At 50.9% G+C, this 233,751-nt stretch overlaps 9 protein-coding genes and 1 pseudogene across 25 annotated transcripts; 5 read left to right on the top strand and 5 right to left on the bottom strand.

Moving 5' to 3' along the window:
• Positions 1 to 9,798: 9,798 nt before the first annotated feature.
• Positions 9,799 to 52,316, bottom strand: TULP3 (TUB like protein 3). Its single transcript, XM_082666802.1, has 11 exons — positions 52,229 to 52,316; positions 34,124 to 34,175; positions 24,772 to 24,931; positions 23,881 to 24,057; positions 18,481 to 18,614; positions 17,908 to 18,105; positions 15,244 to 15,356; positions 14,842 to 14,956; positions 12,859 to 12,957; positions 12,321 to 12,492; positions 9,799 to 11,759 (listed from the first exon to the last, which is right to left on the bottom strand). Exons 1-11 carry the CDS (start codon positions 52,267 to 52,269, stop codon positions 11,626 to 11,628), a joined length of 1,395 nt encoding a protein of 464 aa, XP_082522928.1. The 5' UTR covers positions 52,270 to 52,316; the 3' UTR covers positions 9,799 to 11,625.
• LOC309830206 (rRNA N(6)-adenosine-methyltransferase METTL5-like) lies at positions 42,778 to 43,406 on the top strand (annotated as a pseudogene). Its single transcript has one exon. The product of its transcript is annotated as an rRNA N(6)-adenosine-methyltransferase METTL5-like (transcript).
• A 1,609-nt stretch (positions 52,317 to 53,925) lies between the features above and the next one.
• RHNO1 (RAD9-HUS1-RAD1 interacting nuclear orphan 1) lies at positions 53,926 to 55,711 on the bottom strand (the record flags this gene model as incomplete). The annotated part of the gene is made up of 2 exons (XM_082666306.1): positions 53,926 to 54,480; positions 55,544 to 55,711. The coding sequence occupies 2 exons, from the start codon at positions 55,709 to 55,711 to the stop codon at positions 53,926 to 53,928; spliced, it is 723 nt and encodes a 240-aa protein (XP_082522432.1).
• A 7,428-nt stretch (positions 55,712 to 63,139) lies between these two features.
• Positions 63,140 to 74,050, top strand: FOXM1 (forkhead box M1; the record flags this gene model as incomplete). Of its 10 annotated transcripts, none has more annotated exons than XM_082666082.1 (8): positions 63,140 to 63,638; positions 64,219 to 64,370; positions 66,056 to 66,247; positions 67,254 to 67,382; positions 67,987 to 68,031; positions 68,578 to 68,647; positions 68,795 to 68,970; positions 73,040 to 74,050. In XM_082666082.1, the coding sequence occupies 8 exons, from the start codon at positions 63,140 to 63,142 to the stop codon at positions 74,048 to 74,050; spliced, it is 2,274 nt and encodes a 757-aa protein (XP_082522208.1). The 10 variants fall into 10 exon arrangements, with proteins under 10 accessions (XP_082522208.1, XP_082522207.1, XP_082522206.1 ...); XM_082666081.1 differs by having other exon boundaries at positions 63,140 to 63,641; XM_082666080.1 differs by having other exon boundaries at positions 63,140 to 63,641; positions 66,047 to 66,247.
• A 1,591-nt stretch (positions 74,051 to 75,641) lies between these two features.
• Positions 75,642 to 77,638, top strand: TEX52 (testis expressed 52; the record flags this gene model as incomplete). The annotated part of the gene is given in 5 exon segments (XM_082665837.1): positions 75,642 to 75,678; positions 75,681 to 75,712; positions 77,086 to 77,257; positions 77,260 to 77,403; positions 77,406 to 77,638. Coding segments are annotated over 5 exon segments (618 nt in total).
• A 14,493-nt stretch (positions 77,639 to 92,131) lies between these two features.
• Positions 92,132 to 99,437, top strand: NRIP2 (nuclear receptor interacting protein 2; the record flags this gene model as incomplete). Its single annotated transcript, XM_082665082.1, has 6 exons — positions 92,132 to 92,320; positions 95,584 to 95,736; positions 96,927 to 97,009; positions 98,182 to 98,303; positions 98,524 to 98,576; positions 98,895 to 99,437. The coding sequence occupies 6 exons, from the start codon at positions 92,132 to 92,134 to the stop codon at positions 98,985 to 98,987; spliced, it is 693 nt and encodes a 230-aa protein (XP_082521208.1). The 3' UTR covers positions 98,988 to 99,437.
• On the bottom strand, positions 97,719 to 111,204 carry ITFG2 (integrin alpha FG-GAP repeat containing 2). Of its 4 annotated transcripts, none has more exons than XM_082665081.1 (12): positions 111,035 to 111,204; positions 107,107 to 107,202; positions 106,504 to 106,545; positions 106,238 to 106,409; positions 105,344 to 105,483; positions 104,754 to 104,902; positions 104,292 to 104,389; positions 104,125 to 104,178; positions 103,933 to 104,024; positions 102,717 to 102,834; positions 101,767 to 101,940; positions 97,719 to 97,961 (listed from the first exon to the last, which is right to left on the bottom strand). In XM_082665081.1, exons 1-12 carry the CDS (start codon positions 111,128 to 111,130, stop codon positions 97,906 to 97,908), a joined length of 1,287 nt encoding a protein of 428 aa, XP_082521207.1. In that variant the 5' UTR covers positions 111,131 to 111,204; the 3' UTR covers positions 97,719 to 97,905. The 4 variants fall into 4 exon arrangements, with proteins under 4 accessions (XP_082521207.1, XP_082521205.1, XP_082521204.1 ...); XM_082665079.1 differs by lacking the exon at positions 97,719 to 97,961 and adding an exon at positions 100,394 to 101,655; XM_082665078.1 differs by lacking the exon at positions 97,719 to 97,961 and adding an exon at positions 100,394 to 101,655 and having other exon boundaries at positions 101,771 to 101,940.
• A 6,833-nt stretch (positions 111,205 to 118,037) lies between these two features.
• FKBP4 (FKBP prolyl isomerase 4) lies at positions 118,038 to 126,564 on the bottom strand. Its single transcript, XM_082666910.1, has 10 exons — positions 126,244 to 126,564; positions 124,277 to 124,421; positions 123,113 to 123,255; positions 121,805 to 121,925; positions 121,424 to 121,580; positions 120,733 to 120,823; positions 120,547 to 120,630; positions 120,165 to 120,350; positions 119,302 to 119,541; positions 118,038 to 118,229 (listed from the first exon to the last, which is right to left on the bottom strand). Exons 1-10 carry the CDS (start codon positions 126,346 to 126,348, stop codon positions 118,125 to 118,127), a joined length of 1,377 nt encoding a protein of 458 aa, XP_082523036.1. The 5' UTR covers positions 126,349 to 126,564; the 3' UTR covers positions 118,038 to 118,124.
• A 43,712-nt stretch (positions 126,565 to 170,276) lies between these two features.
• DDX11 (DEAD/H-box helicase 11) lies at positions 170,277 to 202,036 on the top strand. 2 transcript variants are annotated; one of them, XM_082665836.1, is made up of 27 exons: positions 170,277 to 170,388; positions 174,331 to 174,478; positions 177,863 to 178,111; positions 178,550 to 178,636; positions 178,940 to 179,088; positions 185,555 to 185,600; positions 186,357 to 186,464; positions 186,634 to 186,721; positions 187,086 to 187,297; positions 188,754 to 188,906; positions 189,691 to 189,737; positions 190,052 to 190,131; positions 190,981 to 191,025; positions 191,126 to 191,193; positions 193,900 to 193,938; positions 194,110 to 194,221; positions 194,356 to 194,487; positions 194,974 to 195,086; positions 198,355 to 198,427; positions 198,748 to 198,851; positions 199,488 to 199,637; positions 199,892 to 199,960; positions 200,079 to 200,179; positions 200,527 to 200,611; positions 200,888 to 200,966; positions 201,143 to 201,297; positions 201,395 to 202,036. In XM_082665836.1, exons 2-27 carry the CDS (start codon positions 174,335 to 174,337, stop codon positions 201,422 to 201,424), a joined length of 2,718 nt encoding a protein of 905 aa, XP_082521962.1. In that variant the 5' UTR covers positions 170,277 to 170,388; positions 174,331 to 174,334; the 3' UTR covers positions 201,425 to 202,036. The 2 variants fall into 2 exon arrangements, with proteins under 2 accessions (XP_082521962.1, XP_082521961.1); XM_082665835.1 differs by lacking the exon at positions 170,277 to 170,388 and having other exon boundaries at positions 193,900 to 194,221.
• A 50-nt stretch (positions 202,037 to 202,086) lies between these two features.
• On the bottom strand, positions 202,087 to 217,497 carry WASHC1 (WASH complex subunit 1). Of its 3 annotated transcripts, none has more exons than XM_082666703.1 (11): positions 215,611 to 215,703; positions 214,368 to 214,521; positions 205,981 to 206,092; positions 205,648 to 205,794; positions 205,361 to 205,497; positions 204,978 to 205,113; positions 204,622 to 204,823; positions 204,375 to 204,527; positions 203,596 to 203,748; positions 202,859 to 202,927; positions 202,087 to 202,722 (listed from the first exon to the last, which is right to left on the bottom strand). In XM_082666703.1, exons 1-11 carry the CDS (start codon positions 215,648 to 215,650, stop codon positions 202,583 to 202,585), a joined length of 1,443 nt encoding a protein of 480 aa, XP_082522829.1. In that variant the 5' UTR covers positions 215,651 to 215,703; the 3' UTR covers positions 202,087 to 202,582. The 3 variants fall into 3 exon arrangements, with proteins under 3 accessions (XP_082522829.1, XP_082522831.1, XP_082522830.1); XM_082666705.1 differs by having other exon boundaries at positions 202,088 to 202,722; positions 204,375 to 204,530; positions 215,611 to 215,686; XM_082666704.1 differs by lacking the exon at positions 215,611 to 215,703 and adding an exon at positions 217,343 to 217,497 and having other exon boundaries at positions 202,089 to 202,722; positions 204,375 to 204,530.
• Between the last annotated feature and the right edge of the window lie 16,254 nt (positions 217,498 to 233,751).

Genomic DNA, 233,751 nt, shown 5'->3' with positions numbered 1-233,751 from the left:
GGGTAGGAAGGCGGGTCGCGGGACGGAGCCGACCCCGCGCCGCCCCGAGCCCAGGTCGTCGCGCCGGCGCGCGGTACTCGGTGCGCGGTGCCCGGTGCACGGTAGTCGGTGCGCGGGGTCCGGCGCGCGGTGGCCGGTGCGCGGAGCCGGGCGGAGCGGGGCTCGCGGAGGGAGGAGTTTTCCCAGAAGGGGACTGACGGGAAAGCACGGGCGATCCCTATTCCTGGCGGGGTGAGTCAACGGGAGAGGAAGGGAGCCGGGGGAACCGAGCGCGCGCAGGAGGGCGGAAGGGAGGGAAGTCGGAGGGGGGGCAAGGCGGGCCCGGAGCGCAGGTCCAAGGCCGGAAGAAGAGAGCGCCAGGGGAGCGGCAGAGGGGCGCGGCGCCGGGGCCACTCACCTGGGGGACGCGGCCGCACGGCGGAGCCGGGAGCTGCGGGCCCTCCCCGCCCCCGGCCTGGGGTTTGAAAGGAGGAAGCCTGGAATGTGAGGAATGAGGGCTGGAATGAGATGCGCGCGGCCGAGGGCGGGAGCTGGAGGGAGTGGCGGCCCGGCCCCGAGCCCTCGGGGAGGAGACTGGGACGCGGGGAGGGGCCGCGGGCGCGGGGCGGGCGGCGCCGGCGGGGGGCGGCCGCGGGGACTAGGCTGCGACCTCGGCGTCCTGCTCCAGCTTCGGCCGCCGCCCCGCACACGTGCTTCCCCTTTGATCTCGGCCCAGACTCTCTTCCTCCTCCCCTGGCCCGGCTTCCCGCCGGTCCTGGCCAGCCCCCCGCTCTCGGCCGAGGCCGGAACCCTTCCCCCTGACCCGCGGGCCGGCCTCTGGCCTCGCGCCCGGCCGCCAGCACGCCTCTCCCTCCGCGCCGGCCCCAAAAGGACGGTCGAGGGCGGACGTCCGGCGCGCGGGCAGCTGCTCCCTTCCCCGCGGTGCCCACCGGGGACCCCGCTCCCGGGCCCAGGACGCAGGAGCTCCGCGCACACATGCGTGCCCTCCCCGCACGTTCCTTTCAGCCGTTCCCTTCCGCCCCGCGCGGACCTGCGACGCTGTCACCGCGGAGAGCGGCGCACGTGGGGAGAGGATGCCCGAAGTGACGGGCGTGTGGCGCGGCAGGAGACGCGTCTAATACTTATCCCACATCTGTTATGCGCCCACCAGACACTGTGAAAATAGTGAAGGAGAAGACCTCAGCACCTGCCCTTCCAGAGCTTTCTATTTAGCTGGGAAAACTCGGTCTGTGGAGGAGCATCGCCAGAAAGTGGGGAGTCCGGGTCTTAAACACGCCAGGTGGGTTTAGTCTCGTGATGGATTACAACAGCGGTGCCAGTTGTGGAGATCACTGTATCGCATTTGGGCTGTATCACTGGGCTTCTGTTTGGAAGTCTTCAGAACACACTGGCTTAATGCAGGGTGTAATCACATACCCCTGTCAATCCACCTTGTTGGGAAGTTGAAACCAAAGGACTTCTGCCCTTTTCCAAAAATCAGATCCAACCTCAGCCTTATCACTTAACCCTGTATTGTCCTGGGGTCCAGATCTTATCTCCCTTACCAAACAAACTTCCTTGGAGACACAGTAAATGTCCAATTTATCTTATCTTTCACCCAGCTCCAGCTTGGTGCCTGGAATAGATAAATGCGTAATAAATGTTAAGTTAAAACCAAAAAAGAAAAAGAAAAAAAACAGAAACCTACTACCATAGAGGATCTTGAAGTGCTATAAGTGCTGAAGTTGTTTCCAAGAGGGGTGTTCCAAAGGTGTTTTGAGTGATCACAGCATCACTGGACAAAGTATCCAATCTCTTAAGGTGAAGACTGAAGGAAGCAGGTCTCATTTGGATATAAATTCTGGTCTGCTTGTTAAATGATGGGTCTCGTCAGGGCTTGGTCACACCTCCTCCACATGTAAAGTCTGCAGCGCAGGACAGTGTGCAGGCACCGAATGACACACAAACGGTAAGCACTGGCTACTTAGCGTAACAACCATTTGTTGTGTCCGTGAGCTTTGAGCACCATAGGGGAACCCCAGGAAATGCACAGTGAAATCCAGGTTGCAGAGGCGACGTACTCTAGCTCTTGAAGGATAAATGAGAGTTCGCTGAATTGAGTCTGGAAGACTCACTAAGGCTGGTAGCCTGTACACTAGGGGAGTTTAGGAAAAGTCTAGTAAGCTGGTGTGGCTGGAGAACAGGAGGCGGGGAGGATGGATTACAGCAGCAGTGCCAGTTGTGAAGATCACTGTATCCCGTGCTGAAGAGGGGGCATCCAAAGGGCCCTTGGGACACAAGTGTGACAAAATCGGCACCTCCATCAGAAAGACCCCCCTCGACTGGACTGCAGGTGTTAGGGCTGGATTGGAGAGTCAGGGTAGTGGTCCTGAGGCTGAGGATGAGGGAAGGGGTCCAGGAAATAGTCCAGAAGCAAAGTCAACAGAAATGGTGACTAAGTTGGCTGTGAGGTGAGAGAGGAGACAAAAATCACAGAACTTTGACAGCTGAACGACTGGTGGTACCATTAGCAAAGATAAGAACTCAAAGAAAGGCAGGACTATGTTGGATTGGAGGGTCAGTCCAGCTGGGCTCAGAGGGGTGGGAGGAAGGTAGGACGGAGTCCCTTGGAGACAGGAAAGCAGCACACGCTGCTGAGAGGGTATCTGGAGATCAGACCGGCTTATTCCCCCAGACCCTAACTATCCAAGACCATAAAGGGTCAGAACCTCAGCCTCCCACAGGCTTCTAGAGAGCTCTGTGCCTTTAGCTATCTCCCGTTCCCAAGCTGTGGAGGTCACTCTGGATAAAGGAAACTTCTTAGAAGTCCCGAAGGTGAAAGACAGACAGTGATCTTACACACCTGCCTGCCCTTTCAGGGATATTTACATTTCTCAAGAGACAGGACTCATTTGTTGACCTTCAGGAATGAATCTCTTGGTGGAAATATTTCATGTCTGGATAGAGCTAGAGAGATGCACATGGCTCCCCTCAAATTACACCATAAAATCCACACCTCACCTCACCTCACTTCCTCGTGATCCCAGCAACTTTACCCGGAACGACAAATGGATCCTGGTCGAGCTTCATGAAAGTTGTGCAGAAAGAAGACGGCACGGGTGTGGTCAGAGCTGGGTTTGATGTGTGGAAGCTATTTGTGTTGTTTATTCTCCAAAATCAAAAATCATATTAATTACTTTTATCATGTGTCGTTTGGTATTATTTCCATTCCTTTAATAAATTTTTTTCAACCCACATCATCATAAATTATCCATATGATACCCTATTAAACAAATTCAGCCACATCCACGTGATAGAATTCTTTAGAGTGATTAATAAGATTTTAAAAAATAAACCAGACAAGTGTGCATGATATAATAAGTGGAAAAGCAGATTTTAAAAACAGTGTAGGGCTTCCCTGGTGGCGCAGTGGTTGAGAGTCCGCCTGCTGATGCAGGGGACGTGGGTTCGTGCCCGGGTGTGGGAAGATCCCACATGCCGCGGAGCGGCTGGGCCTGTGAGCCATGGCCGCGAAGCCTGCATGTCCAGAGCCTGTGCTCCGCAGCGGTAGAGGCCACGACAGTGAGGGGCCTACGTACTGCAAAAAAAAAAAAAAAAAAAAAACAGTGTAGGGCTTCCCTGGTGGCGCAGTGGTTGAGAGTCTGCCTGCCGATGCAGGGGACACGGGTTTGTGCCCCGGTCCGGGAAGATCCCACATGCCGCAGAGCGGCTGGGCCCGTGAGCCATGGCCGCTGAGCCTGCGCGTCCGGAGCCCGTGCTCCGCAACGGGAGAGGCCACAGCAGTGAGAGGCCCGTGTACCGCAAACATAAATAAATAAATATAAATAAATAAAAATAAAAAATGTATACAGGATGATCCTGTTTTATTTATTTATTTAGGCCACACCGTGCGGCATGTGGGATCTTAGTTCCCCCACCGGGGACCGAACCCATGCCCCCTGCAGTGGAAGCACGGAGTTCTAACCACAGAACGGCTAGGGAAGTCCCAATCCTGTTTTTGTTTTTTTTTTTTAATTTTTATTTTATATTAGAGTATAGCTGATTTACAATGCTGTGTCCTGCTTTTGAAAAATAAATGGAAAAGAATCTTACAGTGAGTATCTCTGACAGGTTGAAGATTAAGGGGTCTTCTTTCTCATTTTTTAAAAATTAATTAAATTTATTTATTTTTGGCTGCGTTGGGTCTTCGTTGCTGTGCACAGGCTTTCTCTAGTTGCTGCGAGAGGGGGCTACTATTTGTTGCGGTGCGCGGGCTTCTCATTGCGGTGGCTTCTCTTGTTGCAGAGCATGGGCTCTAGGCGTCCGGGCTTCAGTAGTTGTGGCACGCGGGCTCAGTAGTTGTGGCTCACGGGCTCTAGAGCGCAGGCTCAGTAGCTGTGGCACACGGGCTTAGTTGCTCCGCGGCATGTGGGATCTTCCCGGACCAGGGCTCGAAACCGTGTCCCCTGTGTTGGCAGGCGGATTCTTAACCACTGCGCCACCAGGGAAGCTCCTCTTTCTCATTTTTTTGTTCTCTATTTTCTATAACAAACTTGTACTTCTTTTATAATTGGTTGGGGGGGTAAGGGGTGGGATGTGACTGGAACTATATATCTAACCCTGCCCTACTTTTTCCACATCTTAAAACAAAAACCAACACCCACAACTGGATTTAATAGCCTAATAAGAAGTTAACAAGGGCAGAATCCAGGAAGGATTATTTCCTAGGCTTTAGGTAAAAGGAAATATATTGCTCTTGAAATATCCCCAAAGCATGCCCCCTCTTCCTGGGCTTCAGAAGTAGGATGCAGCTGACTCGGTGCTGGGGTATGGTCACTGTAACTCCAGGTCCTGTTCTTTTCAACCCACGCACGCTGTACTTCTTTCCTTCTTTCCTTCTTTCTTTCTTTTTCCGGCTGTGCCACACAGCTTGCTGACCAGGGATTGAACCCACGTCCTGGGCAGTGAAAGTGCAGTCCTAAGAACTGGACCGCCACTGAATTCCCTCTATTTGCTTTTTTTTCCTTAAGAAGACTCTTCACTCCATACCATCTGAACTGCATCTTGTGTTTTGAACGACAACACAGACCAACCTTTATCAAAGCTGGAGTCTTTCATTTCATCTATAGAATAAAAGCAGTCTGTGATTTGAAAAGCATCATATTAATTGTTGTCTCTTCATCCAAGAGAAATGTGGACAAGAATAGACTCCAGGTCTACCCTCTAGGGGGCAGTGTGTGCTGGGGCTGACCTGTCCTCCTCACCCCACCCCCCAATGCCTTATGTTGAAGCCCTAATCCCCAGTACTTCAGAATGTGACTGGATCTGCAGATGTATTAAAGAGGTGATTAAGTTAAATTGAGGCCTTTAGGATGGGCCCTAATCCAATCTGCCTAGATTAGGGTCCACCCTAATCCTCCTTATAAGAGAGATTAGGACACAGACTTGTCACAGAGGACACAGGGAGAGGATGGCCATCTGTAGGCCACGGAGAGAGGCCTCAGGAGAAACCAAACCTGCCTACACCTTGATCTTGGACTTCTAGCCTCCAGAACTGTGAGAAATAAATTTCTGTTCAAGCCACCCAGTCTGTGGTACTTTGTTATGGCAGCCTGAGCAAACTAATTCAGTGTATTTCCAGACTGACACAAAACTCTTGGTTTCTGGAGCCCAGAGGGTGAAGGCTTCTCCGTACAGTTCTCAGAATTTCTCTGAGCGTCCCAGGGGGTCTTTAGGGTCTGGATATCCAGGAGCTTCCTGGAAAAAATCAAAAGGGGGGAAAGGCTTCCTCCAGTCTAATCGTTAAAAGTTTCATTTTCAGTGACTCTGGTACAAAATTTTGAAAATGAAAGTTAACAAAAGTCACATATTATGTCCTTACTGGGGAATTAAACTAACCCAGGTTCAAACAACAGCTCGGCCGATACTAATTACGACCTTGGGGACCCTTAGAGTCTGGGCCTCAGTCTCCTATCACTCATGTTTCCATCTCACGTTGACTGAACATGTGTGATGTCCTTGGCACTGCGCCAGGTAGGTAGGCACTAGGGATGAACAGAAACGTCACAGCCCTGCCCCCAAGCTACTGACATTCTGATGGGGAAGTGGGACAAGCACAACTTCCCCAGGGAATGACACCTGGTGAGAAGAGGGTTACATTTTTGGAACCCAAAGTTGAGATTTCTGTGGACCCACATTCTCCGACAGAACATTCTGGAATGATGAAGTGTTCTTTATCCGTGCTGTCCAGTATGGTAGGCATGAGCCACATATGGCTTCTGAGACCTTGAAATGCAGCTAGTTGACTGAATTTTAATTAATAGTTCCATGTGACTAGTGGCGATGGTGTTGGAGAGCACAGCTGTCGACCATCCAAAAGGAGATGCTTGGCAGGCAGGTAGATAACACCTGCGAAGGGGCAAACTGAGGACTGTGGAGACACCAATCATAAAGGTGTGGGCATTCCCTGGCGGTCCAGTGGTTAAGACTCGTGCTTCCACTGCAGGGGTGGGGGCTTCATCCCTGGTCGGGAAACCAAGATCCCACGTGCCACATGGCACAGCCAAAGGAACAAAAAAAAAGCAAGCTACTGAACCAAGTATATAGTATGCTACCTTTTGTGCACAGAGAGTGGGAAATTAGAAATACATTTTTGCATAGAGAAATACTGGAAAGATACATTGGAAACGAAAAGTGGTCAACTCTAAGAGTACAGGGCAAGGGAAACAAGAAGGGGACAGATACGGGAGGAGGCTTTAATTGTATAATCTTAAAAAGTGTTTTAAATAATATGAAATTATTACTATTTAAAATCTGTATCTCTCTCTCTCTCTGATACAGAATCACAGGAGATTGACCAAAGGTAAAATCAGGACGTATTTTTAGGGACATCCTTCTATCTTACCCTGATGGAGTCTGTCCTGAGCATGCATCAGTACCCTAAAAATTGCATTTAAACCCACTCTTAAAATCTTGATCTAACTGCCAGCCTCCCTCTGCCTGTCACCCTCCTTTCGTCTCAGACCGTCCTTCCTTCCTGACCTTCCTGCCCCCAGACTATGGCAGAGAGAGAACTACTGATTATTCTTGGAGGCCTTGAAAATCACAAGGGACGGAATCTGGGTAGATAGTGCTTAACCAGATGTTAAAACCCTGAGGCTTGAGAAGCACTATATTATACCAAAATGTGTAATAAAAGGTTGGAACAGACCAGGAAAAGTCCCACTGCCACCCTGGCCCACCAGCTCTACCGTCTACGTGGCACACTCTTATTGCACCTGGCCTCCCGGGCCTCAGCCTTGCCCTGCAGAGGAGCTTGGGCCTGATGGACCAAAGGACCTGGCAGAGCCAGAGAAAACCATGGAGGCCCCTTTCATATTTGGAATATTTCAGAAACTTCCATTAACATCAGGGCTACTTTTCTTGTTGTTTTGCTTTGTTTGTTTGTTTTGCCTAGGCTGTCCCTTCAAGTAGGAGAGGAGAGATGGGTACAAAGTAAGGAAGGTGAGGTAGGCTCAGGCCTGAGACCAGAACGCAGGGTATGTTTAGTTACCCAGTAAAGCCATGCTGTTCTTCTTTCCTCTAACCAGAGTCCCTGGAAAACCACCTTAAATTGCTTTATGAGCATTTATAAACCATTTTGCATAACTGCGTGGCTAAAAAAGTCAACCAAAATGCATTATCCCATCTTAAAACATTAATAAAAATAATATTGATATTTGCCCCTCTCCTACACCAAATGCCTAGGCATTTGGGGCCAGAGCCCACGCGTTCTGCCTGGAATTCCTCCACTTTCTACACTCCACAAATACTACTGTTCCCAGACCTTCAAGAGAGTCATGACAACAGGGGCCACTGTGAAGTCGCCTCATCTGGGTTGCAGAACCTGCGCTCATCGTGTTAATGCACTTGTAATGTGCCCCCTGGGTCAGTAGGTGGTGCCAGGGAGCTGCCCGCGGTTTTGGGAGAGCTTGCCTGAAAACCGCACTGACCGCGGCATCCCCATGCCCGCACCCCGGTTTTTGGAGAGGGAAGAGTTGTAGGACCTGTGAAGGGTACACACTGACTACAATAGCTAGGAGACCGAAGCGGCGAGAGGGGCAAAACTAGCCCACATGCACCTGGCCAAGAAATGTGTGAGGGGCGGGGCAGAATCTAACCAGTCCTGGGCGAGCCCCCGGCGGGGATCTACGTGGGGAAGTTTAGGAGGACCACGCTGGAGGCGTGGCACACGTGGCGCGAGCACACAGGCAGGAGCCACTCTGCGGAGGGGGCAGCTCGCAACGCCCCCAAGTTTTCTCTGTGGAGCAAGATGCAGCCTGCGGTTGGGAGGGGCGGCTTCCTCAGCGCGGCCACGCCCTCCCCCGGGGCGCGCTCCCGCCATTCCAGTCTCCCCTCTCTAGGCCCTTGGCTCCAGCCTCCAGGGGCTCCTCCCCAGGCCTCTCCAGCTACGAACAGCACGTAGCTGTCCAGGAGAGAAGCAGAGACCTCGATTCAAAACACACTCGGGGGGCTTCTCTGGTGGTGCAGTGGTTGGGAGTCCGCCTGCCGATGAAGGGGACACGGGTTCGTGCCCCGGTTCGGGAAGATCCCACGTGCCGCGGAGCAGCTGGGCCCGTGAGCCATGGCCGCTGAGCCTGCGCTTCCGGAGCCTGTGCTCCGCAACGGGAGAGGCCACAACAGTGAGAGGCCAGCGTACCGCAAAAAACAAACAAACAAACAAAAACAACACACTCGGGAATTCCGGGTGGCTGCCAGCACTCTTATCACTCAGGAACAGGAGATCAGGTAACTCAAAACCTCTCCATCTACAGAGGGCGCACGTTGGCAAATCACTGGCAGGAAAAGGGCCAGAACCCAGGGACTCTGAGTTGAACCGTCACTTTATTTCTGCACCCGTGCTGCTGTCTAAAGGAAGGGATATTGGGAATTCCCTGGCGGTCCAGTGATTAGGGCCCCGCACTCCCAATGCAGGGGGCATGGGTTCGATCCCTGACTGGGGAACTAACACCCCACAAGCCAAAAAAGAGAAAGAAACAGAAAGGAAGGGAACTGATTCTCATTCATTCCTTTTTCTCACCTACTAACCTTCTAATCAAAAAGAGCTTTTTGCAGTCCTGTTGCTTAGACGTTGAAACACCACTTGCTGGTGTCTTTCGTATCAACGACCATTGATATTCCTGGCCACTGAAAAGTGTATAAAACTGTGTTGCAAATAACCTGTCTGGCCATAAAGAATCACGTGGAAGAGAAGCCAAGCCACAGAAATGAGACCGACTCCGGCTCTCGTCCTGCCCTTTGGGCTCTTCCCGCTTCCTTCCACGCCACTCGTCCATCCCCATGACACCCAGAGCAGGAAGGCCTCAGCAAGACTTGTGAACACACTTTTCTCGACTTGTCCGTATAGGGAAGCTTTAAATGTGAACACTTAGAGGTAAGACGTGGGGTCTCTGTCACTATCAGGTATTTAATTTGCTCTGCGGCTGAATCAGGAAGCAACACCAATGCAGCTGACCCAGGAGGCTGACCGGTGCAGGAGGCTGCCCTCTGGCACCCCTGCTCAGCCTCAGCTCCGGCACCTGCCCAGGACACTCTCAGCGTCGCACACACGTGAGTCTACAGTCTCCAGGACGCAGATCCCTGAGTCTGCAGACCCTGCTTACCTGGATGAAAACTTCGGTGACACCCACTTGGCTTCAAAGAACTGACTGGTTCGCTGCTGCCAAGCGATGGAATTATTGTGACAGAACAGGACGGTAGGAGGCATGCGAGGGACAGGAGTCTGAAAGAAGAATGGCAACACTCATGTTTTTATATAAATCCCTTTTATTTCTGTAGCGTACAAAAGGTATAAATATGATTCATGTGAAACCGGTCACCTGCACGATCAAGCAAGAAGGATGTGAAGCCGGGGTGTGTGTCTGCACCAGAGCGGGCAGGAGGAAGCAGGGCCAGATCCAGTCCCCCCCGGCCCCCCTTCCCCAGACACTGCATATTCTCCAACAGGAGACGAGTGAACAGCCTTCCATTTTCAGTGTCAGGCCGGTGGTCCCGCGCGCCTGGCGGGCACCTGATGAGTGAGGCACTTGAGGGGAAGCAGCCGTGTCAGGGCAGAGCGGGTGGGACTTACCCGTGGGGTGAGCCGCGGGTCTGCTCATCCCCCGGGTCTCTCTCCTTCCCGCTGCTATTTGATGTGGAGCAGGGATAGGAAGCAGGGACAGAAAGGAAGTCCACAGAAGGGACGGGACGAAGCGCAAGGCGCCGATGCCTGGCCCCAGGCTGGCAGACAGCTTGGCTGGCCACGAGGCCTGGGAGGTGACCGACGCCAATGCAGAGCTCGCGGTGTTCCTGGATCCTCAGGACTCGGATGCACGCGGAGGCCGGGAGCTAGCAGCAGAGCCGTGTGATTTGTGGGGAGAGGCTAACAATCGGAACGACTTAGCAAAACTCTTACAGTCTGTGAGGAAAAGTGACAGGACGTGATCCGCCAAGGATGAACCAGGCCTCAGGGGCTGATGACACTTAAGCCAAGAAGAGAGGCCCGAGCTCTGCCAGCCAGGCCCGGTCCTCACCGCTCCGGGCAGCGACAATGGCAAGTTGCACACACACTGTTCTCTCCCCTCCCACGCGGGCTGCAGGTGAGTCTGCACTAACGGCTCCACAGTAACCCAGCGGGGACGCACTCCTGGGCTGAAGGTGGTGAAGGCCTCTGTCAAATCCCTCAGTCGTAAGCAGACTAGGCCACCTCTAGAGGTTATGCTTGCAGCCCACCCTGCGATTAAGACAAGTACGTAAATGGCTCGCATCACTGATCACAAACTGGGCCAGAGCCACTCTGAGCCTGCAGCCAGCCAGCCGGCCCTCAGGGAAGGGGGACCGTGACACGGTGCCTCCCGAGCTGAGGGACGGTGGCTGGCTCTGGGGAACGGGCACCACACTCCCCCACAAAGACGGCAGAGAGGAGCGTTTCTCCCAGGGCCCCCCCCACCATGGGTGAGGAATGATCACCAACGGTAAATGACACTCTGGAAACCACCGTGGCCAAAGCAAAGACAAGGCTACGTCACAGCGCATGAGGCCGGGTGCCGCTTCAGATCCGACCTACAGGCCTGCACTTCCTGGAGGCACCGTCCCCACTCAGGTGCTCTCATGACACGGCCGTTCTGGAAGATGGCCAAGCCCACAGGGGGCAGAGATACCCTACAGCCGGGACCGGCCTGCCGCCCACTTACAGAAAAACTCTGCACACCTGGAGACTAAAGGTAATTCAGGGAACGTCCCTCTCTGAAAAGTTCTGCAAAAAAAGCGACCCAAGTACTGAAGTGTGAGAAGCTGCCTCTGGCTGCAAGTCTCCAAGCACAGGATTCTGACCGCTGGGCGGCGCCTTCACAGTCACCGTGAGCTCTGGACAGGCTCTCACCCGAGTCAAGCTGTGACCCCGACCAGGGCCGTGAGACCCCGAGAAGGGTGTGTGTGTACAGATATGTGTACACACATGTATGTGCATCCGTGCACGGGTACATACATACTCTCAGGGACCATTCCAAAAGGGGGGCCTGTCACTCTCCGTGTCCTGGGCAAGCGCAAGAGCGGCGGCTACGTGCTCCAGAAGCTCTGCAGAGAGAAGGCCCAGCGCCTGCTCGGCCGTCATTCACAGGCCAGCTTGCTGTCGAAGCTGGAGAGCCCGATGGCAAAGGCCTGGAGCGCGCACAGCGGGTAGCTGTAGTCCAGGGTGAACACGTCGTCGGCCACACGTCCAAACTGCATGACTATGTAGTCAGCTAGAGGCAGAGAGAGATCGGGACGTCAGGAAGTAAGGAAGACATCCTCCAAATAGGTCTCTTTAAAATGGGAAACCCTTAGAAAGATGGAAAAAGGCCTGACCGAGAGTGCCTACCGAGCACGACCAAGGCTCTACTGCGACTCCACTCGGCTCCCTGCACGGACCAGCAGGAAAGGGCAAGTTGGGGGGCAGCGCAACCTCGGGGGGGGGCCGGAAGGGCAAGGAGGGGCAGCACAAGCTCGGGGGAGCCGGAAGGGCAAGGGGGGGCAGCGCAAACTCAGGTGGGGGGCCGGAAGGGCATGAACCTTTCCTGAGGAAGGGCCTCTGCCTCTGCCCCCCCGAGCAGCACCCCCAGGACTCCTCCGGTTGCCACAAGAGACCTCACACGCTCCTGCCCTCAACTCAGCGGCTCAGACGGCTGACTGCAAGACTGCAGCTCTGTCTTTCCGAGGAGGTCATTTCTTCCTTAAATCATGCTCTCCTGAGTATAACTTCCTACCAATGAAGGGCAATGCTCATTTCCGAATCCTGTCAGAACACCTCTCTTCCTGGGGCTTACGGTCATTTTCGTGGACTATCTGGAAGTTCTTCACAGAGGCCTGAGTGACCCGGCCGTGGAAGTTCAGGACGTAGGACTGGGTGTCATCGTTCCAGACGGGGGACTTGTTGTGCAGCTCGATCAAGTTCTCCATGGCTTTGTCCTGCCACTTTGAAAGCAGGCTCTCGCGGTCCTGTAGGAGAGGGGTGTGTGCTGAGGACCATCGCAAAGCGCTCACCCTCAAGGCTGCTGAGGCGGGAAGCAGAGCAGGGGCCTATTTCCTCCGTTTCAGCAAGTAAAACAGAAACAGAGCCCAAACTAAGCCGGCTTTGTTGGATTCTTATAGAATAACTAGCGTTTCTCTTTGCAGACCCAGTGGTTGCAAATCAACCACGTCAGCAACAGCACCTACCCCGAGGTCTGGAGGGCTGGCTCTCCTGAGGAAGAGTGGCCACTCCAGGCTGGGCTCGGGAGGAATCAACACTGTTTTCTATTCATCTTGCCTGTGTCGCAGTCTTGTTGTTAGAGTCCTCTGTTGATGAAATATGCTCTTACTTACATTTCGTGGCTGAAATGGGATTCGTTCATGATTCATATTCATCCCTGGGATGATCACAGACATTTTCCTCGGGCCTTTAAATCCGAGTACATTTGTTTCCTGGAAGAGAGGGAAATAAACAGGAACTTGAAACAGAAATGAAGATGAGGCCTCATTCTTTTTTTCTTAATACCATGCATTGCCTTTCTATCGATCTACCTATCTATCTATTTATGGCTGCGTCTATCTATCTGTCTATCTATCTATCTATTTATTTATGGCTGCACTGGGTCTTCGTTGCTGTGCGTGGCTAGTGGGGGCTAGTGGGGGCTACTCTTTGTCGTGGTGTGTGGGCTTCTCATGGCGGTGGCTTCTCTTGTCGTGGAGCACAGGCTGTAGGCACACGGGCTTCAGTAGTTGTGGCACAAGGGCTCAGCAGTTGTGGCTCGCAGGCTCTACAGTGCAGGCTCAGTAGTTGCAGCGCATGGGCTCAGTAGTTGTGGCTCGCAGGCTCTAGAGCACAGGCTCAGTAGTTGTGGCGCATGGGCTTAGTTGCTCCGTGGCATGTGGGATCTTCGCGGACCAGGGATCGAACCTGTGTCCCCTGCATTGGCAGGCGGATTCTTAACCACTACGCCATCAGGGAAGCACACAAGATCTCATTCTTAACGCAACGCCCTCCTGGGCATGTAAAACGGGGACAATATGGAGAGCGCTCAACACTATTCTATTACTTCACTGTAGTTAAACAAAGAGAGACGGAGAATCAAGCCCAGGAAAATAAGACTGTTTCCTCTTTTTAAACCTAATTTGAACATTTGAATTTAAAACACTCTCTAGGCTTGAAACCCTACTCTTACTCTTTAGCTTTAAGTGAAATTTCAGAAAATTATAAGCAAACTGTCCAATTTTGTCATCTTCAATAAATATATATTTCCCAGTGAGGACACGGCACTATATGATATAGAGTGAGAATTACAGTTTAAATTAAATAGGACCTGTATCTGGAGATAAAAAAAATCAAATGCCCGTCAAACCAGGCAGATTATATATGAATAAAATAACTACATTAAATACATGGATATATGTGTATTCATACACATACACACAAAGTCACGCATAGGTAAAATATTTAATTGATTCTGAAGCTAAGAGAAAACATCTATACATTATAAAGCGTTAAGTCAAATGATTCTCAGTCACTTAGATAAAATCTCATGGGAATCAAGTGATGAGATTAATTCCAACCGATGGAAAGCTGAGACTTTGGGATCAAAGGAACAACTGAGTCGGGTTAATTCCTTCTTGCTTCTTTGACTCCACAACTTCACATGCCCACTACGCGCCAGGTCCGTGTTCACGTGGACAGCAGTGAATGGGACTTTACAAACTGGTAGAGAAGGATGGTGCTGACGAAGCAGTCTGGGGCACTAGAGGAAGCGCGGGGAACCGAGGGGAGCATCAGGCACATCTAGTGTCGGGAGAGACCCCTCTGCTGACGCTGGTGGACAGGCAGAGGCAAGGAGGGGCAGGGCAGGCTCTCAGGTGGGGCGCAGGGACGAGAGGAGCCGCTAGAATGACGGGAACGCACAGGAAGCGTGCCCCCGGGGAGCCGGAAGGGAAAGGTGCAGTGTCCAGGCTTGATTCTGGACTCAAGGGGCAGCCTGAGAGGATCTGGAGCAGGACAAGAGCAGCACGAGCTGGAGCTGCACCGCTCAGCAGCGGCTGTACAGGATGAACCAGGTCGAGAGGGCAGAAAGCAGAGACCGGCTTCCAATTTACGGTAACCGCTAGCCAACGGGTGAGGGGTAACAAAGGCCTGCGTTAACATGGCGGCATTGGGAAAAGAGAAGAGGAGATGAGTGAGGGCCGGCTGAAACAGTAAATACAGCTAAACCTGGCAATTCGTAAATAGCTCGAGTATACAGAAACAAGCTTGGGAGGGGGACTGCAAGCCCAGGGCTGGGACGCCAGGAGGCTGAGGAAACGGGAGGCGGCACTCACGTAGCAGACGGCGGCCAGCTCCTGCCGCACACAGGCCTTTTCTACCAGACCCTGGGCCTTGGCCGGGCTGACACCATGGTCATAAACTGTAAACTTGGTCCCCATGAGGTTGGACCTAGAATCAAGAGAAAAAGCCACCACAATGATCTGTATTTTTCTCCCTTACAAACACAAGCTAGGAGAGGTATGGGACAGCCTCTTGGCCCACTCTCCAAAGGTCAAGGGGTCATCATCGCTTTCTCAAAGATCTAGCCTTAAAACAAGGAAGGGCCTTAGACTTTCTATTAACTTTATTTTTTTAGATGACATCGACCGGCTCATTGTAAAACCGATATGGACTGTTCTGAAACTACAGGAGTCAAACCACCAGAGGAGCAGGACAGGATGCAAGGCTGCTCTCACCTGAGTTTGCCAACATAACTTTCCCCCTCACGAGACAGATCTGTTGGGTCAGTGGAGATGAGGTAGTTGGATGTTTTGCTCTTTTTCCGCTTTCTACCTGCAAGAAGAAATATCTAGAAAAGGAAAAAAATTTTCAGTAAAAAATGCACTCAAGAGAACTGCCATGTTTGTCCTACCTATTTAGTGAGCAAATATTTAGCAACTGCCTATCGTGTACCAAGCAGTCCATCTCTGGGTCTTGTTTTTTAAAAAAACAGGTTTAATTCACTTTGACTTTTCTTGCAGAAAAACGATGTGGTGGCCACAGCTGGAGCCTGGGTCTCCCGCACGCAGACTTGGTGTGGGTCATTACAGGATGCTCAGTGAACCCGTGACAGGGACAGTCAGTGAACATGGTCTCCCTCCAGAGCTCGGGGGTGAGGCAGCCTAGGTCTTGGAGACAGCACAGAGGTGGCCTTGGCAAAGCTGCCCAGGGCAGCGGTGCAACCCCTGGCCAAGGTGCAGCATCGTCCACGCCGGCCAGCACCAGCTTCTCGGGCACAGCGGCTGGGATGACGCCAGTATCCAAGGGCAGGATGAGAGGCACCGGCCCAGAGCCACAGTGGCTGGTCAGCCTGCAGGGATGGTCTGGGGCTGACCGATCCTGTTCCCCCAGTAGCCTCACCACATGAGGACTACGGAGAACTTGGCCAGAACGATGGCCTCACGATGGCAGTGGTGATCTCCTTGAAGCACTGAACACCCAGACCAGCATCTGTCCACTGCAATCCCCAATAGCAACAAATGCCTTGACCCTGGGCCGCAGGGCAGAAGGGGTTATGCTCGCATCATTGTCAAAACCTCATCCTTGAAGGAGGGATGCTTCCAGGGAAGAGTCAGTCGTCTCGGATTCCCGGATGGATGAGCAGAAGAGAAGGGTCTCCTCCAGAGCCCTGACCAGGCGGCCCAGATGGGTGAGGGGTAGCCAATCCTTGCCCCCGGCCCTGACCCCGCGAGCTCTGTGGCCTCGGGCCCCTGAGGGGCCTCCATGCCCTATCGTAGCACCAATGTACCTGCCATCTGGGGTACTCTGGGAGAAGACCAATCTCTGGGTCCTCATCACTTTTTCTAATCCTCATAATGCTTCTCAGAATTCACTATCAAGGTTTCCCTCCTGCACAATTTTTCTAAATTCACTAGCTTGATTCTCCATATCATTATTTACAACTTTATCCCTAAAGCCTCCAGTGACTTTTTTAAAAAGCTTCATCCAATTTCATGAGTAAGAGTCTTTCCACCTTTGGAAGAGGCAGGACCCTGGACCCTGTGCTTCCCATCCTCCCTTCAACGGCTTTCCTGATGCTTCTTGCTGCATTTTGTATGTTGTTGTTCTAAACTCCTGTGACTTCCGTGATATGAGTACTATCGTATTTATGCATCCTTCCCAGACACTCCTAGACTTGGACAATAATAAGGAAGCAGGAGAGGGCGGTAACTAAGGGGAGGGGGCACTTTGGAATCCAACAGATACAGGTTTCAATCTGGCTCTGCCACTTCTTAGTGTGTTCTGGGGCATTCCCTAAGCTGGGATAAGAAATCCTATCTTACAGCGTTGTCATAAGGGTTGTAGGTAATAATATACATAAAGCATTTAGCACACACCTGGTAATTGTAAACACTCAGTAGATAGTGGTTATAACAACATTAATATCTACTATCATCATCTCATTTCTAGGCTCTTTTTTTTTTTTTTTTTTTTTTGCGGTACGCGGGCCTCTCACTGCTGTGGCCTCTCCCGTTGCGGAGCACAGGCTCCGGACACACAGGCTCAGCGGCCATGGCTCACGGGCCTAGCCGCTCCACGGCATGTGGGATCTTCCCAGACCGGGGCACGAACCCGTGTCCCCTCCATCGGCAGGCGGACTCTCAACCACTGCTCCACCAGGGAAGCCCACATTTCTAGGCTCTTAAAATCATTCACTTAGACCTGGTATTATAAAATACATTGTTCATTAGCAAGTATTAACTGCCTCAAATTTATGTATAAAGTAAATTAGAATTTCTAGGATGAAAAACAAGACATTCCACTTGCATGTTTTCTGTTTTTCCAATTCCTCCTATTCCCTAAACCCTTCTTTCTTCCACACTGTCATAATCAAAATCAAAATCAAAGAGCACATGGGAAACTCCCCCACCCCAAAAAAGGGATGGAGGTAAAAATAATTACATTCAAATAGTCTCTTCCATCTTCTTACCTTCTGGATAAAACTTTCTCTTTGCGGGGTGGGTAGGTTTTGACTATTAGACTATGACCTCTTTGAAGACAGTGAGAACACAGCACTTGGGAACTAGTAAGTACAACCTAGTTCCTGTCGAATACCGGTGCTCCTCCATCCCCACCCCCCATCGTAAGACCATCAACGACCCAGCCCACAGAACTCTTCCCTCCATCTCAAGATCCGTCTTAAGAACCACTTCTCAGGACTTCCCTGGTGGTCCAGTGGTTGCGAATCCACCTTCCAATGCAGGGGACGCAGGTTCGATCCCTGGTCGGGGAACTAAGATCCCACATGCCTCGGGGCAACTAAGCCCAGTGCCTCAACTACTGAGCCCACACACCCTGGAGCCCACGTGCCACAACTAAGACCTGACACAGCCCAAAAAAAAAAGACCCACTTCTCATACCTTCCGATTTTCATCCTTTTCCAAGTGCATATAGTAGGTAGGGAAAAGCCCCCGATCCATTCCTTTTTTATCCCGAGTTATCCGACACTTCACTGTGACACCTCGAGGGGCAGGACTGTATGCGAAGCCCTCTAAATTCTCGATTTCTCCCAGCTGATTATCAGTGTGCTGGGCTGCAGTTCCGGAAGCTCCTGTATCCTGAAAGAACAGCCACATGTGAGCAGTAGGCGGCTGGGTCAGGAAACCTCATATTCTCTTTGAGAAACACTTAAAGGACAAAATAGCTTACTGATTCACCCATATGTCTCAGTCTTCTGACGAGGTAGGGAAGAACTCTGAGAAGTTAAATAGGTATACGAGTACTGGGAGTAATGAAGCAGCAAAGTATGAAAATGGGATACGGCTTCACAGAAGCTGGTTCAAGACACAAGAAATTAGGGAGTCGTGTACTTTAAGTGTGACTTCCAGCTTAACTCTTTGAAGCAGCCTTCATCCAGTAATGGCATTTAAATTCCGGAGATGTTTAGGAAGCAGTGAAATTAGCTCAGAGCAGGAAGTTTCAGAGCTACATACTGTGGCTGGCTTCTGGCTGGATGCAGAACTGGGTCTCTCTGCCTCTGAAGAGGATGAATGAGATCTTAGTTTTTTCCCTTCTCCTTCCTCCCCATCAGTCTCCTCCTCATCAAAGTTCAAACTCCCTGAGATCCCTGGCAGAAAGGGAGAAACTGTCAAAAAGGGCCAGAGACCTTTGAACCAAATATAATTTTAACTTCCTTGCTTAAAAATTCCAAGCTGTTCTGACTTAAAACATGGCTATTTAATCCAAATTTTGACAATTCTTCCTTCATATTCTCACCTAGATCCATCCCTTGTTTTCCCTTCCTGCTGTTCCCTTCCCTAATTTATCCTCTTCTGCAAATCATATATCTGATAAACAATTAATATCCAGAATATATAACTCAACAGCAACAAAAACAAACCCAATTCAAAAATGGGGCAAGAGGGCTTCCCTGGTGGCACAGTGGTTAAGAATCCGCCTGCCAATGCAGGGGACACGGGTTCGAGCCCTAGTCCGGGAAGATCCCACATGCCGCGGAGCAACTAAGCCTGAGTGCCACAACTACTGAGCCTGCGCTCTAGAGCCCGCAAACCGCAACTACTGAGCCTGCGTGCCATAACTACTGAAGCCCGCGCTCCGCAACAAGAGAAGCCACCACAGTGAGAAGCCTGCACACCACAGCGAAGAGTGGGCCCCGCTCGCCACAACTAGAGAAAGCCTGTGCACAGCAACAAAGACCCAACGCAGCCAAAAATAAATAAAAATAAATAATTTTTTTTAAAAAATGGGTAAAGGACTTGAACAGACATTTCTCCAAAGAAGATACATAAATGGCCAATAAGCACATGAAAAGATGCTCAACATCACTAGTCATTAGGGAAATGCAAATCAAAATCACAGTGAGAAACCAACTGACAATCACTGGGATGATTATTATAAAAAACAAAATCCAAAAAACAGAAAGTAAGTGTTGGTGAGGATGTGGAGAAACTGCTGGTGGCAAATGCAAAATTATGCAGCCACTGTAGAAAACAACATAGTGGTTCCTAAAAATATATATACAGAATTACCATATAATCCAGGAATTCCATTTCTGGGTGTACACCCAAAAGAACTGAAAGCAGAGGCTCAGACAGATACTTGAACAACCAATGTTCACAGCAGCATTATTCACAGTTTTCAAAAGGTGGAAACAACCCAAATACCCACCAACTGATGAATAAACAAACTGTTGTATATACATAAATAGAATGTTATTCAGCCTTAAAAAGGAATGCAATTCTGACACAGGCTACAACATGAATGAATCTTAAAGACATTATGCTAAGTGAAATAAGCTAGACACAGAAAGGACAAATACCTTATGATTCTACTTCTATGAGGCCTAGAATAGTCAAATTCATGGAGACAGAAAGTATAACAGAGGTTGCCAGGAGCTGGGGGTGGGGCGGGGGACGGGGAGTTGGTGTTTGATGGGGACAGAGTCTCAGTCTGGGAAGATGAGAAGGTTCTGGAGATGACGGTGGTGATGGCTGCACAACAACGTGAATGTACCTAATGCCACTGAGCTGTGCACTTACGAACGGTTAAAATGGTAAACGCTACACACACTTTCCCGCAATAGATGTCTCTATCAGTTACTTCTTTGTTTTCCTACATCTTTTTCATGGTTAGTCTTGTGAACTAATTTGAGTTGGGAATGTTGTTGTTGTTGTTGTTGTTTTGCGGTATGCGGGCCTCTCACTGTTGTGGCCTCTCCCGTTGCGGAGCACAGGCTCCGGACGCACAGGCTCAGCGGCCATGGCTCACGGGCCCAGCCACTCCGCGGCACGTGGGATCTTCCCGGACCGGGGCACGAACCCGTGTCCCCTGCGTCGGCAGGCGGACTCTCAACCACTGCGCCACCAGGGAAGCCCCCGAGTTGGGAATGTTTGAAGTACTACCACCTTGGACCTTTTAAAGAAAACTTCAAACTATCTGATTAAAAACTATTTTTCATTTTATCCTCACATGTATATGAGTTTGAGGAGGAGGGACTGGCAAGTCTTATTTTTTGTTTTGTCTCTTGCTTGTTTATGGGACACAAAGTGTGCTGTGTGTTATAAAAGAAGCACGACACTCAGATTTACACGTGCGAGGATGATGCTCCAGGAGAAGCACTTCTGCCCAGGAGAAAGGGGCAGAGCTATGGGCGAGGCCCACCTCGCTGTTCTCTGAGGTCTACAAGGTAAAGCCACCCCTCATACAATAGCTGGAAGAGCCCCCAAGTCACACATGAAGGAGACTGAACAACAAGCAGTGCTGCCCACATTCATCCACCTCAGAGGAGGGACAATGATGGTCTGTTTTACATAGTTCACAAAATAAATGGTATCAAGTTTTTCCCAAGGACACCCAAGGATAAGACTAAGGCTAGTTAAAAAATTAATCTCAAGTGAAAACATATGTCCATACAAAAACTTATGCGTAACTATTTATAGCAGCATTATTCATAATAGCCAGAGTGGGAACAACCCAAATGCCCATCAACTGATAAAGGGAGGAACAAAACGTGGCTTATCCATACAAGGGACTGTGATCCAACGACAGAAAAGAACGAAGCACTGACACAGGCTACAACGTGGATGAACTCTGAAAACATGACGCAAGTGAAAGCCAGGCATAAAGGGCCACACAGTGTACGACTGATTCTGTTTATACGAAACACCAGAATAGGCAAATCTGCAGACAGAAAGTAGACTGGCGGCTGCCCAGGGATGGGGAGTTGGAGGGAAATGGGAAGTGACTGCTAACAGGTATGAAGTTTCTCTGGCGTCAGACAACATTCTAAAATTGATTGTGCTGATGGCTGCAGACCTCTGTGAATATACTAACGAACCAATCAATTGTTCACTTTACATGGGTGAATTGTACGGTGTGTGAATTATATCTCAATAAAGCTATTATTTTAAAAATTCTTTGGTTTGTGAAGGATATTTCTTTCTTTCTTTTTTCTTTCCTAAAACGTTAACTTTTGGGGACGGGTAGCAAAACGCATAAAACTCTAGGGATCTCACTCTCATATGGATACTCAGTCCTACGTTTTCTTCTTTTTTTTTTTAAATTGAAGTATAGGTGATTTACAATGTTAGTACTATGCTTTCAAATGCCATATTTGTACCAAGAACTCAGTTCATGTGAATACATGTTTTGAGATGGAGATCAAGGATTTCTCCCAAACTTGTAAGACAAGCAAACTGGATCCCCACTTGAGGAACGTTATCTTCCAAACTGACACTTCTTAAGTCTTAGTCAAGAGAGCACTTCATGGCTTCTATGGTCCAGATGCAACTTGTTCAGACTCAAAAAAGCATTAACCCATCTGGTCCTGAAAGGCCAATTCTGAGAAAGAACACAGCGGTCATTTAACAGGGCAGAGTACAAGGGACAGCTTGGTATTTACAGTAAGGGATCAAGAGCTAGACTAAGACTCAGAAAATCTAGGTCTGCCGCTATTCAGCTCGATGACCTGGGGTAAGTAATCTAGCTTTTGGTTAAACTGAGAGTTCTCCTTGCTCTGGCTCCTCCACATCTTTCACTGTCTCTTGTTATAATAACGATAGGAAAGTAACAGAATTACCACGGCCACATTCATGTTACAGACAGGGAAACTGAGGCAGAGAAAAGTTGTGCTGCTTTCCCCTTTACCAGCCAGAGGTGGCAGAGCTGAGACTCCAAACCACGCTGGCTGGCCCCAGAGCTGAGCTCTAAAGCACGCCACACCCTGCCCCAGTTTCCGCAAATACATCATGCTCTATACACCTGATGCCTCTGCTAACGTCATTTCTTCTGCCCAAGTTTGCCACCTAACCAACTAGCGGTGTGATCTAGAACGAATTACTTAGCCTTTCTGAGAGCCAATTTTCTTACATGTGAAAAGGAGAGGCTGACACGTGTAACCCCTCACAGTACTGTCACAAATACTGAGATAAGGTATGTCAAGTGCCTGACAAGCAAAAGACATTCACAGTGTCAGTCTCCAGCCACTCCTGGGCTGACAGCTGTGCACAGGAGCACACGCACCCCTCACGCCTCAGCTTAGTCGCCACCTCCTTCCATGTGGTTCTTGTCCCTCTCACTGCCCCGCAGTGGAGTTGTATTTCTCCTGCTTTCTACTCTATACACCAAAATACAGCTCGAGATCAGGCCATCAGCCAAACTATCTCATTAGCCTTCCTGCTTCCAGACTTGCCCACTCCAATTCATTCTTCATAGTGCAGATTAATTTTTCTACAGCCCAAATCTGCTATCATTCCACCTTAAAATCCCACATAGGTTCCTGTTACTCTTCACAGGAAGTCCACACCCTAGCTCGGCCTGTAACACCCAATGTAATCGGAGCCCGCCCACCCCTCCAGCCCACGTCTCTCCAGGCCCCTTCCCACCTGTCACCTCGCGCTCCGCACTCCAGCCCTTCTGAGCTGCCAGCTCGTCTTCCCGCATCACACTCTGGCTTAGATGTCACCTCTGGATCAACTCTGGTTGGGCACCCCTCTCCACACTCCCTTGGCTATTTAGGTCCATGAAGCCTCAATTTAGGTGCACGAAGCCTCAATCAGAATAATTGCTCCATGAGGGCAGGAACCTCGTTCACAATTGTATCCTAAGTGCCTAGAACAAGGCCTGATATATAGCGTATCCTCAATCGTGTTTTCTAAATGAATGAATATACGAATCCATTTGAATGTGCATCTATCCTGCCAGTCTGTGGTAGAACCTCCTGACTCACATATCCCAGTACCCAGCAATGCCTATGACAAAGCAGGTTCCCAGCAAACATCCAGGCATTACTGGCCGTCAGTCTTCTCATCTGAAAAGGGGATGCTTAATTCCTTCTCGCTATAAAATTAGTTTTCTAGGAAGGAGAAGACTACAGAGGACCTCTGAAACGTACAGGAATATTTATGAGAATAACTCCAACTGGCAGAAAGCAGGCTCTCATGGAAAAAGTATTATTAGTTTAAGGATATTCTGATCCAATCTGTGTTTCCACTAAGCTGGCTATTTATCTCTCCCTTATCACTAGAGGAATATAAACCGTGAAACAGAGGCAGGGTAGGGTGCTGAGGGGCAACTCAAAGGAACAGGGTGGGGATGACAAAAATAAAATGTCAAAAGGAAGGAAATAGCCGTAATAGTAGCTAATGCTGCTGACATTACACACACACACACACACACACACACACACACATATATTTATATATGTATTTTGGCTGCATCGTGCAGCTTGTGGGATCTTAGCTCCCCGACCAGGGATCAAACCTGGGCCCTTGGCAGTGAAAGCGCAGAGTCCTAACCACTGGACCGCCAGAGAATTCCCTGTTTTATATTTTATGTAACTAACTCACTGCCTGAAAACTGTCAGCAATGCTCACCATGTTTCTGGAGAATCTCCTGGAGATCTGGCTTGGAAGCAGGGTCCCAGGTGCCATCTCCATCAGCACCTCCTTCAGCATCCTCCTCCGCGGCAGGAGATCCTACTGAGAGGACGTGAGGTCTGGTCTCCACGTCCTGAGCATCTGGCTTCAGGAAGGCAGCGGGACCATCAATGCCTAGGGGCCCAACAGAAAGAAGAAAGAAGAAAGCGTTGTCCACTATTTGGCCGGATGGTTTTGGTGTATGTGATCTAAGAAGCGCCAAACCGTTTCACTCCTTCTTTAACATCCACGAGGACATCTGTTAACAGCGGAATCCATTCTACGATCTGGTGGTCATTTTATCAACACGCCCTGACTGCCACTAAAGTAAATGTACCTGATGCTGTGCTTTAGAAACTTAAGAATGAGACTGAAAGCCAAGTAGGTCCTCCGAAGTCCATCCAGATCTCGTCCAAACCAGGAGCCGAGGGGGCTAGTTTTAGAGTTGTTTAACCTGGTTCCTCCTTTACCCCGTCGCTGACTCAGATGTCCCTCTGAGTCCGGCTACTGGAAGAATGCATGCTCTCTACCTGCTCCTGGCTTCATGGTTAACTCTGCCAGGAGGCAACAGTCGAGCCTGGAAGCTCCTCAAGTGGGCAGTTCCGGACACTTTCATTTTGCATCTAAAACAACAGTTCCAGGACGGCTGTGAACTTTAAGGTATCCTCCACTGATCAGACCACTGCTTTTATTCCAACTCAAAGGCCCTGAATGGGATTATAAAGATAAACGAAGGTACCTGGTAACGATGCTAATATTGTCCCTTTGGTCCACCTGAGAGTCCTCCTGCCTCCCCCAGGTTTGTGAAAACCACGCAGCAGCAGGCAGAGATGCTGCCTGAGTACACACCGTGCAGGATGACGCCGCTGCGCGGGGCCTGAGGCTCCACCAGCGGAGCGCGCTCCTCGCTTCCCCTCGGCTTTGACCGACGTGGCCGGGCTTCTGGGTTCGGCTGCACCATGAGTGGCTCCAGGCGCTTCTTTCTCTGCTTCTTCTCCAGCAGCGCTCTCTGGGGAAAATTGTGATAGTACAGCCAGGAGGGTGATGATGAGATCTAGCTACTTCAACACATACAGTCTTTCATGGATCCTTACAAAACCTCTTGTAAATTAAATTTTCCCACTTAAGAAATGGGAAAATTGAGACACAGAGAGAGGTAAGGATTCATTCACTTCATTTAATAAATATTTACTAAACACCTATAAAAGATCTAAAATTATACAAATGTATTTCTAGCAAAGCTGAGACCATGATCTAAGTATATTAAAAAGATATAGTAATTAACATATTATGATCAAAGCACAATCAAGTTTAAAATATATGAACACATATGAATAGGAGAAAAGATGAAGGAATGGTGATTTCTCTGGGTGGTAGAATATGGATGATTATTTTTCCTTTTCCTAGTTTTCTAAATTTTCTTACTTTTGTAACTGGAAGAAAAAGATAAAACTTGTTATCAAAAACAAAAAAAACTTGTTATCCACCGGGTGTGGAGAAAAGGGGACCCTCCTGCACCGTTGATGGGAATGTAAATTGGTGCAGCCACTATGGAGAACAGTATGGAGGTTCCTTAAAAAATTAAAAATAGAACTACCATATGATCCTGCAATCCCACTCCTGGGCATATATTTGGAGAAAAACGTGGCTCGAAAGAATACATGCACCTCAGTGTTCATTGCAGCGCTGTTTACAATAGCTAAGACATGGAAGCAACCTAAATGTCCATCGACAGATGAATGGGTAAAGAAGATGTGGTACATATATACAGTGGAATATTACTCAGCCATAAAAAAGAATGAAATAATGCCATTTACAGCAACATGGATGGACCTAGAGATTATCATACTAAGTGAAGTCAGAGCAAGACAAGCATCATATGATATAGCTTGTATGTGGAATCTAAAAAACAATGATACAAATGAACTTATTTACAAAACAGAAATAGACTCACAGAGAATGAACTTGTGGTTACCAAAGGGGAAGGACTGGGGTTGGGGGGAAGGATAGAATGGGAGTTTGGGATTGACATATACACACTACTCATATTTAAAATAGATAACCAACAAGGACCTACTGTATAGCACAGGGAACTCTGCTCAATATTCTGTTATAACCTAAATGGGAAAAGAATTTGAAAAAGAATAGACACATGTATATGTATAACTTAATCATTTTGCTGTACACCTTAAACTAACACAACATTATTAATTGACTATACTCCAATATAAAATTAAAAATTAAAAAAAACTTATTATCCTCTAAACCCCAAACTATTTTCATGTTTTTGTTTTTGTTTTTTTTGCGGTACGCGGGCCTCTCACTGCTGTGGCCTCTCCCGTTGCGGAGCACAGGCTCCGGATGCGCAGGCTCAGCGGTGGCCATGGCTCACGGGCCCAGCCGCTCCGCGGCATGTGGGATCTTCCTGGACCGAGGCACGAACCCATGTCCCCTGCATCGGCAGGCAGACTCTCAACCACTGCGCCACCAGGGAAGCCCTATTTTCATGTTTTAATCAGCTAAAAAGCAGTAAGTTTTGCTTTCTTGCTCATTTTTACAAAATTAATAATCCAAAAAATTAGCGCCAAGGATAAGATGGGAAAAAAATGGCAGTTGGAAAATTCCAATTAAAAAACAATCAACTCTATGGATAAAAGCAAGAAAGAAGAGTAGGGTAGCAGGAAGTCAGGAAAAAAGCATGAGAGACTATCAGAAAAAAAATCCAATGAGATGAAAAGGAAGGTACCAGCATATATATTATTTTTAAGCCTTGGCAAATAAGAGCTTATAATACATAGAAATTAACTATGGATCTGGGACGTCTCAGAACAGGAGAGTGTCAAGCCCCAAGCTAAAAAATTAAGCCATGATTTAAAAGCAAAGATATATAACCTACTTTACTGCTTCTCAGGCAAAAAGCCAACTGTTTACTTTTTTCATTGATACTGCTTTTAAAAAGTGCCACTAGGAAGAAGAGTTAATCTAAGGGGTGAGACTATTAGTAGGAAAGGAACCATTTTTTTCCAAAACTGGCCTGATGAAAGCTTGCAGATAAATTCAGAAGACAGAAGAAATATACCTATTCTTTTTTACCCAACCTTGTGCATAAGGAAAAAGACTAGGGATGCTAAAATAATATGCCAAAGGGACTATACTGTCAAGAATGAAAAGAGAGCTTAGAGCAAGTTGGGAAAGAATAATTCGGGTTTTTGAGGTTATTTTGAGATCCATAAATTAATACGCACAGGTGGACCTTAATGTCCCAGGAACACTAAACACAGGAGGTTATAACGAGGTTCTCCCCCTGGAACTTGCTGATAAGATTCTTCTAGCAACTAAGAAGTCTGTATAATGGATAAGAAGTAAACTAACTGCCTCAAAGAGATGGTAAACATGAAGTATAAAGACATGAGAAACTGTCGCATATTATCCATGTGGCCACAGCTATTTAGTCTCAAATAGTCTCATAACTGTGAAACAACTGGGACTTCCCTGGCGGTCCAGTGGTTAACACTCCGCTCTCCCACTGCAGGGGCACAGGTTTGATCCCTGGTCCAGAAACTAAGATCCTGTATGCCGCGTGGTACGGCCAAAAAAGTGAAATAAAGTAACTGTGAAACAACTGATGAGACAAGAACACGAGCTACAGCGCATCCACTTTATTAAGATATGTAAAGAAAAAACTGTTGTACAGAAAAGGAGCATTCTGCTTGTGGTAGAAAAAAGCGGCCAAAGAGCAAGAATCTGACAGAATATGTCCATCGTGTCCGAGAAAGAGAGATACCGACTCTGGCAGACAAGCGCACCCTATCTACTGGGAAAGCTCCCTCTCTCTGAGGACAGGAAACTATCCAAGGCTTCTTCATGGTCTTGTTGAGCGAGCCCTCAGGACTATCTCCTTCTCTTTCCTCTGACTCCTTGCTTACCAATCAGCCTTCTCACTTTCAGTCTAACTTCTTGTTCTTCCCAAGAACAGAGCATCATAAACAGTAGCAATGAATACACACTGCACGAGTACAGAGTCCTCACTGTAAATGAGTAAACTGGCATCTGGCTTCATGACTGAGTGCTGTAAGTTTGACTGGTGTGCATCTGTTCCAGAGGACTATGCTGCCTGTGGTCTAGAAAAGGGGAACCAAAGAGCTAGATGTTACATCTGGGCTCACTGACAAAACCAGGTTCTGAGACCTGCAAAGGGTAGACTAGATCTGTGGCCACAGTGATCCTATTACGGTGTCTGGTGAAGCCCTTCTCTATCCAAGTCAACGCTAGTCACACCCATTCAGATCAACAACTTAAGAAAAAACAACTCTAGATTCAAACTGTGAACCTCAGGGACACAGCTGCTATATTACTGCACTGCACACACCCTCCTATTGTCCAAGTTTGTAAATAAGAAAAAACCCCACAAAAGGGCCAACTGCCATCTTGGTCAAAGCTGCCACCTCACTTAGCATTCTAATCAGCCTCACATAACTCGGACGGAGGAGGAGAGATGTGGTTGAGTTTCAATGTAATGGTGTCAACTTATTTATGCTTTACCCTCCCTGAAAAGCTAAGAGTGCTTTAGATGAGGCTATGTAAACAAAGGACTCCCTACCTTTGTAAGGGGAAGGTCAGGGCAGTCAGAAAAAGAGCCAAAGGTGACTGTTTGATGCCTAAATACAATGAAAAATGTTGACTTCAGGACTTTTAAGTATCACATAAACTAAACCTTTAAATTTCCCAGCTCCCTGGAAACTGAGCAATAACTCAAAGAATCCATCTTCTCCAGAATCTGGTGGTAGGTCCTACTATCATTCCCTGAAGCAAAATATTGAATGGTAATACCAAAATAAATGAGGAAATAAAGGAGATTATCTTCGGGGGGGGGGTTCCATCGAAGGACTCTCTATCCAATAAAATAATAAATCCCATGCAAGCCTCAAATTAATGATAGCTTGAGACTCCACTGATTCTCAATTTTCTAAGGACTCCCAGAGATAATGGGTTGGTTACTTTATGACATTCTTGGAATGGACTGCGTAACCGCAGGTACAACCACCAAGATCACAATGGTTGCCAGAGGTCTATCCGTTTGGCTAAAAATAATCAACCTTCCTGGCACACAAACAGAGATCGTGGGAGGATGAAACTAAAAGTTTAAAATTGGACTTTTTTTTTTTCCTGTTGCGGAGCACAGGCCCCGGACGCGCAGGCTCAGCGGCCATGGCTCACGGGCCCAGCCGCTCCGCGGCATGTGGGATCCTCCTGGACCGGGGCACGAACCTGCGTCCCCCGCATCGGCAGGCAGACTCCCAACCAGTGCGCCACCAGGGAAGCCCAAAATTTGACTTTTTTTTTGGCCACACCAAACGGCTCTGGGTATCCTAGTTCCCTGACCAGGGGTGGAACCCGGGCCCCTGCAGTGGAAGCGCCGAGTCCTAACCCCCGGACCGCCAGGAGTCCCTGAATCAGACTTCTTCAAGGACCGATTTGACGCACCGATGGCTGCCCCCCTTCGAAGGGTACTATCCATAGATGGGGACCCAGCCCAAAGGGACTGTGCTACACTCTGATGCCCTGACTGCCCGATGGCATAAACATTCTCCACCTAATGTGCATTCCTGTCTGAGCAACATCCCTGAAACAGTCTGAAACTCTTTACACTCCGGAGGTAGCTAAGGTGTCACACAGCCCGAAAGTATGAGTATCTAGTGACAGTAGTAAAAATAAAAGAAAATATACTCAGTGGGAATAAATAGTGGTGGGACAACTGGATATCCACGTGCAAAAGAGTGATTTTGGACCCTGCCTCATACCATATAAAAAGATTAACTCAAAACAGATCATGGCAAGTGTAAAACTCTTAGAAAACAACACAGGAGCAAGTCTTTGTAACCTCGTTTAGGCAATGGTTTCTTAGATGACACTCCAAGTGCAAGTGACAAAAGAAAAAATAGATAAAACTTTTGGGCTGAAGATGATACCATCAAAAAAGTAAAAAGACAACCCTCAGAATTGGAGAAAATGTTTACAAATAATATTTCTGATAAAGAACTTGGATCTACACTATATAAAGAACTCTTACAACTCAAAACCAAAAAGAAAGTAACCCAGTTTAAAAACGGGCAAAGGATCTGGATGGACATTTCTCCAAAGAGAACATACAGATGGCCACTAAAAATGCTCAACATCACTAGTCATTAGGGAAACGCAAATCAAGGCTATAATGAGACTCTACCTCAGACTCACTGAAATGGCTCTAATCAAAGACAGACAATAATAAGTACTGGCAGGAAAGTGGGGAAACTGGAAGCCTTATACACTGCTGGTGGGAGTGTAAAATGGTCAGTGACTGTGGAAAACAGTCTGGCGGTCCCTTGAAATGTGCAACACAGAGTTACCATATGACCTGCAAAGCCACTCCTGTTACCCAAGGCATATTACGTATATCTTGGTATACCTATACTTGGGTAGATCACCCAAGAGAAATGAAAACACTTCCACACAAAAACTTGTACACAGATGCTCAGAGACGCATAATTTGTAATGTGGAAACATCCCAAATGTCCATCAACTGATGAATGGAGAAACATGGTCTGTCCACAAAACAGAATGTATTCAATAGTAAAAAGGAATGAATTCCTGATACATGCTACAACATGGGTGAGCCCTTTGCTAAGCCAAAGAAGCCAGGCACAAAAGACTGTATATTGTATGGTTCCACTTACACAAGATTTAAAAATCATTTGTACACTGTAACTGAGCATTAATAATATGTGAATTACATTTCAATAAATCTGTTCAAAAATCTGTATAGGACAAAAACAGCCATGTGTAAATTATCTGAAAGTCTAGGGTTTTTAAACATTCAATTCTAAGATGAACTATCAGAAAAACAGCATAGATATGAAGGAAGTGAATTTAATCAAATCAATAACACTGTAGTGGATGATAAAAGAATACACTGAGAGAAGGGAAGTGGTCTCTGTGGAAATAAGGTAAGTAGAACTGAAGAACAGGATTCACCCTGAGTCTCTAGTACGAATGATCCAAGGCAGGGAGTGTCCTGGCCAGATATCATGTATCTCATTCTGGGCAGGTACATCCCTTTAGTAGAGGTGAATTAATTACACCATCACACAATGATATTTACAATAAAGCTCATTTTACAAACTCCACTTGCTCTGATTTCGAACTCACCAGACTCTTCTAATGGGAAACCGATGACCTGATGATTCTGGTATATGGTTCACTAGCAATTAATAAATTAATCCCGACTTAGATTCACTGCTTATGATACTGGTTAGTATGAACCAATCCTCAAGAGACTGATTAACTCTGGTTGCTCTCAGCAAACTACTTCTCAAGCTCAGACCAGTAACTCTCAACCACAGGGACATTCCCACAGCAGAATTCCCACACCGCAGGCGGGGTGGGGAGAGGGAGGGTCCCCAGCCCCTCCCAACTCCACTGACACTCACTGTCACGGATGGGAATGCTCCGTACCCCTCAGAGGTGGGGGTGTGGGGGGTGGGGACTGGCATGCCCTGGACTGTGAGCCTCCCACCAAGAGGCTGCCAGCCTGGAGGCCACAGTGAGAGCTACCGAGCCCTCCTCAAGGCACCGCCATCCACCCCAGCCCTAACTCCCACACTCTAAGATCCTCCCCAACAACCTGTTATTTTACCCAGTCTGACCTCGCTCCACACACGAAATAACTGGGGTTCACAGAGTTTGAGGACCTTCCTTAAAATCACACCGCTAATTAAAGGCACAGCTAGAACGGGAACCAAAGTCTGCTTCCGGGCCCAGCGCTGTATTCAGTATGTGGCGCTGCCTTTCCTGCTATAGGCTGTCTGACGGTGAAGTCCCTGACCCCCTGCTCTTTTGTTCACGGCAGCATTTCAGGGCTCTCATAGGATTCTCATACACTATTTAGCAACAAAATGTATACATCAGGTCCAAAGAGATCGCTTTGAATCTTTAAAAATTCCCATAAAATTTTACGTCTTTATATTCACTGACTATCTCTGGTAAAGAACTAGCCAAGTAGAGGGAGAAAGACTTTTCACCAAATACCTTTTTTGTATTATTTGAATTCTTCTTATTTTATTATTTTTTTTATTTTTTTGGCCATGCGGCAGGCGGGATCCTAGTTCCCCGACCAGGGGTAGAACCTGTGCCCCCTGCAGTGGAAGCACTGAGTCCTAACCACTGGATTGCCAGGAAAGTCCTTCATATGCTTTTATTAACTATGTAAAACCATAACTTAAAAATGTTTGTACTACAGAAAGGCTCACAAAATCCCCAAATCCCAAAACACCACACACATACCACACCACATGCAGCATTCTCACTGAAAAGAATAAAAATTACAAAATAGCTGGGCCGTCTTTTTAAAAATCCAGAAAATTTACCTATACACAAAACTCAAAAACTACACAAAATTTAAATCTTACGTCTTATTTCATTACTTGGTAGATGACCATAGATTTCATTTCACGTTAGTAAGGGATGTACCCCTGAGCCTTATAAAAATAAATCAAAGATCTAAACAAAAATCTAAAATCTGTGGTGTGTCTCCCTAAATACAGTCTGCCATGCAATGGAATGTAAAAGATAAAGGGCTCATCGAAATTATTCTGCTCTTGGGCAGGGGCGCCCCCCGCCCCCCGGCTGATAAATCTCTATCTAATCAGGATCTCCCTCACAATCCCAGATTCATTTCCTTCCTGTGTTTATCTGTTTTCTCAGTACTAGGAAGAATTGTTTGTTTCACAGGCTCGGCAGCAGTTTTACGCAATCAGGTGCACAACCCGAGCTGGCTCCTCTGCTTAGAGGCCACACGCCCTGCGCAGGGAGATGCAGGCAGCCTCCTGCAAGTGCTGAGACGTTTGTGGCCGCTTCCTACCCTGCTGTGCAACGCCAGATTTGCTTAAAATGTGCCCCGGTCTCCTTAAAGGATGCCAGCAGTGGTTGTGAGGGAGCCTGCCCGTCCGTGAAGCTGCTACTGCCGGGCTCCCTGGGCCAGGACACCTGGAGGTGGGCAGGGCGAACAGCGCGCACCACCACCGAGCCTCGTCCAGAGGCGGTGAGGCTGAGGCCATGATCCAGGCCCGGGAGGCCGAGCCCAGCCAGGGAGGAGGGCAGTGGGCAGAGCAGGGTGAGTGGTGCTGACCACCAAGGCGACTGCCGTCACCTTGAAGCGGAGGGTCCCTGAAGACCACTGGGCCACGCTCCGTTCCAGGCGCACATGAGAAGGCCTCCCAGGTGGTGGCCTGAGAGGCGGTGGACTTGGTGACAGGCCCCACAGAGGCACCATGGACACCAAGGGCTTGGGAGGGGCCCTGGAGGCCAGATGGTCCCAGGCGCGTCCCCGTGGAGACCTCATAACTAGTTTGTAGTGATTCCACCTTTAAAGTAATTTACTACACTCCAAGTCCTGTTACGAGGTCCAACAGCAACATAAAAAAGCAAGACAAAACTTTGGAGGTATTTTTAGTCACCCACCACTCTAGACACCGACTGTTAAGGATCCTGCATCACAGCCTGGACCTACGGAATTTCCTGAATTAGAAAACATTCATATGGAAGTAATATATGTTGGGTGTAGGTTTTAAACTGACTAATCATTATGATCACATCATGTAACAGTACAAAACTGTTTATTTATTCCTTCCTTCATTCAAACATTTAATGAAGGATTACTATGGGCCCAGCCCTAGGCCAGGAACTTCTGATACAATGGTCATCATTAACAGACTCAGTTCCTGTTCTCATGGAGCTTAGTCTAATGGAGGAAATGAACATAAGTCAAATCAGTGCAAAAAAAAGATAATAATAATGCGTAAGTGAAAAGTGGGACCAGTGCTGTGAAGAAAAGTATTCTGTAGACAACAGAGGCTTTTAAGCAGCACAGTACCATTTTCAGATTTGCACTTTAAGATAAGGAAAAGGTCTTGTAGCTACATGAAATTACAGTGCAGAGAGGTGTTTAAGGCAGCAGGATCAAATTAACTACACAGAAATACAACACTAACGTTTTCCTAATTCTTATGACAGCTGCCAAGGGAGCTTCAGTGATTGTAAATCCAAGGCCAGTTTTAATGCTGATGTCCTCAAGGCATGTGGGTCTGGCCAGAGCCCGAAGTCCAGACCATCAGCTTCATGGTCAGTATAGCTGTCCTCGCCTTTCAAGAGAGGAGACTCTGCTCACCTGATTATCCAGTTTCAGCTGCCGAAGCTTCATGGTCTCATCCTCAAAGGCACTGTTAAAAAAAACATGAAAAAAAAGCATGTAAAGAGAAAATCCTTATAAAACCATGTCAATCTCATCTTTTCCATGTATCTAGTCCTTTGGGCTATTTGGAACCAATTAATTCTACCTTAGGGAAAGCACAGGTTTCTAGATGCTGCCCACACTGACTGCAGGTGGACATGCCATCCTTAATGCCACACATAGTCCACAGAGGACCTGAGGAGACTGAAATACCCAAAGGATAAGAAAAAGGCAGAGCACAGACCCCCATGCATGTGGGGATTTTTTTTTTTCTCTTTAAAACCATATACTGGGGACTTGCCACAACTACTGAGCCTGAGCTCTAGAGCCCGCGAGCCACAACTACTGAGGCCCGCATGCCTAGAACCCATGCTCCACAACAAGAGAAGCCACCACAATGAGAAACCCGTGCACTGCAAGGAAGAGTAGCCCCCGCTCGCCGCAACTAGAGAAAGCCCGTGTGCAGCAATGAAGACCCAATGTGACCAAAAAATAAATAAATGAATAATCTATAAACAACAAATGCTGGAGAGGGTGTGGAGAAAAGGGAACCCTCTTGCACTGTTGGTGGGAATGTAAATTGATACAGCCACTATGGAGAACAGTATGGAGGTTCCTTAAAAAACTAAAAATAGAATTACCATATGACCCAGCAATCCCACTACTGGGTATATACCCAGAGAAAACCATAATTCAAAAAGACACACGCACCCCAATGTTCACTGCAGCACTATTTACAATAGCCAGGACATGGAAGCAAACTAAATGCCCATCGACAGACGAATAAAGAAGTTGTGGTACATATATACAGTGGAATATTAGCCATAAAAAGGAATAAAATTGAGTCATTTGTTGAGACGTGGATGGATCTAGAGACTGTCATACAGAGTGAAGTCAGAAAGAGAAAAGCAAATATCGTATATTAACGCATGTATGTGGAACCTAGAAAAATAGTACAGATGAACCGGTTTGCAGGGCAGAAGTTGAGACACAGATGTAGAGAACAACGTATGGACAGCAAGGGGGGAAAGCGGTGGGGGGTGGGGATGGTGGTGTGCTGAATCGGGTGATTGGGATTGACATGTATACACTGATGTGTATAAAACTGATGACTAATAAGAACCTGCTGCATAAATAAATAAATTAAATTATTTAAAAAAGATATAAGCAACAAGGATATATTGTATAGCACAGGGAATTATAGTCATTATCTTGTAATAACTAATATAATATTGTAAATCAACTATATTTCAATAAAAAAGGAATATTAAAAGTTAAAAACATTTGCTAATTTGATAGGTAAATTGGCCTCTTGATTTAATTTATGGTTTTGATGACTTTAAACAATTTCTAAATAATTTTTCATGTTTATTAATTACTTAATAAAGTGTAGTTAAATAGGGACTACATTACAGTCTTGCATTTTCAGAAATAATGCTGAAGGGAATTCAGCACTATCTAGCCTCAATCTTTCATTTCATAGATAAGGACTAGTAGTTAGTCCAGGGAGGTTATATGGTTTGACCAAAGGTAAGACAGAATTATCACTGATTAAAAAAAAAAAAATACTTAGCACTGTGTCTGCAATATAATGAGTTTTCAGTATATGTTTTTTTTTTATTTATTTATTTATTTATTTATTTATTTTTGGCTGCGTTGGGTCTTTGTTGCTGTGCACGGGCTTTCTCTAGCTACGGCGAGCACGGGCTACTCTTCATTGTAGTGCGCAGGCTTCTCATTGCAGTGGCTTCTCTTGTTGCAGAGCACTGGCTCTAGGCACGCGGGCTTCAGTAGTTGTGGCACACGGGCTTAGTTGCTCCGTGGCATGTGGGATCTTCCCAGACCAGGGATCGAACCCATGTCCCCTGCATTGGCAGGTGGATTCTTATCCACTGCGCCACCAGGGAAGTCCCAGTGCTAAGTATTTTTAATGTATTATTTTATTTATTCCTCAAAACAGTCCTATGAATTAGGTACTATTATCTTTCACACTTTGAAGATAAAGAAACAGACCTGGAGAGCCATGCAGAAGCAGACACTAATCCTGGTCCCTTTGCAAAGTCTAAATTACACCTAAAAATCAAATATATTCTACTTCTTTTTTGAAGCTAGCTCTAGGAGACAGAAAGTTAGATAGTCTATAGCATCTTACTAAGGCCACTGACTTCCTTTAGATCTAGCAAGTCATTTAACTTCCTCTTCAATAAAAGAATTAATAAAACACTATGCCAGGGAATTCCCTGGTGGTCCAGTGGTTAGGACTCCACACTTCCACTGATGGGGGGGCGGGGGGGGGCCGTGTTCGATCCCTGGTTGGGGAACTAAGATCCCGCAAGCTGCGTGGCCCAGCCAAAAACAAAACAAAACAATACAAAACTCTATGCCAGTCATCACAGTAGACTGCAAGTACGGATGAACAGACAAGATTTAATACCGTCAGGAGACAGATTTGCTTGACTGACGGAAGTCCACAAAAATGGAATCAAATGACTGTCTTCAACTGATAAACCAAACCCTTCTGAATGTCTTTAAGCTCTCTCTAAAGTCTTTTCTATTTCTGACAATTTCCTAATTTAAGATTTTGTGACTCTTCATTCTTAGAAACAGTAAAGTATAAAACAAGGCAGAAGTGGTTCTCAATTATTTGTACTATAAATTTTTTACTAGGAGTTGATTGCCAGAAAAAAACTATAAATACAAAATCTTATTTAATAAGACAAATTCCATGGCTACAAAGGGAAGAATGGCTTTCCAGCATTTGTGGTAAACACCCCAAAGCACTTTCGTTTAACGGTTAACCACCACATTCCTACATTTTAGAGGTTTTATGCATTTTAATAATGCATTGCAACCTGGAATTTGTATACGACGTCCAAGGCTCTTCCTGACTACTAACGTGTAAGCAGATTTAATAACCCCTTAGATATAGATGTGGAGGTGCATTCTGGTTCTCTGACAGTCCCCTCTATTAATTCCTTTATAACCTTTACGTTTTAGAATAACAACAACATGGGCTTCCCTGGTGGCGCAGTGGTTAAGAATCCACCAGCCAATGCAGGGGACACGGGTTCAAGCCCTGGTCCAGGAAGATCCCACACGTCACAGAGCAACTAAGCCCATGTGCCACAACTACTGAGGCTGTGCTCTAGAGCCCATGAGCCACAACTACTGAGCCCGCGTTTCACAACTACTGAAGCCTGCGTGCCTACAGCCCATGCTCCTCAACAAGAGAAGCCACTGCAATGAGAAGCCCACGCACCGCAATGAAGAGTAGCCCCCACTTGCCATAACTAGAGAAAAGCTCACGTGCAGCAACAAAGACCCAACGCAGCCAAAAGTAAAATAAATAATAAATTTTTTAAAAAAAGAATAGCAACAACAACATTGAGTGTTAAATAAATCTTCTCGTTTTTCTCCCTAATTTAAAAGAGTGACAAACGACAAAAATATCAGATATGTTATGTTTCGCCTCGACTTTGTGGGCCCCTATCTAGATATGCTCCGGATTTACTTACTGTTTTTAATCCTCATTCACGTATTTTTAAACCAAGCTTTATGTATACAGTGATAGATTATTAGTATCCAGTGAACATTAGTATACACTTGAAAAAGTCCTACATAAAATAACTAAGACAAAAAGTAAACTCACTGTAATGGATTAGTATTTTCAACAGCTACTGCTATGAATCTGCTTTTCCTCCAACTCACTTGGTCCTCTTCACTAAACCAGAACTGTGAGACCCTCTAGCATGGAAAAAAAAATCAATTCTATCCCCCCTTAAAATGCTAAAACCTCTTCAATAACTCTAAAATCTGAAACACAACTGAAGTCCTCAAACATTTCTCTTAAGACCTCTAACAGTGAAGAAAACAGGTGTGTCTTTAATGCCTTATCCTGACACCACTAATTCCTTTCATCAAGCCTGGGCAAGATGAACAGTTTACATAAACAGGGTGGTACAATCAAAGCATCTGACCGGAACAGAAGAGGCACTAAAAAGATGCTATATAACTGTTGCACTTAGGTACCTCCTCTAGATCAAAAGTTACACTTTCTCTGTGCTCTAGTTTTAAATTATAACTTAGCAGAAATAATAAAGATATTTTATGTACTTATAATAAATCTGAACTAGCATTTCTAGTCAGACTGGAATATGATCTTACTAAACTTGCATTTTTTCCTCTAATAGTGTCTTTCCTTCATTTGAAACGAAGTTGTTGAATAGCAAGCCTAAACAAGCCTGGTTAGTAAATCCACACAAAACAAAAAGCAGTCCTATAGAGTAAAAGAAATGAAATTACTGTTTTTCCTCCCATTTTTCTCATGGAAAATTTCCTGTTTAATTGGTACAGGAAAAACCTTAAACATGTATCTTTGAGGAACACAGATCTATCACACAAGTGTGGCCCATGGGAATGCCCACAGAACACCATTCTCTTGGACTGCTCTCCAGTTGCTGATTAGCCACAATCTAAACTGAAGATACCCACAAGGCTCTGCTGCAGAATACACACAGAGAAGTTTCCGAGAACGTGCTCGACCTGCCCAACTTTGTTTATGGGCACCAAGCTCAAAATGGATCAAAGACCAAAACGTAAGAGCTACAACTATAAAACTTAGAAGAAAACATAAGAGTAAGTCTTCATGGGACTTCCCTGGTGGTGCAGTGGTTAAGGATCCACCTGCCAATGCAGGGGACACGGGTTCAAGCCCTGGCCCGGGAAGATCCCACATGCCGCGGAGCAACTAAGCCCGTGCGCCACAACTACTGAGCCCACGTGCCACAACTACTGAAGCCCGCGCGCCTAGAGCCCGTGCACCGCAACAAGAGAAGCCCGCGCACCGCAACGAAGAGTAGCCCCTGCTCACCACAACTAGAGAAAGCCCGCGCACAGCAACGAAGACCTAATGCAGCCAAAAATTAATAATTAATTTTTTTAAAAGGCAATGAATCTACGTGAAGGGCACAGGTTATCAACTGTACTTTTCTTGCAACTTTCCAGAGTATTTAAATTTTTTCAAAATAAGAAATTAGAGGAAAAAAAGAAAACAGACATTTTGCTAGACGTCTATTTCACAGTCATGTACTGAGTACACTTAAAATCCACACGTCCTTTATTCTAGCACCTGAATTACATATGCAGTATTTCTAAGGAAGGCGGATGATATGAAACAATAAAGAAACGTGCCCAAGATCAAATATGTGAGAAACTCAGAGCCCGCCTTAAAACATCACTCATTCGATTGCCGGTCCACAGCTGTACCTAACAGACCATGCTGCCAAACAATCTGAAGCATTTAGTAATGTATCAGTGACCTGCTGGGTTCCACGATTATCCTACACTTTTAACATTCCCGTCAAGTTCTCTCAGCCTGCAAAAAATAAATAAATTTTTCTAGCTGCCAATAACAACATTCATTGCTGCTCTACAGTCAAGGAGTACTTCTTGCTGTATCCTACACTGTGCCAGATAATAGGGATGCTGTAACCAGCACCTAGCTGCAATCTGGCCCCTGATGCGGGGAGCTGAACAGGCTTCTTCTGTGGTTCTGCAGGAAGTCAACACTAATCCTGCCAGGAGTGCAGCAGGAAAAGACTTGCCAGATGAAGGCTGTGCGCAGCCCATGGCTTTCCTAACAGCAGCTTGAGTGAACACTTCTTTCGCTGACTATAATATTGCTTCACAACATGACAAATGATACTTTTCAGTCTCAGAAACTAGTTACAAGAACTTCCCTGGTGGTCCAGTAGCTAAGACTCTGCGCTCCCAATGCAGGGAGCCTGGGTTCGATCCCTGGTCAGGGAACTAGATCCCACATGCCGCAACTAAAGATCCCACGTGCTGCAACTTAGACCCGGTGCAGCCAAATAAATAAATATCAAAACACTTCTAATACTCAAAAGAAAAGCAAAATTACCAAAGAAACTTACAAACCTCAGCACTTTCTAACGTCACCAACATTACTAAGGGCGTGTGGTGCCTAGAATGTGGAGGATGTAAAATAAATGTCTGATGGATGAACTTTATAAATTATTTACTTATTATTTATTTTTGGCTGCGTTGGGTCTTCGTTGCTGCGCGCGGGCTTTCTCAAGCTGCGGCGAGCGGGGGCTACTCTGCATTGCAGTGCGTGGGCTTCTCATTGCGGTGGCTTCTCCTGTTGTGGAGCACAGGCTCTAGGTGCACAGGCTTCAGTAGCTGTGGCACACGGGCTCAGCAGTTGTGGCTCACGGGCTCTAGAGCGCAGGCTCAGTAGTTGTGGCACACGGGCTTAGTTGCTCCATGGCATGTGAGATCTTCCTGGACCAGGGCTCAAACCCGTGTTCCCAGCACTGGCAGGCAGATTCTTAACCACTGCATCACCAGAGAAGTCCCGTGATGAATGAATTTTAAAGGTACATGAAAAACATTCCTCTTACTTATGACTTAATGAAATACTCTAACTAATCATCCCTTGATTTGACTTTGAAGTAGGTAAAAGATATTATCATCCCCATTTTATAGCTGTATGACTATGGAAAATAATTAATAAAATTTTAAAGAATAACCCGTTACCTTGCCTAATTATGAGAAATAATTTCAACAGTGGTTACTGTAAGCCTAAAATGATTTTTTTAAAGGAAAAAACTGTTACTGTTTTTTAGTTTTAAGCCTCAAATGAACCTTTCACAGATTTAATAAAATAGAACCTACACTACTGGCTGAACACGTACCGTAGTCTACTATCAGAAAGGTAAATCTCTTAGAGGCACAATCAATCCAGTTGCTGGGATGATAGAGCCTTCTGCTCTGTTCTTTTGTTTTCTCATTTATTTTCCTCTGTCAGTTATGTGTTTCATTGGGACAAAGTTTCAAACTATACTGTAGTATTGGTTATATCATATAACAGACCTTTAGTCTGTTTGCTGGCCAGAAATAGTCAGTCTGAGATCATTATTCTATATGACAAAAGCTGGCAGCAATGATTTTTAAACACATCCTCAAATTTGAACTCACTGCACTGTTCATTTCTTTATCAAAATGCATTTGAGAGCCAAATGATTAATAATTGTAGCACCTCCAAGGTGGCATATCGTCCCATTACACATTCAACTATATTTTTCTAACCAGATCTCTTGCACTTGTCAATCAAAATTTATTTTATTATATACTTCTGATAAAGTTTTTGTGGCAACTCCCTATTACAATTGCCAGAAAATCTTGGACTCAACAAACAATAAGCTTTGTTTCATCTACAAAGAATGATGCTCTGTTTGCTACATAATCTTGGCTACCATTGTTCCTACTTTGATACATCAATTTGCTGTTAGCTGTTGAATACTGCTTTGACCCTTGAAGGATGTGAGGGTTAGGGGTGTCGGACCTCCTCAAGTCAAAAATCAGTCCCAAATCTGACTACAACCTTACAGCCGGCCCTCTGTATCTGAGGTTCCCCATCCTAGGATTCAACTGACCAACCAACCACAGATCGTGTAGTATTGCAGTACATATTTATTGAAAAAAAGTCTGCAAGTAAGTGGACCCACTCAGTTCAAACCCATGTTGTTCAAGGGTCAACTGTATATTCTTGCTTTACCTGATCAGCTTAAATTGACTCTGATCCAAACTGCAAACAGCCCCTCCGTTTTACACTCATCTTTATCACCTGTAAATACTTACTAGGCGCCTACCGTGCACTAATTTTGTACATACAAGGGACTGAGCAACAAGAATGGACAATTGCTCCACTTCAAAATGGGCATTCATCATCTGTTAAAGAAAAACTTTATAACCTTTTTGGAGGGAAATTTAGCAGCCTTAACCAAAATTTAAACTCTGCATCTCCAAACATACTAAATTTACAAAATACTCGGCCAAACATACCAAGATACATGTAACAACAAAGATACATATAACAAGCATTACTGTCTGTTTTCAAAAGGAAAAAACTGAACATAATATTCATGTCTGTCAACAGGTGAGCAATTAATAAGATACATTTATGAAAAATGATACTTTGTGGTCATTAAAAAGAATAAGGTGAATCTAAAGTACTGAGTTGTAAAGCAATCTATGACACCTGCCTGACACCCTGCTCAGGCAGGGCTTCCCTGGTGGCGCAGTGGTTGGGAGTCCACCTGCCGATGCCGGGGACGCGGGTTCGTGCCCCGGTCCGGGAAGATGCCACATGCCGCGGAGCGGCTGGGCCCGTGAGCCATGGCCGCTGAGCCTGCGTGTCCGGAGCCTGTGCTTCGCAGCGGGAGAGGCCACAACAGTGAGAGGCCCGCGTACCGCCAAAAAAAAAAAAAAGGCTCAGGCAGAGACGCGGCGTGAGGAGCCCTCAGCGACTCCAGTCCAATCTCGGCCCGGGGTACCCTGGAGGAGGGTCGAAGGCTGGCCGAGGACTCTGCCCACCGCTGGCGCGGGGAGGAGAGCGAGAACCGCCTGAGCCGGGTGTACTTTTCGCGCCCTGCGTTCCCAGGCTGGCCCTCAGCCCGCAGCGCTGAAAAAAGGGGCAGGGGATCAGAGTTGGAGGGGAGATCCAGGTGAAGCAGGTTCCTCTGCAGATCCAGCGCTGTTAAACCCTGCCAACGCACACTTTTTAAAACATGCAGAAATTAAGGCTTAGGGAACTAGACAGTCACCTGCAACAAGTGGATGGATTCGAAAAGTCCAAGCTCCTTCTAGAACAGCATCCAACCAGGCCGCACACTGCAGCATGTATGCTCTATACAATTCATAACACACATGATGACACTGAAAATAAAGTGGTTGCAGATCTAGGATGTGGCTGTGGAGTGCTTAGCATCGGAACTGCAATGCTGGGAGCAGGGTTGTGTGTTGGATTTGACATAGCTGAAGATGCACTGGAAATATTTAACAGGAATGTAGAAGAGCCTGAGTTAACAAATGTTGACATGGTTCAGTGTGATGTGTGCTCATTATCTAACAGAATGTCCAAGTCATTCGATACAGTAATTATGAATCCTCCCTTTGGGACCAAAAATAATAAAGGGACAGATATGGCCTTTCTGAAGACTGCTTTGGAAATGGCAAGAACAGCAGTATATTCTTTACACAAATCCTCACTAGAGAACATATTCAAAAGAAAGCTGCAGAACAGAAAATCAAGATAGATATTATTGCGGAGCTAAGATATGACCTGCTGGCATCATACAAGTTTCATAAAAGAAAATCGCTGGACATTGAAGTGGACCTAATTTGGTTTTCTTTTTAAAAGCCTCCAAAGAGAGAAGCAGCTTAAAATCTAATTAAAATGAATAAAAAATGTTTACTAAAAAAAAAAGGCTCAACAGTTTTTCAACAAACGGTCCTAGGGCAACTGGATATCCACATGTAGAAGGATGAATCTGGACCTCTACCTCACAGCATACATAAAAATTAACTCAAAATGGATCAAAGACCTAAATATAAGAGCTACAACTTTGAAACCCTTAGAACACAGGAGTAAATCTTTGTAGGCTTGGGCTAGGCACTGACTTCTTAGACATGACACCAAAAGCAAAAGGAATAAAGCGAAAAATTAACTAATTGGACTACGTGTACATCAAAATAAAAAATATCCACATGTGAAATGACACTATCAGCAATTGAAAATACTATCTATAGATGAGAGAATATTTGCAAAACGTTTATCTGATAGGCACTTGCATCCAGAATATATATACAACTCTTACAATTAAGTAATAAAAAGACAAATAACCCAATTAAAACTGGCGAAGTAAATGAATAAACATTTCTCTAAAGATATAGGAGTGACCAATAAACACATGAAAAAAATGCTTCATAGGGACTTCCCTGGGGTGCAGTGGTTAAGAATCCGCCTGACAATGCAGGGGACACGGGTTCGAGCCCTGGTCCGGGAAGATCCCACAAGCCACGGAGCCCGTGCGCAACAACTACTGAGCCTGCGCTCTAGAGCCTGCGAGCCACTACTGAGCCCGCCTGCCACAACTACTGCGGCCCGCACACCTAGAGCCCAAGCCCTGCAGCAGGAGAAGCCGCCGCAATGAGAAGCCCGCGCACAGCAAGGAAGAGTAGCCTCCACTCGCCGCAACGAGAAAGCCTGCGCAGCCACGAAGACCCAACGCAACAAAAATAAATAAATAAATAATTTTAAAAACCCTTCATATTATTCATCGTTAGGGAAACAAATCAAAACCACAATGAGATGCTATTTCACATCCACTAGGACAACAATAATGAAAAAGACAGATGATAACAAGCATTGGTGAGGATGCAGAGAAACTTGGTGGTGGTCCCATAAACTGCCGCAGCCATTCTGGAAAGCAGTCTGATAGTTCCTCAAGCTGTACAACAGTCACCACATGACCCGACAGCCCTACTTGGATGTATACGCAAGAGAAGTGAGAATACATGTTCTCACAAAGACCTGGACACGAGTGGTCATATAGCAGTATTACTCGGTATAGCCAAAAAGTGGAAACAACTCAAATGCCCATCAATTAACTGAATGGATAAACAAAACGTGGCATAGCCATACAAGAGAATATTATTCAGCAATAAAAAGGAATGAAGTACTGATATATGCAGCACATGATAGCATGAATGAACCGCAGAAACATTTTGCTAAGTCACAGTCACAGAATCCAGTCACAAAATACCACGTATCGTACAATTCCACTTAGATGAGATGTCCAGAGGAGGCAAATCGTAGAGGCAGAAAGTACATTAGTGGCTGTCTTGGGCTAGGAGTAGGGGAGGGGACAAGGGAATGGCTGTAAATGGGCAGGTTTCTTTGGTGGGGGGGTGTGTATGATGGGAACGTTCTAAGATTAGATTTTGGTAATAGTTGCAAAACTCTGCAAACACGCTAAGAACTACTGAATTGCATACTTAAAATGGGTGTATTTTTCAGTATGTAAATTATACCTCAATATAGCTATTAAAAATAAGGTACAGTAATATATACTGTATTTTCAGTATATAAAGATTATATTTTTCCAAGTGGGGGAAAAAAAAAAAGATGTGTGTGATGTCCACAGGCACAGAACTCCAGGATATACACAAACTGTCAACAAGTCGCCTCAAAGGTAGGGTATCAAAAAACCCTTCTTTTCCAAACCAGACATTTTTGAGAGTAAAAGAGTATGAGTAATTATACATTTATAATTATAATTAGTAATTACAACAGCAGCTGTAATCAGAGACAAGAGTAGTGAAACAGGAAAGCTTTCCATACCCCACGTTTTACTTTTGTGATTTCACAGAACCAGTCATTACTTCCCTCCAACTTATGGACATATAAATAGCCTTTAAAGTCTAATTTTATATCTAATAATCAATTATTGGCACACTGATGTTTATGTCGCTTTGTTCAGGCAATATTTCCATCAAAGTGCCTCTAACAGCCGAAGAGAGTGATTTCATAGGGAAAGGAGGGGAAGTATAGCCCAAAGAAACCATCTACAATACTCTTATCTTTAGAACCTCAAGTTTTACCCTGAAAATTAATTTAACTTTGCATTCTACATTACATTATTACTGGCTCTATTTTAACAAAAACCCCACTTCTGTCTTATAATAATATTCATAATATGAATAAATATGACGGTCCAGGAAGAAACATCCTTATCTTGTGACTCAGCACAGGGGTCTGCAAACTACAGCCTCTGGGCCAAATTCGGCCCACTGCTTATGTCCGTATTGCCCGTAAGCTAAGAATGTTTTTTTCATTTTTAAAAGGTTAAAAAAAAATCAGAATAATAATATTTTATGACATGCACAAGTTATATCAAATTCAATTTTACTGTCTATAGCTAAAGCCTTTCTGAAACAGCCACACCCTTTCATTTACTGCACATTCCTTTATGTATTCCCTACAGCTGCTTTTACCCTAGAACAGCAAAGCTGAGTAGCTGGGACAGAGACCGTATGGCCCACAAAGGACAAAATATTTATCATTTGGTTCCTTACAGGATAGGTTTGCTGACCCCTGGCGCAGACCAAACGAAAGGGTCAAATTCCCCATTTAGGGAAGCACGGGTCTGTGGTTAGAGTGGTTTCTAACACAACTTAACCTCATCTACAAAATGAGGATAACTGAGCACTAAATCAGAAAGTTACTGTGAAGATTAAATGAGATTTAGCCCATATAAGCACTCAATAAACGCAACGACTGCTATCAATAAGATTTTTGCTCTACAACTTTTTTTTTTTTTTTTTTTTTTTTTTAGCCACACCACATGGCATGCAGGATCTTAGTTCCCTGACCAAGGATCCAACCCGTGTCCCCTGCTGTGAAAGCGCAGAGTCTTAACCACTGCACCGCCAGGGAAGTCCCTACATTACAACTTTTTTAAGCCTGCAAACAAATGTATTACCTTAATCTTGTCTTCACTGACAGGACTTTAAATAATTTCACCATGATATTACCACCTCTTTAAAACTTCTTCATAGCCTTTCTAATGCTGGAAACCTAAACATTTCTAGATTTCTCCTTGTATTAAATAAATCTTCAAAATTTTGAATTTTTATTGATATTGAAACATTAATACGTTGTCACATTGCCAGGTGCAGTACAGTTCCATTTAGTAAAGAACTACTGCGTGCCAGAAACTACATTAAAAACTCTACATACCGTCTCATCTAATTCTCACAATAAACCTACAATCCCATTTCACAGGTATCAAACTCAGAGCGGAAGCTATCTGCTCAAGGTCAGACAGCAGATGAGTGGAAGAGCTAGAATTCAACCACAAGTCCCAGTGCCACCCGCCTCAGCCTGCAGACCTGCACCTCTGGACCACAAATATTCAAATGGTCAGCAGAGAGTCTGGGATTTCATTATTATGGTATTTCAGTAAGTCTACCAAGAATCTTTTCAGTCAAAATGCCAGTTCACTGGTATTCCCCCCCACACACACTGGTATTTTTAGGCAGCAGAATTTCGAAGCTAGTGAATGGATTTTGAAGAAGCCCTTGGGAGCAGTTGATTACAGTATAAATACTATTGGAAAAGAGTCATCAGATTTCATTGTGTCTGAACTGATTACAGTGTCAGGTAGTTGGGTCAATAGCTATTAATAAAGGAATTTTCTCTAAGTCAACTGACAAATAGATTCACCTTGTCCAAATCCCAAATGTCAATATAGGAGGCCATATTTTCACATGCACTGAGACTTAAGAGCACATCTGGCTGGAACAAAACATTGCTTCTGGGAAAAGGCACATAAAGATCAATTAGAACTGCCAGAAAGACTCCTTAGAAATCTAACCTCCCGCATCAGCAGAGAATTGTTAATATTCTAGGCTCAGCTGTCTTCTACTTGAATGACTGCCACAATCTGGAGCTAACTTAATTGAAGCTAGAGAATGAAGATCCATTTCCGAAGAAGCCCATTCAGTAGAGACAATCAGAGAGAAGGGAGAATGGCTTGGGGAGAGAGAGGCAATGAGAAGGAAAACTTGGCAACCGATCAGATGATTCATTTGGCCCCAGAGAATGCAGCAAGGAAAACTGCTTTACATGAAGCCCTCTCCATTTTGCATGTCCCACGGAGCAAAAGCAAAAAGCATTCTTTTAAGCGAGCCGAACAGAAAGGTTATTTAAAATGAATGACTTGATCCAGAAGTTCAAGAACCCATTTATTCTTTTTTTTTTTCTTTTTGGCTGTGTTGGGTCTTCGTTGCTGCGCGTGGGCTTTCTCTAGTTGCAGCGAGTGAGGGCTACTCTTCGTTGCAGTGCGCAGGCTTCTCACGGCGGTGGCTTCTCATTGCAGGCTCTAGGCGTGCGGGCTCAGTAGTTGTGGCACGTGGGCTCAGTAGTTGTGGCACACGGGCTTAGTTGCTCCACAGCATGTGGGATCTTCCCGGACCAGGGCTCAAACCCATGTTCCCTGCATTAGCAGGTGGATTTTTAACCACCGAACCACCAGGGAAGTCCCCCCATTTATTCTTTATAGATTTAAAAAAGGACATTACTCAGAATCACAGTGCACTCCACCTTTTGCTGGATTCTCCTTTCCTCAGGGGTTATAGTTTCTCTCCAGTAATGTTACTTATTTCCCTTCTCTCTTGTGTAAAGATGAAAGTACACTTTTTTGCCTAACAACACCAAATAAATATTTCCACTCCCATTCCATTGGATGAAATTAATACTCATTTGTACTTTGCTAAAATGTCCAATTTCTTCAACTGTTTGCCCTAAAAATAATTACTAGGATGTAATCAGTATCAGTTGTTAGCATTTATGTGCACGAATGGCATCCAGAAATATCTGGAACACATTTTGATAATAATTGAGAAAAAGAAGAGAGGAGACTAGAAGTCAAAAGCCCAGTTTTACTTCTAGATTTTAGTTTTGATTACATCATTTACTTGTCTTGTAACTTAGCTATATCACACCCTTTCCCAGCCTTAATTTCCCTATCTATAAAACAAAGATAACAACAGGGGCCGTGCTCTCTTCAGAGTTGTGAAGCGCAAAAGAGATCATGTACATGAAAGCTCTAAGAACACTGCAAAGGATACACAAATGTAAGCCATCATTATTGATCGTTTCATCTTGACAGAGCTCCCTTTGTAAAAGCACAGCTTGCCAACTGCACTCAGTCAAAACATCTCCTTCTACTTTGCCCCTGGCTTATATGACATATCAAATTGCCTTAACAAAATTACACTGAATTTCAATTGGAAAACAAGTCAACCCTCTATAAACTTGCTTCATTCTAAAACCTAAAATCAAAGGCAAACTATATATTTATTAACATTTCTTCCAGCAAATCTAAGAAGCAATGATTTATTTTTCAGGAAGGTTGGCTGAAAAATAATTCTTGTTTTCTTCCTACAAGGCTTATTTTCTACACATTAATTATCACAGAAAAAAAAACCTGAAGGAACTATAGTTCACAGTCTAAAAATATATCTTGCCCATGACGAATGCAGATATCAGAGTTTAGATTATCGTATTCTACCCTAAAACTCAAAATCATCACTTTTTTTTTTCCCCGGTACGCGGGCCTCTCACTGTTGTGGCCTCTCCCATTGCGGAGCGCAGGCTCAGCGGCCATGGCTCACAGGCCCAGCCGCTCCGCGGCATGTGGGATCTTCCCGGACCGGGGCACGAACCCGTGTCCCCTGCGTCGGCAGGCGGACTCTCAACCACTGCGCCACCAGGGAAGCCCTCAAAATCATCACGTTTTAAGAAGAGGAAAGGAAAATGAAGAGATTACTTAATATACAGAATACCTTTGGAAGATCCCCCTAAGAAACCTGCCAACGAACGAACTAAGTGACACAAAGACAATGAGAAAAGACATACTTTCCACGGAATATCATTTTGTACCTTTTGACATCTGAGCTATGTGCAGTTAAAAATACGTTATTTTATTAATTCAGTATAAATCATGGAGGGAATCTGAAGAAGCCCTATTAGTCCAGAGGAGAAAACTGAAGCCAAAGAAGTAGATGAGTGCTTCAACATCGCACTGCTGGGCAGCGGAAGAGCTGGGACGAGAGCTCAGGAGCCCAGTGGAAGCCTCCAGCGCTTCCCCCTCGCCACAATGCCCTGTGGTAAAACAGCAAGGGACCTGATAAACAACTCAAGTACTAATGCAATCCCCTTCAGAACTGTGGCCTCCCAGGGGTCCTCGCGACTTCTATGATACAACGATAATCATTAATGTTGTCACAGAAGTTCTACAGCAAAGGGTCAGAGATGCCAATCCTCATTACCAAGACTCATAACAAGTACTAAGAGTTAATAAAGACAGCACAGCCATCGCAATGTGGACAGTGTGTCTCTTCTCAGGCATCAGCAGATTCAAGCTCTAACCGGGACAGGAAAATGGCGCAGCCTTTACTAACAGTAAGAAAGCCTGATGAGGCAGCACAGATTTAGTACAAAGAGCTTCTTCCTAGTGAACTGCCTCAGAGGAAGTAAAAGCAGACCACAGGAAATTTTAGCTGGAAAGAAGCCTTAACAATTCCACTGAGAACTACCCTTGAATAGAACTAAGGATTATCAAGGCCCCTTCCAGTCCTAAAATCCTCAAACACGGAGAAGCAAGGCAGCTTCAGCTCCTCTTCTGAGTAACTCAAGCATACTTTTCCTCTTGGGAAGAAGAAATGTTAACTTCTTCTTTCAGTGGGCACAAAGGCAGGGAAAACAGCAGCATTTCCATAGGAAAGAATAAGAGAAGCCAGAAATGAAAAGTATTCCAAAAACGTCTGAGTCTGTCTGCATGGAAAGGAAATTTATTACAGGGATTCTTCTTTCCTTCCTAGGTCTCTATGTAGCCTTCATATTTGAAGAAATACATGCATGTTAGACGTTATTAGGCTTTTACTGTAGCTTTTGATATCTGCCAAACATACTGTAGTCACATATTAGTTAATCTAAGTATTTTTAAGCACTGGGTAAGTCTGTCTGCCAACAATTAGTTCATCTGATGAAGCCTTTGAAAGAGAGAGAACTTGAGAGAGGATAACAAGCCTGGCCAAGACATAACCTCCAGCCATCACTGCTGTTTGTATTTCTGAAGAAAAATCATAGCATATGGACAAACCATACACTAGGACTTTCTCAGTCAACCCTGGGTCACAAGGTCACATCACGCGGAGAAGTCTCTCTCATCACATCTTCAATCCTGTATCAGGAACAGAAGGCCAGAGAGGCTCAAGTTCCGGCAACTAGCCGACCACTGTCATCTCCAGGGGAATCTACAATGCAAGCACCTAACCTCAGCAAGCATCTGAGAGTGCTGTTTCAAATTCCATCTCCAATTTCCACTAAATATTTCAGATACAGGAAAAAGGTCTGAAGTAGTGTTTGTTCATAATTTTTCTACTTTGTTGAAAATAACTCTGCCTCATGGGAAAATGGTCTCATCATTCAAAGAAGAAAAAAAAAAAAAGTCACGGGAAACTTGAAGGTCAGATGCTATCCTTCACACTGAAAGGTACTAATACCAAAAACTCTATCCATGTATTTCATCAAAAACGTCCTAAACACACAACCGGAAGCCAAAAAAGTCAGAGACATTAATTCCACTCCCTCTCCGCAACAAGTCAGTTAACCAGTGACTGAACCTACAGCAGAAGAAACACTTGGTGACTCACACATTCCCCTTTGAGGTCCATTTTAAAATTAAAGAGCAGGTTTCTTTGGGAAGAAAAAGAGGGACAAACTTTAAAATTATCCATTGAAACTTCAGGTCCAAAAACTTAAAAACCTCTTTGCCTCCTGGTCTCAATTTCAAAGTCAATTCCATTTTCCTTCCAAAAATCATGAGTCACACCATACATCTGGTAGCCGGGAAATTTACTGCCTTAAATTCACTCACTTAAGACTGACCGAATGCCCACAAGTGAGCGAGCACCATCCGAATTCAACGAGGATGCTGAATTTTAACGGGATCTCCTCCTGGCGCTTCCATATTTATACCTGGAAACGCAGATTCTTCTTCTCTTGACTTCAGGGAAAAGAAAAAAAAAAAAAGCAGTAAACCAACTTCACAGAGCGCTGCTCTCACGTAAATAAAACCCGATGAAAGAGAAAAACGGGTCTTGTCCGCGGCAAGGCCACCTGGGCGACAAGCTTTAGAGTGGTTTTCAGCTGCTGACCCGCGACCAGGCGGTACCGGGCAGCAGGCGGGCGTGGGCGGCGTGTACGGGCTCGGGTCCAGGCGAAGCCGTGATTCCACCCCACCCGCCCGCATCCACGCTTCGGGATCCCGGCCGAACCTACAGGCCCGGCCCGGCCCGCGCTCACCCCTCCGGAGCACCGGCCCTGGGGCGGGATGCCGCCACCACCACGGCCGCTCCGCTGGCCCCCGGAACCACCCTGCACCCCCGGCCCAGGCGGAGCAGCCCCTGACGGACACGTTCTGACGAGGCCGGACCCACCGCGCGGGTGACGGCGCGACTGGACACGAGCCGGCCCTCGACGCGGGCGGCCGCCTGCCCGCACGCCGCCCCCACTCGTCTCCCGCCGCCCAGCCGCCCGCACTCCCCTCGGCTCCCAGCCCGGACCGCCACGGCCCCCTTCAGCCTCCGCTCGTCGCCACCGCTCCTGACCTGTCCCCGCGGGGCGCCGGGTAGCGGCGCGACGCCTCCATCCCGCTGCCCCGAGAGCAGCGACCTTGTCCACACCCTCGCGGCGGCCGCTGGGGGCTAGCCTGGCGCAGCGGCCCAGCCCCGCAACAGCACTTCGCACTGTCGCCGCCGCCCATTGGCCATCGCGCTCCCGCCGCTCCGCATCCATTGGTCCGCGCGCCCGCAGCTCCCCACCGCCCCCGCGGGTGGGTTGCTAGGGGCGGTGGCGGCGCCGCGGGAGGGTTGCTGCGCGCTGCTTGCTGCGCGCAGCTGGGTTGGAGGAGCCGCCCAGCCCCCAGGAACCGCCGCGCGCCCAGGCTGCCCTCACCCAGCGGTCCATACCCGGAGGCCTCCCAGGGCGCTTCATGGGGGCCGCCCCTCCCGAGCCCGAGGACTTCCCGGAACCACACTTGCTCGCCCGGCAGCCCTTCCCAACCAAGTGCGTGTGCGCCCCCTCCCCTAGTCCAGCCCAAGCTTTTAGGGCGTCCCCGGACCTGTCCTGCACACCCGCCTGACGACCTTTTCCGTCTACCGCCCTCGGCAGCCTACCGGCCGTCTTCGAGCATCAGTATCTCATAAAGAGATCCGCTGTCTGATCCAGTAAATCTTGTCCCCAACTTATATGCAGCATTACAGTCCCTACAGAACATCCCGTCAAAACTCATCGCGTGTTGACTTTGCGGCGTTCCATTCCGAGGCCAAAGTTGTCCCCACACTGGTTTTGAGCCTCTAAAAGGCAGAAAATTTGGCACAAGCTAGGAGAGCCGAGCACTGCTTTCTCTGGTCAGCCTCCACTCACTGCGTGACCCCGAACACGGTTATCTGTGTTTCAAATCCCGATCTTTAAAATAATCCCTGCTTGTCTAGCTCGGGCTGGACCTGACACAGACTAGGTTCTGAAGGCTGACGGAATGGAGTTGAATGAGATGCTACTTATATGGGTGGAAGGAAAATTGAGATATTTTGTTGACCAGGCAGTCCTTCTACATGAATTCCAATAAAAAGTAGTATTTGAAAAGATTATATATTTATTTACATACATTTTAAACAGTTACAAGAAATCGTTTTCCCACCCTATTTAATATTTACAGATTACTACAGTTGGAAACAAAAATTCAAAACATAGTAACCCTAAGTAACCTATGTCCCCTTTATCTCCCTTGGTCCCACTGACTCATTAAAACAGGCTTGCTGCCCTTTCTTCATCCAGCCCTCTCAGCAGATGAGCCAAGATTGCAGAGACAGCAGCTCAACTACAAAAAGTCACAGTTTGCTTCGAGTTTTTCCGTGCATCTGGTCACAGAGGAAGCGGTCACTGAGTCGGTACTCAGACATGTGGAATGAATTAGTTTGAATGAAGTGTTTAAAAGGATGAATAAGCAGTGGTTAAAGGGAACAATTAAGAAAGACCATTTGTAGAGGGGGCAGTACTGCTGCATTAGTGACAGAAGCAGGGTTCTCTAAAAACTTTCTGCAGCCATTTATTTACAGACTTTTTAAACAGTTACAAGATATTTAAAATTTTTTAACAGCTAATACAAGGAAAATACAAAGTGAACTGTTTATGACACTAAAACTGTTTATGACACAAGATATTTTAAAAAGCAAATCTGGGAATTCAATTCCCTTTTGACTCCAGCAATCAATTTCTTGAGACCACGGATGTCCGAGAAACCCAGTCAGTTTTTCACAAGGAACTGGTTTCTGCTCAGCTTCCCCCTCTCCCTGAGGTAAGTGAACAGGTGTCGCCGCCTCCTCCATGTGACCTTTATCCCGTACTTCTCCTCAGGAGTGTCTTTAACCAGAACAGGCCCGGGCTCTGGGCTCTTGGGCGTGCTTGTGTGAAGGGAGCAGCTGGGAAGGCTGTTTTCCCTCTGCACCGAGGGAATGGGCCCTCTCTGCCCTGAGGACTCTGGGCTCTGGATATCCGGTGGAATGAAGACAAAAGGGAAGTTCTGAAGTGCATGTGCTGACAGCTCCCCGCAGCTTTGGGGGCTGAGCATGGGAACCAAGGGCCTTCCAGAAATGTCCTTTTCTGGTTGACCGGGACAGTCCCTGATTAGGGGGATCCCAGGTCTGCCTGAACTGGCAGAAGGCTGTGGACTCTCAAATGTTAGGTGTGGAAACCTGGAGCTGGTAGACTGTCGACTTGAACGCCTTGCCTGGTCTCGGCAATGACGTTTCCTGTTGACCGGGAACCAGCCTTCTGCTGTTGTATCAAACTGAGGTGATACCTAAGGATTCCAAAAGAAAAAAAAAAAAAGTGAAGAGCGCCAACTACCAAATACAAACCTAAGGAAACTGCATCCCATGACCAGAATCCTAAATGGGGGCCCATAACAGCAATGGACACAAAACAAAAGCAGCTGTCTATTTGGATAACAGTATCCAAGGGATACGGGCTCTGGGCAAGTTACTCAATCTCCCTGGCTTTCAGTTCCCTCCTGTGCACGAACGGGGACAATGCCTCTTTCGCTTCATCATACCATACGGCTGCAACACGCTTAACTGTCTATGTTTCAACTCTGAGAGCGGGCCCAGCAGTCTTATTCACCATCGATCCCCAGCCCTAGCAGAGCATCTGGCACCAAGAAGGCCCCAGTGAAGGACGAAGGGCTGAAGGAAAGAACGGGGAGTGAGATCAGGCACGGAAAGCAATAGCAGGGGGCGTGGCACAGTGAGGACTCGATACATGTTCACATGTTCATTCCTCCTCATCAACAGGGTTCTAACATGTATGTTTCTTCCCCAGTCCTGAAGCCAGGGCTCTGGTTCTCCCCAGCAATCGTGGGCAAAGCACACTTACTAAGCTCTCTTAGGCTTTTGTCTGGCTCTTTTGCTACACTACTTCCCTGACATGCGGTAGCTGTGTTCTCTTCCCAGGGCTTTTAAACTGTCAAAATAGAACATATGCCATTTCTGAGGATTCTTCTTCAACGTTTGGTCATTTAAACAGTAAATAGAGTACTTAGCTAAAAACTCCACGTCTCACGGGAAGCTCAGGGAACAATCTCATTTTTTACTCATTCTGACATTTCTCTGGCTTTCTCACCCAGCTACTGGATAGTGAAACTTTTATACTGAACTCTTACAGAGGAATGTGGGGCACGGGAAAGAATCCAATTCCAATCAACCCACGCCTCAGTCTGAACTCAGGAAAAAAGGTAAACCAGAGAACATGGCTGAGGACAGACAGAAGGAGTACACCACCTCCTTGTCCCTGCGCCCACGAGTCTCCACATGGCAGCGTGAGAAGCCTGGTAGAGGAAAAGTCAAGGCAAGAATCCCATGGCCTACCCAGGAAGTGATGGTGCTGTCGTCAACGGGCTTGCTGGGCACCTGTCTAGTGTGGGTGATAGGAAGCTGGGGAGACCCATAGCAGTGTTTGGGGCCCTCCAGTGGTTGTTGGCAGAATAGCAGCTGGGGTTTCTGGGAAATTTGGCGGCGTTTTTTCCTGGGAGGCATCAATGGGTGAGGGTAGGGCAGTTAGTAACTGCATGATGCTGGTTGTGGTCAGGTCCAGGGAGAGACTCCACTTCCAACCCATGCCTGTGGAGAAGAAACAAAAGCTGGGAGAAAAAAATCTGCTGATTCCCCAGCTCTTCCTCACACTCTGCCAGCCGAGTCTGCTAGCAGCCAGCAGCCCTACCCCAAGATTGTGGGGTGGTACACTTACACCACCAAGGCAATACACACTAGTTTCACACTCAACGACATTCGTTCAATGAACACTTATCGAGCACGTGTTAAGCACCATGCTGGGTGTTGGGAGTTTAAAGATGAATAACCAACCACTTATCCCATGATCATTTACTGGGTGCCAAGCACTTGTAGAGACACAGACTGCCCGTCTTCAAAGAGCTGAGAGGCTAACAGAGGGAGACAGACAATTACAATAATGAGAGCAGTGCTCCCTTGCACTCCCCCCAGGGGAGGCCTTCTGGAGAGGGTGATACCTGATCTAGGTATAGAAGGGCTAGGAAAAGCCAAAGAATGGGGAGTGGGGGGGGGCGTTCCAGGCTGAGCAGCAGCACACACCAGGGCAGAGACAGGAAGGAGCACTGCGAATCCAGGCACTCAGCCTCCACGGAGCTGGACACAGGCATGAAAAGACAAAAGGCAAGACCTGAGGAGCGACGTGGTGTCAGGCTCAGGGCAGAAAACCAGGCGGACCATCTGAGTTTGGACTTTGGCCTAAGTAGTCACTGAAGATTTTCCAGCGGACGGATATGACCAGACTTGGATTTTTTTTTTTAACTTTTACCCCAGATAATTTCGAACATACAAAAAAATAGTTAATAATATAATGAGCTCCCACGTGCCCATCACCCAGCTACAACCATCAACCCACGACCGATCACATCCCATCCACACCCCATCCACTTCCCCTACCCCTTTATTATTTTGAAAATACTATGTTCCCAGTCATGATATCATTCCTAGTAATACAACTAACATATATAAATATACATATTTATATAATATACATTAATATATATTTATATGTGTAAATTCCTTAAATAGTAAATATCAAATATTCAGGGTTGAAATTTTCAGTTGTCTCCTAGGTGCCATGCTTGGTTTTTGTTTGCTTTTGTCTTTTAGACAGGTTATCCAGGCAACAGTGTGAAAGGCGAGATCAAGTGCCCCGGAAGCAGGGGGACCAGTGAGAAGGTAACTGTGTTGCCTGAGAATCGATGAAGCCGTAACCTGGGCAGTGTCAGCAGAGGTGGGAGGCGGGAGGCAGAGGCAGGGCCAACAGGACCCACAAAGGAATAACAAGTCTGAGAACGCGTCCAGTGGGTCTAGCCCCCAGATCAGTTTTAATAAGGGTTCTGTCAGTGGGTTGGTGGGACGGAAGTTTGAGTCGAGAGGTGAACGGGTGGTGCCGGCATGCTGGAGGGAGAGGCACAGCAGGGCAGACTGGTTCCGTTATACAGCGTGATTCCTTCATTCAGTCAACAGCAGCAAAGCAACATACTCTGATTTATGTCACTGGGCAGTGGAGATACATGTAAAGAGAAATCAGGACGAGGTCTCTACCCTCAAGGAACAAACATTTTAGGGAGAACACAGGTAATGAATACATCCATTTGTTCATTCATTCATTCAGCAAATATTTACTGAGTGCCCACTGTGTTTTGGGCACTGTTACGGGTGCTAGAAATATATAGCAGATTACAAAATTAAATCCCTGACCTCATGGCGCTTACATCTAGTTGGGAAGTGATTAGAGGTACAGAGAAAAGTGAAGCAGTGTAAGGGGTTGAGCTGACCCAGTGCTACTTCAGACAGGGTCGTCGGGGAAGGCCTATCTGAAAAATGATATTTGAGCAAAGACCTGAATGAAGAAAGGAGAACAAGCAGACAAGAGAAAGATGTGAGAAAGAATGTTCCAGACTGAGAGACAGTTAAGTGCAAAGACCACAAGATGGGAATGTGTCTGACTTGTTCAAGAAGCAGTAGGGTCAGCATGGCTGAACTGGAGAGTGGTAGGAGGTGAAGCCAGTTCACGTGACACAAGGTTAAGGCAAGGGTAAGGACTGGGCTGAATTATGCTTAGTGCAAGAGGAAGTCACCACAGGGCTCTGGACAGGGAAGTAACACAGTCCGATTTATACTTTTCAAAGATAGCTCTAGGTGCTTTGTAGGAAAGGTGGGTTGGGAAGAGGGGGGACAGAGAAAGGAGGCAGAGAAGCGAGTTGGGAGGCTCTTGCAGGAGCCCAGCGGGGAGATGACAGTGGTAACAACCGCTCCAGGGAGAAGTGCCGAAGTTCACGCCTTGCTCAAAGTCCCCAGCCTCTTGGGGACACCACATTGTTCAGCCGTCCTACTGTGTCCTTGATCAACTCATTTTCCACAAAGGTTATCTTAAAACTTTCCCACTGTCTTAAAACTTCGGAACTCTTCTTCTCTCCAAACCAACCGCCTTACTTCCTACTTCACAAAGAACACAGGAGCCATCAAAGGAAACACTCTCATCTTCCAGAAGGCGAGCTCACAAACCTCAGTACATCTGCATCCATCCTCTTCCTTTCTGCTGTAACTAGAGGTCAGTCCCTTTTGCTACTGTGGCCTCTCCCTCTGGCTGGGCTTTGGAGCCTTCCTCACTCCACACGCCTTTCCCAGGCAATCGTCTGCTGACATGTCAATAACCACCTGGAAGTACACGAGTCAAGCATTTCTATATTTGGCTTAGAATTCTCCACACTCAGGACCCAAACATTCCACTGCCTACGCGATAGCAACTAGATGTCTCAAATGCACCTCAAACTCAAAGCATTTACACCCGAATTCATGCTCGTTTCCCCTGCACCCCCCTCCGTAAAAGTGATCATCTTCCAGGGCCCTTGCTCAGGAAATGGTATCATCATTCATCCAGCTATGCCACCAAAAACCTTGACATTTACCTTTTCCCTCTACCATCCAACCCAACATCAAGCCCTGTCAATCCTATCTCTTAAACATGTCTTCAAAAATACCCCTCTCTTGGGCTTCCCTGGTGGCGCAGTGGTTGAGAGTCGCCTGCCGATGCAGGGGACACGGGTTCGTGCCCCAGTCCGGGAAGATCCCACATGCCGCGGAGTGGCTGGGCCCGTGAGCCATGGCCGCTGAGCCTGCGCGTCCGGAGACTGTGCTCGGCAACGGGAGAGGCCACAACAGTGAGAGGCCCGCATACGGCAAAACAAAAACACAAACAAAAAAAAATACCCTCTCTCGAGGAGGGCAGTTGGGGGGAGGTCGCAAAATGGATGAAGGGAGTCAAGAGGTACAAACTTCCAGTTGTGAAATAAATACGTCATGGGATGTAATGTACAGTGTGGTCACTATAGTCAATATTGTATTTCAAATTTGAAAGTTGCCAAGAGAATCTTAAAAGTTCTCATCACAAGAAAAAAAAGGTTTTTGTCACTCTGTATGGTGACAGATGGTAACTAGACTTACTGTGATCATTTTGAGGTGTAAATAGGTAATCATTATGTTGTACATCTGATACTAACATAATGTGTTATGTCAATTATACTTTGGGGGGAAAAACAGATTTGTGGGTTTTAGCGACAGTTCAGTATTAAATGTGGGATCAGAATCAGTGGCAATTTTTGAGACTTATTCAACTCAAAATTTGATAAAAGCATTCCTCCTTTGTGAAAAATAATAATCTTACCCTACCCCTCTTTCCCTCTCTCTCCACCACCCTTCAAGTCCCAACAGTTCTGACCCAGGGGTAATGCAATAGCCTAACTGGTCTACCCTAACCTCTGGCACCCCCTGCAGGGGGACCTTTTTAAATTGCAAATCTGATCTTGACTCACACTCCTGCTTAAAATTTTTGAGTTTTGGGTAAGGACCAAACTCCTAGTGGTGGCTGAGGTCCTGTGGCTCTGGTTCCAGCTTCATCTCACACACCCTCCAGTGCAGGTCTCTTAGCTCAAATCCCTCAGATATTCTTCAGCCTTTGTGCCGCCCACGCTTCCTCCTGCGGCTTGGCCCTGCACACCTCATTCCCTTGGCTTGGAGGGTCTCCCTCCCGTGTTTGCATAAAGGCCTCAGATCTCAGACGAAGCTTTAGTTCATCAGAAATGCCTTTCTCTTAGGAATTCCCTGGTGGCGCAGTGGTTAAGAATCCGTCTGCCAGTGCAGCTGACATGGGTTCGAGCCCTGGTCCAGGAAGAGCCCACATGCCGCGGAACAGCTATAAGCCCGTGTGCCACAACTACCGAGCCTGGCTCTAGAGACCGCAAGCCACTACTGCTGAGGCCATGCGCCTAGAGCCCGCGCTCCGCAAAAAGAGAAGCCACGGCAATGAGAAGCTCCCGCACCGAACCGGAGACTCCGTAGCCTTTGCTCGCCCCAGCTAGAGAAAATGCCCCAACGCAGCCAGATTAATGAAATGCCTCTCTCACCTACCATAAGGCAAGATCCCCTTATTTACATACTCAAAAGTTATCCCTGAGCTCTAAGTTATCACTTCGCAGCTGTAATTCTCCACTTGATTAAATAAGCAATTCGCTGCGAATCTGCTCCCATCAGACCGTAAGAGCAGAAGAAAGACCCCGTCTTCCACTGCATCCCAGCGCGGCCCGGCACACGGTAGGTGCTCAACTAAACGTGTTAACTAAGTTAGTAGATAAAGTCCTTTACTACAAAGAAAAGACTGCGGGGGGCGGGAGGAGATCAAAACTCGAAGATTCAGGGTGGAGGCGGGGTTCACCGTGTGCGAATAATTTTTCAGGAGGGAACCTGAACGAGGTCGTAACTGCGCTCCAGGAGCCCTCGGGCCGCTCGGGGGCCCGCGGACCCGCGACGGTCGCTGGTCGGAGGTCAACGGAGGACAGTGCCCCCAGCGAGGGGGGAAGAGCCCGGGGCGGCGGGCGCATCGCAGCCGGGCGGGGCGGCCCGGGGTCCCCACTGTCCCTGGGGTCCCCCGCGCCCCTCCGCCCTCCTGCGCTCTCCCCACGAGCCGCCCGCCTCGTCCGCCTCACCCGCCCGCCAGGCCCGCACGCCGCTCTGTCTGCCTCACCCGCCGCAGACCAGCCCGCCCGGCTCGCACGCTGCTCCGCCCGCCTCACCCGCCCAACGAGGCCGCCGTTCCGCCCGCCTCACCCGCCCGGCTGGGCTGCCTCGCCAGCCGTTCCGCCCGCCTCACCCGCCCGGCTGGGCTGCCTCGCCAGCCGTTCCGTCCGCCTCAATCGCCCCGTCGGGCTGTCTCACCTGCCCTTCCCGCCGCCGCCCCGCCCGCCTCAACAGCCAGGCAGGGCCCACCCGCCCGCCGCCGCCGGCGGCGTCCCGGCTGAACGCGGAGACAGGGCCGGCGCTGATTGGCCACGCCCGTCACGTGACCTCAACGCTCCGCCGGCGCCAATTTCAAACAGCGGAACAAACTGAAAGCCTCAGAGCGGGACCCCACCCCCGGCCCCGGCCCGGCCCGGGACCCCCCCCCCTCCCTCCCGGGATCCCGGGATTCCCCGCCCCGCAGCCGGGGTCGCTACCCGGCCTGCCGGTGGGAGCAGCGCGGAGCCGCCCGGAGCCGGCGTGTCCGGCGGTGCAAGCGAGGTGAGTGGGCGGCGTGCGAGAGGCCGGGGCCGGGAGTACGCGGAGAGCTGGCTCCGGACGGGGCTGGCGACGGTGCGCGGCGCTGCTGCATCCAGCCTCCCGGCCCTCCTCACCTCTCCCGCTGAGCGCCCCCGGCCTTCCCCCGGGAGGAGGGGCGGCCCGCTTGCTCTGGCAGACGGCGGCTGGGGTCCCTCTGAGCTTACTGCGCTGGGAGCCGAGGCCGACCTGCTCGCACACTCCCCTGAACCCCGTTGCTCTCACCTCTAGGCCTCCACTCCGCCCTTTCCCAGGACCCTCCTCCGGGTTCCGGAGACCCTCGCAGCCTAGCCCTGGTCTGGATGTGGGTGAGTCCCGGGAGCCGCTCCGGAAGTCTCCGGGCTAGAAAGTGTTGGCAGTGGTAGCAAGAGGCTGGTCAGAGTAGAAGGGAAAATTAAGCTTTAGACCAGGAAGTTATCTTTTGCGGGTGGGGAGCGACTACTAGTATCTACTGGTTGATGGGTGGAGGGAGGGAGGCCGGAAGAGATAGGAGGTGGAAGTAAAACTGAGATTTGAAGGTAGAGGAAACCTAGATATACAGGAAAAGGAGGCAGAGTGGAGAGGGTCTGTGGATTCTAAGCAGATGGCAAATGTCAGGCGAGTGTGACAGTCAGTTTTAGGCAGAAGGCAGATATCCTAAAAAAGGGACAGCACATTCCTCTGTCGCTCAGAGTACCTCTCACTAGAATTTCACAACTTTACACAATGGTAGAGTATTCCACAGATCTGTTAAAATCAAAAAACACAACTTTTAAAAGATAAAACAGTTTTCCTTAACACTACAAAACCACCTTAGCACACTGAAGATAGCACAGTCTGTTAGTCAGAAGACAGGGATAACAGTCTTGGTTCTGGAAGAGAAATTAAGCGATACAGTCACATGCTTAGAAAGTCAAAATATGAATAAGCACATGCAAGTACTAAAATGTCACTATATAAATAGTTTGCAAACTGTAAAAGAAAAATGTATTTTTTTTTTTTAAGAAAGGCAAGGATAATAGCCTGTGAAATGATGTCACCCCTTAGCGTTACCCTGGGCCTTGAGTAGAGCAGTTTCCCCCTTATCTGAGGTCTTGTGAGCTGGAAGATGATTTCTTCAGTGGTGTGACAATAATGGTACAATCTGCCTTTTTCCTCTGATTTTGTGGGCTCAGATCCTTTAATTTATAAAGTAAGTTGGTATAAAAAATATGTGGTCTACGCTAGAATGGATTATGGGATCAGAGTCTTGTCAGGATGTCCTATTCCATCATTCCCGTCCCAATAGTCACTGCAAGGGATCTGTGTTACAGTAGGAAATAAGAGACATTTCCACATTTTTGTAGCTTCCCTATTTATTTCTGTAGCTAAACATTCTTTTTTGGCCACACCGCGTGCCATGTGGCATGTGGCATCTTAGTTCCCTGACCAGGGATTGAACCCTCACCCTCGGCAGTGAAAGCACCAAGTCCTAACCACTGGACCGCCAGGGAATTCCCAAAACATTCTTAAGCTCCTAGAGCTTTGACTATGTTGACCTACAGCCAACCTAATCCCACTTTCCCCCTTTGAATTTCTTCTGTTTGCTTCAGTTTTAACTTTTGTCAGTAGAACTCATCTCCTTATTGTCTGTGGTCTTTACAGAGCCCCAAGGAGTATTCACCTGGGCCTGTGGGCTTATGCTCCTGGTCATGTGATGAGGAAGACCCCTCCCTAACAGAACCTCCTTCTCAGCCTAATAAACCTCTGACCTCCTGCTGCCCCTTGTGCTTTCCAGGGTCCATGCTTGTCATTCTCAATGGAGAGTGAAAGCACAGATTCATAATGAAAACCAGCCCCCGTCGGCCATTGATTCTCAAAAGACGGAAGCTGCCCCTTCCTGTTCAGAATGCCCCAGGTGACACATCAGAAGAGGAGCCTAAGAGGCCCCCTGCCCAACAAGAGCCTGCTCAACCGCAGGCCTCCAAGGAGGTGGCCGAGTCCAACCCCTGCAAGTTTCCAGCCGGGATCAAGATGATTAACCACCCGACCATGCCCAACACGCAAGTGGTGGCCGTGCCCAAGAATGCCAATGTCCAGAGCATCATCACAGCGCTGACTGCCAAAGGAAAGGAGAGTGGCAGCAGTGGGCCCAATAAATTCATCCTCATTAGCTGCGGCGGAGCCCCCACTCGCCCTCCAGGACCCCAGCCTCAAGGCCAAGCCAGCAATGATCCCAAGAGGACAGAAGTGATCACCGAGGCCCTGGGACCAAAGTCTGCATCCAAGGACGTGAATCTTCCTAGACCAGCTGGAGCCCTTCCCGGGCAGAAATGGGAGAACTGTGGTATGTGGTCTGTAAGGCAAAGGGCTGGGGAGCTAGCCTTCCCTCTCTGGTGGTGAGGACTGCAGTCAGCCACATTGACGCTTAGGGCACACAGGCGTCTGCCCGAACCGGGGGAAAGTCTTGCCTTTCTTCATCCTAAAACCTTGACCCGGATCCTTTGGGCACTGTCAAAGGGGTTGCAATGTAATTTAGCATTTCTACTCCCTTCTTTACATTGGAAAAGGATTTGTTTATCGTTTCTAGTTATCCCCTGCATTGACCACATAAGGAAATAGGAATCTTTCTCCATCTTAATGAAGGAGAAAGCATAAGGAGGAAAAGTGACTTTCCTTGTTGAGATGCTCAGTCATGCTTTTATAAGGTCGCCTTGACTGAGCTCTAAGGCTCAGTGTGGCTCAGACTGAAATGCAACTTGAACCGTGCTCCTGAATTTCTCCCGACATCCTAATGGGGCGGAGTACCCGGGATGTGTTCCCTGTCCCTCAGGGCAGAGGTGATCCCTAACTGCCAGCTTCACCGGGCCTGCTGGGCTCGGGACCAGGCAGCTAAGCGGCGTCTTGGGTTGTTTCCCCCGTAGCTGGCGGCGAGGCAGCCGGCTGCACGCTAGACAACAGCTTGACAAACATCCAGTGGCTTGGAAAGATGACCTCCGATGGGCTGGGCTCCTGCAGCATCAAGCAAGAGGCGGAGGAGAAGGAGAATCGTCACCTGGAGCGGAGTCAGGCTAAGGTGAGCTGTCCCGTCACTCACTAGGGCAGTCAGAGCTGGTGCAGGGAATTTCTAAGACGGGAAATCAAGCGGCCTGTGGAGTAGAATTTCCAAGTTCTGATATTAGCACTCACTTAGTGTGACTCTATATAATTTGGAGCTCCCTTTCTACCTGGGATCTTCCCCCCCCCCCCCCGCCCCCGCACCTCCCTCGCTCCTACCTGTGAAATTTCCTTGAGGGCAGACTCCTGTGGCTCGCTCTGTACCCCGTCAGCACGGGGTTTAGTACTGTGCCCTTAGTAGGTATTGAGTAAGTATTCAGGAAATAATGAAGAGGTCTCAGTTTGGAAAGCCACTTGAACTTTAAAGAGGTATCCCAACAGTATGAAAGGAATACAGCATTTTTAACAAGATTGTTTTATTAGAAGATAACTTAATAGCAAATAAAATGAGTTAGTTGTGAATTTTAAATACCTCTCCAGCAATCAAAATTGATTTGACCCATTTGTGTAGCCTGGGTTTGTTCTTCATGGTTGCCCTTTGTATATACCCTTTAATCCATCATTCAACAATATTTATTTTTTTATCTTTTTATTTTTTCCTTAAATAATTTTTATTTTTTTAACATCTTTATTGGAGTACAGTTGCTTTACAATGATGTGTTAGTTTCTGCTTTATAACAAAGTGAATCAGCTATACATATACGTATATCCCCATATCTCCTCCTTCTTGCGTCTCCCTCCCTCCCACCCTCCCTATTCCACCCCTCTAGGGGGTCACAAAGGACTGAGCTGATCTCCCTGTGCTATGTGGCTGCTTCCCACTAGCTATCTGTTTTACGTTTGGTAGTGTATATATGTCCACGCCACTCTCTCACTTCATCCCAGCTTCCCCTTCCCCCTCCCCATGTCCTCAAGTCCATTCTCTACGTCTGCGTCTTTATTCCTGTCCTGCCCCTAGGTTCTTCAGAACCCTTTTTTTTTTTAGATTCCATATATATTTGTTAGCATACGGTATTTATTTTTCTCTTTCTGACTTACTTCACTCAACAGTTTTTAAAAGGGAAGATTTACGTGGATGTGTACATAGGTGAAAACTGAGCTGTTCACTTAGAACTTGTGTACTTTACAAAGTTATAACTCAATTTTCTAAAACATGGATGATCAGATCTTTGCCTGCGACTTAGCCAGATGTGTGCCCTACTGACATTTGTCTGTCCCATACCCTTGGGAATATTTCTCTTGTACAAACATTGAAAGGAGGTGGGTTTATTCACATCACATCAGGAGTAGAAATCAGACTAAGACCTAAGTCCCTCGACGCTCAGGTCTGAAAAATGGGTGTAGTTTTAACATACAGTTGATGCTTTAAGAGTCATAACATGTACCCAGACTTTCCTGAGAGGTTTCAACTGACAAAGACTGGACTTCTAATTATTATTGGGCAATATCTTCAAAAAAATGACTGACGACAGAGAAGTGGTTCTATGTTTGGAGACTGGATTAGATCACCTCTAAGATTCTCCCTAACTCTAAAATTTTATTCCATGGAATAGTGGTCTCAGGTGATTTGTTTCCAGTACAATTCTATGGGATAAAATGTTTCTCTAGGGGATGTTCTTTGGGGTGGGGTGGGGCGGGCGAGGTCTTGTGAACTCTCCGTGTCATCGCCTTTTCTCTTTCCCTTTGGCTTCTCAGAACGCTCAGGTTGAGGGGCCCCTGGGAGCATCGGCAACCTGGCCGGACTCCGTGTCTGAGCGGCCACCCTACTCTTACATGGCCATGATACAGTTTGCCATCAACAGTACGGAGAGGAAGCGCATGACCCTGAAAGACATCTACACTTGGATCGAGGACCACTTCCCCTACTTCAAGCACATCGCCAAGCCAGGCTGGAAGGTACCGTGTCCTGTAACAGCCACAGTCAAGGTCAGTCCGGCCCAACAGTTTTTCTACACGGAAGGGCAGTGGTCTGTGTCAGGTGCAGAGGGAGCAGTTAAGTGCCAAGGATGCTAGAACCTTCAACAACCATATCTTTTGGATTGGGACTCGATCCTGCCGAATCCAGACAAAAGCATCACTAACAGCCCTGTAACCATGTCACCTGTCGCTACCTGGGTTGATGGAGACTCCAGTACAGCACAGAGCCCACTTCTGTGCTACACTGAACAGCAGCTGGAGTGACTAAGTAGCTTTGTGAAAATATATTAATGAAAAAAAAAATCTGTAGGCCTCACGATCCAAAGATTCACCTTCTATAAAGTCACATTTCTTCTCCAGAAGGCGGGGATCTTTTCCTCCCGCTCACGGGAACACAGATGCCTGGGAGCCATAGCTCACACGGGACTCAGAGCCGCAGCGTAGGTGCCCCAACAGATGCTCTGTCCCAGGCCAGCGGGCTTTTGTATTGTTTTCCCCACAGCAGGACAGTTAACCTCACACTCACCTCAACTGAATTCCCCAGCAGCATAATTTTTCTTTTTTTTGGCCACGCCACGTGGCTTGTGGGATCTCAGTTCCCCGACCAGGGATTGAACCCGGGCCACAGTAGTGAAAGCCCAGAATCCTAACCACTAGGCCCCCAGGGAGCTCCCTGGCATCGTAATTTCTTCACTCGCCTCTCTGGCTACTGGTTGCCACCCACAGCCTCACTCCTCTTTCCCAGCCCCTGACAGCTGTCCAGGTCTCTGCTTTATCGCCCCCTCAGGAATGGCCCCAGTCTCTGTCCCTACTGGGCAGACAGGTTGATGGCTCCGGTTGCCAGCTCCGCCACGCGGAGTGTCACAGGAGCTGCCAATAGGCACGGTTACGAGGACACAAGGCCTGGGCCTGATTTCCTTGGGGGACGTCGGCCGTGGTGTTTGCAAAGCCAAAGTAGCTGATGAGTGGCATCCTCTACTTTCAGAATTCCATCCGCCACAACCTCTCCCTCCACGACATGTTTGTCCGCGAGACGTCAGCCAACGGCAAGGTCTCCTTCTGGACCATCCACCCCAGTGCCAATCGCTACTTGACGCTGGACCAGGTGTTTAAGGTAAGCATCCAAATAGGCCAGTGTTGGAGGTCATGAGATCCATCGCGAAAGGAAAGAAGTCCTCTTGGGACGAGCTCATCCGATCAGGGTAGAGTTAAAGGCCAGCCAGCCCGTAAGGGATGGTACACTTCTCTGCTAGACCAGGCCACAGAGAGGACTCTCTGATCCAAACACGGGACCTCCTGGGGCAGTGTTGCCCTGTGATAAGAACTGCCTGGAACACTTGTTAAAATACAGCCTCCTGGGCCCCTCTCTTGGGGCTTCTGACTCAGTAGGCCTGGGATGGGCCCAGGAATATGTGTTTTTAGCAAGAATCTCAGGTGATTCTTACAGAGGAAGTCTGGGAAACCTGGTTTTTAAAAAGCCCTTCTTTAGGCCGGAGAGCAGAAACGAAGCCCCCTGAATCTCTCATCAGAAGCGACTGCTTTGGAGTTTCAGAGCGCCCACAAGGGCGCCGCTAGCTGCCCTCGTCCTCCCGGGAGGGACCGTTGTTGAGGGTGGCCCTCGGCGTCCATCAGGAATAGGTTTACCCGGTCTGGTCAGCTTGACTGCACTGGTGGTAACTCCGTCTTGTTTCTCTCCCACGATGCCTGACCACCACCAGCCACTGGACCCAGGGTCTCCACAATCGCCCGAGCACTTGGAATCAGTAAGATTCTTTCCCTCCCGCTCGGGGCTCGGCCTTGCCTCCTTTCCACGCTCAGCATGCCTTCGGTGACAGGGACAAGACATTAGCAGGAAAGGGAGCCTGTGGCTGTGTGCCTGCCAGCCCTGAACGCAGGGCACCTGAGCTGCTGGGTGTTCAGGACACGTGACCTCCACCTCCTTCTGCTCCCGTGGGCTCATCACGGTGCCCCAAGCAGCACGGCGCGTGGCAGGAGAACCCGCCATAGTCTCCCTGCAAGATGGTGACCACGGTGCATGGCACGGGCCTGGAGGGCGGCCGTCTTTGCTCTCACTTCTCTACCTGGCTTTTCTCTGCCCCTCATAGAGCTCCGTGCTTTGCATCCCGGGGGTGAGGACACCTGGATGAGGTGGTAGGACCGCCCACTGCCGTGTGTCTGTGCCACCACCTGCCCAGGGCCAGGCGGTCGGTTCGCTCTATGCCCGGTACCGGAGCAGCTGGTGGGGTCGCCTGCCTCGTCCCCCTGCGTCTCTGACCTGATCTCTTTCTCCCCCTCTCTGCCCCAAACAGCAGCAGAAACGACCCAACCCTGAACTCCGCCGGAACGTGGCCATCAAAACCGAACTCCCCCTGGGCGCACGTTAGTATGGGGGAGCCTGGTCCCGGGGGGCGCACCTGTAGGGAGCAGACTCGGGGGTCCCAGCCCAGGGAAGGAGAGCAAAGATCCCGTAGCCTGGAAGGGGCCTGTCCCTGGGTCCTGCTCCTGACCCCTCCCGGTCCCCCCCAGGGCGGAAGATGAAACCTCTGCTGCCGCGGGTCAGCTCGTACCTGGTGCCCATCCAGTTCCCAGTGAACCAGTCCCTGGTGCTGCAGCCCTCGGTCAAGGTGCCGTTGCCCCTGGCAGCCTCACTCATGAGCTCAGAGCTCGCCCGCCACAGCAAGCGAGTCCGCATCGCCCCCAAGGTCAGTGCCTCGGGTTCTCTCTGAGCAGAGAGTCCAGTCAATTAGAGATTCTGCCAAGTGACCCTTGAGAAGCTTATACGTCTAGTTGGGACAAGGCACCGGCGCATAGGAAAGTGCAACAGCATCATAAGAGCTAACAAGGAACCTGCCGTAGGACGTAAGGGATGTTGGAGGGCCCACCCATGCCTGATGAGTTTACAAGAGCTCAGACAAGGGTGATTATAACAGATGGGCTGGGACGGTTCAGGAGGAGTTCACAGGGAAGGAGGTTTTACAAAGTAGATTTGGGCAGCAAGCAGGTGTGGAGAGGGCCTTTATTTTTTCTTTTTTAAATTTTTATTTATTTATTTTTGGCTGCACCACGCAGCCTGAGGGATCTTAGCTCCCCGACCAGGGATCGAACCCTCACCCGCTGCACTGGAAGCTGGAAGCGCGAAGACTCAACCACTGGACCGCCAGGGAGGTCCCTGGAGAGGGCTTTATAATGGGCATGCCCTGGAGGCCCCCAGTAACCATGGTCTAGTGATGGGCCAGTCTAGCTCTGGGTTTCTCAGCCTCCATACAGCTGACATTTAGGGCTGGATAATTCTTTGTTGGGGGTGGAGGGGTGCTGCCCTGTGCACTGAAGGGTGTTAGCAGCATCCCTAGTCTCTCCCCACTAGATGTCGGGGGCACCGCCTGGTGTGACAATTAAAATGTCTCCAGGTGTTGTCAGATGTCCCCTGGGGGGAGTTGCTCCTGGTTGAGCATCAGTGGTCTAGCCTCGAGGGCTGAGGACAGTGAGTGAGGACCGTGCCGTGATGCAGAGAAGGATTTGCGAGCAGGAGCTGGCCGGTAACAAGTACAGGAAGGGCCCCTGTGCCCCTTTCTCTGAGATGGAAGTAGCGGGGGCTCCAGATAAAGAGCCTTGGGTTTGCTCTTGTTTTTTGTTTTCGTTTTGTTCTGTTGTTTTTGGTTTTTTGGTTTTGGGGTTTTTTTGGCCGTACCACACAGCATGCGGGATCTTAGTTGCCGGACCAGGGATCAGACGCCTGCCCCCTGCAGCGGAAGCATGGAGCCTTAACCACTAGACCGCCAGGGAAGTCCCTGTTTTTGCTTTTGTTTTTTTAATTTAAAAAATATCATTTTAGGGCTTCCTTGGTGGCGCAGTGGTTGAGAGTCCGCCTGCCGATGCAGGGGACACGGGTTCGTGCCCCGGTACGGGAAGATCCCACATGCCGCGGAGCGGCTGGGCCCGTGAGCCATGGCCACTGAGCCTGCGCGTCTGGAGCCTGTGCTCCGCACCAGGAGAGGCCACAACAGTGAGAGGCCCGCATAACGCAAAAAATATATATATGTATCATTTTAATATACATAAAAGTATACCTACGAGCATAGATAATTTTACATAAATGCATTCCTGTGGTTGTAGCATGTACACTGTTTTCGTTTCAATGCAGTCTTTTCCATCTCCTTTTCTTCTTTTTGCTTCCCCTCGCCTCACCTTCACCCATGTCGCCCCTGCTCCCCGTGATAAGCCATGTTGACAGTTTAGCATGCTTTCTCCCACTTGTTCATGCTCTTAGTATACTCTGCATACACCGATCGCCACAGCCATGTTATACACGCACACACCACACACAGCGTTGAAAATGGGATCGTATTACACTTTTTTTTTTTTAATTTATTTTTGGCTTTGTTGTCTTTGCTGCTGTGTGCAAGCTTTCTCTAGTTGCGGCGAACGGGGGCTACTCTTCGTTGTGGTGCGCGGGCTTCTCATTGCAGTGGCTTCTCTTGTTGCAGAGCACGGGCTCTAGGCGCGCGGGCTTCAGTAGTTGTGGCTCACGGGCTCTAGAGCTCAGACTCAGTAGTTGTGGCGCACAGGCTTAGTTGCTCCGCGGCACGTGGGATCTTCCCGGACCAGGGCTCGAACCTGTATCCCCTGCATTGTCAGGCGGATTCTTAACCACTATGCCACCAGGGAGGCCCTACACACACTTTCTGCCCCAGGGAAATTCTCCCAAGTCACTTGGCATCACTTTAATTTATTGTTTTTTGTTTTTTACTTTTTTGAGGGGTTTTTTTGTTTTTTAATTTTATTCTTTGGCCGTGGCAGGCAGCATGTGGGATCTCAGTTCCCCAACCAGGGATAGAACCCGTGCCCCCTGCAGTGGAAGCGCAGAGTCTCAACCACTGGACCACCAGGGAACTCCCTAATGCATTTTTTTTTTAATTTATTTATTTTATTTATTTATTTTTGGCTGCATTGGGTCTTTGTTGCTGTACGCGGGCTTTCTCTAGTTGCGGCGAGCAGGGGCTACTCTTCGTTGCGGTGCGTGGGCTTCTCACAGTGGTGGCTTCTCTTGTTGCGGAGCTCGGGCTCTAGGTGCGTGGGCTTCAGTAGTTGTAGTACACCGGCTCAGTAGTTGTGGCTTGCAGGCTCTAGAGCACAGGCTCAGTAGTTGTGGCGCATGGACTTAGTTGTTCCGCGGCATGGACTTAGTTGTTCCGCGGCATGTGGGATCTTCCCGGACCAGGGCTTGAACCCGCGTCCCCTGCATTGTCAGGCGGATTCTTAACCACTGCACCACCAGGGAAGCCCTGCATTGTTTTTTAATGGCTACATAATATTCCATGGTGTGGCTCTGCTGTACGTTTTCCAACCATTCCGCTTTCACGGGCACATTATGTTTCTAGGTCTTTTTGCCCTATGGCGAACATTGCAATAAATATCTTTGCAAGTATCTTTCTTACTAGTGTTTTTATTTCTGTGGGAGAACCAGACATGAGATTGCTGAGTGAACAGTTATTTTAAAGTTTATTAAATATTGCAAGATTGGCTTCCAGAAAAATCTGTGATAATTCACACATCCACCAACAAGACCTATGTTTGCCAGCCATGGGTGTTATCAGTCTTTTTAATATTTGCCCCTCTGTGGTGTATGAAGGACAGCTCCTTGTTTCATTCTATCATCCTTTGCTTATCGGTAAGTCAGCACCTGCTCACTGCGTTTGGTCACTGGGAATTTTTCACTGTGAGACGATTATTTATGGACATGGCCCATCTTCCTATAGGGTTTTGCTAATAATTTGTGATTTCTTTGTTATTAAAATATTAACCTGTCTTTTAAGATTTTTTTTTTTTTCTGTACGCGGGCCTCTCACTGTTGTGGCCTCTCCCGTTGCGGAGCACAGGCTCCGGACGCGCAGGCTCAGCGGCCATGGCTCACGGGCCCAGCCGCTCCGCGGCATGTGGGATTCTCCCGGACCGGGGCACGAACCCACGTCCCCTGTATCGGCAGGCGGACTCTCAACCACTGCGCCACCGGGGAAGCCCCGATTTTACATTTTTATGGAGTCAAGTATGTCTCTCTTCTCTTTTACAGCCTCTGGGTTTCCAGTCTTGGTTAAGAAGTTCACCCCCCGCCCCTCAGATTGTACATGTAGTTTCCTAGATTCTCTTTCAGGATTTGTGTGGGTTTAATTCTTCTGTTTAAGTCTTTGTATATGGTATGAAACAGCCATTTATTTTCTCTCAGATGGATACTAATTATGCCAGCACCACAGGAAACGCTGTCTTTTTTTTTTTTAATTTTATTATTATTTATTTAACTTATTTATTTTTGGCTGCGTTGGGTCTTCGCTGCTGTGGGTGGGCTTTCTCTAGTTGCGGCGAGCGGGGGCTACTCTTCACTGCGGTGCGCGGGCCTCTCATTGTGGTGGCTTCTCTTGTTGCAGAGCACGGGCTCTAGGCGCCAGGGCTTCAGGAGTTCTGGCACACGGGCTTAGTTGCTCCGCGGCATGTGGGATCCTCCCGGACCAGGGCTCGAACCCGTGTCCCCTGCATTGGCAGGCGGATTCTTAACCACTGCGCCACCAGGGAAGCCCAGGAAACGCTCTGTCTTTTACCCCCAGAATTGAACTACCACCTTCATCATCTAGTCTCATGTCTAATAGTCCTGAAGACTTTAGAAAGACAAAAGAGGATGAGTACCCGCATGTCACTTGTCTTAGTCATGAACTTGTGTCCCACCCGCTGCCTGGTTGAATCTCCAGACCTGGCTTTCACCTTAACCTGCTTCCCTTCCAGGTGCTGCTCGCGGACGAGGGCGTCGCCCCTCTGCCCACGGCAGGACCAGTGAAAGAGGAGAAACTCCTCCTTGGAGAAGGGCTGTCTCCTCTGCTTCCAGTCCAGTCCATCAAGGAGGAAGAAGTGCAGCCTGGGGAGGAAACGCCACACTTAGGGAGACCCATCAAAGTCGAGAGCCCGCCCCTGGAAGAGTGGCCCTCGCCCTGCCCATCTGTCAAGGAGGAATCGTCCCCCTCCTGGGAGGATTCGTCCCACTCCCCCATCCCCAGGCCCAAGAAGTCCTACAGCGGGCCCAAGTCCCCAGCCCGCTGCGTCTCTGACCTGCTTGTCATCAAACGCAGGGAGAGGAGGGAGATGAGCCGGTCTCGAAGGAAACAGCACCTCCTGCCCCCCTGTCTGGACGAGCCGGAGCTGCTCTTCTCCGAGGGCCCCGGGACTTCCCGTCGAGCCACAGCAGGGTCCTCGCAGCCTGCCTCCCAGCTTGGCTCCTCCCAGGAGGAGGGCGGGCCTTTCAAGACACCCATCAAGGAGATGCTGCCCATCTCCTCCACCCCGAGCAAATCTGCCCTCCCCGTGACCCCCGAATCCTGGAGGCTCACACCCCCGGCCAAAGTTGGGGGGCTCGATTTCAGCCCCGTACGAACCCCCCAGGGTGCCTTTGGGCCCCTGCCGGACTCGCTGGAGCTGGCGGATCTCAGCGCCACCCCGCTGAAAAGCGTCCCCCTCTTTGACTCCCCCCGAGAGCTCCTCAATTCCGAGCCCTTTGACATCACTGCTGACCCCTTCAGCGGCTGTCCCTCCTCAGATATGGAGGTCCCCAAGCCAGGCTCCTCCGAGCCGCAGGTTGCCGGCCTCTCGGCCAACCGTTCTCTAACAGAAGGCTTGGTCCTGGACACGATGAATGACAGCCTCAGCAAGATACTGCTGGACATCAGCTTCCCCGGCCTGGAGGAGGACCTGCTGGGCTCCGACGACGTCGGCTGGGCTCAGTTCATCCCCGAGCTGCGGTAGAGACAGGACCGCACCGCTCAAGCCGGCGGCTCTCCGGGCGCTCTGCGCCAGGACAGCAGGCGGGGGCCGTCTGCTCCTCCAGCCCACCTGGCCTGGTGACGCCAAGGCAGGCGTCACGCCAGAGCCGCCACTGGGCCTTCTGCAAGCCGCGAGGTCCTGGTGACCAGTCTCCGTGCCACCCACTCCCCAAGAGAATCTGATTCCTCCCTCCCTACTAGGAGCTGCGGGTGGGAACAGCAAAAACAAGGGTGAAAAGAGATGAGGAGCCCCCCCCCGCCCCCGACTGTTTGTGCCTGTGCCCAGCCACCCCCCACCTTCCCTGCTGCGGGCAGGGTGGCCCTTGTAAATGGTGTATATGTTCCTAATTATCCTCTAATTATAAACGTAAACCTATCTCCTTAGATCATTATCTAGAGACTGCCAGAAAGGGGTCACGATAACCAGGAGGTTCAGTTCGCTTCTGTTACTTGCTTTTGGTTCCTGCAGTAGGAAGGGCTGCAGTGCACAGTTCCTCCCAGGTCCCTCCCTCAAGGGTTCCTCACTGTAGGTGCCCCGATACGCGAGTCAGCCTGCCAGGATCCCTCCTACTGCCACTGCCTCCCACCTGCCCACGTTTCCAAGTCAGCTTTCCTGCAAAAAGAAATCCTGGTGAAAGGGTCTCTTATTATGGGTCAAGAGTGGGGCGGGGGCAGGGAGGCACCTGGAGCAGAGTGGGTGCCCAGATGTGCCCGAGAGACGTTTCTCTGATAAGGTCCCTAATCATGCCAGAGAGACGAGTTAGGAGGCGGAGGCCGGCTGGCCTGTCTGCCTGCCTGTCTGCGCTGGTGCCGCAGCTTTGCAGAGAACCCAGCTTTGCAGAGAGCCGCCCTGGGCCCCAGCTGACCGCGTGCACAGCCCCCAGCTCCAAAACACTACTGTAACTACCTACTCAATAAAGCCCAGGGGCACATGCTGGTCTGTGGCGCGCTGGTGTCTGGTCCCTACGGTGTGAGGGGGCTTGGGAAGGAAAGTGGGTGACGATGAAAATGGTTGTGACAGGGAAGATGCAAGGCTTGAAGCCAACACGGAGCCCTGGAAGGAGAGTGCAAAGGGCTGTGGCCCGGTCACCTCCCTCCTCCGCCCTGGCACGTCCTCCCAGCTCAGCAGTCAATTGGCAGTTTTCCCAGTGCCGGGCCTGCACAGCCAGCCTCTTTGGGGGACCTCTGAACCTGCTGGGTCACTTAGGCCTTCCAGGGCTCCCTGAAGAAAGGCCTACCCAGGGGCACGCGCCCACCAACATTAGGGAAGGATGGGCCCAGTTACAGGCGCCTCATGACCACCTCCACCCCCAACCGGAGGCCTGGGAGCCAGCCCGCCCTGCTTTTCTGCCTCCCACCTCGAAGCAGCTCCTGTTACGAGCCCTATTCCCCACCTGCCTCACCTGAAAGGCAGCCAGGGCCCGAGGGACTGGTGAGCCCTCCCAGGGAGAGGTAAGGGCCTCCTCCCTGCGTCTCCACCCAGGAAGCATCACCATAGCAACCCCAGCAGCAAACAATGCTGGCAAGAAGGTCTTCCCTACAAAGCTGCCCCTCCTGCAGGGAAGCCCAGGAAAATGGCCAGCAACCGGCAGAGATCGCCCAGGGGGCAGCGTGACCCGCCCGCATCAGAGAACCTTTCCTGAAGGCGGTGGGCGGGGCCGCATCTCTGCAGCTGCCTTTCTGTACCACACTGGGTGAGGGGCTGTCCCCAGCCCCACCCCCCGCCTGCCCCCTGCCCGCCCTGGGGTGGGCCATGCTTTCTCCCCTCCGGCCCGTGAACGCCTGTCCTACGACCCTGTGAACACGGAGCTCAGGGCAGAGGAGAGGAAATGTCTGGTTATGACATCCAGACCCACCCCGCGGTGTGCGCGTAGACATGGCTAAGGGGACTGGGCCCAAGCAACCTGGCTAAGGGGACTGGGCCCAAGCAACATGGCTAAGGGGACTGGGCCCAAGCAACATGGCTAAGGGGACTGGGCCCAAGCAACAGGTGAGTTTTGGGGACAGAAAAGTCCTAGCGGCTTCCCTGGTGGCGCAGTGGGTGGGAGTCCGCCTGCCGATGCAGGGGACACGGGTTCGTGCCCCGGTCCGGGAAGATCCCACGTGCCGCGGAGCGGCTGGGCCCGTGAGCCATGGCCGCTCAGCCTGCGCGTCCGGAGCCTGTGCTCCGCAACGGGAGAGGCCACAACAGTGAGAGGCCCGCGTACCACCAAAAAAAAAAAAAAACAAGAAAGGAAAAGAAAAGTCCTAGTGGGACGCAGAGGCACTTGGAGGAGCCTGGTGTCCTGAGTGGCACAGACTCAGTGCCGGCTCTGCTGCCCTCACTCTGTGCCGTGGGCAAGTTATTCACCCTCACGTGCCTTGCTTCTTGCATCTTTGAGATGCAACAAGAACACTTACTCGCAAGGTGTGAGGGTTAAATGAGATGAGGATAAGTATTTCGCAAAGTGTCAAGTATATATCTGCCACTGTTTATTTCACGGGGGGTGGAGGGGCGCCAGAAAGGAAAGGAACCCACATCTGGATGCTTCCTACACGAGGGGGATGCACCAATGACAGAGCAGCGGGGGACGGGAGGGGCGGGGCAGAAAAACTCCAGCCCCATTCCCTGGAGAATGGTTTCCCTTCTGCACTCTGCTTGGAAGGGGCGTTTTCCCTCACACTACCTCAGGTCCAGTGTGCCTGGAGAGGAGCGCCAGACCCCAAGCAGGAACGGGGGCCCCAGGATGGGGGGATGGTGAAGGCAGAGTGAGGAAAGAGAAAATGTCAGCTGAGGAAAGAGCCTGGGAAAACACAACCTGATAGATGGACAGAGGACAGTCTATGAGGATGCGTGCAAATCATACCAAGCGGCCACGCGCTCTAGGCAAGAACCGAGAAAACGTCCCGTCCTGTCCCAACCCCCCTGCCCCTGGCCACCCGGTCCCGATGAGAATCTGGGTCTGGAGACCGCAGGCAGCTTGTCCGCTCCAGCCGAGGAGAGGCAGAGGGCTCCCAGGCTCCCTTGTCTCTCCCTAGATGGTCCACGCCCATGAGACCCTCCCGACGCCCCACACGTGGGCTCAACGCGAGTTCGTCCTCCCCAGGGAGTCCTCAGAGCTGCCCGGCCTCACCTGGCAAGCCTACCACCAGCTGGCCCTGAAGCTGCCACCCTGCGTGGAAATGAAGGCCAAGGTGCGTCATCGACTGGCCTGCCCCGGAAGGATGCGGCCCAGCACACCTGGGGCTTCCACACATGGCTGCATGTGGGACGTCTGCCGGCCACCTTCCCCGCCAGGCCTGACAGGCCCTATGACAGCAACGTCTGGCACTGGTTGACGGATTCCAGGGCCCACCGCCACCCCCGGCAGAGCCCCCGGTGCCCCCTCCATCCTGGATGGGTCAAAACAGCTTTCTGACCTTCATCTCCTGTGCTCCTCTCTTTCTGGACGCACAGAGAAGGCAGCAGGTGATTCTCAGGACAGTGAAGGAGCTGAGAGAGGTGGGGAAGCTCACGCTGAGGAGTGAGGTCAGGGCACCCCTGCTCGATGCCAACGGCAATGTCCTGCCCCCGAAGAACTTCAAGAAGTAAGAGGAGCTCCCTCCTCGGGGAGCCCACCCAACCCACCCGTGCCCAGGGGACCCCTCCCTCTTTCCGATTCCTGTTTCTGACGTCTTACCGTCCCTCCTCTGGTCACCTGAAAACTCAACTCTGTCCAAACGTAGCTGGAGGGACCGGGTAGAGGCCAGGGAATGACAGCCAGGGGCGGGGCTTGATTACTTAACGAAAATGTAGGGGAGACAGCTGTGTATTGATACGTGATGCCTGCCAGGCCCCAGGGATACAGAGAAATGTCATTCAGTCCCTGCCCTCAAGGAGCTTCTGAAAGGCAGCTACCAACACACGTGCATGGAAAGACAGCTCTCAACACCAGCCCACGTGTGCCAAGTACCCAAAGCGTGAGACAGACAACGGGTGTTGTGAGGACGTCAATTATTACTAGAAAGAGCCGAGAGCCCGAGGCAGAAGCTTGGATTAAACTCCAGACTGTGTCACTTTGGCAAATGGCTTAGTTCTTCCAGACTCAGTTCCACGGTTGCTGAAAGATGGGTGGGGAAGGGGGGAGTGGTGAGTGCCATGCCCACCTCACTGCGTGAAGATAAAGTGGGTGAACGGGCACATTAAGTCACCATAGCAAACACAGACGTTATTACAGAAATTCAGAAGGGGGGGGTGTCGTCTGGAGCACCGCCCCAGGAAGGCTTCGTGAGGCGGGCTAGAGGGGTAGAGGCTGGGAGGGGAGGAAGGCTTCGGAAGCGTCGAGAGGAGGGGTGGCTGGTGTGAGCAGAGGCAGGAGTGTGGAGGGACTCTCCCTCCCTGCCCATCGTGGGCATGCATGGGGCATCTCCACTCCGCTGCCCTCTAGGCTCTGGGCGTGGGTGGCAGGAAACAGGGAGAGGAATGCAAAGCGTGTCTCAAACTCCAATCCCATTGACAGAAGCTCCAAGGGACTGGAGTGGGAGGCTGCGGAGGTGTTTAACCTTTAAAAGAAAAAGCCAACAGTTGGTGATTTTGAGAGACGATTACTAGGACCTCGACTTCTCTCTGCTGTCTTGCAACGCTGACCACTGACGGCTACTCCGTACTAACTCTGGACACACGGATGTGGGGAAGACTCAGATCGCTGCTCAAACACCTCACAGCCAAATGGTTCTAATCACTTTACTATATTACTTAATCCTCCCACTACTCCCTGAATAGAAACTACTATTATCAACCCCCATTTACAGATGGGGCATCTGAAACACAGAGAGGTCAAGTATCTTGCCCAAGTTTGCACAGCCAGTAAGAGCAGAGCTGGGATTTGAACCCAGAGAGCACAGCTCCAGGGCTTCATTCTTTTATTCTTTTTTTTTTTTTTGCCGTACGCGAGCCTCTCACTGCTGTGACCTCTCCCGTTGCGGAGCACAGGCTCCGGACACGCAGGCTCAGCGGCCATGGCTCACGGGCCCAGCTGCTCCGCGGCATGTGGGATCTTCCCGGACCGGGGCACGAACCCGTGTCCCCTGCATCGGCAGGCGGACTCCCAACCACTGTGCCACCAGGGATCCAGGGCTTCATTCTTAACCACCACGCTCCACCTCCCCTCCTGTCGGACCCAGGAATCAGACAAGTTCACAGCCAACATAATGCTCTATAAAGGTAGCAGGAGAGAAATACAGTAGCATCCACAGAGAGCTCGGCCCAGTGCTCTGTGCACAGGGAATATGTGTGTATGCTGGCAGAAGCGGCCAGGCCCTGGGAGTCGAACAGAACTAGGCTGGAATCTACCATCGCAAACTTGCGACACAACTTCAACATTCTTAAATTCCTTGAGCTTCACTTTCCCCAGGTGTGTATTGGAGATGTACCTGGTACCTTTCGGGGTATGGCGTCTGGCAGGGAGAAGGGGCTCAATAAATCATCTCTGTGCGAGAAGGGTCCTGGTTTCGCTGGCTTGCTGCTGTAGCCCGCCCCTGGAGCAGGAATAAAGGAGGAGGTGGCATTGGAGCTGCACCTTGAAGGGCATGTGAAGTCCACCAGGTGGCAGCAAGAGAGAGTGAGAGGGGAGGCCCGCCCAGTCTTGTGGCCCCTGCGGAGCAGCTCTGGAGGGGCTTCAGATGAACCCCGTCTAGGAGGTGAAACAGCACATTCTGAGCAAGAGGACCACACAAGGCTTCCAGACGCCCATGATCATGGGGAAGCAGGACATTTACCTGCAAACCCCGCCTCCCTCCAGTCCGACAGTATGTTAGAATCACCGGGCCCACTTCAGAAAAATGTTGAGGTTTGAGCCCCACCCGTGAGAGTCTAACTTGCTTGGCCTGGGGGAGAGTCCAGGCACCGGTGTTTCTAAAAAGCTCCCCAGGGTGATTCTAACAGGCAGTCAAGCCTGCGAACCTCTGATCAGCAAACGGGAGGATACCTGCTGGGCCAGGGTAAAGCACGTTGAACGATCTGCCAATATTCAACCCTGTTGTATTGAACCAAATACCGCAGGTCTGCAGAAGAGTGAGCCATGAGACCGGTGTCACAGGGCAGCAGGGCAGAGTGGGAAGGGCTCCTGGACTGCGTTTGTGGAGAAGGTGGAGCTTGGAGGACAACTGGAATCTGGACGACCCCCTTACAGGCTACGTGTCCGAAGGATGGAAGATTGACCCACCAGATAACATGATTTCACCAGCCTAACGCCAAAACGCACACACAGGGTGCAGGCCATTGGGCACAGGTCAGTATCCAGGTGGGGAGAGAGCTAGAAGGGGCCTCCACAGTCTGATGGCTGACAGCTGGCGGAAGGCAGCATCTCCTCCTCTTCTGCCCCCTCCATCATGCCCAGGTCTCTCCTTTGACCTCTGTCCTCTCCACACCCCTTCCCCCCCACAGGTACTGGCACATCTCAGCTGGTGGAAGGTGTGAGGCTGGAGGCCTCCAGCTCATGCCCAACCCACTTCCCAGTGATTTCGCCAGGAGCTGGCCCTGCCCAAACCCGCTGCCTCATTACCGGGAGAAGACGGTCAAGTTGGCCTTGCTGCCCAGGGCGCCTCTGAGTCAGGACCTGGTGAGGAGTCACCAGACCCTGCTAGTGGACCGGGTGGTCTTGCCCCTCCATTATCTCTCCAGGGCCCATCCTGGCAAAACCTTAGCGAGAAGGAGAAAACCTGGACACATCTAGAAGAGTCTCCAGATGGGTGGAGACTGCAGTGGGCATACAGACCCCCAAGCCCTTGTGTTCTCAACCAATGTACCTTCAGCAAGAAGGCTTGGGTGGCTGAAGGGTGCAGGCTTCTGCAGAACCGAGCCCCTGCACCATCCTCCCAACTTCATCTGTACCCTAGGCTCCTGAAGATTCTACTGAAATTCTAATTTGTTCTGTCACCCTCAGAGGACCCCTCGCGGCAGGTAGGAGCACGGGTGTGGTGGGGAGAGCAGAGGGGGATCCAGTTCCTGCAGACTGCCGAGGAGTGGGGAGGGAGAAGGGGTGTGTGTGTGTGGGGGGGATCCAGTTCCTGCAGACTGCCGAGGAGTGGGGAGGGAGAAGGGGTGTGTGTGTGTGTGTGTGTGTGTGCGCGCGTACGTGAGTAGGTGTGGAGGGGGAGAGGCGCTGTAAGACATGTGGCTCTCGTAACCCATTTGGAATAAGACTGGGATTGGTCAGGATACAGAAATCTTCTCCCTGGACAACTTGACGCCTGGACAAATCTCAGAAGCAAGTCTGCTGGGCTGCAGGTCCCACACAGGGTTTGGGGGAGCAGAGGTCAGGCCAAAGCTGTGCTGGAGGATGGAGAGTCAGGTCTGAGGAAGGCTGACCAGGCTTCGGTGGAGGGACAGGAGCAAAGTGGGGACTCAAGGTAATGGTGGGAGCAGTCACCCCAGAGCATCATCTTGGGCCTGGGCCCGTGCTGCTGACCCCTCGTGCCACAGCTTTTGCACTGGGGGGTAGCGGCAGAGACACGTGGCCTCAAGTGGAGGCAGGTAAAGCGCGTGGGTCCGCAGGGTGCTGGCCGGCTGGGGCAGAGAGTGGAGGGGGAGGGGCAGCGGGGAGTGGCCAGAGAGGGAGAAGCTGCAGGTGGGGCCCACCTCACCTCCCCTGGCCCCTGGCCCACGCCATGTCGGTGACCTTCCCCATCGGGGCTGCTCTTGGCTTCTGCTCACTGCCCTCTTTGCCCACTTTCCTCAAGCTGTCAGCACCTGGGAATCAAACACCACTGGGGTTCCAGCCCTGGCATAACCACTAACCAGCTGTGTGCCCTTTGGGAGGGTCCTTTTTCCCCTCAAGCTCTCAGCTTCCTCCTCTGCACAGCGGGAGCCACTAGGGCGAAAATAAATGGAATAAATAAAAGAAACAAGTGACGCACCTGCAAAGTGCCTGGCACAGCGTTGGCCCTCCGTACCTGCAGCTGTCAATCATTACCTGTAGAATAAAAGTAATAAGTGGGTGGGACACGATTCAGCCTTATGGAGGAGTGAAGCACTGACACACGCAAAAATGTGGAAGAACCTCGAAAACATGAGTGGACGACTCCAGACACAAAAGGGTGCATATCGTACGATTGCATTTCCAGGAAGAGTCCAGAGGAGGCGAATCCCTAGAGACAGAAGGTGAATCGGTGGTGGCCAGGTGCTGGGGAGGGGGATGGGGGCTGAGTGCTTCATGGGTACAGGGTTTTCTCTTGGGGCGGATGAAAATATTTTGGAACTAGATAGAAGTGCTGCTTGCACAACATCATGAGTGAACAAGATGCCACTGGATTGTACAATTTAACATGGTAAATGCTGGACTTCCCTGGCGGTCCAGCGGTTAAGACGCCATGCTTCCAATGCAGAGGACGCGGGTTCGATCCCTGGTCAGGCAACTAAGATCCCACGTGCCACAGGGCAACTAAGCCCATGGGCCACAACTAGAGAGAAGCCTGTGCACTGCAACAAAGGACCCCACGTTGCCACAACTAAGACCCAATGTAGCCAAACATAAATGAATAAATATTTTTAAAAGGTAAAAAGATGGTAAATGTTATGTGAATTTCATCTCGATTAAAAATAATTATATAGGACTTCCCTGGTGGCGCAGTGGTTGAGAGTCCGCCTGCCAATGCAGGGGACAAGTGTTCGTGTCCCTGTCTGGGAAGATCCCACATGCCGCGGAGCGGCTGGGCCCGTGAGCCATGGCCGCTGAGCCTGCGCGTCCGGAGGCTGTGCTCCGCAACGGGAGAGGCCACAGCAGTGAGAGGCCTGCGTACCGCAAAAAAAAAAAAAAAAAAAAAAAAAAAAAAAAAATATATATATATATATATATATATATATATATATATAGGGTATGTATAGAGAATTTCCAAAATTCCTTCTAGTTCCAAATCTACAATTCCACCATGGTCCTTCTCCTGGCCGCCTCTCCCTGTGGTGGGGTGGCCCAAAGCCAAGGGAGGAAGGAGAGTTTCCGGAGCTCTCTAGGGGAGGGTGGGGCTCGGGGAACGGGCGTTCTCCCCGCTCTGGATCAGGAGTGACGGTGGAAAGGACGAGGTCCCTTGACTCTGATCCTGGCATGTCAGAGCGGGGAAGGCCTCTGGGAAACAAGCGTTTGCATGGTAAACCGAGGCCCAAGGCCGAGGCGATTTGCTCCGGGCCACAAAGCCGGGTTGTCCTTGCCCTCCTGGTACAGCCAGGGCTCCAGGGCCTGTGCTGTCATCCTGCTTCTCAGCCTACTTGCCCATCATGCCTGGGTTTCGTCACCTCCAGCAAGAGAAGCCCAGGGCACACTTAGAGGGTTAATAGGAAGTTCTGGGGAGTGAGACAGAGGAGAAAGCCTCCCACTCTCCAGCCTGGAGCTGGGAGGGAGGGTAGAGGGGTGAGCTGTGCTTCCACAGATGCCCGCCTTGCAGACCCAGACCCCCTCCCCAGGCTGCCGGCCTCACGAGGGACTTCCACCCCCGCCTCCACCCTCGGCTCTGCTCTCTGGGTGGCGGCCTCCTTCCTGCTGGCAGCACTGCCAGGGGCTCCCTTGTCCATCACCAGCCAGAGATGCAGAAGCAGGATTCCTGGAATTCCTGAACTCCACCAGGCCATGGAGCTCTGGGGACAACGGCCTCCGTAGATCCTCCTGGGCCTGGGGACTCTTCAAGGCAACCCTCAGCCCAGCCTGCCCGCAGCCATGGGTATCACCCCTCCCCCACGCTCCCCCATCTGCTCAGTATGGAGTCCTCGGAAGCCTCTGCGGGGGTCTGGGGGACCCCTGAAGCCTGGGCCCACCTTCAGGACCTACTCTCTCACTGCAGCTTTCTCAAGCAGATCTGAGAGGGAAGCAGGGCTGGAGCTCGCTTGCCCCATACCTCGCACCCCTCCCCAGGGCACCCCGTGCTCTGCTGAACGACGCCAGCTTCAGGACGCGAATTGATCCCAGCACAGAGGTTTCAGAGCCGCTTCTGGGTTCTCCCCTCCCCTCCGCAGCCTGCCTCTCCCTCAGCCGGGCTCCAGCAGAGTGGGCAACTGAGACCAGGTCAGGTTGCTGAGCCACTAGGGCCTCAGGAAGGGCTGGGGCCCATAAGGCTGGAAGCTGGGGGGCTGGGGGCCCCTGGGGGAGATGCAGAGCCAGCCAGTCTCCATCTCACCTGCCCGACTGCAAGGCTGTCCCATCTAATTGCCCTGCCTCAGAAAGCCCTGCCACTGGGGACTTCCCTGGTGGTCCAGCAGTTAAGACTCTGTGCTCCCAATGCAGGGGAGCCGGGTCTGATCCCTGGTGGGAGAACTAGATCCCGCGTGCTGCAACTAAAGGCCCGCATGCCGCAACTAAAGACCCGGCACAGCCAAATAAATAGGAAGGAAGGAAGGAAGGAAGGAAGGAAGGAAGGAAGGAAGGAAGGAAGGAAGGAAAGGAGGGAGGGAGGGAGGGAGGGAGGGAGGGAGGGAGGGAGGGAGGGAGGGAGGGAGGAAGGAAGGAAGGAAGGAAGGAAGGAAGGAAGGAAGGGAGTCCCGCCGCTGCTCCGCGACGACAAGTCAGAGCACGATTCCCTGCCCAGGCCGCCCAGACCCACCTCTGGCCTCCCCGGGACGCACTGGCCTTTTGTTTCCACCCCGCGCTGACCCACCTGCTCAAGCCCTTTGCCTTGTTGCGTCTCTTCCACCGCTGAGCTTCTGCTGGTCGTGCTGTCCCCTGAGCCACGTCACTTACTCTTTTCATTACACAGTATACATAATTGCTGTTTCCGGTTTATCGTTATATTTAGTGGTTCCTGTGGCTCTTCACGGAGTTGCCCATCTCATGTTAGTCTCAAGCCAACACACTGTCTGTGGGTCCCAGGGCAGAACCTCCCAAAGGCCCACCTGGAAGACACAGCTGCTGCATCCTGGCATTGTTCAAATTCCAAGGCAGGGTTTGGATGTGTGGCTTCCCCTAGGCCACCATGGTTTCCACTGGACGGTCACTGAGCACTGACATGAGACAGCATGACAGGCTTCCCGGACAACAGTCAGTGGCTTCTTCAGCAGGAGTATCACTAGAGAGCGGTGCCAGGGGTGCCCAGGGCAGGCCCGGAGCTTAGGCCAGGAGGAAACGGAGGTAAATGGAAGCAGGAAAGAAAGTCGCTAAACACAAGGCGGGGGGAGAGAAATGCTGAGGCCAGAGGGAGGGTGAAGCAGGATCCCCGCTGGCACTCGACGTTCAGGATGTCTGGAAGCAGGTGGGCAGCTTGCCAGATTCCCGAGGATCAAGATTTGGGTGCATGGCCCAGGGGTGGGGGCTGGCAAATGAGTCCCATGGGTACCAGGGAAAGGGGAGGAGTAGAAAGGGATCTGGAGTGACCGCCTATGCTGTCAGCCGGATCCTGGAAAGATCAGGTGGGCGCTCACCAAGCTGGTCTAGTGTCTCAACACCTGAGTCGTTGGTGGTAACAGCGCGTTTCCTCTTGTGTCCTGGAGTCCTGCTGGACAATTCAGCCAACGAACTTTGTGTATAAGAAGAGAGAGAAGGGAGCAAAAACAAGCAAACAAACAAGACCCTGCCCTTATAAAGCCTAAGACCTGGTGGGAAGATGGACAAGTAAACAATTTTAAATAGTGTGAGAAGTAAGGTGAGAGGTGCCTGACCCGGCTGTACTATGAGAGCAGAGGGGAGAGGCAGCTAGGGCAGAGCCTGTGTGTGTGTATGTGTGTGTGCGCGCGTGTGCACACGCTCACGCAAGAACACTCCTGTGTACGTGAATGTCAGCTCCCAGATAACAGCAGGCAGGTACCCGGGACTCACTGTGTGCTGGGCAAGGGGTTGCAAGCTCTGCATGAACCAGCCCGCCTAATCCCCCCAACACGATGAGGCCCCATGTGCTCTCCATTTTAGAGACGAGTCAACTAAGGCCCCCAGAGCTCTTAACCAGTTTGCTGTTGGGCTTCTCATTCATACTTCACAGAGATTCTGCAGATGACACGTTATTTCAGTTTTACAGATGAGAAAGTGGATTCCAAACGATTAAGCACTCCACCCAAAGTCACCCAGCTAGTAAGTGAGCTGGGAAACGTGACCAAGCTTGTCCGAATTCAACATCCTGTGCCTCGTCTGCTTTCATCAATAGCGACAAGTGCTCCTCCACCTTTCTGTGTCTTGGTGTTGTGTTTTGTTCTGTTTTTTGGTCACACCACGCGGCTTAAGGGATCTCCTTTCCCTGACCAGGGATTGAACCCGGGTTACAGCAGTGAAAGCCCGGAATCCTAACCACTAAGCCACCAGAGAACGCCCTGTGCCTTGGTTTTGCCACCCATGAAATAGGAGCAAAGCATCCTAGTCTCAAATGTAAAAAGTGGTCCTAGCCCAGGGCTTCCCTGGTGGCGCAGTGGTTGAGAGTCCGCCTGCCGATGCAGGGGACACGGGTTCGTGCCCCAGTCCGGGAAGATCCCACGTGCCGCGGAGCGGCTGGGCCCGTGAGCCATGGCCGCTGAGCCTGCGCGTCCGGAGCCTGTGCTCCGCAACGGGAGAGGCCACAACAGTGAGAGGCCCGCGTACCACAAAAAAAAAAAAAAAAGTGGTCCTAGCCTGGCAGTCTTTGGAAGATCTACCTCTTTGGGGTGGAGGTAGGGTGAAAAATTTCAAAACTGGCCCTGGCCTTCTAGGACCCTTGCTGGAGAATTGTGGAAAACAGCTTCATTCCTGTCTTAAGCAGATCTGACAAGGCCAGAGGAGAAAGCCTGAAATAGAGCTGGCTGGCCTCACCCTCCGTGGGATCAAGGGTGCTGCTTGTCTAGCTCTGAATAACCCACTCTATGGGGAATATCCTGGGAATTTCCTTATGTGGTAGGGCTGGATGATTTCACTACATCAGATGAACTCTCCTCTCCGTCCCTAATATCAGTGACGAGAAATGGCACAATTTCACTTTCTTCTTAAAAAGAAAATGTAAAAGATATTTAAAGGCATGGAAGGTTATTACAAGGAAAGTGGGAACCAGTTCATCTCCATCTGTACTGAGGTTTGGACAAGAGGGCAGGGATTTTGAATACAGCGACAGGGGTTTAGATTAGACATAAAGAAGAACTTCCTGATGAGGTGGAGGGATGCTGGAATAGCTTATGCCAGGTTCCAGGGAGCAAGCTGTGAATCTATTTAGACCAGTGCTGTCCAAGAGAAATATAATGGAGCCATGCATGCAAGTTTAAATTTTTTAGTTGCCATATTAAGAAAGTAAAATTAAACAGGTGATGTTAATTTTTATAACACATTTTCCCAAAAAAAAAGAAAAAGGGACTTCCCTGGTGGTCCAGTGGTTAAGAAAGACTCTGTGCCACCAATGCGGGGGGCACGGGTTTGATCCCTGGCCAGGGAGCTAAGATCCTGCATGTCACTGCCACACGGCATGGCCAAAACAAAAAACAAAAACAAAACAAGCAAAGAACCAAACAAAACAAAAAGCACGTTTTACTGAACCCAACAGATCCGAAATATTATCAATATAAATAATGTAATCAACATAAAAATAATTAATGAGATATTTCACGTTGCTTTTGGTATTGTTTTCAAAATCCAGTCCGTATTTTACACCTATAGGACATCTCAGTTCAGACCGGCCACATTTCCACTGCTCAATGACCATGTGTGGCCAGTAGCCATGGCATCAGTCAGCACATCAGGAATCACTGATGACTGACACCCCATGGCAGATATGAGATGTAGTCTGGTTTTACCTCAAGGCAGAAGGTTCTCCAGAAGACCTGAGGGCCTATGAGGGTGAAGGCCAAGATAGCGGTATCTCCTGGAGCCCTCTCAGCCTTCCTCGTTGCTGGAAACACAAAGACCCATCGCCCTCTGCCAGTTCCGAGAACCCACTAGGCAGGGCTCTGGGTTCCCTTTCAGTAGAGGAGCCCCTGACCCCCTGTCAGATGCAGGCTTTGGTGACTTGTTAACGCCAGTGAGTTAACGCTGTCCGGGAGAGCAAGGAAAAGGGTTCCGTCCTGGGTGGGTGAGTAGCTCTGCTCTTTCCACGTCTTGCTGGTGTGAATGACTAGTCATGGGGTGCGGGGGAGCCGGGCCGGACAGGGGGGATGGAGATCTACCCCGTCTGGGGTACAGTGTGGGAACGTCAGCCCAGGCCCAGGCTAGCCCATCTTGCCCCCGTCCGCGGCATCTCCTCCAGGTACCAGCATGGCCCTCCACCTCACCTTGTTCTCATCCTGCACGATGTCATCTGTCCCCTCCCCCAGCACTGCTCTCCCCTGCTCTGTCCCCCGGCACTCAGCACTACCCAACATCATAAATGGTCTAGAGTCTGCCTTTCTGTTTTGGATGTGAACTCCATGGGGGCAGGGGCTCCGTCCGACTCCCCACTGTACCCCCAGGGCCTCGCTCAGTGCCTGACACACACAGTAGGGGCTCCAAAAATATTTTTTGACTGAGTGAAAGGAAAACTTGTTATAATTCAGAGGAGGACCAAAGCAGTGAGGGAGCCGTATCTCACACTTCCATTTTTTTCTCACAAAATTTCTCACTTTGGATCCATTCTCTTCAACATGGACGTGAACCGCAAGATGAAATAAATGAGAAAAGTTACAGATATTTCCCAAGCGTCTCGGAAAGGAAAACCTCCAGTCCTTCTCGTCCTAAGAATGCAGATGGTTTAATCTTCCTGAATACTGTCCTGGGGAGTTTTCTCCCTACGTTTCACGATTAGAGCTCAGTGTAGTTATTCCTTGTGAACGAATCGGTTTGTTGAACTACACAACGGTTAGGTTAGAAAACGATGAGGGGAAGGAAGAGAGGTGAGTTATTGGCAAAGACACAGACAGTCCAGCCGAGGATATAAATGGGCCACAAAACATTCCCCGGCATTCTGACAAAGAAGAGGTCAGAGCTCTGTATTGCCAGAACGTTCCCCTCGCAAGAGCTCCCTGCAACCTGGGGGAAAGCACAGATTAACAAAGGAAGCAGCCAAGGAACACAAAAAGCAAGAGTCTCCTTACCCCTGAGCGTGTGGGATGATGAGACAGCAAGCGAGACAATATTAGTCTGAGTCACAGACACGGGGACCAGCTGGGCCTCTTCTGCAGCTGCGTTCCAGAGGATGGCATTTCCTGAGCACGGCTGGTTCCCAGGCCTTCTCAAACCCTCTGGAAAAGAGGTGATGCTGTCCCCAAGCTCACCCCATCCAAACCGCAAACACCCAGGTCTCCCTTCTACACCGCAGGAGCACCTGCTCTCCCCTTGGGTGCAGTCCATGTGCTGGGACACCCATCCAGGTGGTCAGCCCGGCCCGAGGCAACGTGGCTAAGGGCCCAAGAGTTGCCTCATTCTTGTTCACCGACAGCGGCACTCCTCCAGAGAGTGCATTAATAAAGGACTCTTGAAGATCTTGAAGACTTTTCAAACCCAAGGAATGGCTGGCTGAGAATAAGGTTGGAGGAGATGCCTTTGGGCATGGGGCCTGCCCGGCATCCTGGTACGCAGGGCACTGGCTGATCGGTCCACGCACGTGGTTAATCCTACTGAAACAACCAGGGAACCCAGTACATGGCAGTGGGTCCTCTTCAACCTCTATCCCAGGCAAATATGCAGGTAATAGGTGTCAAGGCACAGGGGTGGAAGGCAGCTGGAATATTCCACTGAAACTGACTCTAAAGGAAGCCAGGACCAGGGGGTGCTGAGCTCGGTCAGTGGAATCACACTAGTGTTTGGTTTTCAGTCCACGTTTACCTTCTACATCGTGCTCTCGCTTCGCCATAACGGAGACCGAGCAGGACTCGGGAGACAGAACTGGAGGCTTTGATTCCTAGCTCTGCCACCCGATACCTGAATCTGGGGCGAGTTTTCTAAGTCTTGGTGTATTCGCTTCCTGGGGCTGCTGTAAGAAAGCACCGCAACCTTGGCTGCTTAAACAAGACAGATGTGTTGTCTCACAGCTCCAGAAGCTGGAAGCCCAAGATCACGGTGAGGGCCGTGAGGCAGGATCTGTTCCAGGCCTCTCTCTCGGCTGCTGGTGGTTTGCTGGTGACCTCTGACCTTCCTTGTCTTGAGAGGCACGGCCCCATCTTCAGCTTTCATGCTCACGTGCTACTCTTCCTGTGTGCATCTCTCTCTGGGTCCAGATTTCCCCTTTTAATAGGGACACAGTCGTGCTGGAGTAGGGCTACCCTGATGACCTCATCTTAAGTTGATTATCTCTGTAAAGACCCCATGTCCAGATAAGGTCACATTCTGAGGTCCTGGTGGGTGGGACGTTAACATATGAATTTGGGGGGAACACAACTGAACCCCTACCACTTAGCTAGTTTCCTCTTCTGTAAATGGGGATCATAATACAGTTGCAGTGGTTGTAAAATGCCTCAAGAAGGCATGGGGTCCGCAGGAGGCCAGTGGATGTCTGCCTTGTCTGACTGAATGTGCAGGGGCCTCCGAGCCTCCTGGATCAGACCACGCCCCGGGGAGCAGGGCCCAGGTCAGGACTCACCCTGTGAGTGTCCAACACATGTCAGCAGAACCGTGGCCAGTGCTCGCTGATGACGGTGAAGACGAAAGGCTGGAGTGGAAAATCTGATGGCAGACACGCCAGGGCTATGAAAATCTGATACCGAGTGTTGGCGAGGACATGGGGCTGAGGACCCCTGGACGCTGCTGGTGGAGTGCACGTCAGTACAAACACTTCGCAGGGCAAGCTGTGTTGAAAGGAAGAAGGTGCATACCCGATGCCCCAGCAATCCCACTCCTAGGTATACACTCTCGAGGAAGGCTTGCACGTGCGCCCCAGGAGATGGGTGCCAAAATGTTCACAGCAGCATTGTCTGTAAGAACAAAGCCTGAAAAATACCCCAAATTTCCTAAATGTGTTGTATTCACTGGAGAAATTGCGCCGAAGTGAACTAACTCGAGCTACGCGTAGCTCACGGGTGAATCTCACTAACAAAATATTGAGCAAAAAAGAGCAAATTGCAGGAGAACCTCTACAATGGGGCACGCAAGACGAAACGACACACTGCATAGAATACACACATATGTATGTGCATAAAGAGAGGTATGAGGGAATTCTCTGGCGGTCCAGTGGTTAGGACTCTGAACTCTCACTGCTGAGGGCGCGGGGTCCATCCCTGGCTGGGGAACTGAAATCCCACAAGCCAAGCGGTGAGGCCAAAAAGAAAAAAAAAAGAAAAGAAAAAGATGTGAGAAATACCAGATTCAGGAGGGGATGTTAGCTGCGGAGGAGGGGTCCACAAGGAGCTTCAGTTATATTTGTAGCAGTTTTTTTTTTCTTTTCTAATGAAAAGAGAAAAAAAAGTTATAACTTTCTGCATGCTTGAATTATAACTTTTTAAAAAGAAGCCAGGACTCGATGAGCCTTACATAAAGGAGAGGAGGAAGCTGGGGCCCTAATTGCAGGGAGATTCACAGCTGTTCTTAGCCAGCCCTGGAACCCAGAACCCAGCCTAAACAAGCAAAGGATGCTGAAAGGTTGAGGCCCAGGAAGGGGGGAGGCTCCTGCTGAGAGGGAGGAAAGGAGCGGGGACACTGTGATGCTGCCCCTCTCTGTTCTGAACCTAGTGTTGGCCTGTGTCCCAGCCCCGGGGCTGCGGAGAACCCCAGGTGGAGAGCACGGCGGGGCAGCCCAGGAGACACGCGCACAGAGATATGTGCCCTGCATCCCACACACGCCCCGAGCACGCGGGCTGCCACCTCCGCACACTGACACACACTTCCTCTCTAACAACCTGGCATGGACACCTTGACAGTTTACAGCACAGATACACCCACCCTCTCAGCCACACACACACACACACACACACACACACACACACACAGAAGCACTCCGCGGCCGCCCACTCCGGCCAGGACCCAGGAGCTGGCGAGGCTGCAGAGCCTACCAGGGCTGGGTTTTTCCAGCCGGAGCCCCGCTCCCTCTACTGCAAGCTCTGGAAATTGGTGTCTGACGTCGCCGCTCCTGCACGTTATTTATTTACTTCCTCTTTTCTTCCCTCCGCTGAGGCCCTCCGGTTGGGAGAGCTGCAGGCAGAAAGCTGCCGGGTGGAGGAAGCAGAGAGGACGGTGGGCAAGACCGCTCAGGAGCCCCCGGCCTGCCCGCGGGGGTCATGAGCGTCCGGCCGGACGCCCCGAGGGAGGAGGGAGATGCCGGGGACAGGGGACAGGAGGCAGAGCTGCGGGGCCGAGCCAGCAGCCCGCAGCGCCAGCACAGACAGGCCACCCGGTTCCTGCACAAGGACTCGGCCGACCTGCTCCCCCTGGACGGCCTCAAGAGGCTCGGCACCTCCAAAGACTGGGTGAGGCTGCCCTCCCCCCTCCCCACCCCTGGGGGGCCGGGGTCCCTTCTCTCCTCTGCCGGAGGGTGCAGACCCCAGCCTCCAGCTGCCCCTCCCTGCCCACGGGGAGGGGAGAGGCAGCCCTGACCTGTGGGTTCACCTTGACCGTTCCCGGCTCTTCACTGGCGTGTTCCCACGGCTTGGTGGCTCTGGGGGACCCTATCTATTGCTCAGCTTCCCCAAAGAGCCCCAGGCTTGTCTTAGGGGGGCAGAGAGGAGCACTTGTTAGAGCAGAGGTTTGTGGGGCCCGGGAGCCCCTGGAGCAGTCGTTTGCCGCTGGGCCCGGCGGGTTCAAGGTCGCGATTCCCTCCTCTGCCTACACCACAGGTCCTCTCACACTGGGACTGGACCTTCGGTGCCCCCCCGCCCCATCCTCGCCAGAACACCAGGGCTTCCCGCGGCTTTTGCCTGGGCGTCGGGCTCCTGAGGGCCCCCTTGCTCCCTGCAGGTGCAGTGGCCCTTCCAGCCTCCTTTCCTTCCACCCCCCTGCAGCAGCGTGGCCTCCCGAGGGAACGGGGTCAGGGAGCGACACCGAGGGGTGGGTGAGTCAGGGGACAGCTGCATATACTCACTCCCCTCTGACAGAGGGAGGGGCTGAGAGAGTGGCCTTCCTCGGAGCCGGGATGCTTGGGTTCAGATCCTGGTTCTGGCACTTAGCAACTCAGCCAAGTCTCTTTATGTCTCTGAGCCTCAGTTTCTTCATGTGTTACATGAGGATCAAATTAACAGGATGTACCTCACAGGGATGTAAGAGTTACATGAGCTAATACCTGTAAAGGACTTAGCAGAGTGCCTGGGTAATTGGGAGCTCTGTCTAAAGGCTGTTGTCCCTCCAGCTACTCATACTATTCCACTTAGCCTGAGAGAGAAAGTAGGACCCACAAGGTCCGGAGAAGATGCGATGGCTCTGGCTCACAGAGGACGAGAGGGCTTCTGTTGAAAGGCTGCGGTACTCTGTCCTCTCATCTCTTGGGCAGGGGGTCTGAGAGGAGGGACTCCTGCAACCTGAGGTGTATGGGGCCATTTCCAGGCTACTCTGGCGGCCCCTTCTCCCCGGAAACCTGGAGCCAGATGCAGCCCCTCGCTGCATTTCCTGAAAGAGCCCTACCTTTCCACATTCCTCCCAGCCAAATGTTCACCCTCCAGGAGCCCGGCCCAGCAGCGCCGCAAGGGGAAAGGCGACCAGACTGAGACTTCAATTCAGAGAACCTCCTTGCAAAGAGGCAGCAGAGCTGAGACACAGAGCAGGGAAGCAGGCTCTTCGGCTCTCAGTGGCTAGGAAATCACAGCCTCTGCCCTCTGCGGCCCATCCCTCATCTGTTCGGCCCTGGCGAAGAGGCTCTATTGACACTGCCGCCCCAGCGTGGCAGGTCCAGCCTTCTGCCCTCAGGACCTCCCGGACCGACACGGAGCAGTTACCTTGCATGGCTTCGGGAGTGAAGACACAGCATTTGGGGGCCTGAGCCTGCATCCCTCGTGGGACAGGTGGGAGGAGAGCTGGAAGCCACAGAGCTGCCCTTCCCAGCCGCTCCCAGAGCTCGCTGCTGCCCTTTTCCCAGAGCTAGGTCTCCTGCTGGCAGCCTGTCGGCGGGAGCAGCCTCAAGGGCCTCATTAAGGCAAGGGTAGAAAAACAATCCCAGGCTCCCAAGGAGAGAGGGCAGGTGGGGAAGCAAGTGTGGAGCCCGGAGGGACACAGTCATTTCTCGGTGAGCATTTAGGGAATGCCTGCTGTATGCTGAGCTGAGCCCTGTGATGCAAAGAGGAATGAGATACAGACCTGACCTCAAGGGCAGATAACAGCTTTGAGACGCGTGACAAAGGGGGCCATGGGACAGGACGCTGCCCCCGCCTGGTGTGTGGAGGGAAGAGTGGGAAGAAGTCAGACAGGGCTTCTTGGAGGGGGTGGACCCTGCGTGAATTACAGCATGCCCTTGGAACCCCAGACATAAAATAAAAGCCTCTGTCCAAATAAAGAGTAGTTCCTGAGCCAGTGGCCCAGTCTGGCCTAGAGAAGGGTGAGAAGAGGAGTTTCAGAAGGAAGGGTGTGCAGGAGCAGAGGCATGGAGGTGACGGGCAGCCTGCTCCAGGTGACCAGAGGGGGCGCTGGGGCCGATGAGCACAGCGGGGGTGGGGGGTGGGGGGAGATGAGGCAGTGGCCGGGTCACCTGGGCTGTCACCTCCACGTAAGCACGGTGGGGAGGGGAGGGCTCTGATGGATTTTAGGCAGCGGAGTGACAGGCTTAGTTTGACATGTCGCTTTGTGCTTCTCAAACCTTACTGTGCACACAGGTCATCTGGGCATCTTGTTAAAACAAGGCTCCAGTTCAGTAGGTCCCGATTCTGCACTTCTAGGAGCTTTCTAGTGGTGGTAAAGCTGCTGATCTGAGGACGGCACTTGGAGTAGCAAGAGTTTCAGAGACTCCCAGGCTTTGAGCAGGTGGATTTGAGAGACACGTCCTTACGGACTTAGGGAGGCGTCCCAGGGACTCAGGAGAGCCGTGCTGAGGTGTGAACGAAGCAGTAACAGAAAGAGAGGTGGACCGTGAATACAGGAGGCGAAGCTGGCAGAATCTAGACGTGACTGGACGTGGCGGGGTGGCTTCAGGTGGAGGACAGTGAGGATGACGCCCAGCTTCCTAGGCTGTTTGTTTGGCCCTGCCTCACAGCTTGCAGGATCTTAGATCGCTGACCAGGGATGGAACCTGGGCCCCGGCAGTGAGAGCACCAAGTCTTAACCACTGGACCACCAGGGAACTCCCCCAGCTTCCTAGTTTAGATTTGGACTTTTTTTCTTTTTTGTTTGTTCTTGCTACTTTGACTTCTTTTCATCACACCATCAACTCTGGGATCTGCGACCCACAGAAGGATGAGGTCAGAGGAAGAAAAAAAGAAAAAGTGTCCCCAAGAATATGTGTTGTAGACTTGAGACAGAATTCCCCCCCAGCATCACGCGAGTGCCTGAAATGTCCCGTCTGTCTAACCGAGGAGAGACCCTTCCCCCCTCCCCATCTCTCCATTACTGAGCAATACATTGGGGTCCTGGAAAATGGCATGGTTTGATACTGGGACTAGCTCTGCTATAATGATCTGACTGCTGGGATCCTTGGGGAAGCTCTCACCCCTTCTTACTCCCAGGAGACTCAGGGGCGGGGCGGGACTGGGGAGAACGGCCTGGGATTTGTAAAGGGAGAACTGAGCATCTGCACGTTTTGTGATGGAAGCAGCAACCGCACAACGTGATCCAGCGGCGTCTGGTGGAGGGGAACCCGAGCCGGCCTCAGGGGGAGCATCCCTTGGTGCTGGCCGCGATCCACGGCCAGGAGACCAGGAGGAAGACCAGCAAGACAGAGAGGCCAGCTCTTCTGGTCAACTGCAAGGTGAGACCCCCCTCCCGGGCCTGCTCCCCTCACCCACTCTCCCTTCTGCCCCAGTGGTGAGGGAGGGATGGGAGAGCCCTCTCCCCAGGCTGGGCCATAGACTGGGATCCTCCGTGTCCTTTGCTTCCTGCCCCTCGCCGCCCCGTCTTTCCGAGGTGTACACGACTCCCTTTCCTTGAGCAAAGTATCATCTTTAAACGTGAGTGTGCTCCACACACAAACGGTGCGCACGTGTGGATAACGCAGCCCTCCCGTGAAAGCTCACGTGCTCCGGATCACAGCCTTGTCATCCCCAGAGCCAACGCCGAGCCGTGCCCTCCCTTCCGCCCATCCTTGCTCCATGCTTCCTCTGCCTGTCATCCTAGGTTCACGTTCTCCGATCCTTCCAGCCTCAGCTGTCACTGCCTCCGGGAAAGCTCCCCTGACTTTCCCAATGGAAGAGCCCTTCCTCCGGCTCAACATCTAAGGCTCTAGACTCACAACCCACAGCCTTAACACTCTCCGTGCACTGGTGCCCCTCCACTCCCCTGCATGCTGGGGAGCGGCCTCCCCTGCTGCCCCTTCCACGTGCCCACGCACAGCAGACCTCAGCAAACAGTGTGGAAGGAGAAAACAATGTGTTTTGCGGTATCCAAGTGCAAACCCAAACGTCTGTTTTTATCTAAGAGGAAGCGACCTTGTCTTCCTTCGCCTGCGGTGGGGAATCTGTTCCCCACATCTAATTTCCTAACCAGGTATCCCTCCTCATCCCCACCCCCGATTCATCTAACGGGAGGCCCTCGGCACCACTGTCAACAAGCACAGGCACAGACCTACACTTGGGGCGAGTCCTCCCCAAAGGACACTCTCACCGCCTGCGGCTTTACTTCCTTTCTTGATTCCGTATCTGACCCATTTCTGCTCAACTGTACGAGTCCCAAAAAAAACACCCTTAACTCACTTTTTGTGGCCCGGAGGCCGCACTCAGCGGCTTGTGGGATGTCAGTTCCCTGACCAGGGATTGAACCCGTGCCCTTGGCGGTGAAAGCGTGGAGTCCTAACCACTGGACCGCCAGGGAATTCCCAGCCCTTCACTCATTTCTGAAAGGGACCCATCAGGGGCTGGGAAAGGTGACAGAGCCAGTCCCAACCCTTTCTCCCCACTACCCCCTGGGGACTCACGGAGTCCCCTCCCCTCCCCCTTTTCTCAGTGCCAGGACCAGGTTCTTCAGGTGGCCGTGGACACGGGCACCCACTACAATCAGATCTCCGCTGGATGCCTCAGCCGCCTGGGGTAAGACGGGGGCCCAAAAGAATGGGTAGGGAGGGGGCTTCTTTTTGGGGTGATGAAAATATTCTGAAATTAGTGATGGTGGCAGAACTCTGTTGTCTACTTTATTTTTATTTATTTATTTTTGGCTGCGTTGGGTCTTCGTTGCTGCGTGTGGGCTGTTTCTAGTTGCGGGGGCTACTCTTCATTGTGGTGCGCGGGCTTCTCATTGCGGTGGCTTCTCTTGTTGCAGAGCACGGGCTGTAGGCGTGCGGGCTTCAGTAGTTGTGGCACGTGGGCTCAGTAGCTGTGGCTTGTGGGCTCTAGAGCACAGGCTCAGTAGTTGTGGCACACGGGCTTAGCTGCTCTGCGGCGTGTGGGATCTTCCCAGTCCAGGGCTCAAACCCATGTCCCCTGCATTGGCAGGCGGATTCTTAACCACTGCGCCACCAGGGAAGTCCCTCTGTTGTCTACTTTAAAAGGGTGACTTTTGGGAGTTCCCTGCTGGTCTAGTGGTTAGGATTCAGAGCGTTCACTGCCGTGTCCTGGGTTCAATCCCTGGTCCAGGAACTGAGATCCCACAGGCCACGTGGCACAGACAAAAAAAGAAGAAAAAGGGTGTCTTTCACAGTATATGAACTGTATCTCAATAAAGCTGTTACTTTTTTAAAAAAAATTATTTATTTTAATTTATTTATTTTTGGCTGTGCTGGGTCTTTGTTGCTGCGCACAGGCTTTCTCTAGTTGCGGCGAGCGGGGGCTACTCTTCGTTGCAGTGTGTGGGCTTCTCATTGCGATGGCTTCTTTTGTTGCAGAACACAGGCTCTAGGCACGTGGGCTTCAGTAGTTGTGGCTCATGGGCTCAGTAGTTGTGGCTCGTGGGCTCTAGAGCGCAGGCTCAGTAGTTGTTGCACACGGGCTTAGTTGCTCCACGGGATGTGGGATCCTCCCAGACCAGGGCTTGAACCCGTGTCCCCTGCATTGGCACGTGGATTCTTAATCACTGCACCACCAGGGAAGTCCCAAGCTGTTACTTTTTTGAAAAGAGGTGACAGGGGCTCTGGCAGAGAAGACAGGACTTAGACCCCACGTGGGTCCAGGGTTGGCTGAGAATCCAAAGCATGGCGGGGAGGGACACTAGCGGACTAGCAGCATGGGGGGCTGTGGTGGCCATAAGCCTTGCTTCCCAACCACAGGTTAGGGAAGAGGGTCCTAAAAGCCCCATCTGGGGACCTGGCGCCTGGGCCCCCAGCCCAGGTGGAGCAGCTGGAACTACAGCTGGGCCAGGCAACCGTGGCGTGCTCGGCCCAGGTGGTAGGTAAGTCCCCTCTCCGTCAGCATCCCCGCGTCTCTGCTCTTACAGCTCTCCCTCCTGGGCGGGGCGAAGGCAGAGCCTGTCAGCTCCTGCCAGCACAGACAAGGTACCCCCAAAGATGCTCTGATTATCCCCAAGGTTCTCTGGCCTGGGGTGGTGGGGGGAGCAGAGAAGGGGCGAGTGCTGACAGGAGGACAGCAGCATTCTCAAACGGTTCCCGCAGATGTGGAGAGTCCTGAACTCTGCCTTGGCCTGCAGACTCTGCTCTCTCTCAAGGTAAGGAGGATGCTGACACCCACACCCAGGGCCTGACCCCGAGCGCTGGGGAAAAGAAGTAGGGGGCACGGGTGTGGAAGCATGGGCCAGGCTCCGATGAGACGGACTTGGAGATGTGGAATTTCACCCTCGATGCTTAGAGGTTCCTTATTTGTGAAAAATATGGAGAACTGGGTCCCTCCATGATAGTGGTCCAGGTGAGTGGCAACAGGGAGGAGAAAAGAGCAGGGTGCTGTGGGAAGGCGGAGGGGAACAAAGAAGCGTGGCTGGGAGAGGGGTTACCTGCCCAGGTGAGCTCACTGTCCCCCAACCCCACAGTGCTGCATTGACCTGGAGCATCGCGTGCTGCGGCTGAAAGCCCCCCTCCCTGAGCTGCCCTTCCTGCCTTTGCACCAAGAGCCGGACCAGTGACCGCTGCCCCAGATGGTCCCCAGGGGAAAGCTCCTTGCCTGAAGGGAAGAGCCATGGGGGGATGGGGCATGACTAGAGCCAGGTAGCTGGGACAGCTGGGTCTGACCCTCTTGTCACCACCCTGGCCCCTTTCCCGTTTCCCAGTCGGCCACACTCCTCTGCTTCTCAGCACCTGCCCCATCCCCCAGGAGGAATGTTCCCTGGAGAGGGCCCGCGATCTCAGAGTTCTGGTTTCCCCGTCCTCTCTCATCCCCGCCGTCCCAAGAAGAGCGGAGCTAAGTCAGGACTCAGAAAAGGACACCAGCAGAGCGGGGTCCTGGCTGGGCCCCTGGCACAGCATGGGGTGGCCCGAGTCCAAGGCTACAGGCTGCTGCTGGCCCCTGCCTGCCCCGTCCACCCCGCACACCGTCGAGGCCTTGACTCCGCGTGGCTCGCCTCACAACTAGCCTGCCCCCCTCCCCGGCCCGGGCCCCTGGCCCTGCCGTGTCCACTTCTCTGATCTGCGCACAGCTGAGCGGGAGAGAAACGGTCACCACAACAGTAGAGGAATGCCTAGCCCATGAGGGCCGGGGGTTCCTTCATCGGCTGCCTCTTCTGGGGCTGCAAACGTCTGAAGCCAGTTATTAGTTGATGCCCTGCGCAAACCTTGGGTAAACCTCTACTATTTACTCCAGATACGTACCCTCCACCTGCTTCCTCACCCACTGGGCATGTGTGGAGAGCCCTGTGGGGAATGGCCCCCCAAGGCAGACAGGAATGGTGACGTTGCCAGGACCCAGACTTAACCTGACCAATATTCCTTCTTATTTCTAGAACTATCCACTTCATTAGACCTTCTTCCCACCCCTCATCTCTGGCCTCCTGAGCTTGAGCTGGTTTTTTCTGGCATCAGTGGCTACCCAACCCCCCCACCCCGGCCCTGAGTCCAGCAAAGACACAAGGAGGCTTTGCTACCTTCCCTGTGAAGAGCCCAAACCTCAAAGGGCCAGGCCCCCGGGTGCCTCTCTGGCTGGTTTGAGTCTCTCATATGTTGGATTAGGGGAGAGGAAGACAGTGGTGTAACTAACCCGACCAGGGGACTAGGACACTCAGCTCGGAGTCAAAACCCTGAGCCTGGAGTAGATTAGATCTGAGCAGAACCAGGATCTGCCGTGAGCCCTGGCCATACCTTTCTCAGCTGAGTCCTCTGCACCCAGAGGAGAGGAGAGGGGCTCACTGGCACAGGTGTGAGAGTGCGCTGGCCCCTCTGGCCCTGCTCCTCGACCCCTGCTCTCCCGGGCCTCTCCCTGTCCCCCTCCCTTCCGCCTCCTTTGCTTCTGCAATTGCAGACCCAGGCCCAAGGAGGCCCTCAGCTCAGTGGCTTCCCCATTTGAATAAACACCTGTTTGTCCTAGCTAGTGTCCTTCTCTGCTTCTCAGACACTGAATGATCACTCTGCCCTTGTTCCCTTACAGAAGGATATGTGAAGGGGGACATTCCCTCGGGCTGACCCCTCTGGCTGGGGTCACTATAACTGACAGCAGTGGCTTTCCAACTCCTCTGAACACAACTCAGCAGGAAGTGTATTCTACGTTGCACTCACTACACACACGTGCACGGACACACACAAGTACAACAAAACAATCCTTCCCTACACGTGAGCAACATACTCCCATATTTTTGGTCCTACTTAGTCTACTCTATCTCATTTATTTAAAAAAATTGCCGACCACAACCCAACAAAGGATCGCAACCTACAATTCGAAGACCACTGATTCAGAGCACAGGAAGCAAGAGAAGAAGGGATATACGTGGCCCAGGGTATCGTTCTGATCGTGGCCTGCCTGGACTGCAAACCCGCATCAGACTTTAAAATCATGAGGGCGAACAACCAATACACTGACAACCATCCTGCTTCTCACTTCCAGTGCAGTGTTCAGTTTATTACGTGACATATCCCTCGCTTTACTATAAAGCAGGCTTCACGTTAGGTGACCTTGCCCAGCTAGAGGCTGATGTAAGTGTTCTGAGCACGTTTATCACAGGGTAGGCTAAGCTGTGACGTTCGGTAGGTGAGGTGTGGGAAATGCATTTTCAGTTTACAATATTTTCAACTTACGATGGATTTATGAGAGTGAAACCCATCATAAGTCAAAGATCTGTGGTTCGCCATTCGTGTAACAATCAGTGACGTCAGTGACCTGGAGCCGTGCCACAAAAGATGGAACTTGGGGGTGGGGCCTCACTGCCATCGCGTCACTGGCCCCAAAGTCTGGCTGGGGAGCAGTGAGAGATCTGTAGTCCCTCCTCACAAACAAGTCTGTTTCCCACACAACAAGAGTGGGGAGCTCTGGGGAGGGGGCAGTGCCTACCGGTGTGATGGGCCAGGCACACGAGGAAAGGGGCAGAGGAGCAACTCGTCTCCTCCTTCACCAGAAAGACCATGAGGTCTACAGTTCCCAGTCCCCCGAGGGTTGCCGCCATCCCTCCTCTATAATGTGCGCTCCCTGTCCTGCAAACACCGTGGACAGCTTGCGGGGTGGGGAGGTTCAGAAGGGTCCCGTTTAGCCAAGACGGTGGTCCAGCTAGGAGGCATCGCGGAGGCCTGGGGGGGCACGCTGTGGCGGCCCATCGGGATGGTAGAGGGTTTGGTGAAGCAGGGCCCGGGCGGCGGGGAGGTCGTCAGGGTCTGCGGGCAAGAGGGGCTGGTGGGTCTGCTGGGACCTGGCCTCCCGCAGCAGCCCCGCCCCCAGGACTCCCCCACCCCAGCTCCCGCAGCAGCCCCGCCCCCAGGACTCACCCACCCCCAGCTCCCGCAGCAGGCCGCAGAACTCCGGCTCAGCCTCTAGCACTTTGAGCAGGTTGGTGGACTCCATCCGCTCCAGCTGCACCTCCCAGTACACGTAGATCTTCTGATTGAAGGTGACGTACACGAGGCAGGGGCTGTTGCAGCCCCCTTTGCAGGCGTAGAGGCCTGGGGGAGGGGTGGCGGGGGTAGGAGAAAAAGGTTGGGGAGGTTTATGCCCGGCGCGGGCGGCATTTGTGTCAGCAGTTTCTATCCACCCGTGGACGCCAAGCAGAAAACTAAAGGCCCTCTATTTCTTCCTTGCTGGGAACTCAGTAAAGCAGGTAAAACGTAAAATATCTGGCCCATTCCAGATACGGAGAACCACAGTAACAAAGCCCAGGCAGGACAGTGTCCTAGGAGGTGACACATGCTGGTTTCCCATCTCAGTGACAGCCCCAGGGTAACGCGGGGCGGCTTCTCCTGGGTGGTGATCCCTCTTCCCAGGTCACTGCAATGTGGCACCAGCGCGTCGTTCAAGTGTTACCATTTTAGTGACCAGAGACACCCCCAAAGGAGTTAACGCTGCTTCCCAAGGTCCCCGATTTGGAACTAAGAGAATGGAACTTGGAGAACAGTCTTCAGAGTCCTGACATGTTCAGATGGGGAGGAACTTTCCCATATCTCCACACAGCAGGCAGACAAGAACTCATCCAACTCTTTCTTTTTCTGAACAACCCGCCCCCCATATCTGATTCTTTAAAATATCCAAAGATAGACACTTCACTGTCTTTTATCTCCTCTTAGTTAAAACTGTAAAGATGGCAATCTGGTGCCCACTCACACCCTCTAACCGAAGAGCTGAAGAACTCGTTTGTTTACGAAGACTGGTGTCAGGGGCCGCAGTGAGAGTGGAAGCAAGGGGGACAGGTGTGCTTAGCAAGGGGCGCAGGGCAGGGTCCCACCTGCACAGAAGGCACGGACGTTCTCGTCCACCTGGAAGCGCACGACGGTGCGGTTGTGATCAATGATGTACGTCTGTCCATCCCAGGCACAGGCGACCACCTCCTCGTGCCCGTTGCCCTGAAAAAGGCCAGAGACAGGGATGCAGGGGTGGCCAGGAGCCGTTTTATTTTATTTTTTCAATTTATTTATTTTTCGCTGCGTTGTGTTTTTGTTGCTGCGCGCGTGCTTTCTCTCTAGTTGCGGCCAGCGGGGGCTACTCTTCATTGCGGCGCGCGGGCTTCTCATTGCGGTGGCTTCTCTTATTGTGGAGCACAGGCTCTAGGCGCGCGGGCTTAAGTAGCTGTGGCTCGCGGGCTCTAGAGCGCAGGCTCAGTAGCTGTGGCGCATGGACTTAGCTGCTCCACGGCACATGGGATCTTCCCAGACCAGGGCTCGAACCTGTGTCCCCGGCTTTGGCAGGCGGATTTCTAACCACTGCGCCACCAGGGAAGTCCCCAGGAGCTGTTTTAGAAAGGCTTCCTGACCGGGTGGATGAAATTACGGGAGCTGTGGACTCGGCTCCGGGTGACAAACAGCTGGGAAGGCAAACCCCCTGCGTTTCTCACCGAACATGTCCCGGCACCTGGCACCAGAGGGGGCTGCTGAATGAGCCGCCCCCCCGAAAGTGCTCGCGACAACCCTAAGTAGTAGAGGCGATGCCACTCCCATTTTATATTGAGGAAGTGACGTCACTCCCATTTTACATTGAGGAAGTGACGTCACTCCCATTTTATATTGAGGAAGCGCCAGCTTACAGAGACAAGCTCACTCACCCAAGGCCACCCGGCCGGGAGGTGGCAAAACTGGAACTCAGAGCCGGGCCTGTCCTGACCTGACCTCAGAGCCTCACGCCTCTTCTCCTAGACCCTCAAGCAGGCACAACGGCCGCATCAGCGCAGCCCCACCTGCCGACCCAGGGGCCACAGCTCTGGTGAACACACACTGATGTGCGGACATCTGCAGATGGGCGAGCAACTCAGTTCTGGACCCTAAGAACAAGGTGCTTCTCTTTGGAGCCATCGGCTCTGCTGAAATGGGAGCTTCCCCAGCGGCACAGAGAACAGCGCTGAGCCCGTGGAGTGAGCGGAGCTCGGGGGCCAGGCCTGTCTAGGGAGCCTTGAGGGAAAGGCGGAGTGAGCGGAGAAGGGAGAATGGCCCCCAAGGGCCCCCACTCACCGTGACGTCCAGTTTCTCGAGGGCGAAGAGCTGGTGGTCCACCTGCACCGACCACAGCAGCTTGTCCGCCTCCTCCGTGAGCTTCAGCGTCCCTGCGGGGAGAGGCGGCCAGGCTGGGGGCAGAACCCTGCGCAGACCCCGGGCACACCGCTGCCCACCCTGCACGGCCCATGGCTGACCCGAGGGACTCACCATCCAGGGTGCAGAGGGCAAAGAGGCCCGAGGCGCCGCTCTTGGGGCTGCGGCCTGCGGACGCAGAGGGAGGGGCGGTAGAAGGACCGGAAGAAGGAAACGCGAAAGGCAAGGCTGTACCTCCCCTCCCCCCTCCCCCCTGCACCTCCCGCCCCGCCCCGCCCCACCTCGCTTGATGTTGCCGATGAGGTGAGTGGAGACGTTCTTGTTGTGGATGCGGCCGGACGTCTGGTGCAGCACAACGTCTCGGGCAGCGGGGGTCTCCCTGTGGTGGGGGACGGCGGCTAAGTGGGAGCCCAACAGAGCTTGGCTCTCCGGACCCGCGTGGGCCCCATCTCTGTGCGAGTTTCCAGGACGTGAATCAGCTGGGAGACCTATCGCCCACCCCACCTGGGCCAGTGGGCAAGTCGAGAGAGAGGGACGGAGCTGCCAGGCTGGAATCTCAGAACCTCTTCCAGTTGCTGCGTCAGGGTCAGGATTCCCTGGGTCCCGAAATAATCTTCCTTCATGGGGCAGAGGTGCTTGTGTCGGGACCCAGCTGAAGCTGCTCCAACCACAGACCCATCCACGGCTGTGGGCGCCCACCTCGCTGCCAGGCACCCCACCATCCACAGGCCCGCCCCCCTTACCTGGTACCCTCCTCGGGCCCCTCAGAGGTGGGAGGCGGCCCAGGGTCTGTGTTCCAGGTACACAGCAGAATCGCGTAAGCACAGCCTGGCTGAGATACCATTAGCTCAGGAAGACCCATGGGCCCTGGAGTCACCGAGAGACTGTCCACCTGCACCAGAGAATGGGGGCTTAGGGGAACTGCTGGCGAGAGAAAGGGGAAAGCCTGCAGAAGACGGGGGTAGGCAGGGGCCCTGGGACATGTCCTCAGCCTTCCAGGGCAGCAGCAGGGGGACATGCAGCGTCCACGGGGCTCCTGCTGGTGCCACCCTCTCCACAGGGAGCACCTGCGCTCCCGAGGCGCGGATCCCGACGCGACACACCCACCATCACATCCCTAATTCTTAGCGCAATGTTCCTTCCTGTCGGCCTGTTACTGGCCATCTCCCCTAAGACCCTGATTCGAAGTGATCTCCTCTGGGTCTCTGTCAACAAGGTGGTTTTCCCTCCTTCCCACCCTGAGCCCCAGCCCCCGCCTGTTCTCCCACAAGCCCCCTCCAGGAGGGAGGCCCGTCCTGCTCCTGGGCTGTGGCCCCCATGCTCAGCCTCTCACCTGACCCTCCAGCATCCACTTCTTGAGTGACACCAGCTGCCCTGTCAGATGCTCGGTACCATCACCCAGGTCCTCCCAGCGGAAAGCCCGGACTACGCGGTCTGTGTAACCCACCACCAGCTCGCAACAGCCATCGCCATCTGTGGATCCAGAAAATGAGACGAGTTTGGAGCCAAACCTGTCTTCGCCAGCTGCAGTCCTACAAGCACGCCCTCCTCCCCGCCCCTCTAGCACCACCACCACTGGCACTTGTTATCAGGTTCGACCTCAGGCCCACCTGCCGACCTGCCACGTCACCCCTTGAGCCAGGCACCCGCTCCCCTGCCTGCTCTTGCACCCAGAGCCACACAGCTGCCTCGCAGGGCCTGTCGCTGCTTCCCCGGGTACACGACTCGAGTGCCCTGGGGCACCCATATCCCTACCAGCACCTTTGAGACAGCCTCTGGCCCAAGTACCAGCCCCATATCCAAGCGGCTCACTCTCTTGCAACCTGGAGCTGTTGATCAGCTGTCCCCTTCTCGGCAGGGACTCCCCTGACAACTCCACTTAGAACAGCCAACTCGACCTCAACGCCCTCCAGCCCCTTTCCGTGGGCGATCTCCACGGCACTCACTACTTTCGAATATACTATTTAATTTTCTTACCACATTGCTAGTGTTTATTTTCTGTCCCTTCCTAGTAAAGGTCCAAGAGGGCAGTCACTTTTGTCTGTTTTATTCACTATTGCAATCCCAGTGCCTGGAACGATGCCTGGTTTATAACGGGAGCTCAGCAGCCTGGCGTTAAATGCACGACAACTGCCCAAACACTGACGAGACCCCTGGCTCCCTCGAGATCTGCTCTGTTGCCCCTTGACTCCTATTCCCTGGCTGCCTGCAAGACAGCCATGCCCACCGATGTCGCTGATCAGCATGACCTTGGTGTTGGCGGGGATGTGCTGCTTGAAGACTGGGCGCTGCTCCTCCCCGCCGAGGGTCTCGTGGTGCCCAGAAGCATCCGGGGCCTTAGTGGGCGTAAGGTCACACAAGTGAAACCAGCCCTCGGCACTCACAGCCACCACCAGGTTCTAGGAGGGACAGAGGCAGAGGAGGGGGCTGGTCGTCAGAGCACAGGAGTCGGGGATGGGCCGAGGGAAACCCGCAGCACCCTGGGCTTCCTACCTTTCCTTTATTACACACATCTCCAACCCCGACGCACGTGAGCTGCAAAAGAAGAGAGAGGGGCTCAGGGGGACACGCTAAGGGTCCCCAGTGCTCCCTAACCTCTGTGAAGCACGGAGCGGGCTTCTCATCACCGTCATTCACTGAAAACTCCTGCGCACGCCCCACGTCGAGAGGCCGGGCTAATCCCGTTACTGTGCTCTGGGTCCAGTTCACCAGACAGCAGTGTAAGGACCTGGGGTACTGAAGACAAGTTGGGCTTAAACAAAACAAAAACTACATCAATAGAGCCGGACTATCATACTTCTACAAGTATTCAAATGACTGCCCCCATTTTCTACTACACTTCGTACGATCAGACAACCTCAGCAGATCCACGAAGAACTAAGGGAGTCATTGCACCACATAAAATGAAAACCAGCCCGGCTGTGTGTGCGCATGACATCTGGGAAGCCTGGGGCTTCCCTCCGATTCAAATGAACCCTTAACCAGTAGCTGGCGACCTCGGACACGCTGGGGAGCTCATGCATGCGGCCCAGCCTCGACAGTCCCTGGGCAGGAGGGGTCCCTTGCCCCTGGAGACCCAGGGAGCTGAATACTGACCATTCCCTGGCAGGAGCAGGTGAGCCACGGCCGGCTGTCATCGTTCTTATACACGGACAGCTTTCCACTGGTGTCTCCCACCACCAGTTCATTTAACTTCAAATGGAGAGAGAAGAGAGGGTTAGGCTGGGGTCCTGCTGAGCCACTCAAGCCCTTCTCGACTGGGCCCACTCTGCGGAAGTCACAAGACCTCAACCTGCATCTTCATCAACTTTATTAGCAAGATTTCGAGACCAACACAGTCACAGTCTCCCAGGTTCTTTATCTCCAGTTAGGGGTATGTGTGTGTTGAGGGCAGGGCAGGTTAGAGACGGGCCAATACAGAATCTGTGCTCCGTCTCAGAAAAGTCTGACATCTGAACAGCTCAATGCCCCACATGCCTGCTTTCGGCGTTTCTAATTTGTCCTTACACATGGGATACGTTAGGAAAATGACCCCAAATACGTAACCTTTGGAGAATTTAACTTCAGAGCTCATATTTAATCAGGGACCAAATAAAGACAACGTCAGCTCTGGGGTCCTCCCTCCCCTGGCAAGGCCTTTCGACGTTGGTGCGTCTGAGTGAACACGGTTGGTGGAGGTGCCGGAGGGGCAGCATCCCAGCTCTGGGCCTCTGGTGCCCCCTAGTGGTGGCTAAGCTCCCAGGAGGGTCTGGAGCCTCTTCGCCGTTTACATGTGGGCTCCCCATTTCCCAGTGGTTCCTCAAAGGCTGGCCGCCCTTTCAAGGGGATAACGATGATAGCCAGCTGGCTCCAAATGCCATTTCCAGAAATACTTTCATGATTCCTTCTTGGGGGGACATCTAACACCCTTTCCTGTCCTCAGAGTGAATATTAGATTCTCAAGAGATTTAATTTTAAAGGCAACAAAAACATAACAGATCAATAGTAAGAAAAAATGAGAAACAAATTGGGGTTTATTAATAATGATTTGAAGCTTACATTTATTATATTTTAATAGTTATGGCAGTTTCTGGTGGGGACATTAGATAATAGAAGCATAAAACAAGTTTATCTATTTACATCAAACCCTCTGCACCCTGGACTTCTGCAGACACACAGGAGAAAGGCTGAATAGCGCAGAGCCTCCGAGCGCAGCTGCCTGAATTTGAATCCAGCCCTCTATGCCTGAATCTTTTCATCTATAAAACGAGGATCACAAGACTATCCACCTCATAAGGTTGCCGTGAGAACCGAGCTAACGGAGGGAAGCATCTAGAAAGGTGACTGACAAATAGCAAGAATAACGGGGGTTTTCAGCTTCCAGTTAAATGCCTCCAAGGCTTGGGGATCTTGGCATCTTTCACACAATTCACTCTTTTTCTATACATTCATTCAATAAATGCCACAGTCCATGGTAGGCCCTCGATAAATGTTTACTTAATGACAAATTAAAGATTTTTTTTTAACAAAGAAAAATCAGAATGAAAGGGAATGCCCAGTCAACCCTTGAGTTTTCAGGGAAAGCTGAACAACCCGTTAGGGGCCCAAAGACAAATGCCACAGATCCACAGTTGTACAGCTGCTGAGAAGGACCTCAGTTTAACAAGGGCACAGACGAAGGAATAAAACTGTAAAACAGTGCGGTGAGTGCGGTGAGTGAGTAGATACAACTCAGTAGGTGACCTGGATGAGCACAATTCCGGGGTCGCCCATCTGCTCCCCAGCACTTCTGCTCCTCTGTGGTCCATCCTGGCTCTGGCCTCTGGCCTCTGGAGGTCAGTGACACTAAGGAACCCCGGCTGCAGAGTACACCTTCAGTCAGAAATGCTACCAGAGAAAGGAAGTGTGCTCTTTCTGTGACCTGCGTCCCCCTTCTAGACACCGTCTCCCCACTGGTTCTGTGGGGTTCTCGAGGGTGTGTATTCTATCCCTGGCTTCTCCCTCCGACTTAGCAGGAAATAAATTACTCGCAAATAACTTTAGGTTACTGGTTTAATGGGATGAAATAAGTATTTTTCCTGCCCCAAATCTCCAAAGGCTGGCCTGGAGAATCAGTACCAAATTTCTATCCATACTCATGCAGGCTGAGTGTACCACACCTGACTAGTAGCCAACTACCTCACCTACTTGCCTTTCTTTCAATTATATTTATTAATAACAGGCAAAACCCTTCAAACTGCTTTGAGATACATAATGACATTTGCCTTTAATAACAACCCTCATTTATTCAACAAACATTTACTGAGTGCCTACTATGTCCCAGGCACTATCCTAAGTATTGGGAATACAGCAGTGAAAAAAAGTTTTAAAAATTCCTATCCTTACAGAGCTTACAATGCTTACAACTAAGGTTTAAAAAAAAAAGAGGTAGGGAATTCCCTGGCGGTCCAGTGGTTAGGACTCCACGCTCTCACTGCCGAGGCCCAGGTTCAATCCCTGGTCGGGGAGCTAAGATCCCACAAGCTGCACGGCACACCCACGCCTCCCCTCCCCCCCCCAAAAAAAGTAGTGTGATATACCTAATATTGCAGAACTGAGTGTGCAATTCACTTAGAAAAGTACAATTGCCAAAAAAAGCTGACACTGTGAAGCTAGGGAAAAAAGGCACATGTGCCCTTTTAAACAATCAGGTAAAATAGAAAATAATGCACATCTAACGTCACTCTGTTAATGTACTATTTTAAAATGCCTCCCTTGATTGTCTCATAAAATTATACTGCTGAGCATATGAAGAAACGAGAGAGCCCAGAAAACATAACACAAATTTATGGGAATAACTTTTTCCTCCCTAGACAGGATAGAGCCAAGAGGCCTCATAAAATACTTTTTCCATCACAGCGCAAAGGAGGCTGGGGGCGGGGTTGGGGGGCGAGTGATGGGGACGTTTTAGCCCGAATTTTTTTCCCTGGGAAGAGAGCACAGACAAGTTAGGGAGGTGAGGATGAGATGTGAGGGAGGCAGAGAAGCGACGGGGTCAGAGGGTAGGAGAGGACAGCAACCATGTGCTTTGCATACACACCCTCGAGGACCCCACGGAAGCCTGGCGACACCAGTGGGGAGACAGTCTCTAGAAGGCGGACGCAGGGCACAGAAAGCGCACTTCCTTTCTGTTAGCTTTTCATATGAAACTGAGATTATGGAAAAAAGTGTCCTACACCATCAACGGCCACCGTTCCCTTGGATGCTTCACCCCAGAACCCTCTACATCTTGTAATCAATGGGCCTCACTACATTTCCCTATTCTTCTATCACCCTTCCCCCGCCCCACGCTGAGCTACCTGCGGGCTGGGGCTTTTGAATTCCCAGAACGCAGCAGAGCCCTCGGCCCATAATCAAACGCTACCGACGACGCTAACGCGTCCTGAGCGTTAACCGAATGCCAGACACAGTTCCACCTGCTCTACCTGTATTAAGTCACTTAACCGACGGGAAAAGGAAGGACCGCTGGGGGAGGAAAGGGACATGGACACTGAGCCAGTAACTCAACCGAGGTGGGCCCGCCGGGCGGAGACGCCCCGGCCAAGCGCCGAGAGCAGTCCGGTGGGCCGGGCCGAGCCGGCTGGTGCGGAAGGTGCTCCCGCAAGAGCCGCACGCGCGCTCTTAGCCTACTTCCGACGCTCTGAAAGGGAAGGCGGCCCCGGAGGAGCTGGGAACTCGGCCATCACAGTTCACAGACTCCTCTTGGGAACAAGTGACTGACCAGGCAGTGCACCCGGTACGCGAGTCCCTAGAAGGACACTGGAGCAGGGCTCCGGACCAATCCAGCCAGGATGCCGGGTACCCCAGCCGCCCACACAGCACTTCCCGATCCAGCTCTCAGCGCCGTGCCCGCACCGCCCGCCGTGCAACGCACGCCGTCCACGCCCACACCGTACGCACTCGCAGCACGCACACGCCGCCGCGGGCGGCCTCCGCCGCTCCGCCCCACCCCGCCCCACCCCGCGGTCGCAGACGGGCTGCGTCTCTCCAGTGCGCATGCACTGACCGTGTCGTTATCGACGTCTCCGAGGCAGATGGCGTGTGGGAAGAGGCTTCCGCTGAACTCCAGGGCCACGCGCTGTACGTAGCTAACCGACCTCATCGCAGTTCCCAGGGCTCAGGGACCGGGGAGCCCCGCTAAGTGTTCCCCGAGCCCCTCCCGACGGCCGCCCGAGCGGAAACCCACCCACAGCGGGAGCTTACGTCACCCCCTGCGCCTCCAATCGCTGCCTTCCTCGCTTAACCTGAGAGGAGGCGGGCCTTCCGGGCGCGCCTGGCGTGGGGGCGGGGCTGAGTGACAGGGCCTCGGGCCATTCCTCTTCTCCGCAGTCTCTGCGCGCCCAGGTCCGCCGACGCTGGCCTGGCCGAGCCGTTTCCTTGGCAACAGGGCTTTCGCGGCCTCGACCTAATAACCTTGACCTTGTCCTTTGTTGCCCTGGCAGTGAAGATTCCCAGCCGTCAGACCATACCTGAGAGTCATAATAATCGTAATAACCGATGAGTGTGTGGTTTCCAACAGTGTTTAAAAAAAAACTGCGTAGCTCCCCATTATGAGTCTTGAAATGAGGGTAGTGAATCGGACCAGCTTTTTAAAAACCGAAATAGAATAAATGCAGGGCTTCCCTAGTGGCGCAGTGGTTGAGAGTCCGCGTGCCAATGCAGGGGACACGGGTTCGTGCCCCGATCCGCGAGGATTCCACATGCCTCGGAGTGGCTGGGCCCGTGAGCCATGGCCGCTGAGCCTGCGCGTCCGGAGCCTGTGCTCCGCAACGGGAGAGGCCACAGCAGTGAGAGGCCCGCGTACCGCAAAAAAAAAAAAAAAAAAAAAGAGAGAGAAAATGCCAAGTAATCTCGAGTAGTTAAGGTAAGCATTATTTTTGTGAAACCTTTGTTTCAATTGTATATATTTATACGTGTATATACCGGCTTATCAAAAAAATATTTTTTTTGTCCCACGGTGGGTGTGCCCTGTGGGTAAAAGTTTGAAACTCACTTGTAAAGCACATTGCACAATTATTGTTTCATGTAAATAGTGCAACCACCCTGCGACCTTGTCTCCTTATTCCAGTTTTTTGGATGAATAAACGGGTTCAGCAAGATAAAGCAACAAGGCAGAAAGTGATGGAGGTGGGGCTCAGACCAGAATTGTTCGAGCCAAAACCCCACGTCCTTTCTGTCATTGACTGCCAGAGTTCCTAGCAAAGTCCTCAGGCTAGAAATCGGGGTCGCTGGGATTCTGGGTCTGCTCTGGTCCCCCCAGCACAAAACTCTTGCTTCCCTCCCTCGGGGGCCCCCCTCGGTAGCGTAAATGGGACATCGCCATCAAGGCTGGCCTCGGGGAAACCTTCCATGTTGAATCCAGTGCAGCCTTGCTTTGGGCCTCATCAATCAGGATATCAAAAGTATTATTTGTGAGATTCTACAGGTGTTCGGTATATTTTTAGGTTTAGGTTTGCAGGCCCAGACTGATCTACACGTTGGTCTTTCAGGGGTCAACATTGTAAAAATAAGGACGTCTACCTCACCTGGGGATGTTGGATCAGGGCTGGCCTACTTTCTACATCTGAACATAGTGGGAGAAGGCCCTGGAGGGCAGGACCTTTTTGTCTGGGGCGGGGGAGGGGACTGTGATTTCTAGCCTGAGGACTTTGCTAGGAACTCTGGCAGTCAATGACAGAAAGGACGTGGGGTTTTGGCTCAAACAATTCTGGTCTGAGTCCCACGTCCATCATTTTCTGCCTTGTTGCTTTATCTTGCCGAACCCGTTTATTCATCCAAAAAACTGGAATAAGGAGACAAGGTCACAGGGTGGTTGCACTAATTGCATGAAATAATATACGTGCAACATGCTTTACAAGTGATAGCTAGGGAGGGGATGGCCCCTAGAGATCCTGTGGCTCTTATGGCCAGATAAGATGGGAACAGGAAGCAGTAGGTCAGAACGGCAAAGAGGAGATAGTCTGGACAGACGCTGGGGACTGTAGGTACCCTTAGGTTTCTGTTTCTTGTGGTGTATTGTGGGGCTGGCCAGGTCCATTCCAAGGCTCTGGGTCCCATGTGTGTACCTGGTGCTTTAAATCCATCTGCGTACGGAGGAGTTGCAGCTGCTTTGTACCGCACTACCACATGTTCTCTCATCCTGGCTCAAACCCTAAGCTTCATACTAGGGTTAAGGGGTGGAAAAACAATCAATTTTAAAATGTTTCCCTCTAATAAGTATAAACTTATTTAGTTCTGAATTGTTTCTTTTCACTGTATGTATGACTCCACTGTTTTCTCTTTTCCCAGCCCTGTGAATGAAATAGTAAAATAAAATAATTAATAATCCAGGACAAAATAGATGAGGATCACCTTGCTCCTGTCTCCCAGGGCCCTGGCCTGCCCCAGCTCTCTGAAATGGGACCCTGACCCGGCGCCCACCGTGCCTTGGTTTATCCTCCTCATAACTTGGGCTTCTTGTTCTTGACCTTCCTGTGCCAGGGTGCCTGTTTTTGTTTGCTCTGTGTTTGTCATTTCATGAAGGTCATGTCATTATGACTGCAACTTGGATACAGTGCCTTTTGGCTTTTGTCAAGAGGGCCAAACAAAGTTAGAAAGGAAGGAAAGATAGGTCTCCGAGAAACATGGCGAGAATCAAGCCTCCCTGCCCCATGCCTCTGCCCGCTGCGCCAGTTACTTTAACTGCAGTGAGTGTTACGGTCCCAGTGAGTGGAACACAGGCCCAGGCATGGCAGAGCCACGCAGACAGAGCCCTGGCTCCGCAAGGAGACCCCTGTTGGCCCTTTTTAGTGAGATGGTTGGCGGGTCTCCAGCGGCACTATCTAGAGCTCGTCTCATTTAGGCCAAGCGCTCTCTCAGCGTGGATTTTGGCTTCCTCCCCAGCACTGCCTAACCAGGCGGTCTTCCTGGTGAGATGACTTGGATACGGTGTTTGTGTGGGCGTAGCCGAACAATAGCTTCAGTAGAAACGTGCGAATGGCCGGGGAAGGGGAGGTGTGTTAAGCAGAAAGCGTTTCTAGGGAGGTTCTTCGTCCCCCTCTTTCTGCACGAGTAGACAGGGTGGGCCTGTTCAGGGTGTCGGCCTAGGGTGCCCAGGGGGGAGACAGGACCTTGAAATGAATCTCTTTTTGCCTGTGAGGCCCAGAGCCACTCACCATCCTGAGGGTGGGGCCAGAGCTTCCAGTGGGCTCAGAGTGAGACTTCCACAAGTGTGGTTCACAGTGCACCTTAGCATGCTGAAGGTTCTGGAGGTCGCGAGGCGCAGAAAGCTGTCCTCACGCTTGCCTGACGCAGCCGTTAGGCAGAACAGCAGTGCGGGCCCTGCTCTGAGCGAGATGGTCATTCAGAGCCCACTGCACTTTCGTGGTTTCCCCCGCCCGCCCCCATCAGAACCCGTCAGAGCTGTTGCCTGTTCAGGACTCTACTGGCCATTAACTGAAGCATGGACAGTCGTTCTTGTCACCGAAGCCCAAACATCAGGACATGGGCTTGAAGCGCGAAGGGCGGTGAAAATGTTTTGGGAGCGGCTAGAGGTGGTGCTTATGCAACATTGTAACCGGACTAAAGGCCACGGAATTGTTCGCTTTAAATGGTTAAAACCATGTGAAATTCACCTCAATAAAAAAAAAATACAAACGTAACCATTTTATGTGTGAGGCACTTCTAACCGTGGAACGGGAGACTGGAGATCTGAAGGGAACGTGCTTGTCTTCGGTTGGGGGACAGCGTATGGCTGGTCCTCTCTTCTAGGCAAGGAACTCTCAGTTCACTAAGGCACTGCTTTTTCTTGACCATTCGTCCCTAGAACCACTTTGTGAGTCTTTCACGTTCTCACTTTGCCCCCCACAGTGGTATATTGAGTGTTCATTACGTGCTAAATAAGGTTTTGTTGTGTTTTATAATTAAGGATAGTTGGTGCGTCCGAGTTATCCGAGGTTGGCGAGCAGCTGGGGAACTGCAGCCGTAAAGTCAGCAATAACGATTTCCAGAAAGAGGACAAGAATGTCTTCTCACACTTGCATTGGCTTTTTTTCAGCACTGCCCTAAGCCCACTGTCCTTTCAACCTAAGGGTTACAAGGCTTTGAGGAGTGCTGGTTTGGGACCGGGAAGGTTGGTCTTTAAGACAGAAGGGATAAGGCATCGAAGGTTCCACTGTTTCTCTATTTCCAAGCAATAGTTTCCTAAAAAGGGACTACCTGGTACTAGTCCTGGCTAAAATGTCTTCCACGTGTTATTTCTCCAACTGAAATGAGAGTCACAGTTCACCCTCTCACTCAGACTGGTGTGGCTGGTGGAGTCCAGTGCACCGATGCTGGGACGGCAGGCTGGCCCAGGCCCGCGGGGTGTGACCTGCAGCCCAAACGGGCTGGGAAGGTGCAGTCAGCGCTTAAGCGGTCGGAGGGAGTCGACTGGGACGCAGCACACGGTGACCCGCAGGGGCGCACACGGGAATGCGGGGGAGCCTTTCACAGGACAGGCGGATGGGGTCGGGGCACGTGGGGATGCTGGGAAAGGGCTGCTGGAACGGGGACTGCAAATACCCGGGAGATAAAAATCTATAGAACTTGACGTTTGGACCAGCACTAGGACAAGATAAACCCCATTTAAGATCTTCCAGAGACCACGTGGTAGTCTGCAGGAACAGCTCAGTTCTGGTTGCCACTGGTTCTCTTTACTCCACACATTCTCTGCATATGGAAAGATTTAAGGGTTGGTGAGGAGGGTGTGACTGACTGGGAAATAGACTTGCACCCGACCCAAAGCAGAGTGGAGTAGGTAGTGCATTTATTTTTAACCTTAAAGACTTCTGGCCACTGTACCAAAACTTTTTTTTTTAAATGAGCATGTTGAAGTCCTAACTCTTAATTTTTGCTGTATTGTATCTTCGTTTCTGTGCGAGGGCTTTCTCTAGTTGTGGCAAGCGGGGGCCACTCTTCATCGCGGCGCACGGGCCTCTCTTGTTGTGGAGCACAGGCTCCAGACGCGCAGGCTCAGTAGTTGTGGCTCACGGGCCTAGTTGCTCCGCGGCACGTGGGATCCTCCCAGACCAGGGCTCGAACCCGTGTCCCCTGCATTAGCAGGCAGATTCTCAACCACTGTGCCACCAGGGAAGCCCAGAAGACAGTTTTAATGGTACATAAACCAAGGCTTGTGCAGTTTCCAGGGTTCTACAGATGTGCAGTTATGGTTTGGGGTTTTTTTTTCGCTATGTTTCTAATTCTTGGAATCCTACAGAAGCATCCAGAGGGGAGGGAATCTCAGGCATGCTTTTTGTCTGTCTCCATTTTTGCAGATGAGCAAAGAGGCTCAACTTGCCTAAGGTCACGTGAACCTCAGGGCAGTTTGGATTTGTTCAAGAGGTCATCTCACATTCCAGGCAGATCATCTTTCCATTTAAGTTCTGACCCTTGGTTTCCTCATCTGTAATATGGGGCAATACCTTTTTTGTAGGATAGTTACAAGATTAAGATTAAGTTAATCTGTGTGAGGCTGGGCTTACATCAGAAGTGCTCAGTGAGGGTTAGCTATTATCATGGGCTGCAGGGGCAAGTATAATCCTGAAGTACCAAAGAGACCCAGACACAAACCCTAAGCCCAGGGCTATGATGTGAACCCAGCAGAGAGCAAGCAGTGGCACTGGGAGAAAAGAACACCCAAATTTTAGTCCTGGCTCTAGCACCAGCCATGCTGTACGACTTGAACTTTTTCCACAGAAATTCATCTTCCAGTGAAGTATAGAGAAATTTCTTCTGGAAGGAACTGTACAGGCATGTGGTGGGCAGGCTAACCATATCACCGAGCAGAAAGGACTAGACAGCCCCCACAGACGAGGGAGAAGGGCAGACACAGGCTCTGGCCGGCAGTCAAGACCATCCGAGGCTCAGCGTGATTCACTCACGCCCCTTGGCTTCTCTCCCAGGGCCCCAGAATGCTATAGAAGCCAGGGGTCAAAGCGCGGTGAGGAAAAAGCATAAGCTTGTCCCCACTAAGGCCAAGGCGCAAGCTGGACAGTGGGCCTGAGGGGCTGCTGGTGCTGCCGGGCTTGACGACTGTTCTTCCCTCTTCCCTTGTGTAAAGGGCGACAGGCGTGGGTCACACCAGGGGTTTCACTGTTAGGAAACCAAGACAGCTTGAACTTTCCACTGGATCGGTTGGGCAGAAGCAGACAAATCTAACGTCAAAGCAAACTCAGTCGCTTGGTCCCAATGTAGTTTAGATGTTTATATATTTTCCTCTTCCCAAGTGTCAGGGAAGAAAAACCAGAGCTACTAAAAACCTGCCAGGCTGCTGGGGGGTGGAGTGTGGGAGACCCACGGGCAGGCTTTGAGCACAGGCCCCGCTACAGCCCGTGTGGTGCGCAGGAGGCCCTGCTCGGGGTGGGCGACTCTCTTAGTTCTGCCCCCTGGTGTAGCCGCCCACGCCCCCCACTCCGAGGCCAAACACAAAGGGCTGCCCAACACCCAGGTTTTATTGTTTCCACTTTATTGCTCAAGCACAGAACTTGAGGCGAGCCTGTACCTTCAGCAAGTGCAGGGAAGAGGCTGAGGGGGTGGGACACGCCTGGCTGAGGAGGGACACTGACGGGAGGGGGCACAGGGGTGGTCACCACACCAGCCACACCACCTGGGGCGAGGAAAGGAGAGAGTAACGGGCACAGCAGTGCTTCCCATGCCCCTAGCACCCACATCCGCGAGGAGGAACTGTCCTCGCGGGGGAAGGGGCTGTCCAGGGGTCCCCCCTCCACCCCGCCTTCTCATCAGACCTCACATCCCTACCGCATGCCCCCTTCTACCACCTGAAAGACGGACAGAGAAGACAGAGGAAGCAAAATAAATAACGTTCTCGTGAGTGTGCGTGTGGAGGGACATTCGTTCACGTGGAATGGGGGAAGGGAAGGGGGTGACACCACCTAAAATGACCCCCCCGACCTCAATCCCCCAGCCTGCTCCTTTCCCCCTTCCCCCAAAGCCACCATCGAACCCGATAGAAAAATAAAGGTCTAATTCACTCAAAGTTCTTCAGTTTTTACAAAACTAACAGGGTGGAGGAGGGTAGGGAGGAGGGGGCAGGCAGCCGGGAGCAGGGCTGGGCGGGGCTAAGCTTCCGCCTCCACCTGAGGCTGGCCCCCTGCCATATCGTTCTTCTGCTCGTCCTTCATCTCCGTGTCAGCGGGCTGGTTTCCCGCAGCCGTGGCCTTGGCCTGCGAGAAGGGAGAGGGGGAAGGGGGTGAATTCCAGTTCTCATTTGCCCCCTGACGGTAAAGGTGACTCTTACCCACATCCCCACTCTCACCTGCCTGCACCCAAGTGATCACCTAGCACACACTGACACCAGGTGTCGTCTGTACCCAGAAATACTCGTGCCCAAGTTAATAAAAAAATACCAACTGCTAACAATTATAGGGTCACGGCAATTCCCTTTCCATGTACGACTTAAAGATACACCTGCTCATGTACAAAATTAATGAATTTACTTGATGGCAACACTGTATAAAAGTCTACTTGTCCACAGCAGCTACTACCATATGTGCCTACTGAACACTTTAAATTAAGTATAAAATACACATTGGATTTTGAAGGCTTAATCTGAAAAAAATGCAATTAAAAAAATTACACGTTGCAATATTTAGATACCTTGGGTGAATGAAATATTAAAATTAATTTCACCTATTTTATTTTTTTTAAAACACAGCTATTAGAAAATTTTAAATTCCAAATATAATTTGCATTCTCTTTCTATTAGTGCAGGTTTAGAACACTGGGAGACTAAGAGCTAGGGACCTGGGTAAGGAAGATACGGTGCATCCACACAGTGGAAGACTGCGTGAGCCTAAGAGCGAACGTAAAGCTCCTTCACACGCTGATGTAAAATAAGCTTCCAGGTATGAAGAGAGCACGACGCACAAAGCGGCAGGCAGAGCCCGCTGCCTGTCGCCAGGGATCACTGTCTGTCCCGCCAGCACACTGGGTGGGGGAGGGAGCCTTTCCACTACACCTGTGCAGTCTGAATTTAACCATGTACGTGTGTTACCTATTTAAACCTCAGTTTCTGAAACCTGAGTTTTAAACAGGCAGAGAACGTAGGCTGGAAAGACCATCAGAGTAGCCAACTCCTGACACAGGGGGCCAGACGGGTGGGGGGGGAGGAGACCCGGGCTGCTGCTCCAGGCTTCCAGGGTCGGCACAGGCCCAAAGGGCCCGCCCGGGCTGTGCTGGGGACGAAGGGATGCCTCTGTCCCTGTCCCCCCTAACCGCTCCCGTCCCCAGCCTCACCTTGCTCTCCTCCCCAGCCAGCCTCTCAAACATGTTGGCGTAGAGCTTCTTCTCCCGCTCGAGCTGCTTGCGGATCCGCTGCTGGCAGATAGCCAGCTGGGCCTTGGCTGCTTTATTGCTGGGGTAGAGCTGCAGGAGCTTCTGGAAATCAGCCCGTGCCAAGTCAAAGTCGTTCACCGCCAGGTGGGCCTCTCCCCGGCGGAAAAGGCCCTTCTCGTTGTTGCTGTCCAGTTCCAGGGCCTGAGACACAGGGAGCACACAGCAGCAAGACCTCAGATCCTGCAGCTTCTCTGGCCAGCACTGGTTCCCGAGGCAGCCCTCAGCGGGATGAGGCCCCACCCCAGGAAGAACGAGCCTTGGGCACCACACGGAAAGGACCAAGGGCTAGGAAGGCACCTCGTTTAGTCCAAGAGACAGACAGGGAAGACAGGTCTTTAGATGAAAGAGAAGAACCTGTGACATTTCCACGCTCTTTTTTTTTTTTGGCCGTGCCATGTGGCTTAGTCCCCCGATCAGGGATGGAACCTGTGCCCCCTGCAGCGGAAGCACAGTCTTAACCATTGGACCGCCAGGGAAGTCCATCTCTTTAGACTAAAGTGGGTGCATAGGAGGGAGAGGCAAAGAGCCGGGGAGGAGAGAACACGGAGCCAGTCCTTCCATCCAGTGTTTCTGCCCACCGCTGCGCCACTGCCTCCGACCACTAAGGCCAAACCACTTGCTTCCCACAGCCCTGCCTCTGGGCCCAGCACCTGAGAGCCCCACGGCTCCGTCCTGCTACCTCTGCCCTAGTCACTGCGGGCAAGTTCCAGACACGCCGGCAGCTCGCCCAAGCCTGCCCGTGAACACTGCCCTCGCTCTCTCACCTTATTGCAGTTCTCAATGGCAGCTGAGAAGGCTTGCAGCTTCAGGTGACACATGGCCAGGTTGAGGTGGGAGGCCAGCCGAAGGGCCTGCGCCTTCTGTGCGTCCTCGTTAGAGAAACTCGACTCGAATTCCAGCCAGGACACAATCTTCTTGTACTGCAGCAGAGCCTGCTTGTACTTGCCTTCCTGGAACGGGAGGGAGGCTCAGGCACCCGGCACAGCTTCGGTGGCCCCCAGCTGTCGTACCCTGTGGACACCGGTGGCCCACAGGCGTGAGAAAGCCCCGCCCCGCCCAACCCCTACCGCCGGCCTGACCAGGCGGCTCGGGTCCACTTGGGGACAGGTCCTCGGGAGCGTGCTCAGGGCCACGCGGCAGGCTCACCTTGAAGTACATGGTGCCCCGCTCCTTCACTATAGTGCTCTGCTCCAGCTTCTCCTCTGAACTCATCTCCCAGGACTCCTTGGCCTGCCGTACCCCAAGGGAGAAACAAAGTTGTCAGCCACCCCAGGGAGTCACGTCCAGGGTGGGACCTGACTTCAGGGTAGGGAAGACCTTGAACAAACTCACCTTCTCAAAACTCTTGAGCTGTACTTCATACTTCAGCTCAGCATTTGGTGGGATCTGGAACTTTTCCTTCCCAACGCTGCCAAAAGCATAGCTGTGGGGCAGGAAAACGCTAGGTCATCTCAGCAGCACTTAACCTGCTCCACACTGAAAGGGCTTCCTGTTTCCTGCAAAGTACCTCCTCATCGCTTCGGTCTTGGTTCAGATGTTTCCTGCTTGGCAAAACCTTCCCTGACCCCTTCACACAATTCCTTGGGCTCTCACTTAGCATGTTACAAATCTTTCTAATAACTCACATGACACACAGGCACGATTACTAATTTAAATGGTAGCCCACAGAGCAATGAGTCACTAGAAGGTGGCAACAGTGTCTCTGAATAACTAAGGATTTTCAGCACTGTGTCCGGCACACAGTAGGTGTGTTTCAGTAAATACAGTTAATGACTGAATGAACAGAAGATGAAAATCTTGATGTCACTAGAAAAGGGAAGCTGTAGCAGCATGACTGAAAACATCAGGTTTGGATTCAAGGAGATCGTGATGGCGTGCGTGCAGGGTGCCCAGAGCCCAGTGACCGCACGCAGGGGAGGCGTACAAAGGGCCGGTTACACAACTCAGTGTGGACGAGTAAATCTGACCTTGGCCCACCCACCTGCTCTACAGACTGCCACACCTGGGCCAAAGTGTACCTCACCTGGGCCTGAGATACACGATGGAATGTTCTCCTTTTTCCATGCGCTGAATGGCTTTCTCCAGCCCACAAGGCAGATCCACGCTCTCCCCCTCGCCGACCTCAAAGCGGAGCTCCCGGCGGTCAAAGATCTGGTCCTTGTAGTACCCTTCCAGCGCAACTGGCGTGAAAGCAGGCAGGAGACTGAGGAAGGATGCCGCCACAGCCGCCCCCATTGCCTCGTCACTTCCTGCTCCCCAAACGCCCTTCGGCCTTCTCACACGTGCAGGAGTGTCAGGAGGATGTGGTTCAGCCCCTCGCTTCACAGAGGAGGGCACTACAAGGACAGGCGACCCGGGGCGTGCACACCAGAACCCGACCGAAACCCCCCCTGCCCCGCCTCACCCTCCACGAGGGCGCCGTCGTTGGGCTTGGCGTGGCCTTCCCCCCGAGCCCGGATTCTCCTGATGATCCCGCCGTCTTCTTCGTCCGTCAGGTCCTCTCCCTTGAACTCAAACAACTCCACCTGTGGGACAGGGTGCAAGGGGTCACAGCTCCTCTCTCGCTCGGAAGAGTCCCTAGTAAATGCCAGAGCAGGTCTGACCACGAGGGCAGCGACAGCGGGAGTGGCCCAAGTGGCAGTTCTGCGAGGTTCCCGGGAGCTGCCCTGGCTCAGCTTAGGCAGACGCGGGCAGGCCGCAGGGCTTCACTCCACCTCAGGAGATCACTCTGTGCGCTCGCTACTCCCGTAACAGTGTGCTCTCCAGACAGCCCCAACCCAGCTACTGGACAAGCTCGGCCCGACGGGTGTCAGCAGCCACCCAACGCCTCTCACCAGCCTTCCCAACGTTCTCCTGGCATCCACTCGGTGGGGCTCAACCACCTTCAAGTGTGAACACTGTCACGTTCCAGCTCCTCGGCAAAGGTTCTCCTCCCCGCCCCACGCAGCGGGCATCTCTCCCCTCCTATCATCCCCCACCCCACACAGCGGGCATCTCTCCCCTCCTATCGTCCCCCGACCCACGCGGCGGGCGTCTCTCCCCTCCTATCGTCCCCCGACCCACGCGGCGGGCGTCTCTCCCCTCCTATCGTCCCCCGACCCACGCGGCGGGCGTCTCTCCCCTCCTATCGTCCCCCGACCCACGCGGCGGGCGTCTCTCCCCTCCTATCGTCCCCCGACCCACGCGGCGGGCGTCTCTCCCCTCCTATCGTCCCCCGACCCACGCGGCGGGCGTCTCTCCCCTCCTATCGTCTCCCGACCCACGCGGCGGGCGTCTCTCCCCTCCTATCGTCTCCCGACCCACGCGGCGGGCATCTCTCCCCTCCTTTCATCTCCGGAGCTCCGATATTCTCTGCTGTCAGTCACCACTCTATGTAGATAATGACCTCCTGATTCCTTTCAGTTAGGACCCATCGCCTCTGGGCACCGCCCCAGAGATAAACAGGCCTCAAGCCCTCACCCTGCTGCTTCAAGGCTGAAAAGGGGTGCGTGGCTACCTCTTCCCACCTGAGCCCTCATCACTGACCACTTTCTGGCAGCAGCAGGTTACATGCATGGCAAAGCTAGCCGCTCTCTCCATTCCTCCCCTTCCCCCGAGGGCAGGCCCTCAGCCTTCGCTACATTGTCTCCGAGAGGCAGGAAGCGCTGGAGGGCAGCCAGGCCCTGGGCTGAGACAAGGCTGGCTCTTTGCCTTGCTCTCTGTGGCCACTCACCTCGAACACAAGCGTGGCGTTGGGAGGGATCTTGGGAGGGCTGCCCGCCGAACCGTAGGCGTATTCTGGCTTGCAGGTGATGTGGCACACTTCCCCCACCTTCATGGTCGCTACAGCAATATCCCAAGCCTTGATGACCTCCCCTGTAGGTACAGAAAACAAATAGATCGAGACTCCTCTGGTGGCGTAGTGGTTAAGAATCCGTCTGCCAATGCAGGGGACACGGGTTCGAGCCCTGGTCCAGGAAGATCCCACATGTCGCGGAGCAACTAAGCCCGTGTACCACAATTACTGAGCCTGCGCTCTAGAGCCCACGGGACACAACTACTGAGCCCACGTGCCACAACTACTGAAGCCTGTGCTTTGCAACAAGAGAAGCCACCACAACAAGAAGCACACACACCCCAACGAAGAGTAGCCCCCGCTCGCCGCAACTAGAGAAATCCCGTGCGCAGCAACAAAATCCCAACACGATGAAAAATAAATAAATAAATTTATTAAAAAAAAAAAAAAGGAAGAAAGAAAAGAAAACAAACAGGTTCTTCTTGGCAGGGATCTGACTCTGAGTTCAAACAGTGGCCTCAGAGACTTACTGTCCCCTGCCCAAGGGGAAGCTGGACACTCTTTAGAAATGGGACCCGGAAGGTAGAAAACCTGCTTGCAGACCACTTTAAAAAAAAAAAAAAAACAAACCACTCAACTCTGGAACAAAGGGGTTCAAGAAAACAAGGCAGTCCATCCTTGAAGAGGAAGCAAGGCGTTCAGAGGTGATCAGGGGAATGAGAGATAAAAATCAATACAGTTCCAGGACCTCCCTGGTGGCGCAGTGGTTAAGACTCGGCGCTCCCAATTCAGGGGGCCTGGGTTCGATCCCTGGTCCTCGAACTAGATCCCACATGCATGTCGCAACTAAGAGTTTGCATGCCACAACTAAGGAGCCGGTGAGCTGCAACTAAGGAGCCTGCCTGCCACAACTAAGATCTGATGCAACAAGGAAATAAATAAAAATTAAAAAAAATCAACATAGTTTCAGGACAGTGGAAACAAAAAAAAAGAAAAAATTAAGATTGTAACAAAGCCTTCCTTTTTGAACTCCTGAGAATACTGTTTCTGCTTGTGACAGCTCACACACCCCGATCCCACCAGCCCGCTAACCATGCCCACCTTTCCCCAGGTCGAAGGAGAATCTGTCCTCGCGGTCCAGGCTGGAGTCAAACTTGGTGCCATCCATCAGCCAGCCCGTGTAGTGGACAGAGACTCGGTCCCCGATCATGGGCATCTCCGTGCCTGTGCCCTCTCGCTTGATGACCTGGAGGAAGGGGAGAAGGTGAGCACCTGGGCATGGACGCAGAGGCACCACGACTACCCGCACGCCTCTGACCAGAACGTAAACAGACTCTTCTGCCTCCTTGTAAGTAACTCGACGAGCCCATCATCAAATGACTGCTGTGGAGCTTGGTCAGAACCAACTGACCTCCCTGTCTTCCACTACGACGTGACTCGGTGTGAAACACTGGAGACAAAACAACACCTGAGTTCAAGTTTTTGCCGTATGCTCTTGTACGAGTCACTTTCACTCTCCAGACCTTACTTGTAAAGTAGTAACCACAATCCCTATCAGAGCTGTTACAGGACTAAACCGGTGAAAGACTGAATAACTATCAGCAGCAAAGGGAAAAGTATTTATGCTACGTTTCCTCATTCTTCCTAAACATCAGTCATCAGCTCAGGATCTAGTTTAGAGAGAAAAGAGGAATATGAATAACGAAAAGAACAGGAGCAGTCCGGGAGAGGTAAAAAAGCAATCAGCAGGTCACAGGTGAGCCCGGGCGCGCAACCAGGCCCTAAGCTCTGACTTGGGAATTGAGCATTCGTGACTAGCAGCCTACTGAAGTCCTTGGTTTCGGGGCTAGAGCGTTGCCCAGGAACTTCTAAGACTCTTGCTTCTCTTCTTCACCATTTATAAAATTTGGTGGCTCTGTGGGCTCCCTGGTACGTGTGTGGTCACCCTCTAAGGGAAAGCTTCCACGATGGAATGGATGTGGACTTAAATAGCAATAGAAAAGGAAAGGGGAAGGAATGGAGAATCAAAGAGAAAGAGTCTCCCGGGAAGCCGCGTCCCCACTGGGAGAGCAGCCAGGTGCGTTCTGCACCAGCTAAGAGCGCCCCGAGGTCTCGAGCTCGCCCAGGGCACACGCGCACGTGGGGCTGAGCAGTGGGAAGCCAGGAGGGGAGACGCTGGGTGAGGACTCGGCACGAATCCGGGCTAGGATTTCGCTATCCTGGACAGCGCAGAAGCAGCTCCGAACCGCGGCCGGCTGTCCTGACGTGGGTCAAGATGCCCCGCTGCCTGGGTCCCAGATCCCTCCCCTGGCTCCTTGGGCGGTAACACGGTTTCGGGCGCCCAAGCAAAGCACCTCCTCCCAGCCCCGCACCCCGCGCTCAGGAAGGCCCGGGGAGGGGGGGTGAACTACAGGTCCCGGCATGCAGCGGGGCGGGGGGGAGGGGGACAGCATGGCCGAGCGGGTGACCTAGCCGGGTCCCAGCCTTTAGAAAAGGGGTGACGAGAAGGCGGAGGGCGCCGGGTCCGCGCGCCAAGTCGCACAAAGGCCGGCAGGCCAGGAAATAACTCCTAGGACCCGCTTCGCGTCCTGGCTAATGTTTAACTGCCAGGGTCGGCGAGCTCCGCACCCCCGAGGCGCAGGCGGCCGGGGGGGCTCCCCGGCGGCGGTGGCGGCGGCGGCAGGGAAGGAGCCGGCCGCGAGGTCCCGGGTCGCAGAGAGGGGTGGTGCACGCCGCCCGGCCCCCCGCAGCTCACGCGCCCGCCCCCCCGGCGCGCCCCTCCCCGCGCACGCGGCGGCCGGAGCAGGCGCTGCGCTCCCGGGCCTGGGGGACTGGGGAGCACTCAGCCCAGACCTCCTCCTTCCGAGCGTGTGGCCGCCCTCCCGCCCCGAACCGGCGGCCCGACCAGCAAGGCGGTGCGCCCGGCCACGGCTGCACGCCGCGGTTAACGGCCGGCCGGGAGGCTGCAGAGGCGGCCGTCCCAGCCCCGAGCCCCGGCCGGCTACTGAAGCGCGGCGGCGACGGGCTCTCGGCGCCCCCCGCCGCCCCGGGGCGCCCCCGCCCCTTACCTTAAGCACTCCCTCATCCTGCTTGGGACTGATGTCCACCCCCTCGAGGGGCAGCGGCGCCGATTGCGCTCCGCTCTCTGCAGCCTTCGTCTCCTCTGCGGTCATCGTGCCGTTCCTCGGGCAGCGGGCGCCAGTCAGTGCGCGGCTGTGCGGGCGGCCGGCCGTGGCTCGCGCACCTCTGCTCCGGCGCGGGCGGGCGCAGGAGGTGGGTCGTGGGCGGCCGGGGGAGCGATTGGTCCCACCGCCGCGGAGGGAGGGGCTGGGAGGAGCCGGGCGGCCGCGAAGGACGTGGGGGGAGAACTTTCTAGAGACGGCGGCCGGTTCGGGCTCTGGCGCTCAGGGCGCTCCTGCGAAAGGTGGTTTCTGGTTCGTTCCTCCCGCCGGCCGCCTGGCCCCGCCCCGGTCCTGGGACCCTCGGACTCCCGGGCCAGCCCTCGCTCCCGCGGCGCGCTCTCCCGGCCTCCCCCAACCCCCGTCCCCCCGGTCTAACCGGATTCTTCCAGATCCTTCTCGATCCTCCGCAGCGTCCGACGCCGCGCCGCCGGACGTGGGCGCCGCGCGTGCGCCTCCCCGGCCCGAGACGCGGGCGGCCGGCCTCCCCGCCTGGCTGGGCGCGCGAGCTGAACGCAGAGCGAGCGGAGAGCGTTACCCGGGCGCGCAGGGCCGGGGAGGCGACCGGGTGTCCCCGGAGCGGGGCCGGCGTGCGCCTGGGGCTCGGCGAAGTGCTGCGAGCTGCCCGTTTGCAGGAAATGGCCCGCGTGGTAAAGGGGCCTTCCCCGACAATAATAAAACTGAAAACCTAAAAACTGTTTCAGCTCACGAAGGAAGCCATTCCACCTTACTGAAAGCCCATGGGAAGAAATATTTTCTTAATACTGGGTTCCAGGTGATTCTGGACTTCCTGTGGCAAGCGCGTCTGCGCGGTGGGCCAACGCACCGCAGCGCCTAGATACCCAAACAATAGCCTTTTGACAAAAAGGTCCGTGTAGGGAGCGTCTTGATTTTGCTTTAGCGCTTAACCCCATCATGGCATAGCTCCTGAGGCGTGGTATCAAATAGTTATCGGCTGCGTGAATTTGTATTCCAATAATAATAGAAACTTTTTTTGGAGCCCTCGCTCTGTGCTTGGCGCCGTGCTGTGTGCTATGCAAACTGTCCTGTTTAGGTAGGCAACCAAAAGGGCTATTGCAGATGAAATTTTAATACCATAACGTAACTGGGAATTTCATCGTAGTCTTTTCTGTTGGAACTCGGCTGGAAAGGGATGCAGGAGAAAACTGTTTCTTGCAGTGATTTACAGCAAATGTGTTTACCCTTGACTAAGTCTCGTTGGCTGACTGGGGATACCCTCAGAGGACATGGGGGGTTGACTCAGTAGAGGCTGTCTATTTCTTTTCTACACTGTCCTTAGTAGGGTGAAAAGTACCAGTGCCAAGGCCTTCCAAAACGCCAGGGGACAGGGATGGTGGGTAAGGTGCTGGCTTGTTGCCTTGGCAGTTATGTTGCTGTTGGCTCCTGCACCTGCGTTTGGCTGGTCTCCGTGTGTGTGCTGGTTTCTTTTGATGCTGGGGCCATTGGGTATTGTCTGACAGAACAAGTTGGGATAGGAAAGGAAAGTTCCCTTTGGAGTAATGCTTTTCTGCGTCTTTTTCTTCGTTGGAAGCAAACAGTGTAGGTATGTCTTTCAGTCTGTCATCACATATTAATTGAGCACTGAAGGTGTGCCTGCTTTTGCACGAACGCATGCTGACAGTAGAAAGAGCATATGCTTCAGAGTAAGCAAGGAATTGGGTCGCCCACGTGGTAACCGATTTGGGGCAGGTTATGGGGATGGTAACATCTATCAATGAGGGTAGTTGTGATGGTTACAAAGAGGGAATGTATGTCAGGTATCTAGGCCAGTGCCCACCTTCAAACGGGTGGTTGGTAAATAATGGTCATTATTCTAATGCGGTGAGTGTGTATGGTGAGATAGGGACAATGTGCTAAGAATACAGAGGTCTGTAAGAGGGGAAAACCCTGTGGAGGGGAAAGGGGAAGGACCAGAGGGAAAGGTTTCCAGGGAGGAAGTGCTGTGCTCATTCAGTCAATGAGTGGTTGAGGGGCTGGGAGATGGAAGGGGGTGGGGAGGGGGCAGTAGGCACTGGGTTCTTGGATCCTAGAGCAGGACCTTATTGTTTCTAGAATTTTTTTCTAGTTATTTATGTTATATTTTTCAGATTGTAAAACTTACAGTCAATATAGAAAGTATACACAGGTGTTTTGTTCTTTCCCTCCTCTTCCTCCTGCCTTTCCCAGCCCGTTTAAATTAGTATTCCCATTAAAGATGTTTAACAACGTACAGTAAGCCCCCTACATACGAACGAGTTCTGTTCTGAGAGCACATTTGTAAGTCCAGTTTGTTCGTAAGTCCAACAAAGTTAGCCTAGGTACCCAACTAACACAATCGGCTATATAGTACTGTACTGTGATCGGTTTATAATACTTTTCACACAATACATAAAAAACAAACACAAAAAAATAAAACATTTTTAATCTTATGGTACAGTACCTTGAAAAGTACAGTAGTCCAGCACGACTGCTGGCACATGGGCTGGCACTGAGTGAACAGGCAGGAAGAGTTACTGACTGGAGGAGGGAGAGGAGGTGGGAGATGGTAGAGCTGAAGGGTCGCCAGCAACAGGAGACGGAGGAAGCTGCAGTTTCACTCACGGCTGGCTGACGTTGGGGGACCGCACCTTCACAGATTGAAGGCTCGTGTGTAGGGGCCTTACTGTAATTCTTTTCAGTGGTATCATCAGTCATTCACAATCCTCCCGGAACTCCCCCTTTGCTAGAGGAAGACAGCACCCCCCCATCATCCACCTTACTCTGTAGATGACGCGTGCTGTGGTTAGTTTTGTTATTGGCAGAATGAGCCTGCGGGAACTCACGTGGTACATCTCCCTAACGCCAGGCCCATCCCTCAGACAGGAAGACCCTTTTTTTTTATTTTTGGCTGTATTGGGTCTCTGTTGCTGCACGTGGGCTTTCTCTAGTTGCGGTGAGCAGGGACTACTTTTCGTTGTGGTGCACAGGCTTCTCATTGCTGTGGCTTCTCTTGTTGCAGCACGCAGGCTCAGTAGTTGTGGCTCGCGGGCTCTAGAGCGCAGGCTCAGTAGGTGTGGCACATGGGCTTAGTTGTCCCAAGGCACATGGGATCTTCCTGGACCAGGGATCGAACCCATGTACCCTGCATTGGCAGGCGGATTCTTAACTTCTGTGCCACCAGGGACGTTCCCAGGACCCTTGGTTTTAAACCCCTTGTTTTTAAAGGTGCTGTTTTGACCTTCTTAGACTGACAATCTTCTTAAACATTAAAATAATTATGTAATACTCAATTCAAGAGAATGTGAGATGAGTATGTATGTGTGTATATACATGCACATACACATGTTATGTAACACAGCAGCATAATGAACTCTGGGAATATACCACCCAACCTAAGAATTAGAACATCACCAATATGATGGGTGTAAAAATGTAACACCAGAAATGTTAAGGACACTCATCATTTCTTGCTACTTTTGGTGTCTGTGGACTGAGAAAACAAACTATACTACTGACCAAAACAGCTACTACACGTTTCATAAAACATTTATTTACTTATTTATTTTAGAGATTACAGCTCCATTTTCATGCATTTGAAAAACAGTAGACCGCTATGTGGGGTCTGCACATAGTGGAGACCTGAAGCTTCATCACTGAACACACCATGGGTCACCGGGTGAGTTTTCCTCACCTCTGAGATGGGAATCATGATAGTGTCTATGTCACAGGATTAAATGATAAATTATTATGTGTGAAGTACTTAACGCAGTGCATCGCACATAGCAAGCAGATGAGCGGTAATGAGTGTGTGTGCCGTGTTTTAGTTGTTCAGCCTGTTGATTGCTGGAGTATGGAAATGGAAGACTCCACAGTTCCCAGCGCTCAGGTTGCAAGCTACTGAGTGGTCTGGACAGGGGTTTGAGCCATTGTTTCCAGAGTAGTGCTTCTTCCTGATGTTAAATCACATCTGTATTTTTTTCTCTTTAACGCTCAATGATGAACCTGACTATCTAATATACTAGCTCTGATATCTTGTCATTCCAGCAAGTCTGGGAGCCTTGTGAAGGTAAAGACTTGGTCTTAATATTTCCTTGGGCTCCACTGTTATCTGAGCTCCGTGGGGTGAGGAGGTTGGGATATTTGGTGGTTGTCCTGCTGAAAGAAAGTCGTTTTTCCCTTCTTTTAAAAAATAAAGTCTAATTTCCAGCTTCAGACTAATATATATTTTTGTTTTGCTCCTCGGGGCAATAAAAAGTAGCCCCAGTCTTCATCCTTCTGCGTTTGTGGATGAACTGAAATTCGGATTTGGCCTCATTCATGGGAGGGTCCAGTAGCCAATCGCCTATTTCAGCATTGTTTTCAGCCTCCCCAAACTTGTGTGTGATCAAAGATCACATGTTTGTCCGGGTCATCATATCTAATTAGCATAACTAGAAGTAGGATTGCCTTTTGGGAAAAATCTTGCCCTGCGTCATCCTCAGTGGAGAGCAAATGTGTATTTAATATGGTAAATAAATCGTGCTCTGCAGTGACCTCAGGAACAACCCAGCAGCTCTTACTACTGAGACATTAAGAAATTATTGTTCCTTCAGTATAATATCAAACTTCTGTTAAGTGGTCTGCTGATATTTGTAAACGATTAAATTGTAATAATAATAAAAAAAAACTTGTATGAAAGTTCAGATTTACTCTTGTATCCCAGAAGTCCCTTCTGAGTTGGTAACATCAAGCTTTAGTCAAATATTGACTTTAACATTTACCGTTTCAGCATTTAGCCAAAACGTGTACTCAGAGCACCTCTGAGTTTACCCCTTCCCGTGGGCCCTGCAGGTGGGTTGCTCAGCAGCCCTTCTCTCCAGATCAGTCTCCTCCAGGGGAACTATTCTGGTATTTCCTTGGGCTGACTGCCTCAGCTTTAATTTCCTCCTGGGTTTCTGGAAGCCCTAGCCAGGGTGGGAGTACTCATCCAGATTCCTGCACAGACCAGACAGAGAGAGTCTCACACACCTTCGTGGAGGGGTAAGGGGTGTCTATTTGTCTTAAAGGGGCTCTGGATTTGCCACGGGCTTCACTGGTCAAGCACTTGACCTCTCAGCTATCCCCTTCCTTTCCCGTGGAGAACAGCCCTCAGCCCCTGTCCTCAAGATGTGCGCCCACTGATGCTTGTCGCCATTACTTCCTGTAAGTGGCCAGTTGGTGCAAAGCTGTTTATTGAGTGGGTCGGGAGGCTTTGAGCCACGGAGTGGGTGGCGGCTGCTGGGGCCATAGGGCATGGGCCGACATGCTTTGGCCGCAGGCTCTCGGTCCCTTGGGGTCCTGGGGCCGAGAGTCGGGAGCGCACCCGCGCTGGGTACTGAACTCAGGACTGTAGGGCAGTACTGCACTTGCCCTCGGTGACAGCCCTCCCTGTGGCTTCGGATTTGTTCCCAGAGCAGGTGCTGAGTTGAGTGGGCAAGGCCGCCTGCGCGCTGGCGAGGGTCGCCGGGCTCAGGCCCGGGCTGTGGGCGCGGCTGCCCCGAACTCCTGCCCCAGGGACGCGACCGCAGGCGGCTCTCGGCCCTGGATGGAGGGACGGGGGACTCAGGGACGGAGCTCGGTCTCATCAGCCGGAGCGGGGCCTGCGCCTGAGGCTTCTCTGGGGGCTCGGGGCTGGGTCGCCGAGAGCCTTGTGCGCGCCCCGGCCTCCGTGCCCGCTGGTGCCCTCTGGGGGCCCCGGAGCGGCTGCCTGGCACGCGAGAGGGGCTCAGTAGACTCGGGAAGAGGACAATTCCGGAAGGACAGTGGCCCGCCCAAGGCCCCGCCCCGGCGAGGTGGCCAGCGAGGCACGCTCCCCGGCGGCCGGTCTTCGGAGAACTCGTGTGACCGGGTCACCCGCCCCGAGCGCAGGACATCTTCCCGGCCGGCGGGGAGAGCGCGTGCCCGCGGGGGACGCGCAGCCAGGCGCACACCCGGTTCTCGGCAGCAGGGCCTGCTTTTCCTCCCAACTCTTTGCACCTTAGTTTTTGCTTGTACTTGTGTCATTGGGATAATATCAGCGGCCGGCTCTTTGGGAGCTTTTATACGTACTGCTCTCGGTGTTCACCCCCGTCCCCTCCCACCCCCTCCCCGCTTCTCGCCTTCTCCGCCCCCTGGAATCCGGCGTATGGGCACGTGACCTGATGTTTGAACCGCGATTTTGGTTAAGACCGAGCTTGATCAAACGTACCGGGTTCATTTTTATCTACGAAGAAGAGGCATATTGATTGAGCACCTGCGAGGGCGCCGGGTCAGCCCGAGGGACTGTGGGTGCGTCGTCTGTGAGGCTGTCGTAGCCCCTTATGGCATAGACACGGAGAAGTGAGAGCAAAGGAGAGACTGCGGCTGTCGGTCTGCTTCAAAGTGCAGGGCGGTCGGGTGTGTGGCGGGGAAAGTGTTCTGGGAAGGCCTCACAGAGACCCAGAGTTTGAGGAAGCTCTTGAAAATGGATAATATCTTATTTGTTTATTTTTTAAAAAGATATAACATCACGAGTGAAATAATGTCACTTGCAGCAACATGGATGGACCTAGAGATTATCATACTAAGTGAGGTAAGTCAGACAGAGACAAATATATGATATCACATATGTGGAATCTAAAAAAATGATACAGATGAACTTATCTACAAAATAGAAATAAACTCACAGACATGCAAAACAAATTTAAGGTTACCAAAGGGGAAAGGGGGTGGGAGGGATAAATTAAGAGTTTGGGATTAACAGCTACACACTATTATATAGATAACCAAAAAGAACCTATTGTATAGCACAGGGAACTATCCTCAATATCGTGTAATAACCTATAATGGAAAAGAATCGGAAAAAGAATATATATATATATATATATATATACACACACATACATCTAACGAATCACTTTGCTGTACCCCTGAAACTAATACAACATGGTAAATCACCTATACTCCAGTAAAAAAAAATTTTTAAGTAAAAAATTTAAAAAGATATAACGGGCTTCCCTGGTGGCGCAGTGGTTGAGAGTCCGCCTGCCGATGCAGGGGACACGGGTTCGTGCCCCAGTCCGGGAAGATCCCATCCCACATGCCGCAGAGCGGCTGGGCCCGTGAGCCATGGCCGCTGAGCCTGCACGTCCGGAGCCTGTGCTCCGCAACACGAGAGGCCACAGCGGTGAGAGGCCTGCGTACTGCAAAAAAAAAAAAAAAAAAAAAAAGATATAACAATAAATGTATAGCTTGATAAAGTTTTACATAGGTATGTACCCCCCTAACTACCAGATCAAGAAACAGAACTCGTCAGCACCCCAACAGGCTCCTGCATGGCCCCTCCCGGGCAGTAACCATCCCCAAGAGTAACTGCTATTCTGACCTCTCCCAATAGATTAGTTTTGTCTGTTTTTGAACATCATTCAGAAGGAATCATGCAGTATATACTTTCTGTGACCGGCTTCTTTCATTCCACATGACGTCTGTGAAATTCATCCACTGTCTTGCATATAGGAGTAGTTCATTACCTTCCCTTGCTATATAATACTCGATTGTGTGAATATACCACCGTTTACTTGTCCATTCTGTTGATGATATTGGGGTTGTTTCCAGTTTGGGGCTATTACGAATAAAGCTTCTTATGCACATTCTTGTACCTGACTTTCGGTGGACATAAATGCTCATTTCAGTTTGGTATATACCTAATAAATGGAACTGCTGGGTCACAGGGTTTTTCTTATATTTAGCTTTAGCAGATACTGCCAGTTTTCCAGAATCAGGGTGTCAAGTTACACTCCCACCAAGAGTGTATGAATTCCAAGTTGCTGGACATTCTTACTAGAACATGGTATTGTCAGTACTTTTAATTTTATCCCATCAGGGGGTTGTAGTGCTATGTAATTTATATTCGTTGATAGTTAATGAACACATTTTCATATACTTATTGGCTATCTGGATATAGCCTCATTTGTGAAGTACTTACTCAAGTCTTTCGGCCTATTAAAAAAATTGTATTGTCTATCTTTTTGTTATTAATTTGTGGAATTTCTTTATATATTATAGATAAGATTTGCTTTGACAGATACATTGCAATAATCTTCTGGTCTGTGGCATGGCTTTTCACTCACATAATGGTATTTTTTTTAATGTTTTTTAAATTGAAGTATAGTTGATTTACAATATTGTGTTAATTACTGCTGTATAGCAGAGTGATTCAGTTACGCATATATGTACATTCTTTTTCATATTCTTTTCCATTCACATAATGGTATTTCTTGATGAACATTTTAATTTTAATGGAGTTCAATTTATTAATCTATTTTTTATGGTTAGAGATTTTCTTTAATAGACTGTATTTTTTAGAGCAGTTTTAGGTTCAAAGCAAAACTGAGCAGAGGCACAGAGATTTCCCACATACCCCCTGCCCCCACGCAGGCATAGATCGCCCCCCACACCATTAACAACATCCCTCATCAGAGTGGTACAATGTTACAATCGATGAATCTACTTCCACACATCAAGGGCACCCAAGGTCCCTAGTTTATATTAGGGTTCACTGTTGGTGTGGTACTTTCTGTGTATTTGTACAAATTTATAATGATGTGTATCTATCATTATAGTATCATGCAGAGTAGTTTTACTGTCCTAAAAATCCTCTGTGTTCTGCCTATTCATCCCTCTCCTCCCCGCTAACCCTGGGAAACCCCTGATCTTTTTACTGTCTATAGTTTTGCCTTTTCCAGAATGTCATGTAGCTGGACTCATACAGTACGTAGCCTTTTCAGACTGGCTTCTTTCACTTAGTAATATGCATTTAAGGTTCCTTCATGTTTTCTCACGGCTTGATAGCTCATTTCTTTTTAGTGCTAAATAATATTACGTTGTCTGGATGTACTACAGTTTATACATTCACTACGGAACATTTTGGTTGCTTCCAAGTTTGGAAATTATGAATAAAGCTGTTTTAAACAGCTGTGTGCAGGTTTTTGTGTGGACATAGTTTTTGACTCCTTTGGGTAAATACCAAGGAGTATAATTGCTGGATTGTATGATGAGTATATGTTTAGTTTTGTAAGAAACTGCCGAGCTGTCTTGCAAAGTGTTCGTCTTGCATTTTCCCACCAGCAACAAATAGGAAATCTCCTTCCTGTTGCTCCACATCCTCGTCAGCATTTGGTGTTGTCAGTGTTCTGGATTTTGGCCATTCTAATGGGTGTGTGTAGTGGTATCTCATGGCTGTTTTCATTTGGTTTTCCCTGATGACATGTGATGTGGAGCATCTTTTCATATGCTTATTTGTCACCTGTATATCTTCTCGGTGAGGTGTCAAGATATTTTTTTTAAAAATATATATATTTATTTATTTTGGCCTCACTGGGTCTTAGTTGCGGCATGCATGTGGGACCTAGTTCCCCGACCAGGGATTGAACCCCGGCTCCCTGCATTGGGAGCACGGAGTCTTACTCACTGGACCACCAGGGAAGTCCCAAGGTGTCAAGATCTTTGTCCCATTTTTTTGATAAGATTGTTTGTTTTTTTACTGTTCTGTCTTTTTTAAAAATAAATTTATTTATTTATGTTTATAATTTTTTTTTTTTTTTTTTTTTGCGGTACGCGGGCCTCTCGCTGTCGTGGCCTCTCCCGTTGCGGAGCACAGGCTCCGGACGCGCAGGCTCAGCGGCCATGACTCACGGGCCCAGCTGCTCCGCGGCATGTGGGATCTTCCCGGACCGGGGCACGAACCCGTGTCCCCTGCATCCGCAGGCGGACTCTCAACCACTGCACCACCAGGGAAGCCCCTATGTTTATAAATTTATTTATTTTATTTTATTGTTTTTGGCTGTGTTGGGTCTTCGTTGCTGCGCACGGGCCTTCCCTAGCTGTGGAGAGCAGGGGCTACTCTTCGTTGCTGTGCACGGGCTTTTCATTGTGGTGGCTTCTCTTGTCGCGGAGCTCGGGCTGTAGGTGTGTAGGCTTCAGTAGTTGTGGCACACGGGCTCAGTAGCTGTGGCTTATGGGTTCAGTAGTTGTGGCTCACGGGCTCAGTAGTTGTGGCACATGGGCTTATTTGCACCACGGCATGTGGGATCTTCCCAGACCAGGGATTGAACCCGTGTCCCCTGCATTGGCAGGCAGATTCTCAACCACTGTGCCACCAGGGAAGTCCCTACTGTTGGGTCTTAAGTGTTCTTTGTATATTTTGGATAACAGTCTTTTATCTGATGTGTCTTTTGCAAATATTTTCCCCCAGTCTTTGGCTTATCTTTTACTTTCTTGACACTGTCTCTTGTAGAGCAGACTTTTTTTTGAAAGTCTTTATTGAATTTGTTACAATATTGCTTCTGTTTTTTACATTTTGGTGTTTTGGTGGTGAGGCATGTAGGATCTTAGCTCCCTGACCAGGGATCAAACGCACACCCCCTGAATTGGAAGGTGAAGTCTTAACCACTAGACCACCAGGGAAGTCTCCGACATCTTTAATTTTAATGAAGTCTAGCTTATCAATCCATTTTTTCATGGATTGTGCCTTTGGTGTTGTATCTAAAATATCATTGCCAAATTCAAGTTCATCTAGATTTTCTCCTATGTTATCTTCTAGGAGTTTTATAGTTCGGGATTTTACATTTAGGTCTGTGATCTATTTTGAGTTAATTTTTGTGAAAAGTGTAAGATCTGTCTAGATTCATGTTTTTGCATGTGGATGTCCAGGTAGTTCCAGCACCATTTGTTGAAAAGAGTAGCTTGGCTCCACCGTATTGTCTTTGTCAAAAATCAGTTGACTGTATTTATGTGGGTCTGTTTCTGGCCTCTCTTTTCTGTTCCAATGATCTATTTTTCTATTCTGTTTTCTTGATTCCTGCCACTTTATACTAAGTCTTAAAGTCAGGTAGGGTTAATCCTCCAGCTTTGCTCTTCTCCTTCAATATTGTGTTGGCTATTCTGGGTCTTCTGCCTCTTCAGATAAACTTTAGAAGTTTGTCAGTATCAACAAAATAACTTGCTGGGATTTTGATTGGGATTGTATTGAATCTATACACCAGGTTTGGAAGAACTGACATCTTGACAGTTTTGAGTCTTCATATCTATGAACATGAAATATCTCTCCGTTTATTTAGTTCTTTGATTTCCTCCGTCAAAGTTCTGTAGTTTTCCTCATATAGATCCTTGTACATATTTTGTTAGATCTATACCTAAGTATTTCATTTTGCTTTTGGATTTTCTACATAGGTGATCATGTCATCTGTGAACAAAGAGTTTTATTTCTTTCTTCTCAGTCTTGGGTTAGTGATTTTTCATGTGTGTCTTGTTTAAAAAAATCTTTGCTTATTCCATGGTCATGAAGATATTCTCTTTTTTGTTTTTACTTTTCAAAATGGACGCTTTTTTGTTTTACTTTCACATTTAGGTCTATGATCCATCTCAGATTAAAATTTACATATAGAGCCAGGATTGAGGTTTATTTTTTTTCGTACGGATGTACATTGACCCAGTACCATTTATTGAAAGACTATCCTTTCCCCACTGAACTGTGGTGGCTCCTTTGTCGTCTATCATGTGTGACCATATATTTATGCCTGTTGTGGACTCTTTTTTTTTTTTAATGTTTTTAAAAAAATTTTATTTAATCTTTTTGGCTGCGTTGGGTCTTCGTTGCTGCGCACGGGCTTTCTCTAGTTGCGGAGAGCGGGGGCTACTCTTTATTGTAGTGTGCGGGCTTCTCATTGCAGTGGCTTCTCTTATTGTGGAGCACGGTCTCTAGGCATGCGGTCTTCAGCAGTTGTGGCACATGGGCTCAGTAGTTGTGGCACATGGACTTAGTTGCTCTGCGGCATTTGGGATCTTCCCGGACCAGGGATCAAACCTGTGTCCCCTGCATTGACAGGTGGATTCTTAACCACTGCACCATCAGGGAAGCCCCTGTTGTGGACTCTTCTGTTCCATTGGTCTGTTAATTATCCTTGTGCCAATAACTTGACATCTTAGTTGCTGTAGCTTTAAAATAAGTTTTGAAATCCAGTTTTGTCCTTCTGTTTCAAGATTGCCTTGACTCTTCTAGGTTCTTTGATTTTCTGTATACATTTTAGAATCACCTTGTAAATGTCGTTAAAGAAATCTAGGATTCTGACTGGGATTCCATTGAATTTACACATCAAATTAAGGAGATTTGACATCTCAAAATATGGAGACTTCCAGTCCATGAACATGATCTATTCTTCCATTTTTATTGGTATTCTTTCATTTTTTTCCACAATGTTTTATGTTTTATATTTTTCAGTATAGAGGCCTTGTGCATCTTTTATTAGATTCATTCCTAGGTATTTTTTAGTTTGGGTGCTCTTTTTTTTTTTTTTCTATACTGCAGGTTCTTATTAGTCATCGATGTTATACACATCAGTGTATACATGTCAATCCCAGTCGCCCGATTCAGCACACCACCATCCCTACCCCACCACGGTTTTCCCCGCTTGGTATCCATACATTTGTTCTCTGCATCTGTGTCTCAGTTTGGGTGCTCTTATAAATGCTATTTTCGAAAGTTTATTTTCTAACTGTTTATTGCCAGCATATAGAATGCACTTGATTTATTTGTTTTTATTTATTTTAATTGTGGTAAAATATACATAACATAAAATTTATCATTTTAACCATTTTTAGGTGTATAATTCAGGGGTACTAAGTACATTCAAGTTGTTGTACAAACATTCAATTGATTTCTTTTTGGTAACAGCCTTACTGAGATAGAATTCAGACACCATATAATTCACCCATTTAAAGTGTAGAATTCAGGGAATTCCCTGGTGGTCCAGTGGTTAGGACTCAGCCCTTTCACTGCTAAGGTCTGGGTTCGATCTCTGGTCGGGGAACTAAGATCCTGCAAGCCACACAGTGCAGACAAAAGTGTACAATTCAGTGGCTTTTCGTATATTCACAGAATTGTGCAACCACCACTACAATCCATTGTAGAACATCTTCGTCACCCCGTAAAGAAATCTTGTACCTTTTAGCTATCATCTCCCAACCATCCTCAGCGCCCAGCCCTTGGCGACCACGAATCCACTTTCTGCCCATCTATCCCCCACCCCACTTTTTTAGACTTAATTTTTATTGGACTATAGTTGACTTACAATGTTGTGTTAGTTTCAGGTGTACAGTGAAGTGAATCAATTATACATATACATATATCTGTTCTTTTTTAGATTCTTTTCCCATATAGGTCATTACAGGGTATTGAGTAGAGTTCCCTGTGCTGTACAGTAGGTTTACCCCCTTCTTAGCTCACAGGTATTTAAGAGTTTGAAAGAATGGCTAGAGCTTCATCTCTAGGCATGAGTAAAGCTTTCAGAATTCCTGCAGACATCTTACCTGCTCCTGGACTTCCATTGGTCTTTTAGACACTAGTATTGTTTTGTTGATCTGCCTGCTTTTTAGCTCTTTTTCTTTCTTCTGTTCTGTTTCTTACTCATGAAAGAAAGAGGTGTATATGTGACACCCACCACTCTCCCTCTCAGGACCTCAAGGCGAACAAAGCTGCTTCTCCTGTCGGTGGCTTCTTCCAGCCCCATCGCATGTCCTTCTCTGTGGTGTGCCTTTCCCTGGGTCATTCAGCTGCTGCTTGAAAACACCTACCTTTCCCCGTTTCTATTCTCCAATTTTTCTTTCTCTCATGCAAGTGATTTTTAAAATCAGCACTACTGAGTTATAATTTACATGTGCTAAGTCCACCACTTTTTTTTTTTTTTTTTTTTGCTGTACGCGGGCCTCTCACTGTCGTGGCCTCTCCCGCTGCGAAGCACAGGCTCCGGACGCACAGGCTCAGCGGCCATGGCTCACGGATCCATCCGCTCCGCGGCATGTGGGATCTTCCCAAACCGGGGCACGAACCCGTGTCCCCTGCATCGGCAGGCAGACTCTCAACCACTGCGCCACCAGGGAAGCCCTAAGTCCACCACTTTTAAGCGGATAGTTCAATGAGTTTTGACAAACGCCCATAGCCATGCAACCACGACAACAGTCAGGATGTAGAACGTTTCCTAAATTTATCCCCCAAAGTTCACTTACGCACCTTCACAGTTAATCCCTAGCAACCCTCCTCCCTGGGCCCTGGCACCCACTAATCCGTCTCTTTTTATAGTTTTGCCTTTTCTAGGATGTCATGTGAAAGAATTACACAGGATGTCTCTTCTGTGTCTGGCTTCTCTCACTTAGCATAATGCTTCTGAGTTGTACCTACGTTGTGGTGTGTATGTTGTCGTCTGTATTGGTAATTTGCTCTTTGTTTATTACTGAATAGTATTACGTTGTGTGGATGTACCACAGTTTGATGATCTATTCACCAGGTGAGGTTTTGGGTTGTTTCCAGTTTGTGGCTACTAGGAACAAAGCTGCTAGAACATTCTTGTACAAATCTTTTTTTGGAGATATGTTTTCATATTGTGTGTATACCTAGGAGCAGGACTGCTAGGTCCCATGGTAACTATATGTTTGACTTCATAAAGAACTGCTAAGCTGTTTTCTAAGTTGGTTGTACCCTTTTGTACTTCCACCAGCAATGGATGAGAGTTCCATTTGCCCTGCATCCCTGCCAACACTGACTGGTCTTTTAACCATTCTAGGGGTTATGCAGTAAAATATCATTGTGGTTTTATTTTTTTTTTTTAATTTAATGTAATTTTTTTTTTTTTTGTGGTATGTGGGCCTCTCACTGCTGTGGCCTCTCCCGTCGCGGAGCACAGGCTTCGGACGCGCAGGCCCAGCGGCCATGGCTCACGGGCCCAGCCACTCCGCGGCATGTGGGATCTTCCCGGACCGGGGCACAAACCCGTGTCCCCTGCATCGGCAAGCGGACTCTCAACCACTGCGCCACCAGGGAAACCCCCTAATTTAATTTTTAATTGAAGTATAGTTGATTTACAATATTGTGCCAATCTCTGCTGTACAGCAAAGTGACTCAGTCATACACATATATTCTTTTTTTAATATTCTTTTCCATTCTGGTTTATCACAGGATATTGACTATAGTTCCCTGTGCTATACAGTAGGGCCTTGTTGTTTATCCATCCTACATATAATAGTTTACGTCTGCTCATCCCAAACTCCCAGTCCTTCCCTCCCCCACCCTCTCCCCCTTGGCAACCACAAGTCTGATCTCTATGTCTGTGAGTCTGTTTCTGTTTCATAGGTTCATTTGTGCCATATTTTAGTTTTCACATATGAGTGATATCATGTTATTTGTCTTCCTCTTTCTGACTTACTTCCCTTAGTATGATAATCTCCAGCTGCATCCATATTGCTGCAAATGGCATGATTTCATTCTTTTTTATGGCTGAGTAGTATTCCATTGTATATATGTATGACATTTTCTTTATCCATTCTTTTTTAAAAAAATTTTTTTGAAGTATAGTCGCTTTACAATATTGTGTTAGTTTCTACTGTACAACAAAGTGAATCAGCTCTACTTATACATATATCTCCTCTTTTTCGGATTTCCTTCCCATTTAGGTCACCACAGAGCACTGAGTAGAGTTCCCTGTGCTATACAGTAGGTTCTCATTAGTTATCTATTTTATACATAGTGTCAATAGTGTATATAGGTCAATCCCAATCTCACACCCCCCCTTCCCTCTTGGTGTCCATCTGTTTGTTCTGTACATCTGTGTCTCTATTTCTGCTTTGTAAATATAAGATCATCTATACCAATTTTTTCAGATTCCACATATATGCATTAAAATACCATATTTGTTTTTCTCTTTCTGACTTACTTCACTCTGTACAACAGTCTCTAGGTCCATCCACGTCTCTACAAATGACCCAGTTTCATTCCTTTTTATGGCTTAGTAATATTCCATTGCATATATGTACCACTTCTTCTTTATCTACCCCTCTGTTGATGGACGTTTAGGTTGTTTCCATGTTCTGGCTATTGTAAATAGTGCTGCTATGAATATAGAGGTGCATGTATCTTTTTGAATTATAGTTTTGTCCAGGTATATGTCCAGGAGTGGGGTTGCTGGATCATATGGTAATTCTATTTTTAGTTTTCTGAGGAACCTCCACACTGTTTTCCATAGTGGTTGCCGTAACTTACATTCCCACCCCCAGTGTAGAAGTGTTCCCTTTTATCCACACCCTCTCCAGCATTTGTTATTTGTAGACTCTTTGATGATGGCCATTCTGACCAGTGTGAGGTGGTTCCTCACGGTAGTTTTGATTTGCATTTCTCTAGTAATTAGTGCTGTTGAGCATCTTTTCAGGTGCCTACTGGCCATCTGTATGTCTTCTTTGGAGAAATGTCTATTAAGATCTTCTGCCCATTTTTCGATTGGGCTGTTTGTTTTTGTGTTGTTGTTGAGTTGTATGAGCTGTTTGCATATTTTGGAGATTAAGCCCTTGTGTGTCACATCATTTGCAAATACTTTCTCTCATTGTGGTTTTAATTTGCATTTTCCTAATGGGTAATGATGCTGAGCATCTTTTTGTGTCCTAATTTGCTATTTTGTATATCTTCTTTTGTGTTCATCTCTTTTACCTATATAAAAAAATCAGATTGTTTTCTTATTGATATGTAAGAGGGGTGTGTGTGTGCATGGCACTGTGCTATACTGAATAATGGCCCTCCAAAGATGTTCATGCCCGAATCAGCAGAAGCTATGAATACGGTAGCTTGGACCTTGAGTTGGGGAAATTACCCTGGTGGGTCCAGTGTAACCACAAGTGTCTTTCTGAGATGGAGGCAGGAGGGTCATCACCAGAGCTGGAGATGTGACAGCGGAAGCAGGAGTGTGTGCTGTGGGCCCACAAGCCAAGGAGCGTGAGCAATCTCTAGAAGCTGGAAAAAGCAAGGAAACAAATTCTCCCTGGGGCCTCTGGAAGGAGCACAGCTCTGCTGAGACCTTGATTTGAGCCCAGGTGAGACTGATTTTGGACTTCTGACCTCCATAACTGTAAGAAAACTGATTCGTTTTGTTTTCAGCCTCCAAGTTTGTGACAGTTTTTTATAGCAGCGGTAGCAGTATACAGACACTCAGTGTTTATTGAGTGGTTTGAAGCTAGCTTTTCTGCCTCTAAGTCCAGTGTTGCTTGTTTCTGCCATATTGTTCGGGGGGGGGGGCAGGGTGCTTCAGGTGGTGGGAGCAATACGAGAAGCTGCCCAAGGTGGACATGAGCGTCTCGGTACAGAAGCAGAGGAGTCTTAGGTGGAGTAGAGCGGGCTGGAGGAATGGGAGATGAGATTATTTAGTGGAGAGCACTAGATTTTGGAAGCAGAGGAACTTAGGCTTGAGACGGTAAGAAACCACTTAGGTGTTGGAGCAGGTAGGCTGTTTTTGAGTCACAGCAGGGGTGGCTGGACAGGTAGGAAACGAGCCTTGGGGAAAACATCTCTCTCCAGCCCTTTCACTCAGTTCTGATGGGAAGACCAACCTGGCATGCTGCTTGTTAGTTTAGAGCAGCGTTCTACAGTTCTTCAAGCAAGGCTGATTCTGTTAATAAGGGGTGGGGAATCTGGGAGGTCAAGGCCACCTCATCCCTTAGAGACCCTCTGGCTCAGCGTGTCCTACCCCTCAATCTCCAAACTGGCGCTGGACTCACTGATAGCATTTTGAGGTGTCCTGGTCAGCCCTTCACTGTATCCCTCTGCACAGGCATGTGATTTGTTGGCATGAAAAGGCAAGGGGTTCGTTGGAGGGGGGCCTTTTGCAAAGGGGGAAAAGCATACTGGTGTCTGGGAGCTGGAAAGGTAAGGTACGTGGCTGTGTTCCTTGCTGCCCCTGCCCTGGCCCAGCTCTCAACAGTGGGCAGGTGGGCTGGCTGGCTGTCTGCTTCACGCCCACATCTCCCCACCTCTGGAGCTGTGACCGAGATCCCCATCCCTGGGACTCAGGATGCCTCCAGACCCCTGGACAAGGAATTTTCTTCTCTTTGCTACTTCCACCTAGCCTAGGGCAGTTCAAACCCACCCCGCTCCAGGACGCCTTCCCCGAGAACCCTTATTTCCTAACCTGCACATTTTCAGGGCCCAGGGATTGTCAGTTTACCGTTTCATTATTCAGTCCCTGGTTCTCTCATCATTCTGGAGCAGCAGGTGTGTCAGGAATTCCCTGGCGGTCCAGTGGTTAGGACTTCATGCTCTCACTGCCAAGGCCCTGGGTTCAATCCCTAGTCGGGGAACTAAAATCCCAAAAGCTACATGGCAAAAAAAAAAAAAAAAAAAAAAAAAGTGCAGATGGATGCCTTGTCTTCCAGTGAGATTACAGACTTCTTGAGGACAGAGAGCAATCTTTCTTCGTTTGTGTCGTGTCTCACTAAACATATTGTAGACCACTGGAAGACAGTACACTCTTCAGGGAAAGGATGAGTGGACTGGAGCTGAATGGGAGACAAGGAGCACGTCTTTGGAAGCCCAGGAGAGATCGTTTGTTAGTTGAAAAAGGCATGTCCTTTCCAGTGGGGTGGATTCCTAAATTTAGGGCAAACCTATCAGGAAGCTCAAATTTTTTACACTCTAAAAAGATGCGCCTTAGCTCCTTAGTCCCTTTTGCTTTCTTGGTTTCCTCTCATCTCAATATGTCAATGGATGTCATATGTTTGCTGAGTACCTTGTGTGATAAACATGCAGGACCTCAAGATGAACAATAGGTGGCGTTTCTCCGCAGGTGGCCACCTATCTCAGAGCTTGTCACTCACAAGCCTCTGTCTCCCCAGTTCCAAGCTCCTTCCCCAAATCCATTTCTTATGTGGGTGTTAGACCCTTTTCCGTGTATGAAAATATACGCAATTAGACCTGCAGCCCCAAGGGGAGCTGAGGTCTTGCTTTTCCTTGCCAGGAGGGGCCACAGGATGTCCCATGATTCGTGGAAGGTGGGGACGGGGGCGGGGGTTGGGGGTGGGGGAGGGGTTGGGGGGGAATCCCAACTGGGATTTTGGCAGAAAGATGAGAAACCCAAGACATCAAAGCCGACTTGCTACCAGTAGGAAGCTGAGTTAAAATCAGGAGAGGCTAGTGGTCAAATTCTGTCTCTTTTTTTTTTTTTTTTTTTTTTTGCGGTACGCGGGCCTCTCACTGTTGCGGCCTCTCCTGCTGCGGAGCACAGGCTCCGGACGCGCAGGCTCAGCGGCCACGGCTCACGGGCCCAGCCGCTCCGCCGCATGTGGGATCTTCCCGGACCGGGGCACGAACCCGTGTCCCCTGCATCGGCAGGCGGACTCTCAACCACTGCGCCACCAGGGAAGCCCTCAGTCTCTTTTATACACAAGAACCAAATACATGTTTTACAACAACGGAGGAAAAAATTAGTGGCCACCTACTAAAATAAATGAAAGCAGCAGTAATAGTAAAAACAACAACAACGGCAACAGGACAGACCGAGAAACAAATATGATACAATCCAAAGAGTTTGCAGTTTAGTGGGGGGAGGCCAGCCCACCCTAAAGAATTGACCTCTTTTTTTTTTTTTTGTGATGACATGAAATGTTTTTATTGCGGTATATCTGTGTTCTGCCAGTTTTTTCTTTTTTTTTAAATTTAAGTGTAGTTGATTTACAGTGTTGTGCTAATCTCTGCTGTACAGCAAAGGGGCTCAGTTATACACATATATACATGCTTTTTAAAAAATACTCTTTTCCATTATGGTTTATCCCAGGAGATTGGATATAGTTCCCTGTGCTCTACGGTAGGACCTTGTTTTATATCCATTCTAAATATAATAGTTTGCATCTACTAACCCCAAACTCCCAGTCCATCCCTCTCTCCCACCTCTCCCCCTTGGCAACCACAAGTCTGATCTCTGTGCCTGTGAGTCTATTTCTCTTTTGTAGATAGGTTCATTTGTGCCATTTTTAGATTCCAAAGATAAGTTATATCACATGGTATTTGTCTTTCTCTTTCTTACTTACTTCACTTAGTATGATAATCTCTAGGCCCACCCATGTTGCTGCAAATGGCATTATTTCATTCATTTTTATGGCTGAGTAGTATTCAGCCACTGAGTAGTATTGTATATATGTACCACATCTTCTTTATCCGTTCATCTGCCGATGGACATTTAGGTTGTTTCCATGCCTTGGCTATTGTGAATAGTGCTGCTATGAACATAAGGATGCATATATCTTTTTGAATTACAATTTTGTCTGGGCATATGCCCATGAGTGGGATTGCCGGGTCATATGGTAGCTCTATTTTTAGTTTTCTGAGGAACCTCCATACTGTTTTCCGTAGTGGCTGCACCAACTAACATTCCCTCCAACAGTGCAGGAGGGTTCCATTTTCTCCACACCCTCTCCAGCATTTGTTATTTGTAGACTTTTTTTTTTTTTAGACTTTTTGATGATGGCCATTCTGACCGGTGATAGGTGGTACCTCATTGTGGTTTTGATTTGCATTTCTCTAATAATTAGTGATGTTGAGCATCTTTTCATGTGCCTACTGGCCATCTGTATGTCTTCTTTGGAGGAATGTCTATTAAGATCTTCTGCCCGTTTTTTGATTGGGTTGGTTGTTCTGTTGTTGTTGAGCTGTATGAGCTGTTTGTATATTTTGGAGATTAAGCCCATGTCAGTCACATCATTTGCAAATATTTTTTTCCATTCCATTGGTTGTCTTTTCTTTTTTTTTTTTGTGGTTTCCTTTGTTGCGCAAAAGCTTGTAAGTTTGATTAGGTCCCATTTGTTTATTTTTGTTTTTATTTCTATTGCCTTGGGAGACTGGCCTAAGAGCACATTGGTACGATTTATGTCAGAGAATGTTTTGCCTATGCTTTCTTCTAGGAGTTTTATGGTGTCCTGTCTTATGTTTAAGTCTGTAAGCCATTTGGGTTTATTTCTGTGCATGGTGTGAGGGTGTGTTGTAACTTCATTGATTTACAGACAGCCGTCCAGCTTCCCAGCAGCACTTGTTGAAGAGACGGACCTCCTTTTGAGGCACCGCCCCGGTTCTGCACCCTGGCTTGCACGGACATGGGGACAGTAGGAGCCCACAGGTGTCCCACCAACACGTCAGCCCAATTTGTCTCTTTAGACAGCTCAGCAGCACCCCCAGTCTCCAACTCATTTTTCTGCCTCCGCTTCCTCCTTTTTTTTCGGGCGGGGTGGGGGGGAGGGGAGGGAAGGCGTCTGTGGTCCAGACAGTGCCTCTCATTGCCAGGAGAGGGCAGCAGTCACCTCCCCTTCCCACAGGTGCACCCTCAGCTCGATCTAGGATTGCGTCACTTTTCCAAAGGCCACTGAGTGCCCACTAGGTGCCAGGCTCTGCGCTGGGCGCTGGGGATGCCAAGCTGACTCTCCTCTCTGGAGGAATCCGTGGTCTAAAAGAGTGAGTCAGCCACAGAAACACACGAAGTGCCGAACAGTGCGGTGAGGCGCTCAGGCAGAAGGCTCCCCCCGGAACTCCAGACTCCCAAGGAGGGGTGGGGAGAGAAGGGGCCCCAGGAGAAGCCTCATAGGAGAAGATGCTTGAATGGAGTGTTGCAAGAGGATAGTTTTTTTGCAGGGTACACGGCCTCCAGGAAGGGCATCCGAGGAAGCGGAACTGAAACCGCAGGACTCAGATGGGATTTCAACCCACGGGCCGGGACTCCAACCCAGCCAAGACTCAGACTGGGACTTGAATCCACTGTCTTTTAATTGAAATCGCATACCTGGTCTCAGGACTTAACAAAGCTCAGGTTCTCACGGCAGAAAGAATTCAGTGAGGGACAAAGTGGTACGTAAGAAGTGGATTTACTTAGAGAGTTACACATTCCATAGACAGAGTGTGGTCCGTCTCAAAAGGCAAGACTGGCCCTGGGAAAAACACAGTCTACAGAGTGTGGGCCACCTCAGAAGGCAAGAGACCCTGAAGTATGGGGTGGCTGGTTTTTATGGGCTGGGTAATTTCACAGGCCAACGAGTGGGAGGGTCATTCCAACTATTTGGGGGAAGGGGCGGGGATTTCCAGGAGTTGGGCCACCGCCCACTTTTGGGCCATTTATGGTCGGCCTCAGAACTGTCATGGTGCTGGTGCGCATGTCATTTAGTTGCTAATGTGTTACAATGCGCGTATAATGAGGCTCGAGGTCCACTGGAAGTCTAATCTTCCGCCATCTTGGGCCTAATCGGTTCTAACTGGTTTATGTAGTAACCTCAATGGCTGTGTCATTCTTTTAAAGGTTGCGCCCTGCCCCCTTCCCTCGTGTTTCAGAACCAGGTGAACCTGACCCTCTATGGCCAGCTTAGCTGGAACAGAGGGTGCTGGGGAGGGTCAGGAAGACTCGGTAACTGGGACCATGGAGGGGTCCCTGGCTGCCGTGCCGAGGAGCCTGGGCCAGAGTCGTGGTGGAAACAGGAAGCCGTCACAGGGGTTTAACCAGGAAAGTAACACAATCAGATAAGCACTTTTAAAAAGTCCACTCTTGGGACTTCCCTGGTGGCCCAGTGGTTAAGACTCCACGCTAAAAAAAAAAAAAGGAGATAAAAGTGCCTGTGGGGAAGGGTTGAGGATGGAGGGAAGCTGGCATAGTGGGGAGGCCTTCCAAAGCCCTGGTGGAGGGTTTGAGAGGGGTGGAGGTGGAGGGGTAGGTCAGGGAGAGGAGGCACAGAGCAGGGAGACCACTCATTCATTCATTCGTTCTATGTAATGAATATGGACTGAGAACCTGCTCCAGGCCAGCAGTACAGCAGTGACCAAGATGGGCAAGCCTCCTGAGCTCAGGGGACTTAACGTTTTTTTTGGCCTTGCTGCCAAGCTTCTGGGATCTTAGTTCCCTGACCAGGGATTGAACCCGGGCCCACGGCAGTGAAAGCGCAGAGTCCTAACCACTGGACCACCAGGGAAGTCCTGGGAGGAGTGGGAGGAGACATACAGTAAACAAATACGATCATTTCAGACAGCGATAAGTGCTACGCAGAAGGGAAAACAGAAGAATGTAACAGATTGTCGGGGACCAGGGTAAACCTCTCAAGAGGTGACATTGACATGTGAGCTGACCGGGAGGTGAGCACCCCGCTTGGGAGAGGACACGGTCAGAGCAAAGGCAAGAGGGTGTGGGGAAGTGTGGATGCCTGGAGGGTGGCGAGCAAGGACAGTGGCTGGGGGCCAGATGGATTCACCGCTCACAAGGTAAGGCAGGGACTCAGTCCACCAGGCCTCCAGTGGGTGGACGGACCCTCAGGCCTGGAGGGGCTGTACGTCTGGAGGAGCCTTCTTAGTCTTTGACAGGTGAGGCTTGGGTTTCTGGAAGGAGCTGGAGCTGGTCTGCGTCTGGATCGGTCGGTCACTGAGGCTCTGGGAAGAGGCTCCAAGCTCCAGGGCAGCAGTCGGTAAACTACAGCCCGGAAGGCCGAGTCCTGTATTCTGAGAGCACAGCCGAGCTGCTTCATTTATGTATTGTCAGGGGTTGCACTGTCAAGATGGACAGTTGCAACAGAGACCGCATGGCCTGCAAAGTCTGAAACGTTTCCTCTCTCTGTGGAAAAGGTTTGGGAAGCCCCGCTGTACGCTGTGGCAGGCAGTTTTCTGGGACGTGGTTCAGGCCTGGCCTGGTCTGTATGTGCTGAGAAGGTAAGGCCGTGCTCCGAAGCCACATCTCCAAAAGCTAACGTCCATCTCAGGTGCTGGAACTCTGCTTGGTCACGTGTGTGTAGTAGCGCACCATGACCGTGGGCTTGTGGTTCCAGTGGTCACGTGAGGTCACGTGTGTGTAGTAGTGCGCCGTGACCGTGGGCTTGTGGTCCCAGTGGTCACGTGAGGTCACGTGTGTGTAGTAGCGCGCCGTGACCGTGGGCTTGTGGTCCCAGTGGTCACGTGAGGTCACGTGTGTGTAGTAGTGCGCCGTGACCGTGGGCTTGTGGTCCCAGTGGTCACGTGAGGTCACGTGTGTGTAGTAGTGCGCCGTGGCCGTGGGCTTGTGGTCCCAGTGGTCACGTGAGGTCACGTGTGTGTAGTAGTGCGCCGTGGCCGTGGGCTTGTGGTCCCAGTGGTCACGTGAGGTCACGTGTGTGTAGTAGTGCGCCGTGACTGTGGGCTTGTGGTCCCAGTGGTCACGTGAGTGTCTCTTAGCTTTCCTTGATCTACAGCTTTCTGCCTTCATCTCTCTTTTTTTTTCTTCCTCGCAATTTATTTATTGAAGAAACTGGGTTGTTTCCCAGTATGTTGGGCTTTGCTGATGATACCATGAAGTTTCACATGTGCCTCTGTTCGCTCCTGATTTACTGTAAATTAGCAGCTTGATCTAAAGGCTTCACGGGCTGTAGGTTAGATGGGGAGGGGGCAGCAAAGATTATGCCAGATTCTTCCAACAGGAGGTAAGTAATGTCTGGGCTGGCTTTTAGTGTATGTGTGTTAATTAATTATGGATAGAAAAATGGTATTATTACTGTATCATTCCTTCTTCACTTACTAGTTGGCATACTTCTCTAAAGAGATACTGCCCCTTATATAAGCTATTTTGTTACCCTGTGGTACAATTATATAGAAAAGGCTGGATAATTGCTTGATTTGTTCTTTTTATTTACCATTTTTCAAATGAAGAGTTGTTTCGTATCCTTCAATGGCAACCAGTTTTTCTTTCTTTTTTTTTTTTGGCTGCATTGGGTCTTCGTTGCTGCGCACAGGCTTTCTCCAGTTGCACTGAGCGGGGGCTACTCTTCGTTGCGGTGAGCGGGCTTCTCATTGTAGTGCCTTCTCTTGTTGTGGAGCACGGGCTGTAGGCGCGCGGGTTGTGTAGTTGTGGCGCACAGGCTTAGTTGCTCCGCGTCATGTGGGATCTTCCCAGACCAGGGCTCGAACCCGTGTCCCCTGCACTGGCAGACAGATTCTTAACCACTGCGCCACCAGGGAAGTCCCCAACCACTTTTTTTTTTTAACATCTTTATTGGAGTATAATTGCTTTACAGTGTTGTGTTACTTTCTGCTGTATAACAAAGTGAATCAGCTATACGTATACATATATCCCCTCCCTCTTGGAATCTTGGTGTGGGTTTTGCTTTTTTGGGTTTTTTTGAATTTAGTGTGAAATTTATGAAGGCACTATTAGTATCAGTAAAATTATATAAATCGTAGTTAATTTAGTTCTGGCCCCAAAGTCTCGTCTTTTTCTTCTTCTCCTCCTTCTCTTCCTTCATCTTCTTTTTCTTTCTTTTTTTTTTCTTGGTATAGATTAAATTTAACTCCTTTCCAGGCTTGGAAATGAGCTGAACCCACTTAGTGCAAGCATCCTGAAATCCTCCCTTCCCATCATATTCCTGAGAGACTGGTGATGTGTTCTTGCCTAATGAAAGTGAATCCATAGTTTGGCATTGGTACTGCTACTTCTTCTCTGCTACTTTGTTCTTATATGTGATTTGTTTTAAAACCGTTTTGCATTAGACATTATTTGCAGTTATAAAGATAAAAAGAAACATTTCAAGTATTAGCTTATTTGACCTCTTTGAAATGATCACATTTTCTTCCTCCAAATTCTTTTGGATCCACAGCTGCATTTCATATCGTTTCTACCCTATCCTGGCTGACTGTTCCTTTTCAATCTCACTTATGAAGTCCTCTGGCTCTGCTTCTGCTTTACTCATTTTAAAAATAAATTATTAAAAAAATAAATAAATAATTTATTTTTGGTATAGTTACTATTTCCATATATTGCTGACCTTGGAGGGTCTCCTGGGGCAGTCGGGGGGGGGGGCAGCTGTGGCTCTCTCTGGGGTCATAAATGCTGGTGGCGGACATATCGGGGAGTATTTATCTGAGTAAACTCTTCCTGCTGGTCTTGGAGGGTCCCCTGGGGAGGCCGAGGGTGGCCAAGGCTCTCTCTGGGGTCACTAAAGCTGGTGTCAGAAATCTCAGGCAGTGTTCACCCACCTGAACCCCTGTTGCAGGCAAACATCCTGCTTGGGCACTTAGCACCCTGGGTGTGGTTTAAATTGCTTTTCTTTTTTTATGCAGACCTTGTGATCTGCTGTCATTTTTATATATTGTTGCTGGACTTAGTTTTCTATTTTTAGAAAAGATTTTCACATCTATAGTCATGAGAAAGATTGGCCTTAATTTTCCTTTCTTGTACAATCTTTTTTAAGCTTCAGTATTAAGATTATGCTAATCTCATAAAATGGGTTGAGGAATGTTCTTTTTTTATTTAATGGAAGAATTTGTGTATAATTGGCATTATGTTTTCTTTAGATGTTTAGTAGAAATTATTGATAAGGGACTTCCCTGGAGGTCCAATGGTTAGGACTCTGCTCTTCCACTGCAGGGGGCTCGGGTTTGATTCCTGGTCGGGGAACTAAGATCCCGCATGCTGCGTGGTGTGGCCAAAAAAAAAAAAAAAAATCAATATTTATTGAGTTCTTACTATATGCCAGGCACTGTTCTATATATATTGTCTCATGTAATGCTCCTAACGACCCTATGAGGGAGCTCCTACTACTGCTGCTGCTGCTGTGAGTACAGTGATAATCATTATACAGGTGAGTAATAATAAGGCGTGTCTTTAGTGAAGATAAACCAGAATATCTAAATAAATAACCAAACAATCTGTGCTGGTAGTAAACTGAGCCCAGACTAAATCAACTTTCCATTTTTTTGTTTCCTGTTTTTCCTATCACTATTAACCAAGGCTATGGGTATAGGTAACTGTAGTTTATAGTGAGCAGTTTTTCATAATCTTTTTTTTTTTCTGGCTTAAATCACTTTTTTAAAAAATTGGAGTATAATTGCTTTACAACGTTGTGTTAGTGTCTACTGTACAATGAAGTGAATCAGCTATACGTATACCTATATCCCCTCCCTCTCGGACCTCCCTCCCCATCCCACCCATCTAGGTAGTCACAGAGCACCGGAGCAGAGCTTCCTCTGCCTTATAGCGTGTTCTCACTAGCTACCTATTTTACGCCTGGTAGTGTGTGTATGTCAATCCTCATCGCCCAGTTCGTCCCACCCTCCCCTTCCCAGCCCTGTGTCAGAGTGAAGTAAGCCAGAAAGAGATTTTCATAACCTTACGGACGAGCACTGCACCCCCCTCACCACACCCCGGCCCCCAACTCTCTCTCCAGCGCTCCCGCATAGAAGGCACTTTATGATCTCAAGGGGAAAGATGTGATCCAAAGGGCAGGATGAGATCTTGCAAGTTGATACCTAGTAGGATGTATCTGGTCTCTTTTGGTTCTCATGTTAAGTTTTATTATGCTTATTTTACATATGCAGAAATAGAGTCTCCAGGAGGGAAGTGAATCGCCTAAGGATAAATTGCTAGGGAGGGCACGGTCTGAATCAGGAGCTTATACCTTGCAGAGATATTTATAGTTATGGTAGGTTCCTCAGAGCCCGCTGAAAGGGACATGAAATGTGATGTCTCAGGAAAGAACGTTATGGAGGCGCTCCAGGTTGCTGGTCAGATGAGGACACCTCAGACATCTTCCTGGCTTCCAGCCGGGTAGGACCACCTCCATGGAGGTAGCTGGTTGGGCGCGGTCCCCTTGTGCCAGGAGGGCGGGAAGAATTTCCAGTCAGCAGAGCACTACGTGGTACCGTCCATTCACAGCTCCACGTCTGGCTCCCGTGTCCCTAATTTGAGCCAGTCCTTCCCCCCCGCACCCCCAGTCCAGCTTCAGTCCTCTCCCTAGATTCACGGCTCCTCTTCCCTTCTCTACCAGGGATCGTTTTTCTCTGCATCATCTCCATTCTTCAACTTTCTTTCCTTCCCAAGCCCCCTCTCTCCTATAGTTGTCAGCAGACAATATCTTACGAGCCCTCAAGTTGCTGGAAGTCAAAATCCTAAGTGACGAGACGGCACCTCCATTATGCCAGAAGGTGACAGCCATCGATGGTGACGAGCTCGTGCCTCTGGGTTGGGAGCTGTGGGGGAAGAAAGGACCCCAGCCCTGGAGTTCCTCTCTGGTGGATGATGACGTCTGATAGCTAGGTGGGACCTGGGATATGAGTATCTCAAGTTTCTAAACAGTTTGCTAGAGCTCGTGTCTTGTACCCGGAGCATCTCTCAGGAGCTGTGATGTAGGCAGAGTTGAAGATACAGGAATGAAGGGAAGGGGTGAGGCGGGAGGAATGAGATGGAAAGCGGGGAAGGATTTGGGGTGTTGGCCCTCAGAGTTTACCTGGTCCTCAGACTGTGTCCAAACCCTCCTCCTGGGATGTTTTAGGCAGTCACCTTCGTCACCTTTGTTGTTGCAACTCAACGAATTGTCTCGATCTATTTACGAATCCACCCACCTGTCTGCTAGTGCACCTTTACACTAAGCATTCATGACATCCACCTGCCTATCCACATGCTTTTGTACTTGCTTTTCTGACACTGGGTTCATCTGGTGTCTTGTTTTCTTGGTTAACTGCCTACCTAGGAGGTGTCTTTCTTCCAGTTTCCCGGCCTTCCTTGGCATGCCTGACTTCTGATCAAGACCCCTGATCTACCAGGGACTTTCCAAAGTGGCTTCTACAACCTACCCACCTTCCTGATGGTTCACTTACTGCTGCAGAGGAAGCTCTGCGCCCTGGAAACCCTAATCCCCGCTCCCACCCCAGCACACACTGCAGTGACTTTGCACACTTCTTGTCTGTCTGTCCTCTTGCACGCTCTAGGAGGCTCTTGCCCACCATCATTTGAAGGTATGTGTTGGATGGGGTGGTAGGATGAGGTAGGTGAGTTCTTGCCCTCTGGATAGAAGAGAATCACTTATTGACCAAAGCTGGTTCTCAGAAGCTGGGGGGTTCATCTTGGGGATTAGCCTTGGAATAGTCAGTCTTTCTTTTTACAGAAGCCAGAGGGAGACTTGGAGGGGATGTGTACTTCAGTCCTAATGGCGCTGGGGTCCCAGTCTCCAGGAATGTCATTGTCAAGCTGTGGGACAGATTGCATCTGCACGACCTGCCCCCAAGGAGCCTCTCGGTGGCCGTGGGGAAACTGAGCCTCGGCCAGGGTTAGTGGGAGAAGAGGACGGGGCAGCAGGGGGCGCTGTGTGGACTCTGGACTAGCTTCATCCTCCCAGCTCTCACTGGACATCTCCACTAAGTTCAGTCGTGGGCGTGTTTGGGGGAGGGGGGCAAGCCAGGATCCCTGTGGGCTGATGGGAACCCAGGAGACCAGGAATGGCTCAGTAGGGCATATTAGGGCATGGGAGACTGTGAGGCTGGGGAGAAGACTTGGAAGCAGAGATGGAGAGAGAAGGCGGAATGGAAGCCCCCCATGCAAGAGTGGTGGGGAGGGCTTCCCTGGTGGCGCAGTGGTTGAGAGTCTGCTTGCCGATGCAGGGGACATGGGTTGGTGCCCCGGTCCGGGAAGATCCCACATGCCACGGAGCGGCTGGGCCCGTGAGCCATGGCCGCTGAGCCTGCGCGTCCGGAGCCTGTGCTCCGCGACGGGAGGGGCCGCAACAGTGAGAGGCCCGCTTACCGCAAAACAAAAACAAAAACAAAAAACTGGCTAAACAAATTCTAACAATGTAGTGTGGAGTTTATAACATGTAGAAATAAAATGTATGACAAAAATAGTACATGGTGTAGTGTAAGTACACTTTTACTTGCTGTACATAAAGTCTTATAATATTGCAGTTGCCTGGGATAAGTTAAAGATGTTTTCATAATAATGTGTGTTGGTGTGGCTCTCTTTGGGTTCATCATATTGGGGAGTCTCTGGGCCTCCTGTACCTGGATGTCCGTTTCCTTCCCTAGGTTAGGGACGTCTTCAGCCATTATTTCTTCAACTAACATTTCTGCTCTTTCTCTCTCTCTCCTCCATCTGTGACCCCAATAGTGTGAATCTTATTCCACTTAGAGGTCCCTTACGTTGTCTTCGTTTTTTTAAATTCTTTTTTCTCTTTGCTGCTCTGTCTAGGTGAGTTCCATGGCTTTATCTTCCAGCTTGCTGCGCCGTTCTACTATCCAGTCTGCTGTGAACCCCTCTCATGTATTTTGCAGTTCAGTTATTGTATGCTTCAGCTCTGTGATTCCTGTTTGGTACTTTCTTATGTTTTCTATCTCTATTGACGTTCTCACTGTGTTCACTCATTCCTCTGAGTTTGGTGAGTATCTTTATGACCATTACTTTGAATTCTTCATTAGATAGATTGCTCACCTCTGTATCACTAAGGGCTTTTTCTGAGGTTTTGTCTTGTTCTTTGGTTTGGAACATATCTCTGTTTACTCATTTTGCTTGATTCTCTGTGTTTGTTTCTATGTATTAGGGGTTGCAGCTACCTCTCTGTCTTAAAGGAGTGGACTTGTGTATGTGATGACCCTTTTTGTTCAACTCAGCCCTCTCTCTTTGTGGTCTCTCGAACCTTTGTGATTATGCAAACCGCCTGATTTATTATACGCCCCTGTTGTTGATGGTGTGCCAAGATCTGTCAGTAATCCAAGGGGAATCTCACTTAGCACCTAGTTTCAGGCTTCTTGGATGCCAGGAGATCTAGAGGTGTTCCTTGGGCGACAGTTGCAAAAATAGTATATAAGCTCCTTTCCAGGAGGTCTTGTTGAGCTGTAGCAAGGCCAAGGGATTGTGTAAGGATGGCGTCTCCCTGCTTACGTTCCCTGGGATGGACTCCTTAGCCTCTAGATGTGTGAGAAGTATGAAGCCTGTCCCTCAGGCTAAGCTCCAGGCTAAGTAAATCTTTTTTTCACAGAAAGACTGGGCTTGTGTTTTAGTCTGCTGTCTGTGCAGTGCCCTGGGAGTGGAGGCCTGGCATGAGCTGTCTTTCTAACTGTTACACCCCCACGAAGCTCAGGAATGCCAGCCCTCTTGGCCACCAAGCCAGGTGATCAAAGGACCTCCCCTGTGTGGATTGCACATGCCCACTGGCTTTAGCAAGGTAGCTGCAGGGTGAAACGGGTGAGGCGCACTCATTGGCTTCAGCAAGGCAGCAGGAAGATGACTTCTGCAGGTGCCCGGGGGCTTCAGCAAGGCAGCAGGAGAGCACCTTGCCTGTGTGCCTGTGTTCACCAGCCCCAGCCAGGGGCAGAGTAGTGCTGCCACCATCTGCACTGTCCAGCTTCAGCAAGGCAGCAGGATAGGGCGGCAAACACTCACCCTGCCACCCCCGCATCTCAGAAAGGTGGGGGAGGGTGTGGTGTCCGAGCTCACATGCCTGGGCCAGCAGGTAGGTTGAGGGTGCAGTAATGGCTCTGTTTTCAGGGAGCATTTTGACTGTCCCTCCAGCCAGTGTTTGTAGATTAGCAAATGAATCTCCTTCATACATGGTCTAGGTGCTTTTTAAACTGTCTTTTTTGCTGGGTTTTGGGACAAGGGAGGACCTTTAGGAGGGGTATCTTAGTTTCCCACAGCACTTTGGGTCCTTTGGACATTGGCCTTGTTGGTTTTCTAAGCCAGGCATTTTGGGGGCTCTTCTCTCTGGTGCAGATCCCAGAGGTTGTGGTGCCTGATGTGGGGAACCAACCCCTCGCTCCTTCAGGAGAAGCACCTCTCTGGTGAGATCCCTCTCCGTTGTGTGTCCCTGTGTCAGGAATGGGTTTTTTTGTGGGACTGTGTCTCTGCCTCTCCTACCTGTCTCAATGTGGCCTTTTTAAGCCTTTGTTGTGGAGAGTAGTTCATCTAGTTTTCACAGGGAAATGATCCATGTGTAGCTGTAGGTTTGGTGTGTCTGTGGGAGGAAATGAGTTCAGGATCCACCTATGCCATCATCTTGGACTCTAACGTTAAAGATATTTACTATCTTTAGCAACCTACAGCAGCCACTAAAATAACAAAGAGTTATAGCTAACAAGCCAACAAAGGCTATAACAGAATTATAAGAAATACCCAGTGAATTCAAAAGAAGGCAGAAAGAGAAGGAAAGGGGAACAAAGAATTGGTACCAATAGAAAACAAATAGCAAGATGATAGATTTAAGCCTAACCATACATAATCACATTAGATGTAAATGGTTTAAATACCACAATTAAAAACCAGAGATTGTCAGATGGATAAAAAAGCAAGGGGCTTCCCTGGTGACGCAGTGGTTGAGAGTCCGCCTGCTGATGCAGGGGACACAGGTTCGTGCCCCGGTCCGGGAAGATCCCACATGCCGCGGAGTGGCTGGACCCGTGAGCCATGGCCGCTGAGCCTGTGCGTCCGGAGCCTGTGCTCCGCAACGGGAGAGGCCACAACAGTGAGAGGCCCGCATATCGCAAAAAAAAAAAAAAAAGCAAGACCCACCTATATACTACCTACAGAAAATACACTTCAAAGATAAAGATACAAATAGGTTACAAATAAAAAGGTTAAAAAAAAAAAGATATACCATGTTAACCCTTTCAACAAAATGGCTGTTTTGGCTATATTATTATCAGACAAAGTAGATTTCAGAGCAAAGAATATCATCAAGTATAAAGAATGTTATTTTATAATGGTAAAGTGGTCAATGCATTAAGAGCACATGACAATGTTTATGTACCTAATAACAGAGCTTCAAAATATATAAAGCAAAAATCAATAGAACTATAAGGAGAAAGAGTCAAATCCATAATTACAATCAGAGATTTCAGCACCCCTCTTTCAATTATTGATAGAACAAGTAGATGATTAGTAAGTAAAAGTACATGATCAGTAAGAGTTGAACATATCAAACAACTTGACATAACAGGCATACAAATCAGAAAAGAAGTATAACTATTGTCTTTATTCACAGGCAACGTGATCATCTGTGTAAACTATGAAATACTTAGGAACAAATCGAAGAGAAGACAGGAGACACATGTACATTGGTGACTGCCAATCATTGCTGAGATAAAGAAGACCTAAATAAAAAAAAAAAAAAAAAAAAGAGAAGACCTAAATAAATGGAAATACATGTAGTATTCATGGATCAGAAGATTCAATATGGATAAGATATCAGTTCTTCCCGAGTTGATCTATACATTCAATGCAATCCTAATCAAAATTCCAGCAGGATTTTTTTTAAATATAGGAATTAACAAGCTGATTCTAGAATTCATATGGAAATGGAAATGCAAAAGACCCAACATACCCAAAACAGTTTAGAAAAAGAAGAAAGACATAAAACTACAACAATGAAGACAGTGTGATATTGGCATCAAGAAAGACAAATGGATCAATGGAACTGAATAGAGAATCCAGAGATAGATGTAGCTACACATGTACTGTCAACTGATCTTTGGCAAAGGTGAAAAGACAGTTCTTTGGAGAAAGGTTAGTCTCCTTCAACAAATGGTGCTGGAACATTTGGATGTCTACACATGGAAGGATGCACTTCAATCCATACCTCGCACCATGTACAAAAATTAACTCAAAATGAATCATACTTAAATGTAAACCCTAAAGCTATCAAAGTTCTACTAGTGGCAGGGCAGGAATAAAGACGCAGACGTAGAGAATGGCCCTGAGGACACCGGGAGGGGGAAGGGGAAGCTGGGACGAAGTGAGAGAGTAGCATTGACATAATACACTACCAAATGTAAAATGGATGGCTAGTGGGAAGCTGCTGCATAGCACAGGGAGATCAGCTTTGTGATGACCTAGAAGAGTGGGATAGGGAGGGTGGGAGGGAGGCTCAAGAGGGAGGGGATATGGGGATATATGTATATATATATATATTTATATGCACAATTATTATCCTGATCCAGGAGGATCTCAAACCAGTGAGCAGGAAGGCTGAGTGTTTGCGCTGGGAGGGCTTTCCCAAGACCTTGAGGTCATATAAAATGGAGAGGGAGAGGGGGCTGGGGATGAGGAGAGGGGTAAGGCACCCTTACAAAGCCAGCTGTGGCCTCAGACCGCTGCCCATCCATTACATTCAGGCTCTTCAAAGCCTGAGATCGGTTTGCAAAGCAGACAGGTGGCTTCTACCTATTTTCAGAGCCTTTTCTGTGAGCAGCACTGTGGTGTCCTGTGGAGACATGGCGCTCTCTCTGAAAGATACTAACTCTGCCCTCTGAGAATGCAGTTTGCTTGGGGAGTGAGGACCCCGAATAGCACATCTGGAGTGGAGTCTGAGAAACCATATTTTTATAATTTTTTTTAAAAAAATTCATTTTATTTATTTATTTTTGGCCTCATTGGGTCTTCATTGCTGTGCGCCGGCTTCCTCTAGTTGCGGCGAGTGGGGGCTACTCTTCGTGGCAGTGTTCGGGCTTCTGACTGCAGTGGCTTCTCTTGTTACGGAGCACGGGCTCTAGGCGTGCGGGCTCAGTAGTTGTGGCACATGGGCTAAGTAGTTGTGACTCGCAGGCTCTGGAGCGCAGGCTCGGTAGTTGTGGCACACGGGCTCAGTAGTTGTGGCTCGCGGGCTCTAGAGCGCAGGCTCAGTAGTTGTGGCACGTGGGCTTAGTTGCTCCGTGGCATGTGGGATCTTCCCGGACCAGGGCTCAAACCCATGTCCCCTGCAACGGCAGGCGGATTCTTAATCACTGCACCACCAGGGTAGCCAAGGAGACAGTTTTGATCTTAGCAGATACAGGGTTTCCTGTCCTTTATCTCCCTAGGGGATTGTTGGCTGTCAGCATATACATTTGTCAATAAAACTTAGTTTCTCATCCTAAGACAAACGGCTTCCATCCTAATTTCTGGGGACTGGGGATAAACCCAAGTGACAGGAACAACTCTGGAAGCGTGTCCTTCGACCTTCAGGTAGTTTCATGTGACAACAGGGAGGACTCGGTGGGGGAGGGGCGGGAGGGGGCAGACCCACGGCACCTGGCATTCAGTCTTTCTTTTCTGTGTCCTCAAGTCGGGTGAGACCCGTGGGCCTGATGCGCTTGCCTGCGTCTGTTGAGATTGCAGGTCAGAGCTGTGGACTGTACACGGTGCAGCAGCAGAAACTCCAGCCCTACCGCTCCCTCAGGGAAGTAGGGGACATGCTGTTGGGATAACCTGGGGTCCATTCTAATTTAGTTTCAGAAAAACATTCTAAAACTTGGGTCTGAATCCTTGCTGCACATAATGTTTCCCACCATCTGGTTCTTTCGTGCTACATGCAAGTGCCTTGCTTCCCTTCCCTGTGGCTGGTTTCTCATCTACCAAATGGCCTTTATGATAACTTCTGTGGTATTGCTGTCCCCCAACACCCATTCTCCCCCCCTCCTATTTTATTTATTTATCTTTTGGCCACATGACGAGGGGTCAATTTATCTTTTGGCCACATGACGAGGGGTCGAACCCGTGCCCCCTGCAATGGAAGTGCGGAGCCCTAACCACTGCACCTCCAGGGAAGTCCCAGCCCCTCTTACTTTTTTTAACTGTGCATTTGGATGCCTAGAGTAAAGGCAATGTTTCCCATCCTCCCTGCTGCTGGCGTGGCCGCGTAACCATGTTCGGACCAAGTGGGCGTAAGGGAAGGTGGCCTGTCTGACTTTCTGAGAAGTGCTGTAGTAGGACAGGTGCACCCACTTTGTCCTGCCTGGCTTCCTGGTGGCTACAATGTGGACATGGTGCTGGAACTAAGCAGGTCCTGGACTGTCAGGAGGAAGTGGCATATTGATGATGGCTGAGCAGAAAGATGGAAAGAACCCAGGTCAGTTATGATAGCAGAGCTGCTCACCAGCTTGGATAACCTACCTTCAGACTCTGTCTGTTGGGGGAAGGGGGGTAGAAGTAAAATTTCATCTATTTTAACCAATGTTATTTGAGTTTTCTGACACAGGCAAACCCAAACCTGATGGATTTACTTAGTCTTTCAACATTGCTGCAGGATAAAAGAGATAATGAACATAAAAGTGCTGAGCAGGGACTTCCCTGGTGGAGCAGTAGTTAATAATCCACCTGCCAATGCAGGGGTCACGGGTTCAAGCCCTGGTCCGGGAAGATCCCACATGCCGCAGAGCAACTAAGCCTGTGCGCCACAACCACTGAGCCTGCGCTCTAGAGCCCCCAAGCCACAACTACTGAGCCCGCGTGCCACAACTACTGAAGCCCACGTGCCTAGAGCCTATGCTCCGCAACAAGAGGAGCCACCGCAATGAGAAGCCAGTACACCACAACAAAGAGTAGCCCCCACTTGCTGCAACTAGAGAAAGCCTGCACGCAGCCACGAAGACCCAATGCAGCCAAAAATAAATATAAATAAATATTAAAAAAAAATTTTAATTGTGGTAAAATTCACACAACATACAATTTACCATATTAGCCATTTTTAAGTGTACAGTTGAGTAGCATTAAGTACATTCGTGTAGTTGTGGAAACAACGTCCAGAACTCTCTTCCTTTTACAAAACTAAAACTCTATACCCATCAAAAAACAGCTCCCGGGCTTCTCTGGTGGCGCAGTGGTTGAGAATCTGCCTGCCAATGCAGAGGACACAGGTTCAAGCCCTAGTCTGGGAAGATCCCACATGCCGCGGAGCAACTAGGCCCGTGAGCCACAACTACTGAGCCTGCGCGTCTGGAGCCTGTGCTCCGCAACAAGAAAGGCCACGATAGTGAGAGGCCCACGCACCGTGATAAAGAGTGGCCCCCGCTTGCTGCAACTAGAGAAAGCCCTCGCACAGAAACGAAGACCCAACACAGCCAAAAATAAAAAAATAAATTTAAAAAACAAAAACAGCTCCCAATTTCCCCCTTGAATCAGGCCCTGGCAACCACCATTCTACTTTCTGTCTATGAATCTGACTAAGTAACTCATATAATTGGAATCATACTGTGACAGGCTTATTTCACTTAACATAATGTGATGGTTATTTTTATGGTGCCCAAATATTTGGTCAAACATTAATCAGGATATTTCTGTGAAGGTGTTTTTTAGATGAGGTTGACATTTACACCAGTGGACTTTGAGTAGAGCAGGTTACTCTCCGTAATGTGGGTGAGCCTCTTCTAATCAGGTGAAGGCCTTAATAGAACAAAGACTGATATCCCCAGGGCAAGAAGAGATTCTGCCAGCAGATAACCTTTGTACTTGAACTGCCGTTGTTCTCTGAGTCTCCAGGGTGCCAGCTCTGGTGCCAGTCTCCTTCAGATTTTGGACTTACCAAGCTTCCATAATTGTATGAGCCAATTCCTTAAAATAAATATCTCTGTAGATACATGCTGTTGGTTCTGTTTCTTTGGAGAACCCTGACTAATACATATAATGCCTTCAAGGTTCATCTGTGTTGTAGCACGTGTCAGAATCTCCCTCTATTTTAAGGCTGAATAATATTCCACCTCAGGGAGATACCACACTTTGTTTACCCATTCATTTGTTGATGGACACCTGGGTGGTTTCCACCTTCTGGCTACTGCAAATAATGTGGCTATGGACATGGGTATACAGATATCTGTTTGAGTCCCTGCTTTCACTTCTTTTGGGTATATACCTGGAAGTAGAATTGCTGGATATGGTAATTCTATTTTTAATTTTTTGAGGAAACTCCATACTGTTTCCATAGTGGCTGCACCAATTTACATTCCCACCAACAGTGCACAAGAGTTTCCTTTTCTCCACAGACTTGCCAACACTTGTTGTTTTCTGTTTTTTTAATAGCATCCATCCTAATGGGTGTGAAATGGTTTCTCACTGTGGTTTTGATTTGCATTTCCCTAATGATTAATGATGTTGACCATCTTTTCATGTGCTTGTTGACCATCTGTATATCTTTCTTGGAGAAATACCTATTCAGGTCTTTTGCCCATTTTTAAATTGGGTTGTCTTCTTTTTTGTTGATCGGTTGTAGAAGTACTTTATATATACTAGATATTAGCCTTTTGTCAGATACATGATTTGCAAATATTTTCTCCTATTCTGTAGATTGTCTTTTCACTCTGTTGATTGTGTCTCTTGATGCACAGAAGTTTTAAATTTTGTTGTAGTCCAACTTATTTTTACTTTTGCTGCCTTTGCGTTTGGTATCATCCAAGAAATCATTGCCAAATCCAACGTCATGGAGTTTTTCCCTTATTTTTCCTTCTAAGACTTTTATAGTTTAGCTGTTAAGTTTAAATCATTTTGAGTTAATTTTTATGTGTGGTGTATGGTAAGGGTCCAACTTCATTCTTTTGCATGTGGATGCTGCCTGGTTTTTTTCCTTTTTTTAACTCTTCATTCCTTCAGAAATACTACTACTTACTATAGCTTTAGGGGTGATCAAATCCATATATCCAGCTCCTACTTCTGTCTGAACTCTAGTCCCCCATTTTCAAACACCACTGAATACCTCATCGAGACAGTGAAAGTGGGGCCCTTGAAAATTAAGTTTGACAAATTAGTTCAACCTATTATGTGAGGAAACAGACTGTATCCCACACCCACTAGAATGTGGCTTAATGAGCAAAGTTAATCTAGCGAGATATATACTGAACATAGTTATCAAAGAAACGGATTCAGAGAAACAAGTATGATTAGGGTGCATCTGGCACTATTCCAGGGAGAGGCACATGGGGTCTGAGAATGGGAGCAAGCTGGTCTCTCGAAAAGTGTTTTCTCTTATAGGACAGGCACAGTTCATGGGACTTGCCCAGTGCATAGGAAATGCATCTCACTCAAATTCGTATGTTTTCCTTTTTTTGACTTAATGGTCACCAAGCAATCTTGCAGTTCACATTGGCTTCCCAAATAGGAAGAGAAAAATTAGCTTATGTTCACCGGAAATGACTCCTTTATAAATAAATCCTTTATAAATGAATTAGTGTGAATGTAAATTTTGTGATCCTGCATTTGTAATGAGCCTGATACTTTCTGAGCTTACTAAGATAATTCAGCTTCGGGACTGATGCTCAGTTAATATTTATTGAATGAATGAATGCCAAGGCCAGGCTATACCCTGGAATAAGATGCCTTTGAGAGGTCCTGGTCCTGCCTGTCCATGGATGACCCCCTCCCTCCCCCCCGACACAAACAAACACACTACGGTGTGCCCCATCAAACTGCATAACTTTAAATATCTCAGAAACTGAATATTCTTGCTCCGTCTCGAAATATCACTCCTGGCCTCCTTATTTCTGCTCTTCCAACTGCCAAAGACCAAAATGTAAAAGTTTACACAGTTAGTCAGGACCCAACTTTACTTTTATTTTATTAGATTTTATTTATTTATTGTTAGGTTTATATCAACTATTTCTAAAGGGGATCTAAGGAAATATAATAAAAGCGTAGAGACACTAAAACTAAACCCAATCAATATTAGTAACAGTGTGGGGGGGAGGGATAAATTAGGAGATTGGGATTCACATAAACACACTACTATATATAAAACAGATCATCAACAAGGACCTACTGTATAGCACAGGGAACCCTACTTCATACTCTGTAGTAACCTAAATGGGAAAAGAATCTGAAAAGTAATAGATATATGTATATGTATAACTGAATCGCTTTGCTGTACCCCTGACACTAACACATTGTAAATCAACTATACTCCAGTATAAAGTAAAAATCAAACAAACCAGAATATTAGTAATAGCTAACTTTCGTTGAGCTTTTATAATGTGGCATGCATGGGGCTGAGCCCTTTACGTTACCCAGATGATCTCGTTTCTTTCACAAGAATCTTATAAGGTGGGTCCTGTTATTATCTCCATTTCCTAAGTGAGAAAACTGAGGCTCAGAGAGTTAAAGCAACCTGACAAGGCCACCCAGCTGGTTAATGGTGGAGTCGGGATCTGAATCCAGGTGGTCTGATTTTACTAGGGCCTGTACTTAGAATTAGCAAGAAGCAATGAGAACAGAAAAAAAGAAAGTATCAAAAAATGCTTTCCACTGAAATGCTAAAACAATGCACAACATGTAGCTGAGATTACTAGCAGCGAAGGCAAAGAGGAATACATAATGAGTTTAAAGAGCTCTCACGGCCAAGTTATAGAAAGCATATTCGTACATAAGTAGAAAAACTTTTCTCCCTGGCCTTGAGTTCTGAGAGGAGTTTGTTAAGGTGTTTGAGTTCATTCAATGAATGCCATTAGCAAGAAATGCAGAGGTGGTCCACGTGGGGCAAACTGCTGATTTTACCTTTGGGACAAAGCCCAAGGCCTTAGGTTAGAAGCGTCGTTCTCTAAATAAACCCTTGGGGTGAGGATGAGGGGAGGATGGAGGGACATAGTCTGGGTTTACATCCTGGTTTAACCGCATCCATCACCCATTCCCATCGCTACTCTAGAGGGCCAAGTCCCTGGCATTGTCTGGTTTACTGCGTAACCTGACTTGTTCACTTGTTTCTGGTCTCTCCCGGGCCAACATTCTTCACACTGCTTCTGGCTTATCATTTCCAAGGCATTGATTTTGCAATTTCACTCGTCTGTTCAAAAGCCATTTCAGTGATGTGCAAATTGCTTATAAGATAAAGTCTGAACGTATTAGCTTACTGTTCAAAGTCTTCTACATCCAGACTCCAAGTCTTATCACCTTCTATTCCTCTAATGGTGCGTCTTAAATTAGGGATTTCATACCCTAGGAGTGTGTGTGTGTGTGGAGAGCGGGGAGGAGGAACTCTGAAGAAATAGACCCAAGTCCAATGCATCTTCTTGAAGTGTCAAGTTTACCAGATGACAATTACTTTTTTTTTTGGCGGTTCGCTGGCCTCTCACGGTTGTGGCCTCTCCCGTTGCGGAGCACAGGCTCCGGATGCGCAGGCTCAGCGGCCGTGGCTCACGGGCCCAGCTGCTCCGCGGCATGTGGGATCTTCCCGGACCGGGGCACGAACCCATGTCGCCTGCATCGGCAGGCAGACTCTCAACCACTGCGCCACCACCGACAATTACTTTAAAACAGCTTTTTAAATGCTAAAACAAACAGTGGTTGTATAGTAAATGCAACATTTACATGAACTTAAAACTGAGGTATCAGAGACCTTTTCAGGATTTTGGTGGGCCACCTTCCAAGACCCTGAAGGGTGTTAGTTCTTTGCCCTTTTCAAACTACCCCAGTCACCGATAGTTGGAAGTACTGACAAAAATACCGACTCTGGAACCATCCTTTTGTAAATTCCCACCCCCAAGTTTTTACACAGCTTGTAACACTGGCTCCTTTCCTGGAAGGCCTTTCCTTTAAGCCCCAGAAACTGTCCAGAATGTTTCTTGATCCTTCTGGGAAGTCACACCAATTACCAAGGTCATTTCCAGGGAGCACTTAGCATAAAATGCCCCCAGTTGTGATTTCATAGACCCATCCTGTGATATTGTGATAATAATTATATTTTTGGTCTTAGTCCCCGATCCTAGCAGAGCTCCTAAAACCCTAGAAACTTCCTAAGTGAGGAAAGCGATAGAGGTGTCTCTTGTTATGTTAATGATGTGATTATTGGAAAGCCCCTAGGTAACCAGCCTAAGGATGGGGGCTGGTTGCCAGGGGAGCCAACTGAGTGATTGGAGGGGAGAAGGGCTGGAGACTGAATTCAGTCACCAATGACTGATGATTGAATCAACCTTTGTCTATGTAATGAAGCCTCCATTAAATACGCGGAAGGGTGAGGTTTGGAGAGCTTCCGGGTTGGTGGGCATGCGGAGGTGTGGGGGAGTGGAAGCTCTGTGCCCCCTGCCACACCCTTGTCCTGTGCATCTCTTCATCCTGCTGCTCCTGAGTTATATCCTTTTACATAAACTGGTGATCTAGTAAGTAAAATGCTTTCCTCAGTTCTGTCGACTGAAGAAAAAAAGTGCAATGTGAGAGTTGTGCGTTAAGTTTTATTGGGGGAAAATGAGGACTATGGCCTGGGAAACAGCATTTCGGATAGCTCTGAGGAACTGCTCCAGAGAGGTGCGGGGTGGGGGGGGGGGAAGGTGAGCGTTCTGTATGATTTTAGTGAAGGGGGGACGTGCAGTCAAGCACACATGTTGGCAGAGCCTGGCTGCTAGTCAGGAGGAGGCGATGTCCCCGTTGATGACTTTAGTGCTTTTCTGGATATGAGGAGATGCAAGAATTGGGCTCATAAAATCTTCTCCTGAAAATTTCTATCTAAAGACCTGTTCTGCCAGTTTTTCCCAGAGCACAGAGGGCCTCATTCCTGACCTCTGCCCTGAACTCCTTTCAGGGGCCGTTGAAGGTCAGCAGCTGCAGCGGCTCGTGATTTAATCCTCGTAGAGGTAGATGGCAAGGGCCAATTTGTAGCTGGCAATTCCGTCAGCTACTCTAGCAAATTAATCAAACCCAAGGAGGAGGTCGTGGGAACCTCTTGACTTACAGCCAGTAGGTGAGCAGCACAGGTGACAACCTAGTGACTGGTGTCTCACGTCGCAGTCATGTGGGACTGAGCTCCTAACGTGTGGGATCCCAGTTACCTCCAGATAGATAGTGTCAGAATTGGGTTACTGGGTGGTGTTGGAAAACACACACTGGATATGCCTTCAGAAAAGCTCACAGGGATCATGCAGTGCTATCCCCTGATGGACAAAGGAGAACCCACGTCCAGGGAGGTGAAGGTGATGTGCTTTGACACCGACCAGGTGTGCTCCTCCAAGCAGGGCTGGTGCCCAGGAGCAACAATCCTAAACTTGGCTTCCAGAGTGCTTTCCCTCACCTGGTCTCAACCCTGCAGAGGTGGGCAGGGCAGGTACTGTCCATTATAGAGGTAAAATAACCAATATATTAAGGTCTGACAGGAGCGAGGACTATTAACCAGACCGAACTACACACAGCAAAGTGAATTTCCTGACACTGGGCTGTGGTGAAAGAAAGTACAGCGTTTACTGCAGGGCCAAGAGAGGAGCACAGCGGCTCAGGCTCACAAGACCTGAACTCCCCATGGCTTTCAGGGAAGTGTTTTTAAAGGCAACCTTTGGGGTGAGCGCTTCTGATTGGTCAGTGGTGAGGTAGCAGGGTGGTGTTTCAGGAATCTTAATCAGCAACCTTCTGGTTCCTAACCGTCTGGAGTCCACATGCTTGTGCTCAGCGTGTAGTCACCATCCTCCACCTGGGGGAGGTGTCTTAGTTTCTGCAGAAAAACTCAAAGATAAGTGTCAGATTGTTAGGTATATGCCTTGAGGAGGCATATACATAAGAGTTTATCCCTGAACTATTGTTGTTACTTCTCTTGGTTAACTGCTTTCCTTTGTTTCTGCATTGCCTCATTTCCCTCGTTAGTAACTACCTGTGCTGTCCCTTGGAACTTAGGGAACCGTCGGAAGCTAAAGTCTTTTTCTTTTTTTTTAAAGAGATTCTAATTTCTTTTTAAAAATTTATTTATTTATTTTTGGCTGCGTTGGGTCTTCGTTGCTGTGCGCGGGCTTTCTCTAGTTGCGGGGAGCGGGGGCTACTCTTTGTTGCGGTGCGCGGGCTTCTCATTGCGGTGGCTTTTCGTTGTGGAGCACAGGCTCTCGGCACACGGGCTCAGTAGTTGTGGCTCGCGGGCTCTAGAGCGCAGGCTCAGTAGTTGTGGTGCAGGAGCTTAGTTGCTCCAAGGCATGTGGGATCTTCCCGGACCAGGGCTCGAACCCATGTCCCCTGCATTGGCAGGCAGATTCTTGACCACTGCGCCACCAGGGAAGCCCCTAAAGTCTTTTTCTACGAACAAGAAACGGAGGACATAGGGGGCTTTTGGGCGGGAGGGCCCTGCTCAGTTCCAATTCCCCCATTTTTCTTTTTGTTGATACTTCTCAATCCTGAGGGGAACAGGCACGGAATAAGAAAAGGAATAAAGTTTTGGACAGAGAGGTTAATCATAAACTGAGCAGAGGAAACTGGTTTTACAGGGGCTCAGTTTCAGGACCAGAATACAGGCTTCCTGAATCAGCTACAGCACCTGGCCCCTCAGGTGTTTGATAAACACGGCCAACTGAAGTCAAGCGACTGCTGAGCTCCCAGGATTATGGGCGCCAGCTAGCGGAGGCGCGAACATTCCACAGCTGGCGCGCAGCACGGGTAGGAAGAACACCCTGTCGCGACCACAGCCTCCGACGGCCCCTCCCTCCCGCGAGCCAGCCGCGAAAGCGCAGTGACGCAAAAAGGGGAGGTCCAGCCCCAGCAAGACACGGAGTGCGCACGCGCAGCGAAATGGGCTGTGCAACGCAGGTCGGTCTTCCGGGTAACGCAGACTGAGGCCTGGACGAGCCCGCCGCGCAAGCGCAGTGGCACAACAGGCAACCGGCCCCCCGCCGAGCCCCGGAGTGCGCACGCGCACTGGCGCGGGGCGTGCATCGCGACGGGCTTCCGTGGGGGACGCCGACACCGGCGAGCCGGGGTTTCAGGTTCAGTGGCGTCCGCTCGGATTCCTCGCCGGCCGGGTTTCGGCGGAGCAGCCCTCCCGCCGAGGAAGGTGAGCGCGGTGCCGAGGACGCGGAGCAAAAGGAGAAAGGGCAGGCTCCGGGAGAAATGCAAGGGGGCGGGCCGGCCGGTGGCGGGAAAACGTCCCCGAGCTGGGGCGGGCTTGACATGTGATTGACAGGCCAGACACCAATCCAAGGGCTGGGGAGGCCGCGGGGCGGGAGCTGGCCGTGAGCCGCCGGCCGCGGGGCGGATCCGCCGGCCGTGCGAAGCTTGAGTTCCTTACGTTGTAGTGCCTTGCTGGTCCCTGCAGCGCTACCGAATGTGCCGTTACCTGTCCCCCGCAGGTGAGGAAACAGGCTCAGGGATGTGGACTTTAGCACGGATACAGCCGGGATCCCACATTGGGCAGTCTGACCCCAGAGCCCTCCTGCCGCCCGGGGGACCAAGGTGGAGCAGGAGGAGTGCGATGGCTGGAATGGACCAGCGTGTGGGAGGCAGTGCCGAGAAAAGTGGAGAGAAATGTTAGCCCAGTGTGAGAGCTCTGCGGGCGGAGCTGGGAGGGGGACAGAAGCAAGATGCGAATATGGGGTTGGGGCCAGCTCCGGATTCCCAGCAGGTGCGCTGGAGCCGGGTCGTCTCCCAGGTGTGTGACGTTAAAGCACTTTAGGAGGGGGACAGTAGGATGGTACCTGGACATGGATGTCTCATCGGCTCAGGCTGCCATAACAAAACGCCATATACTGGGTGGCTTAAACAATAGAAACTTCTCTCTCCCAGGTCTAGAGGCTGGGAATTCAAGGCCACAGTCCTTATAAGAGTTTAGGACCCCACTCTTAGGACTTCATTTAACCCTGATTACCTCCTTCATTTCATGTTAATTACTCCCTAAAAGCTCTCTCTGCAGATACAGCCTCACATTGGGGGTTAGGGCTTTAACGCATGAATTTGGAGGCGGGGCGGGGGGGGGGACACGATTCAGACTGTAGCAATAGTTTGTACCCAGGCAAATAAATGATCATCGAAGACTGAAGAAAATGAGCACTTTCAGGACTAACGTGAGATGCTCTCACGTATCTTAGCCCATTTAATGAGCATGAGATTTGCCTTCGCATTGGTGGGGAGTTCTAGGGAGAACTTGGGTGGGAGCTCGTGTCCACGCAGCCAGCCTGAAGAGGTCGGGAAAAGTTCCACCAAACATCCTTAATAGCACTTAGTATATCCATTATTCATGGATTTAGCTAAACCCTTCTTTTAACTTACGGTTTAGCTTGTGCTGCTCCTGGAATAATGAGATCCGTAATTACCACCCACGGAGAAGTGGAATAATAATTACTTTTGTTCTGTATTGTTTCGTGTTGTCATTCTAAAGTTTGGTAACTGAGTCTTTCCACCCTACTTACCCTGGTGGGAGGAAGATCAGAAATCTACAGCTTGGAGGCAGATGTGCTTTCAAATCTTGGATTCAAGCCCTTGCTGAGTGACTGTGGGCAAGTCACTTAACCTTTCTGAGGTTCAGTTATTTCAGCTGTAAAATAGAGCTAATAAAAATCCTGGCCACATAGGGTTGTGAGGTTATATGGAAGCAGTTTGAAACCATTAAAGAACTGGCCCTCGGCCTAAATATTTAAGTCATAGACTTCTTCTCCCCACCCCTCTGAGGAGCAGAAACCTGCCCCACGGCTCCCACCTCAAGCTGGCCATTCATTCATCAAATTGTTCCTGAATGCCTGCTGAGTGCCGAAGCACCTGTTCTGAATGCTGGGGGAAGAACAAGACGGACAAGGCTCCTCCTTTTATGCTATTCATATTCTAGTGGGGGAGGACAGTAAATAAGTTCGCACAGCGCTAAGACCTATGAACAAAAGAAAGAGTACTTCAGATCAATGAGATAAAAAAGTGACTTCAGCCGAGTGGGTGGGTGTGTGTGTGTGTGTGTGTGTGTGTGTGTGTGTGTGTGTGTCTGTGTGTGTGTGTGTCTGTGTGTGTGTCTGTGTGTGTGTCTGTGTCTGTGTGTGTCTGTGTGTGTGTCTGTGTGTCTCTGTGTGTTTGGAGGGGGTATTTGACCACTGGAGGGTGCCACATACAGGGAGAGGCCTCTCTGAGGAGCTGAGCTGAGTCCTAAACGTTGAGGACTCCAAGCAGGCGGGGACGGCAGGTGCGAGGCCCAGGCTGATTGGGTCAGGGTGGGGTCCTCACCCAGCCGTCTCTAGGCTGCCCAGTGATCTGTCTTACAAGGAGAGGAGGGACGGGTCAGATTTTTCTCTTGGGATTTAGAACTACGAAACAAGAAAAGACTTCCCTTGGCAGTGGGAGCTGAAGCCAGAGGTCGAGGGGGCTGCAGGCAGAGGTGGCGTGCAGGCTGACTTTGGGGTAAAGCAGAAGCTGCCAGGCGAGCAGAGGAAGCCGGGCAGGCTCCACCTGGCCCGCGACGACGGAGCAGGAGAATGGGAGTCCGCGGGGCGTCCGCGGGTGTTTACCATTGGTGGGCTTCCTGGATCCATCTTGAAACCTGAACCACTTTGCAGTTCTAGTCTGCAGGGAGTCCCACGCCGTCCGTGGCTTCTGCTCTTGGTTTTTCCAGGTGGTCTGTATTCTCAGTCTCTCAATATGTATCTTTTCAGTAAATCTCCCTTTTATTTATGCTAGTTCTCTTTTGCAGACACGTGAGTTGGACTCAAACAGAGCCATGTGGACCTGGGTTTGGATCCCTGGGTTTCCTTTCTGAGCTGAGTCTTTGAAGAGTTACTTAATTTCTGTAAGCGTCAGGATCCAAAGACCATCTGCTTACAGCGTTGTACAGATTAAACGAGACGCCAGAAGTGGAAGGGCCTGCAGAGCGTTGAACACAGGGCAGGCGCTCAGAGTTTGTTAGGGCCGTTCTCCTTTCCCTTCACGTTTTACTGGGTTTCTGATTACACACTTCTCTCTTGGATTGAATTGCCCTGGTTTTAAGTCATCCTTCTTATCGTCATCCCTCCACCTCGGTCCTCGTTTTAACTGCCCCTAAACTCTTAACTGGAAGAACATCACGCAACTCCCTTCTCTGATACATGAATTGACGTGGTCACTGGTCTTCCTGAGGCCAGTTATGTAGCAAAGGCATAAATGGGACTTAGATTTATTCATATTTGTAGTGAGGTGAGCTGGGCCTGCTTAAATAGCTCAGAGCAGTGACTTCCAAAGACAGAGTGGGGCCCGGATGGAAAATGGTGACTAAAGGAAGAAGGGGTGTGTCCAAGCTGTCTCAGAGAGATCAGGGTCAGAAGAGGAGGGAAAACGTGGAGTAAGTGTGGAGCAGAGATGTTTTTCTTAGACCTGGGCCTGCAGGGGCAGACAAGTGCCGAGGCCTCAGTTCTGGGAAGCCCTTCCAGCCAGGGCTCAGCCGCCTGCAGAGGGCCCTCCAGGCTGGGGCCCAGGGAAGGCTCTTAGGGGGCGGCTCTGGTTTGTACTGGAAGTGGCGGCTGGGATGAATTAGATGCAAACGGAAGATGCCTGTTGGGTAGGGATGGGTGTGTGACACGCAGAAAAGCTGTGCTCGGGTTTCTCCGCCTGTGGGTCACGACCTCTTAGGTCTTCACAGCAGGGGCAGGAGAAGCAGTTTTGTCCTGCGATGTTGGAAGACATGGCTGGGAGATGTGGGAGAAGAGAAATTAATGACTACAGAAGTAATTACGGGCTCTCCAAAAGAAATCTCCAGGCCCTTAGAAAGGTGTGCACGCGGGCGGAACGGCAGGGGTTTCCGGCAGGGCTTCCTGGGCCGCGTCCCCCTGTATCCCGTTGTGACGAACGTTCCTGGATGGACAGCGACCGTGGCCAGGCCTCATGGGGAGGCACGTGAGGGAAGGAGCATAGTCTCTGCTTGCAAAACATGTCCCTCCTGGGGAGGAAGTCCATGACTGGTGTTGAGGCCCCTCCTAGGAACCGTTCAGGATCTCGGGCCAGTACTGCCAGCCCATCAGAGAGCTACTAGATTTTCTTTTTACCCCCCCAGGACCATGGCTGACAAAACGGAAGAGGCTGGTGGCGTCCACTTCCCTTTTCCCTTCACACCCTATGCCATCCAGAAAGACTTCATGGCAGCGCTGTACCAGGTGTTGGAGGCTGGCAAGATTGGGATATTTGAGAGTCCAACCGGCACCGTAAGTATTTGGGGCCTGAAGAGGGTCTAGGGAGACTCTGATGACAGGTCAGAGGCAGCGTGCTTGTCTGCATATGCAGAGAGTCGTGGTTTGAGGTTGAGCAAAGTCGTTCTTTCTGAGTAGTGGCCGTTTCTGTCTATTAAGCCGTTAAACACAGGCCCGGGGTCTGAGAAAAATTAGGCTAAAGGCAAATGAGAATTTTAATGGCCATGGAAACCACGACCGTAGCACTGAAACCTTCCGGATTTTTCTGGGCGCATGACCGCTTTGATGCTGAGAAACGTGGAAATTACTCTGGCTTATCCACAGATCCGACATATTGGTTTACTCTCCAGGAACTGGGTTACTGAGGGCCGGAGGGGTCCAGTCCAGAGCCCCTCAGTTTTCCTTCCTGGCCTGGGAGGAGGGGGTTTGTTAGAGGTTGGCCGCGGAGGACTGTTAGGTTCCCACATCTCTCTTGCCCTTTATTACCTTCTAGAGCAAGTGTCGCGTGAGAGCTAGCTGCCTGTGTGGGTGCTGCTGTGACCTCCTGGAGGACGAGGACCTCGAGGTCCTCTCCTCTGTGTCCCCGTCATCTGTGGGGAGCTTGGCACGGTCGGCCTCGGGGCTCTTAAGCTGTGTGTGTGTAATGAATGAACGAAGGAAAGTGACTTATTCCTTCTCATCCACTGACGGGAATGTGTCACTCTCTCCTGGGATGACACGATCTGCTGGGGCAGGAAGAGGGCGGATGGGCCGCTCTCTTGTTCCGTTTTGTTCCTTCAGATACAGCGAGTGGGAGAGGCTCCGTTCCGCCAGTTCACACAACATGGGTCATGAAGATACTGTGCAGAGTGAGCGTTTTTTGTATTTTTGGTTTTTTTGGCTGCGTTGGGTCTTTGTTGCTGCGCGCGGGCTTTTCTCTAGTTGTGGCGAGCGGGGGCTACTCTTCGTTGTGGTGCGCAGGCTTCTCATTGCGGTGGCTTCTCTTGTTGCGGAGCACGGGCTCTAGGCGCGTGGGATTCAGTAGTTGTGGCTCACAGGCTCAAGAGCGCAGGCTCAGTAGTTGTGGCGCACGGGCTTAGTTGCTCCACAGCATGTGGGATCTTCCCGGACCAGGGCTCGAACCCGTGTCCCCTGCCTTGGCAGACGAATTCTTAACCATTGCGCCACCAGGGAAGCCCGAGGGGTTTTTAAAGTAGCATCTTTCTACCAGCATCCGACCTTCCATTTACACCCAGTGCACGTGGGGACTTCACTGGTGGTCCACTCTGCGCTTGCACTGCATGGGCTGTGGATTCAATCTCTGCTTGGGGAACTAAGATCCCGCGTGCTGTGCAGTGCAGCCAAAAATAAATAAATAAGCCCAGTGCATGGGACGTCTGCCCTCCTGACCCCCCCACCGAAAGACTGGTTAGGGTCAGGAGCAGCTTCCTGTAATTAGATCTGAGGAGCTCAGGTCCCCAGCCGACCACCTGCCACATCTGACATTGTTAAGCATCTCATCTTCCTCTCTTTAAAGTCACGTGAAACACTGAATCAAAGAACAGTGCCTATCATTTAAAAAGTCACATTTATCAAACGTTGTTCCTTGGGCAGGTGCTTTTAAGTCTTTTAACTGTTTCTTAAGAAATACTTGGGGGCTTCCCTGGTGGCGCAGTGGTTGAGGGTCCGCCTGCCGATGCAGGGGACACGGATTCGTGCCCCGGTCCGGGAAGATCCCACATGCCGTGGAGCGGCTGGGCCCGGGAGCCATGGCCACTGAGCCTGCACGTCCGGAGCCTGTGCTCCGCAACGGGAGAGGCCACAACAGTGAGAGGCCCGCGTACTGCAAAAAAAAAAATAAAAGAATAAAAGAAATACACTTGGATAGAATATGTTGAAATTACAAGCTTATGCCGCTGTTTCTCGCCTTATTGATCTTAGTCGTTGGGACCTTCTTGTGGTAGATAAGGTGAGCTTCCTCCCTGGTGTGGTTACATATTTTTAGTCTCTTTTTTTTCTTGAATAATCTTTTGTCTCTTTTTTAAGAGTCGATAGTTGTCTTTTAAAGGTTTGTGTAGTTTTTAAGGTACTTATGCCTGTTGCGCTCACAGCATCCAGTGATCTCTCAGTATCACACTTCATCATAAAATTATTACCTTCGTCTGCCCGGGCTGCCATCACAAAACACCACAGATGGAGTGGGCACAATGGCGGGAATTTATCGTCTCACAGTCTGGAGGCCGGAGGTCCCGAATGAGGTGTCAGCAGGACTGTCCAGGCCCCCTCCTCCACGTGTGGACGGCGGGCTTCTCCACGGCTCTTCCCATCGTCTGCCTTCCTTGCCTTTGTGTCCACATTTCCCCTTTTCACAAGGGTACCGGTCTTACTGGGTCAGGGCCACCCTCCTCTTAACTCAGTACATCTGCTATGACCCTATTTTCAAGTAGGGTCCCATTCTGAGACACTGGGGGTTAGGACTTGAACATGTGAATTCGGGGGGACAACAATTCACCCCATATCAAGGATCTATGGGGAGAATTCTGGTCTTTAAACCAACAGTTGTGCTCCGCAGAGCAGTTGGCTTGCTTTAACGTTTCCTGACACTGGGACTCATGGGGCTGGTCACCTCCTGTCCGCACGTTGGCTGCAGCTCCCCGCCAGCAAGTCGTATCCGGGATTCCAGGCTGTGCGTTGTTTTGGCTTTATTTTCTGGGCTGTTGATTCAGTTTCTCCCATTCTTCTGATTATGATGACCTGCAGTACTTATATACAACTTGATAAGCCGCTTTCATTCTCTGAGGACCAGTGAGCCATATAAGTAAAGAATTTCACTTTTATTTCTCCCTTTTTCCTATTTTTTTGCCCCAGCCGTTCTCTTGCCAGTCCCCTTCTTTTTCCTTCCTTTCCGAGGCTGGTCTTAGAGCACCCTCTGATATTTAAAGTCAGACCTCCCTCGAAGGCTTTATTAAAACGGGAAAGGTGGGCTTCCCTGGTGGTGCAGTGGTTAAGAATCCGTCTGCCAAGGCAGGGGACACAGGTTCGAGCCCTGGTCTGGGAGGATTCCACATGCCGCGGAGCAACTATGCCCGTGCGCCGTAACTACTGAGCCTGCGCTCTAGAGCCAGTGAGCCACAACTACTGAGCCCGCGTGCCACAACTACTGAAGCCCGCGCGCCTAGAGCCAGTGCTCCGCAACAAGAGAAGCCACCGCAATGAGAAGCCCGCGCACCGCAACGAAGAGTAGCCCCTGCTCGCCACAACTAGAGAAAACCCGCACACAGCAACAAAGACCCAACACAGCCAAAAATAAATAAAATAAAATACATTTTTAAAAAAGCTTTAAAAAAACAAAACGGGAAAGGTCATTAGGGAAGCTTCGTTTCTCATCCTCTATTTCTGAGCACGTTTTTCTTCCCGTAGGGAAAATCCTTAAGTCTCATTTGTGGGGCCCTCTCCTGGCTCCGCGACTTTGAACAGAAGAAACAGGAAGAGGAGGAGCGTCTCCTTGAGGCCGGAGCCGACCCCTTAAACAATGGGAAGGGCCAGGCCCCATGTCCCCCACCCTCCTGCCAGCAGAGCCCAGGCTCCCCAAGGGCCGCTGGAGAGCCCGACTGGGTCACTCAGTTTGTGCAGAAGAAAGAAGAAAGGGAGCTGGTGGACCGGCTAAAGGTGAGATCGGGTTACGAGAGGTGGGGTGATCCGGAAGCGGGGCCTCCGGGAGGATTTCGGGTGGATCCCGAAGCAGGACAGCTCGTGTCCTCACGGTGCCCCTCAGCCCCCCGGCCACCGCCCTGGTGGAGGGTGCTGTGCCCTCGCTGTCAGTAGAAAGCCGATGTCACCAGGCCTTCCCCAGGTTGGCGGTTCCCATCCTTTCCCAGGAAAGGAACCGCACCGTTGCCATTGGCCACAGGCTTCCCTGGCTGCAGACTCGCTTACGGGCTGCACTGGATGGAGAGCGTGGGGCTTCGGGAGGGAGGCGCGCACTTCCCGCAGCAGTGAGCTCGACAGCTTGGCCGACAGGAGGCTGGCAGGGCAGGGAGGTGCGCGGGGGCCGTGGGAGGCTGGGGCTTCCTGCAGGGGTCTCCTTTCTGGCTCCCTCCCCTCTAGGAGGGGCAGGTCAGGAGGAAGAAGCGAGAGGAGCGCCTTCGGCAGATCCGTCACAACGCGTCGCTCAAGTTCGCAGCCAAGCGCATGGTGAGTGGCGGCCCGTGTCAGGGGGGCGTCCCCCTGCATGGGGCCTCACGGTGCAGCTGATGCGGGCGAGCGCCGGGACCTCAGCCCCTCCCGGTGCCCTCTGGCTACGAGCTCCTCGCCCGGTAGCAGGGCAGCCTGTGCTGAGGGACTCATCCTGGGGCCTTGACACCCGTCGGGTGAGGCCCGTGTCGATGGTGTGTGTGTCGCTGCCCTTGGCCTGGCCCCCAGAGGCTGCCTCTCCAGGGGGTGGGCTCTGGCGCTGAGGTTTCTTTCTCTCTCCCCACTGGCCACGCTCCTCCGCAGAGACAGGAAGATGAAGAAACTGAGCGTCTCCTCCGCCTGAGCAGGGAGATGCTGGCAGCAGGCTCGGGGCCCGAGCAGCTGGCCTGGGGGGAGGACGAGCTGGTCCTCGCCGAGTACGAGAGTGACGAGGAGAAAGGCTCAGCCAGCGGGTGAGAGCGCGTCCCCTGCATCCCCTGCCCTGGGGTGGCTGCGCGGGGCTCCTTCCTCTCGGGCCCGGCTTCTTGGTCACTCGTGGGGCACCGACGGGGCGGAAACCCGGCTGCCTGCCCTCTTCCCCCGGCGAGGCCTCTCCTCGGGGCACAAAGGATGACGACAGGGGCCCTTTCTCTGCCAGCTCAGGCAGGTGTCACCTCCGTACCCTCCGTGGTATTCTTGTCTCCACTCTGCACCCAGGACACCGAGCCCAGCAGGATGCTGTGCCTGGCCGAGGCCGCCAGCCGGCGACCTGAACCTCCGCTGGCCCGGCTCTGAGTCTCAGGCTCTTAATAGCAAACTGGGTCGTGTGAGGCCTGTGACGTAAGCCCTCGAGGTGTCCTCAGCCCGTGTTTTTCTTTGCACCTAAGGCTTGGCTTGGTCTAGGTTCATAGGTTTCTAGTTTGTGAGCTGTAACTTCCTGGGTGAACTAGAAACGCTGAAGGTAACACCTGGGCCGTTTCTAGGCCCCGCCGTCCCCGTGAAATCCTCCCCGTCATTCGTGCTTTAATTTCACAAATGCTCTTTGAGCCTCTGCTGTCGGCGTGGCACGTCCTGCCTCAGTGTTGGTGGCAGCTGACTGATGAGGGTGATGGTTGCTGAGGGCTGGGGGGGCCACGGCAGGTTCTTGAAATACGGCGACAGTGATGTTTGTCCCATCGATTGACTCCCCCTCTTACAAACAGTTTCTCTGTAGCAGCGACGCTGTTTGCATTTTACCTACAGTAGAGTTTCTTTCAAAATTGGAGTCAGTCCTCTCACACCCTGCTGCTGCTTTGTCAACTAAGTTTATGTAATTTTCTAAATCCTTTGTTGCCATTTCAAGAGTCTTCACAGCATCCTGACCAGGATTAGATTCCATCTCAAGAAACCGCTTTCTTTGTTCATCCGTAAGACGCAACTGCTCATCCATTAAAGTTCGTCATGGGCTTGCAGCAGTTCAGCCCCATCTGCAGTCGCCACTTCTAATTCTAGTTCTCTTGCTGTTTTCACCATATCTGCAGTGACTTCCTCCACTGAAGTCTTGAACCCCTCAAAGTCATCCATGAGGGCTGGAATCAGTTTCTTCCAAACTCGTGTTCTTGTTGATATTTTGACCTCTTCCTGTGAATCACACATGTTCTTAATAACATCTAGAAGGGTGAATCCTTTCCAGAAGGTTTTCAGTTGACTTTGCCCAGGTCCGTCTGTAGCTAAAGCCTTACAAATGTATATCTGAAATAATGAGACTTGAAAGTCAAAGCTACTCCTTGAGCCGTGGGCTGCAGAGTGGATGTTGTGTTAGCAGGCATGACACCAGCGTTCGTCTCACTGTCCGTCTCCATCAGAGCTCTTGGGTGACCAGGTGCGTCGTCAGTGAGTATTAATATTTGGAAAGCAACCTTTTTTTCCAGAGCAGTAGGTCTCAACAGTGGGCTTAAAATATTCCGTAAACTGTGTCATAAGCAGATGTGCTATTATCCAGGCTTTGCTGTTTCATTTGCAGAGCACAGGTGGGGCAGATTTAGCATAATTCTTCAGGGCTCTAGGATTTTCGGACGGTAAATGAGCATTGGCTTCAACTTAAAGCCACCAGCTGCATTAACCCCAGCGAGAGAGTCAGCCTGTCCGTTGAAGTTTTGAAAGCCAGGCACTGACTTCTCCTCTCTATGAAAGTCATAGATGGCATCTTCTTCCAATATGAGGCCGTTTCGTCTCCACTGAAAATCCGTTGTTGGGTGTAGCCACTTTCGCCGCATCTTCCGGGTAACTTGCTGCAGCTTCTACCTCAGCACTCGCTGCTTCACTCTGCACTTCAGTGTTGTGCGGGCGGCTTCTTTCCTGAAACCTCACGAGTCACCCTCTGCTGGCTTCAGACTTTTCTTCTGCAGCTCCCTCACCTCTCTCAGCCTTCATAGAAGTAAAGAGCGTTAGGGCCTTTCTCTGGATTAGGCTTTGATTACAGGGATGTTGTGGCTGGTTTGATCTTCTATCCAGACCACTCAGACTTTCTCCATATCAGCAATAACACCGTTTTACTTATTATTCCTGTGTTCACTGGGGCAGCGCTTTTAATTTCCTTCAAGAACTTTTCCTTTGCACTCACAGCTTGGCTAACTCTTTGGCGTAAGAAGCCAAGCTTTTGGCCTGTCAGCTTTCAATATGCCTTCCTCACTAAGCTTAATTCATTTCTAGCTTTCTTTTTTTTTTGTGGCCTCTCCCGCCGCGGAGCAGAGGCTCCGGACGCACAGGCCCAGCGGCCATGGCCCACGGGCCCAGCCGTTCCGCGGCCTGTGGGATCCTCCCGGACCAGGGCACGAACCCGCGTCCCCTGCATCGGCAGGCGGACTCTCAACCACTGCGCCACCAGGGAAGCCCCATTTCTAGCTTTTGATTTAAAGTGAGAGACATGTGACCCTTCCTATCACTTGAACACTTAGAGGCCATTGTAGGGTTATTAACTGGCCCAATTTCAAGACTGTGTCTCAGGGAATGAGGAGAGCCAAGGAGAGGGAGAGATGGGGGAATGGCTGGTCAGTGGAGCAGTCAGAACACACACAACATTCAACAGTTATGTTTGTCATCTTGTATGGGCGTGGTTCGGGGCACCCAAGACGGTTACAATAGTAGCGTCAAGGGTCGCTGATCACAGATCACCATAACAAATATAATAATAATGAAAGTTTGAAATATTGCGAGAATTACCAAAATGTGCCACAGAGACACGAAGTGAGCAAATGCTGTTGGAAAAAGGGCACCGATAGACGTGCTTGATGCAGGGTTGCCACCACAGACTTTCAATTTGTAAAAAAAAAAAGCAGTAAAGCAATGAGCAATAAAATGAGGCCTGCCTGTACTCGACGTGTAATATGCCTAAGTGATGATTCAGTATATGTGTATGTTGTGAAATGATTACCACCGTAAGGTTTAACGCGTCCATCACCTCACATACTTAACATTCTTTTGTGTGGTGAGAACGTTTGGGATCTGCTCTTAGCAGCTTTCAGGTTTACAATACAGTATTATTAACCATAGTCACCATGCATTACATGCCCAGGATTTGTACATCTTATAATGAAGTTTGTACCCTTTGACCACCTTCACCCATTTCTCCACCCTCCCCCTCCGAGTCCCTAGCAAATCACCAGTCTACTTTGTTTCTATGAATTTGGTTTTTTTAGATTCCGTACATGAGATCGTACAGAATTTGTCTTTCTCTGACACAGTTCGCATGCCCTCAAGGTTCATACATATTATTGCAAGTGGCAGGATTTCCTTCTTTTTTTAGTGGCTGAATAATATTCCGTTTTGTGTGTGTGTGTGTGTGTGTGTATGTAAAACACACCGTATTTTCTTTACCCATTCATCTGTCAAGGGACGCTTAGGTTGCTTCCATGTCTTGGTTTTGTAAATAACATTGCAGCGAATGTGAGGATTCAGGTATCTCTTTGAGATGGTGACTTCATTTCCATTGTATAAACACCCAGAAGTGGGATTGCTGGATCAGACGGTACTTTTATGTTTTGAGGAGCCTCCTTACTGTTTTCCATAGTGACTATACCGATTTACATTCCCACCAACAGTGCACTAAGGTTTCCCTTTTTCTCTACCTCCTCACTAGCATTTATCTCGTCTTTCTGATCATAGCCATTCTAACAAGTGTGAGGTAATATCTCACTGTGGTTTTAATTTGCATTTCCTTGATGACTAGTGATGTTGAGCACCTTTTCATGTACCTATACCTGTTTGCTATTTGTATGTTTCTTTGGAAAAATGCCTATTCAGTTCCCCTGCCCATTTTGAAATTGGATTATGTGTGGCTTTTGGTGTTTTTTTTGTTTTTTGTGGGTTTTTTTGCTATTGAGTTGTACGAGTTCCTTACATATTTTGGATATTAACCCCTTATCAGCTATATGATTTTCAAATATTTTCTCCCATTCCATAGGTCGCCTTTTCATTTTGTTAATGGTTTCTTTTGTTCAGAAACTTTTTAGTTTGAAGTAGTCCCACTTATTTATTTTTGCTTTGTTGCTTGCACTTTTGGTGTTGTATCCCAAAAATCATTGCCAACACCAATGTCAAGGAGCTTTTTCCCTATGTTTTCTTCTAGGAGTTTTATGGTTTCAGGTTCCTTCCATTTAAGTCTTTAATCAATTTTGAGTTAATTTGTGAGTGGTGTAAGATAGGTGTCTAGTTTCATTCTTTTTCATATGAATATCCAGTTTTCCCAGCACCATTTGTTGAAGAGACTGTCTTTTCTCCATTGGGTATTCTTGGCCCCCTTTTCAAATTAGTTGACTGTATACACAGGGGTTTATTTCTGGGCCCTCAATTCTGTTCTGTTGGTCTATGTGTCTGCTTTTATGCCAGTACTGTACTGTTTTGATTACTATAGTTTTGTAATATAGTTTGGTATCAGGAAGTGTTGATACCTCCAGCTTTGATCTTCTTTCTCAAGATTGCTTTGGCTATCTTTCCTGGTTCTGTATGATTTTTAGGGTTGTTTTCTCTATTTCTGTAAAAAATGCCATTGGAATCTTGGTGGCGGTTGAGTTGAATCTATAGATGGCTTTGGGTAGTATGGGCATTTTAGTAGCATTAATTCTTCTGATTCATAAACGGGCTATCTTTCCATTTGTGTCTTCATCAATTTCTTTTATCAAAATCTTGTAGTTTTCAGCATACAGATTTTTCAGCTCCTTGGATGAAGTTATTCTTAAGTATTTTATTTTTTTTAATGCCATTGTAAATGAGATTGTTTTCTTTATTTCTTTTTCAGATAGTTTGTTGTTAGTCTATAGAAATGCAACTGACTTTTGTATGTTGATTTTTGAATCCTGCAACTTTACTGAACTTGTTTATTAGTTCTAACAGTTTTTTGGTCAAATCTTTAGGGTTTTCTACATATAAAATCATGTTATCTTCAAACAGACAATTTTACTTCTTCCTTTCCAAATTGGATGCATTTTATTTCTTTTTCTTGCCTGATTGCTCTGGCTAGGACTTTAGTACTATGTAGAGGATGAGTGATAAGAATGGGCACCCTTGTCCCTGATCTTAGAGGAAAAGCATTCAGCCTTTTACCACTGAGCGTGATGTTAGCTGCAGGCTTGTCACATATGGCCTCATTGTGTTAAGGTATGTTCCTTCTCTTCAATTTGTTGAGAATATTTATCATGAGAGGATGTTGAATTTTGTCAGATGCTTTTTCTGCATCTGTTGAGATGATCATACGATTTTCTTTCATTTCGTTTATGTGATGTATCACATTTATTGATTTGCTTATGTTGAAACATCCTTGCGTCCCAGGGAAAGATCCTCCTTGATCGTGAAATATGATCTTTTTAACGTGCTGTTGAATTTGATGTGCTTTGGTTGAGAATTTTTGCGTCTATATTCAGCAGGGATACTGTCCTGTAGTTTTCTTTTCTTCTGGTACCCTTATCGACTTTGGTATCAGAGTAACGCTGGCCTCATGAAATGAGTTTGGGAATATTCCCTGCTCTTTGGTTTTCTGGAAGCATTTGAGAAGGATTGGCATTATTTCTTTAATTTTTTTTTTTTTTTTTTTTTTTTTTTTTTTTGCGTTACGTGGGCCTCTCACTGCCCTAGCCTCTCCCATTGCAGAGCACAGGCTCCGGACGCGCAGGCTCAGCGGCCATGGCCCACGGGCCCAGCCGCTCCGCGGCACGTAGGATCTTCCCAGACCTGGGCACGAACCCATGTCCCCTGCATCGGCAGGCGGACTCCCAACCACTGCGCCACCAGGGAAGCCCTTCTTTAATTATTTGGTAGAATTCACCGGTGAAACCATTTGGTCCTGGGCTTTTCCATGTTGGTGCTCAGAGTCCTGCCCTGAGGCACCGGTTCCAGGGCCTGAATTAGAACTAACACTTGTGATCCCGCCCAGGGCTGAGATGCTAACTGCTCTACACGTCCCCCATCTCTCTCTGGCGGGGGACAGGAGCAGCCAGTGCCCTGTGGCCTTTCCTGCTCTTCTGTTCCTCCCCAGGGGACGAGGTAAAAAACTTTAGTGGAGTTTGCGAATATTCAAGGAAAAAGTACTCGCTAGGGTCCAGGCCAGGGCCGCCAGTCCTGCAGCTTGGCTTCCGACGCCCTGGGTTCGGGGGACAGCAGCCTCCGAGGACACACCCACCTGGTTCTGAACACAAGATGTTCTTCACTCCCTCCTACACGCAGCCCCTCATGGGGTCCTGCCGACTTTGTCCCCACGTGGCATGTGATTTAAATCCCGGCCTTTCACACAGAGCTGCCTGAACAATCCTCTGTTGACCAGGAGGCCGACCCTGTTGATAACTCCTCTCTGAGAGCCCTAGACAGTGCACATTTCTGCCTTTAAAAATTGAATTTCCAGGTGAATAAAAACAAAACACAAAAGTCCGAGAAGACTTTTTCCGTGCTGTGTGTTTTTTCCTCTCTCAGAGTAGACGCGGATGAGGATGACCTGGAGGAAGAACACGTAACTAAGGTGAGACACCAGGTCCTGGGTCTCCTGTGACTGACCTGGGTCCAGGGAGGAGGTGGGAGCCCCCGAGTCTCCAGGTGCTTGGCAGGGGGGCTGGGTCCCCGGGAGACGCCTGCGCCCCAGGGCGTCGAGGGGCAGCCTTTCCACTGGGGGTGGGAGGAGGTGGGGGACGGGTGCTCTGCCCCTGGCTCTCAGTGGCTCGTCCCCTGTCCTCTGGTCTGAATTTGCATTTGCCTGGGGTGCTGGGAGCTGTGTGTGGTTCTGACGCTGCTCAGGCTTCGTGTGTGTGGGACTTCGGGTTTTCTCTGTTGACATTAGAAACCCCCCACCCCCCTTTTCCTCTCTTCCTCCCCGGCTCTCCTAAATCTTGGAGGGGCGCACAGAGAGGTGAGCTCAGCCTCCTCCTGCTTCGCCCCCCAAGCCCTGGGAGGTGCATGGGGGCCCGCCCGCCCCGCTTCCCCCTACGCCCCGGACTCTCGGAGTCCTCCCTGTGTCAGGAGCCACCACTGAGGGGAAACTCCCTTTCCTGAGATGACCGAGCCTCCCAGAGGGGCAGGAGCAGGGGCCCAGCATGACCCAGGGGAGGGGGACGCCCTGGCCTGAGGGCTCGCAGAGATCTGCCCGGGGGCGGTCGCCTTCCTTAGGTCTGTGTCCCGGGTGCCCTCTCCATTCCCTCGGCCTCTCAGGCCCCAGCCCTCCTTGCTGTGCCGAGAACGTTTGGGGCTGACAGTCTGCCCTGAACCCCGCTACCCCGAGCAGATTTACTACTGCAGTCGGACGCACTCGCAGCTGGCCCAGTTCGTGCACGAGGTGCAGAAGAGCCCCTTCGGCAAGGACACTCGGCTTGTGTCCCTGGGCTCTCGGCAGGTGAACGCAGGCGGGGGCCGGGCGGGCGAGCAGGGCGGGCGGGACCGGCCCCTGTGCCTTGCTGGTCCTTGGAAGGAAGGACCTGCTCCTGGAAGGCGGGCAGGCCCGGTGGCTTGCTCTGTGTCGCTTAGCCAGCCCCGTGTCCTTTACCCTCTCCTCTGTCTTGTAGAATCTTTGTGTCAATGAAGATGTGAGAAAGCTAGGTTCTGTGCAGCTCATCAACGACCGCTGTGTGGAGCTGCAGAGAAGCAAACACGGTAGCCTCCAGCGCCCCGAGGCTGTGGGGAGGGCCTCTGGGACCGTGTGCAGCCCTGGGACGGGGGAAACGGCGGGAACGAGGGCAGAGCAGACCGGGCTTCCTTCCTAAAGAGCCTCACGTGGGGAAAAAGGTCTTTTTGCTTTTTAGTCTGGATCTAGTCCAGTACCCTGGCTAGGAGGCGATATCATAGGCCTCTTCTAGAGAAGACGAGGTAAAATGCCAGGATGTTTCGAAGAGTCCGTAAGCAGCAGTTCCGGAAGGGTTTAGCGGCCCCGCCCCGTGGTACAGACCCCTTCTGGCCCCGCGGTCAGAACCTCAGCTGAGGTTCTTTCTGCCTTTGCCCCTGTGCCTGCGCCCCTCAGAGAAGAAGAGCGTCGTCGAGGAGGAGAAGCCCGGGCGGAGGAGGAGGCTGGAGCCGCGGGCCACCTGCCCCTTCTACAACCATAAGCAGCTGCAGCTCCTCCGGGACGAGGTCCTGTTGGAGGTGAAGGACATCGAGCAGCTGGTGGCCCTGGGGAAGGAGGCTTGGGCCTGTCCCTACTACGGGAGCCGGTTCGCCATTCCAGCAGCCCAGGTGAAGACCCCGGAGGCTGGGCGGTGGCTCTCGGCTCTGAGCGGGGCCCAGGAGGGAGTTCTCACTCCTCTTTTGGTTCAGGAGGGTGTCACTGGCCGTGGTTGTCTGCCCGACACACCGCCCACTGAGGACACGTCACCCACTCTCTCCTGGTACATAGGGTTGGAGGAGGCCCCAGGTGCCTAGGTGGCTCTGGGCTGCAGGGACAGTTGGCGTCCTGGGGGATGGCGCATCAGCGCCAGGGCAGAAACTAGAGCGCCGTGGGGAGCTACGGGACGCAAAGGTCTTTCCAGGTGCCCTTTGGGTGCGTGGTCGTCCCACCTCGCGCACCTGCCTGCAGCACAGGTGGAGACCCTTCCCTAGACTTGCTGTATGGAGTCAAAAATGATATCATTGTTATTTGGTGGCATGATTTAACTGTTTTCTTTCTACTCCCTTAATTTGAATGACTTTTGGAAATAACGTATCGTTTATGGAGAATTTCACGTAATCAAGAGAAGACTTCCATAGATTTTTAAAGATGCAGGGAACTGTATTAGTAATAACATTACCTGGCAGTTAGACGCTTGTCAGTGTGCTGCCCGGAACTGAGTGTGAGGGTCACCGAGAAACTGGGGAGCCCACCCAGCCTCACGGTGGTCTCAGCCCTCCTGGGGTCTGGACACACTTGGGTGCCAATATAGTGAGATATCCTGAAACTCTTATGATCTCGACTTTATAAGGCACTTTGCATGTCGTTTTTGTTTATAGTAACCCACTGAAATAGCTAAGGCAGGTATTATAATGTATTCTACACGTGAGGACCCCGGGGCCCAGAAGGGTTAAGTGATTGATCTGTTTTCTCACAGCAAATGAGTAGCGGAGCCAGTGTTAAAACCTGGGCCTTAAGTTTCCAGTTTTTTGGATTTTCACTTTATCGTTATCCTTTTAACTGGAAAATCGTCATAACAACACGGCACCTAAGAAATTGACAGAGTGCTTTCATTTTTGTTACCCCGCCTCCCCCCCCTTAACCCTCATTTGAGATAGGCTTCCTCAAGCCCGTTTTGCAGACGAGGAAACCGAGGCTCAGAAAGGTTGACTGTCCCAGAGTCAGACAGCTGGGAAGTGGCGGCCCCAGGGCCAGAACCCGGGGCTGCTTTCTGGGCCCAGTGCTGTCACAGCGTGTTGAGGGACCTTGGTGCGTTGGGGGCGCAAAAGGGGCTCTGCAGCAGGGGCTCCAGGCCCCTCCGCCCTTCCGCCCTTGGTCCACTCGGAAGTGCAGTCGGCTCCAGTTTTATCTGTTCTGTAGCTGACGTTCCACATAAGACTTTCCGGGGAAGGTTCTCCAGCTCAAAGCACAGTGCGCTGCTCTAGCTTTCTCTCCGGAGTGCCCGCCTACGCGTGTTCCGGGGGCTGGGCCCGCCCACTGTGGGAGGGGTCCTGCTCCCGCCTCAGGCCGCCTCTCCCCCTCCAGCTGGTGGTGCTGCCCTACCAGATACTGCTGCACGCGGCCGCCCGGCAGGCGGCGGGGATCCGGCTGCAGGGCCAGGTCGTGGTCATCGATGAGGCCCACAACCTGATCGACACCATCACCGGCATCCACAGTGTGGAGGTCAGCGGTTCCCAGGTGGGTCGGCCTCTGCCTTCCCAGGCCAGGGCCTGCCGCGGGGGGCAGCGGGCGCGCTGAGCCGAGGCCGGGGCCCCCCAGCGTGACTGAGGACGGGACCCAGCCCAGGCAGCGAGCGCTTCGCTTGCTTCTCCCCAGCCTGTGTCGCCCAGAGTCCTCCAGGCCAGGGTGCTGCTAACTAGGTCTCCGTGAGCCGGATGGTGGGATGAGAAGCAGGGGTCCTTGTGCAGCTGGTTGTTACTGTTGATACTGCTTTGAGGGATGCTCAAGGTTTCTGAAAGCCGCTGTTCATTGCCCGTTATGTGCCGTGCACCACGTGGGGTGCCTCTGATCTTCACGCTGACTCTGCGTCGGGCTGGTGGCTGTTTTACGTAGAGACTCGGAGGCTGAGAGAGGGTTAAGCGCTGCCCCTGAGGTCAGCCTGGGATTTGACCAGCGGTTTCTGACCCTCAAGCCCACGGGACACCCACCCCCTGGACTGCCCAGTGCCGGCTGGCCTGGACCGAGCCGTGATGGTTGCCTGGAACCGGCTCTCCCAGCAGACAGCATGTCTTTCCCACCCCAGGAAGCACTAGCAGGGACGTTCGTTATCTGCGAGTCATCGTCTTCCCCTTTCCCTGACCCTCAGTGGATGCCGCTGCACCAGCGCCCCTTCATCTCGACTGCCCCCCAAGTGTCCTGGGCTGGCGTTGTCCAGGCATCGTCGAGGGCATCTCTGGCACGGCCCCAGGCTGCTGGTCTAGGGCCTGCTCTGCCATCACATCGCTCTCTGTTCTCCCCCCAGCTCTGCCAGGCCCACTCCCAGCTGCTCCAGTACATGGAACGATATGGGTGAGACGTTGCCCCCCGAGGGGTTGGGAAGGCCCCGCTCAGCCTCGGCACCCCAAAGCCAGCCTGCGAGAGGAGGCACCGGGGTAACATCTGGCCGGGCCCAGCATGATGGGGGCCAGCGTGCTTTCGCCTCCTGTTCGTTAGGCGTGCACCCCAGGAGGCCGTGCAGGCCCTGGGCCACAGTGAGCCGCCCTTCTGGGAGAGTGTGTGTAGCTCATGACCCAGTTGGGAAGACAGCAGACAGGAGGGCCTCAGCTCAGCACCGGGAGGGGAAGTCGGGGTCCTCCCGCCGATGTCCACTGGCTTCTCCCCAGGAAGCGCTTGAAGGCCAAGAACCTGATGTACATCAAACAGATCCTGTATGTGCTGGAGAAGTTCGTGACGGTGCTGGGCGGTAAGGAGCATCCCCGCCCTGCGGCCAGCTGCCGAGCCCGCTGGGCTCTGTTCCCCGGACGCCAGTCAGGACCCCGGGGGTTTCTGTCTCTCAGGAATCGCCTTGGCCATTGACTTAGAAAATTCTTATTTGTCCGGCTTTAGACCTTTGTTTAGAGCCCTGGTTGATTTGCCCCTGTTCTGAGTCCTTTTTATTTTGCCAGGCCCGACCCCACAGGTGGCAGTAATAGTAATATATTGTGATAGAAATGTGTGTATGACACTTTACGTCACAGTGATGGGACTCAGGACTCGGGTGCTCCTGTGAGGAAGGCGGCGCAGGCACGGTAACCCTCAGGCCAGTAAACTGAAGCCCGGAGCCGAGGTGACCGGCCTGTGGTTCGTGAGCCCGGTCAGAGGGACTGGAGTCTTCTGGCTCCGGGGCCCACACTTCTTGGCATCGTTCGGAGCCACACGACTTCCCTCTGGCAGTTCCTGTGCAAGCTTTTATAGAAGCTGAAGGGCAGAAAGGCAGCAGGGCTTTTCGGGGGGATCTGTCTCACGTTGATGCTCTTCACTGGGTCTCTGCCGTGCAGCCTGGGCGTCTCCTGCTGGCGCCCGTGTGGAGTGGGGTGTCCCTATCCCCGCCTCCTCGGAGGATGTGGGAAAGGATGACATCGCCAGGCTCGGGCTGCGTGTGCACGTGGGTCAGACCTTGAGGCCCCCCTGCCCCCTTCGTGGGGCCTTTGGGTGCTGTAAATGGCAGAAGACCCCTTCAGATAGGCGCGTTCTTACTCGATAACTACAGAGCAGAGGGGGAAGATGGGGGCCAGAGGCCCACCGTCCTGACCTGTTTGATTCTCTTTTGTAGGGAACGTTAAGCAAAGCCCCAATACCCAGAGCCTGTCTCAGGCAGGTAAGAGCAGGTGGGAGCCGTTTCTGAGCTGCCCTCTGGGGCGCGGAGGCCACGGTCCTCAGAGCGAGGGCTTCAGGGCCCTTCGCTTGTTTGCCCTTAGGGACGGAGCTGAAGACCGTCAGCGACTTCCTCTTTGAGAGCCAGATCGACAACATCAACCTGTTCAAGGTAGGTTTTCACCTTTGTGTGGCACATCCAGGTTCCTTTTCTGCCCGCCCCCTGTGGGCGGAACAGCGTTAAGACGGTGGAAGGAATAGAAAGTAAATTCCTTCTGTCCTTGAGCAGCCTCGAGGTCCGAGGGTCTGTAGAGTTACTGTACCTGACCCTCACACACAGCTCATGTCGCAGGAGGGCAGAGTCTTCAGCCTGGGGCGGAGGGTCACGGGGAGCCGTGCCTTCCTCTCTGTGTAATAAGCGGACGCTCGCAGGTGCCTCCCCTCCACCTGTCTTCGGGCACAGTCTTCCCGGGCGCTGGGCAGAGCACGAATGACTTTGCGATCCAGCTGTCGGGCTGAGGTGCCTGAGAGTGCGGCTAGGGTGCTTGGCCTGGGTTGGGCCCAGCCTCAACCTTTGCTCCCTCCAGATGGGGCACAGGCTCTGTCGCTTGATGGACCACCTTAGTGAGTCTGGTTTGCTGACGACACAGAGCACCGTGTCCAAGGCAGCACGTGGGTCCCGTGACTCCAAGGGAGGGGCGCCACGTCATTCAGGCTCCCCAGCTGAGGAGGACAGCACGCCGCACACACGAGGGTGCTGGTGGTGCTCGGTGGAGCCCAGGGCGACCCGGCTGTGTGGGCTCAAGGCCCCGCTCCCCCTTCCCCTTCACACCAGCTGCCCCCTGGCCTGGTCGCTGCCATCCCCCGCCAGGCGGGCGGCAGGCCGAATGGCCTTGGACTCCTTTCCCCCTCGTCTCGCATCCACACGCTGCCAGGCCCTGACCCCGTGCTCTCATCCCACAGCTGCTGCCCCAGAGCAGGCGGTTGCCCTCCTCGCTCCTTTCTGGTCTCTGGTCCTGTTCTCTGCCTCGTGTCTCTTTTACAGACTACAGTCCGGTGACGTTTTTTCTTTTTTCTCTTTGGCCACACCACGCAACTTGCAGGGTCTTTAGTTCCCTGACCAGGAATCAAACCTGCACCCTCGACAGTGAAAGCGCGGGGTCCTAACCACTGGACCACCAGGGAGTTCCCCAGTGAATCTTTTTTTTTTAACATCTTCATTGGAGTATAATTACTTTACAATGGTGTGTTCGTTTCTGCTATACGTAACACATATCTCCATATCCCCTCCGTATCCCACCCCTCTAGGTGGTCACAGAGCACTGAGCTGATCTCCCTGTGCTATGCGGCTGCTTCCCGCTATCTGTTTTACACTTGGTAGTATATATAAATCCATGTCACTCTCTCACTTCATCCCAGCTTACCCTTCCCCACTGTGTCCTCCAGTGTGTTCTCTACGTCTGTGTGCATCTTTATTCCTGCCCAGCCCCTAGGTTCATCAGTACCGTTATTTATTTATTTAAATTTATTTATTTACTTACTTTTTGGCTGTGTTGGGTCTTCATGGCTGCACACAGGCTTCCTCTAGTTGCAGCGAGCGTGGGCTACTCTTTGTTCCGGTGCACAGGCTCCTTGTTGCGGTGGCTTCTCTTCTTGCAGAGCATGGGCTCTAGGCACGCGGGCTTCGGTAGTTGTGGCTCATGGGCTCTAGGGCACGGGCTCAGTAGTTGTGGCACACAGGCTTAGTTGCTCCACAGCATGTGGGATCTTCCTGGACCAGGGCTTGAACCGATGTCCCCTACATTGGCAGGTGGATTCTTAACCACTGTGCCACCAGGGAAGTCCCAGTACCATTTTTTTAAAATTCCATATATATGTGTTAGCATGTGGTATTGTTTTTCTCTTTGTGACTTACTTCACTCTGTATGACAGACTCTACGTCCATCCACCTCACTACACATATAACGCAATTTCGTTTCTTTTTATGGCTGAGTAATATTCCATTGTATATATGTGCCACATCTTCTTTATCCATTCATCTGTCGATGGACACTTAGGTTGCTTCCATGTCCTGGCTATAGTAGATAGTGCTGCAAGGAACACTGTGGTACATGACTCTTGCTGAATTATGGTTTTCTCATCCCCAGTGAATCTTAATGGAAGATGGCCCCTTTTCAGAGATCTTCAGGGGCTCCACACCCCTCATCTTGCACATTGTGCTCACAACCAAGCTCCTCCACACGCCCCTGACCTAGCCCAGCTCTCCCTTTTTTTTTTTTTGCGGTACGCGGGCCTCTCACTGTTGTGGCCTCTCCCGTTGTGGGGCACAGGCTCCGGACGCGCAGGCTCAGCGGCCATGGCTCACGGGCCCAGCCGCTCCGCGGCATGTGGGATCTTCCTGGACCGGGGCACTAACCCGCGTCCCCTGCATCGGCAGGCGGACTCTCAACCACTGCGCCACCAGGGAAGCCCCAGCTCTCCCTTTTGTGTTGTGCTTTTGCTCATAGGATTTTTAAAAAACTACCTCTTAATCCTCAAGGTCCAGCTTTGCTGTCATGGTGCAGGAGAGCAGAGGGGACGTGGCCGTCACCAAGCGCCATTAGAGAGGAGAGGCTGTGCTGTGCTGCCGAGTCCCTTCTGTGGCAGGGCACCGTGTGCGCGCGCGTGTGTGTGCGTGTGTGCATGCGTGTGTGCGCGCATGCGCCCGCAGCGGGGGGGACAGTGGCAGAGGGCAGGCCTCAGGCAGGAGGGTGATGCGACCACAAGAGGCGCTTTGGGCACCTGGGGGGTGGCGTGGGCCTGCTCCTGTCGTTTGGAAGGTGGCTTTCTCCAGCTGGATTTGTTTTCCCGGCGCCTCTGGCTGGGTTTGCTTTCGCAGGTGAAGCGCTACTGTGAAAAGAGCATGGTCAGCAGAAAGGTACGTGGCCCTTTGCGCGGGCCCCCGTCGCTGTCCTCCGTGCGTCTCTTCTCCTGGCCTGCCGAACCTCCGAACGCCCTGTCTCCGTGCTCACCATGTGGCAGCTCGCCGGGGGCGGGGAGGGGCCCGTCCGGCTCCCTCTCACAACCACTGCTCTCATCCCTGTCCCAGCTCTTCAGCTTCACAGAGAGGTACGGGGCGGTCCTGGCGCCCTCCAGGGAGCAGCCCAAACTGTCTGGGTTCCAGCACTTCCTGCAGAGCCTGCAGCCGGGGGTGACTGCGGGTGAGTCAGAGGGGGAGCCTGGGCAAGAGTTGGCCTTCCTCACGCATGGTCTTCCCGGAGGATGGCTTTAGCCCAGGTGCAGGGAGCCCCCTGCTTTCCGGGCTCCCAGACCCTCCTTCCTCTGCTCTGTGCAGCTCCTGCAGCCCCCGTGGAGGAGGGGGAGGACAGGGCACCGCGGCCCGCTTCCCCGCTGATGCACATCGAAGGCTTCCTCGCAGCTCTCACCACTGCCAACCAGGATGGCAGGGTCATCCTGAGCCGTCAAGGTAACCCCGGGAGGAGCCAGCCTGGAGCCAGGCTGCTTTACTTCCATCTGGTACCCCACCAGCTTGGGATGCAGAAATGGGTGAAAACTGGCCACCTGTGACCCACGCCAGTAGTCGAGGGGGTGAGGAGGGATGAAGAGGTGCAGGGCTGCTGGCTGGTCTCGGGCGAGGTTGCCAGAGACTCCGCGTAGCCCAGTGTGGAGGTCAGGTGGGCTTTGTTGGAGTCGTGGCTCCATCACCTATGAGCTGCATGACTTGGACCAGTTTCTCCCTAAATCTCAGTTCTTCATGTGAAAAGGGAGACAGTCCTGCCATCTACCTCAGGGTTGTCCTGGAGATGAGATGGGTCTAATTTAAAGAGAAAGTTGTATCTCTTATGGCTTCTACATGGACCCGACTGGACATCCCCTTTGTCTCAGGCAGATGGAGGTCTCTGTTGGGCCTGCACCTGCCCTTCTCCATGTAGCTGTCTTTCTCTTTCTTTAGGCAGCCTCAGTCAGAGCAGCCTCAAATTCCTGCTCCTGAATCCAGCCGTGCACTTTGCCCAGGTGGTAAAGGAATGCCGGGCGGTGGTCCTCGCAGGGGGTACCATGCAACCGGTAAGGACACGGCCCAGCCTCTCGCGCCCAGCTGCTGGGATGGGGAGGATGTAGCATCAGGCCTCTTCCCATCCTGTGAGTCCCCCAACCAGAAGGGGGTTAGCTTGAGCCAGCCACGCAGTGTCCACCAGGTGGCGTTGCTGTTCTGTCTCGTGGCTGGGTCTGGGGTGGGGTGGGCACTGCCCTGCCCTGGTGTTCCTGTAGCCACTTCTCCAGAGAAAGCCATTCTGGAGCTTCAGACCCAGAATGGAGTGCCCTTCCATTCCTGTACCCACCATAGATACAACCTTCTCTTTCTTTGATAAATTTAAGTTTTAGTATACGTATTTAGGAAACTGTTATATTTTCATTGTAGGGAGCAGAGACAAGCAAAAACAGGAAATAGATCATAATTCCACCAGCAAAAATTCGTTTTGGTGTATATCATTCCAGTAGTCTTTGTACTCATAGTTTTTACAAATACACATACATATTTAAAAAACGAAAACAAAAATGGCATCTCCACATGCTGCTGCTGTAATTTGCTTTTCTCGTTCAGCAGCAAAGCACCTTCAGCATTTTTCCTTGTCAGCGAACATGCATTTATCCTGCCCAACTCTGGCTGCACTTCATTCCGTATGTGAACATGTTACATACGATCACCCTTCTTTTGTCAGGTATCTAGGCGATTTGCAGTTCTTCTGTTTTAACTGGTAGAGTGGGAGATACAATTGCATCTCTGCACAGCGGTCACTTCCTTAGGATGTGTCTTAGAACCAAGACTTACTGGCTGAAAGGCAAAGGCTCTTCAACCTCCTCAAGCCGTCAGCTCCCAACCTCAGCTTCCTGTTAGAGTCACCCCTGTAGCTGTATTATTTTTCCATTTTTCTTTCTTGTGTATAGAAGTAGACTTTTATTCACTGGTGTATTAGAATCATTTATAGTTGCTGTTTTTTGTTGCTGTTGTCTTTTAATTATTTTTGGCTGCGTTGGGTCTTCGTTGCTGTGCATAGGCTTTCTCTAGTTGCTGCGAGAGGGGGCTACTATTCGTTGCGGTGCGTAGGCTTCTCATTGCGGTGGCTTCTCTTGTTGCGGAGCACGGACTCTAGGCACGTGGGCTCAAGTTGTGGCTTGCGGGCTCAGTAGTTGTGGCGCTCACGCTCTGTAGTTGTGGCACACGGGCTTAGTTGCTCCGTGGCATGTGGGATCTTCCTGGACCAGGGTTCGAACCCGTGTCCCCTGCATTGGCAGGTGGATTCTTAACCACTGCGCCACCAGGGAAGTCCACAGTCGCTGTTTTTGACGCTCAGATTTTCTGAGACTTGGCCTGTGGGAACCCCTCATGCTGCTCTGGTCCCTTTGACATGGCCCCCTTAGTCTTGGGATGCTTCCCTGCTTTCAGCACAAAAAATGTCCCGGGCTCACCTTAACACTTTCCTTGCCCCAGACCTGGAATCATTCATTTGTCCAGGGTGCCCTGGTTTCTTCAAAGGGGGATTGGTACTTAGAAACCAACATCTGGGAGCTAGGGCGTTCATAGTGCTCCTGGGTCGTCACCGTTTATAGGCCATTTCAGGGGACAGACCTAGGGAATAGTTTTCAGACATTATGAGTCCACAGTGACATTTCTGTATCAAAATCAGTCATTTTACTTGACCTTACGTAGTATCTGTTACGCTGCAGTTTGACTTCTTATCACATTAACATAATTACTTATTTGCTCTATCTCGAATATACTTAAAATAGTTTCAAAATTATACCAGTATTCTGGGACTTCCCTGGCGGTCCAGTGGTTAAGACTCTGCACTCTCAGTGTAGGGGGAACAGGTTCGATCCCTGGTCAGGGAGCTAGGATCCCACATGCAGCACAGTGTGCCCCCCCCCCCCCAAAAAAAATTATACCTGTATTCTAACAAGAAACTACTGATTGAATTCATTTACATGCTTTTTTTTTTTGCCTTTAAAGTACCCCACTAAGGATATGTGGTCATTAGTGATACAAAGTCACTTGAAGTCAAGCTTTTTCTCTGTGTGGCTATATTCTGAGTTTGATAGGGAGGTAGGCTTTCAGTTTTTGTTTTCAATTTTAGTTTGCCTTTTTACTTTATGTTCTTAAAAATGTCCACATCTGTATGGTTCAAAAGTCGAAACTATATAGCAAGACGTATTCAGAGAGTCTCACCTCTGTCCCTCTTCAAACCGTTCCCCATTCCCAAAGGTAATCATTTTTATTAGCTACTGGTCTATTCCTCCAGTGTTTCGTTCTAATTTTTTTTTTTGCAAAGATGAGCAAATTTTTTTTCCTTTTTATTTATTTATTTATTTTTGCGGTACACGGGCCTCTCACTGCTGTGGCCTCTCCCGTTGCGTAGCACAGGCTCCGGACGCGCAGGCTCAGTGGCCATGGCTCACGAGCCCAGCCACTCCACGGCATGTGGGATCTTCCCGGACCAGGGCACAAACCCGTGTCCCCTGCATCGGCAGGCGGACTCCCAACCACTGCGCCACCAGGGAAGCCCTCCCTTTCCTTTCTTACATTAAGGGGAGCTCAGTCAGCTTTAACTTCGCAGCATGCTCTGGCGATCACACGTTAGCAGTGCACAGGGTGGTCTGCGTTCCTTCTGTTAGCTGCATGGTCGTCTGCTGGGGGAGATAGATAGGGTAGCTCCTTCGGCCAGTCTCTCTTGAAATGCAGAATGTTACGGATAACCTCACAAGGACTGTCCTTGCGCATATGTTTGGTTTGTGGAGCTGTACTTCAGGGGAGATGCCTAGATAGGGGATTGTGGGTTAAAAGTAAACATATGTCTACTTTGTTAAATAGTGTCAAATTCCCCTTCCACAGGAGTCGTGCTATCCTGTGGCCCACAGGCAACATATAAGAATGCCTGGTTCTCCAGAGAGCAGTCAGACTTTGGGATTTTTGCCAGTTTGATAGGTGAAAACCCAGAGCTCTTTAAAAATACAAATGCATATGTCTTCCCACTAGAGATTCTTATTCAGTAGTTTGGGCTGGGCCCTGGCCATATATATATGTTTTAAATTCTGAGTGGTGATTTTGTGGCATAGCCAGGGTTTAGAACCACGGTTTCAAATTGCTGAATTTCTCTTGCTGTTCCCACAAGTGGTTTAAATGAGGCTGCCAACACTGGGTATCATTATTTATTTTTTTTCTTTTAACGAATCTGTTACCAGCCTTTCCTTTTGCCTCTTTTTTCTGTTCTTACGTACTTGTCGCCTCCTGGCCCAGGCCTCTGGGAGATGACAGAGCTGGCTTTGTGGTCTGCAGGTGTCCGACTTCCGGGAGCAGCTGCTGGCGTGTGCCGGGGTGGAAGCTGAGCGCGTGGTGGAGTTCTCCTGTGGTGAGGACCCATGCCCAGGCTTTCGGGGCTGGGCCTCGTGTCACTGTTCAGCCGTGTGCTGTTGTCAGGCCCGGGGGCTGAGGCCACAAGAGGGCAGCTTCCTCGCGAGCTCCCCATCTCCGGGCTCTCCTGCTCTGCGTCCCCTGTGTCTGCACGGAGAGGCCTGGGCATCGCGGAGTCGGTCCCGTGTGGAAACGGGGTGGGGGGCGGGGGCTGTGAACTGCTCTTCCTAGTCTGGAAGACAGGGTCGGGGGAAGCTCTTCCTGGACTCTGCCTTGCGGGACAGTCGACTCCAGTTCAGCCTCACTGGGTCTCGCCAGGTCACGTGATCCCTGCAGACAACATCCTGCCCCTCGTCATCTGCAGCGGGCCCTCCAACCAGCAGCTGGAATTCACGTACCAGAAGAGAGAGCTGCCTCAGATGGTCCGTACCAGGCAGCCTGCCTTCCCACGGCCTTTGCGGGGGCAGGAGGCAGACTTCGGGCTGGGGGCACCCTGCCCCGGGCCGAGCATTCAGGCGCTGGGCTCTCCCATCACAGCTGGCACAGGGTGGGCAGGATCTAGAAGTTTACCACGGAAGGTCTGAGCCATCTCCAGCCTCATGCCTTCGGCTGCTGAGAACGTTTTCTTTAAACGAAGCTCACGAGCAGGCTGCTCAGTGCCTTTGGTTCTCTTGCCGTCTGGCTTTGTGGGCTCCGCCTGGGCAGGAATGCGGGTGTTGGGGGCACACCTCTAGTGGCATGCCTGGGGTTTTCAGTGCCTGATTTGTCACAGACGGGGCTTAATCCCCAGCAGGATGTTGGGAGTTGGAGAACAGTGGACTGAGCGGCATCCCACAGTGGGTTTGGCTCTGGTGTGCCAGCACGTGGTGTGTCACAGATGCTACCAGGCGCCAGAAGCATCATCGGGTGTCTGGTAGGGAGGGTGGCACATTCCGCCCCGGGGAGCCACCTGGCCGTGCTCCCCCGCAGTCACCCGTGGGTCGCTGTACTTGGCTTTGAGCCTTTTTGGGGGGCTTCAGGAATGGCTCCGTGGCAGGTTCCTTGTCTTCCCTCCCTAGATGGATGAGACGGGTCGCATCCTCTGTAACCTGTGCAACGTGGTGCCGGGAGGGGTGGTCTGTTTCTTTCCCTCCTATGCGTACCAACGCCAGGTCCACGCCCACTGGGACAAGAGTGGCCTGCTGGCCCGCCTGGCCGTCAGGAAGAAGGTGAGTGGCTGCTCTGCTGGACTTCCCACTCGAGAGGACGCTGGCATCCAGAGCTCCTCCTTGGATTTCTTGTGTGCGGGGGCTTCAGCTAGTTCCTCACCCCCGCTTCCAATCCCTGATAACCATCCAGGGGATCTCCCCAAGGGCCCTGGCCCTGTGGGCTTCCCCAGTCTGGAAAACGTAAGGCCAAGAGCCACCCAAGACCCAGGCATTCTGAAACCCTTTTCTGGGAGACATTGTATGTTTACCTTCAGATATTTCAGGAGCCCCAGAGAGTGAACCAGGTGGAGCAGGTGCTGCTGGAGTATTCCAGGTGCATTCAGGTAAGAGGTGTGGTTCTGAGGCCTTGGGTCCAAAGGGCACGTGGCGCTGGCAGCTGAAAGTACTGTGGCTGGCATCCACGCCCTGGCTCTGCAGCTCTGGGCTGGGTGTTTCCTGCAGCACTGTGGCCAGGCAGGGGGCATGGTGACAGGGGCCCTGATGTTCTCCGTGGTCGGAGGGAAGATGAGTGAAGGCATCAACTTCTCTGACAACCTTGGCCGGTAAGGGGTGGGCTTCCCATCTCCCGCGGCTCTGACACCCACCCATCTGGCACCTTCTGAGTCCCCACCTGGGCTGACCGCTCAGGCCCGTCACCCGCGAGGCGCACGGATGCAACAACTCTGGACTTGGCCCTTTGGGGCCAGGTGGAAAATCAGGCAGCCCCTAACTTGATCAGGACTCAGTTTCTTGGTCTAGACCGGATATCTCCGCTGAGAAAACCCTCTCCAGGTGGTAGGGACGAGGCGAGGGAGAGGCGGAAGGAAGTGGAGTGGAGGTGTGGGTGAGGACGGGCCCTTTGTCCTGGGCACCGCCCAGCTGCCGTGACTCGCGTGTGCCTCCGCCCTAGGTGTGTGGTCATGGTGGGCATGCCCTTCCCCAGCATCAGGTCTGCAGAGCTGCAGGAGAAGATGGCTTACCTGGACCAGACCCTCGTGAGTACCGCCAGTGCCTCGGAGGACGAAGGGAGGGGGCACCCCACGGCTGTGACTCCCCCTTGCCCTGGGACGTGTGTGTCCCGTTTGCTCCAGAGCGATGGGACGCCCCCTCCACAGCCCCTGAGCTTCTCCATGCCATCACCTATCATGCCGGCTGCTGTGCCCACGAGGCCCACGGGTCCCGCTCCAGAGCCCGGCTGTGTCACTGTCACCGAGAACACTAGGAGGAGGCAAGAGTCCGCTCTGACGGGTCACCTCCTTTGCCCTTCCCAGCCCCGAGCCCCAGGCCAGGTGCCCCCTGGGAAGGCGTTGGTGGAGAACCTGTGTATGAAGGCCGTCAACCAATCCATAGGTGAGCCTGGGCTGACGCTGCTGGCAAGATGGCTGGAGAGTGAGGTGACAGGAAGGAGGGATTTCACCTGCCATCTCTCCAGCCCGAGCGCTGAGCAAGGGGAAGGGGACACAGTAGAAACGCACTGTGGGGGGAGGCAGGTTTAACTCAGACCCCCAACCTCTGTCCCCATCCAGGCAGGGCCATCAGGCATCAGAAGGATTTTGCCAGCATCGTGCTCCTGGACCAGCGGTACGCCCGCCCTCCTATCCTGGCAAAGCTGCCGGCCTGGATCCGGGATCGCGTGCAGGTCAAAGCCACCTTTGGCCCTGCCTTTGCTGCTCTGCGGAAGGTCAGTCCTGCCTTTCTCTCTCGTCCCCAGAACCTCCCACCCCCCAGCCCCACCCCGCCCCTAGCCGGTGTCTCCCTGTCTTTCCCTCTCTCCGCAGTTTCATAGAGAGAAGTCTGGGTCTTCCTGACAGATGGCTGCACCACTGCCTGGTCACCAGGCCCTCCTTTCACCCCGCCCACTAGAAATGTTGTCTTGGGCCTGGTCTGCAGCGATCCTGCCTAAGAAGTTGTGAAGCCCAGGTGGCGAGCGCGGTAGCCCCCTTTTGGAATCAGTGGGCTGCCAGGACCTAGGAATAGGTGGAGAAGCCAACAGGAAAAAATGAGGCTGACCCTGAAGGAACAGTGCCCCGCCATTCCTGGGCCCGTCCCAGGGCAGGTGCCCTCCCTGGAATTGAGCCTGTCTTCCACTCGGCACGGCCCGGAGTCCAGCTCCCTGACCTGATTTCCGGCCAGCCTTTGTGAGCGACTGTGGAGGCCACAGCACCTCCGCCCTTGCTTGCTTCTCAGTGTCCACATTCTTAGAGGTGAGGTGGGGCAGGCCCGCCCTCCCTCTCCTTTCTCACTAAAAGTAGCTGTTCTAGGCCTTTCACCCTCTCTCAGGGCTTCTGCTCACCCTAACCACCTTCTTGCTCTGAGTTGCTAAGAACTGCTCCCCACTCCTGCCCGCTGGTCTTCCTGCAGGCCCGCTCCTGGCCCTGCAGCAGGATCAGCTTCCCGGCTCGGCTCTAGGTCCTCCCAGGCAGGGGCCCCTCCCTCCCCCCTCCCCCCCTCCCCCACCACCAGCACCAGCACTGGAGCCCACGCGGAGACTCCTCTTCGCCTGACATCAGCAATTATGCTGAGGGCCATCAGGCTCTCAGCGAGGCTATTTTTAGCGACCCCGTGTCTGTCACTGAGACATATCTTCCTGCGTGGAAATGTCCCTCCCCCCGCTGGCCCCTGCTGACCGCACCTCTCCCTGCCCCCGCTACCTGAGACCCGGCCTGGAGGGACATCACCTGCGTCTTGTGCAGCTGTGGTCTCTTAATTAAGAGGGCGCTGTTGGGTTATGCTCGGTTCTGGCGTCGTACTTCTTTATTGACTCACGTACTGTTTGGCCGCAAAGTGTCTCTAGGGAAAAGGCACGCGCGCCGGCCGAGGGGGTGGGTGAGGCACAGGCAGAGCGCAGCCCCTGAAGCAGCTCCAGGCAACAGAGCTGGCCGGTCCTCCGTGACCCCCTTCCCTCCCGGGAGCCTGTCCGTGATGAAGTCGGGGGCTTGGGGAAGGCGGAGCGAGCGAGCGAGCCCCTAGGATTCCCAGTCATCCTCATCCTCCTCTCCCTGGGCTGGCTGCAGGGGAGGCAGGGGCGGGATGGAGTCCGACATTCGGGCAAAGGCCCCTCCTGGCCCCTCGCTGGCCCCCGGCCCGGGTCCTTTCCCGGAGATACCTGGGAGGGCAAAGGTGGAAGGTGAGGGGGGCTGGTTTGGGGCACCAGTCCACCCGGGCTCTAGAGACTTGAAACAGTGAGAAAAAAGGATGTGGACGACCTCAGCCAGGGAGGCAGCCGGCGTCCTGCTTCCTACCTTTGCGCCTCATGGCCAGCTTGTTGAAGAGATCCGACATCAGGTCTCCACCTTGGCTGGTGGCTCTCACTGCAACAGGAAAGCCATGGGGAGAAGATGAAGGGGCCAGGGGTGGACCAGATCCAGCCTGCCTAACACCCTGAGGGCTCCATCAGTGTCCTCTGTGCTCTCAACGCACCAGGCCCCTCTGCGGCCACGAGGCCGCCACGGCTCACACCCGGCCCCTCCGCGGCCATGTGTCACCACAGCTCTTGGAGCTCTGGTCAGTGCTCATAAGAACACAGGTAACCTCTGAGTAACAACAGTCACAGCTACCCTGTGAGACAAGGGCACAGACGAGCAGCCTCGCTGGACAGATGAGGAATCTGGCCCAGAGAAATTAGGCAATTTGCTTGGGGGTCACAGTGCAAAGCTCAGAAGGAGAGCTGGGACTCAAAACTCAGGACTGGACTCCCAGGGCATTGCTGCTTTAGGCCCAGGTGTGGTATTTATGTCAGCCATGGGGATTCACGGCTGACGTAATCCAGAGTCTCAGAGGCCTAGAGAAGCAGGACTTAGCCAGGTCTCCGTCCCTAAAAACATCCCAGGTCCCTGCCCGTTTCCTGGACAACTGGCAGAGTCTAAGAAGGCTCTTGCAATTTGAGTGGCCGAGGCTCTGGCCCCTGCGGGCGTAGAGAGCACAGCCCCACTGCAGGCCCCAGGAGCAGGAGGGGCCTCGCGCGCGGGCCCGGCCGCACCTTGCTTCTGCTCCTTCTGCTTCTTCTTCTCCAGCTTGCGCTCCTTGACGCTGCGCAGCTTGGCCTTGCCGATGCCCCCGGCCTGGCGGATGGACTCCAGCAGAGTGGCCCGGCCACCGGAGGGGTCAACCACTTCCTTGGGCGCTCCCTGGACTGGGGTGGGAAGGGTGCAAGGAAGAGAGGCTGCTCAGGCAGGGCCTGGCCGTGCGGCCCAGAGGCGGCCCTGGGCAGTGTCTGAGGAAGGGCTCTTCCTCGGCGAGGAGACTCGCGGCCTGGACGCTGCCTGCATCTGCCCAGGCTCAGCCGGTCCCTCTCCAGCCCCACCTGCTTTAGGTGCCACGCTGCACAGGTGGACCCTGGGAATCACCAGTGTGTTGAGTGTGTGAACTTAACACAGGAGCCAACGGGATTTCTGTGCCACTTCTGGGTGCTGGAGATGGACTGGGAGATACAGGAGTAAAACCGAAACCCTACAACTTAAGGGCCACGTGGATACTTTGTTGCTGTAGTTTTCCATGTCTATTAGTTGCCCCCTTTTCCCCGTTGGTTTAAGGGGGAATGGGGGGCCCACGGCTCCCCCTGTCCAGGCTCCACAGACATGGTTTGAAACTGCTGTTATGAACCCAGTAGAACAAGATTTTGTAATTAGAACTACTCTGAAAATCTAGCATTTATGACCACTTAACTAAGCTACAGAAAATCCTTCAGGGATCCAGAAATGAGGGGCACCCTCAGAGAAAGCACCCCTCCCTGCCCCGCGTGCCCTATGCCGCTGCTACCTGAAGGAGATGCGCCACCGCTGTCATCCTCCCTGGCTGGCTGTCCCAGCGGGGCCACGGTCTGGGCTGGGGGCGGAGGTGGGAGAGCGCTGACCAGCAGGGCCGGAGCTGGCGGCGGCGGCGGCGGCGGCGGGGGTACTGCCAGCACCCCATCTTCTAGGTGGGAAAAGCGTGAGAAGGTGCCTGTGCAAGAAAGTGGCCAAGCAGGGGTGCTCCCGCCCAAGTCCGTTCCCAACTCTCGGCTCACCGGGCTTGAAAGGCTCAGCCACCTCCGTGTGGAAGGCAGGCAGCTCTGGAATGGTGCCAGGGGCCGACGGGGCAATGCCAGGGCCTAGATCTGCACTGTACATGAGGTCGTCAGCCACGCCCGGCAGGTCGGGCAGGTAGGACGGCACATCGATCTCAGGCACTTGGCCCAGGTCGGGCACGTAGGAGAAGTTCTCTGGGACCTGTGGGACCGGGGGATGTGGCGGGCCTCGGGCAGCCAGCGGCCTCGCCCGTCCCCGCCACAGCCGGCCGGGGTGAGGGGCTCAGCAGACCCCCGGCCAAGGCCACATGGCAGGACCACGTCCCCTCCCCCACCCAAGCATCGTCCCTCTCCACCTGCTGCTCCAGCTGTTCTCTCTTGCTGATGGACAATGGGGCATCGAACAGCTTCTCCTCCGTCTCCGCGCCCAGCATCACATGGGTCTTTGTTACGGCACCAGCCAGGGGGTCCAGGAAGACATACTTTTTGTACCTACAGAGGAGGGGTGGAGGTCAGGAGGTCAGGCGATCTGACATCTGTTCTAGGCCCGTGGTCTGGACCACCTTTCCTACCTCATCGGGGCCACCATTAGTTTGTACCACGGCCTCCCAGGCCTTACCAGGCAAAACCAACTGGTCAGGAGCCTCCTGGCTCCCGCGTTGCAGACTTCTGCGGCACCCAAGTCTGGTGCCCCTGGCCCCCCACTAAGCCAGGCCAACCCCCCCCCGCTCCCCCTTACAGGTTCTCCGTGGTGTTGAAGAGCAGCAAGGAGCTGACAGAGCTGATGTTGCTGGGGAGACCCCCCAGCCCCTCCTCGGCTTCATCTTCAGGCTCTGGCTTGGTGCTCACACACACGGGGAAGTATTTCAGCTTCTCCTGCGGGGGGGTGACGGGAAATGACCGAGGGATGGTGGGTTTCAGCACCAGGCCAGAGTGACCTCCCCCACTGCAGTCAGAGTCCTCAGGGGACAGAATCCTGGGGTTGGCCTCAGTTCCTCCCCAGTGCCCAGGTCACCCCCGTCAGACCTGCAGGGCCTGTTCGTCCAGGGGACGGTGCTTGCTCTGGACCCTGTGGCGGGCACGTCTCTGCAGGCCAGGGTCCTGGGCCCCCGTGAAGATGGAGCTGTACTCCTGCAGGCGCTCCGGGGCAGGGTACTTGGCACTGGAGAACACCTGTGTACACGGGGAGTCTGAGCACTTCCTCAGGGGGCCTGAGAAGCTCCAGACAGCCTGGGCAGGAGGAGAGCTTGCCGAGTGGCTGAAGCAGGGAGCTGGCAGCCTCAGAGGCATGGGGAGAGGGGAGGGAAGGGGATTTCTGGGACTGCCGACCAGCCAGAGGGACAGGGCCACACACGCTACCTTGATGGCTTTCTTGCTGCCCTTGATCTTCTCAATCTTGGCCTGGGCCAAGGAGACCCTCTCCCCAATGGCCTGCAGCTGGCTCCGGCTGAGCTCTACTCGCTGGGAGATCCTGCCACCGGAAAAAAAAGTCGCAGGGGCTGAAGGCTGCTCCCCAAGCCCCTGCAGCCTCCTGTACCCCTTCTGCTTTTAACGGCAAACCTGCGAAGGCAGGGCTCGGGTAAGGGCTCTTGCCTAAATTTTTGTTTGTGTTTGCGTGTGTTTGTTTTGGCAGTGCTCCAAAACAAGGCATGCGGGATCTTAGTTCCCTGACCAGGGATCGAACCCACATCCCCTGCAGTGGGAGCGCGGAGTCCTAACCACTGGACCGCCACGGAGGTCCTCGGGTAAGGGCTCTTAAAACACAGCAATACCTGCTGTCAGGCCCGATCTTAGAACTGCCCAGGTGACCTCTACTAGGACCATCCAACCTGAAGCGTCTAGGAACAGACTGTATTAAGTTCCTTGGAGCTCTGGGTAGGGATGGGCAATCACCTTGGCCCCAAGTTGGCACCTGTACGTGCCACCTGAAGGGACGTGGTTCCTGGCTGCCGGGGTTCTCAGCCTCAGGCCCCGGTGAGCAGAGGCAGAATCGTCATGACTTACGTGGAGAACACCAGAGCTCAGCAGGGCTGTGTGACAGGCAAGACGGCCTGAATTCAAGTCCTGGAGCTGTCCACAAGGAACTGCCGGCACATAAGAGGCAGCTTTTGGTAAATCCAAGTCCCCACCGTGGTTCTCATGGTTGTGGTCGGGCTGCCTAGGGGCTGCCACTGCCCCCTCCCCAGATTACGGCGCCCTGCTACACTCCCTGAACATGCCACACACCGCCTTGTCACGTGGCCTCTGCCATCTCCTCGGATACCCACACGGCTGGTCCCTCACTTCACTGAGCCCCTCGCTGAAGCCTCCCCGACCACGGAACCTAAAGCTGCACCTGTCACTTTCCAACCCCCAGCTAGTTCTTCCATTACACAGAGCCACCTGTCACCACACATCTCCTGTGCACTCCTAGGCTAAGGGCTTTGTTCCCCGCTGTGTTCCCAGAGCCTGGAACAGCGCCTGGCACCTGCAGGGGTCCCTCTGCAGTTACTGAATGGCTAACACCACGTGCCCCAAAGGTAAACGCACACGAGCCTCGCTTGCGTTATTCAGCAACACGAGGTACCTCTCACTGCACGGGGACTCCGGCTCCCCTGCCAGGGCGGCCTGCGCCTGAGCGCCCCCCTACCTCCAGGGACACCTGCCCGCGGCCACCGTGTTCCACATCCACAGCGGTGGTCACATCTCCACGTTCACCGGGCAGGAGTGAGCACAGAGCGAGGCACGAGAGACGAGGCAGAGTTGCAAGCTCAGCTCCCGGGGAACGGCCAGAGGACACAGTGAGTGGATGGCCGAGGAGTGCCGCGGTCCCCGGGGTCAGAGACCACGCGGCCAGGGAACTCTAGGATTCCTTTAACGGGTTGAAGTGAACAGTCAAGACTCTGGCCCAACCTTCTTAAACCACCCTCACCAACTTTAGAATGTTTTAGCCCCCAGAGAACACACCTGATCGGCCAGCTTCACAACCCAGGAGTCTCCACCCCTGATGAAATCTCCTTGGTTACTCCTGGCCCCTCGTGTGCAAGGGCTCGGGGATGCAGGGGCTGGCCTACGAGCAGGGACCCAAACCAGCTTAGTTTTCCTTGACAGGCTGGTCTGAGTGGGGCAGCAAGGCAGACAGAACAAGAGGCACGGTTTCCTTCCGGGAGAGACGCAGAACCAGCACCCTGTCCGAGCCCCAGCTTTCCGGCAGGGAGACCGGTCTCCCTGCTTGCACAGAGGCCAGTTCCTGTGGCTCCAGGCTCAGCCCTACGCTGCCCGGGGCTGAAGCAACCTCACAGTTATGTAACCGCTCCACTCAAAGGTGCCACGGAGGGTGGGAGTGACGTCGGAACTGGAGCCAGACACAGCCGGCTCTGTCTGGGTCTTCCATCTGATTTCTCCAAGTTACAAACATCAAGCTTAACAATGGATCCTGGCAAATTTCCGGAATGGGTTATTAAATAGAGGGTCGTAAGCAATTTGAAATGGAAGAGGCAGGTCCCCGGGGCCAGCACTGTTCTAAATTCATAGCATTTCTTTTCTGACAAGGTTATTAGACTGGCGTATCAGGGGAAAACCTTAACACACAGTGCAGCTTGAGTCAGCAAGGATTCTGACGGCTTCTCACAAAATCCCGTGGACAAGATGGAGCTATGCGGGCCGGAGGAAAGCACATTTAGGAAAAATCAGAGCCAGAGAACAACAGCGCCCCAAAGGCACGGCTGAAGAATGGACTGATCTCAGCCTTGCACGAAGGTCTCTGGCAGGGCGCCGCACACTCATGCGGCACTTGATTAGTAAGCTGGGGGCATCAAATGGGGAGGCCCCAAAACGGTCTGCACGATGGAATCCAGACTCACAGGATCTTGAAAGGCCAGGAGGCCAGAAAAGATGAAACTGATAAGGAATGAATGCGAAGCTCAGCATTCAGGTTTAAAAGGTCAAGGGTACAAACACAGAGGATGGAGGTCTAGCAGGAGGTTTCGGTTACCTATGAGCTAAAAGCACGTTAAGCAGCTTGGAAAGGAAGTGAGATCTCAGAGCGCACAGCTCCTGAGATCTTTCCCACCTTCTTTCAAAAAACAGGGAACGTCCACTCTCGAGGTACTACAGAGAAAACAGAGCTCATCTACGCCAGGCGCCCACCTCGTCCACAGCCGTGTCCCCTTCAAACTGGTTCCACATGTTAAGAGGACTCTGAAGTCCCTTCTAGACCACAGGGTCTGTCTGATTCACAGCTGCATCTCTAGCACCTGGGACAACGCCTGACATGTAACATACTGGCTGAATGCAAAATGACAAGCTAACGAACAGCCAGAGGAGGGTGATGAGGAGGGTGATGAGGCGGGTGATGGTGGGAAGCTCACATCACACAAGATAACTGAAGGATGTTCTGGCTGAAGATGAGACGACTTCGAGAATATGAAAATCCCCTTCAGATATCAGAAAGATCACAAGTGCTGTCAGGCGGAAAAGCGATTAGACTTTCTGTCACCCCAGAGAGTGAGCTGCATTACAGCCGGTGGGAGGAGTTACATGAAAACAGACCTCTCAGTTCTGCATAAGGAGAACTTTCTTGTAAACAGCTGCATGGCTTTGCAAAGAAATCAGATTCCAGCTGGATGCCCACCTGTCAGGGATGCTCCAGGGGAGATTCCTGTGTGGGACAGGGGGAATGGAAGATGCGATTTCCAGGGTTCTTTTCTTATCCAAGAGCCTAGGATGGCTAAGTAACGCCTTGCTTGTTGACAAAGTCCCCAGGCAGCCCAATCTCAGGCCAAGGGTGAGAAGGAGGTTTCAATTTGTGTGTCATCTCTACCGACTGGCAGCGACAACAGCCTGGAAGGCAGTGTTAGGATGGCCTGCTGGGCCACGTGGGGCCTGGGACCAAGAGCCAGGACTGATTAGCAACACCCACCACGAGGGAGCGGGGCTGGTGGCAAGAGGGCGACTTGTTTGCCGCTCCTTATCTAGAGCCCCTGGCTTGGTGGCTGGCTTCAGGCAGGTCAGCTTCCAGGCTCATCACTGGAACCACGTCCCTATAGCATGTCACCAGGACACCAGCAGGGAAGGAACTGGCTCAGTCAGTCTGCTGAGAGCCTGGGACAGAGATGCGTTTCAGATAACACATATCTGCTCTCAAAGAGATAAACAACTACAGTGTCCCAAAGACCTGAGGACAGCAGCAGTGTGGCCTTCAGCCAGTCACTTAACTGATCTATGTCTCACCTTCTTCAGCTGAAAAACAGGAATTGTAACTTCTACATCGTGGAATTGCTGTAAAGGTCAAAGTGAGAGACTGGGTGTCTCATGAGCTGTACAAGCCGACATGTCCCAAGAACTTGGTCAACATTGACCTTTACCACCCACAGACTAGGAGGGGTGAGGGGCTCCAGGCAGTGCTGAGCAGACATGGAGAAAAAAGTTCCAGATGAGGAAACAGCACTCTGCAAGGGAGCACCACAGAGAGTGGAGCACCACAGAGAGTGGAGCACCACAGAGAGTGGAGCATCACAGAGAGTGGAGCATCACAGAGAGTGGAGCACAGAGGGCTCTTCTGGCTGGGGCCTGGGGTGTGAGGTGGTCAAGGTCAATGACATACCTAGGGGGCCAGGACAGTGCCTGGGCTCCGTGTCCCCACCACCTCCAAAGCTGACTCCCATGGCCGTATGGGAGGGTTTCCTAGGAAGCCGCAGGCCCGTGGCCCCTGCAGGGCTGCCACACCCTCCAATCATCACACCAGTCAGCTGCTGTGACAGGGCCACTCCCCTGGCCCTAACTGCTGCTGCTTCTCCCCTCGCCAGCCTTACCCCGCGCACCCCCCAGCCGGTCCCCTGAACAGCTCTTGCTTTCCCCTTTATCTTCTCCACTCACTGGGGTAATTAAGAATGATCTGCTAATTATGCAGGCAGCTGATTGAGGCCTCCTAACCTTGGAAGGCACCAGGTGCGGATCAGCAGGGAGAAGGGGGGGCGGGGGGGAGAAGGGAGATGGGAGGAAGGGCCCAAGGAGAGGAAGCAGGAAGTGAGGAGGAAGAGTGGGGAGGTGAAAAGGGAGGAAGGGGGGAAGAGGGGAGAAAGGAGGAGGAAAGGAAGAGGAGAGGAAGGGAAGGAGCCTTGCAAAGGCCAAGTGGCCGGGCTGGGGCCGCTGGGGAGGGCAAGCCCACACACAGTCCTAGTCTGCCCTGCCCCCACTGCTGCCCCTCTGCCCTCATGGAAGTCATGTGCAGCAGGGGACATCTCTGGGCGGGTACCCTGGGGCTGGCTTCTCCCAGGTGATGATGGGCAGGTGAGGGCAGGTCTGCTAGGCAGGAGGACAAGCCAGGGAGGGGCTGCAAGGAGCGGGAGGAAGGAGCCGGCTGGGGACACCGACCTTCCACACGCTCACCTGCCTGGGGGCCCAGGCTCCGGGTGGGGCTGAGGGGCTGGGCCTGCGCCTTAGCTGGGGGGAGAGGCGGGGAGCAGAGACATAAAGCATTTCTTCTCCACCCGCCGCCTCTCCTTTGCAAGAGGAGCACGTTCAAGGGGAGAGGTTCCAAGCTGGGGTCACATCTCTCAGCAAAAGCAAAGGAGAGGAGCACGTTCAAGGGGAGAGGTTCCAAGCTGGGGTCACATCTCTCAGCAAAAGCCCGCGAGAACAGAGGAGCCCCTGCTGCAGAATGGGGGGCGGGGCTTGGCACTCCCCACTCCCTGTCGTCCCCGACCCCTCCCTCCCCTTCATCCTGTCCCCAATCTGTCATCTGGTCCTGTTGTTATTCCATTTGCAGTGTCTCCTATCCGCCTCCCTACCTGCAGCCCCCCCCACCCCCCGGCACCCCGACCGCAGCCTCTCCCTGCCCACAGCGCGGCTCCCCTGGGATGGCTGCCTGATGAACCTTCCCCAAATGCTTCTGTCCCATCACTTCTGGCTCAAGAACCTATCCGGGCTCCCAAAACCCTGGGCTCAAGCTCAAAGCCCCATCCAGCTGGGCGAAGCCCCACGGCCCTGACTCACATGTCCCAGCTCTCCCCTCAGCCACATCCTCTTGCCCGCTCCTTCCACCAGGGACCGTCCCCAGCGTCGTAGGGACGTAAAGCAGCGGGAGGAGGGCTCCCAAGGGCACAGACACACGGAGGGCTGACTTTCAGCCCAGTCCTGAGCGAAGGAGTGGACCGTTGGGACAGGCGGCACTCAGGTACTCAGGGCCCCGCGGCCTGGGGCGCACCGCCCTCCAGTCAGGCCTCAAGCCTTTGGCACTCCTTTCCGGGTCCCAGCCCTCAGGCGGCGTTCCCCACCTGGCCTCGCCAGAACCCGTTCGCGTGGCCCCATTCGCACCCCTCCTTCAGGAGGCCTTCCCTGACCTGGGGGAGCAGGCGCTGGTTTTCCTCTCTAGCATCTGCTCCCTCCTCGTTCCGTAACAGCCTGCTTCCTATGGGGGCGCCATCGCTCCCACAGGCTCGGTCCTGCACTTTGGGTGGGGCTAAACCCAGGGCCTGGGGGTAAGGCATGTGACCGAGGTCTGAGCCAGCTGCTGTGTCACCCTCCCCGCCAGCCCGGCCCCAGCCACTGGCTCTGGGATGGCCATGAGAACCAGGCCAGGCCAGTGGGAGGGCGGGACTTCCGAGGGAACTGCTGCAGAGGAAGACATTCTTTCCTGCTGGACCTGAGCCTGAGTATGAACCCTGGGCCCACTGGTTACCTTGCAAGAGCGAGGCCTGTCTGGGAATGGGGCCAACCCAGAAGTAGCGAGCAGGGATGGGATGAGAGCAAAACCAGGCCCTGATGACAGCATTTAGCCCTGCAGCTCCAAACCCTGCTCTATGCATGGGTTACTTCTGCTTATTGGTCTGGGGAGTCTGACTGATGAATGTGCTGCCAGTTCTTGTCTCTCTCTCCTCTAGGCCCCTAGGAGCTCACACAGTTCATGCTACGCGGCTCAGAATCAGCTCAGATGGCTCAGATGTTTTCCCATCCCACGACGTCCCTGAGGATGGGAACCCCATGCCACACACCATTAGTATGCCTCTGACCTGAATGCTGGGCACGTGGTGGGGGGTCAATGGGGGGACCTGGAACCCAGCGGTGAGGGAAGCGTGGATGCAGGTGCCAGGCTCCTGGGAGCATCCTACCATCCCTGGGCCATGCCGAGCCTATGTTCAACGAACTCGCCACTCCCGCCCCATGAGATGGCCTTCCTGCCCTCTGCTCACCCCATCCAGGGGCAGAGGAACGTGAAAATGTCCACTGGTGCCAAACACCAGGAAGGGAAAGGAAAGTATGCTGAAAATCCAATGCCCCCCTTGCAGAAAGGCAAGCGCGCAGTCACAGTCTTGGTGAGGAAACACAAGTATTTCTGAGGGATCGTTTCTAGCATCCGTTTCAATCACGAGATATGGGGTGGCCATCATCTGGGACCAATGGCTCTTAAAGGCCTGCGTCCTCTGGCTTACGTGTTCCTTGGGCATATTTAGCACAAAAATTAGCACAGAAGGGGCACCTAACACTTCCTATAACTACTGATAGCAGGTTAACGGAGGGCCAGAATAGGCAGCAAATGAGCAGAGATGATGTCACCAGGTAAGAGGAAGGAACATGTCCTGAATGCTTACTATATGCCGGCACTTCAAGTCCTTCCTCCTCAACTCATTTCATCTTAACAATCCTCCGAGGAAGGTACCATTATTACTGCCAGGTTATAGACGGGAACACTGAGACAGCGAGGTTAAGTAACTTGCCCGAGGTTACAGAGCAAGCAAATGGGGAGGCCAGACTGGAGCCCAGGAAGTCTGCTCCAGAGTCAACCCCCTTAACTACTTCGGGGCACCGCCCTCGGGTACATTTACATCCGGGATAGGCTTGTGGCAGGCAGGTGCATTAGTGGGCAGCCCAGAGGCAAAAGAGTCAGGGGGATCTAATGTTTGGACTGTGTCCAGCTACAGACAATGACTCCATTGTCTGCCCCCATTGGGGAAGGCTTCTGGAAGAGGTGGAATTCCAGTTGGTGGGGGAGGAGACTGCATGCTGCAGCGTCGCGGTTCCTGGTCTGGGGTACAAGCAGGGGACGGTGTGGGAGACCTGACCAGCAGAGGGACCTGAGTCAGGCAGTCAAATACTCCAGCCTTCAGGGGGCACGGTGTGGGCACCCAGGAAGGAGAAGCTCTATGCCCTTCTCAGCTTGCTCATGGCCAGAGAAAGATAGGACCCGTACAGGACAAAGGGTTGAATGAGTGAATACACTCAGGTCAGTGGTGGCACATAGTTAACGTGATGCAAATATTAGTTGTTACAAAAATATTAAAAATAGGTTTTGCCACAATTTTAATTAACTAACATGCAATTAATCAATTAGAGTCTGTCTCTGCTGCTGGAGTATATCCTCTGGCTGGGCAGAGATGCTGCCTTAGTCGTTGCTGTAACTGAAGAGAGCAGCACAGAGCCCTGCACACAAGAAGTGTTGGGCGAATATTCGCTGACTGCGGGAATAAGCGAAGGAACAGGGCCCCCCAGAGGGGGAAGAGCATGAGCTGGGAGAGCTGTACCACCACTGGGTGGGTGCACAAGGAACCCAGCGGCTAAGAGGGACAGGAGGTAGTGAGCTCTTATGATAAAATTCGAAGCTGGGCACCCAGCTTGGCCCCTTGGGCACAAGAAAGCCAGCTGGGTCCCCCTCAGGACCAAGAATCACCAAAAGGGGTGCTCTGAGAGGGTGCATTCTGGGATTGGAGAGATGACTGCCCAGGGCGGGGAGCAGCCCCCGATCAGGTGAGGGTGGCAGCAGCACCCACCTGCTGAAGATGTCTCCGGAGACCTTCTGTAGGTGCTGCAGGGCATCCGCCACCTGCTGGATGGCCTCCTCTCGCCGCAGGTCTGGCTGTATGAGGGGCACCGCGTAGGTCTGATCGGCCAACGGACTCTGGGTCCCCGTGGGGGTCATGGTGCCTGGGGGTGGGAACTAAGCATCAGGACTACCCGCACATCCACCTGCCACGGGGCAAGGTGACGGGCGCACAGCCCCCCGCCCAGCAGTCTGCACGGGGTGGCGCGGGGGGACACAGCACTGGGTGGGAGGCTGGGCGCTCACAGGAGCTGGTGTTCTGCTGAAGCTTGTTGGGTGAACGAGGGAGGGAAGTTGCTAAGGGCCAGAGACTGACACGAAGCATTCAGAGGAGGTGCAACGCTGACTAGCTGCCGGGAGGCACTTGGAACCCAGCTAGGCACCCCTTCCCCACCTCATCTCACTTCAACCTCCAAAGCCTGGACGAACAAGAAAGAAACCCTGGCTGCAGAGTGAAAAAGAGGGAAGGGTTTGGGGGGGAAGCTGCCTGTGTCAACTCCCAAACGGAACCCGGGTCTGGGAAGCACAGACAACGTGGACTCGAGCGTCCTGCTCCCGAGACAGGACAGGCAGTGGCTGCAGACTCCAGGGCTAAGGATGTCTGGGCTCTGCTCTCCCAGGCCAGAGCTAAGGGGGGCCAGGAGGAAGGCGGGGCACATGGGGGCAGGGGACAGGGGGGCAGTCAGCCTATTTATACTGGGTTTAATTAACTCTGCTCCCTGCTGCCACCAAAGCAGCAATCACACTGCAGACGGCACTGATTTGATTGGCGAGAGGTACCGGGCAGAATATCAAGGCACCAAGCCCCTATAAACAGGCCTAGTCGCAGCCCCTCGGCAGAAGAGTGAGGAAGACACTAAGCAGGCCTGGCACTGTGCCCCAGACCTGCTCTTCTAGGCACCACGCTGGGGTCCCTGGTTGCAACAGAGGTGTGGGTGGGGCTGGGTAAGTGTGGCATGGAGGGTTTAGGAGGCTTCATTTGAGTTTCAAGTGCTGTGTGACCTGGGGTAAGTTGTTTGCCTTCTCTGAATCTGTTTCTTTCCATTTCTCATCCTACAGACTGAGAATGGCACTGCCCTTCTCAATGGGCAGTGGTTATTCTCCATGTTTCACGCCGATCTCCTCAGCAAGCTGGAGCTTATCCTCTGTTGGCCTCCCCTGCCCTTCCTTCCACCCAACTTGTTCTCGCCTACCCTTCCTAGGCCAGCACTTCTCCTGGTCCCAGATGACCATTCTGCTCTCCAAGTTTTTCTCCAGCAGTGAGCTCCTCAGCTTCCTAGACCTGAACCTGCAGAGAATCCTCATCAGGGCCCAGGAGTAACTCACCTCCCCGCTTCTCTCCCCGCTCATCAAATGACCAAAGTGGAGCCAGCTGATCCCAAACCACCTGAGGAGCCTGACCCTCTGGGAACTCGCTGCCTTTCAAAAACCCCACCCCCATCCCTCTTTGCATTTACACTGATGCAAATCTGCCTGGAGTCCTAACTTAGCTCTGCACCTCAGCTTTCCCATCTGTAAGACTGAGAGGGAGTAAAAGGCAGAAAGAAGGAACTTTCTGGGCTCATCTTGTGACGTATTCCTCATGGTCAGGCACCACACCCTGCGTGTGTGTCCATGCACGACGGGGTACAACAGGCACAAAGCTCCTAAGCGAGGAAGGAGCAGGTCTGTTCAGGGATTAAGAAACGCTACAGCTTCGTTTAGCACTTTACTCATTCTGTCTGCTGACAGGTGCTCATCGACTATCAGGTGCTGGCCATGATCACAACAAAGATGAAGAGGACGCTATACTAGCTGTGAAGACAGCCTGGAAAGCAATTAAACAGCAGGTGATAAGTGCTCTAATCCAGCCATGAATCCAGTGCTAGGGGACACTGAGGAAGGAGTGAGTGACAAACCCCTTCTGGGGTCAGGGGAGTCAGGAATAGCTCTTAGCAGAAGCTGTACCTCCCTGCCAGACCCAGGGAGACAGGGCAGGGCGAGCACCCCAGGCAGAAGGGACAATTGAACAAAGGTGTGTAGGGGAAGGGCAAGTGGTTTGGGCAATGAGGAGGAAACCATCCTTGGCTAAGTAGCAAAAAAAAAAGAGGCCAGACTGTGAAAAACACTGAATACCACGGCAAGGAGTGTGGCCTCGAGCCTGCAGGCCCGGAATGAAAACCTCAGACCTGTCGTCCAATACAGGAGCCACTAGCTACATGCGCTATTGAGCACTTGAAATGCAGTCTACGTGTAAACTATACACCAAATTTCAAACTTCCTAGTAAAAAAGGAATGTAAAGTATCTCATTAAAATTTTAAATATTGATTACATGTTGAAATGACCGTATATTAAATACAGCGGGCTAAATAAAACACATCACTAAGTTAACTTCGCCGTTTCCTTTCACTTTTAAAGTCACGTATGTGGCTCGCATAATATTTCTATGGGACGGCGCTACCTTAGAGAATCTGGTAAAAACTGTGGATTCCCCCAGAAAAGTGAACATAGAGCAAACCCGCTCTCACAATGCTGTTGATAAATTTCGAAGTGCTCGGGATCCCTCCCGCGACCCACGCCCGACACCCAGCTCGGAGGCAGGCAACGGGGACCCAAGCAGGGTTAAAGCGGTGTGGGGTCATCCAGGGGCCGGGAGGGGTGGCCGCAAACGGAGGGTCTGAGCATCCACTGCAGCTCGTTCCGAGAGCCGGGCCCTCCCCGCGAACCGACAGGGGCGGGGGGCGCCGACCCTCCTACTGAGGCCCAGGCCGGCCCCGCGGGTCCGCCAGCCAGCCGGCGGCCGAGGCGGAAGTCACCGGGCCCGGGCCTCCCGCCTCGGCTCCCGGCCCGGCGGCGTCCCCCGGAGCCGCTCCCGCCTCCTTCCGTCCCCTCCGCGACCAGCCCCACCCCCGCCCCGCGCGTCCCGGCCAGGCCCGCGCCCTCACCTGCGCGACGCTCGCCGCTTCCGCTCCGGCGGCCGGGCCCCGCCGCCGCCCGCTCCGCCTCCCCGGCGCTCCCGGCCCCGAGCTCTGGCCCCGCCTCCAGCCGCCAGTTCCGCTCGCGCGGCGCCGCGGCTCGATCCCTCAGGCCTCAGCTCGCCTCCAGCCCCTCAGCGGCTCCTCGCCCCGCCACCGGGCACGACCCCGGCGCCCTGTGCCCCTTCTCCCCGCGCAGCCCCGCCCCTCCCCGCGCAGCCCCGCCCCTCCTCGCGCAGCCCCTCCCCTCCCTCCGCGCCCCCTCCACCCACAGGCTCGGAGGCGTACTTGACTGACTGCCCCTTCTCTTTCAGCCCGGATTTTCTGGGATTGGGATCTGCGGGCCGAGCTCCCCGCAGAGTCCGCCCGGTGCCCGCCCCGCCTTAAAAAGTATAAATAAATGCCGGACACAGAAGGACAAAAGCTGTACGAGTCCACGCTGTGCGAGGTGTTCAGAGCCGTCAGATCCAAACAGCCAGAACGGCGGTTACGGAGGGGGCGTTATTGTTTAGCGGGTACAGAGCTCGTGACGGTTTTCTCCTGGACCACACTTTAGTCGGGCTCCTTTGAATCCTCTTCCAACTAGGCCTCCACTTGCGTCGCCCCGTTTTAGCGAGAATCCTGTTACTCGTTTTAGCCAGAACCTCCCCCCACCCCACCCCGCCCTCTTATCTGACCACATGCCTCCCTCCCCCGTCCCCAGGTGACGTCCCATCCCTCACCTGCCTGCCTGCAGCAAGAATCCTAGCCAAGAGTTACCCAACCCTCTTAGTAATTTTCCATCCCCCCCAATCCGGCTCCTTGGCTAAAAGTCCCTCCCCACTTGTCCACGCTGTATTTGGAATTGACCCCTGTTCTGTACGGACCTCTCTTTTCCCCTGTTGCAAAGTCCTGAATAAAATCTGCTTTCACCCCGTTAATGACTGTGCGGCTCTGGTTTGCTTTGACCTGTCAGTTTGTGATGATGACAAAGTTCTGGAGATTGGTAGTGGCGATGGTTGCACCACGATGTGAATGTGCGTAATGCCACTGAACTGAACATTTAGAAGTGGTCAAAATGGTAAATTTTATGTTACGTTTTTGTTACGCCAAGAAAAGAAAAGCTCAATGGTTTTTAAGGACTTTTAAAAAGTTAAATATATAAAGCAAGAGTCTGTCCAGAGACCCTGTGATAGTCCTTCGTGGGGCCCACTGGCCTGCCTCAAAATTCTTGGCCCCTCTCTTTTAGGGTTGCCGGATAAAAATACAGGACACCAAGGTCATTTGAATTTCAGATGAAAAAAAACAAATTGTTTTCTATTTTTTTTTAGTATAATGTCCCAAACGAAGTATGGGACACATTTACACTAAAAAAATCATTCCTCGTTTATTTGAAATTCAGAATTAAGTGTTTATATTTTTATTTGCTAAGTCTGGCAACCCTACTCTCTTCCTAATACTCTCCGAATTTTGTCCTCTTTCCCTGCCCTGCCTCTCGCGTCCGTCCCTGGGAGACAGTTAGGTTGAATTGTCTCTTTTGATGAGAACACCCCAATGACTTGCAGGCCGTAGCACATGGTTCCCACCAATGATGGGTAAGAGATGGGTTTGCACATGTATTATAGACTGAATGTGTCCCCCCACCCCAAATTAATACGTTAACACCCTAACCCCCAGTGTGACGGTATTTGGGCCAGGGCCTTTGGGAGGTAATTAGGGTTAGGTGAAGTCATGAGGGTGGGGTACCCACGATGGGATGACAGCCCTTATGAGAAGGGGTACTCTCTTTCCACTACTAAGGACACAGGGAAAAGGCAGCCATCACAAGCCAGGAAGAGAGCTCTCTCCAGGAACCAAATCAGCTGGCACCTTAATCTTGGACTTTCCAGCCTCCAGCACCGTGAAAAATAAATTTATGCTGTTTAAGCCACTCTATGGTATTTTGTTTCTCACTAATACAACCTGCAAGCTCATTTCCCCCTCACTCCACCTGAGCAATGACTAAGCAGCTTAAGGTATCCGGAGAGAAAGCTCGCAGGCTTGGGGCTCCGCCCCTCGTCCTCTGTGCGACCTTGGGCAAGTCATCCGATGGGGCCTCAGCTGCCCCATTTATAAACTGCAGTTAAGAGTGCTTGCCCTGCCTCCTTTAGAGAGCTGCAGATAAAGGGCATCTAAGTGCTCTGTGATCTGTAAAGTGTACTCGAACACAAAAGGCTCCAGGATGTCTGTCTGTACATAGACACGTGCCCACATACCCCACATCACACATCCAACCTGGCTGTGTTTTCTCACAAAAGTGCGGCAAGACAGCACCCCCAGTCCAGAGCAGCCAGTTCACCCTCCAGACCGTTCACCCACACTTCATCAAAGATCTCTACCAAATCTACTGGTGACAGGCTCATCCCAGACTTAATTTTAAAGATTTCCTGGGACCTCCCTGGTGGTGCAGTGGATAAGACTCTGCACTCCCAATGCAGGGGATCCGGGTTCCATCCCTGTGGTCAGGGAACTAGATTCCACATGCATGCCGCAACTAAGAGTTCTCATGTCACAACTAAGGAGCCCGCCTGCTGCAACTAAGGAGCTGGTGAGCCGCAACTAAGGAGCCCTGGAGCCGCAACTAAGGAGCCCACCTGCTGCAACTAAGACCCAGTGCAACCTAATTAATTAATTTTAAAAAATAATAATAAAATAAAGATTTCCTAGGAGCTGGACTGCAAAGACATTTAACCTCAGCCACTCGAGCTACAGTGGGAACCTTTGACCTCAGTCTGGATAAAGAAAAGCTAAGTGTCATCTTAACATGTGGACACTGGGGCCCCATCTGCCTCTGCTAGCCCAGCATGTGATGCTATTTATATGAAACATCCAGAAAAGGAAAATCCACAGAGAATGCAGATTGGTGGTTTCCAAGAGCTGAGGGAAAGGGATAATGCGAAATGACTGCTTAACGGGTATAAGGTTTAATTTTTTAATTTTTGGCCACACTGCACAGCATGTGGGGATCTTAGTTCCCTGATCAGTGATCGAACCCGTGCCCCATGCAGTGGAAGCACGAGGTCTTAACCACTGGACCGCCAGGGAAGTCCCGGGTATAAGGTTTTATTTTGGGGGTGATGAAAGGTTTTGGAGCTACACAGAAAGAGCGGCTGCACGACATTGTGAATGCACCAAATGCCACTGAATTGTTCACTTTAAAACAGTTTTACGTGGCTTTGACCTCACTGTACAAAACAAAACAGAAGGACGATGCTGGGGCATAAGAAGCGCTAAGTACTAGTTGTGAGTATCCTGCATTCCCCGACCTCACCCACGTGAGGGCTGAGCCTGCGTCTTGTACTTCTGTACTCTCCTTGGTGTGGAGCTTGCACTAGAAGGGGCAGGGAGGCCACTGGCCGAGGGCCTCTTCTGTGTGTCCCCTAGGGATTCCTTTTTTTTTCCATCAGAGGAGGATGAGGAAGCCACAACATTGTCCCTTGTCACTGTTCTCTCAGCACGTTTATTGAGTGCTTGCTCTGTGTCTTCAGACAAGTCAGAGAAACAGCCCCTTGAGTGGATGATGGCCAGCGTGTGATGGAGTTTTGAGAGCAGCAGAGTGGGAGCACAGGCGCTGGGAAGCAGGGGCAGGGGCCCGCACGTTCACTTAGGAGTGCGTTCAAGTGTGCCAAACAGGAACTTCACCACAGGGCTCTAAGCCTTAGGAGTTTCATTTTCCATATATGGACCACACCGTCTTTATCCAGTCCTCTGTTGATGGACGCTTAGGTGGCTTCCATGTCCTGGCTCTTGTAAATAGTGCTGCAAGGAACATTGGGGTGCATGTATCTTTTTGAATTATGGCTTTCTCTGTGTATATGGAATATTACTCAGCCATAAAAAGGAATGAAATTGTGCCATTTGCAGAGCCGTGGATGGACTTAGAGACTGTCATACAGAGTGAAGTAAGTCAGAAAGAGAAAAACAAATATCATATAATATTGCTCATATGTGGAATCTAGAAAAATGGTACAGATGAACTTATTTGCAAAGCAGAAATAGAGACACAGATGTAGAGAACAAACTTATGGATACCAAGGGGGAAGCGGGGGTAGGACGAATTGGGAGATTGGGATTGACATATATACACTACTATGTATAAAATAAATAACTAATGAGGACCTACTGTATAGCACAGAGAACTCTACTCAGTGCTCTGTGGTGACCTAAATGGGAAGGAAATCCAGAAAAGAGGGGATATATGTATACATATAACTGATTCACTTTGCTGTACAGCAGAAACTAACACAACATTGTAAAGCAACTATACTCCAATAAAAAGTAATTTTAAAAATTAAAAAAAAAAAGAAGTTTCATTTTCCACGTTACAGGAGAACTGGAGGTAAGCAGAACGGGGCTGATCCGTGGTGCCTTTAGGAACCTAGACTCTTCTTTCTACTGTGCCTTAGCTCGTGGCTTTCATCCTCATGCTTGTAATATGTGTGCTCCATTCTGTACACTACATCTGACTTCCAGGTGGGAAGAAAGGAAGGACAAAGCAAAATGGTAAAATGCAGATGTGGGCCCAATCTACTTCTTTTTTTTTTTTTTTTTTTTTGCGGTACGCGGGCCTCTCACTGTTGTGGCCTCTCACTGTTACGGCCTCTCCCGTTGCGGAGCACAGGCTCCAGACGCGCAGGCTCAGCAGCCATGGCCCATGGGCCCACGGGCCCAGCCACTCCGTGGCATGTGGGATCTTCCCGGACCGGGGCACGAACCCGTGTCCCCTGCATCGGCAGGTGGACTCTCAACCACTGCGCCACCAGGGAAGCCCCCAATCTACTTCTTTTTAGGAAAGATTCCCTAACAATCTCCATCCAGCAACTTCTTCTTACATCTTATTGGCCAGGACTGGACCACGTGACTGCAGTCAGCTACAGAGGAGTCTTGGGACGTGAGTATTTGTAACTGGGGATACTACTTCCCTGAACAAAATAGGGATTCTATTAGGAAGGAGAGGATAGAAGGAGGGTAGTCAACTGTGCAGTGTCTGCTGGAGACACCCAACCTGTTTTCAAGTTGAAGGATTTCTGAAGGATGCAATGCCAGAGATGAAGCTTAAATGATGAGCAGGAGTTACCCCAGGGAAGGAGGGTGGGGTTATAGGCATTCCATGAACACAAGACAGCAGGAATCTATTCATTAAGGTAAGGCTAGCTGCTGCAACAAACTGAAGACAGTTCCATCACTTCTCACTAATGGAACACCCAAGTCCATGGATGGCTTTCCTTCACGCTTTAACTCAGGCACCTGAGTTCTTTCCACCTATGGCTCTGCCGCCTTCACCATGGGGCTTCTGGGGTTGGGAAGGGAAAGAACATGAAGAGCACGTGGGAGTTTTGATGCAACAGGCCTGGCAGCAGCATGGATTACTCTTGTGCCTCTTCCACGGGCAAGACCTTGTTCAAATGGCCACATCTAAGTGCAGGGGAGGCTGGGAAATACAGTCTATGTCTAGATGAGCCAGTTTCTGCTACAGTGATCAGGAGGTGAGAAAACGTGCAGTTGGTGTGGAGTGGGACGTGACACAAGACCATGAGCAGTTTGGTGTCGCTGAAGTTCAAGGCAGAGGGGAGGTGGGGATGAGATTAGAGAAGTAGTAGGAACCAGACCACAATACCGGTACCGTTTCTGGAGCTCCTGCTCTGTGCCGGGCAAGGCACCTAGCACTTCACATCTATAGTCTCAGTTATGATAGGGTGTCTGACCTGTGGAGAAGAGGTGGGAGATCTCCTGTGTATATTTGCTTTGTATAACAATCCTATTTCCTAACGAGTATATAGAGTTTCACTGTGTGCAAAGCACATGTATGCATACGATATTTATAAGAATTTGGTGAGGAAAATAGTCCCGTCATTCCTATGTACATTGGGGGGAAAATGAGGCTTTGAGAGGTTTAAGAACTTGTCCCAAGTTCAGCCAGGTCCACCTGTTAATAAACACTCTCACTCATTCTATTATATCACCTCCCAAAGAGGGTCTCATGTGTCATAGTAGGGAGTTGGGACTTGAGTCTGAAGTCTAATGGCCGATGGGCTCGGAAGAAGCCATCCCTTTCTGATGCTAAAATTGGACTCCCTCAGATTTGCTCAGACTTACCTGTCGTCGGTGGCATCGGCGGGGGCAGGGAGGGCGCGGGGGGGGCAGGAAGGACTCCGTGAAACCAGGAACTCGTCCTTCCTGGGGCAGCACCTGGCTCTCCCAGCTGAGGAAGTTCTCCGTTTTCAGAGGGAAGGGGGCAGGGAGAGTCCACGCCTCCCTGAGTCCAAAATGACCCACCTGCGGACCTCACGGCTCTCCTGCCACCCCCAATCCCAGCCTCCTGTGCAGCCTCGAAGGACCAGGGCTGGGAACAGAGGGCGGGGCGCAGGCAGGGCCAACAGTAACACAGTACTTTCAGAGGACCACAAACGTATTTTCATTAAAATCAGAAGAAAAGTGAACTTCAGATTGAAGAAGATATTTTAATATATAATATTAATATAGTCATCTGGGTACCAACACAGAAAATATGATTTTTTATGGAGTAAGGTCCCCACGAAGGCAAAAGGACCCACCTAGTCTATGAAAGTTGTCATGAGGTTGGGTGTGTGTGTGTGTGTGTGTGTGTGTGTGTGTGTGTGTGTGTGTGTGTGTGTGTGTGTGTGTTTCAAGGCAGAGACTGAGGGCCTAGGGCTTCGGGCTCTGACTCTCCAGCTCGTAGCCTGGCAGGCTGCCTGCCTCTTCCTGCTAAACTCCACACGCCAGGACGTGCTCTAAGGAACCTGGAACCCACAGCCTGGTGCTCACCACCCTGTGTGGATCTGCATTTCGGGAGCCGCACCCCCTTCCTGGCACGGTGTCCACCGCTCTGAAATCCCACCGTGTGGGAGCTGGACACAGGGCAGCAGGACTAATCCTTGAAATAACTCAGGGAGGATTATCCCAGCCTCTCAGCAGCAGCGAGGCCGGGTTGGTTCCCAGGGAGGGGGAGGCCAGAGCAGGGGGGCTGCCCACAGTGGGAAGACGGGGAAAGGTGAATGCCCAGCAGAGAGGCTTCCAGACTGGACCAGGCAAGAGGGGTTCCGAAGGGGCGGGGCTAAATCTCGGAGGTGGGATTATGCAAATCAATTCCAGCCAGAGATCTGAAGCTTGAAAAAACCCAGACGGGGGAAAGAATTTAATTTATAAAAAGTTAAAAGTATGAAATATAAAATAATCCCTTAAGGTGCTTATTTCACAACCAAATCATTCCAACACAATGAACCGTATGTAAAATGTACCTCCCCCCAGCCCCTCACCTACACCCCGAGGAGCCCCTCTTCTCTCCACCATCCTACCACCCAGGCTTGGGTGCTTTTCCCGTCCTCCTTTCCGTCTCACTGACCCAGCAAATTCTGAAAGTCCCACCTCCTCCAGGGGGTGACTGGAGGACAAGGCCCGATTTCCTGGGCCCCCAATCTGTGGGGGGAATACGTCTCCAGATCCTGAATTTGCCTATGCAAATTGGCTTTCTGGTATGCTGATGTCTATACGTGGAGGCTGAATCTTTGTAGGAGGACCAGGTAGGGGAAAGTGTGCCAGGGGAGCAGGGACGCATGAGTCATGGGTGGCTCCCACAGGCTGGGGTGTGGGTAGGAAGGGGAGCCCCTTTTGAATGGAGATGTGCGCACAGAGGGTCTGGGTAAGTCTGGGTGACTGGAGAGAGCCCGAAGTGGGTGCTGGACCTGGGGCCCAGACAGCAGAGGCTTACACTCTGGTAGCCGCCAGTCACAAGTGAGTGTCCGAGCACTGGAAATGCAGCTTGTGTGTGCAACTGAGGAACCGAACTGCTAATGTGCTTAAGTTTCACTAAAAATTAATTTAGAAGTTGTTACTCTCTCCATTTAGTTATTGGAAAACATAAGTATTGGTGAGATAATTTGAGTATGTGAGCTTACTTTTCAATGTGAACATTGTGAAATCTGAACACAGGCCACATATTTCCAATAAAAATTTAGCATCCAAATTGAAATGTGGTATAAGTGTAAAACTACGCGGTACACCTCCAGGACTTAGTACGAAAAAAAAATTCTTTTCAAGGATCTCAGTAATTTTGTACATGATTACATGTTGAAATGATAATATTTTAGATACAAGTTAAATAAATATATTATTGAAATTAATTTCACTTTTTTAAAACTTGTTTAAGTTTAAAAAAAGTTTTTTTATTGGAGTATAGTTGATTTACAATATTGTGTTAGTTTCAGGTGTACAGCAAAGTGAATCAGTTATACATATACATAGATCCACTCTTTTTTAGATTCTTTTCCCATAGAGGCCAAAAAATGTGGAACGCTTCACAAATCTGCATGGCCTCCTTGTGCGGGGGTCACGCTAATCTTCTCTGTATCGTTCCAATTTTAGTATATGGGCTGCCGAAGCAAGCACTTTTTTTTTACTTTAAAAAATATGGTTACTAGAAATTTAAAAATCATGCACGTTGCTCACATTGTATTTCTGCTGGACAACTCTTCTCTAGAGGGAAAGGCTGAGAGAGACCTAACTGGCTTCAGGTGGCAAGGCAGGGTGGAAGGCTCTCTGGGGCAGGGCCAAAGGTAGCTTGATGCCCAGGGTGGAGGTTGCGGGTACGAGGGGAGTGGGGGCTGGAAGAGGGCAGAGACAACTCGACCTGGCAATGTTGAGAATGCGTTTCATGGGGCCGGCCGTGTCTGCTGTGTGTATCGTAAGGCTCAGGTGTCTCTGCACCCCTCCGTACCCTCTGTGCCCTTCTCCCCCGTCTTCCTTAGGTGCTGGCAGAGTGGGTCTCACCTCCAGCGGTATAACTATCACTGGACCGGAAGCTTCTCCAGCTCACAGATTGTGTCTTCTTTCTCTTTGTAGTCTCAGTCTCAACATCATGTATAAAGAAACTTAGCAAGTTTTGCCGACAGAGGGACTGGCAGTCCAAATGCTGTTTGCTTTAGTGGGCTGACACGTGTGTGTGGGGACAGGCCCCCCGAGGGGCAGGATGTGAAGGGGAGCAGCTACAGCCTGCTGGGGGAGGGGAGTCCTCATCCCCTCATCCCTGGGGAAGTGCAGGGGGTGTCCCTCGGAAACGGACAGGAGCCTTGTCTGTGTCAGTTCCCGCAGCATTGTCTGTGTCAATCTTGGGTCTAACGAAGATGCAATGCAGCCAAAAATGAAATAAATAAATAATTAAAACAAACCAAAACAAAACCTAAGCAGGGGACACCCAACATTGGCTCAGTGAATTTCAGAACCTCTATGGACCAGCGATTCCTCTGTACCTCTCCTGTTACCCTGCCCTGTTACTTTTTGAGCAGAAATGTCTGTAGCTGTTGTCCTGCGTGGTGTGCTGTGTGTGGGCAGGCAGATAACTTGCATCTTTAGTTGTACAGACCAGTTGAGAGGAATACCTAAAGGAAACTCACCTACACCTAAACCTGATTTAGATGAGATGCTGGACCCTGAGCTTTAGGGTGTCTTGGGAGGAAAGTGAATGTATTTTGCAGGTGCAATGGACATGAGTCACTGAGGGACAGAGGACGGCGTGGACAGACTCTAAGGTGACCCGCATGATCCCACCTCCTGGTACTCACACCATTGTATAACCCCCCCGCCCTAGGGTGTGGGCAGGGCCCGTGCCTTGCTTCTAATCAATAAAGCGCAGCAAAGATGACGGTATATATGTGATCATGCATGCAGAGTATGTGACATCCATGATCGTTACACTGGTCTTGCTAGAGCACTGACTCCCTTGCTGCCTTTGCAGGAGGCTGCCGTGTTGCGAGCTGCCATATGGAGAGGGCCATACAGCAAGCAGCTGGAAGACACGTCCAGCTGACGTCCAGCAAGAACTGAGGCCTTCCGTCCAGCAGTCGGCAGGGATATGAAGGCTGCCCCTCGATGAGGACCCAGCCCTGGCCCACAGCGTGACTGCCGTCTTACGGAGGACCCAGTTAAGCTGTGCCCACGTTCCCGATCTTCAGAAACTATGAGCTGATGTGTGTTGTTTGAAGCTGCTAAGTTTCTGATCATTTGTTCCTAGCAGAAGAGAACGGACACCGTCTACCAGCCGTCCTCAGTCTGAGCCTCACCTGCACCTCTCTGACCTCATCTCCAGCCACTGTGCCCTGGCTCACTCCACACTAGCCACAGGGCCCACTTGCTGATCTCCAAAACCACCAGGCAAGCATCTGCCTCCCAGCCGCGGCATTTGCTGTTCCCTGTTCCTGGAATGCTCTTCCTGCACTTGAAAGCAGGACTCACTCCCTTGCCCCCTTCAGATTATTGTTAAAGTTTTGCCATCACAGTGAGGCCTTCCATGGGCACCCTTTTAAAAATTGCAATTCACCTCTGCCCCGACTCCCATACTCCCTACCCCTCTTTCTTCTTTATTTTTCTCCAATTCTTTTTAAAAATCATTTTTGCTTGGTGTTTGGTTTGTTTTTTACTGTTGCGTCCCCAGATCATAGGAGCTGCTCATCAAATACTAGCAGAGAAGTTAAATGAACCAGGGAGATTGGTGGAGGCTGCAGTAAGGATAAGGTTAAAGTTAAGATAACAAAAGAAGAGACGGAGGCTGGAGGGCATTTTCTGGCTGTCAGATGTCTGCAGACTCCAACTTTGGACATGCTTTTCTCGGAAACACTCCTCATTATATAAAATATGATCCTGGGAATTCCCTGGCGGTCCAGTGGTTAGGACTCCGCACTCTCATTGCCGAGGGCTGAGATTCCATCCCTGGTCGGGGGAACTAAGGTCGCACAAGCAGTGCAGCGCAGCGCGGCCAAAAAAAAAAGAAAATAGGATCCTGCAGGTGGGGAATGGACTGCATAAAATAGCTCTATGAAATAGCAATGACTGGATACATCGAATTACTCCAGGTATGTGAAGAGGCTGACATAACGTTACCCCTGGTAAGTGGTCTGTAGTGAAGGAGGTGCCCCTCGTCAGACCCTCGTTATGCTCGTGAGACACCCAGATTCTCACGTGACCCAGGAACTTAATCCGGGTCCCTCAGGTATTTCATTCCAGATCTAGGAATCAGAAAGGAGGTCTCCGGACTCACCGTCCGCAGCTGGAGAAAGTGTCTCACGGGAAGTTTCCCTAGGAGCCCGGTCCCCTGGAGTAGGAAGCGGCAGCTGTAGGTCCAAATCCAGCTCTGCCACCGAAGTGCCACATATCCTGGGGCTCCAGCTGGGAGAGGCGCGGAATGCGGCCACTTTCTGACCAGGCAGAGATGAGGGAGCTGCTGTTTGCCAGGTGCTCGGGGCCCCGGGTCGACACACAGAAGGGAGGGCAAGAGGCTCCCACCACGGAGAAGCAGGCCCCCTGCAGCTGGAGATTTTCCGCCGCAGCAGAACTCACTGTGGCTCTCTGGGTGTGACAGGCCCAGGCAGAACCCCCAACCCTGGCCTGTCATCTTGCGATGGCTCCCTTGGGTACCGTGGGGAGGGGGGCTGGTGGAGGCAATATGGCTGGTTTAGGGCGGAGCCAGCGCAGCGATCCCAGACCCTCGGGGATCGGTGATGGGCGAGAAGCGTCATTTTCATATGCGGAGAACAGCACACGGTTTTTCAGATCCGGGCCCAGCCCTCAAGGTCACTGCCTTTCTTCCTCAAAGAATAGGATTTGGGGTGCTTCTCCTTGCTTGGTGACCCCGCTCAGCCATGGGCCCAGGCCTGGTTGATGGCTCTGGGTTCAAGCCCCAGCTTTCCTCCTTAGTACTGTGTGATCTTAGGGAAGGCACTCCACTTCTCTGAGCCTCGTTTTTCTCACATGCAAGATGGCGGTAATGACACCTGTTGCCTGTAGGTAAGATTAGCAGCCACCCACCCTGCCACACACATTCTCTTTTCTTCTCACTCTATCCTTTTCACTTAGTGAATCTTATCTATACTCATGGCTTCAGTTTAAAAATTGTGGGTTTTTTTTTTTAAGGTTTAAGTTCCATGCAGTAAAATTCACAATTTCCGTGTACAGCTCTGAGAGTTTTGACATGCGTATAGCTGTGTGACCACCATCACAATCAAGGTACAGAGCAGTCCCACCGCTCCCGCAAAGCCCGTGCCCTCACCCCCACCTCCTGCAGTCAGTTCTCCCCCGCTCTGTGCTCCAGCCTGCACTGATCTCATTTCCATCACTAACGATTACTTTCGCCTGTTCTGCATGTCATGCAAGTTGAATTACGCATATGTACTCTTTTATATCTGATTTCTTTCCCTAAGTGTAATGCTTCTGAGATTCATCCATTTTGTTACACGTAGCTGTAGTTTGTTTCTTTTTGTTGACAGGTAGTATTTCATTGCGTGGATTCCATTGCACGGATTCCAGTTGCATGGATACCCACAATTTGTTCCTCCACTCACAACTGAAGCACATTTGGTTTGTTTCATTTTGGGGGTGTTGTGAATAATGCTGCAGTGAACATTACTTGCAAGTCTTTGTGTGGACAAATGTTATTTCCGTAGGACAAATATCTAGAAGTGCAACTGCCAGGTTGTACGCTAAGTATATGTTTAACTTTTGAAGAAACGGCCTGTTTTCCAAAGTGGTTGTACAATTTCACACGTCCACCAGTAATGGGCAAAAGTTCTGGTTGCTCCACATCCTGGCCAGCGTTTAATTTTGTCAGCCTTAAAACATGTTTGCCATTCTAGTGAAACGGTATCTCATTACGGTTTTAATTTTGCATTGCTTTAATGACTAATGGTGTTGAGCTCTTTTTATGTACATACTGGCCATTTAGAGAATTTGTGAGCTGCCTATTCCAGCCCTTTGCATGGCTGTAGTTTTTATTAGCTGTTCTCCAGACCTTACTTCTGGGTCCTGGATGAAGATGCCAGTGGCATTCTTGATACCCTGCTGGGACGCCTCAAAGGGAACTTAACTGAACATAAAGGTAAACTCATAACCTTCCCCCTCACCCGTCCTCCATTCTCCAACCTCGCGCTCCATCGCCGATACACGTCTTAGTAAATGACCTCACCGCCCACACAGCGGCACAGACCAGAAGCCTAGGAGTCATTCCCCGTACCCACTCTCCTCTATTCTCCCCACCTCCGTCCACGCCATCACTTTTCCTCCTCCCTGCCTCTTAAATCCATTCAATCCTCTCTCCCCACTGTAGCCTAAGCCACCATCCTCCCTCCCCTGGATTATTGCAGTAGCCTCCTTTCTAACTAGTTTTTCTCCCTTCAGGCTGTTCTAACATTTGTCGATGAAAATTCAATTATCAAGTTAAGAAGAAAAAAAGGGAATTTTATTCGAGCCAAACTGAGGCTTATTAACTGTTATCATTTTGGTCGCACTGCACAGCTTGTGGGATCTTAGTTCCTCGACCAGGGATTGAAGCCAGGCCACAGCAGGGAAAGTGCCAAGTCCTAACTAGTGGACCACCAGGAAATTCCCCAAACGGAGAATTCTAACCTGGGAAGCAGATTCTCATAAAGCTCTGAGAACTGCTCCGCCTGCTAGAAGTGGAAGGCACGCAAGCACGTTTTCGGGATAAAGGCCGTACATCAAAATGACACACTGATGTTCTACCTAAAGCGCACCAAGGATACACAGTCCAGGTAAGTGCATACAAAGCGAGCAGCAAGTCGCCATGACCGCCTGCAGAGCTGGGAAAGAACGTTCTTCTTTTAAGAAGTTACATTGCTAGCATCAGAAGAAAGAAAAAAAATTGATCTCCACAGCTAAGAAGGCGCTCCCATCTTTGAAAAGTTTTGATTAATGTGTAATGCAGGTGCACACTGCACATGAGGGAAGGAGAGAGAAGGCCCAAACAAACCCACAGAGAGAATTTTATGTTTAGTTTTTTCTTGTCCTGCCTTAAAATATAATTTTTTTTTTTTTTTTTTTTTTTTTTGGCCGCACCGCATGGCATGTGGGATCTTAGTTCCCTGACCAGGGATCGAACCTGTACCCTCTTCAGTGGAAGCACGGAATCCTAACCACTGGACCGCCAGGGTTTTATTTCATCACACGGTAACAGTGCAAGAACTTTTCAAAAACAGATTTGAGGGTTTCCCCGGTGGCGCAGTGGTTAAGAATCCGCCTGCCAATGCAGGGGACACGGGTTCGAGCCCTGGGCCAGGAAGATCCTACATGCCACAGAGCAACTAAGCCTGTGCGCCACAACTACTGAGCCTGCGCTCTAGAGCCCACGAGCCACAACTACTGAGCCCGTGTGCCACAGCTACTGAAGCCCGTGTACCTAGAGCCTGTGCTCTACAACAAGAGAAGCCACTGCAATGAGAAGCCTGCGCACCGCAACAAAGAGTAGCCCCCGCTTGCAGCAACTAGAGAAAGCCCGCGCACAGCAACGAGGACCCAATGCAGCCAAAAATAAACAAATAAATAAATAAATTTATTAAAAAAACCCAAAACAAAACGATTTGATCCCATTTACTCTCCTATTTAAATACTTTGTGTGTGTGTGTGTGGGGGGAGGAATTCTATTTAGATGTTTTGTTTTTTAATTTTTATTTTTTGGCCATGCCATGCCGCCTGCGGAATCTGAGTTCCCTGGCCAGGGATCAAACTCGCCCTCCATGCAGTGGAAGCTCGGAGTCTTAACCACTGGACCGCCAGGGAAGTCCCCTATTTAGATTCTTAATGGCTTTCCATAACTTCTAGGAGAAAGATCAATTCCTAATGGGATTCATAAGACCGGGCCATGTTCCAGCCAGGTGGCTTTCTTTTCCTGGGATGCCAGGCTCTCTCCTGCCTCAGGGCCTTTGCACATGCTGTCCCCTCTGTCTGGAACAGTCATTCCTTGTTCTTTACTTCACTAACACCTGCTTATTCTTCACGTTTCTGTTCACACATCACGTCCTCAGGGAAGTCTCCCCTGACCCCAAGGCTAGTTTAGGTCCTGCTACTACATGCCCTGAGGGAACCCTATAATATTTTTACTTAGCACTGATCAGCTTATAATGAAGTATTTCTAGGATCATTAGGTTAACCTATGTTTCTCTCACTAGACTCATAGGCTCTATGAGGACAGAGACTGTATCTTGTAGATCCCGTGTGCCTGGTACCTCACCCCAGGGCCGCTATGTAATGTGTGGGCCCCATGTGAAATGAAAATGCAGGGCCCTGTTCAAGAAGTAGGAAAAAGTGTCATTAAAGGTAGTAAAATATACAGCTTTTTCTTTTCTTCTGTGTTCTCTTTCTCTCTCGACTTGTCATAGTATTTAAAAAAAAAAATTGTTTTTGATCGTAGTTGCCTTACAGTGTTGTGTTAGTTTCTGGTGTATAACAAAGTGATTCAGTTATATATATCTAATGGAAAAGAATCTTAAAAAGAATATATGTATCTAGATATATTCTTTCAAGATTCTTTTCCATTACAGTTTATTTTAAAAAATATTTTATTGAAGTATAGTTTGTCATAGTACTTTTATTTGCTCTTTCATGTTATCCTAAGTTAAAAGGTTAAAAAATAAATTCAAATTATCGTCACGAATTTTCATTCATCTTCACACTGTATGTTGCAAATTTTAAATGGAAATATGAGCCGTTAGCTGCTGTGTGGAATCACCAAAGTCACACAGTTCACGCCGGGCTCATGTGTATGTATTTCATTCTTACGGAGCAATGGACATGCTGCATGAATGAACTCGGACGTTTCTCTGTCCTTCCTGACATGCGCCATTCCACCCCAACACTCTGCCTCGGGTCACTGATGACTCAGGCAGGGCTGCAAGGAAAGGGAGCTGGCGGCTGCTCTGTCTTTTCCTTTCCTTCCGTGTAACCATTTTTAGCCTAAGCGTTGGTTAATAGGGACATAACATTAGTAGCAAAGGATGTGATAAGGTTCCTTGGTCATTTGTGTCTCTTCAAATGTCACTGCCTTCTTTCTGCGCACACAGCCAGCTCTGCGTTGGATGGGTGGTGTGGCCTCTCCAGCCTTTGGGCGCCCCACCCGTCAATCGTGGACCTGACAGCCCTCCCCCCATGCTGACTTGAGTCTCCCTGCACTGACCCCACGGTGTGTGTCCCCCGGAGCTCCCTGCTCATGGGGTGTCGAGAAGGCTGCACGGGAGTGGGCTGAAGGAACAGGACACACTCGCATGACTCATCTCCTGTCCGTGTGTGCGCTCCCCTGCACTGGGCTTCCCTGACAACCTTACAAAACAACAACGTCAAGGTAAAATGATTAACGATTTCAAGATGTTGACAGCAGAGCATTAAACCAAATGCAGGGTCCTTCTGAGCATAGGACCCTGTGTCATTTCACAGGTCACATGCTCATGAAGGTGACCCTTCAGAACATACATAGTAGACACTCAAAAAACGTGTTAAATGAATGAGTGAGGGGTGACACTTGATATAAGAGAAACAGTTCATTTGGTTTTGATAAAAACTAAAGA

The sequence above is a fragment of the Grampus griseus genome, assembly GCF_964374135.1.
Source record: "Grampus griseus genome assembly, chromosome: 11".
Classification (NCBI taxonomy): domain Eukaryota; kingdom Metazoa; phylum Chordata; class Mammalia; order Artiodactyla; family Delphinidae; genus Grampus; species Grampus griseus.
Note: the sequence above shows the minus strand (reverse complement) of the source record. Positions and strands in the feature narration are given on the sequence as shown.

Coding starts and splice junctions, on each gene's coding strand:
- TULP3 (XM_082666802.1), bottom strand. CDS start 52,269: ATGGAGGCGTCGCGCCGCTACCCGGCGCCCCGCGGGGACAG. Junction 24,932..34,123: donor AGCTGAAACTGGATAATCAG/GTGAGCAGAGTC, acceptor AATTTTCCCCAG/AGAGCGCTGCTGGAGAAGAA. Junction 18,106..18,480: donor CCAGCCAGAAGCCAGCCACA/GTATGTAGCTCT, acceptor CTGTTCTTTCAG/GATACAGGAGCTTCCGGAAC.
- ITFG2 (XM_082665078.1), bottom strand. CDS start 111,130: ATGAGGTCGGTTAGCTACGTACAGCGCGTGGCCCTGGAGTTCAGCGGA. Junction 104,903..105,343: donor AGTGGATGCTGGAGGGTCAG/GTGAGAGGCTGA, acceptor TCTCTGGTGCAG/GTGGACAGTCTCTCGGTGAC. Junction 102,835..103,932: donor TCGAGAAACTGGACGTCACG/GTGAGTGGGGGC, acceptor GGCCTTTTTCAG/GGCAACGGGCACGAGGAGGT.
- FKBP4 (XM_082666910.1), bottom strand. CDS start 126,348: ATGACCGCAGAGGAGACGAAGGCTGCAGAGAGCGGAGCGCAATCGGCG. Junction 123,256..124,276: donor CTCCTTCGACCTGGGGAAAG/GTGGGCATGGTT, acceptor CTGTACCTACAG/GGGAGGTCATCAAGGCTTGG. Junction 118,230..119,301: donor TGGCTGGGGAGGAGAGCAAG/GTGAGGCTGGGG, acceptor CCCTTCTCGCAG/GCCAAGGCCACGGCTGCGGG.
- DDX11 (XM_082665835.1), top strand. CDS start 174,335: ATGGCTGACAAAACGGAAGAGGCTGGTGGCGTCCACTTCCCTTTTCCC. Junction 188,907..189,690: donor TGGAGGTCAGCGGTTCCCAG/GTGGGTCGGCCT, acceptor TTCTCCCCCCAG/CTCTGCCAGGCCCACTCCCA. Junction 201,298..201,394: donor CCTTTGCTGCTCTGCGGAAG/GTCAGTCCTGCC, acceptor CTCTCTCCGCAG/TTTCATAGAGAGAAGTCTGG.
- WASHC1 (XM_082666705.1), bottom strand. CDS start 215,650: ATGGTCATCTGGGACCAGGAGAAGTGCTGGCCTAGGAAGG. Junction 205,498..205,647: donor TGGACGAACAGGCCCTGCAG/GTCTGACGGGGG, acceptor ACCCCCCCGCAG/GAGAAGCTGAAATACTTCCC. Junction 202,723..202,858: donor GCTGGCCATGAGGCGCAAAG/GTAGGAAGCAGG, acceptor TTGCCCTCCCAG/GTATCTCCGGGAAAGGACCC.